This window comes from Glandiceps talaboti, chromosome 18 (assembly GCF_964340395.1).
Source record: "Glandiceps talaboti chromosome 18, keGlaTala1.1, whole genome shotgun sequence".
NCBI lineage: Eukaryota > Metazoa > Hemichordata > Enteropneusta > Spengelidae > Glandiceps > Glandiceps talaboti.
Window position 1 is genome coordinate 22,953,128 of NC_135566.1, and position 288,358 is coordinate 23,241,485.

At 36.8% G+C, this 288,358-nt stretch overlaps 4 protein-coding genes across 6 annotated transcripts in view; 1 reads left to right on the forward strand and 3 right to left on the reverse strand.

Moving 5' to 3' along the window:
- Positions 1 to 3,064, reverse strand: part of LOC144449064 (septin-5-like) — a 52,754-nt gene extending 49,690 nt beyond the window's left edge. Inside the window, exons 1-2 of the mRNA XM_078139477.1 lie at positions 2,939 to 3,064; positions 2,730 to 2,755 (exon numbers count right to left, since the gene is read on the reverse strand). Coding sequence (XP_077995603.1) covers positions 2,730 to 2,755; positions 2,939 to 3,020 — 108 coding nt within the window. The 5' untranslated portion in view covers positions 3,021 to 3,064. The remainder of the gene's footprint in view (positions 1 to 2,729; positions 2,756 to 2,938) is intronic.
- Positions 3,065 to 25,325: 22,261 nt separating this feature from the next.
- Positions 25,326 to 122,441, reverse strand: LOC144448982 (WD repeat and SOCS box-containing protein 1-like). Of its 2 annotated transcripts, none has more exons than XM_078139375.1 (8): positions 122,277 to 122,441; positions 82,320 to 82,491; positions 80,449 to 80,702; positions 66,098 to 66,330; positions 59,862 to 60,046; positions 45,326 to 45,439; positions 30,291 to 30,401; positions 25,326 to 26,039 (listed from the first exon to the last, which is right to left on the reverse strand). In XM_078139375.1, exons 1-8 carry the CDS (start codon positions 122,311 to 122,313, stop codon positions 25,877 to 25,879), a joined length of 1,269 nt encoding a protein of 422 aa, XP_077995501.1. In that variant the 5' UTR covers positions 122,314 to 122,441; the 3' UTR covers positions 25,326 to 25,876. The 2 variants fall into 2 exon arrangements, with proteins under 2 accessions (XP_077995501.1, XP_077995500.1); XM_078139374.1 differs by lacking the exon at positions 122,277 to 122,441 and adding an exon at positions 99,981 to 100,097.
- Positions 122,442 to 123,963: 1,522 nt separating this feature from the next.
- Positions 123,964 to 202,757, forward strand: LOC144448767 (ribosomal protein S6 kinase beta-1-like). Its single transcript, XM_078139045.1, has 15 exons — positions 123,964 to 124,146; positions 128,231 to 128,268; positions 135,760 to 135,877; positions 139,852 to 139,920; positions 143,569 to 143,716; positions 145,269 to 145,326; positions 147,223 to 147,323; positions 153,700 to 153,790; positions 155,907 to 155,997; positions 170,175 to 170,216; positions 178,836 to 178,901; positions 183,809 to 183,949; positions 188,729 to 188,836; positions 195,999 to 196,114; positions 200,856 to 202,757. The coding sequence occupies exons 1-15, from the start codon at positions 124,075 to 124,077 to the stop codon at positions 201,046 to 201,048; spliced, it is 1,452 nt and encodes a 483-aa protein (XP_077995171.1). The 5' UTR covers positions 123,964 to 124,074; the 3' UTR covers positions 201,049 to 202,757.
- Positions 202,758 to 213,797: 11,040 nt separating this feature from the next.
- The window catches only part of LOC144449144 (protein tirA-like), a 125,134-nt gene continuing 50,573 nt past the window's right edge, over positions 213,798 to 288,358 (reverse strand). The window contains exons 4-11 of one of the 2 annotated variants that reach the window (XM_078139610.1): positions 287,021 to 287,166; positions 280,549 to 280,685; positions 262,659 to 262,806; positions 252,156 to 252,298; positions 239,397 to 239,528; positions 231,945 to 232,182; positions 227,669 to 227,818; positions 213,798 to 213,932 (exon numbers count right to left, since the gene is read on the reverse strand). In XM_078139610.1, coding sequence (XP_077995736.1) covers positions 213,929 to 213,932; positions 227,669 to 227,818; positions 231,945 to 232,182; positions 239,397 to 239,528; positions 252,156 to 252,298; positions 262,659 to 262,806; positions 280,549 to 280,685; positions 287,021 to 287,166 — 1,098 coding nt within the window. In that variant the 3' untranslated portion in view covers positions 213,798 to 213,928. The remainder of the gene's footprint in view (positions 213,933 to 227,668; positions 227,819 to 231,944; positions 232,183 to 239,396; positions 239,529 to 252,155; positions 252,299 to 262,658; positions 262,807 to 280,548; positions 280,686 to 287,020; positions 287,167 to 288,358) is intronic. The other variant, XM_078139611.1, reaches the window with a different exon arrangement.

Genomic DNA, 288,358 nt, shown 5'->3' on the forward strand with positions numbered 1-288,358 from the left:
TGTTGTGTCTGCTTGTTGGACATGGAACATGCCAACAACAATAAAGGATTGGTCGGGTATGGGGGATCATATCACGATGTAAATGGATATGCACATGTATGTCATAGAACACTGTCCTAATACAAACTTTGAATGAGATCTGTTCAAGCATGTCTGAGTTATGGCTTTGGACATGAAAATTCACAAACAAAATGGCTGCCAGGCGACCATATTGGATCATATCATGACAACAATGAATATGCACATATATGCCATAGAACACTGTCCTAATGCCAACTTTGAATGAGATCTGTTCAAGCATGTCTGAGTTATGGCTTTAGACAGGGAAAATTTGCAAACAAAATGGCTGCTAGGCGGCCATATTGGATCGTATCATGAAACAAATTGACGTGCATATGTATGCCATTGTATGTTGCCCCTGTACCAAGTTTGAAAAAAATCGGTCCAGGCATCTCCAAGAAACGGCTGCGGATGGACGGACGGACGGACGGACGCACGCACGCACGCACGCACGCACGCACGGACACACGGACGCACGGACAGACGGAACCCAATCCATAAGTCCCCGTCCCGGACTTCGTCCGGCGGGACTAAAAATAACAAATAGCTTTATAGCCGACGACTTAAAACAACAAAAGCAAGATGATTTCATTAGTTCTTTTCATTTTCAGGGCTTTGGGCTGTATAGAATGTAAGAGCAGTAGCTTTCATAACTACGTGTAATGTACGTGATTTGTTTATAAACGTCTGTTAATTCAGACCGTAAAGTGACTAATGGGTTGAAATGAATAATTTACATATGAAAATATTGTTGATGACGACATGCATAGCTACAAGCCTAACGCTTCATCGTACCGTCACAAGCAAGATTATTGTTTTGAAGCGAAAGTCAGGCAGGAATGCTCACAATTTATGGCATGTACGCTAATTGATATTATCCATGTCAGACTCTAATGATAAACTATCCCAAATAACATGACATAAAATGCAAGGTCATTATCAATGAAGACTGCAAGCAGTGTTGTACTTCACAAGGATATCCTAAAGTTCCCCCGTGTCCCTCAATAAAAAACCCTCCCCGGGTCCGTCCATTATCACACACATAAACACTCCCCACACGCGCGCACACATACATACACACACACATACATACATACATACATACATACATACATACATACATACATACATACATACATACATACATACATACACACTCAGATCACCCACCCCGTGAAAATGAGTAGATGATAATTAGCATACACATGTCATGATAAATTCACTGCATCTATTTATAAATGAAATGAAATCAATAATTAATGGACGTTTAGGGAGCTTTCAGTAATTACATGGGGTGGGGAGTTAGGGGCGGGTCACTTTTTACAAATCGGCCCTTGGGGGGAGGGGGACATGTTTTAGAAAATGGAAATTAGGGAAGGGTCACATTTAACTTTGACTCAATTTTGTAATACTAAAGCATGACCACGCTGTGGCCATGGCATGATAGTCGGGATAATGTGGTGGAGTGGAGATGATGACCACGCTGTGGCCATGGCATGATAGTCGGGATAATGTGGTGGAGTGGAGATGATGACCACGCTGTGGCCATGGCATGATAGTCGGGATAATGTGGTGGAGTGGAGATGATGACCACGCTGTGGCCATGGCATGATAGATGGGATAATGTGGTGGAGTGGAGATGATGACCACGCTGTGGTCATGGCATGATAGTCGGGATAATGTGGTGGAGTGGAGATGATGACCACGCTGTGGCCATGGCATGATAGTCGGGATAATGTGGTGGAGTGGAGATGCTGACCTCAGTCCCGAGGTGGTCAGTCGTGCTCTCATCTAGTCTTCGGGAGTTCTGGCTCAGCCAATGACATCCAAACGCAGGAATTGATTTAATACAAACATAAACTCACTGCGGTGGTAATAGTGGAAATCAATAATGCCTTTAACATTACCAGTGTAGTGTGACCTTCTCTGCTGAAAAAAATCCTGCGATTCGAACCCAGGACTTCCTTACTACTAACTTGAACTCTAACAACAACGGCCAGGGAGGCAGCGTTAAGAATGTTTTTTTTTTCATTGATATATTTGAACAGGCGGAGGGTTATATTTTAGAACAAGGAAACTGAGGGAGGATCATTTTTTAGTCCATCGGACTAGAAGGAGGGTCACATTTTACGTCACAGACATGGACTTGATTTCCCTTGCCCCCCCCCCTTGTAATTACTGAAGGCTTCCTTATAGTAGTGTTGTGGAATCAACCTCTGCCCGTGTGATATCATTTCACGTGTGTATACATTTTCTGAAATGTATCAGTCTGACGTGTGTGTATGTTTCAGATGTAGTCCATTGAAATAGGTACACGTACGTATTTGGGTCAAACCGTTATATATATACATATACTCAGACCACTATAGAGCAGATAATTATTGTGGGGGTAGTGTTCGTCATTCTCATATGAGCACCATACGAAATATCAGAAAAATGGCCCACATTGCATTGGATATAAAATAAGAAGGAGAACACTTGTTATAGACACTCAAAGACAACGCTTCAGTTGTGTTTGTGTTTTGGCTAGGCAAAATATCAAAGGCATTGATCACGTGACTTAGTGAATTGTATATGCAGGTTGATTTTAATAGGGGCCAAAGACAAGGTTGTAAACATATAAATTAAAACACCATACGATGAAAACAAACAGGAAAAATGAAATTTACCTCTTTTTCAGCATTTCTGTCGTATCCTACAGATGGTTCGGTGATAATAGTGAATTGTACCAATAACAAAGAGAACAAAGGAGAGAAAAAACACACGTCATTTGAATGCATCATACAACACACAACGGTAACAAAGCATGTGATGTTACTCACCCAGTAGTAGAGATATTACCAGAAAAAATTATAATAATTGTCTTCGTTTCACTCACCGTTTCTTGTGTATCCTGAAAATTTTGGCGATCCGCTGTTTCGGCTGAGTCTCCCACTGCTATACGAAGACCATGAATTCATGATGAAAGAATGTAGACAACGGGATTGTGATATTACAGTGGCAGTGTTTAGGTTCTCAGACTACGCCGCGCCGATTAATAATCAATCACTCTAATACCATTAGCACAGCGCCACCACTTTCTTTCTCGCTATGAATTCCCGGATTTAACGAATGCAGAGCAAAGTTGTGAAATCGTGTTTTGAAAAGTAGAGGATTTCAACAGTGGTCGTTGTACATTAACTGCATATCGTTTGTTGCACGTCCACGGTTTCCGTACCTATTGTTTTCAGTACAATGTGTCTACTTATAGGGAGCCTTCAGTAAGTACGGGGGGGGGGGGTTAGGGTATGTCTGAGTTGTAAAATGTGACCCTCCCCTACTCCTTTTTCTAAAATGTGACCCTCCCCCAATCCCAAGTTCTAAAATCCGAACCCCCATCTCAAAATGACAAATTCAATCACAGATTTTTTACCAAAAAGACACATTTTAGCCCTAATTTGCATATCAATAATATATATCGTCATGGACAATTCTTAAACTAAAGACCTCTAAGGGACCGGTCAGTTTCTTCGGCCTGGGGGGGGGGGGGCGGTGGATTGGTAGGGGGGTCACTCTGTTTTTGAAATTGGCAGTAGGGGGGGGTCATGCTGTTTTGAAAATTGTGGATAGGGGGGGTCATTGTGTTTTAGATTGTGATGGAAGAAAAAAATCCTTTCTATAATGGCATATAGCCTTGTCTGAAATGTGGTACATGTCAATATTTGTTCTTGTCCCTGTTTCTTACATGAATTCTTTAACATTACTTATTAGTTCAAACCTAACTATACATATTCATATACATGTACCGGTATTACCTACCTACCACACTAGTTACAGAACATGTCATGTAAATGCTTGGCTGTTTCACAATCAATGCTTCGCTTATATTGCAGTTTGGGGCAAAAGTGAACTTGAAGGTTTCGTAATGGTAATTTTCATAGATAGTTTATAAATGAAGTTAATCTAAATTGTTCTACTCGTCATGCTATTGACACTACAAATCACCACATCTCATCAGATTCCAGTTACTATTATACACTAGGTATGACCACCTAAAGTTCTCTAACATACCGGTGACTTTATTATACATGCAATATTAATGCCCCTATATACTAATGTTACGTGTCCATTTTATGTGATATGAGAAACTCATTTAAAAACGTTTTGCGTTAGCTTTTCGAAGCTTGGAAATAATACCTCAAAGGTTATGAATAACCTAAACATTGCCTTAGTATCTGAAGCAAAATACTCCAGATCTGCCAGGGGAAAAACCCCAAGGACTCCCTCACCCCAGAGGTCACTCATACATTCAACCAACAATCAGATGCACCAACAACCTTTTTACTGTCATAATGGTATTAAACTTTTCTTAAATATTTTCACCCTATTCTAATTTGATATGATATTGTCTTTTCAAGATCTGAAACGTTTGCCAAGATAGTCTAAAATTGCCTTAAACTCCAAATCTCCCCTACCAATGATACTACCATTATAGATGTGCTGACCTTTACTACATGTATATAATGATGCCATTTAAACTTTTTAAGAACATATTTCAACCCTTAGTGTAAGTTATAAAGAATAGTGTCTAATACTTGCTGTCTTGTAAAGCATGGATTAAGTTATTGCTTGAAAGGGTCTGAATAGCCTAAATATTGGCTTTAAGAGTAAAAATCCTCCAGGGTTTCTAGAGGGAGACCCCTCAGACCCCCCACATGAGGTGGACATATCCCAATCTCAAGCTCTTCCCCTCTTACTGTCGAGATGCTATCTAAGTATATTTCAAAAGTATTTCAACCCTATGTAGTTGCTTTTAACATGTTGGTGTTGTCTTGTAAGGCTTGGAAATTATTGTCTGAAAGGGTCTGAATAGTCTCAAAATTGACTTTTCAGAGTTAAAAACCTCCAGGGCTTCTAGGGGGAGACCCCCTAGGACCCCCCCCCCCACATGAGGTGTACACATCCTACTCTCAAGATCTTCCCCCTACCTCTTACTGTCAAGATCCTATCAAACTATATTTCAAAAATATTTCAACCTTATGTAGTTGCATTTTACATGTTGGTGCTGTCTTGTAAAGCTTGGAAATTATTTTCTGAAAATGTCTGAATAGTCTCAAAATTGACTTTTCAGAGTTAAAAACCTCCTGGGCTTCTAGGGGGAGACCCCCTAGGACCCCCATAAGAGATGTACATATTCCCTTCTCAAGCTTTCCTACCTTTCACAGCAAAGATGCTATTAAACTCCTTTTCAAATATATTTACCCTGTGTAGTCAATAATTATAAATATGATAGTGCTAACCCAGGATCTTATAAAGTAAATGCAAGACAGTCAAGCAGTCCACACTGAGTCACGATAAAAAAATACCTGTCATGCGAATATTATATATGGGGGGGGGGTCATCATGTTTTAGAATTAAGTGATAGGGGGGGTCAGCCTGTTTTTGGTTTTACAGATAGGGGGGTCAGTGACTTTTTGTCGGCCCGATTTAAGAATCCACCGCCCCCCCCCCCCAGGCTGGAGAAACTGACCGGTCCCTAAGAACGCTCCCACCAAATTTCAGTCACTCACATCTCTGATGATGCGATCATTTTCGTTTGAACCATTTCCCATCTACACGCCCTAGTCCCAACCAAATACCAAGGCAATATTTGACTGATGTTTGCCGTTGCTAGGCGGTCTCGGGAGATCGATCGAGATCTCGCCACTTATGGCCGGCATATCCCTTATTGCCGTAAACAACTTTTGTTGTCGCACCTTGGGAATAAAAATCTTACCTTCCGCTAAGTTAATGCCTAACCGTAGTATTTCGTTTACTGGCACTCGGCACCCAGACACTCGTTTCTCTAGATCGCTTTTCACTGCTAGTGCTGAGTTTAAAATTCGGGTTCACTAGTTACGAAAAGAAGGTGCCAATAAACGAAATACTATTGCGATGACGTATGTACTTTTCAGGTGTAGGCTACGATTAAAGTAAGTAATCAAACTGCATGAAACGCGATGTACGTGAAGCTATTAGTTAAGTCGAAGTAAGGTCGTTTATTCTGGATTCCATTTCAAATTTACGTTGGTTTCAACCTAGATGAGTTTGATTTCATTGTCAAAATTTTAGGAGATGTCTTTTGCAACGACAATCTCCTCGTTAACACAGAACTACTTCAAGATATCATCTTAAAGTTTATGCATATGTGCCTGGACATTTAGAAACGAACCCTACGCCATGTTTATTTGAAAATTTGAAACATGAATATTGCAATTAGTTTTCTGTAATTATTTATACTTTTCCTCTTTGATCTGATTTGATAGTTTTTTGCTTTATTGTTGTGTAACTCTTCTCTTTTTTGAGGAGGAATAAAGGAACAACAACAACAACAACAACAACAACAACAACAACAACTACGCACTCACTCACTCACTCACTCACTCACTCACTCACCTATTATTTGTTTGTTTGTTTGTCATTGTTTTGATCCCGCAAACTACAGGGGCATCACACTGCTACCGACTCAAACTACAGGGGCATCACACTGCTACCGACTCAAACTACAGGGGCATCACACTGCTACCGACTCAAACTACAGGGGCATCACACTGCTACCGACTCTGCAAAAACTCTTTGAAATGTGCATTTCGCATCGCCTACAACCATGGCTCTGTGACAAAAATTTACCACATCCCCTACAAGCCGGCTATCAACCTGGTCAGAGTAATATCACCACAGCATTCTGCATTCAAGAGACAATTCTTCATCACGTTGAAAGAGGTAGCAAGGTATTTATGTGCAGTCTTGACGTTCAAAAAGCTTTTGACTCGATTTGGTGGAATGGTTTATTTCACAAACTGTACACTTTGGGCATCAACGCAAAACTTTGGAGATTATTGAAAAACATGTTTCACGGACAAAAATGTCAAATCGCCATAGACACGTATACGTCTGAGGAATATCGACTATTTCAAGGTGTACGACAAGGAAGTATCCTTTCTACAACTCTATTCCTAATTTATGCAAATGACCTCCTCGTTGAACTCGAGAACAGTAGATTCGGATGTTACATCGATTCGCTATTTCTTGGTGCGCCTGCGTTAGCAGATAACATCTCAATATTAGCACCAACTCGCTCTACATGTCAAAAAATGTTGAATATTGTATGCAATTACTGCTCGACATGGAGACTGAAGCTCTCAGCCACAAAATGTAGATTACTCGTTTTCGGTGAAACAACACGAGAACGTGAACGCTCGCGCCAACATCGAAACTTGTCTCTGAACAACTGTCCTCTCACTGAAGTAGATTCAATTACAATCGTCGGCATGCAATTTACAAATAATTTATCGTCGATGGAACGTACACTCTCTGTTTGTAAGAAAGCCAGGTGTCTGATAAATTCGTTACGCAGTGTTGGTATTGGACCTTACGGTCTCAATCCAATCGTCAGTACAGAAGTTTGGAGACGCATGTGTCTTCCTGCAGCCTTTCATACTTGAGAACTTTGGACTCCCAATGAAACTGAACTTCTAATGCTTGAACGTTGTCAGAGATATGCTGCCAAAACCATTCAAGGTTTTCCCTCCAAAACTCCGAGTGATCTAGCTCTAAGCGCAGTAGGTTTGATACAAATTGAGGCAAACATTGACAATTGTAAATTGCGGTTTTTTTGGAACTCTATGTAACTGTGTTAATTTCTCAGTCAGAAAACATGTATTCTTAGTCTTACAACGACTTTTTGAATTTAAGTTTTCATCTGTAAAGAAACGTTTAGGCTTTATAACTGATATTTTGAATATTCTTTTGAAATACGGCTTACTTTGCTTCTTAGACGAGTTCTGTGCAACTGGTTATTTTCCGCCTAAATTCCTTTGGGAAATTATTGTAAAAGATGCTATATATAAGAAAGAGTGCAATCTTTGGAGAGATAGAATTGCAACTAGAGACGAACTACAGCTCTTCTCTCAGTTACATAAACATATGTTGCCGTTTCATTTATATTCCTACTCACGCAAATTCCCTAAATATAAGTCAACTGTCTACAAAATCATGAAAGTTCTTGCCACTCCATGCAATATAAAATGCTCCAAATGTGAAGACGTTGCTGATAACCTTATGATTCATCTAACAACGTCATGTCGCCATATTTCCACTGCTAGAGACTATTTCTGGACAAGTCTCTTCAATGAACTCAATGTAGACTTTTCTGTGGCTTTATTCAACCTAGATGAGTTTGATTTCATTGTCAAAATTTTAGGAGATGTCTTTTGCAACGACAATCTCCTCGTTAACACAGAACTACTTCAAGATATCATCTTAAATTTTATGCATATGTGCCTGGACATTTAGAAACGAACCCTACGCCATGTTTATTTGAAACATGAATATTGCAATTAGTTTTCTGTAATTATTTATACTTTTCCTCTCTGATCTGATTTGATAGTTTTTTGCTTTATTGTTGTGTAACTCTTCTCTTTTTTGAGGAGGAATAAAGGAACAACAACAACAACAACAACAACAACAACAACAACAACAACTCACTCACTCACTCACTCACTCACTCACTCACTCACTCACTCACTCACTCACTCACTCACTCACTCACTCACTCACTCACTCACTCACTCACTCACTCACTCACTCACTCACTCACTAACTCACTCACTCACTCACTCACCTATTATTTGTTTGTTTGTTTGTCATTGGTGCGTATCGTGTTTTTCGCCCACAGCTTGAATTTCAAGACAGGCGTGAAATCACCGATGCTGTAAGGCTGCTTTCACAAAAACTTGTTGGGGGGGGGGGGGTCGGGAGATTTTAGGGGGGGGGACTTGAAAATATATGGATAGTGTGTGGGGGGGGGGTACCTGAAAAAATGTTATGGGTTGTAGGGGGGGGGGTACCTGAAAATAAATTGACATCATGACTTTTCAAACATGGGAAAATAAGCTTTTAAAATGTTGGTCTTCCTTTTTCAACAACAACAACAACAACAACAACAACAACAACAACAACAACAACAACAACAGCAACAAAACAGTTGCTCACAAGTTAGTAAAATGAAAAACAAAAACAGTCAAAATCTAATTTTAATTTTAATAAACTGTTAATGTAATGATAAATTGAAATGGGCGAATTGAGTGGTACAGATTGTTTTTCACCCCTTGGGTAGTGCATCTATCACCACTTGGGTAGTGCATCTATCACAGCTTGGGTGGTGCATCTATCACAGCTTGGGTGGTGCATCTATCACAGCTTGGGTGGTGCATCTATCACAGCTTGGGTGGTGCATCTATCACCGCTTGGGTGGTGCATCTATCACAGCTTGGGTGGTGCATCTATCACAGCTTGGGTGGTGCATCTATCACAGCTTGGGTGGTGCATCTATCACCGCTTGGGTGGTGCATCTATCACCGCTTGGGTGGTGCATCTATCACCCCTTGGGTGGTGCATCTATCACCGCTTGGGTGGTGCATCTATCACCCCTTGGGTGGTGCATCTATCACCGCTTGGGTGGTGCATCTATCACCCCTTGGGTGGTGCATCTATCACCTCTTGGGTGGTGCATCTATCACCGCTTGGGTGGTGCATCTATCACCGCTTGGGTGGTGCATCTATCACAGCTTGGGTGGTGCATCTATCACCGCTTGGGTGGTGCATCTATCACAGCTTGGGTGGTGCATCTATCACAGCTTGGGTGGTGCATCTATCACCGCTTGGGTGGTGCATCTATCACCCCTTGGGTGGTGCATCTATCACCGCTTGGGTGGTGCATCTATCACCCCTTGGGTGGTGCATCTATCACCGCTTGGGTGGTGCATCTATCACCCCTTGGGTGGTGCATCTATCACCCCTTGGGTGGTGCATCTATCACCCCTTGGGTGGTGCATCTATCACCGCTTGGGTGGTGCATCTATCACCCCTTGGGTAGTGCATCTATCACCGCTTGGGTGGTGCATCTATCACCCCTTGGGTGGTGCATCTATCACAGCTTGGGTGGTGCATCTATCACCCCTTGGGTGGTGCATCTATCACCTCTTGGGTGGTGCATCTATCACCGCTTGGGTGGTGCATATATCACCCCTTGGGTAGTGCATCTATCACCGCTTGGGTGGTGCATCTATCACCCCTTGGGTGGTGCATCTATCACAGCTTGGGTGGTGCATCTATCACCCCTTGGGTGGTGCATCTATCACCTCTTGGGTGGTGCATCTATCACCGCTTGGGTGGTGCATATATCACCCCTTGGGTGGTGCATCTATCACCCCTTGGGTGGTGCATCTATCACCCCTTGGGTGGTGCATCTATCACCTCTTGGGTGGTGCATCTATCACAGCTTGGGTGGTGCATATATCACCCCTTGGGTGGTGCATCTATCACAGCTTGGGTGGTGCATCTATCACCCCTTGGGTGGTGCATCTATCACCGCTTGGGTGGTGCATCTATCACCCCTTGGGTAGTGCATCTATCACCGCTTGGGTGGTGCATCTATCACCGTATACTTCACTGGAAACTTCATTCATTTGAAGCAACACTATGTTAAAACATTAAAGCGACCCACCTTCATCTTGGTCGATAAACAAGGCAACTGGACTTCAACAGCAACAACGCAATGAAGTGACGTCATTGAAAGTTTTGGGTGAGAATGACAGCTTGACTGATAGTATAGTGCGTGTAGTATGTGTGCATCTTTTCTTTCGTTTGTAACAAATAGCAATAATGTAAGCTTTGATTTCTACTTGAGTGCGACCTAGCCATGCTATTATTGTTTCCTCTATAACACTACTGATATGTGTAGTGAAAATACAATCTTCATGACATCCGCTACTTGAGTTTGAAAGTGGATGATCATATCACCACACACAAACAATAGCAAATGCATTCAATAACTTGTTTTACTACAATTGGATCCAAGCTGGCAATGAAGTTTACAAATCGAAATACTACACTTTTAACACAGTGTGACAGTAACTTCTACTTTAAGCCCATAACCACTGAGTACGTTTGTAGGCAATTGTTGAAACTCTGTATTGCTAAGGCCACTGGTATTGACAATATCAGCACGGTTACTAATTTATATCAACGACATAGCAAATTCTACCAACTCCTTCCAGTTTCGACTTTTCGCAGATGACACCAACTTATTCAAATATATCGAAGAAAACAAGATTAATCTTACCCACATAAATGTAGATTTTCAGAAGGTTTGTGACTGGTGTTGAGCGAACAAACTAACGGTCAATGTTGACTAATTACATGGTCATTAAAACACCCCGTACACCTGTGAACGTAGAGAGGGCAGTCTGGGAAGCGATGGAAGTGAATTTAATAACGTCTCCTAGGTCCTCGACAACGTATCTTGGAGTCTCTCTTGACATCAATTTTGACTGGAAGTACCACGTCCAAAAAATTGTCAAATATATTGCCCTAAAGGTCGGACTTATCTCACTACTCCGACACTTATATTCCGAAATCTATTCTTCTGTTATTGTACAACTCGCTAATTCTCACACATATAAGCTACTGTATCGAAATTTGGAGCAATACTTGCACTTCTTTCTTGGTACCAATATATTTACTACAAAAGAAATTTACACCTCTTATCACTTTTTCTGACTTTCGTGCCCACACTGACCCTTTATTCAAACAGCTACTATTTTGCCAATTCATAACTTTATGTATTTCACACCTGCCTCTTTACTTTTGATTTGTTACACAATCACTTTGCCCATGATGTAAACCACTATTTGGATACAATTTCACATTCCTATTCTACTCGTTCCTCTACACATCGCAATTTCTATGTACCCAAAGTTAACCTAACACAAAGTAAGCACAGTGTAAGATATGCAGCCACTCATCACTGGAATTTATTACCAACTTACCCAAGTCACATTAAAGACATCGCCGATAGGAACATATTCAAATCAACTTTAAAGGCTCACCCGAGTAATTCATAGAAAACACATGACATATATTTTTTTCTCTTATCAGTATAAATTTTATTAAGATTATTATGAGACATGTAAATATTTTGTACAATTATTGTATAATATTTGTGGATATCCTTTTCTTTCTTTTCTTACTTTTTGTTGCCCAGTTACACACTTGTATTTTTTTCCCTGTATATTTATTTTGTCAGGGTCACAGACTAGACTAGTTCAGATCGAATTATTCTGTGGTCCTCACCAGATATATTATCCAATCAACCTCCTTTTTGAAATGTACATAAACATGTTCTTCTGTTTTGTATCTGGTGAATAAACAATTCAATTCAATTCAATTCAACTTTAAATATGCACCTCTGTATATCATCATCATCATCATCATCATCATCATCATTAACATACATTTTTAATCTGTCTCTACAGACAGGACAGGTTCCTGCAGAGTGGAAACGATCTAGGGTTGTACCATTATTTAAGGGGATAGAACTGACGTTGGTAATTACCGACCAATATCTATCCTCCCTGTAGTTTCTAAGATATTGGAAAGAGCTGTCCATGATCAGCTGTACAGCTATCTAGATGAGAATGACATGGTGAATAGATGTCAGTCATGATTTAGGCCAGGTTACTCCACGGCATTAGCTCTTACTCATGTTACATATATTTCATTGAATAATATTGATCGTAAACAACTCACTGGTGTAATATTTCTAGATCTGAAGAAAGTATTTGATACAGTCGATCATGGACTGCTGCTTCAGAAACTACATCAAATTGGTATACAAGCAGTGCATTGGCATGGTTCCGTGCCTATCTAAAAGGTAGTACACATTATCAGAAAGCACGGGCATTTCTTGTGGGGTACCCCAAGGTTATTTTCTATTCAAGCAAATCGGCTGCCGATACTGAATTGACACTTATGGGTGGAAATAATACATGTCAAGGCCTGGCTTGACTCAAACAAGTTAAACATTGAATTAAGTAAAACCAAGATCATGCTTTTCGGTTCTTCTCAAAGACTAAAACTAAATCTTGTTTTGCAAATTCGTGTACAGGGAGACATAGTAGAGCGTAGCATTTTGCCAGTTCTGGTTGATTTCCGAATGTTGGGTTGTTGATTTCAGTGTCGTCAATGATGATATGGGGCAGTGGTGTCAGTGGTCGTCCATGTAACAGAAGAAAAGGTGTTAGAGGTGTATCATCATCGCTGTTCGTGTAGAGATTAGTAATAGGACAGTCGTTTAAACTTTAATTCTGTCTCAATTTCTAATTTGCATATTTATGACCCGGCCAAATTCTCTTGAACAAAATCAGATCTGGGTATTTCAAGACACCTTCACACTAAATGTCAGCACAATAGACCCATTAGTTTTGGAGAAGAAGATTGAAATACAAAAAGTTGATGGATGGACGGACGACGGTCAAAGGTCAGACATCAACCTACCCATATAGCCCCGCTGCGGAGCTAAAAATCGAAATTTTATGCACAAAATGCTACAAGAATGCCAATTAACTCTAAATCTCTGAGTAAAATGTTTGACAATTTATAGCCTAGAATTTAATCTTCAACCCATAACATAAATAAATTCTCTGCTTTAGAAACTGCAACAAACGTTTTTACCAAAACACTGTGTATATGGCAACTTATAGGATAATTTAGGAATGAATAAAAATAATGCCTAATCCTAAAATCGTCAACTATGCAAATGTCTCATTATTGGGAGTTTACCAAAACCTAACCAGTTCTTTCCTTTCTCATACAAAGGAAGATATGTACAAAGTTTCATTTAAATTGACCCAGTCATTTTAGAGAAAATAATGACACAGCCAAACAGACAGACCTTTTCCATAACCTCCCATTACAGTGCGGTAAACATGATCACATGTATGTCTAACAACAAGAGTACACCCACAGCACCAGCCTGAGGCCTAATATTAATAAAATATACCACCAATGGCATTGTAGCACAACTGTACAGTTTTTAAAAACATTTATCTATATGCTAGTCCATGCTAACAATAGGTGTTCATTTGCTGAATGACTATCCAGTTGCCTATCCAACCATGTTGCTATTTTTGTGATATACGCGATCATTTGGCTGTTGTTATGGGTGTAGTCATGTTGCTAGATATATTTGCATACATTTTTGAATGTTTTTGTTCAATTATGTATGAATTCCTGATATTATCTTTGCAATATATGTGATCATTTGGCTGTTGCTATGGGCGTGGTCTTGTTGCTTGGCACATTTGCATACATTTATTGAATGTTTATTCATTTGTCTTTCAATTCCTGTTATCTTTGCAATATACGTGATTAATTGACTGTTGCTATGGGCGTGGTCTTGTTGCTAGGCAAATTTACATACATTTTTTGAATGTTTATTCAATTGTCTTTCAATTTGTTATCTTTGCAATATACGTGATTATTTGGTTGTTGCTATGGGCGTGGTCTTGTTGCTAGGCAAATTTTCATACATTTTTGAATGTTTATTCAATTGTCTTAATCCCCATCGTTATCTTTGCAATATATGTGATCATTTGGCTGTTGCTATGGGCGTGGTCTTGTTGCTTGGTAAATTTGCATATATTTTTTCAATGTTAACTCACTTGCATACCAGATGAAGTTTTTATTTAACCAAAATATACTGCCATTTGGTTGTTGCTAAGGGCGTGGTCATGCTTGCTAGGGCCAATTTTGTCAAAATGTTTTGAAGAAAATCTGCAGAATAACACTTTAAGAAACATCTCAACAAGTTTCAGACTCACTGACCAAGTACTTTGTGATATAATCTTTTGACCAAAAATGAACATTTCTACACCTAATTTGCATATCACTCATGACATCATTGTATCCTTAATATTTCTTCATCTATACATCCCTAGATGCATTCAAATTAAATTTCAGCCCAATCTGCTCAGTAGTTTTGGAATTATTGATTTTTGACCAAAAAGACACATTTTTAGCCCTAATTTGCATATCACTAATGGGGCCATCATATCATGTACAATTCGTAGTATAAACACCCCGAAGTGTTTCACCCAAATTTCAGCCCAATCTGCCCAGTAGTTTTTAAGTTTAAGCTTTTTGACCAAAATCACATTTTTTGACCCGAATCACACACCGATGATAAGATCATTTTGATTTCCCAACTAGACACCCAAGGTAATGCACCCACAAAATATCATTGCAATTGGTCCAGTAGTTCTTGAGTTTAAGTCATTTACATAAGCACACAGACAGGCACCCTGGCCGGCGATCCCTATATCACTACTAAACCTCAGTTCAGTTGTGCTAAAAATGATTATAAGGGTGTTATGTAGAGCCCCTCTCTCTCTGTCTCTCTGTCCCTCTCTCTCTCTGCCCCCCCCCCCCACCCCACCCAAGAGAATTTATATCCAAAGCATGTCTCACAGAAAGACGAAATTTAAAACAGAAACTTAATATTGAAGACTTTTTTTGTGCTGCAAATAACTACAGATACAGTACATGATTCTACGGATTTACTTTCACATTTAGGACTACTTGAAAGGACTATGTTGCACCATCACATCACTGTGGAACTGTCACTGCCTTCACAGTAGTCACTGAGGTGCCTAAACTCAGTAATGCATAGCACTAACAGGCTCTGTTGAGTAATTGTCCCAAATTGCTTGAGTCATTTCCCATGTTGTGAGTCTAAATCCATCAAGGCTGTACACCACCCATCCGGGGTTTGTGTCGGTAGTCTATGTCCATCAAGGCTGTACAACACCCATCCTGGGTTTGTGTCGGTAGTCTAAATCCATCAAGGCTGTACAACACCCATCCTGGGTTTGTGTCGGTAGTCTATGTCCATCAAGGCTGTACAACTCCCATCCTGGGTTTGTGTCGGTAGTCTATGTCCATCAAGGCTGTACAACACCCATCCTGGGTTTGTGTCGGTAGTCTATGTCCATCAAGGCTGTACAACACCCATCCTGGCTTTGTGTCGGTAGTCTATGTCCATCAAGGCTGTACAACACCCATCCTGGGTTTGTGTCGATAGTCTATGTCCATTAAGACTGTACAACACCCATCCTGGGTTTGTGTCTGTAGTCTATGTCCATCAAGACTGTACAACACCCATCCTGGGTTTGTGTCGGTAGTCTATGTCCATCAAAACTGTACAACACCCATCCTGGGTTTGTGTCTGTAGTCTATGTCCATCAAGGCTGTACAACACCCATCCTGGGTTTGTGTCGGTAGTCTATGTCCATCAAGGCTGTACAACACCCATCCTGGGTTTGTGTCGGTAGGCTATGTCCATCAAGGCTGTACAACACCCATCCTGGGTTTGTGTCGGTAGTCTATGTCCATCAAGACTGTACAACACCCATCCTGGGTTTGTGTCGGTAGTCTATGTCCATCAAGGCTGTACAACACCCATCCTGGGTTTGTGTCGGTAGTCTATGTCCATCAAGACTGTACAACACCCATCCTGGGTTTGTGTCGGTAGTCTATGTCCATCAAGGCTGTACAACACCCATCCTGGGTTTGTGTCGGTAGTCTATGTCCATCAAGGCTGTACAACACCCATCCTGGGTTTGTGTCTGTAGTCTATGTCCATCAAGGCTGTACAACACCCATCCTGGGTTTGTGTCGGTAGTCTATGTCCATCAAGGCTGTACAACACCCATCCTGGGTTTGTGTCGGTAGTCTATGTCCATCAAGGCTGTACAACACCCATCCTGGGTTTGTGTCTGTAGTCTATGTCCATCAAGACTGTACAACACCCATCCTGGGTTTGTGTCAGTAGTCTATGTCCATCAAGACTGTACAACACCCATCCTGGGTTTGTGTCTGTAGTCTATGTCCATCAAGACTGTACAACACCCATCCTGGGTTTGTGTCAGTAGTCTATGTCCATCAAGGCTGTACAACACCCATCCTGGGTTTGTGTCAGTAGTCTATGTCCATCAAGGCTGTACAACACCCATCCTGGGTTTGTGTCGGTAGTCTATGTCCATCAAGGCTGTACAACACCCATCCTGGGTTTGTGTCGGTAGTCTATGTCCATCAAGGCTGTACAACACCCATCCTGGGTTTGTGTCGGTAGTCTATGTCCATCAAGGCTGTACAACACCCATCCTGGGTTTGTGTCGGTAGTCTATGTCCATCAAGACTGTACAACACCCATCCTTGGTTTGTGTCGATAGTCTATGTCCATCAAGGCTGTACAACACCCATCCTGGGTTTGTGTCTGTAGTCTATGTCCATCAAGGCTGTACAACACCCATCCTGGGTTTGTGTCAGTAGTCTATGTCCATCAAGGCTGTACAACACCCATCCTGGGTTTGTGTCGGTAGTCTATGTCCATCAAGACTGTACACCACCCATCCTGGGTTTGTGTCGGTAGTCTATGTCCATCAAGGCTGTACAACACCCATCCTGGGTTTGTGTCGGTAGTCTATGTCCATCAAGGCTGTACAACACCCATCCTGGGTTTGTGTCGGTAGTCTATGTCCATTAAGACTGTACAACACCCATCCTGGGTTTGTGTCGGTAGTCTATGTCCATTAAGACTGTACAACACCCATCCTGGGTTTGTGTCGGTAGTCTATGTCCATCAAGACTGTACAACACCCATCCTGGGTTTGTGTCGGTAGTCTATGTCCATCAAGGCTGTACAACACCCATCCTGGGTTTGTGTCGGTAGTCTATGTCCATCAAGGCTGTACAACACCCATCCTGGGTTTGTGTCGATAGTCTAAGTCCATCAAGGCTGTACAACACCCATCCTGGGTTTGTGTCGGTAGTCTATGTCCATTAAGACTGTACAACACCCATCCTGGGTTTGTGTCGGTAGTCTATGTCCATCAAGGCTGTACAACACCCATCCTGGGTTTGTGTCAGTAGTCTATGTCCATTAACACTGTACAACACCCATCCTGGGTTTGTGTCGGTAGTCTATGTCCATCAAGGCTGTACAACACCCATCCTGGGTTTGTGTCGATAGTCTAAGTCCATCAAGGCTGTACAACACCCATCCTGGGTTTGTGTCGGTAGTCTATGTCCATTAAGACTGTACAACACCCATCCTGGGTTTGTGTCGGTAGTCTATGTCCATCAAGGCTGTACAACACCCATCCTGGGTTTGTGTCAGTAGTCTATGTCCATTAAGACTGTACAACACCCATCCTGGGTTTGTGTCAGTAGTCTATGTCCATCAAGGCTGTACAACACCCATCCTGGGTTTGTGTCGATAGTCTAAGTCCATCAAGGCTGTACAACACCCATCCTGGGTTTGTGTCAGTAGTCTATGTCCATCAAGGCTGTACAACACCCATCCTGGGTTTGTGTCGATAGTCTATGTCCATCAAGGCTGTACAACACCCATCCTGGGTTTGTGTCAGTAGTCTATGTCCATCAAGGCTGTACAACACCCATCCTGGCTTTGTGTCGGTAGTCTATGTCCATCAAGGCTGTACAACACCCATCCTGGGTTTGTGTCGGTAGTCTATGTCCATCAAGGCTGTACAACACCCATCCTGGGTTTGTGTCTGTAGTCTATGTCCATCAAGGCTGTACAACACCCATCCTGGGTTTGTGTCGGTAGTCTATGTCCATCAAGGCTGTACAATTCCCATCCTGGGTTTGTGTCGGTAGTCTATGTCCATCAAGGCTGTACAACACCCATCCTGGGTTTGTGTCGGTAGTCTATGTCCATTAAGACTGTACACCACCCATCCTGGGTTTGTGTCGGTAGTCTATGTCCATCAAGGCTGTACAATTCCCATCCTGGGTTTGTGTCGGTAGTCTATGTCCATTAAGACTGTACACCACCCATCCTGGGTTTGTGTCGGTAGTCTATGTCCATCAAGGCTGTACAACACCCATCCTGGGTTTGTGTCGGTAGTCTATGTCCATCAAGGCTGTACAACTCCCATCCTGGGTTTGTGTCGGTAGTCTATGTCCATCAAGGCTGTACAACACCCATCCTGGGTTTGTGTCGGTAGTCTATGTCCATTAAGACTGTACACCACCCATCCTGGGTTTGTGTCGGTAGTCTATGTCCATCAAGGCTGTACAATTCCCATCCTGGGTTTGTGTCGGTAGTCTATGTCCATTAAGACTGTACACCACCCATCCTGGGTTTGTGTCGGTAGTCTATGTCCATCAAGACTGTACACCACCCATCCTGGGTTTGTGTCGGTAGTCTATGTCCATAAAGACTGTACACCCATCCTGGGTTTGTGTCTGTAGTCTATACAGGGTTCGTACACTTAAAGCAAAACAAAATTCCACGACTTTCCAGGGGTTTTTCGTCAGTTTTCGAGGGGTATTCGTATTGATTTTGGCCATTTTCCAGGGGTGTTGAGCAAAGTATATTTTTTGAATGACATCTAATTGTCTGATCGAGAAGAAATTAACAAGGGTTCTCATAATATGTGCATTGCCTTTCCAAAAAACAACATATACTTGTAAATGAATTACACTTTGAATAACTCTTGTAAAATGATCAGCAGACCAACTGAGTCTTTGTTTTCTGTTCAATATTGTATTAGTACATTATACTAGTAGTGTTACAGTTGAATGTCATTTTAGTTGTATTTGCAAATATTGTAATGCACATGTTATCTCAAGAGAGTTTTATACTGTATTGTTCCAGTTCAGTTTCCTAAATGTGTGCTAAAAGAAATCAAATTGGTCTAAATAACACTGAAAAAACTCTCAATGAAATGCATTGCCATGTATCCCGTTCTTGTTTGATGTAAATTAGTTCAATATAATGTCAAAAGAAAATAAATGTATGACTCAAAAATGCCAGCCACATTTCATCTAACAGAATAGGAGTCAAGTGATATATATTAGTGGTTATGATAATTAAGATGGCCCTATTATCATAGTAATTGTATATCTTAATGAACCTGGTAATACATTTAACTTGTAAGAGCCTGATTATTGGACTGGTTTTGAAGTTAGATTACAAAGGTGAATGCAGGATTTTAAACAAAGTCTCAGAATGTGTTTATTTAAATTTTTGATTTCCAAGTAGTAGCTCTCCTTCTAGATCTTGTGTATATAAACATGGCATTGTCATCATCATCATCATCATCATCATCATCATCATCATCATCATCAGACCCAATTTCTCCTTCAACTTCATCAGAGTTGGAACTAGCTGTATCATCATTCTCACTGTCACTGTCATCAGATGACAAATCATTCTCACTTTCTTTCGATTGATAATAGTGGCATCTTACAGCCTCAACTTTGTCTATTTTGTGCATTCCTGCCACAGCTGGAATTTCATAGTTGGAAAGGTCCTTATCAAGTTCTTTCACTTTCAATTTGGAAATGTCACCGTTTCTGACAATCGCATCCCAGTCATATTCATCAAATTTTTTTCAGCAGGTTGCTCCCTTTCATTCTTTTTCTTTCCCTCATAGAGGCAAGTGTTCTCTGTTGTTTTAAATGAAGGATTGCATAGTTTCTTGCTCACTTCGTCAAGTTTCTCAACATTTTTACTTGACACTAACCCTTTACTATACAGGTGTTTTAGTTGTGCACAGGGTTGGAAGTCATCTGGTGGTCTTTCACTACCATCATCTCTTGTTAATGGTGTTGAGAATACATCCATATAGTGTCAAAGTTTAGTTATTTATCGTTATATTTACAAGTAATAGTATATTCATGCAAAGTTGAAAAGTATGTGCAAAAAACTTATTTTACTTTTTCTCTGTTAACTCAGCTTGTGAGATATTGTCTTCTGTTTCACATGTAGCAGATGTTGCCAATATGCTAATTTTAGGAAATATTTAGAACGTGTTATTAAAAGTTTGTGTTGAAAATTATAGTCATATCTATAGGATGAAAAAATACCTTGCACAGAAGTTTTTGATACTTGTCAAGTATGTTTTAGTGCAGGTGCATCTTTCACATTTTGATGGCAGGCTGAGATGAACCTTTTCTAACTCTTTTTTTTTTTAACTTCCAAGAGCTGCAAATGTAAAATGTTGTCTGTCATTTAATACTAGTAAGAATTTACATGAAAAAGTTACATATCATTGTGATAACCACAAACCAAAACACAGTCATGTCACAAAGAATATTTTCAGTACAGTGTAAAGGTAATTTCACACATTAAATGAACCAGTGTACATGAAAGACACTGGTTTTTTCAGACAAAAAACAATCTGTACCACTCAATTCGCCCATTTCAATTTATCATTACATTAACAGTTTATTAAAAGAAAATTAAAATTTGACTGTTTTTGTTTTTCATTTCACTAACTTGTGAGCAACTGTTGTTTGTAGCTGTTGTTGTTGTTGTTGTTGTTGATCCTGCTACTCATGTACAAAGCTCTGAACAACACTGCTCATGTCTATATATCTGATCTAATCAACCTGAAAGTGTCATCCAGAGTTCTCCGATCAAACGACAAAATCCTACTTCATGTACCACGGAGTAACCGGAAGACCTATGGTGATCGTGCTTTCTCGCGTACCGCCCCCTTCGCTTGGAACAATGTCCCTCTAGAAGTGCGCCAGTCACCCAGCCTTGACGCATCAAGACTTATCTGTTTAGCAGAGCCTACTGACATCTCTATATATCCACACTTTTGTAAAGCGCCATTGAACATTGCTACGTAGTGGGGTTTGGCGCTATATAAATCTCTTTGATTGATTGATTGATTGATTGATTGATTGATTGTTGTTGAAAAAGGAAGACCAACATTTTAAAAGCTTATTTTCCCATGTTTGAAAAGTCATGATGTCAATTTATTTTCAGGTACCCCCCTACAACCCATAACATTTTTTCAGGTACCCCCCCCCCCCCCCCACACACACTATCCATATATTTTCAAGCCCCCCCCCCCCCCCCCCCCCCCCCTAAAATCTTCCGACCCCCCCAACAAGTTTTTGTGAAAGCAGCCTTACAGTATGTCGACTCGTGCGCCAAACTTGTAACAATTTCTAATCATGGTTGGTGATCGGGCTGGTGATGCTTTGATACTCGCTACAATGTTACGATAATCTTGCTAAGACCTACTGTTACCCCCGGGACTGTTACAATATTATGTCGCTGAAATGACGACTGGACTCGTATAATAGCAATACGCAAGATCGAAACAAACATAGCGGCGCATAGGCACGGTCTATGCCCAGGGTCTATAGGCAAAGTGTCTCGTGGAACGATCAGTTGACTGTCTGGGTTTAATCAGCGTGATTCACTGTGGTGGCGAAAGACTGAAAATATTTTCGCCATTTCAGATGTACGAGACTCAGTGTAGTGAATGATATGAATGGGTGGCTCAAGCACAGACATGTCGATCGTCAATATTAATCGATCACGATCATTTTCCAAGGTTTTCCACTCCAGGGGCTGGGAACATTTTTCCAGTGTTTTCCAGGACCGTGCGAACCCTGTCTATATCCATCAAGGCTGTACGACACTCATCCTGGGTTTGCGTCAGTCACACAAAATTGCCTGTCTCCCAGTGGGATTGAACCTTTTGACTGCCAGGCCGGAGATTTTATCGCTATGTCACAGGGACCAGGGACTAGATATGCACCACTAGGTAAGGGGCTTTGTGGCAAAGTATGCTAAAATATGAACATAAACTTGAAAAATAATCTGTATTAGGGGGGATATTATAAAGTTAGCTCATGTTTTATATACAATGAATTTCATCATATCTACAATCACTCAACACTTCCCTTGCAATTGAAAACAAAGAGACAAGGTTTCAACTATTTCAAGTTTGTATTTACAATAGAAAGTCTGAACTCAATACACTAAAGTCTGTGCCTTTTTCTGACATAACATGATTGACATAAAACCGAAAGCATAAAATACTGACAACTGTAGGAAAGAACACTTCCCATTTTGAATTCATTGTGTATAAATCCACCATGACATATATGCAATAAAATACTGGTTAAATTCAAATATAGTGAAAGAGAATGTTAAATTGTAAATGGAATATATTCACAGTTCTGGCTTCCTTTAGATGAGGTATAACTTATTACAAGATATCCTTACTGTACCAATTCATGGCTTAACTCTGGGCCTCCTTCTCCTACAACTACCCCTCTCTCTCCAAACCCTTACCAACTTAGGCAGCAAATTACTTACATGTCAAATCAGTATACATAATTACTTTCTTGGAAAACTACACATTACAAAATGAACTGCAACAGTTCTAATCTATGAATAAGAATAAAGGAATTGTAAACAGTACTGTGAAAAGGCACTTGTAGACATATGTTACAAACACCAAGTCAGCACTATATGTATGAAAAGTTCAGATTCATTTTATAAACAAATGCACACTCAAGTTTCAACTCTGGTGGCTCACTTCTCTGTAATCAAGCTTGTACAGCTCTATTTCTATGTTGTATTGCTTACATCATAGACAGTCTCCCTCCACTGTCTATGCTTACATGCAGGCTATTAAACGATATTTTTCACTTTGACATAAATGGTTTTTAAGTTGACCCTTGACCCTGTCTTTACATATAGGTGAGAATACCTGTAACAATGTCAAAATGGCTAGTCACACAAGTACAGGATTTGTAATATTGTTGTAGTTTCCATGACAACTATTCTACACTAATTTGACCAGTCATAAATGAAAACCTAATCCTGTAATTGATTTGTATTGATATAATATGACATAAACAGAGACACGCCAATAAAGAAAAATAACACAAATACACTTGGTGTAGATAATTATAATAAAATAATATATCTTGGATAGACAAGAGAAGCCAGCAGCAGTCAGCAGTAGCTCCCCCCTCCACCTCATTATATAAAAGCTACTAACTGCAGTAGCGACTCATTTCCTTTGACCCCCTCCCTCGACATATTATTAAACACAAGCCAGTAACAGCAACAACCCTTCTCTATTTCCTATTCTGCAAAAAATATATATACACCACTACTGAAGTATTTAACCCTCATCTTGTGAGATGACCAAGCTGTGTCAACTCAATCATCACTTGTTTGTTTCATATTTTATGTTTTTAATTTTTTAAAATTTTATTTCTGTTTGACTAACATAAAAAAGTCAACTCGGAATAGCAAGTTTTGGCATACAAATGAGGTATTTGTACAATGAAATGAACACATTATATCAAAGCAATCACTACCATGGTGAATGGTCTACAAGTGAAATTAATCAACTCTCTATATCTTACATTTTTCATTGTATTTAATTATCAATAAAGACTTATTTGTTCACCTATGACATGAGCTGTCATTTGACTTAATGAAAACTCTCCCATGTTATATATATTTTTCCTAGCATCCCTCACAACATAATCAACATGCATTCATACCAAAGTGACATGAATTACTGTGTGTGTGTGTATGTGCTTGTATGTGTCACTGTTTGTTTGTTTGTTCTACGAAAAGTAAGATAAAGACAGCGACAAATGTACATATTTGTTGTCAGCATGTAGAATACACTTGACCCCATCCACCACCCCCTTACAGGAACTTTCACAGTATTAAACTATCAATCTAAAATAGTGCCAATGGCGTTATAGCACAACTGTACAGTTTTTAAAAAATGTACCCACATGCTGATCCATGTTAGATATAGGTGTTCATTTGTTGAATGATTATCCAGTTGCCTATCCAGCCCTGTTATCTTCATAATATATGCTATCATTTGGCTGTTGCTATGAGTATGGTCTTGTTGCTAGGCATCTTTGTATACACTTTTTCAATGTTCACTTGTCTAAGAATCCCTGTTATCTTTGTGAAATACACCATCGTTTTGCTGTTGTTATGGGTGCGGTCATGGTTGCTAAGTACATTTGCATACCTTTTTTTGAATGTTACTCACTTGCCTACCAGATGATGTTATTTTAATTTTAGCAAAATATATTGGCATTTGGTTGTTGCTAAGGGCATGGTCATGGCTGCTAGGGCCAGTTGTATATCAAAATGTTTGAGATATAAGTTTTTAACCAAAATTTACATTTTTACACCTAATTTGGATATCGCTGTTGGGATCTATACACTCCCAAATACATATCTATTAAATTTCAGCAAAATCTACTCAGTACTTATGGAATTAAAGATTAACCAAAAAGACACATTTTTAACCATAATTTGCATATTACTAATGGAATCATTATGTCATGAACAAATCTTAATCTACAAACCCCTAAGAACATTCCCACCATATTTCAGACCAACCTGCCTTCTAGTTTTTATGTTCACCAAAAATGACAATTTTTTACCCAAATCACACATCTGTGATACAATCATTTTGCTTTGAACAATTTCCCAACTAGACTCCAAAAGTAATGTCCCCATAAAATACCAAGGCAACTGGTCTGGCAGTTTTTAATTCGTACACACACACACACACACACACACACACACACACACACACAGACTGCACCATGCCTATTATAGCACTACTGAACCTTATCAGTTCAGTTCTGCTAAAATCTACCAATTTTAATTGGTAGTTATCATTATTTTTGTCTCCTAATTGCAAGTCTTCTGGAGGAAAATATAAAACAAACAAAAACTGAAATAAATAGCATCAAAATGTTAGACATTTTTTCACGTAAACATATTTGATATTTCTGTTAAAATGTAGCTGTTTCCATATATGACATTGTATATTATAATACAATAAACAACATAATAATACATGTCATACAGTACTTTACAACTTGCATTCAACAACTTGTAGTCATACAGTACTTTACAACTTGCATTCAACAATTTGTAGTCATACAGTACTTTACAACTTGCATTCAACAACTTGTAGTCTCACTTAGCTAATACAATTATCTCAGCACACACCATCCATTCAGCTAAAGTACAAATTATCATAAATAATTTTCTCCATTGCATGCGATGCAGTTCTTTGTGTGTTGTTACAAAGGGAATGAAATGTCACCCTTATCTTGCTCATTCTTTGTATTTGAGGTACTCTTTCAGACTATTTGGTATAAACAGTTTGTTAATTTTCTGTGTGTAAGGCAGCATTCTACGAACAGCTATCCGGCATAGGTGTTGAAGTTTCTGTACCTTCATTGGTGCAGCAAAAAAGAAGACATTACCATTTCTTGTTCTGGAAAATGAAAAAAAGAACAGATTTTGTAGTAAAACTTGTTCATTTTGTAGCACATAACCATAAGTTTCTTCAAGTGAGATTCAACATTTGAAAATCTAACATTCACAAAGCACACTGTTACCATCAAATGTCAAACCAGCTTTTGAATTCATATATAAGTACAGTTTGTAAACTTTGAAAGTTTCACTATTAGAAATTCTATTGAACAAAACCATGACAGAACCCCATAACATGAGAATACAAGTGTGTTGTCATACAAGTGGTATTTGGATGAATTCACTGTGGCCATACTTTCACAAGCATAGTGAGTGAAAGTACAGCAGAAAACACTGCAAGTACAAGAGTAAATACTATAGGGGTACTCATATAGCATGGAGTTCTGTTGTTATTAAATATCAGGGGTTGAAATAATGAAAAAGATACACTTGCCACCTGGGCAAGTACAAAATAAAAAGTACTTCCCCAAATCAGAAAGTGATTGTCCACCAAAAAATGACATTTATTTTGCTTTGACAAATAAAACACCCTTCAAATCTTGCGTTTGTGCATCTCCCCCCTTAATATTAATCAGACGTATACAAGTTACAGCTGTCAACAGCTGAATGGAGCTTAAGGGTTAGGTTGATTCCCTGTCGGCATCCGTACATCAACTTTTTCTATTTTCATCTTCTTCTCTGAAACTGACACTCAGAATACGTTGATATTTGGTGTGCATGTCCCTTGGGTGGAGTCTATTCAGATTTGAAGGTCAAAGGTCAAGGTTTCCAAATAACACATCTGTGATGCGATCATTTTGCCTTGGAACAATTTTCCAACTAGACACCAAAAGTAATGTCCCCACCAAATACCAAGGTAATTGGTCAGACAGTTTTTGAGTTTAAATTGTCCACATACACACACAGTAGACAGACACCACATCATGCCTATAGCACTGTTGAACCTTTTCAGTTCACTTGTGCTAAAAACAAATTGAGGTGCATATGTCCGATATGTCACCCTTGTGCCAGGTTTGAAATAAATTGGATATTGCATGTCTGAGAAATGACATATTATGGCCAGCAGACTGCAGCGTAATAATGTTGCATCACCACAGTTGTCCTAGTAGATAGATAGCACCAGTTTTATTGTCTGAATACAGTGGGAATGTAAATCATTACAGTGTCTTGTTTATGTTGAGTATCTTTCTTTTATTTGTTGAGACAAGAATCTATGGCTTCAAAGGTCTCTCTTGTAAGAATGAGATGCCACAGATAGCCTTTAGACTTCTAGATTACAGTCTTCTTAGCTACTAGTATTTTATTCATGCTAATGACAAGAGTGAAGTTCAAAACACAAGAACATTACATTTATTCATTTATTATATATAATAATTTTAAAACACCTACTTCACTGCATTGGATAGATACAACTGACACTAGTCTGAAAGATCACGACATTGGTCCACTTGCATAACCACTCAATGTTCACAAAGGAGTCAATAAGTAATGAATAAAATAGCACCAATGGCATTGTAGCACAACTGTACAGTTTTTAAAAATGTTTATCCACATGCTGATCCATGCTACTTTGCTAGGTATAGGTATTCATTTGCTGGATAATTATCCAGTTGCCTATCCAACCTTGTTGTTATCATTGCAATATACATAATCATTTGGCTGTTACCATGGGAGTGGTCTTGTTGCTAGGTATATTGCATACATTTTATGATTTTTTATTTATTTGTCTATAAATCCCTGTTGTTATCTTTGCAGTTGCTAAAAACAGTCCTGATAAATAATTCAATCCTGATGTTTCAAAGGAATATTCTTTCAAAAAGGATACCACGGTCAACTCTCTTTGTTATGGAAAAATACTATCAGTGGTGTTGCACCACAACTGTATTTGACTGTTGCTAGGGGTGGTGTCTTGTTTCTAGGCACATTTGCATACATTTTCAGAATCTTTATTCACTTGCCTTCCCAGTTTTCATCTTTGTAATATAAACCATCATTTGGAAGTTGCTATGGGCGTGGTCTTGTTGCTAGGCATATTAACAAACATTTTTTATTCTTTATCACTAACCTACCTGTCTCTGTTGTTATCCTTGTAATATGAATTATCACATAAATACGTGCATATCTTCTACTGTGTGACGTCAAACAGGGGTGATTTCAGAGCATATCACCCCTGTTCTACCGAACTACCGGCTAGGAAAATTCACAAACAAAATGGCTGCCAGGCAGCCATATTGGATCGTATCACGACGAAAATGGATATGCACATGTATGTCATAGAACGCTGTCCTAATACCAACTTTGAATGAGATCTGTTTAAGCATGTCTGAGTTATGGCTTTGGACATGGAAAATTCACAAACAAAATGGCTACCAGGCAGCCATATTGGATCGTATCACGACGAAAATGGATATGCACATGTATGTCATAGAACACTGTCCTAATACCAACTTTGAATGAGATCTGTTCAAGCATGTCTGAGTTATGGCTTTAGACAGGGAAAATTCGCAAATAAAATGGTTGCTAGGTGGCCATATTGGATCGTATCATAAAACAAATTGACGTGCATATGTATGCCATAGCATGTTGCCCCTGTACCAAGTTTGAAAAGAATCGGTCCAGGCATCTCCAAGAAACGGCTGCGGACGGACGGACGGACAGACGGAACCCAATCCATAAGTCCCCGTTCCGGACTTCGTCCGCGGGGACTAACAAGCAGTCATCAGAGATGACTCGGTCCCTGCAATACATGTTTACAGAGAATTGCCACCAGTCAGGTAGTGTCACGATGTATTAGATTGTATGAAATATAGTGCAAATGGCACTGCAGCACAACTGTTCAATCGATTGAATATTTGCATACATTTTAAAAATGTTTTGTCTATTGTTACCCTGAAATACAAGTAATCATTTGGTTGTTGCTATGGGTGTGGTCATTGTGCTAGGCACATTTATTTACATTTCTTGAATGTCTATTCAAATGTCTATTAATCACGATTATCTCTGCAATATGCATGATCACTTGGATGTTGCTATGGCCGTGGTCTTGTTACTAGGTTCATTTGCATACATTTTTTGAATGTTTGTTCACTTGTCTAAAAATCCATCATCTTTGTGAAATACACCATCATTTGGCTGTTGCTATGGGTGTGGTCATTGTTGCTATGGCCAAAATGTTTTACAGAAAATCTGCAGAATAACACTTCTAGTAACATCTCACCAAGTTTTAGTCTCACTGACCGAGTACTTTCTGAGAATTAAAGTTTTTAACAAAAATTCACCTTTTTTACACTTAAATTTGCATTTCACTCATCAGATCACTATATCATATGCTTGATATTTTTTCATCTATACATGTACACCACAGATGCATCCCCATCAAATTTCAGTCCACTCTGCTTAGTAGTTTTGGAATTAAAGACTTCTGACTAAAGCAAATAGACATGTATATGTAAGTCATAGTTCATTATCCATTTACTAAGTTTGAAAGAAATCGGTCAATGAATGTTCAAGAAATGGCTCTGGATGCAAGGACAGACGGAGCTCAATCTATAAGCCCCTGTTCCGGACTACGTCCAACAGGGGCTAATTACTATAGAACTACATTACCATCCAGGTACTTCCCGCTAACACGCTAGTTTGGGTCAAAGGATTAGTCTGAACGTGGAAAAATCTCTCCGAGCAAAGCTGAAGATGATGTACTAGTATTTCAGTAAATATTCATGTCAACCAGACAACATTCAACACAGACACAACATAGCCATAGTCATTAGCATAGACTGTAATTTGACAACTTGCAAATTTCCTATTACAATGTAAATACACTGTAGGTGCCAATTAATACATTACAAGAAAAATTTACCATGAAAATTTAGTCAAAACATGATTTGCGGGGTTGTACACCACTGTATGTGCCAATTAATACATGAAAATGTAGTCAAAACAATATTTGCAGGGTTGTACACCACGGAAACTTCCACGTAGTCGCCACATGATGTTGACAAGGTTGCCATCGTGAATGCATACACCAGAACGAGGCTCTTCAGTAAGGCATTATTGCATAACTTACCACCCACTTTTAAGACTGTACTGGGCTTGCTCACTTGGAAGTTTCAAATATTAAACTCACATTCTGACCAACCTAGGGTGGCACTCTATGTGTCATAGCATCACTATTTTTGAAGTGTGTTGTACATAGTGTATAAAGTCTGGTCTACAATTTGGATAATTTGAAAGAAGATTGAGTGTGACTTACCCAGCAGCAAGAACACCACCACCAGGAGAATATGCACAGCACAGTCCATTTGGTATAATGGCTATTTGTTCTGGTACTTCAGTATTAAAGATTGACCAAAATCTAATATATCTGATAAAATAACAACAAAGTCATGTTAGGCCCAGATATGGGTTTGCAGACTGAAATTGTACGGTGAAATGGCCCGACGTTAAGACGGGAGACCTCAAAACCAATATCTGGGCTGTAAAGGTTTTATCATATATATACCCTATCAATCTGCTTAAAATCTGATGTGAAAGCGACTAGACTAGGATTTTGTAAGGTTTCTACAACCAGTCAGCATGCTTCTTTCATAATCATACAGACAGTCTCTGTATGTGTTGACCTTCACATGTTGTGTAAGGGTAGTTTGTTTGTTTGTTTTTTCAATTTCTCCAATGTGCGCAGCTGCCAACGTAATGCTTATCCTGATTGCTTACTCAAAAGCGTGAGATCTTTGAGATTCAAATGGGATTGTCTATTACACAGGGTCACATTAGTGCTGCAGCAGGGCCTGCATTTTTGACATCAAGCGCAACTGGAAAATAACCAGCATAATAGCTCGTGCAGCGGCTCAATGATTAGTACGCATGCGCGTCGTATATACTATTCGAAAAAATTTGGTGGTTCTTCCAATGATGCATTGCGGCGCGCACTGACTACGCATGCGCCTTCCATATCCTACGTGCATTCTCCACGCGCTACGGTATCATCGTATATCATAGGCGACATAACATCACCATGCATTGCAATATTGTAACAGTAGGCCTGTTGGCACGATTATCGTAACATTGTAACGAGTATCGAGGCATCACTGTACCTCAAGGAGAAATTGTTACACTATTTGGAAGTTTGATGCACGGCCGTACGCGATACGGACCACTGATGATATAGCGCAGTTTAATTTCCGAGTTGTGGAAGTGTGGTTCTGACATTTATATTGTCGATAATTGTTTTTTTTACATGATTTAAAAAGAATATCTACTTTCCTATGTTTGTTGGTACAGTAACATTCCTAAATCATCGAGTTGAATTGAGAAATCGTGATGTTCGGCAACATGTCAACAAAACATTTGTCCAAAGACCAACGTACGTTGGTGGAGGGTCTATGATAAGTTGGCTGATTGAAAATGAACACTATTATTAATATTAATCTAATGGCTATGATGGTTTTTGAAACCAACAACTGCATAGAGTGTTGACTTGCTTTACTTCTCGTCCATGTCAGAGAATTAGTTGTCATTCAATAAAATAAATTTTGATGGTCAATACCCCTGGAAAATGACCCAAATCAAGTGTTTCAACCCTGGCCCAGGCAGCCGGACACAAATGAATCTACCCTGCGCGAGCTTATGGGCTTTGCCTAGTTATGATATTATATATATATATCAAATTCTTCATTAGAGTCTCAGGAATATGGAAACCCATGATGACAGAGCCAAAAATTATAACAAATTAAGTTAGAACACAATATGTAACATGGTATAGAAAACTAAGATAAACATTTGTTGGGATAAAGTAAAGATACTATGTGTTGCGTGTGTGGATCATATTAAAGTTAATGTGTTTAGGTTGAACATGTATATGTTTTTGTGTGTGATAGGTATGAGCTGACACACAGGAACCATTGTTCTCCGAAAAATGTGCATGTTACCATGGTAATGATCATGTTTTGATCCAATATCACAATTTGTCTCCCTCTTGTTCAGCAATGGAAACCTGGAGAGTAACTTAATGTTCTGCAGTTCAGTTTTATCTTGCCAATAATGTAAGGTTTCTATATATCAAATTCATTGTTAGAGTCTAACAAATAAGGAAATGTATGATGACAGACCAGGAGAGTAATATATAGAAAGTTTCAACACTTTTGTAACATGCTGCAGGAAGACTGAGACCAACATTTGTTCGGGTGACATACAGGTAGTATGCGATTCATTCGTATATCATAATAACGATTTAATGTGTTAGGTTGAACATGTATATATTTTGTGTGGGACAGGTATCACTTGAAGTTCCTGACTTGTCATTTGATGTCCCTGACTTATCACTTGATGTTGCTGACTTGTCATTTGACGGACCTGACTTATCAATTGACATTCCTGACTTGTCATTTGACAGACCTGACTTATCACTTCACGTTCCTGACTTGTCAATTGACGAACCTGACTTATCACTTGACGTTCCTGACTTGTCATTTGATGGACCTGACTTATCACTTGACGTTCCTGACTTGTCATTTGACGGACCTGACTTATCACTTGACGTTCCTGACTTGTCATTTGACGGACCTGACTTGTCATTTGATGAGTTCGACTTTTGACATGGATTATGCTCCATACATTAAACTCTTTATTTGAGTAACGGAAATATATGATGACATACAGTACAGTTTTCGCCTAAGCTGTCGCATTTTTCGCGTTCGCTTCGCTTCGCCTTCGCAGTGCCTCATTATCGCTTCAATCAATTCGCTTCGTAACTTGGAATCGCTTCATGACGGCATTCGCATCGCAGTCATTTCGCTTCGCGTTCGCTTCATGTTCGCATCGCATCAAAAAACAATGAAGGTCGCTTCACGTCAAACAACAATGAAGGTGAAGCGATACTGTGAAAGGTGTGACAGTATTTGCATATCTGTTTTCACTGCTGTACATCGTGAATTCTGTCTGTTACGCACATTGTACAAACCTAAAACTCAAAATTCTGAGATAGGTTCGATGCATGGATTTATTAGGGGGTGGTGCGTTATATTGTCCCCAATTACCAAATCGTCCCCGCTAGGGTTGGTCGGCCGGTGCCGTGAACACGGCCACAACTGTCACAACAATTAAATGGAATGACCAGTTAAATCGATTTTACAAACGGTACGATCCCTTTGTACAAACCACTAACATACACATGTTAACAAATGTAGAAAAAGCAATTGCACAGTGGTGAGCAAAAATAAAGTGGTGATAAACACAAGTCCTCTTTGCAGAAAACCCGGTACACTACGATGTTCTACGTTCCTCATAGGTCACGAACACCGCAATATATAATGGGCGAATAATGTAGTGAAACGTCCAACAGTATGTAGCGAAACGCCAAACTACATACCAAATTGACAATTTATCGAAACGACCGTAATGCTGTCATCTGTATAAGTTGCAATGCGAATGTATAATGTTCATGATTGCAATAATTTTCTCATCTGTGGTCGCCGATATAGTTTTCGTTTCCCATTGTACGTACACTCAATTTTCTTTAGCTTTTCAACCGTTTACCTCACGACTCGGACCACTATGGAAATTTTTCAAAAGAAACCCCAAAGTCAGAACAGGAATGGTTTCATATTTATATTACCAACACTGCAGTACCCTTACTCATTTTGATGGTAAATAAGTATTCCTATACAGTCCGAATATGAGACACCTAACCCGGAGTTGTGAAAGAGCAGTATAGAGGTGAAGGGGTAGGCATGTTGACGAACTTTCAATACAAGTGGAGATGCCTGCCCGTGAGTTCAAATCTAGGCCATGGCCGAATGGCATAGCAACTATTGTAATGAGATATGGTTGCCTGACAACTATCATTTAGTTGTGTCAACAAATATAGTGCATGATGAGATCATAGACTCACTATGGGTAAGCTCGCGATCTTTGATAATACATCATAAATGGGGAATTCAATTTCATACTTATTCGCATACGACCGATGTCTAGCAGAGAAATGCAAAATGGGATTAAGAGATCGGACACCAAAATGTATTCCAACTGATATCTTGTAACCGAGAAAGATTTATTTATTGTCATGGGATTGCATTATGTATTTAAAAAAATTATTGGTAAATTACGTCTCTATCTGGTTCGGGCAGACAATACGAAAAAGAATATGTGCTTCAAGAAATGAGAAGCCTAGTAATAAAACCATCCTCCTTTTGCCAAAATACATTGTCGTTACATGAATGGACAAGGGAAATGGAGAAACACTATGATATTGAAACAACTGATGAGTGGGATGCCCAAATAAATGTTTCTTAACTAACGTCAGAAAAAAAAAGTTAAAAACAAATTTTCGTAAGTTTTAAGTTTATTTAAAATGCGACATTGTCACCAATGTCGGGAACGCAACAAATATGGGGTCCGGATACAAAACGTTCAACATAGATGTACGTTGTATTTTGCTTACTTCTGTAATTTGAATCTTGTAAGTTTCATTTTAAAGGTATGACGGAGTAAAGTACATAAAACGGCAAATAAAAAAAAATTCGTTCATGTATAGAAGGTAGTGTATTCTAGATAATGTCCAAACAGGAGATCGGAAAGGACTGCGTAATACTCAACATTTATTAACGCAAATTAAACAAACAGGGTTATCGTGCCGTAGACAGAAAAGTAAAGTACAACCCCAAATAATTTTAGTAGCCGTAATGATTTATACTTTTCGTTTCAAATCCTTTATCATGCAAATATGTGGGTATAATAGCGCATGTTCCACACAATGCGATTCAGAAACAAAGTTGATGCGAATGGGGTGCGATGCGAATGCGAACTCAACGCGAAAAGGAAGCGAAGTGAAAGCGATGTTTAATTGAAGCGAACTCCCGTAAACTTGACATTGAGGCGAAGCGAAAGCGAAGCTGAAGCGATGTGAACGCGAATTGAGGCGGGAGCTTAGGCGAAAACTGTACTGTACCTGGAGACTAATACAAATAATGTTACAACACATTTTGCAACATGATGAAGAAAGACTGAGACGAATGTTGACTGGTACAGAATACTATGTGTTGTTGTTTAGATCGAGTGTATCTATGTTTTATTATCGATAAGATGTTTTCTACACACTAAATTACTAGAATCCCCAAAACATGTGTCCATAACAACTATTAAAAAGTTAGTAAATTTTTACATCATTGGTCCTTGCATGTCACATGCCGCAATACAAACCAGACAATTTTCTAAGTAAAGTTTGTGATCAACTACAATCTGAAAAAATAAGAGGCACCATAAATCAAACTCTTTGTTAAAGTCTAAGGAATGATAAAATGCATGATGATAGACTTAACTTTAGATCTATTACAAGTTAAATGACAGTTCAAATTACAAATAGTCTGTGACATTCCTTCACTTTGAGCTAAAATTATTTGGGGTGTTGCAAAACTTAAACCTGCACTAGGTATAACTGGGTCATGTTGTTCAGCATATTGTCAACAATATATTCCCTAAAATTGATAATTTATAATTAGAGGCCACTATTATATGTAGACAGTGTAGTGGCAAGTTTGATTCTTGTAAAAATTCACTTCATCGATTTGTAACTGAGTATTGTTTTTTGATCTGACAACAACAATATATTTTATTCACTCTAAATTGACATTGAGTCAATATTATCCATAAACAATACAGAAACAAGTTGAACTTGTGATCACCATTGAAGGTGCCGATGTTTTTGGGCGGACTCAAAAATCAATTCCATTTGATTTATCATGTATACAGCTACACAAAATATGTTTCTATGGTAATTCTATTATTGACATGAAAATTGGATTTAGAAATGTGAGTTTGCAGTCAAAAAGTTAAACTTCAAAAATGCTAGCAGTATTTGGCCAAAATTCCATGAGGATGTTTCAAGGGGTGTACAGAAAAGGGTATTGAATACTTGAATATCCCATTAGTAAAATGCGAATTAGTACAAACAAGTTTTGTTAAAAAAGTATATCTCCACAACTAGTAGGTGGATGAGTCAGAATTATTAGTGTGGATATTTCTAGACGTGTCAATCTGCACTGACCTCATGAATGCCATATTTTTACCCAGCAACTAAGACTCCATCCAAAGCCAAAGGGAACCAATGGTGTTCATTAACAAGTCATTGAGAATGACATAGTCCCCGCTATGATTGGGTTTTAAGGAACTGGCAGTTTATGTTGTCATTTTCTTGATATCACTACTCTGATCACGCAACAACACTTGTGAACCTAAATCAAACAGACTTAGATATATTGTGTCTGCTCGTTGGACAAGGAACATGCCTACTCATGTTGTGTCTCCTCGTTGGACATGGGACATGCCTACTCTTCAAGATGACGTGATGGAATAAACCATTGAACAATAAAGGATGGGTCGGGTATTGGGGGGGGGGGGGGGACCTGTTCAAGCACATCTGAGTTATGGCTTTGGACATAGAAAATTCGCAAACAAAATGGCTGCCAGGCGGCCATATTGGATCATATCATGACAACAATGAATATGCACATGTATGTCATAGAATACTGTCCTAATACCAACTTTGAATGAGATCTGTTCAAGCATGTCTGGGTTATGGCTTTGGACATGGAAAATTTGCAAACAAAATGGCTGCCAGGCAGCCATATTGGATTGTATCACGACGAAAATGGATATGCACATGTATGTTATAGAACACTGTGCTAATACCAACTCTGAATGAGATCTGTTCAAGCATGTCTGAGTTATGGCTTTAGACAGGGAAAATTTGCAAACAAAATGGCTGCTAGGCGGCCATATTGGATCGTATCATGAAACAAATTGACGTGCATATGTATGCCATTGTATGTTGCCCCTGTACCAAGTTTGAAAAAAATTGGTCCAGGCATCTCCAAGAAACGGCTCTGGACGGACGGATGGACGGACGGACGGAACCCAATCCATAAGTTGTAGCACAACTGTACAGTTTTTAAAAATCCATAAGTCCCTCGTCCGGCGGGGACTAACAAAGATAACAACAGGGGTGGATAGGGATGTAGACAAATATTAAACAGTATTGATACATATATGCCTAGCAACAAAGACCTCATCAACAGGCAAATACCACTGCACTTTGTTAAGATTACAATAATGCGTTAGGCAGCTAAATATAAAAAAAATACTGCCAATGGCATTGTAGCACAACTGTACAGTTTTTAAAAATGTTTATCCGTATGCTAGTCCATGCTAACAATAGGTGTTCATTTGCTGAATGACTATCCAGTTGCCTATCCACCCATGTTGCAATCTTTGCGATATACGCAATCATTTGGCTGTTGCTATGGGTGTGGTCATGTTGTTAGATATATTTGCATACATTTTTGAATGTTTTTGTTCACTTGTGTATGAATTCCTGATATTATCTTTGCAATATATGTGATCATTTGGCTGTTGCTGTGGGCGCAGTCTTGTTACTAGGTGTATTTGCATACATTTTTTGAATGTTTATTCAATTGTCTAGTAATCCCTGTTGTTATCTTTGCAATATACATGATCATTTAGCTGTTGCTATGGGCGTGGTCTTGTTGCTAGGCACATTGACATACATTTCTTGAATGTTTATTCAATTGTCTATTAATCTCTGTTGTTATCTTTGCAATATCTATGATCATTTGGCTGTTGCTATGGGCGTGGTCATGGCTGCTAGGGATATTTGCATACATTTTTTGAATGTTTACTTGTGTATCAGATGATGTTATTCAATCAAAATATACTGCCATTTGTTTGTTTCTAAGGGTGTGGTCATGGTTGCTAGGGCCAATTTTGTCAAAATCTTTTGATGAAAATCTGCAGAATAACACTTCCTGAAACATTTTACCAAGTTTCAGTCTCATTGACCAAGTACTTTTTGAGATACAAGTTTTAGACCAAAATTCGCATTTTTACACTTAATTTGGACATCACTGATGATATCATAATATGCTTAAACACCCTGCAATTTCAACTCAAAGGTGAAGGAATGTCAGTCATTTATCTGTCGTTTTTTTTCCTAAAGTCCATGCAGTTCATCATTCTCTAGACTTAAGAAAAGAGTTTTATATCTGACGACAATTATGTTTTCTGATTGTTGTTGCAAAGTTAAGTATAAAACCGACACCGACACATAGTATTTAGCAGCGATGAATGTTCGCCAGAGTTGTCCTACATCATGTTAGAAAAAGTGTCGTAACTTTCTTTGTACTAGTCTCCAGGTTTGTCATCACATTTTTTTGTTAGATTGTAACAGACAGTTTGATATATAACCAGATTTAAACTGAATGCCTCTTGTAAGAGAATCACTTATTATGCAAATTACTAATTAAAGGTAAAAGTTGTATCAACAAGTCATTGAAAATGACATACTCCCCGCTATGATTGGGTTTTAATGAACTGGCAGTTTATGTTGTCATTTTCAAACCTGGTTAATGTTGTTTGGCCTCATATGGTTATTTTTGATATCACTACTCTGATCACGCAACAACACTTGTGAACCTAAATCAAACGGACTTAGATATGTTGTGTCTGCTCATTGGACATGGAACATGACTACTCATGTTGTGTCTCCTCGTTGGACATGGGAATGCCTACTCTTCAAGATGACGTCATGGAATAAACCATTCAACAACTAGTATGCATTTGCAAGCAAAAGTGTAGTTCCAGGGCACAGTTGGGGACATGAAGAGGCGATGATGTTTGGATTGGTGTAAATTGGCCGATAGTGGATATATTGAGGGTAGGATAGTGTGGCAGTGAAACAAGGTTACACACCTAAGGGTTGGGAGACATCTGGTATATTACAGGACCATGGTAGCTGTAATATGTTTGCATGACATGGGCATTTCCCAATAGGTGAGTGTGCAGATTTGACATAGATGTGGTCTATTACTAGGTGCCTTTGAGTGTGGTGGCTGTTTTAACAACTTGGTTGAATTGGAAGCTGGACATGAATTTCTCAACTGGGAGAACTTGTTGATTGTCACTGAAGTCTCCACAGATGACATTGTGGTAAACATTGATTGTGTGCAAGGATGCAATGAGTTGACCAAGATTGCTGAGGAACAAGCTGGTTTGGTAGTTTGGTATGTAGAAAACACGTAACCCCACCTAGTACCTGCAAACGAACGACCGGTGTCGCAGACTAAAGTAGCGAGATCCGTTCACGTCTGAGCAGCAGATCCTACTTTGTTTTAGAAATCACGACAAGGCGAAAATTCGAACAAATATTTTATGTTACAGCAGTCGATAAAGTCATATTCAAATTAAAGTTTGTTTAGGGCGATGTTGATCTTTCCAATGTCGCTACTTGCATTCAAGTTACAAATAAAATGATATTCAGCGGAGATCAAGCATTCATAGAAGTTGTATACTATTGGTAAGTGATGATAAATCGAAATGATATCAAAAATACTTGCCGAAATAGAATATTTATACTAAAAACATGGCGGCCATAACATTGAACGTCATTTGACACGTAGGTATATGTCAAACATTCATTTAAGTTATTACTTGCGACGCGACGAGGTGGTTACACGGTGCAACTCATGAAGCAACTCAAGAAGCAACTTGTGACGAGTCGCCGAAAAACCAACATTCAATTGAAGTAGGATGGTCTCCAAAAACCCTGTTCTAACAAAACTAGGCCGATCGGAATTTAAAACTAAAAACACATCGATGGATTGCTGTAAATGAGAACTCCAAACAGTCATCGTATCAATCGTCCAATGATGCGAAAGTTGAAATCTCCCTGCATACTGAGCTGATCAATATTCATGATATGCCATGACATCATTCATGTCCCGCTTCGAATACGTCACTATTTTTCCCATACAAGGGTATCACAATGCAAATGAATGATAGCGCTGACTTCAGCTGGAGATCGACGATTATGAACATGGAAGTGTGCCACGCTCCCACCACATAATTTTACCGAACAAACGTTGATTTTTATGGTAACCACATCAAAAGGAGCACAATTTTGGAGGCGATGTAGAAATACCGAGGTCAATGTTGATGCATATAAATAAGTAGGACGATATTTTATAGGATTACGCCAAAAGATAAAGGGAGTAGTCGAGCACAAAACTACCGATTGGCGGACCACATACAATGTTTTGATACCAATGTACACAGATACAAGCTGAGTGAAACCAATATATCTGTCCCTTAATTTAACAAAATCACGTCCAATGATGCACTAATTCGATCAAAACAGGTTCACACATCGTAAACTCAACTTTACTGTACTATGATCGCTGATCACGCTTTCACCATGTGTTTCTGATGTAATGAGTCAGCATTTAAACACGACCCCTCAACTCCACAACTTTTAGTACAGTACCCCCTCCAACATATATTGTCAGCTATCAAAAGTTTTTAGCTTACGCAAATAGTGACGGAAATAGGGGGTCCCCAATGGCTAGCGTTTGCTGCAATGCATGCTGGGAAACCTGGAAGAAAACTGAGTGGAGACCCCCCACAGAGTTGTAAACCGAAAGTGGATAGAAAGTAAGAACGGCTGGAAAACCAAAAGTTCCAGGTCGTCATCTAGAGGGCGCCCTGGAACTAATAAAGGATAAGTCGGGTACGGGGGTGGGGTGGGACCTGTTCAAGCATGTCTGAGTTATGGCTTTGGACATGAAAACTGCGCCAACAAAATGGCTGCCAGGCAGCCATATCGGATTGTATCACGACGAAAACGGATATGCGCATGTATGTCATAGAACACTGTGATAATACCAACTTTGAATGAGATCTGTTCAAGCATGTCTGAGTTATGGCTTTGGACAGGGAAAATTTGCAAACAAAATGGCTGTTAGTTGGCCATATTGAATCGTATCATGAAACAAACTGACGTGCATATGTATGCCATAGTATGTTGCCCTGTACCAAGTTTGAAAAAAATCGGTCAAGGCATCTCCAAGAAACGGCTCCAGATGGACGGACGGAACCCAATCCATAAGTCCCCATCCCGGACTTTGTCCGGCGGGGACTAATAACCAAGCCACCCATTGATGGATGATCGATCGTTTCTTGGTAGAACCAGTAACTTCTCACTAGTATCGGCTGGTGATGCTGCTATAGTAGAATCCGTGTCAAACAGCCTGCCACCGAAGGAACGGCAGAGATCGGTCTTTCATTTCGGAGCAGTGGCCATATTTAATGTTGAGAATAATTATAAAATTTAACCCAATTAGAAACAAGTTAACAGTTTGCGAAAGTTGAAAACAAAGGGGCTACGCAGTATATATCTTCTTATTGGTGTAACGGTGACATAAATATGAATAAATAATGAGATTCCGGAGTGTTCAAATCAGAGCTTCCGATGTAGTTAGTAATGAGATGCGAGCACATTAAAATGGAGGGGATACTAACTACAACAAAATTCCTGCATCCCAGAGGACGCAATGGTAATTTTTATTGGGGTCCCAAGTCCATAATTATGCATGAAAGATGCAATATATTGCATCTTGTAAAACCCTGCTAGTGAACCTCAGTTCAGTTGTCCTAAAAATTGAATACTGTAAACCTGCATATTTTCACGACTAGAAAATTTTGCGATTTTACAGTCTGCATGTAGTTCACAAAGATTAATTTTCACTAATAACCCATACTGGTACATTGCATTGCACATGCAGAAATATATATTTTCGCTACTACTTATTTTCGCGTTTTTGTTTTGTAGCGAAATTAGTGAAAATAAATCTTACGCGAACATTTCCAGGTTTACAGTATGTCCTATAAAGTTTGTTGATGTACCTTAATACAGTGATAATGAATAACTTTCATCATTACTGATTTTGTTAATTAGGCTATATCTTGAGACTGCATACTTCAATTTCAATATAATTTAATACTTATACACATAACAGAGTGCATATCTCCTAAAACCTTTGTTGCTATAGATTACAGTTTTAATGAAGCTCTGTCATCATGGATTTCCATATACCTGAGACTCTAACGAAGAGTTTGATTTTTTTGGCTTTTTTGCTACGTTTCATCTAAATCAAAGTAGTCACATTGCTCCGTAGCACTGAATGCTAATGCATACTGATTGGAACTGCGATTGCCAAATGCGCGAACGACTGTTGTTCCTTGCCGCGCCCTCACATGACAACAGTAAGGACATTTTTACTGTAGAATGTTTGACATTGGGGTCATCGTTCTTAAAGCTTGTCAATCAAAATCAACATGGCATCACCAGAGTCACGAAGTGAGTAAACATATCAAGACACATTGGAGAAACTTGGGTATTCACACTTGAAAGACTTTCAGAGAAGAAAAATTATATGCATGATAACAGTCCATGAGTTGGAGCCAATTGACTTCCTTCGACTCGCAGCTAGCTAGTAGACTGTACACGTACACGGCACCATGTCCATAGACTAGTGAGTGTATAAGCATGACATTGTCAATGAAATTGCCATGTTGGGCATCGAGGTCGTCCAACGACGTCATTTACAAATATCGAAAAATGCATGTTTTCAAGCTTTCACTAAGAAAGATAGGAAAGGTAAATTACTTGATTATGACCATCAAAATACATTTACGGGGTCAAATTTGCACTGCAGTGTACGTGTATGTGTGTTGAATGTTGAGTGAACTGTATGTAAATCGTACGATAGAGTAAAGCCCAATTCCATGACGTCAAATCATGAATAAGTGATAGAAAGGGAGATACAGCGAGCAATGACAGTCGCTCGTGTCTCCAGCACTCGCTGATTAGTAAGTGGTTATAGGCAACGACTTTAGTTTTAGATAAAACATAGCAAAAAAGGCACGAACGACAGTCGACAGTCTACATTGTATGTAGGACAGTTCAAATTATACGACTGTGTCCCTAAGACATCTAAATTAATACACTTGTATCCCCAAGATAGCTCAATTTATACATTTGTATCCCCCTAGATAGTTCAATTTATACACTTGTATCTCCCAAGATAGTTCAATTTATACACTTGTATCCCCCAAGATAGTTCAAATTATACACTTGTATCCCCAAGATAGTTCAAATTATACACTTGTATCCCCCAACATAGTTCAATTTATACACTAGTATCCCCAAGATAGTTCAATTTATACACTAGTATCCCAAGATAGTTAAATTTATACACTTGTATCCCCCAAGATAGTTCAATTTATACACTAGTATCCCCAAGATAGTTCAAATTATACACTTGTATCCCCAAGATAGTTCAAATTATACACTTGTATCCCCAAAATAGTTCAAATTATACACTAGTATCCCCCAAGATAGTTCAATTTATACACTTGTATCCCCCAAGATAGTTCAAATTATATACTTGTATCCCCAAGATAGTTCAAATTATACACTAGTATCCCCCAAGATAGTTCAATTTATACACTTGTATCCCCCAAGATAGTTCAATTTATACACTAGTATCCCCAAAATAGTTCAAATTATACACTAGTATCCCCCAAGATAGTTCAAATTATACACTTGTATCCCCCAAGATAGTTCAATTTATACACTAGTATCCCCAAAATAGTTCAAATTATACACTAGTATCCCCCAAGATAGTTCAATTTATACACTTGTATCCCCCAAGATAGTTCAATTTATACACTTGTATCCCCCAAGATAGTTCAATTTATACACTTGTATCCCCCAAGATAGTTCAAATTATACACTTGTATCCCCCAAGATAGTTCAAATTATACACTAGTATCCCCAAAATAGTTCAAATTATACACAAGTATCCCCAAGATAGTTCAATTTATACACTAGTATCCCCCAAGATAGTTCAAATTATACACTTGTATCCCCCAAGATAGTTCAATTTATACACTAGTATCCCCAAGATAGTTCAATTTATATACTTGTATCCCCCAAGATAGTTCAATTTATACACTAGTATCCCCAAGATAGTTCAAATTATACACTTGTATCCCCAAGATAGTTCAAATTATACACTTGTATCCCCCAAGATAGTTCAAATTATACACTTGTATCCCCCAAGATAGTTCAAATTATACACTTGTATCCCCCAAGATAGTTCAATTTATACACTTGTATCCCCCAAGATAGTTCAAATTATACACTTGTATACCCCAAGATAGTTCAAATTATACACTTGTATCCCCCAAGATAGTTCAATTTATACACTTGTATCCCCCAAGATAGTTCAAATTATACACTTGTATCCCCCAAGATAGTTCAATTTATACATTTGTATCCCCCAAGATAGTTCAATTTATACACTTGTATCCCCCAAGATAGTTCAATTTATACACTTGTATCCCCCAAGATAGTTCAATTTATACACTTGCATCCCCCAAGATAGTTCAATTTATACACTTGCATCCCCCAAGATAGTTCAAATTATACACTTGTATCCCCAAGATAGTTCAATTTATACACTTGTATCCCCAAGATAGTTCAAATTATACACTTGTATCCCCAAGATAGTTCAAATTATACACTTGTATCCCCAAGATAGTTCAAATTATACACTTGTATCCCCAAAATAGTTCAAATTATACACTTGTATCCCCCAAGATAGTTCAATTTATACACTTGTATCCCCCAAGATAGTTCAATTTATACACTTGTATCCCCAAAATAGTTCAATTTATACACTTGTATCCCCCAAGATAGCTCAATTTATACTTGTATCCCCAAGATAGTTCAATTTATACACTTGTATCCCCCAAGATAGTTCAATTTATACACTTGCATCCCCCAAGATAGTTCAATTTATACACTTGCATCCCCCAAGATAGTTCAAATTATACACTTGTATCCCCAAGATAGTTCAATTTATACACTTGTATCCCCCAAGATAGTTCAAATTATACACTTGTATCCCCAAGATAGTTCAAATTATACACTTGTATCCCCAAAATAGTTCAAATTATACACTTGTATCCCCCAAGATAGTTCAATTTATACACTTGTATCCCCCAAGATAGTTCAATTTATACACTTGTATCCCCAAAATAGTTCAATTTATACACTTGTATCCCCCAAGATAGCTCAATTTATACTTGTATCCCCAAGATAGTTCAATTTATACACTAGTATCCCCCAAGATAGTTGAATTTATACACTTGTATCCCCCAAGATAGTTCAATTTATACACTAGTATCCCCCAAGATAGCTCAATTTATACACTAGTATCCCCCAAGATAGCTAAATTTATACACTTGTATCCCCCAAGATAGCTCAATTTATAGACTAGTATCCCCAAGATAGTTCAAATTATACACTTGTATCCCCCAAGACAGTGCAGTGAAAAGTTGAGGCAAGACATGTAATGTTGTAGTTGGTAATCTTACTTGTCATCAGCAATAGATGCAATATGGCTGCCATCTGGAGAGAATGCAACATCTCTGACCCATGTATCATTAGCTCCTCCTGCAAAGATTGGTGATGGTGGTGGGAAAACATGTCTGAAAATACATAGTATTACATTTTAAGTCACTTAACACGTTTCTGTAAATGAATGTAGATATATAAAGAGGACGAAATCATGTCTCGCTGTTTCGGCCAAGTTACTGGTGTCCACTTTTTTTCTATTATTCTTTTTTTCTGAACATGTTGTAATAGCTGCTAAACATCACCAATGTTACACAAACTGTGACAACTAACTAATGACACCTGTTGTCAATAACCTTGATAAATACTGTAGACAGCAATCTTTGATCTAATATCATCCATCACAAATTTGAGCATTTATTTGTAACATCAGTGAATAACGTGGTAGCACAATGATTGACATGGCAAACATATTGGTCACTAGGATCTCAGTGTTTTGGCTACAATATTTCAACTCTCACACACGGCTGAATAATGTCAAAGATAAGTTAATCAAGTAACAGAATTTATTGGCAAGTCTGTGGTCAGTGTTGTTGATTTTATGCATGGGAGACTGGTCGAGTCATTGGTCAGGGTAGGTCAAAATGTCATGTAAATTGGGTCAAGTTGATGATTTTCGTTTTCAAACAAGTTGAAAATTGAAGGGCTGCATTCAGAGGATGGAAACGTTAGTTCTGAGACTTCCCTGAGGTACCATTCGCCATGCCCAAACTATGCAAATGTGGGGAGATCAATTTTTGGTTCAGTCATCTTAGCTCTGCTCATCTGGCCTTGTGCAATTGTATTTGAATTGATTGGACCTTGACAGTAAGGTTGAGGAAACATTCTAACAACACGGCTTTCAGGACACAAGACAAGCGACATATCGGTCAGAATAGCGCTGCTGTTTTTTTTTTAAAGTTTTTTTTTGTAACATATAGAAGTGGTACAGTTGTTCAGCTCTTCACTATGCAGTTTTGTTTTAGCGATGTAATAAAGTGGTAAAATAGAAAGTTGGTAAAATATTGTACTTTTATACCATAGTCACCATTTTACAAAAAAATCTACTGTTATGAAAATTACACAAAATCTCCAAAAATAATGACTGGGAAAAGCACAAAAAAAAAGAAAGGATTTTTGAGGTTGGCTATAAATAATTCCAGTGTTTTACAGCATTAACCCTGGAAATTTGTAATGATGAATGAAATAACTAGGGATCTAAAATAATTTTGAGGCAATTCAAATTTCAATTTTCTAATAAATTTACCAAAAACACCGTCCATAATTGTCAACAACATTCAACTTGTAGTAGACATAACATCATCTGATATTTTAATGTAATAGTCTAAGGACCTCCTTGCAGGTGCAAATTTATTTGTCTCATTTCTCACTCAAAGGCCAGAATATAATATTAGTACATGATACAATTCACCGAGTGACAGCATTACAAGCATATACGGTGTACACGTAACTTGACTAATGTTGTGCCTAGCATGATATGCGTTACTCCATACATGTGCATCACCACAGCACCAATTGTTCATACCAAATACAGGTAAAGATTTACGACCCTGTTGCATACTGTCTCATATTTACATTTGAAAATACTGCCAATGGTGTTGTCGCACAACTGTACAGTTTTTAAAAATGTTTATCCATAGCTAGTCGATGCTAATAATAGGTGTTCATTTGCTGAATGACTATCCAGTTGCCTATCCAACCATGTTGCTATCTTTGCGCGCATGTGATATACGCAATCATTTGGCTGTTACTATGGGCATGGTCTTGTTGCTAGGCAAATTTACATACATTTTTTGAATGTTTATTCAGTTGTCTATTAATACTTTTGTTATCTTTGTGAAATACATGACCGTTTGGCTGTTGCTATGGGTGTGGTCATGGTTGGTAGGGTATTTACATACATTTTTTGAATGTTTACTCACTTGCCTACCAGATGATATTTGACCAAAATATACTGTCATTTGGTTGTTGCTAAGGGTGTGGTCATGGTTGCTAGGGCCTATTTTGTCAAAATGTTTTGAAGAAAATCTGCAGAATAATACTTTCAGAAACATCTCACTCATTGACCAGGTACTTTTTGAGATACATGTTTTTGACCAAAAATGAACATTTTTACACCTAATTTGCATATCACCCATGGAATCATTGTATGGTTAATGTTCTTCGTCCATACATCCCTAGATGCATTCCCATTAAATTTCAGCCCTATGTGCTCGGTGGTTTGGAATTATAGATTTTTAACCAAAAAGACACATTTTTAGCCCTAATTTGCATATCACTGATGGAATCATCATATCATGAACAAATCTTACTTTACACCCCCTTAAGAATGTTCCCACCAAATTTCGCACCAATCTGCTCAGTAGTTTCTGAGTTTAAGTTTTCTGACCAAAAATCACATTTTTTGACCCAAATCACACACCTGTGATGTGATCATTTCGATTTGAACAATTTCCCAACTAGACACCCAAGGTAATGTACCAACCAAATATCATGGCAATCCGTTCAGCGGTTTTTGACTTTAAGTTGTTTACACACACACACACACACACACACACACACACACACACACACACACACACACACACACACACACACACACACACACAGACAGACAGACAGACAGATAGACAGACAGAAAATTTTTTGTTGGGTAATATAGCATGTCACTGTGGCACAGAGGTCATTCACTTCATATCGAGTTTGCCGTTTTAAAGGCAGATGTCCCCTATATAAAGGGGATTATGGGTAATGTATGCATATGCGGGAAATTCAAACTGCTGTAAGGAGCACTGACTTTGTCCTCATATCTTCATCCCATTTTGCACTGAAAAAGTTTCACATGGCTCTCATATTTCATATATACTGTTTGTAACAAGTCATTGAGAATGACATACTCCCTGCTATGATTGGGTTTTAAGGAACTGGCAGTTTATGTTGTCATTTTCTTGATATCACTACTCTGATCACACAACAACACTTGTGAACCTAAATCAAACAGACTTTAGATATGTTGTGTCTGCTCGTTGGACATGGAACATGCCTACTCATGTTGTGTCTCCTCGTTGGACATGGGACATGCCTACTCTTCAAGATGACATGATGGAATAAACCATTCAACAATAAAGGATCAAACAAAATGGCTGCCAGGCGGCCATATTGGATCGTATCATGACAACAATGAATATGCAAATGTATATCATAGAACACTGTGCTAATACCAACTTTGAATGAGATCTGTTCAAGCATGTCTGAGTTATGGCTTTGGACATGGAAAATTTGCAAACAAAATGGCTGCCATGCAGCCATATTGGATCGTATCACGACGAAAATGGATATGCACATGTATGTCATAGAACACTGTGCTAATACAAACTTTGAATGAGATCTGTTCAAGCATGTCTGAGTTATGGCTTTGGACATGGAAAATTCGCAAACAAAATGGCTGCTAGGTGGTCATATTGGATTGCACCACGACAACAATGAATATGCACATGTATGTCATAGAACCCTGTCCTAATACCAACTTTGAATGAGATCATTTCCTTAGTGCATATTAGAATGTATTTACAACATAAAAATAAATAAATTTGAAGGTTACCAGCAGTTACAGCAAAATTTTGTTACTAATTACATGTACAAGTCACTTCGTCTATTTTCGTGTCTATGTACTTCCGGGTTGACATAAACGTTAAACGTGATACAGTCGGCCCTATAATTACTAAGAAATGACAAAACCGTTCGCAAAATAAAGTTCAGGATTTTAATTTTTCAAACTGAATACCAAAACATGAACACGGAACACGGAACACGGAATCGTGTCAGTGCATGGATGTATTAGTGATGTATCACTAATACATCCATGGTCAGTGTTACTAAGTAAGTTAGCAGTTTCATTGTAGGCTGTAAGTTGTACCGGTAAAAAAACCGATCATCACATCATGTAGGAAGTACAAAAACATAGAACGCGTTGTTTTCTTGCTGAATAAACTCACTGAAATAACAACACGGTCAAATTGCGTCTTCGATTTTGACAGCCACCATTGTTATGATTGAGCTTCACTAGTTCCGTTGAATGTGGCCGGGCGAACGCCGACATCCAATTTGTACAGCGTTTTTACAAAGGGAGCTCGTCAATAACCTACCGAATAATTAACTCAGAAACGTAGTTTAAATACTAACTGATCTAAGAATTACTGTTCAGAAAGACTACGCATCCGTACATAAATACGAATTCATGCGACAAAGATTTCAACTTTACTATTTACATGTTACAGTGTAGAGGACTTATTATACACATATCATCGTACAACTAATTTTATTGGCTATAATATTAGCTACATTTGAAAGGTCTCACTTGATTGGCTCATCGTTCGCTATTCCCGTTTTCAAGAGACACCCCGCCAGAATAAAGTGCCACGTAGTACAGCAATGGCGCGAGATCGTCTGTTGGGCGACTTTCTCACCGGGTGTGCTTTTCGAAAACTACACAACACATGCTTTTATGACACGGAATCATAGAAAATCTACCCCGTTTCCAAACTAATCGTAATTTTATCGCGAATAGACAACCGGAGTTGGTCAAAATAGCAAATTGAAGATCGCATGTAGCTAGCTACCTAGTGTACAGTAAGTATGGAAGTATAAACTTAGTGCGCTCTGGTCCGTGCGATACTTGTGAAGTTAATTTTGAAGTTTTCTCGATTATGTTGTCCTACATGACCTACAGATTTTTTGTAATCTGTAAAAAAACTGTCATCTATCTAACGATTTTGGTGTTTTCAAATTTATCTAACGATCCACCACATGCCGACGTTAGTGTACATGTGCAACTGTAATTTAGTACCTTGTACAAAATTGAAATGATACAAGTAAGTTAGTTCGTACCCGAGAATATCAGTTTACAATTTCAATTATACAAATTGTCACTGTGCAACAATGTTTGGATGGTGTTCGAACAGGTCCTTCAAAATACAATTTTCTCGGGCTATATATCTTTATAGAAATACGTGTTTCACCAAGACTGGGTGTCTGGCCGTACGTACGCACCGGAAAAAACGCAGCAGAAACACTGTCACTTGAAAAAAATATAACAAGGGACTCTTCGGATTAGGCAAGAACTACATGTAACCAATATGTGTGCACAACCACTAATATGTTGATAAACTACCTGGGTCTGATTTACCAAATGCTCCTCCCAGATAAACAAATGTATTCCATTGCACATGTGCAGACCTACTTCCGTAGTGTGGGCACATAGCCTGGTTGCACCTTCGGCTTTAAAGTAAGCATGGTCTTACCTACCAAACCTTGGGTATGATAACCAATGCAATCACGTTCAAAAAATAGAGCGATAAAGACTGTTAATGTTCTTAAAACTATTTTTCAACCATATTCTAAAAAATTATACATGTATGTCTCTGGAGGTGTAATAAATGATTGTTATTATAAAAGTTATTACATTCATTGTGTAACTTTGCCATGAACTATTTACATTCATTGTGTAACTTTGCCATGAACTATTTACATTCATTGTGTAACTTTGCCATGAACTATTTACATTCATTGTGTAACATTGCCATGAACTATTTACATTCATTGTGTAACTTTGCCATGAACTATTTACATTCATTGTGTAACTTTGCCATGAACTATTTACATTCATACTAACAAAGTGGCACTCACATCCTTAGCAATTTTTTTTATCCAATTTGAATTTTAGTATGAAACTTTTGGAAACACTTGGGTGCTTGTTATCAGTGTGCAGCACTGTGCTAGAAGAATCATCATACATGTATATACATGTTAATGATTGAAAATCATTACTTCTATATCAAAAGATTTTTCTTCACTGTGAACTTGTCCAAATAATCCAGACATGTAAACATTTCACAGTACTCCTTTGGGAATTACTGTAGAAAGAGATACTGTAAACATTTCACAGTACTCCTTTAGGAATTAGTGTAGAAAGAGATACTGTAATCATTTCACAGTACTCCTTTAGGAATTAGTGTAGAAAGAGATACTGTAAACATTTCACAGTACTCCTTTGGGAATTACTGTAGAAAGAGATACTGTAAACATTTCACAGTACTCCTTTGGGAATTGGTGTAGAAAGAGATACTGTAAACATTTCACAGTACTCCTTTGGGAATTACTGTAGAAAGAGATACTGTAAACATTTCACAGTACTCCTTTGGGAATTGGTGTAGAAAGAGATACTGTAAACATTTCACAGTACTCCTTTGGGAATTAGTGTAGAAAGAGATACTGTAAACATTTCACAGTACTCCTTTGGGAATTGGTGTAGAAAGAGATACTGTAAACATTTCACAGTACTCCTTTGGGAATTAGTGTAGAAAGAGATACTGTAAACATTTCACAGTACTCCTTTGGGAATTAGTGTAGAAAGAGATACTGTAAACATTTCACAGTACTCCTTTGGGAATTAGTGTAGAAAGAGATACTGTAAACATTTCACAGTACTCCTTTGGGAATTAGTGTAGAAAGAGATACTGTAAACATTTCACAGTACTCCTTTGGGAATTAGTGTAGAAAGAGATACTGTAAACATTTCACAGTACTCCTTTGGGAATTAGTGTAGAAAGAGATACTGTAAACATTTCACAGTACTCCTTTGGGAATTACTGTAGAAAGAGATACTGTAAACATTTCACAGTACTCCTTTGGGAATTAGTGTAGAAAGAGATACTGTAAACATTTCACAGTACTCCTTTGGGAATTAGTGTAGAAAGAGATACTGTAAACATTTCACAGTACTCCTTTAGGAATTAGTGTAGAAAGAGATACTGTAAACATTTCACAGTACTCCTTTAGGAATTAGTGTAGAAAGAGATACTGTAATCATTTCACAGTACTCCTTTGGGAATTACTGTAGAAAGAGATACTGTAAACATTTCACAGTACTCCTTTGGGAATTGGTGTAGAAAGAGATACTGTAAACATTTCACAGTACTCCTTTGGGAATTAGTGTAGAAAGAGATACTGTAAACATTTCACAGTACTCCTTTGGGAATTAGTGTAGAAAGAGATACTGTAAACATTTCACAGTACTCCTTTGGGAATTAGTGTAGAAAGAGATACTGTAAACATTTCACAGTACTCCTTTGGGAATTAGTGTAGAAAGAGATACTGTAAACATTTCACAGTACTCCTTTGGGAATTAGTGTAGAAAGAGATACTGTAAACATTTCACAGTACTCCTTTGGGAATTAGTGTAGAAAGAGATACTGTAAACATTTCACAGTACTCCTTTGGGAATTAGTTTAGAAAGAGATACTGTAAACATTTCACAGTACTCCTTTGGGAATTAGTTTAGAAAGAGATACTGTAAACATTTCACAGTACTCCTTTGGGAATTAGTTTAGAAAGAGATACTGTAAACATTTCACAGTACTCCTTTGGGAATTAGTGTAGAAAGAGATACTGTAAACATTTCACAGTACTCCTTTAGGAATTAGTGTAGAAAGAGATACTGTAAACATTTCACAGTACTCCTTTGGGAATTAGTGTAGAAAGAGATACTGTAAACATTTCACAGTACTCCTTTGAGAATTAGTGTAGAAAGAGATACTGTAAACATTTCACAGTACTCCTTTGGGAATTAGTGTAGAAAGAGATACTGTAAACATTTCACAGTACTCCTTTGGGAATTAGTGTAGAAAGAGATACTGTAAACATTTCACAGTACTCCTTTGGGAATTAGTGTAGAAAGAGATACTGTAAACATTTCACAGTACTCCTTTGGGAATTACTGTAGAAAGAGATACTGTAAACATTTCACAGTACTCCTTTGGGAATTACTGTAGAAAGAGATACTGTAAACATTTCACAGTACTCCTTTGGGAATTAGTGTAGAAAGAGATACTGTAAACATTTCACAGTACTCCTTTGGGAATTAGTGTAGAAAGAGATACTGTAAACATTTCACAGTACTCCTTTGGGAATTAGTGTAGAAAGAGATACTGTAAACATTTCACAGTACTCCTTTGGGAATTAGTGTAGAAAGAGATACTGTAAACATTTCACAGTACTCCTTTGGGAATTAGTGTAGAAAGAGATACTGTAAACATTTCACAGTACTCCTTTGGGAATTAGTGTAGAAAGAGATACTGTAAACATTTCACAGTACTCCTTTGGGAATTAGTGTAGAAAGAGATACTGTAAACATTTCACAGTACTCCTTTGGGAATTAGTGTAGAAAGAGATACTGTAAACATTTCACAGTACTCCTTTGGGAATTAGTGTAGAAAGAGATACTGTAAACATTTCACAGTACTCCTTTGGGAATTAGTGTAGAAAGAGATACTGTAAACATTTCACAGTACTCCTTTGGGAATTAGTGTAGAAAGAGATACTGTAAACATTTCACAGTACTCCTTTGGGAATTAGTGTAGAAAGAGATACTGTAAACATTTCACAGTACTCCTTTGGGAATTAGTGTAGAAAGAGATACTGTAAACATTTCACAGTACTCCTTTGGGAATTAGTGTAGAAAGAGATACTGTAAACATTTCACAGTACTCCTTTGGGAATTAGTGTAGAAAGAGATACTGTAAACATTTCACAGTACTCCTTTGGGAATTAGTGTAGAAAGAGATACTGTAAACATTTCACAGTACTCCTTTGGGAATTACTGTAGAAAGAGATACTGTAAACATTTCACAGTACTCCTTTGGGAATTAGTGTAGAAAGAGATACTGTAAACATTTCACAGTACTCCTTTGGGAATTAGTGTAGAAAGAGATACTGTAAACATTTCACAGTACTCCTTTGGGAATTAGTGTAGAAAGAGATACTGTAAACATTTCACAGTACTCCTTTGGGATTTACTGTAGAAAGAGATACTGTAAACATTTCACAGTACTCCTTTGGGAATTAGTGTAGAAAGAGATACTGTAAACATTTCACAGTACTCCTTTGGGAATTAGTGTAGAAAGAGATACTGTAAACATTTCACAGTACTCCTTTGGGAATTAGTGTAGAAAGAGATACTGTAAACATTTCACAGTACTCCTTTGGGAATTAGTGTAGAAAGAGATACTGTAAACATTTCACAGTACTCCTTTGGGAATTAGTGTAGAAAGAGATACTGTAAACATTTCACAGTACTCCTTTGGGAATTAGTGTAGAAAGAGATACTGTAAACATTTCACAGTACTCCTTTGGGAATTAGTGTAGAAAGAGATACTGTAAACATTTCACAGTACTCCTTTGGGAATTAGTGTAGAAAGAGATACTGTAAACATTTCACAGTACTCCTTTGGGAATTAGTGTAGAAAGAGATACTGTAAACATTTCACAGTACTCCTTTGGGAATTAGTGTAGAAAGAGATACTGTAAACATTTCACAGTACTCCTTTAGGAATTAGTGTAGAAAGAGATACTGTAAACATTTCACAGTACTCCTTTAGGAATTAGTGTAGAAAGAGATACTGTAATCATTTCACAGTACTCCTTTGGGAATTACTGTAGAAAGAGATACTGTAAACATTTCACAGTACTCCTTTGGGAATTGGTGTAGAAAGAGATACTGTAAACATTTCACAGTACTCCTTTGGGAATTAGTGTAGAAAGAGATACTGTAAACATTTCACAGTACTCCTTTGGGAATTAGTGTAGAAAGAGATACTGTAAACATTTCACAGTACTCCTTTGGGAATTAGTGTAGAAAGAGATACTGTAAACATTTCACAGTACTCCTTTGGGAATTAGTGTAGAAAGAGATACTGTAAACATTTCACAGTACTCCTTTGGGAATTAGTGTAGAAAGAGATACTGTAAACATTTCACAGTACTCCTTTGGGAATTAGTGTAGAAAGAGATACTGTAAACATTTCACAGTACTCCTTTGGGAATTAGTGTAGAAAGAGATACTGTAAACATTTCACAGTACTCCTTTGGGAATTAGTGTAGAAAGAGATACTGTAAACATTTCACAGTACTCCTTTGGGAATTAGTGTAGAAAGAGATACTGTAAACATTTCACAGTACTCCTTTGGGAATTAGTGTAGAAAGAGATACTGTAAACATTTCACAGTACTCCTTTGGGAATTAGTGTAGAAAGAGATACTGTAAACATTTCACAGTACTCCTTTGGGAATTAGTGTAGAAAGAGATACTGTAAACATTTCACAGTACTCCTTTGGGAATTACTGTAGAAAGAGATACTGTAAACATTTCACAGTACTCCTTTGGGAATTAGTGTAGAAAGAGATACTGTAAACATTTCACAGTACTCCTTTGGGAATTAGTGTAGAAAGAGATACTGTAAACATTTCACAGTACTCCTTTGGGATTTACTGTAGAAAGAGATACTGTAAACATTTCACAGTACTCCTTTGGGAATTAGTGTAGAAAGAGATACTGTAAACATTTCACAGTACTCCTTTGGGAATTAGTGTAGAAAGAGATACTGTAAACATTTCACAGTACTCCTTTGGGAATTAGTGTAGAAAGAGATACTGTAAACATTTCACAGTACTCCTTTGGGAATTAGTGTAGAAAGAGATACTGTAAACATTTCACAGTACTCCTTTGGGAATTAGTGTAGAAAGAGATACTGTAAACATTTCACAGTACTCCTTTGGGAATTAGTGTAGAAAGAGATACTGTAAACATTTCACAGTACTCCTTTGGGAATTAGTGTAGAAAGAGATACTGTAAACATTTCACAGTACTCCTTTGGGAATTAGTGTAGAAAGAGATACTGTAAACATTTCACAGTACTCCTTTGGGAATTAGTGTAGAAAGAGATACTGTAAACATTTCACAGTACTCCTTTGGGAATTACTGTAGAAAGAGATACTGTAAACATTTCACAGTACTCCTTTGGGAATTAGTGTAGAAAGAGATACTGTAAACATTTCACAGTACTCCTTTGGGAATTAGTGTAGAAAGAGATACTGTAAACATTTCACAGTACTCCTTTAGGAATTAGTGTAGAAAGAGATACTGTAAACATTTCACAGTACTCCTTTGGGAATTAGTGTAGAAAGAGATACTGTAATCATTTCACAGTACTCCTTTGGGAATTACTGTAGAAAGAGATACTGTAAACATTTCACAGTACTCCTTTGGGAATTGGTGTAGAAAGAGATACTGTAAACATTTCACAGTACTCCTTTGGGAATTAGTGTAGAAAGAGATACTGTAAACATTTCACAGTACTCCTTTGGGAATTAGTGTAGAAAGAGATACTGTAAACATTTCACAGTACTCCTTTGGGAATTAGTGTAGAAAGAGATACTGTAAACATTTCACAGTACTCCTTTGGGAATTAGTGTAGAAAGAGATACTGTAAACATTTCACAGTACTCCTTTGGGAATTAGTGTAGAAAGAGATACTGTAAACATTTCACAGTACTCCTTTGGGAATTAGTGTAGAAAGAGATACTGTAAACATTTCACAGTACTCCTTTGGGAATTAGTTTAGAAAGAGATACTGTAAACATTTCACAGTACTCCTTTGGGAATTAGTTTAGAAAGAGATACTGTAAACATTTCACAGTACTCCTTTGGGAATTAGTGTAGAAAGAGATACTGTAAACATTTCACAGTACTCCTTTAGGAATTAGTGTAGAAAGAGATACTGTAAACATTTCACAGTACTCCTTTGGGAATTAGTGTAGAAAGAGATACTGTAAACATTTCACAGTACTCCTTTGAGAATTAGTGTAGAAAGAGATACTGTAAACATTTCACAGTACTCCTTTGGGAATTAGTGTAGAAAGAGATACTGTAAACATTTCACAGTACTCCTTTGGGAATTACTGTAGAAAGAGATACTGTAAACATTTCACAGTACTCCTTTGGGAATTACTGTAGAAAGAGATACTGTAAACATTTCACAGTACTCCTTTGGGAATTAGTGTAGAAAGAGATACTGTAAACATTTCACAGTACTCCTTTGGGAATTAGTGTAGAAAGAGATACTGTAAACATTTCACAGTACTCCTTTGGGAATTAGTGTAGAAAGAGATACTGTAAACATTTCACAGTACTCCTTTGGGAATTAGTGTAGAAAGAGATACTGTAAAAATTTCACAGTACTCCTTTGGGAATTAGTGTAGAAAGAGATACTGTAAACATTTCACAGTACTCCTTTGGGAATTAGTGTAGAAAGAGATACTGTAAACATTTCACAGTACTCCTTTGGGAATTAGTGTAGAAAGAGATACTGTAAACATTTCACAGTACTCCTTTGGGAATTAGTGTAGAAAGAGATACTGTAAACATTTCACAGTACTCCTTTGGGAATTAGTGTAGAAAGAGATACTGTAAACATTTCACAGTACTCCTTTGGGAATTAGTGTAGAAAGAGATACTGTAAACATTTCACAGTACTCCTTTGGGAATTAGTGTAGAAAGAGATACTGTAAACATTTCACAGTACTCCTTTGGGAATTAGTGTAGAAAGAGATACTGTAAACATTTCACAGTACTCCTTTGGGAATTAGTGTAGAAAGAGATACTGTAAACATTTCACAGTACTCCTTTGGGAATTAGTGTAGAAAGAGATACTGTAAACATTTCACAGTACTCCTTTGGGAATTAGTGTAGAAAGAGATACTGTAAACATTTCACAGTACTCCTTTGGGAATTAGTGTAGAAAGAGATACTGTAAACATTTCACAGTACTCCTTTGGGAATTACTGTAGAAAGAGATACTGTAAACATTTCACAGTACTCCTTTGGGAATTAGTGTAGAAAGAGATACTGTAAACATTTCACAGTACTCCTTTGGGAATTAGTGTAGAAAGAGATACTGTAAACATTTCACAGTACTCCTTTGGGAATTAGTGTAGAAAGAGATACTGTAAACATTTCACAGTACTCCTTTGGGATTTACTGTAGAAAGAGATACTGTAAACATTTCACAGTACTCCTTTGGGAATTAGTGTAGAAAGAGATACTGTAAACATTTCACAGTACTCCTTTGGGAATTAGTGTAGAAAGAGATACTGTAAACATTTCACAGTACTCCTTTGGGAATTAGTGTAGAAAGAGATACTGTAAACATTTCACAGTACTCCTTTGGGAATTAGTGTAGAAAGAGATACTGTAAACATTTCACAGTACTCCTTTGGGAATTAGTGTAGAAAGAGATACTGTAAACATTTCACAGTACTCCTTTGGGAATTAGTGTAGAAAGAGATACTGTAAACATTTCACAGTACTCCTTTGGGAATTAGTGTAGAAAGAGATACTGTAAACATTTCACAGTACTCCTTTGGGAATTAGTGTAGAAAGAGATACTGTAAACATTTCACAGTACTCCTTTGGGAATTACTGTAGAAAGAGATACTGTAAACATTGGTAACAGCCATGCATGTGTACAAAATTAAGAGTACAGTATACATTACATGTCTTCTGTAACTTGAACATGTTGTTGGCAATAGCAAGACGTTGCAGTGTTGACACCAACAAACTTACATTCAAACATTCCAACATTGAAACTATTTAAATGATCAGCTATTGCTGTTCCTTTTGAGTCATTTTGTACAATTTTTGTAACATTCCTGCAAGAAATCTGTGTTTATGACACAATTGAAGCTTGTAACAAACACCATACCACATTACTTATTTATTTATTGCATCCCTTTTGTATCACTAAAATTGTTAGGAGCAGCACTAAGAAAGAAATGAAAATACATACACTACTAAAAAGACAAGTAAAAAACATATACAGGAACAAACAAGAAAATAAACCAAAGTGAGATAAGAATATTGTTGTCATTAGGCATATGCTGTGTGAAGCTGCACATGGTAATTTCATTTATTGCACATGCCCAATGAACAAAGAACTTCTTCCAAGGTCATGGCCATGAAAGACACATTACCATTACTGAGTCAATATTTCCCGATGATACAACTGATTTAAAACTAAAACTTGGTCAAAACAATTGTTTTTTTTCAGGAATGCAATCTGCCTTTTAACAATTTTAAGAAAATGATAGAAACATTCTGAGCTAACATTGCAGCCAAATCTACAGGTCTAGTTAGGCAGGTCTTTCCAAAATCTTCTGGTCCAACCCAAAGATTTAGAAGCCCCAGACCACTGGGCCAGCATTAATTTCAAGCCCTGTGTGATCATTTTGCTTTGAACAATTTCCTAACTAGACATCAAAATAATGTTCCTACCAACTATCAAGGCAACCCAGTCTGGCAGTTTTTGAGTTTAAGTCACACACACACACACACACACACACACACACACACACACACACACACACACACACACACACACACACACACACACACACACACACACACACACACACACACACACACACACACACACAGATGAATGGACAGACACCGCACTATGCCTATAGCACTCTTGAACCTTATCAATTCAGTTGTGCTAGTAAAACACCACCGCCTCTACAAAGTGGTAAGATGCCAAAGCTTTCAAAATCAATTAAGTTATGACTAATAATAGTAATATGAGATAAACACATCTCTCAAACTTACCCAAATGTTCTCAGATTCATGCCAGTGTAAGGATCCCACAGAATAACTCTGGTATCCCAGGAACATGTTGCCAACAGTGCTCCATCGGGAGAAAATTTACACCCTACTACATCGTTGTAGTGTCCATCTAATCTCTTCCACAAAGTTATGTCTTTTGGCAAGTTATTGACTTTCCATAAAATTATCTGAAATCAAAAAATATTTATTTTTTAATTGAATTTACAAGGTATCAGAATGCAAAAAGAACACGAATGGCATTGTAGCACAACTGTATTTGGCTGTTGTTATGGGTGTGGTCTTGTGACTATAGGCATATTTGCACACCTTTTTGGAATCAGGGTTTGTACACTTTAAAGCAAAACAAAATTCCAGGACTTTCCAGGGGTATTCATATTGATTTTGGCCATTTTCCAGGGGTGTTGAGCACAAAAGTATATTTTTGAATGACATCTAATTGTCTGATGTGGACGAGAAGAAATTAACAAGTGTTCCCATAATATGTCACAAAACATTGAAAAGACAATCGACAATAAGGAAGACGTTGGTTTCAAAACCACGTTTGCACGCTAAGATTAAACCGAGAAACCTCTGTCCTATCCCCTTAGTCGTTTCATCAAGCTGGTGCATTGATCGTGTAAGAATTGAGTCGCAGCATTCGTCAGTCTATTCAGACATATCCAGAAATTTTTTTTTTAAAAATACCACCAATGGCATTGTAGCACAACTGTACAGTTTTTAAAAATGTTTATCCACATGCTAACAATAGGTGTTCATTTGCTGAATGACTATTCAGTTGCCTATCCAACCATGTTGCTATCTTTAAAATATATGCTATCATTTGGCTGTTGCTATGGGCGTGGTCATGTTGTTAGATATATTTGCATACATTTGTGTATGTTTTTGTTCACTTGTGTATGAATTCCTGATATTATCTTTGCAATATACATGATCATTTAGCTGTTGCTATGGGCGTGGTCTTGTTGCTAGGCATATTTACATACATTTTTGAATGTGTATTCAATTGTCTATAAATCCCCATTGTTATCTTCGCAATATATGTGATCGTTTGGCTGTTGCTAAGGGTGTGGTCTTGTTGCTAGGCACATTTGAATACATTTTTTGAATATTCATTTGTCTTTCTATTCCTGTTTCTTTGCAATATACTTGATTATTTGGCTGTTGCTATGGGCGTGGTCTTGTTGCTAGGCAAATTTACATACATTTTTTGAATGTTTATTCAATTGTCTATTAAACCCTGTTGTTAACTCAGTGAAATACACCACCGTTTGGCTGTTGCTATGGGCATGGTCATGGTTGCTAGGGTATTTGCATACATTTTTAGAATGATTACTCACTTGCCTACCAGATGATGTTGTTATTTAACCAAAAAAAGTCATTGAAAATGACATAGTCCCCGCTATGATTGGGTTTCAAGGAACTGGCAGTTATGTTGTCATTTTCTTGATATCACTACTCTGATCACGTAACAACACTTGTGAACCTAAATCGTCTCTGTTGTTATCCTTGTAATATGCATTGTCACTTCACTGTTGCTAAGATTTGAATTACAAACTTATCACCAAAAAGACACATTTAGCCCTGATTTGTATACCACTGATGGGATCATCATGTCATGAATAATTCTTAATCTAAAATCCTTGAGAAGGCTCCCACCAAATTTCAATCAGATCTCAGTAGTTTTGTATTGAAGACTTTTGACCAAAAGACACATTTTAGCTCTAATTTGCATATCACTGATGAGATCAATCATTATATCAATAATATATCTGAATTTAAACACCCCTTAGAACGTTCCCACCACAGATCTGTTTAGTAATTTTGTAATTATAGACTTTTGACCAAAAAGACACAATTTTAGCCCTAATTTGCGTATCACTGATGAGATCATCTTGTCATGAACAATTATTAACTAAACACCTCCAAGAACATTCCCACCAAATTTCAGGCTAATCTGCCCAGTAGTTTTGGAGTGTAAGTTTTTGACTAAAGAACACATCTTTTGACCCAAAACACACATCTCTGATGTGATCATTTTCATTCGAACAATTTCCTATCTACACATCGTAAGTACCGTAATGGTCCCACCAAATACCAATGCAATCGGTCTGGCGGTTTTTGAGTTTAAGTCATCCACACACACACACACACACACACACACACACACACACACACACACACACACACACACACACATACACACACACACCCTCATGGACAGACACTTTGCCCTGCCTATAGCACTCTTGAACCTTATCAGTTCAGTTGTGCTAAAAATTACCATCATAATGAAGATATTTTATGACGCTAACTTGCTTCTTTATTACCATATTGATGCAGGTTACTGCCCTTACTTGGGCAAGCACCCAGCGTTTAGGTTCAGACAATGTCTATTTTTAGAATAGTTGCAATAAGCTGCCTACCCCACCCTCCCTCTCGACCATGTATTTATTCATTAAGGAAGACTGGCAAGACCACAATAACGGATAAATTGTTTATGGTAACAATCATGGGTACTTGAATGTGTTTTAGTACCTTACCCATTACCGTAAATAAAAGTTGATCAGATCAGTAGTAAAGGTAAAGACGTCAATTTTGGCACAGATAATGGATATAAACTAAGATTTTAGTCTTCGAAATTTTGTGTCATTTCAAGCAATATGAACCCACTTTGCCTGCCACGGCAATTCAACACAGATATATATTCAGACCCACAATCATTAACTTGAGAACTTGCAAGGTCAGATTGAAATATGTACCACCAAGTATAGACCACAAATGAGGTAGAGACACCAAATTTGGCACAGATTATGAATATAAACTAAAAATTTTGTGTTGTTTCAAGCATCGGAACCCACCTTGCTGTCCATACAAAGTTTGACACAGACACAAAATAGCCATACTCATTAGCATAGATCATTCTTAAATGCCCAAGTTGAATAGAGAAATCGTGTGATGTCTACATCTTCACACATCACGCACATGGCTGGCCATGTTCTCGACTTCTGTTTACATTTGGGACCTAAGTAATGAACGTATTCAGTAATTTATAGCCCAAATTTTATAACATAAATGACGTTTTTACTACAAATTTTCTTTTAAATAACTTAAAAATAAATTAGATCAAATAGTATAACTAACCTTAGAGGTTAAATTTAGTTATAATTTGTTTCACACTAAATATGCTTAAATTCAGATGACGAATCTACAGCTCAAATTGTATGACTGGTGATTGTATACATGTAGCTAGCTACAGTCGGATGATACATCCTGTGGAATGGTTCTGCATCATCTCTCTTTGTGAAACAGAGACACTAGCCCCATCTACAATTAAGGCACTAAAAATCCTACCTGAGGTAGGATTCAGGACAGTTTGACCCCCGTGTAGACGCAAACGCGTCTTGAAACCGTCCTGATTTAGGACACCTTTTCCTGAAACCCTCCTGACTTCATCCTATGTACTGTCAAGGACGGAACACGTGACATCTATGCCGCAACCTTACGATGTGTAAACACAAACCTATCCTACCTCAGGTAGGACTTGGGATTGCCTCAGGTAGGACGACCTACGTGTAGATGGGGCTACTGTCATGCACACCAATGTCAATTTGGTCTTCTTGTTATTCTCAGAATTTTTTGTGAAAGAATTATGCTAAATTATGTAAATATTAAGGAGTTCACAATTGGAGAAGCATAAAATTTAGTATGATGTACCATGACACACTAGTAAGTAGACTTTATATCGCAATGGTTGCCAATCTAATCAATTTCGATGTGCGGCTACATTACATTACATTCTGAAATTGTAACAGTAACACTTTCAGAATCATAACCAAATTTCATCCCCGGTAAAGCTCAATACCAAAATCACTCTCATCATCTAAAAGACTGACAGACATTTTCCCTTGAACCAACCTGTAGTTCTGTCTGAAAGTCAGGGAGGCAATGTTTCAAAGCAACCTCAAGGAGAGATTGATTCCAGTGCCATTCACACACACTTGTTACATTATGTTAAGTACCCCATAAAATCTTTTAATGTTAATCAGATCAATAAAACAGTAATATCTGTACTCATCTGGCCTCAATAATTCTAGACATTTCACCCAAAAAAATAATGTATTTTTTAGCCCTAATTTGTATATTGCTAATGGCATTATCATCATGTAATCAATATCACTTCAATCAATCAATCAATCAGTCAAATTTCTATAGCGCCAATTTCCAGAGCAATGTTCTGTTCAGTAGCGCTGAATGGCTAAAGCACACCATAGGCTTTGGTGAACAAATAAGTCTTCAGTTTTGTTTTGAAACAATCCAGGCTGGAAGCTTCGCGAATATAAAGTGGCAAAGAATTCCATAGTTTGGAGGCGACGCATGAGAATGAACGACCTCCATAGGTGACTTGTCTGTAATTTGTTGTTGCAAGCAGATTCTTGTTTGTAGAACATAGAGTGTGACACGGTGTGTATGACTGGAGAAGATCACAGAAGTACTCTGGAGTTAAGCCATGAAGGGCTGGAGAAGATCACAAATTTTAATGTACTCTGGAGTTTAAGCCATGAAGGGCTTTATATGTCAACAGTAAAATTTTGTAATCAATCCTGAAATGAACTGGTAACCAATGCAGGCTGATGAGAACTGGAGAAAAGTGTTAAAACTTCTTGGTATGAGAGATGATCCTTGCCGCTGTATTTTGAGCACGTTGTAATAGGTTTATGGTGGTATCAGGAAGTCCGTATAATACAAATGTCATCGGTGATGTATTGCCTTATGGATGCAATGCGATGAAGATGTGTGTAAATTGATTTGCAGGTATTCTTGACATGGTACATCCCCAGAAACATCCTTGTGAAACTTCAGAAATATCATCCAAGTATTCTTTGACCAAAATGACATTTTTTGACATTTTTGTCCAGAAATTTGGTAAAATTTTGGGAAATAAATCTGTGAAAATTTTGCCGGGTGTTGCCTGAACAGTGTTTTTCAGCATAACTGAATCAGTAGTACTATAGGCATGGCAAAGTGTCTGTGCGCGTGTGTCTGTGTATGTTGATGTCTGTATGTATGTATGTATGTATGTATGTATGTATGTATGTATGTATGTATGTATGTATGTATGTATGTATGTATGTATGTATGTATGTATGTGTGTATATGTGTGTGTGTGTGTGTGTGTGTGTGTGTGTGTGTGTGTGTGTGTGTGTGTGTGTGTGTGTGTAAACAACTCAAACCACTGGACTGATTGCCATGATATTTGGTGCTACATTTGTACATTACCTTGGGTGTCTAGTTGGGAAATTGTTCAAATCAAAGTGATTGCATCACCGGTGTGTGATTTGGGCCAAAAAAATGCAATTTTTGGTTCAAAAACTTAAAACTCCAAAACCACTGGGCAGATCAGCCTGAAATTTGGTGGGAATTTTCTTGGGGATGTTTAGTTTTTAAAAGAAATGTTCATGACACGATGATCTCATCAGTGATATGCAAATTAGGGCTAAAAATGTGTTTTTCGGTCAAAACTCTTTAATTCCAAAAGTACTGGCTGAAATTTCACAGGGATGTTTCTAGGGATGCATAGATCAAGTGATTATTGAAGTTTGCTTCCACCAAACAATATTTTTTTTCATACATCGATTCACTAGGTATTTTTAAGTACGTATTCAAAGTTCTATGAAAATTGAACGCCAAATTTTAAGTTTACAAAATACAGCTGTACAACTAGCAGACACATAGGTTCACAGCTGTACAACTAGCAGACACATAGGTTTACAACTGTACAACTAGCAGACATAAGTTTACAGCTGTATAACTAGCAGACACATAGGTTTACAACTGTATAACTAGCAGACACAGGTTTACAACTGTACAACTAGCACACACATAAGTTTACAACTGTACAACTAGCAGACAGTTTTACAGCTGTACAACTAGCAGACACATAGGTTTACAGCTGTACAACTAGCAGACACAGGTTTACAGCTGTACAACTAGCAGACACATAGGTTTACAACTGTACAACTAGCAGACACACAGGTTTACAGCTGTACAACTAGCAGACACATAGGTTCACAGCTGTACAACTAGCAGACACACAGGTTTACAGCTGTACAACTAGCAGACACACAGTTTTACAGCTGTACAACTAGCAGACACATAGGTTTACAGCTGTACAACTAGCACAGACATAGGTTTACTAAATATGTTTATGACTCACTTACTGATTTGCTACTGCCTACAGATACAAGTAGTTTAGTGTCTGGTGAGAAACAACATCCAAACACCCACTTAGGATGTCCTTTCAAAGTAATCGCCATATTACCATCATCATTCAAATCCCATACTTTCAGTGTTTTGTCTCTTGATGCAGATACCAACATAAGACTTCCATCTGGTGCAAATGATAGGTCTCGTATTACTTCTTTGTGGTCAATCAAATAATGTAGAATTTCCCCTGGAAAAGGTCAGAATAAAATATTAAACAAGTCTTCATACAGGACATAGACCTCTCAAATGTGACTGGATGGAGACATGACTTAAAAGAAATTGGTGGCAACAATAAATACTACAAACTGACTGTGATAATGCAGGGAATTGGTGAATTTCAATAACTGAACCTGACAATCCAGGTCTGGGTCAAAGGTTAATGTCTCTAAAAAGAAAGTTTAAACCTGGCAATATAAGGGTAGACACTAATGTATAGTCTTCAGACTTCACGTATTAATGTTTAAACCTGGCAATATAAGGGTAGACACTAATGTATAGTCTTCAGACTTCACATATTAATGTTTAAACCTGGCAATATATGGGTAGACACTAATGTATAGTCTTCAGACTTCACATATTAATGTTTAAACCTGGCAATATATGGGTAGACACTAATGTATAGTCTTCAGACTTCATGTATTAATGTTTAAACCTGGCAATATATGGGTAGACACTAATGTATAGTCTTCAGACTTCATGTATTAATGTTTAAACCTGGCAATATATGGGTAGACACTAATGTATAGTCTTCAGACTTCACGTATTAATGTTTAAACCTGGCAATATATGGGTAGACACTAATGTATAGTCTTCAGACTTCACATATTAATGTTTAAACCTGGCAATATATGGGTAGACACTAATGTATAGTCTTCAGACTTCACATATTAATGTTTAAACCTGGCAATATATGGGTAGACACTAATGTATAGTCTTCAGACTTCACGTATTAATGTTTAAACCTGGCAATATATGGGTAGACACTAATGTATAGTCTTCAGACTTCACATATTAATGTTTAAACCTGGCAATATATGGGTAGACACTAATGTATAGTCTTCAGACTTCACGTATTAATGTTTAAACCTGGCAATATATGGGTAGACACTAATGTATAGTCTTCAGACTTCACGTATTAATGTTTAAACCTGGCAATATATGGGTAGACACTAATGTATAGTCTTCAGACTTCACGTATTAAAGTGTACATGCAAAGGTACTAGTACATACTTTTTTTCGTAATTATATTTATTTTGCCATAAAAATAAAGGAAATCGGGTTTGTAATAGTACAATATAATTCTAACACGAGAAATTGCGCGAAAAATGAGGCACTCTTGGCTCAGCCACAGAGCACCTTCAGTACCTCTCATTTGCATATGGATAGGACAGGATTTGGAACTTTATGACGTCAATGCAGGAACACAAACGCATTCGTCAGTGTATCTTTACATGTAAAGCCATTATGGTCGAACCAGATGGTCAACTTCAAAACCCGTTTTCGCCAGAACCCGATGTTGAATATTGATCAGATTCCTCAAGCGTAGAGCAATACACTCCAGCATTAACATCTGATGGTGTGATTTAGCCAAATTCATTCGAACCGACCGCTAGCAGTAACGATAGTTCCTCTGGTAGTGAATGAGTGAGGAAGGTCCGAACCACAGAGACTGAATGACACTGCTTTATAAGTTTTTTCTGATGTAAATTTCACAGACAAATGTCGTCATGGCTAGTACACATTATATGTAATAGTATACCTGTGTTTAAATATCCACCATGCAAGTTTAGTGCTTGTTTTCTGACTATGCCTTGCTGTCTTATAAGTTATACGGCGTATGTCCTAGTGAAGCTGTGTTGTTTACATAAAGTGAATGCTGTTATCAGCGTCCTTTGTTGACATAACTATTCAATGGGTGGAAAACAGCTCCTGCAGACAATGTAATCGAAACGAAAATTATGTAATATTTCCATACCCATCAAACATACAGAGATCGAATGAGAATGGCTTCAAGAGTTCCCCATAATATTCTCTCAAGTTGTTCAAATGTAGCATGTGTTGTAACAGTACATTCAATCTATGACCATTCAAAATCTTCGCGAAAGTAGACCCACAAATTCGTTAGAGCAGAACGTTTTGTTGGATAACCGTCCCTCTTGAAAGCTATGTGTACACATACTTTATTTCATTTTTTACTGCGTTCGTTACCATCCACACAGTGACATGAAGTGGTTTCATCTTCTTTCAAAGCACGCCCATGTTCACTGAAGCCGGCCGTACTGTGGTGTATTGTGTATTGTCTCCGACCATTTTTGTTTGAGTTTTTTATGGATAGACATGTCTTACGTTGTGGAAGTTATTTGACCTGGGAGCGTGAAGCTTAGTGCTGACTGTACTTTGCTGTGTCCATCCACTTTTGACATGTGATTGGCATGACACAGTAATTGTTCATGTAGACAAAACAATGGAAACAAAAATAGCAACATTATAATGAGCATTGCGTCTTTTTACTTTGATATGATTCCGACGATGTATGTGATGTATCACAATGAAAACGATCGACTCCCAGCAACATGGAAATCAAAACATACAATCGGACTACGCATTGTTTAAAAACAAATGCTATCGTAATGAAAATATTTTATGAAGCTAACTTGCTTTCTTGAAAACATCATTTCAAATAATTTTATTTGTCTTCCTTTTTTCGCTTTGATCATGGCTACACCGGTGGCGTGGAGAACCCCGGCCCCGGTAACATTTACCGGCTTTCACTGTATGGCGTCACTGTCCAGTTTTTACGTGATTTCAACTGCCTTCACCCATTATTACCTACTCAGTTATATCACTCGGAAATGTGTGTAGGGTGATGTTTCACTGCGGGTGCTGCCGACAAAACACCAAGGAACCATTGTTGTCGGAAGACTAAACTGGTACACCACAATATGTACAGTTACAGATGATACTATATGGCAAGCGTAATTAGTAATTCATAAGTAAACATTACACAAAGGCTTAGAAGGCTTTTGTAACACGTGGGACCTCGACACCTTTCGTGAGCTGGTTGAGGTGCCGAAGTTAGTCGAAGCACAGGGGATTAAGGGGGCAAATATTTTTGCAACTTTCTTGCCAATGTGCGCAAAATTTAGAGGTATGAATGCAATTTCATTTATTTTTATGGCAAAATATACATAATTACGAAAAAAAGTATGTACCTTTGCATGTACACTTTAATGTTTAAACCTGGCAATATAAGGGGAGACACTAATGTATAGTCTTCAGACTTCACGCATTAATGTTTTTGAGTTATTTGGTTAATCATGATTGGTCACTAAATGTGGCTACCATTGAGTAAACATAGCGCTAATGGCGTTGTAGTATAACTGTACAGTTTTTTTAAAATGTTTACCCATATGCTAGTCCATGCTAACAATAGGTGTTTGCTCAATGACTATCCAGTTGCTTACCCAACCATGTTGCTATCTTTGCAATATACGTGATCATTTGGCTGTTGCTATGGGTGTGGTTATGTTGCTAGATATATTTGCATACATTTTTGAATATTTTTGTTCACTTGTGTATGAATTCCTGATATTATCTTAGCAATATACGTGATCATTTGGCTGTTGCTATGGACGTGGTCTTGTTGCTAGGCATACTCGCATACATTTTTAAATGTGTATTAATGTCTATTAATCCTCTTATCTTTGCAATATATGTGATCATTTGGCTGTTGCTATGGGCGTGGTCTTGTTGCTAGGCACATTTGCATACAATTTTTGAATGTTTATTTATTTGTCTTTCAATTCCTAGAATCTTTGCAATATACGTGATCATTTGGCTGTTGCTATGGGCGTGGTCTTGTTGCTATGCAAATTTACATGCATTTTTTGAATGTTTGTTCAATTGTCTATTAATCCCTGTTGTTATCTTTGTGAAATACACGACCGTTTGGCTGTTGCTATGGGTGTGGTCATGGTTGCTGGAGATATTTGCATACATTTTTTGAATGTTTACTCACTTGCCTACCAGATGTTGTTATATGAGCAAAATATACTGCCATTTGGTTGTTGCTAAGGGCGTTGTCATGGTTGCTAGGGCCAATTGTGTCAAAATATAACACTTCTAGAAACATCTCACCAAGTTTCAGTCTCATTGACCAAGCAGTGATTGGGAAGTCAACGCGCCCCGCGCCATAGTCGCATTTAATTGAAAATTGGCACATTGAAATCGACTTCTTGGCGCCCACAAAGGCGCATTGTGGCTAACAGTGAAATATAGACACTTCAGTGCTGGAGTGCCGATTCGGTAGAGGCGAAGTACGGAAGTACATTGTAAACCCAACTCATGTCAGCTGTTCGAAATGATGCCCCCACACGTCGTCTTTTGCAAAGCAAATCTGAATACTTACACTGTTTCATGTCCCTCTATCCATGTTTGACTATTTGAATACACGATACACGCGTGACCATTCCCCGGGTATAGTGAAACAGATCAAACCAATATGATTCAAGATATTCAAATTAGTATGCCCTTTGATGACCTCGCCTGACCGTCACTGCGTTCATCATGCATGAGAAAAGACGTCAACTCCTTGAATGAATGTTACGATCAGTGACTATGATCACCGATGTTTTAGAATAAATACTTGAAGCATAAATTTATCAACACAATTACTAATCTTGTAGGTAACAACTCAAATCGCTACCACAGAAAACTACCGTCGCGATGTCCACTTTTCCGATGATATGTGTATAATACGGGTAAGGCTGGCCTCTACACTGTAACAAGTAAATTAGTGAGGTTGAAATCTTTGCCGCATGATTTCGTATTTATGTACGGATGCGTAGTCTTTCTAGACAGTAATTTTTTGATCAGTTAGTATTTAAACTACTTCCGTGTTCGTGTTTTGGGGGACATTTCTGAATACACGAAACCAGTTATTGAATGTGTAGTGGATATTGATATTCAGTTTGAAAAATAAAAATCCTGAACTTTATTTTGCGAACGATTTCGTCATTTCTTAGTAATTATAGGGCCGAGTGTATCAAGTTTAACGTTTATGTCAACCCGGAAGTACATAGACACGAAAATAGACGAGGTGACTTGTACATGTAATTAGTAACAAAATTTTACTCTAACTGCTGGTAACCTTCAAATTTATTTATTTTTATGTTGTAAATACATTCTAATATGCACTGAGGATAACACTATAAAGACTTGCTCTATGGGAAGGTAATTTTTTGTCTTTTAAAAATGCAATAGTTAGATCAATGTGTACCAGAAATGTTATGTAGTATTTAAGCTAGAAATAAGACATCATATCTTATTATCCCCCCCCCCCCCCCAATTAAGACAAACTACTCACAGAAAGCAAAAAAAAAAAAAAAAAAAAAAAGAAGCTCCAAAACATTAAAAAGAGAACAAAATTACAGTAAGGAGTTGATGATGCACAAACAACTACAAAGAAATAGACAGTTCAATTACAACACAGGGTTTGAAATAAATATGGGGTTTGGAAAAGTGAATTAGAAGTAGAGCAAATACTAAGAGAGATGAAGAGCCCAAGTGAACAAGCGAAAGCACTTAAAGACAGGACCACCAAATTTTTTGCAGGACTACTACGTTATCAATTTTACTAGTCCTGTGGGATAGTGACTTTTTTACTCCGGTGTCGAACCCTGCCAAGTCAGGCTTACAATGGTTGCATGGCTTCATATGGTACGGACTTACGGTTCGCGACTTGAACATGCTTCCCTACTGTACAAACAATAACAAGCAGAAATATTACTTTACTTATTATGGTTACTTCATTTTAACTATTTTGCTTTATTGTTGGATCATGAATGCTAACTTGGGCCCATTAGAATTTCTGAATGGCCCATTGAAATTGAAAATGGCCCATTCATTTTTGCTGGAATGGGGCCATTGTCACATTGGTGTTTTGAGACTTCCCAATCACTGCCTAGTACTTTTTGAGAAATTTTTGACCAAAATTCGTATTTTTATACCTAATTTGCATATATTATTATTATATTTCATTATATGCTTAATATTTCTTCATCTTTACACCCACAGATGCATCTCTGTTAAATTTCAGCCCAATATGCTAGGTAGTTTTGGAATTATAGGTTTTTAACCAAAAAGACACATTTTAGCCCTAATTTGCATATTACTAAGGGAATCATCATGTCATGAACACATCTTAATTTACTAACATCTAAGAATGTTCCCATCAAATTTCACTCCAATCTACCCAGTAGTTTTGGAGTTTAAGTCTCTTGACCAAAAATCACATTTTTTGACCAAAAACCCACATCTCCGATGCAATCATTTTCATTTGAACAATTTCCCAACTAGACACGAGAAGTAACTTGACCACCAAATATCAAAGCAATCGATCCAGAAGTTTTTAACTTTAAGTAGTTTACACACACACACACACACACACACACACACACACACATCCACATACAAGGACAGACATACAGACAGACAGACAGACAGGCAGACAGACAGACAAACAGATAGACAGAGAGACTACTGAACCTCAGTTCCGTTGTGCTAAAAATTACAGAGTTAGCACTAGAGAGCCACAATCTTCATTTGTGGTGAAAAATAAGTACGTCTTGGGTAGCTTAGAAACTACATCATGCTATTATCAGTATCTATTGGCGTGATTGATTGGTTACTTATTGGTTACAATATTGTTGCATATAAATGTTATTGTGACATTTTGGAAGTACAAGCTGTGTGTACGTGTATACGATGTCCAGAAGAATAACATGTACAACGTACATGTAATTTGTAAACATCTGTAATGTATTTCGTGTACATTTGAAATTAAATACATGTAGTGTCAGGGGTCGAAATAATGAAAACATTTCGCTTGTCCACTGGGCAAGTAGAAAACAAAAAGCACTTGCCCAAATCAAAAAGTGCTTGCCCATTCCAAACAGTGGGGTATTTTTTTTGAGGCTAACAAATGCACTGTTGGGATTGATAGGTCTTTCTTTTGTTTATTGTCAGAAAATGTCATTTTGAAAGTTTCTCTGGGTACTGAAAAGTTCTCTCCACAATAAACAGGAGTCCTAGATAATATTAATTTTCATAATATTCATACTATAGCATGTTCACCTGTAAAAAGTAGTTGTTAAAATAAGTTTTTCAGCACTTTCATTTATAAGCTATCAATATAAAAATAGTGCAAATATTGCGTTGTCGCACAACTTCATGTTCATGGACAATTATAGCTGTATAATTTTTTGAAGATTTAAAGTTGTAACCAAAACAAAATTTTCATACCTAATTTCCATCATCATAATCCAGCCATCCTATGTTGGAAGTGTACAAGACAAGTATAGCAACATCCTAATCAAACTTTAAAGTGATGTGTCTACAAGGTTTTGTACTTCTTTATATTTTTAAAATCAATTTGGAACCAAATCATACCAATGTAACATGTTTAACTTTCTTGGTTGTCTTATTGTAATATTTTAAACACAAGCTACATTCATTTTATATGGGTAGGTGATGAAACAGCTGTCTTACAACATATTACATATTCCAGTCATAAACCAAACTGGCCATGATACACACTTTACCACCAGAGGAAATAGTAAAGTAAACATTATAGCTAATTAACAATGTACTGTTCTCACTGTGTCAGCTATTAAGGGGTGGCTCACTTGATGAGGTATTTTTAAATCACGCGAGAGCTGTCACATGACGTGGCATTCCTGCCATTACCGCATTGCCCATTGCAGCGTGTAGCAAGCTAGGCAGCGCAGACTGCCAGCCGTACACAATTTTTCTTCTAGCCTTCTTCACAAGCCTGAACATTCACGCTATAATCCTTTTGCTTATCCGTATCGCCGTCAACGGTGTGTGAGATGCCAAAATCTAAAGCCAATCAAGTCGTCAAGGATCAGGTGGATGCATCGCCCGACGCTGGTGAAAGTAAGGCTGATAAACATGACATTTTGTCACTGACCCCAGATGTGGAAGTAATGTTATGGGCAGAGAATAATGGAATTTCTACGTCGACTCTGGCAGTTTTAGGGGCGAATGGGTTTGTATCCATGAAAGCCATTCATACGATGAAAATAGAAGACTTAGGCCTGATGCAAGTGAGCCCTCTAGCGCAATATCGCCTATTGGAAACGGCACTGGTGAAACTAAACGACCAACAAACAACACCAACTAAGATGGCGGCTCCCATGAACAGCAACCAGGCCATCGATAGTGAAGTTCCACGACAACAGGCAGGAACCAATTCAAGTATCAAGAGTGAAGTCTCCCCTCCATTATCATTAGATGGCATGCTCAAACTACTGCAACCGGATAGTGAAACCACGCAACGACCGACTACTGTGCCTGAAAGGATGGACTTGGACCCACTGGTCTACCTGAAACCCAAGTCGATAAATGGTCAGAAACACTTAGACAATACTGACTTTGTCCCCGGATCCTTCACCACTAAAATCGATAAGAAGGTTGTGTCAACTGGTGAAGGGGGTACCAAATTAGTACTTGAATCAGGGCCAAGTAAGCTGGACTTGAATAGTGTGACACCACAGCAGTGGGCGGCTGCCAATGCTAGAATTTTGTATGAATTAATAGTGAACCATGCTTATGATATGACTCAGGTTAAACAATACTTCGCTTATACAGTTAAAGTAACACAATTAGCAGATCGTTATGAGTGGGTATCGGTACTTCAGTACGATCGTGAATTCCGTATGTTGCAGTCTGTCTATCACCTCCCCTGGGGAACTGAGTCCCAACATTTATCCACTGTTCATCTCAGAGAGAAAATGCCTCTCACTCAAAACAAGACCAGTAAAACTGGGGGAAAATATGGACAGGCTGCACCAGTGGATAAACGCACAGGCAAACCAGTGTGTATTGGGTTTAACAAAGGCGATTGTAAATTTGGTAGTAGGTGTAACTATAGCCATGTATGCTTAGTTTGCTTTCAGAAACATTCAAAGTTGACACATCTGGACAGTAACCAACCAGATAAGTCTGACACTTTGGCAAAAAACACAATAGCCTAGGGCACCTCCATGCTCCACCTCATAACCCTAGCGCTTTAAAATATGAGGTGTGGGAAGCTGAGTTAGCGTCAGATGATCCTGACAGGGAATTTCTTTTAAATGGCCTTTTGTATGGCTTCCGTATAATTGACCATGATTCGCATTTAGTTAAAGTTGAGCAAAATAATTATAAATCGTCAACTGATGTAGACCACAGAGATGCTGTTGAAGCTCAAATTTTGGTTGAGTTGGCTGAGGGGCGTTATGTTGTTACAAAGGACAAACCAGATATCATTAGTGCGCTGGGTGCCATACCTAAATCAAATTCAGGGGGCATTCGTATTATCCATGATTGTAGTCGCCCCATTGGCAAAGGGCTTAATGACTATGCATCAGCTCCTTCTTTTACATATCAATCATTGCAGGATGCTATCAATGTGATGCAACCAGGGGCATTTATGGCTAAGGTTGACCTTAAGTCAGCCTATCATTATGTACGCATTCATCCTGATGATTACAGGGCCACTGGGCTGAAGTGGACCTTCAGTAATCATAGTGAACCGACTTATATGTATGATACTAGATTACCTTTTGGAGCGAAAAGAGCTCCTATGATCTTCCATCGCCTTACTCAGTCAATACGTCGTATGTTGGTAAGAAAGGGTATTGATTGTGTGGTTGTTTATTTAGATGATTTTCTTTTAATTGCTGAGACATACGAGGATTGTCAAAATGCTCTCAATGTCTTAATTAAGTTGTTACGTGAACTTGGCTTTGCCATTGCTTGGCATAAGGTGGAAGGCCCCACACAATGCATTACATTCCTGGGAGTCAGGATTGACTCTGTTGCACAGACACTGTCTCTTCCGCAGGACAAATTGCATGAATTGTCTTGCTTACTTGCTACTTTCAGGAATAAGAAGCGCGCGTCGAAACACCAATTGCAGTCCCTTGCTGGGAAACTAAACTGGGCTTGTCAAGTGATACAGGGAGGTAGAACTTTCCTCCGTCGCATTCTTGACACTATTGCTGTACTTAAACAGCAAGGGCATAAAGCTATATTGACTTCTGAATTTTTTGCAGATCTTGACTGGTGGATGCAGTACCTGCCTGTGTTTAATGGTACTACTAAATTCCTCAACGAGGCACCAATCACTGATGTTCACACTGACTCATCTGGTACTGCTGCGGGTGCCTTCTTTCGGAATGATTGGTTTTATTATCCTTGGTCTTGCTGGCCAGGTGCAGCGAGTCTACACATTAACTATAAAGAAACCCTTGTAATTTTGCTTGCAGCCATGCGTTGGGCACCGTTCTGGACAAATCAAAGAGTTGTTCTCCATACAGACAATACCACCGCTGTGAGCGTAATCAATAAGGGCACAACACGTAATGCGGTGGTGATGAAAGGTTTGCGCATCCTTTTTTGGCTTTCAGCATGGTTTAACTTTTCTATTCATGCTGTTTATGTTCCAGGGAAGCAGAATGACATTCCAGATGCCATATCCAGATTGCATGAACCTGGGCAATTCCTCCGCCTTCATTCACTCCTACACCCCTCAGGTGCAACACACCCTTGCTTTACCTACTACAGGCTTCCATTTCATATGTCTTACTCTGCACTGATGACTGTTTATTCTCAGATCCAAAAATCACAAAGCTGGCAGCGGAGCTTGACTTGGAAGTGGAGACATACAGAGCAAAGGCATTTGCTACCAACACAAAACGTACTTACAGTACCCACTGGAAATCTTACCTACAATTCTGCTTACAGATGGGTTACCCACCAGTCCCAGCCTCCCCACTCATGGTATGCAGATATGCGGCATACTTAGCACGTAGGCTTAAGTACTCTTCAATCAAACAATATTTAAATATTATTCGCATCTTACATTTGGAGCATGGGTTTGCGAACCCGTTGCAGGATAACTGGTTTTTGTCAATTGTCTTGAGGGGTATTGCCAAAGATAAGGGTACTTTTGTTAATAGGAAGCTGCCTATTACTCCTAAACTTTTGCTAGGTATACGTCAGCAATTGAACCTGTCTACTGTTGTTGATTCAGTTTTTTGGGCGGCATGCCTTGTTGGTTTCTTTGGGTTGTTAAGGAAGTCAAATTTTCTGGCTCCCTCTTTGCATGGCTTTGATAGTGCTAAACACTTGTCTCGTAATGCCTTCCAGGTACAGACATGGGGTCTATCCATTTCTATTTATTGGTCTAAAACTAATCAAACCAAGGACCGTGTACTGGTGGTGCCTCTTCCTTTAGTGCCACGGCACCCACTGTGTCCAGTATGGGCTGTTCTCAGATATTTCTCTCTTACTGTCAATGCACCCCGGAACGGACCAGCCTTTGTTTTGCCAATAGGCAACAGGGAATTTAAACCTCTCCTTTCTTCCCTTTTTTGCAGCAAACTACGTGGATACCTTGCTAATTTAGGGATACCTAAAGAGCAGTACTCTGCTCACAGCTTGCGGCGCGGTCGCGCATCATGGGCACTTCAATGTGGCATCCCAGGGGAGGTTATTAAGATCATGGGGGACTGGCAGAGTGATGCCTATATGAAGTACTTAACGTTACCTCTAACCTTTAAAATTAACTCTGCTATGCAGGTTACCTCCTCTCTCCCTACCTCCTACCTTTGAATACTCCCCCTCAGATTTGGGATATTTGGGGACTTTTTCAAGTGTTGTTATGTAATAAAGTTGACTCCACAATACTCTCAAATGTGTAAGTGTGATTTAAGGGGTGGCTCACTTGATGAGGTATTTTTAAATCACGCGAGAGCTGTCACATGACGTGGCATTCCCGCCATTACCGCATTGCCCATTGCAGCGTGTAGCAAGCTAGGCAGCGCAGACTGCCAGCCGTACACAATTTTTTTTTCCCTTGTATTGTACATTGTAGTTATGTATTTCTGGTAGACATTCTTGAACATGTAGTGTTTTAAACATGTAATACTTTTGTCAGGGGGGGGGGGGACTTTTTCAAGTGTTGTTATGTAATAAAGTTGACTCCACAATACTCTCAAATGTGTAAGTGTGATTTAATGAGGACAAATCTACACATTCTCAACAAAGTTAAGCTCAATCGACTGAGTAATTTCAGAGTTGAAGATTTTTGAGGAAAAGCAATGATATAGAATAACACTTCTGGAAACATCTCACAAACTTTCACTCATTCACTTAGTACTTTTTGAGATATAAGTTTTTGACCAAAATTCACATTTTTACACCTAAATTCCATATCACTGATGAAATCATTATGTGCTTAATATTTCTTCATCTACACACCCTTAGATGCATCCCCATCAAATTTTAGTCCAATGTGCTCAGTAGTTTTGGAATTAAAGACTTTTGACCAAAAAGACCCTTTTTAGCCCTAAATTGTATATCACTAATGGGCTCGTCATGTTATGGACAATTCTTAGTATAAACACCCTGAAGAATGTTTCACCCAAATTTCAGCCCTATCTGCCTAGTAGTTTTTAAGTTCTGGCTGTTGCTAAGGGCGTGGTCATGGTTGCTAGGGCCAATTTCATCAACATGTTTTGAAGAAAATCTGCTGAATAACACTTTCAGAAACATCACACCAAGTTTCAGACTACTTTTTGAGATATAAGTTTTTGACCAAAAATGCACATTTTTACACCTAATTTGCATATCACTGATGGAACCATGAACAATTCTTAGTAAAAACACCCTGAAGAATTTTTTATGCAAATTTCAGCCCAATCTGCCCAGTAGTTTTTTAGTTTAAGTTTTTTGACCAAAAATCACATTTTTTGACCCAAATCACAAACTGGCTGTAAAGATCATTTTGATTTGAACAACTTCCCAACTAGATACCCAAGGTAATGGACCCACCAAATATCATGGCAATTGGTTCAGCGGTTTTTGACTAAGTTGTTTACTCACACACACACACACACACACACACACACACACACACACACACAGACAGACGCCGGGTGATCCCTATAGCACTACTGAACCTCAGTTCAGTTGTGCTAAAAACATATATTTCAACACATAAAATCTTTCTAAGTATTTCCTTTTGCACCATGTCAATATATATTGTGTATTTTCTTTCCTTCCTCATCCACACCAACTATTTTTCTACCAGAAAATTTGCAGTTGATTCAAACACCCAAAACCCTGAAAAATTATGCTGTAATTTACTATTGATGAACAATATTCAATGAGTCACTGGTCATTCCATGTATGTTTTCTTGATAGAGTAAACAAAGTATGTCAAGGACAGCTGGTCCAGATTGTTTTGAAAAGTGGTCAGTCAAGAAAACCATCTTCTCAATATTGCTACAATGTTATAATTTTCCAAACTTGTGTGGTTATACAATGTATCCAAAGTCCTATCAAACATGTGCAGTGTCTGATAAGTACAGCATGAACACAGGCAAAAACACATCCCTGATCAATAATCATAGGAAATTCTCCTTGCCCCTTGGGACAAGTACTTTTCAAAACAACTTGGCCAAGCCTTGAAAGCACTTGCCCAGGGGAAGTAAAAGGCCATTACTTTGAGCCCTGAGTGTGTATGCAATTTGGAAAAGACTGGGATTTTGATGTTAATTTTGGCGAGAACTCTGGAACGCATCATAAACAAAGTGGCTGCTGGAATGACCATGAAATGATACAATCACGAATAGGATGGGCAAGGCTCTGAAAACTTATACAAATTATACAATCGCTACCGTAGCGACAACATTATCATTTTTTTCACGATTAGAAATTTTATTTGCATTTTGCGACGGTGGTGAGTGCTAGTGCTAGCTCTGAATCACTTGTCACGGTGGTGAGTGCTAGTGCTAGCTCTGAATCACTTGTCACGGTGGTGAGTGCTAGTGCTAACTCTGAATCACTTGTCACGGTGGTGAGTGCTAGTGCTAACTCTGAATCACTTGTCACGGTGGTGAGTGCTAGTGCTAGCTCTGAATCACTTGTCACGGTGGTGAGTGCTAGTGCTAGCTCTGAATCACTTGTCACACATTTATTTTTTCAATAGAAATTGCAATCTTATTTGACTGGACCTTCCCTATAAAATTGTCGAAAAAATAAATGGATTGTCTTAATTAAGTAAAAGATAAATAATCCCACGAAAGATATGTTAGCTTTATTTCATAATGCTCCTTGTATAATTCCGCTGACTACAAATATTCGTGCACAACTCATATTTGATTAGTCCATGGCTCATACTCGGAGCATTATGTTTATGGGATTATATATAAATATCAAATGCATATCAACTTACCCTTGTGTATATCCCATGTCTTAATTCTTCCAGTACTTAATCCTGTTGCCAGTACCAACTCCTCTGAGCTGCCAGCATGGAATCGTGTATAATGAATATTAATATTTTTCCTAGCCCTTTCTGGTACAGATGACCCAAAAGCCACAGCCCATACTATGTCACCGCAATCTATAGTCTTCAGACCATGGTCATCACTGTATGTTTTATTGTCTTCATTATGATGAATATTATGTTCTGCATTTGTATCAATACCGCTATGTAAAAAGAAAATAACGCCAATGACATGTAGCATAACTGTATTTAGCTGTTGCTATGGGCATGGTCTTTTTTCATCATTGCAATATAAACCATCATTTACTAGTTGTTGTTATGGGTGTGGTCTTGTTGCTAGGCATATTTGTATACATTCTTTGAATATGTATTCATTTACCTACCACCCGTCCCCATTATTATCTTTGTAATGCGCATCGTCATTTCACTATTGCTAAGGGTGTGATCATGGTTGCGAAGACCAATTGTGTCAAATTGTTTTCAACTAACGTTTCAATGTTTTCGCTAATGGGATTATCACGTTGTGAATACAGCTTCATCTACACACGTACAGATGCATCCCCATTAAATTTCAGCCCAATCTGCTCAATAGTTTTGGAATGATAGATTTTTCACCAAAGAGACACATTTTTAGATGTAATTTGCATATCAATAATGGGATTATCATGTTATGAACAATTCTAAATCTAAACACCACTAAGAACATTCCAATCAAATTTCAACCCAAATCTACTCAATTATTTTGGAATAATAGACTTTTGACCAAAAAGACACATTCTTAGCCCTAATTTGCATATCATTGATTGGCTCATGTCATGAACAATTTTTAATATAAACACCCTGAAGAATATTCCAACAAAATTTCAGCCAATTCTACTTTAGTCCTTTTGGAATTAAAACATTTTTGACCAAAAAGATACATTTTCATGAGATCATGTCATAAACAATTCTTAATCTAAACATCTCTAAGAGTGTTCCAAACAATTCTTAATCTAAACACCTCTAAGAGTGTTCCAACCAATTCTTAATCTAAACACCTGTAAGAGTGTTCCAAACAATTCTTAATCTAAACACCTCTAAGAGTGTTCCAAACAATTCTTAATCTAAACATCTCTAAGAGTGTTCCAACCAATTCTTAATCTAAACACCTCTAAGAGTGTTCCAAACAAATTTCAGATTGACCTGCCAAGTAGTTTTGGAGTTTATGTTTTTTTTTTAACCAGAAATCACATTTTTTTACCCAAATCACATACTGGTGGTAAGATCATTTTGACTTGAACAATTTCCCAACTAGACACCCTAAGGTAATATACCCATCAAATATTATGACAATCGGTCCAGCGGATTCTCACTTTAAGTTGTTTACACACACATATGTATCAAATTTTAGACTTTGTTTAAAAATAGGATACAATACAGCAATTTCTTGACCTGGCATGCAATTCAAAATGTAATATTTTCTAGTTCCTGTTGAAACTGATGTCAAAGGTAACACTGTCAATTTCAACCGCTCTTCATCTGCACCCAGACTGCCAAAAATCATCGTCTGACGTCTGACAGCTAGTTATGAAACCCCTGCCGGCGACTTTCACCTATGCACATCATTTTTACAACTATACTTTTAAAGTTTGCTTCGCTTGATCTATCGCATACTGTACGTACGATGATGTTAAGAACAATGGTGTTGCTAAGCATCTGACACTTCAGCTTGACCACACTAACATGGTTGCTATGCACTCAATGGAGTCTCATGGGATCTCATGAGATCTTCCGCCAACTGCCATGAGTTGGACCTTGAAAGAAAATAGACACATACTTACATTGAATTCCTGACCGGATCCCAAGGTACTAGTCTAACAATTCTACTGCCACATGACCAAGCAAAATATGACCTATTTGGTGCAAAAGCACATGTCCATGTTTCACTACCAGCTCTATGCCCATGACTCCCAGAGGGATGATGCTTCAAATCAGCTATCAAAGGAGCTTTTTCTGTTTGAAATAAAAAAGAAGCATGTTAAATAATAAAAGCAACAATAGCATTGTAACTGTTGAGGGAAAACTTACAATTTCTATTATGATTACGTGGTCTTGTTGCTAGGCCTACATGCATTTTTACCTCCTGTAAGGGTACGGGAGGTATTAAAAGGGGGATGTCTCTGTCTGTGTGTGTGTGTGTGTGTGTGTGTGTGTGTGTGTGTGTGTGTGTGTGTGTGTGTGTGTGTGTGTGTCCGTCTGTGGTGTGTGTCTGTCTGTGTCATCATTTTCTATAATAACATTTGGTACATGTAATGTTTGGGGTAATGGCTAGACCTGATTGGTTTTTGAGTGAGATCTGTTCATGTTAATTAGGGAAATTTGCATATCAATGAAATCAACTAATTAAGCAATATCTTAAGACAGCATACTTCAATTTCAATATAATTTAGTTTATTCGTTAAACATAACATACATTTGTCTTATAAAATTTGTTGATGTACATGTACATGTACCTTATAGTGTTAAATGAACAATTTGCATAATAAATTTTATTTGGTAATTAGGCTATATCTTAAGAATGCATACTTCAATTTCAATATAATTTAGTACATACGTTAACCATAAGAAAACGTATATGTCCTATAAAGTTTGTTGATGTACCTTATAGTGTTTATGAATAATATGCATAATTAATGATTTTCGGTAATTAGGCCATATCTTAAGAATACATACATGTACTTATATTTCAATATAATTCAGTACATACCAGATGTCGAGTTAACGTGTTATTCGTGCATATTTGACACCATATTTGACACTTGGGACGCATTTTTTGGGATGTATGCATCACTGGGGACACATCATACACAGGGGACAAATGAGGCTTACATTTGGCAAACGTATGGTTGTAATCTTTGCTTCGAAATTGTAGAACAGTATGTTTACTTTGTTGCTAAATGCGCCATTCAAAAGGGACATCAGCGAGTACGAGTATAGTGGGCTAAAATATGCTGTGGAGGCGTCATGCATGTCAAAGGTATTGTAATGCTTCAGATAAATAAAAGTCATTGAATGTGAAACACACGACAGTACAAGTGTTTATGTATATCTAGTCTAGCCGTTTTGATTTATTTTGCCATAATATGGGGACACAGTATTGTTGTATTTACATGTACATGTATACCCACAGACACTGACAATTAGTCAGATAGTGTGAGTAAATATCGGTAAATGTTGGTTAATAAGAAATGTACACTGTAGTTTTTGTTTATTGATGTCTATTACAACAACCAGCAATGTATTTTTCCACAACGCTGTTGAGTTTTATTCACATGTTGACTATGCTCGTCATAGCCTTTAGTGCTAACTAATGACATCATAAAATCCTGTGGTCTAGGTGGGACCGGAAATACCCGAAAACTCTTGAAGTAAATTCGAAGGGAACTGACTGAAAAAAGGTCATTTTAAGGTGTTTGCAGATGCTTTTTTAAAGTTTTAAAACCAGAATACATTTCACAAACATGTCGTCTAGCAAAATACCAACAGTGAATGTGAGCATTTTGAATCACCTTTAAATCTTACCTTCTGTAAGGGAAGGTATTGAAATGGCCATGTCTGTCTGTGTGTCTGTCTGTGTCATCATTTTCTTAAAAATGGCTGGCTCAATCATAATGAAATTTGCTACGCATCTTCCATATGCTAATATTTAAGTAAACACCCAATGAACATTAATTAGTTATTTGCATAATTAATGGTTTTGAGTAATTAGGCTATATCTTTGGAATGCATACTTCAAATTCATATATAATTTGGTGCATGTTGTTAACTATAACAAAGCGCATATGTCCTATAAAGTTTGCTGATTTAGCTTAAAGCTATTATGAATAATTTGCATATTTAATGACTTTAATAATTAGGCTATATCTTAACCAGATTTAAACTGAATGCATCCAATAAGGGCAAAACCATAGATTTTTGGGCCTACACACATTGTTGGAATACACATGTACATCATTCTAAACTATAGCTATTATGCATGATGTGCCACTTAATTGGAAAACTAATTATAAGAAATTAAATGGAATTTGATGCTTGCATAATTAACATATAGGGGGGGGGGGAAAGGGGGTGTCATACATGTACATGGGGAATCCTAGGACAACCAAGTTCCATTTAGGTCATTTTATGCAAATTTCACCATTTCTCAAAGGTGCAGCTTTAAATTAAATCATCAGTGTTGATTTTTTTCATTGCGTATGTTGTATGCAAAGCCCATTGAAATTTGCGTATCGACCTAATTTTGATGTGTCGCCAATTTACTTTCGGGTTTATGGTACCTGTAGAAAATGGAGGTAGTGTTAATTGATGTGGCAGTTGTGGAAATTTAGTTTTGTCATATCTAAAATCAATGTATTTTAGGGGTGAAATCAAAATAAAAAACATCATAATTATTACAAGTCCTGACGAGTAAAGACAAATAGTTCATGAACCTTTAGGTTGTAGACAATAAAAACAAGTCATTCACAATGACATAGTCCCTGCTATGATTGGGTATAAAGGAACTGGCAGTTATGTTGTCATTTTCTTGATATCACTACTCTGATCACACAACAACACTTGTGAACCTAAATCAAACAGACTTAGATATGTTGTGTCTGCTCGTTAGACATGGAACATGCCTACTCATGGTGTGTCTCCTCGTTGGACATGGGACATGCCTACTCTTCAAGATGACGTCATGGAATAAACCATTCAACAATAAAGGATGGGTCGGGTACAGGGGGGGGGGGGGGGGCTGTTCAAGTATGTCTGAGTTATGGCTTTGGACATGAAAACTGCGCCAACAAAATGGCTGCTAGGCGGCCATATTGGATCGTATCATGACAACAATGAATATGCACATGTATGTCATAGAACACTGTGCTAATACCAACTTTGCATGAGATCTGTTCAAGCATGTCTGAGTTACAAATGTATGGCTTTGGACACCATGTGAAATTAACGCCGGTCCTTTTCAGAATTACAACAACTTATCGGTCCTTATGACCAATTGAAATTTGGAGTAAATAATAACATTTATTCAAAGATATATCCAATTTCACCTACATGAATCTGATCTTGTGTTACCTATTTTACTCTCGACATCTTGTTCAAGTCAATCGACACAGAGCTAGCTCGCTACGTGTTGTTGTCAATGTTGATATCATGTCTACATATGACGTAGCATACGGCATTTACTTTAATAAATTATGTTAGCAAACACATGATTGGCTGAATTTCTCTAATTATTTGTGTCTAGACTAATCGGAACATCTCAGACATTCAGACTCATTTCACGCATTCAGCGCATGCCTCTTTTTCCGCCATGATATAGTAATCATTTAATCATTGTTGTAAAGTTTACTGTTCGAAGTGTATGAAACTTTTAACGTGTTTGAGACAGTTCCATGTTGTATTTATAAAGTATGTGGCGATATTTAGAAGGCGGCAATGAACTTCCAGAGAAGAAGACGAAACAGACACTGTTTTTTAAAGGCTGGTATTAAAGCCGGTAAATTAGCGGGTTTCCCAATCAATCTACCTGGGTTCCCCATGTGTGTGACCATGATCAAAACAAACAGACGGAAAACATATAAACTACTCTGAAAATGGCATTTTAACTAATAAAGAAGGCAGGTACAGGTACAAATACTTCAGCTTAACAGCCATAGAAGACGTGTTTTTCAAGCTCTCCTGGGATCTTGTAAATTTTAGAACATTTGCCTTCGATTTAGCACTGTGGACCACTTTAATCGACTTATCGTGTGTTGCTGGTGTTACTTCGCTGGATTTCTTGCCAATAAGAACACTCATCAAGGTAAAAACAACGATTTTCCCGTCATCTGTTTGAGTAACATTGGCCTTCAACGTTTTCCGTTGTACACACTCTTACTTTGCATAAAGACAAAGCCGCCAAAAGATGTCAAGGTGTCAAGACTGTGGCGCAACCAGAGGTGTGACTTCTTGTCAAGGTGACCTCTTCCTATGCAAAAAATGTAACAACAAGCGTTTTCCACCCAACGCATCTAATTTAGATGACAGCTCGCTGCAACACATCACCTCCATCAGAAAAAGTCTTGTTGATATCAACGCACAGGTTAGCAACATACCCGTCCTCCTGGTGGATGTGAAAATGATAAAGGACAAACAGAATACCATGAGTGTGTCGTTAGACTATTTCAATGAACTTGTCGAGGAACTGAGAGACCGTCTCAAAGTTATTGAGCAGGAAAATAAGGACCTAAAGAAAAGTAACATGGAGCTCAACGAAAGAGTTGGAGTATTAGAAAAGGCAAGTGATGACCAAAATCAATACAGCAGACGAGAAAACTTAGAGATACATGGAATTCCAGAATGTCAAGGTCAAGCTGAAAACACAGACAACATCGCACTTCAAGTTATCAAGATGATCTCACCAGATATAACTACAGACCACCTTGAAGTAACTCATCGAATTGGGAGAACGACTCATCACGATGGAAATGTCAGAGGCAAGCATCAACCAAGGCCAATAATCGTGAAGTTCTCAGGAAGGAAAATCAGGGATCAAGTTTTCAACAATAAAAAGAAAATGAAGAACGTAACAACGCGCGATCTAGGTTACACTGAACGAAATCTGATCTTTATCAACGAGAACCTGACACCGAAAATGCGCAACCTGCTGAAGTTAGTGAACAACAAAAGGAAGACCGAAAGCTATAGGTATTTATGGACCAGAAATGGACATATTCATGTCAAAAAATCGGACACATCCAATGTAGTAACTATCAGAAATGAATCGGATCTTGTGAAAATTGTTTAATATATTGTATAAAGTGCGTAATGTGTAATGGTATTTTTAGTCCTTTTTAATGATCAATCAACATAATAACCAGTTTTCTGTCAATGGCGATAGGCTTTTTGATGTGCATTGTAAATCGTACTCTGTCTCAGAGTTTAATAGTGCTTTCTCAGGCAATCTAAGTGATATTTTCTCGATTTCACATGTAAATGTACGGTCTCTAAGTAAAAACTACGATGACTTTCAACTTTTATTTGAAAATAGTCTCCAGGCACAGTTTAAAATAATTGCTGTGTCTGAGATCTGGAAGGTGGAAAACAAAAGCATTTTTACCCTGCCAAATTATTCTTTTGAAGTAAACTGTCGAGATGTGGGACGTGGGGGAGGTGTAGGAATGTATGTTCATGACAGCCTTCATTATAATATTCTGAACGATATTGTCATCACAGATGCTGAGTCTCTTTGGATTGAGGTTATTAACAGAAATAACAAATTTATCATAGGTACAATATACAGACCTCCAAGTTCAAACTCAGACATATTTATTGATAGCTTGGAGCAAATTTTGTACCATAGAGTACAGGGTTATGCTGGGTGCTTTCTTGTCGGCGACTTCAACATTGACGTTTCAAAGCCTTGTGAGGCAACAGCTGATAAACTTCTTAGTGTTTTATCATGTTTACACTTCGAGCAAACGATAATCACACCTACTAGAATAACTGGTGCAAGTGAGACAACAATCGATCATCTGTACACAAATATGGCTCATTTGAATATTACATCAGGCACTCTGTTAGCCCATATCTCAGATCATTTGCCAACCTTTGCATTCTTTCACTCAATGACCATGCATTCTGCATCAAAAGCAAATGGACCTTTTAGGAATTATTCTAAATTCAAATTAGATTCATTTAGACATGATTTGCAAGATGAAACGTGGCATGAAGTATTGAACTGTAAAGATGTAAATGAAGCAATGACCAAGTTCACTAACACCTTCTTAAATATTTGTAATACCCATGCGCCACTCAAAAACATAAATAAAGTCAAGAAAGGTGTTAAAAACAAACCCTGGATCACAGCGGCAATACGGAAATCTATTCGAAAGAAACACAACCTCTTCAAAAAAGTAGTCCGGAGTAAATTCGAAGAAAATATTCTTCAAAAATTCAAAAGATACAGAAATGTGTTAACAAACATTTTAAGGAAAGCTAAGAAAAAATACTATTCTGATTTGTTTAATATACATTGTAACGACATGAAAGAGACATGGCGAGTGGTAAATGATCTGCTGGGTAAAAAGAAAAATAGTAACTCTTCTATTCCTACCAAGATAAAAAGTTTCTGTAATGGAACTTCTGTTATTCATACAGAAATTCCAGATATAGTTGATGTTTTCAACAATCACTTTGTTAACATTGGTGAAAAACTTGCTAAGAATATTCAGGCAAATGGAAACGGTTGTTTTCGTGACTTCATGGGTGACTATGTACCTCACTGTTTCTTCCTAAAGCCAACTTCAGTTGGGGAAGTAGAAGACATTATTTCAAGCTTAAATGTACACAAAGCATCAGGCTGGGACAAAATCGATGCAAAACTGCTAAAGTATGCTATGCCCTATGTTTCAAAACCTTTATGTAACATTGTAAATTTATCTTTCTCAACTGGATGTTTTCCAGACTCCCTTAAAATTGCGAAGGTTATTCCGCTCTTCAAAAAAGGAGATCCAGAAGAGACGGGAAATTACAGACCAATTTCAATTTTGCCAATCATTAGCAAAGTATTTGAAAAAATAATGTGTAAACGTGTTGTGAATTTTGTAGAGAAACATGACTTGCTCTTTCAGCACCAGTATGGTTTTCGTGAAAAGTACAGCTGTAAACTTTCACTTATTAGCCTTGTTCAACACTTATTGGATGAACTAGACAAAGGAAAATCTACAACAGGCATATTTATAGACTTCTCAAAGGCATTTGATACTGTTAACCATAACATTTTATTTTCAAAACTCGATCACCAAGGCATTAGAGGGGTGGCATTGGATTGGTTTAAAAGTTATTTGGATTCAAGATGTCAATTTGTGAGTATTGGTAATATAGAATCAATGAAACAAAACATAACTTGTGGTGTTCCTCAAGGGTCTATTTTGGGCCCAATACTTTTCCTCATTTACATAAATGATTTACCAAACTCTTCAGATATTTTCAATTTTAGGCTTTACGCCGATGATTCGAACCTGTTTCATTCACCTGAGAAGTGTTCTTCATCAACAAACACCAGCAATATAAACTCAGCCCTTGCAAATGTTACAAACTGGTGTGATGCGAACAAATTAACAGTAAATTCTGCTAAATCACACGCATTACTCATTGGTGGTAGACACAAACCTCATAATGCACAAGGTTCAGTTCAGTTGAAAGATATGGCTATTAACTTTGTCAGTAATACCTCTTATGTTGGAGTATATTTGGATAGTAAAATGTTATGGAATTGCCACATTTTAGAAGTGAAGAAAAAAATGAGTAAGCTAACTGGTATTTTGTACAGACTTCGTTATACAGTTCCTCAGCATATTCTTTTGATGATATATAATACACTTGTTCTTCCCCATCTGTCATATGGACTTGAAGTATGGGGCTGTACATATCAGTCTTACCTCAAAGATATACTAATCATCCAAAAGAAAATTGCTCGCATAATTACCTTCAGTAGTTACAACACCCACTCTCCCCCCTTATTTAAACGCCTCCTAATGCTAGATGTATACAAGCAACGTGATTACCAAATAGGAATTTTTGTTCACGATGTGATCAATGGCAATGTTCCGCCATACTTCTCAAATTTCTTTTCCAAGATAGGTCATTGTTACGACACCAGGCAACAGAAGCGAAATGATTTAAGCATCCCAAAATACAACAATAATTACGGTCAATTTAGCACAAAGTTCACTGGGGCCAAAATTTGGAACTCTATCCCTTCCCATATAAGAGACACTCGAAGTCGGAGTACATTCAAAGCTAATTTCAAAAGCCATCTTCTTAGCCAGTATTAGTTGATGTATACCATTTTGTTCTTTCTTTTAAGATTTGTCATTATTTCCGAATTTAGTTAAATACTTCTCCGGATTTGTGTGATATGTATGTTTTTGTTTTGTTTTGTTTTGTTTTGTTTTGCTTTGTTGTTGTTGTTTTTTCTCTGAGGACAAAACTCGATTAGTTGTTTCGTCAACTATTTTTGCCCTCATTAAAAATAAATAAAAAAAATAAAAAAAATGTACACTTCGTAAAATATCTCCAGTACGATAGGTTTTTTGGGGGTTAAAATAGTAAAAAAATGCGTAGTCTGATTGCTTTCAATTTGATGCATATGATAATGTATGTCCTGTCATGTTGTAATCAACGTATAAACTTAGAAATAGTCTGACCAAATTGCCAAGGAGGGCAGAACTTTGTCTTGGTGCAATCTTGCATTTAAAATTTAGAAAATTTGCATAAATTTGCATACAATTTACATAATATATATTTTAGCATAGACAATTAAATATCATATGTAAGGTCAGAAAAAAAATGCTGGTCAACGGGTAACCTAACCCATCACATTGGGTAAGTAGGTCAATTTCATTTTTTCACAATGCTTGACAAGGATATAATGATAGCAAAATATTTCAGGTCGACTTTAGATAGAACTTATTCAGTCATCTTGATACTATCTCATGCAATTGGTCTGCATAGCTACAGTTAGGAAATGTACACAATTTACGGTTAAACAAATGGTGTAGTTCCTCGCACCCTCTCTTCTCAAAAAATGTTAAGCCCCGCCAATTGAAACTCAAGCATTATTTTAGCCACCCCTTCTGTCACCTACACTACAGTGGAGATATAAATCATATGGTACAATGATGCATTGGAAGGAGACAACTCCAAAGGTGAAAAAAAATTGAAAATAAGACAGTGTAGGAGGCCATTTAGAAGCATAAAATATCAAACCATAGACATAATAAAATACCAGAATTGAAACAATTATGCTATGCATTACATATTATTTGGAAGTGTATTTTGTTGTGGCAAAGCTGAAAGATATTATGCGGATGTGCACATGGTAAATTTGGTTCCAAAAAATCCTGAATAAAGAGCAAAACATTTCAAGACTTTCAGATTTTTGATGGCCCAATGGTCGTAAACTTTTGTTCAATTCTTTTTTAGTGCACATTGGATATTTAATCTCAATTCATGCTTGTATGCAACATCAGAGCCAAGTAAACCACTGTATAAGATATTATATTATTTGGAATAGACTCAGATGTATATTGTTACATGTACTATTCAGAAAATATAAAGAAATATCCTTAATTTTGAAAAAAAAATGTGAAGCCCGCATGAGGATACATGTATATTGCCCATCACCAGAAAAAAATATATGGGTAGGTTGAACAGCTTTTTCATTTTTTTCTGGCCTAATGTCGTATCTTTCAAAGTAGTTGCCGAAAAGATGTCACATCCAAAGTAAAAAAAATGGATGGTGCTTTTTCAAATAAGTAACACAACAAAATAATCATTTTCTTTACCCAACTCCCAAAACTGTTACGGCCTCGTTTATGTCGGAACCCAAGGTGAACTCAGTGAATTCTCCATGTCATTATCATTATAATGGAAATTGAAGTTTGGATTTTGATGTCGAAGGTACATGTACAGCTCTGTTTACAAATTCAAGGCCATTCTTTCCATAGCAAATTGTCGCTTCAAAATGAATTGCGGAATAACGCTAGTGTCAGTGTGCAATGAGATAATTATATCAAACAAAATTTTAACCAAAGACAACGTTGAACACAATTATATCAAGAAATATCTTCAAATAGTGGATCTTAAACTGCGTACCTAGTTTAATAGTTTTTCAGGGCCACCAAAAAGAGATCTGCCGTTTTATCAGTATGAAATGTTTTAATATAAGGAACAAGATGTAAATGAGATCGAGCGCATCTTCAGAGTCACTGCATGCAGCATAGCAGGCGACCTCACGTTGAACGACTTTTTCCATCTTTTTTTTTGAGTTTCACTCGTTGACATTATAATTGCGACTTGCTATCTTCAAATGAAGGAGACTTTCAAGACTACTGCTACTCGCGGAAAATGCACAGTGCATGTGCGCACTTCTTTTGTACTTTCCCGCACAAAGAATTTTTAATTTGCTGCAAAAAGTTACAATTTTTAATTGGACACATTTTTATTCAAAGTTAAGCCAGCGTACAATAGCGATATAAGATACATATTAGCCAGGAGTCAGCAGTGTACAGTCACTTTAGTGAACTATCCATTTAAATCGTGCATGCTAGGAATCGTCACGTAAATAACGATTTTAATAGCATCGCTATGTACTCAAAAAGTAGCTTTTAAAAAAAAATCTTTTAGCTGCCTTTTAAACACCTATTGTCTGTTATTCACGAACCCAAACTATGATCATTTCGGTGTAGTCTTCAGATATTTATCTGTTATGCAAACAAGCGACCTATCGGTCAGAATAGCTCCACTGTTTTTTTTTTATTTTATTTTTTATTTTGGTGACATGTAGAAGTGGTTCAGTTCTTCAGCTCTTTACTATGCAGTTTTGTTTTAGCGATGCAATAAAGTGGTTAGTGGTTTCATATGATGTCTCACTATAAAACACATTTTACACACAAGTTGGTAATGTATTGTACTTTTATACCATAGTCACCATTTTATAACAAAAATCTACTGTTATGAAAAATTGCACAAAATCTCAGGGAAAAAATGACTGGGAAATGCACACAAGAAAAAGAAGAAAAAAAGAGGATTTTGAGGTTGGCTATAAATAATTCCAGTGTCTTACAGCTTTAACCCTGGAAAATTTTAATGATGAATGAAATAAACTAGGGATCTAAAATAATTTCGAGGCAATTTCAATTTCAATTTTCTAACAAATTTACCAAGTCAACAACATTCAACTTGTACTAGTTGTAGTAGATATATATATATAGGGAAGAAATGTATTAATCGCCATCTTAGTTTCCGTACGGCGACAATCCCCAAGTACCCGAAAGAGAGTCATTCTCAGCCAACAGGGTTCGACACTGGAGTAAAAGTCACTATCCCACAGGACTAGTAAAATTGATAACGTAGTAGTCCTGCAAAAAATTTGGTGGTCCTATCTTTAAGTGCTTTCACTTGTTCACTTAGGCTCTTCATCTCTCTTAGTTTTTGCTCTACTTCTAATTCACTTTTCCAAACCCCATATTTATTTCAAACACTGTTGTAAATGAACTGTCTATTTCGTTGTAGTTGTTTGTGCATCATCAACTCCTTACTGTAATTTTAATCTCTTTTTTATGTTTTGGAGCTTCTTCTCTTTTTTTTTTTGCTTTCTGTGAGTAGTTTGTCTTAATTGGGGGGGGGGGAGGAGGAGGAATAAGATGTTATGTGGTCTTATTTCTAGCTTAAATACTACATAACATTTCTGGTACACATTGATCTAACTATTGCATTTTTAAAAGACAAAAAATTACCTTCCCATAGAGCAAGTCTTTATAGTGTTGTCCTTAGTGCATATTAGAATGTATTTACAACATAAAAATAAATAAATTTGAAGGTTACCAGCAGTTACAGCAAAATTTTGTTACTAATTACATGTACAAGTCACTTCGTCTATTTTCGTGTCTATGTACTTCCGGGTTGACATAAACGTTAAACGTGATACAGTCGGCCCTATAATTACTAAGAAATGACAAAACCGTTGGCAAAATAAAGTTCGGGATTTTAATTTTTCAAACTGAATACCAAAACATGAACACGGAACACGGAATCGTGTCAGTGCATGGATGTATTAGTGATGTATCACTAATACATCCATGGTCAGTGTTACTAAGTAAGTTAGCAGTTTCATTGTAGGCTGTAAGTTGTACTGGTAAAAAAAACGATCATCACATCATGTAGGAAGTACAAAAACATAGAACACGTTGTTTTCTTGCTGAATAAAGTCACTGAAATAACAACACGGTCAAATTGCGTCTTCGATTTTGACAGCCACCATTGATTGAGCTTCACTAATTCCGTTGAACGTGGCCGGGCGAACGCCGACATTCAATTTGTACAGCGTTTTTACAAAGGGAGCTCGTCAATAACCTACCGAATAATTAACTCAGAAACGTAGTTTAAATACTAACTGATCTAAGAATTACTGTTCAGAAAGACTACGCATCCGTACATAAATACGAATTCATGCGACAAAGATTTAAACTTTACTATTTACTTGTTACAGTGTAGAGGACTTATTATACACATATCATCGTACAACTAATTTTATTGGCTATACATTTGAAAGGTCTCACTTGATTGGCTCATCGTTCGCTATTCCCGTTTTCAAGAGACACCCCGCCAGAATAAAGTGCCACGTAGTACAGCAATGGCGCGAGATCGTCTGTTGGGCGACTTTCTCACCGGGTGTGCTTTTCGAAAACTACACAACACATGCTTTTATGACACGGAATCATAGAAAATCTACCCCGTTTCCAAACTAATCGTAATTTTATCGCGAATAGACAACCGGAGTTGGTCAAAATAGCAAATTAAAAATCAAAAGAATTTTACTATGACCGTATCATATAGCCGATGGTTTGAATTCTGAGCTCCCTGATATACCGCGGGATAGCGGACCAGCGTGTATGTCGAACCCTTGCCATACGTTACAGCATAGACCCTCCTGGTTACAGTGGTAACACTCGTTCATGTTCGATTACCTTTCATAAAGAAAACACAACGAAATGGTTGAAGTGATCTTTTTTTTTATTTCTTTTCATCACAACAACAAAATCTGCGCGTTCAAAAGTGTTGTAAACTAAACCAGAAAGAATTATCGGGCTGGCTAAACTTCCCGATGAACTTGAGTAAGGTCCAAGTCCAAGTAAGCCCCGATAGTACGTGAGAAAATCGTCTCAAACTAGCGATACAACTTTCAAAATATAACTTGACATGTCTTCATTTGTTAGAGTTATACAATTCAAGACGGGGTTTCACTCGAAAACAACAATTCTGTGAATAATGACACTGAACGCAGCGATTTCTCGGACGATGTTACCACTGCACTGTACATAACGTATGGCTGACAACGACTTGCTTCTGGGTTAGTCCCTCGTGCATCCGGGTACTTGGGATTGTCGGCAATTTTGACGCTGTAATTTTGCCACCAATATTGATCGTACAAAAACAAAACTCCATAAATGAACCACAAAGTACTTTCCCTTTCAAAATGTGGTAATTTTAGAAAGTATTATCGTTTTTATTGACGACTGACTCTGTCAAAAACACTTCAGTTCAGGCATGGAAGACTTCTCACAATGATCATGAGCTATGAGGTGCATATACTGGAATGAACCATTCTGTAGGAGGGGTGGTGTGTGAATTGGATTTGAAGTTTACAAACCTTTTTCGAACAAATATTTGTCATTTGGGCGCACAATGCGTAGAATTAAGACTATAGCACATATTACATTGCTTGTTTGACGTCAATAGTGTCTTTTGAAAAGTTGCACTTGACCTAAAGTCTCGCGGACTGATTTCCAATATGGCGTCGGTCATTATGCTCATTAACATATTCATTTTTTTTTCAAATTTCAAAAAAAAAATCATAAAAAATAGAAGAGAAGACGTGCTGACTTGAAATTAACAAATCTAAGTAAGCTACCCCCTGTGCATCAACACACCATATATCAAAGCAATCTGACTTAAAGTTTATGAGGAGTTGATGAAAATGCCATTTTTGGAAAAAAAATCATAAAAAATTGAAAATGGCACAGATCAACTTGGCATGAACAAATCTGAATAGCCTCCCCCCAGGGAACATGCACACCAAATATCGAAGAATTCCGACTGTCACTTTCGGACTAGATAGTGAAAATATAAAAGTTTGACGGACACCTATGATTCACTCTACTCTCTATACCTCAATACCCACCTATACCTAAAGCTACGCTTTCAGCTTTCGCTGACAGCGGAGCCAAAAAATTCATGAAATACACAGACGTTCTTTCCTGTGCGACTCACATTCATGCATACTTTTTTTCAAACTAGTCATTCATTCTATAGCTTTCAAACAGTCAACATGTCTTTCCTCCGTCATTAGCTCAATGAAGATCAGGAGGTACAGGGAATATTTTCCACATCGGCCCTCTTCAGGGCGAAATTGAAGCCGCATGTAAACACACTGTCTCATGTTTACGGCTAGGCAAATTTACATACATTTTTTGAATGTTTATTCAATTGTCTATTAATCCTTGTTATCTTTGTGAAATACACCACCGTTTGGCTGTTGCTATGGGCATGGTCATTGTTGCTAGGGTATTTGCATACATTTTAAAAATGTTTACTTGCCTACCAGATGATGTTGTTATTTGACCAAAATATACTGCCATTTGGTTGTTGCTAAGGGCGTGGTCATGGTCGCTAGGGCCAATTTTGCCAAAATGTTTTGTTGAAAATCTGCAGAATAACGCTTTCAGAAACATCTCGCCAAGTTTCAGACTCACTGACCAAGTACTTTTTGAGATATAAGTTTTTTTACCAAAAATGAACATTTTTACACCTAATTTGCATATCACTCATGGAATCATTGTATGCTTAATATTTCTTCGTCCATACATCCCTAGATGCATTCCCATTAAATTTCAGCCCAATCTGCTTAGTGGTTTTTGAATTATAGATTTTTGACCAAAAAGACACATTTTTAGACCTAATTTGCATATCACTGATGGGACCATCATGTCATGAACAATTCTTAGTAAAAACACCCTGAAGAATGTTTCACCCAAATTTCAGCCCAATCTGCCCAGTAGTTTTTGAGTTTAAGTTTTTGGACCAAAAATCACATTTTTTTACCCAAATCACACATCGGTGGTAAGATCATTTTGATTTGAACAATTTCCCAACTAGACACCCAAGGTAATGGCCCCACCAAATATCATGGCAATCAGTTCAGCGGTTTTTGACTTTAAGATGTTTACACACACACACACACACACACACACACAGACAGACAGACGTCGGGCGATCCCTATTTGAATGTAACAAATTGACTCAGTTCAGTTGTGCTAAAAATCACATTTTTGACCCAAATCACACATTGATTTGAACAATTTCCGAACTAGACACCCAAGGTAATCGACCCACAAAATATCATGGCAATCGGTCCCGCAGAAGGAGAATTTGTCTCATTTTGAAAGTTTTTTTTCCTTCAATAAGGAAGGAGATACTTTAGGGCATATATGTCTGTGTGTGTGTGTGTGTGTGTGTGTGTGTGTGTGTGTGTGTGTGTGTGTCTGTCTGTCTGTGTCATAATTTCTAAAAAAATCGGGTGGCTCAATTGTAATGAAATTTGGAATGTATAATCTTTAGGGTAATGGCTAGACCTGATTAGGTTTTAAGCCAGACCTGCTAATGTTCAATTAGGGAAATTTGCATATCAATGAAATCAACTAATTAGGCAATATCTTAAGACTGCATACTTCAATTTCAATATAATTTAGTATATTCGTTAAACATAACAACATACATTTGTCGTATAAATTTGTCAATTTGTTACATTCAAATCCTCTGATGATACTTCCATGAAGATGCCACTTTTTAAAACTGAATGTTTTCATCATTCTTTTTTTAATAGAGCTTTTTACTCATGTAGTACTTTAGCTAGTGTTAGGTCATACAGGTTTAAATTATTAAAACACTACATGGATCTTTTAAATAATAAATTTTCTCCTGACAATACTTGTACTTGGGTGGGACAATGCCACTGTAAATCTTGCCTCTTTTGTTAAGTTCAGCATTTTTAAATTTATACAGTTTTTTTTTTAAATGTATTTTATATGTTATATATTTTAATGTATCATAATTTTGTCTTTTCTGCTTTTGTGTACATTTTACATGTCTTTTTATCCTGTCCTTTGTATATCATTTTTCCCTCGTATCCATTTGTATGTGCAATTTGTTTTTGTTCTATTGTGGAGGGTCGCTTTCTATAGGTGTTAGTCACCTGTGTGACTCGTCCTGATATTATGTCAAAGCTCAATAAATAAATAAAAATAAATAAATAAAAATAAAATTTGTTGATGTACCTTACAGTGTTAATGAATAATTTGCATAATTAATTATTTTTGGTAATTAGGATATATCTTAAGACTGCATACTTGTACAAATGTACAGTTTTAAAAAAAAGTTAATCCATATGCTGATCCATGCTAGGTAAAGGTGTTAATTTGCTAAATAATTATCCAGTTGCCTATCCTGTCCTATTGTTATCTTATCTTACTATAATACCCAACTGTACAAAAAATTGGGCAGGTAGAAATTGTGGTTGGGCATGTAATTTTCCAAATGGATTAGAAAATTACACAATGGTTTGCCCACAGACCCTACACAATGGTTTACCTACAGTCACCAGAGTCACAGGTTTACCTACAGACCCTACACAATGGTTTGCCCACAGTCACTGGAGTCACAGGTTTACCTACAGACCCTACACAATGGTTTGCCCACAGTCACTGGAGTCACAGGTTTGCCCACAGACCCTACACAATGGTTTGCCCACAGTCACTGGAGTCACAGGTTTGCCCAGAGTCACTGGAGTCACAGGTTTGCCCAGTCACTGGAGTCACAGGTTTGCCCACAGACCCTACACAATGGGGAGTCACAGGTTTGCCCACAGACCCTACACAATGGTTTGCCCACAGTCACTGGAGTCACAGGTTTGCCCAGAGTCACTGGAGTCACAGGTTTGCCCACAGACCCTACACAATGTTTGCCCACAGTCACTGGACGGTCACAGGTTTGCCCAAGGAGTAACAGTTAACAGTTCTTCTATTACGAATAGAAGATCTCAACAATAAAGAGTTGAACTTATATCAAGATTTTAAACAACAATGGAAAGAACTATTTTGTTTATTTATAGGAGATAATATGAAACACTATACGCAAACAAATAGATAAACTTGTCAAACAATACCTTATTCATCAAGCAATTGAAAACAGAAAAGACTGTGTTTATCGGTTAGATTTTCTGGCATCTGAAGCATATATTTTTATTTTCGTTCTATCAATCTTCTTACCTCACTTTGGTTTATTTTGTTATGTTTGTTTCTGTTTTTTAGTAGTGTATGTATTTTAATTTTTTGTAAGTGTAAGTTACACTATTGCTCCTAACAATGCAATAAATAAATAAATACTGTGGGTCAAATTACCCGCAAAATTCCTCTACTCTCGATTTCCGGTTTGAAAATATAATTGACAACGACAGCAAATCATTGCGAGACTACATATACATTTATCGCCTGGGGTTTTGTTTTTCCAACACAAATCACGTACGCATCGATACGTGGTGAGAGGTGATTACAAGAACGTGGTACCCCAATGTATATGTCATGACGAATTTCTCTCTGCATACGACGGCATCTTGATGAATTCGATCTCGCAATTTGTAGGGTTAACTGTCACTGTATGAAGGGTTGACCTATTTAAAACATCGGACACTATAAACACAGCCACTGCGTATGAAGTGACTGATAGAGGGACTGTTGTGAAACGTATCATTACATTGTGTATCTCGTCTTGTTCCAGAATTACCATCTACGTTAGCTACACCAGAACACGTCTAACTAATACAAAGACACAACCACAGTATGTATTACCTTGTAAACTTCCAACTGGGTCATAATTCCGATCCGTAGCACCTGTAATCATTGGATCTCTAGACGAGAGCTTTCATACATAATGACGTAAACCTGTGTCATGATAGCAGCAGTGGCTCAGCTGTGGTGAGGCATGCTGGGATAGAGACACGCTGATTTTAATATGGGGAGGGTGCCAATCACAAAGAGGGGCAATTAATTTCTAGAAACGTACCGTGGTGATTTTAAAACACCGTTAAACCAATTTCGTTTTGCCTAAATTTAATGGTGCATCTGACTTTGACTTCGGCTGGTGAAAAATGTCACGTATAGAAAAGGGAGACAACAACATACACACCACCAACGCTACTCCTTCCACCTCCAATATAATGCCAAGATGACCCACCTCTAAACACACCCCTTTCTGACCCCTACCGTGAGTGAAGGTATACATCGTAACAATACTGTATTAGGAACTAGACTAGACCACTACACACCAAAACATTGATAACAATCTCGTAAACATTGATAACAATCTTCATCAGGGGACGACAACACAGATATACAAAGGCAGCTTCGTTGTGTATATGCTCGAGTCAAATTGATCGTACGTAACTTCCGTCATTGCTCTCAAAATGTGAAATGTACCCGTTTGTAGTATCAGTCATAATTTTGTAATAAGGAATATCCTCAATTTTACTTCACTGCAACGTAAGTTATTTACATTTTGTGAACGTTTAATGGACAGCAAGAATACTGTTATTTACAGTTGTGTACATTCCGATTCCTATTTCCATTCTAGCTTTTGGAAACACTTTAGGTCGATTCTTTACTAGTGCTCTTTGTACTTTTTAGACTTTAATTGATGGAGGGTTTTCACTTCAGTGTTACATTTTAGTGCTTTCTTTCTTTTCTTTTTTATTTGTATGGGCCGCTGGCCTGAAATAAATACTACTACTACTAATAATAATAATAGTAATACCATCATTATCAACACAAATTTTAATTTCACTCGGCCTAAATAAAAGAATACCCATATGAGTGCCTTCAGTAAGGGCAAAGTTTTCAGATTGTCATTCTGACAGACAATTGTTGGAATACAACAGAACATATGCAATAAGTTATTTTTTTCTCATTGACTGCTATTTGCCCATTGCTGTTAGTGATCTCCTGGCCAACCACAACACATAATGTGAAGCTTTATAGAATGTTGTAGCATAGCACTCACTGTAAAAAGAGTTTTAAAAGCCAAAAAAAGAGAATTGTTTCTTGTCAGCACCCATCACTTAAATACCCCCTTCGCACGTCAATTTTTTTCATGTTTGTCAAGCCAATTCAGTCTGCAGATGAAAGGGAAAACACAAAAGTAACTCTCCCTACATTAATTGCCACCAGTGACAACTGCAAAACTAATCATGAACTAGCCTATGACATCTGCCCCACATACACACTTGCTGTAAAGTGCTAAATAAAAAGAACAGTAACTGCAATGATAAGTAGACTGATTAACATTTGTTGAGAATGAAAAAAAAAATTGCATTGTCGCACCACTTCAGACAACATTTCCTGATGAGAAAGTGTTTTCCTATTTAGTGGCCTACCAAAATATGCCAATAACTTAAAACTAAAGGCTACATCAATAATATTTTAAGGACAAGTGTGCTTTGGTATCGCAAATCATATTGAATTTGAAGCGTGCATTCTTGAGATATAGCCTAATTACCGAAAACCATTAATTATGTAAATTGCTCGTTAATATTCATGGGATGTTTACTGAAACCTAATCAGTTCTTGTCACTATCCTGCAGAACACATGCAATAAATTTCGTTTGAATTGAACGAGTCCTTTTTTTTTAGAAAATGGTGATAAAGTCGCACCACTTTAGACAACATTTCCTGACCAGAAACGATTTTTTTCTTTTTTGTGGCCTACCGAAAATATGCCAATAACTTATTAAAACTAAAGGGTACATTAGTAATATTTTCAGGACAGGTGCGCTTTGGTATCGCAAATGTATGTACCAATTTATAATGAATTTGAAGCATGCATTCTTGAGATATAGCCTAATTACCAAGAATAATTAATTACGTAAATTGTTCATTAATTTTTCATGGCATGTTTACCAAAACCTAATCAGTTCTTGCCATTACCCTACGGAACATGTGTACAAAATTTCGTTTGAATTGAGCCAGCCATTTTGGAGAAAATGATGACACAGACAGACACACGGAGATACACACACACACTGACAGACAGACAGACACACACACACACACACAGACTTCCACCCACTAATATATATCTTCCTTATGAAAGAAAAAAGTGCAGGGGTCAGTGTTTCTTTCCAACGGGTCGGCGAAAATTCACTGACCCCCATATCTGAAAAACCGAAAATGTTATATGAAATGCTGATAACTGTGATGGGAAAATAACAGCACAACTGCAGGGCCATAGCCTGACCAAATTGCCAGGGGGAGCTGTCTTGGTACAATCATGCATCTAAAATTTAGAAAAGTGGCTAATTTACATAAATTTGCATGCAATTTACATAATATCAATTTTAGCATACGCAATTGAATATCATATGCAAGTCTAGAAAAACAAGCGACCTATCAGTCAGAATAGCTCCGCTGTTTTTTTTTAGTTTAATTTTTTATTTTGGTGACATGTAGAAGTAGTTCAGTTCTTCAGCTCTTCACTATGCAGTTTTGTTTTAGCGATGCAATAAAGTGGTTAGTGGTTCATATGATGTCTCACTATAAAACACATTTTACACAGAAGTTGGTAATGTATTGTACTTTTATACCATAGTCACCATTTTTATAACAAAAATCTACTGTTATGAAAAATTGCACAAAATCTCAGAAAAAAAATGACTGGGAAATGCACACAAGAAAAAGAAAAATAAGAGGATTTTGAGGTTGGCTATAAATAATTCCAGTGTCTTACAGCTTTAACCCTGGAAAATTTTAATGATGAATGAAATAAACTAGGGATCTAAAATAATTTTGAGGCAATTTGAATTTCAATTTTCTAACAAATTTACCAAGTCAACAACATTCAACTTGTACAAGTTGTAGTAGATATATATAGGGAAGAAATGTATTAATCGCCATCTTAGTTTCCGGACGGCGACAATCCCCGCCAAGTACCCGAAAGAGAGTCATTCTCAGCCATACGTTACAGTGGTAACACTCGTTCATGTTCTATTACCTTTCATAAAGAAAACACAACGAAATGGTTGAAGTGATCTTTTTTTTAATTTCTTTTCATCACAACAACAAAATCTGCGTGATCAAAAGTGTTGTAAACTAAACCAGAAAGAATTATCGGACTGGCTAAACTTCCCGATGAACTGGAGTAAGGTCCAAGTCCAAGTAAGCCTCGATATAGTCCTGCTTGCATACGGAGGAATTCGGGACTCGATTCTGACAATTGTCCCTCCCCCTCCGTCCTGCGCAGAGCCAGCCGTGAAATACGGACTTACAAAAAATGCCGGTAACTAAGGAATAAAATCGCCCAGTGGTCAAATATTAGCAATAAATCTATTATTTAGTCGGTTTACCTCAATTTGACTGCAAAAGTCCTATAGCGGATGACCAAAACTATCAAAATCGGAACTTTTCAAATTCTATCGTAAATTTAATCACTTCTCCTTACGTACGTCGGCGCAAGTGTCTCTGGGTAATTATTCATCTCACTCAACGATATCAAATGTGGCGGTGTTACGAGGGTTAGTTGAATGTTGCAATTCGCACTTGAAAAGGTCCGATTTCGACGCTTTTTGTGATCTTAGCAGGGAATACTACCGTCAGAGGAATGGAAATGGCGTAGATATTCGATCGGTTGCAAATATTTGATCGGTCGGTAGGTAATTCTTTTGCAATTGGCGCGGCTACATTTTGCTTGCGGTGTTGTAATAGGCAAACTCTATTGCTCTTTGCATGACGGTGTTTAGAATCAAGTCAGTAATACAGACTCGTGCACCGTCATGTAAGCAGGACTAGCCTCGATAGTACTATAGTACGTGAGAAAATCGTCTCAAACTAGCGATACAACTTTCAAAATATAACTTGACATGTCTTCATTTGTTAGAGTTGTACAATTCAAGACGCGTTTTCACTCGAAAACAACAATTCTGTGAATAATGACTCTGAACGCAGCGATTTCTCGGACGATGTTACCACTGTAACGTATGGCTGACAACGACTTGCTTCCGGGTTAGTCCCTCGTGCATCCGGGTACCTGGGATTGTCGCCGTACGGAAACTAAGAAAGATGGCATACAATGATACATCGTCTGATATTTTAATTTACAGTGTTTCTTGTGACCGGCGCCTGTCAGCAGACTCGGCCATTTTTTTCATCATTCCATTGTATTTAAACCTTGTACTTGACATTTCGCAATATTTATAATTCTCAACAAAATACCTCAACATGCCTCACTTCGCTCGTACTCATGGCAGCCCCTCGCGGTATGATCACTGATGACATGACGAGAGAGAACCTTTTCGGATTTACATGTAAAACGGGGAAAGATACGCAAAACGTAATGCAAAGTCTGAAGCCAAATTAAAGTTGTAATTATTTTAATTATTTTTACTTGCCAAATATTTGCATTTTGGAAATGGCAAGACATGTTCACTGATGTCGTTTAACTTTACATGTGACTGTCGGCCAATAAACAAAGTTTGGTTGATTCACAGTCCGCAGTTAGACTGCTCTTGCATAACTTCAACCGCGTGCCTAGGCATGCCTTCCTTACGCAAGTTGTCTTAATTCTGGTTCACTGTCACTCCAAATTGCACGACAATATAGAATTAATCACAAGTTACATGTTATCTGAAAACATCACATTTTTATAGTGGGTCTGAAGTGTGATTTTAGTGAGTACCAAGAACATCCTGTGTTACTTGCTGTGGAAAATCACCCGGTCAAACGAGGTCAGCTTCAGCTTCTGGTCGAATCAGGATAGAGTATGCAAATAAGGATGTTGCGGACTGGCTGATTATGTAGAAGGGGTGCAGAATTTGGATTTGAAGTTTACAACCGTTTCGAATAAACGCTTGTCACTTCATGCATTTGGGCGCCCAATGCGTAGAATTATGACTATAGCACATTACATTGCTTGTTTGACGTCAATAGTGACTTTTGAAAAGTGGCAGTTTACTTAAAGTCTCGTCGACTGATTTCCAATATGGCGTCGGTCATAATGCTCATTAACATATTCATTTTTTTTTCAAATTACAAAAAAAAAATCATAAAAAATAAATATGAAGATGTGCTGACTTGAAATCAACAAACCTGAGTAAGCTACCCCTGCGCATCAACACACCAGATATCAAAGCAATCTAACAAGAAGTTTTCACGGAGATGATGAAAATGACATTTTATGAAAAAAAATCATAAAAAATTGAAAATGGCACAGATCAACTTGGCATGAACAAATCTGAATAGCCTCCCCCCAGGGAACATGCACACCAAATTTCTAAGAATTCTGACTGTCACTTTCGGAGAAAATAATGAAAATATAAAAGTTTGACGGACACCTATGATTCACTCTACTCTCTATACCTCAATACCCACCTATACCTAAAGCTACGCTTTCAGCTTTCGCTGACAGCGGAGCTAATAAAAAAGCTGGTCAACGGGAAACCTAACCCATCACATTGGGTAGGTAGGTTGATTTCATTTTTTCACAATGCTTGACAAGGATAAAACAAAATATTTCAGGTCGAGTTATTCAGTCATCTTGATACTATCTCTTGCAATTTGTCTGCATAGCTACAGTTAGGAAATGTACACAATTTATGGTTAAAAAAATGTTGTAGCTCCTCTTACTCTCTCCTTCTCAAAAAATGTTAAGCCCCGCCAAATGAAACTCAAGCATTATTTTAGCCACCCCTACTGTCACCTACACTAGAGTGGAGATATAAAATTATATGGTACAATCATAACAATGATGCATTAAAATAACAGTGTATGTATCATTATGTATGTATGTATGTATGTATGTATGTATGTATGTATGTATGTATGTATGTAAGTGCATCACCACCAATCTGCCTTGCAACCTGACAGAATGCAGTAAAACTTGAATAGGCAAAGGCTACAGCAGTCAAAGTACACAAACAGAAGACTTGATTTGATCCAATCATTCAGAGACCATTTTTATTAAATATGGTGTATGCTCATGATTGCAACTGAATCTGCAGGAGAAGTTCATCATTTACCAAGCCATAACGTACCTGTGCAATGATAAAGAGACAATGAACACACAAGCAATGAATCAAAAATACAAATTAGCAACCATCAGCAAATTATAACAAATAGTAATATTTATTAACATTAAAAATAACTTGAAACAATGACAGCTTTTTATGAAAGTGAGGATAACATTGTCTTTTAAGAATAAATGACAATTATTGGTAAAACTCAGATACATTTAAATCTCAGCCATATTTATATCTAAAACATTACATAAATATCCAAACAGTGGCATGACAATTTTTTTAACCATGAACTGACTAACACAAATTTCAGTACTGTAATATTCTGAATTCAACAGTCACAGTGGAGAAAGCAAGTACATGTATCACGTTACATAATCTAGGCAACATTGGGACACATATACACGACATCAAAGATTTAATTTACCTTCACTTAGGTGCATGAATTGTGTAAGAAAATTACTCCTTCAGAGAAAGAAATATTGGAGCCTCTCGCCTAAGAATTGTCAAGTTTAGGTGATGCTGGCATTGGAATACATTAAAGTTGGTATGAAGTTGAAAAGTTGCCATTTTTTTAAAAGATTAAATTGATACACACTTTTAGTATATTATTCTACTTCCTGGAGTGGACTGAAAGGCTTGTGAAAGAAACCGGATGTGTGGCACATTAAAAAATTAATGTCCCAAATTCGGTATTTTTTTGTGTTGATGGTACGTACCAAAACAAACTGTTGTAAACATACTGGCATATACATAATGGCGATGAATTCAAATCTTCATTCAACGCACATACCTTTCGACACTGACAGGTGTTCTGAGGACACACTATTGGACAGGTAACAAATGAAGTGCTCTACTATAGATCTGATGATTTTTGTAGTGATCTGTGATGCAAACAAAATCCACTCTCTGGCCTTCATACCAACTTTAAGTCCATCACACATTTATATGCATCATTGTTCACCAAGTTATTTCGTAACACTGTAGCTGGTATTTTATGAGAACAGTCTTGCAAAAATGAATGGTATTCAGAAGGTGTGATTAAATCATTACCATTGTTGATCACTTTCGTCAATAAGGAACTGTAAATGGCTGGCTGTTTTCAGTAACAATATCATTTGTGTCATTATCAACAACAATATCATTCCTCTGGAGAGAGTGGCGTACTGGTGGCTAAATCGATTTTCACTTTGTGGATTTGAACCAGCAAAGTGTAAAAGTTTTTTTCTTAGACACTCGGATGAAGATGTAATCTTCATGTTTATGGTTAGCTAGTGGTAGATTGCTGTCATCTTAATACTGGCCTGGCAATAGCTGTTGTAAGCTAATTAATACAAGTGTCACCACTAGAGTGTGCTGTCACCACAAACATCACATCAGACAGATCACTTTCAGTCCATTTCTTGCAGTGGAATTTGTCAGCATTTGTACATGTGTAAGCCCTGAATACAAAATAAAAACATGACAGATATTAATCAGTTGGTATCTTACATTATGATATAAAATTAGTTCACAAACTTAACTTTCTGTTAGTGTAAATAAAATACTTATAATAATATTTAAGTTTATATCATACATTTACTTGTAGTGACACTGAGATACAGTCTACCGCATCCCCTAATGAGGTCATGCCTGAACCAATCATGTTGGCGCCATATGTAACGTTGAGTATATTGCACATGTGCAAGACCTCCACAATTTTGTTTACAGCTACAATCAACTTGTTCACTGCCAAACATGTAGAACTTGATCCGTGTTAAGTCAAGTCTCAAAGGATGTCTTGGAATGTAAGTATTATATTTAAACTCCATTATTTTGTCACCGATGGCAATGAGCATATTTATTAGCTCTATTCAAGAATTTTTAGGAATATTCAAGAATATTTTGGGATTCAAGAATATTTAGGTGTTAGATAGAGCAGATCATAGAAATTCATTCAGGAGGTGATTAATTCTATGTCTGACTACACAGGACGACTGCGTGAGGTAAAGGACTCTGATATTTGGTGCACGACTGTGTATCAGCAAACATCCACAGTACCACTCACCTCGACTGGCCGAAAAAATTGCTCTATTAAAACATGCTGTCAAAAAGCTATTTATAAATGCATGTGACACTACGACAACTTAATATTTTACAGACCATTTCTAACAGGTCAAAACAATAACAACAATTTTGTGTATGACTGGCAATATCATTCATGACTGTCTCATGCAGTCAAAGGTTGGCAAAACCATATAAGTGCGTTACATTGACTAATTATTATGGAACAGAAAAAAAACAGCAATATGGCCTTAAGGATTTTGTGATTTTTCCACACCTCAAGGTTGTATACTGTGATTCATTACTGCATGGCTATAAAACTTGATCCTGGCACACCACTAAAGACGATCACCTAGGCCTGCAATATGTACATGTACTATGTAGCATGTAATACAATATCTCAAAAAGTGTGTTCCTCATATTATATTAGTGAATTAGATATTAATATATATATTTGCATTTGTTTTTCAGTCATTCCTGGAAGACGAATTCTTTCCCTTGATGATGATGTACCAGTAGTTTACCGGAGTGGTTTCCCAGTTAGTGGTAATAATTACGATGTACTGTGTGGGTGTGCATAAATGTGCCCATTTTTACTATCCAACATGGTGATTTTTGGCAACGAGAATTAGTATTTTTTTAGAGGCAATAGTACAAAGTACTGGATAAAATTCAGTCTACTAGGTAGTCAGCATAAATATTTGTATGGTACTAGAATAAATTACCAATTAATATGTATCTGATTCCTTCATTTCCTTGATACAAGCTTAGGGTACAGCAGATTTAAATTGAATGCCTCCTGTAAGAGAATCACTAATCATGCAAATAACTCATTAAATTAAAAAAAATACCACCAATGGCATTGTAGCACCAACTGTACAGTTTTTAAAAAATGTTTATTCATATGCTAGTCCATGCTAACAATAGGTGTTCATTTGCTGAATGTTTATTCAGTTGCCTATGTTGCTATCTTTATGATATATGCTATCATTTGGCTGTTGCTATGGGCGTGGTCATGTTGTTAGATATATTTTCATACATTTTTGTATCGTTTTGTTCACTTGTGTATGAATTCCTGACATTATCTTTGCAATATACATGATCATTTGGCTGTTTCTATGGGTGTGGTCTTGTTGCTAGGCACATTTGCATACATTTATTGAATGTTTATTCAATTGTCTTAATCCCTGTTACCTTCGCAATATACATGATCATTTGGTTGTTGCTATGGGCGTGGTCTTGTTGCTAGGCAAATTTACATACATTTTTTGAATGTTTATTCAATTGTCTATTAATCCATGTTGTTATCTTCCCAATATATGTGATCATTTGGCTGTTGCTATGGGTGTGGTCTTGTTGCTAGGCACATTTGCATACATTTATTGAATGTTTATTCAATTGTCTTATTAATCTATGTTATCTTCCCAATATATGTGATCATCTGGCTGTTGCTATGGGTGTGGTCTTGTTGCTAGGCAAATTTACATACATTTTTCGAATGTTTACTCACTTGCCTACCAGATGATGTTATTTGACCAAAATATACTGCCATTCGGTTGTTGCTAAGGGTGTAGTCATGGTTGCTAGGGCCAATTGTGTCAAAATATTTTAAAGAAAATCTGCAGAATAACACTTCTAGAAACATCTCACCAAGTTTCAGTCTCATTGACCAATAGTCTTGCTGCTAGACGTTCGGGCTTTCTTTCGATACTATAAGGGAACGAAGTTCGCAGTGAGGGCTTGCCCGAACAGTCTAGCAAATGTCATTTTCAGACCAGACATTCCATTGAGATTACATTAAGCAGTTTGGGCCATGTATGCATATACATGTATATACTTTAATATATTCAATGTCTGCATGCAGTTGTTGACAAACACACTTATGTCATTACTATGTCTTATCGGTTTATGGTAATTGTGAGTTTGATGAGTGTGTAGACGTTGTCATTCACACATTTCAGTTAACGCATTGGTGGTTATTTTTACAAGCCCCTCCTTAAGATGAATATGCATGAAAAATTAGCTATTGTCCTCTGTTTGTGTTTGTCGCTAATACGGTTCTCTGATTGGCAGTTATTTATATCCTGATGACATTTGCTAGACCTTGGATGTTCCATCCTCGATAGCGATGTTCGGTTGTGTGTCGTATTGTATCGGAGGAACATCCGAGGTCTAGCAGATAGACTAATTGACCAAGTACTTTTTGAGATATAAATTTTTGACCAAAATTCATATTTTTACACCTAATTTGCATATTACTGATGAGATCATTAAAATTATGCTTAGTTCTTCATCTATACACCCACAGATGCATCCCTGTTAAATTTCAGCCCAATCTACTGAGTAGTTTTGGAATTATAGGTTTTTGACCAAAAAGACACATTTTTAGCCCTAATTTGCATATTACTAAGGGAATCATCATGTCATGAACAAATCTTAATTTACTCACATCTAAGAATGTCCCCATTAAATTTCATGCCAATCTGCCCAGTAGTTTTGGAGTTTAAATTTTTTGACCAAAAATCACATTTTTTGACCCAAAACCCATTTCTCTGATGTATTCATTTTCATTTGAACAATTTCCCAACTAGACACCAGAAGTAACATGACCACCAAATATTAAAGCAATTGGTCCAGCAGTTTTTGACTTTAAGTTGTTTACACACACACACATCCACACAGACAGACAGACACTTTGCCATGCCTATAGCATTACTGAACCTTCAGTTCAGTTGTGCTAAAAATCTGATAAATAAAAGTCATTGAATGTGTAACACGCGATATTACAAGTGTAAATATCAGTAAATGTTGGTTAATAAGACATGTAGACTGTAGTTTTTGTTTACTGATGTTTACTTGAATGTGAAACACGCGATATTACAAGTGTAAATATCAGTAAATGTTGGTTAATAAGACATGTAGACTGTAGTTTTTGTTTACTGATGTCTATTACAACCACCAGCAATGTATTTTTTCACAATGCTGTTGAGTTTTATTCACCTGTTGACTACGCTCGTCATAGCCTTACTGCCAACGACTTCTCCTTATGATGTTTCAACATCCTGTGGTCTAGGTGGGACCGGAAATACCCGAAAACTCTTGAAGTAAATCCAAAGGGAACTGACTGAAAAAAGGTCATTTTATGGTGTTTGCAGACACTTTTTTGCAGATGCTTTTTTAAAGTTTTAAAACCAGAATGCGTTTCACAAACATGTCGTCTAGCAAAATAGCAATAGTGAATGTGAGCATTTTGAAACACCTTTAACACTAATTTGATAGGACAAATGTTGTTATGTTTAACGAATATACTAAATTATATTGAAATTGAAGTATGCAGTCTTAAGATATTGCTTAATTAGTTTATTTCATTGATATGCAAATTTCCCTAATTAACATACACAGATCTCGCTCAAAAACTAAGCAGATCTAGCCATTACCCCATATGTACCAAATTTCATTATAATTGAACCAGCCGTTTCTAAGAAAATTATGACACAGACAGACAGACACACACACAGACGAACATACAGAGACAGACAGACAGACAGACAGACATCCCCCTTTTAAAACCTCCCGTACCCTTACGGGAGGTAAAAATGACTTTGAAATGAGATTTTTCCTCGATTTGTAAAAGTGTTTTTGTTTTAGTTAAATTTTTGGAATAAAATGTGTAATTTTTCAACACTACTGTTGTAAGCTTACATGTATGTGTATCAGGTGTGTGAATTGGAATGGGTGCATGTCTGTTTGATAGAAACATTTTCCATATCATTGTGACTGGGACAAGTAAGTTAATTAATCCCAATATTGATCACCAATTTACAAACAAAATTTATATTCCCGGGAAATAACAAGCCTTCATCATCGACAACATGTCAGTTATTTTAATGATAAATGGGGAAATAAGAAGTCACAAAGCAATAGAGATATACACAGGCCAGTAAACAATGAAGGTGAGTGCATGGCAGTCAGGACGTTTGACTTGAGGCAGCCATTTTTTAGAAAATGGTGACACACACACACACACACACACTTTTCACCCCTAATATATAACCTTCTTTACGGAAGGTAAAAACTAAAGGCATGTGTATTTCCGACGATCTTGAGCTTTCTACAGCAAAAAGCAGCAATTTGATTAGTCAAGAGTTACCCTACGCATTCATTCGCCATGTGAGGGTGGACTATTTTCCTCTATAACATAAAATACAATATAAGGAAATGTGGTAGACTGAGATATCGCTATGCTATTCACACATGGATAGAACATCATCCCATCACCACAAACAAAGTGGTAAACCTAAATGATGTTTATCAAATTGTAAATTTGTAAAAATTCTTTTGGTAAATGAGCAGTTTTATACGGTTCATAAACTACAAAATTGAAATTTTAAATGCTGTAACTGAAGGATTTACATCTACATGTGGAAAGCATGGTTTCCTAGCAAAACTGTGTGATAGACAAAACAAAGTTATGATCAGTCTGGTATTCATAAAGTGAAATTGTTTTTTTTTTTACTAATAGTCAAAATATAACAGCTAGAAAGAATTTTCATCCTAGTGGAAAATTTTGTCTAAATCTCTATGTAATCTCATGATCTTTGAGTGCTAAACCTGGAACAGTAAAGGACCAAGAAAAAAACCCCTAAATAAACAAAATTAAAAGTAAATTTTATAAATAAACAAAATTAAATATAAATAAATCAATAAATAATGCCACAATTATCACAGTCAAAATTTCAAAGTTTCAAGGAAGACACCACAGACATTTCATTGTGAGGTCAAAATTATGCACTCTAAACTGAGTCTAATATTGTAATGTAGCAGAGGTTTGTAGTAAGTATGTGCATGACATGTGACAGCTGATACGATGCGCCGTGGGTTTTGTGTTGCGTAACTTAAACGGTCGTAGAAATAAAGCATATGACAGCTTGAGGTTTCATGATAAATCTAATCCAATCTAGTCTATATCATATGTATTCAGTTTGGGTATGTTTTCTCTGCATGAAGCCTTGCTATACTCAACGGTGTTGTTTTTGTCCCGAGTGCTATGTACATGTCCGATGAATGGCTGTTACTCAGTCATATGCCAATGTGTCGGTAATAATCAATATGCATGTTTTAATGAATACAATTACTTCTAAACTTTCCACATTTTGAGGTTTCGCTTGATAATAGTTTATTATATGCCATTCTGTCTAAAGAAGTTATTGGCCATTGCAAAGGTGATACGATCGTCACTAGTGTACTACTCCACACATGAAGTGTACACACGTTTATACACCACAACACGTGATAGTGCGTAACAATCAATCAGAAAGTTTGAAACTTACCTTCAGGTTTTCTTCATTTTATCTTCACATTTGTAAAGAGAGATCCTGAGGTTCGATGAAGGAGAGTATTAGACTACATTTGACTGTGCAATCTAAAATACTTCCACTGCTGAATTACAACAATTCACATGTGGAAAATATGATAGAAAGGTCCCGAGAGAGTGGTGGACTGTGATGGTTGAAATCGTACTTTCTTCGTGTCTACTTCCCAGTTCGATCAGTAGTTCAATAGAGAAAGTTGGATGCTTCGGAGAGATATTCGTATGTATTCAACTTTGCAGTCACAATGATCAGGGGTCAACACGAAAACAATAATGGGAGACCCAAATAGACATTGGCATTCAGCTAGCTGACTACACTCATATTTATTTCTAGGCACATAATGCTTTTGCTACAAAAAAGCCCCTGGATCTTTTGTGTAGATAGTACTGCTACATAGTTGCACTCTTGTCTAAATACATACCTCAAAGCTACAGAATTAAAATAAGTGAGGGTTATGTTGTGACTAGTGAGTACACATGTAGGGAGTTTGACCTGAGATCGCAGATCAATTTTGAGTTTGTGCGGTCGTCCATTCCTTGGTCATTCCCTACTCACTTTCTAGATAATGCTAATGTACATGTACCATGAAATAGATTTAGCTTGTGATCGAGCTACAAAAGCAGCAAAAGATGTGGCTAATTTTACATCATGGCTAAACTTTGAAATGGAATGGGTACATTTTTAGTTTAGATGAATGATGGAATGTACATTTATAGTCACATTTGGCATTTAGTACAGTAGAAAACTAGACATGTTTAGACCGGAAGTGATCGTTGTTCTTTCACTGGGGATGCACACACACATGCACAGAACTCCAAAATAACTGAGGTGCATTCTACGTTAAATAGACTGCAGTTTCATTCAGGGATAGCTCTAGCCTTGTTGAAATCATATTTTCTCAATCGCCATCAACATGTCAAAGTGATCTATACAGCATCTTCTACATTGTACGTCATGTTTAAAGTATGGTGTTCCACAAGGATCAGTTCTAGGTCCGATCCTATTCACATTGTATACAGCTCCATCAGAGGATGGCATCATTAGATATGGCCTCTACTACATGATGTATGCGGACAACTCAGAAATTTAAACAATCTGTAACAAGCCAGCTGACATTCTACCTGATGTTGAAACATGCATCAAAGACGTTCGTAGCTGGATGAGATCAAATATGTTAGTCCTCAACGATGACAAAACTGAGGTGATCAAATACTCATCGTGATTAAAAACCACATAGAAGAATTGGCCAGCCTGAAAATTGGCAGGCATGACATCACACCCTCTACCTCAGTTCGTAATCTCAGTGTTACTCTCCATAGCAACTTCATGTCTGCATGATCAGATTAGTCATATTTGCAGGAATGGTGACTTTACATTATAGAAGATTGGAAAAATTTGCAAACCGTTAGGCAAAGCTTGTACAGAGAAATTAATACATGCATTTGTGACATCCCGACTCGATTATTGCAATGGTCTATTGTATGAAATTCCGAAATACCAGGTTGATCGTCTGCAGTCACTCCAGCATGCTGCAGCCTGTGTTGTCAGTTGTACACATAAATTCGACCACATTACTCCTGTACTCACTGACTTGCAGTGGCTTCCTGTTGAGGCCAGCATTAATTTCAAAATCCTACTGATCACTTTCAAGATAATCAATCATGTAGCACCATCATACCTGTCAGATTTATTTAGCATTTATGTTCCAAAACAAATCTTCGTTCTGTGGAAAAGCTACTCTTAGTCCAACCACGTGGTAATTTTAATAAATCTTATGGCCAGGGGGCCCTTGGTAATATTTCATTTTCGTTTGAGATATTGGTCAAATATGAAGGCAGTATCACCAAGTGCATTCTGCTTAGTCTAGTACTATGTGTACTATGCACATGCAATGAAGACTTCAGTACGGTACAACAATTTTTATTTCATTTTTCTTCAAAATAGGGTTGAACCTCATAATGACCGTGGAGCCATGATGAGTGAATGGTTAAAGCGGCCGGCTTGGAATCTGCAGGTTGCAGGTCCGAGCCCCATCGCTGCCGGTTCTTTCTGCGTGGCTAAAGTCCTCGGGCAAGATTTGAACCACGACTGTACCTTAGTCCACCCAGCTGTATAAATGGGGACCTGGTAGGATAGAGGTTGCAATGTGAATGCTTAAATCCTATGCGCTTTAAAGGCTGCAATGGATTGTATGCTCCCCATGGAGTTGAGGGAAGTATAAAGGGCTGAACATATTTTATTTACCAAAATATTTTCTCTTCAGCCCCCCCCCCCCCCCCCCCCCCCCCCCCCCGTTGTAACGTCTGCTCGATCCCTTATGTGTGATATGGATGTGTCAGATGTGTTATTATCTGACAGACCTGTAGATGACGCAATAAATAAATTACATTCTCTTGTTATACGCACTGTTGGTATAAAATCAGGTTCATTTTTTAAAGATATTTTTCAGTCAACCATTGACCGTCATCATCACAACAACAACTTTAATACGAGATTTGAATACCACCAAAATACCAGTACTAGTCCATGAGCCAGACCCTGAAACAATTGGTACCAAAATGAGGTACCAAATGAAACATTACTTTTCTAAAACTATTTTTTCTGTAGATTCCAAAAATGCTCGGTGGACATCTGTATTTGGTAGCTTTCTAGTAGTAATCTTCATTTAAATTTACATAACACATAATAAAAAAAATCAATAATCTGATGGTGGTTTGGAGATGACAATTCAAATTTGAAACAGTTTATGTAATCCAACATTCATAAAACATTGAAATAATTAAATTAAATCAAATTATGACTGAGATAACATTGTTTGACATCTTTAAATCTACAATTTGCATATCAATTACCTCATTGCATATGTTTATCCATACAACAATTTTCTTTTAACACACGGTTATTGGAATTAACAGAAATTTTGGCATTTATTCTTTACACAATGCTTGAAAACAATGTCTTTAAAAATAATTGGTATCTTAGTTGTCTCCTGATAAATTATTGTGCCAGCTATGAAAACTTATGAAGGGTTATTAAGAGAAATGTTTGAGGATGACATGATCAGTTTTGACACAAAAAAAATACCGCCAATGGCGTTGTAGCACAACTGTAGTTTTTAAAAATGTTTATCCATATGCTAGTCTATGCTAACAATAGGTGTTTATTTGCTGAATAACTATCCAGTTGCCTATCCAACCATGTTGCTATCTTTACGATAAATGCTATCATTTGGCTGTTGCTATGGGCGTGGTCATGTTGTTAGATATATTTGCATACATTTGTGCATGTTTTTGTTCACTTGTATATGAATTCCTGATATTGTCTTTGCAATATACGTGATCATTTGGCTGTTGCTATGGGCGTGGTCTTGTTGCTAGGAAAATTTACATACATTTTTTGAATGTTTATTCATCTGTCTTTCTATTCCTGTTGTTATCTTTGCAATATACGTGATTATTTGGCTGTTGTTATGGGCGTGGTCTTGTTGCTATGCACATTTACATACATTTTTTGGATGTTTATTCAATTATCTATTAAACCCTGTTGTTACCTTTGTGAAATACACCACCGTTTGGCTGTTGCTATGGGCGTGGTCATGGTTGCTAGGGTATTTTCATACATTTTTTGAATGTTTACTCACTTGCTTACCAGATGATGTTGTTATTTGACCAAAATATACTGCCATTTGGTTGTTGCTAAAGGGCGTGGTCATGGTCGCTAGGGCCAATTTTGTCAAAATGTTTTTAAGAAAATCTGCAGAATAACAGTTTCAGAAACATCTCGCCAAGTTTCAGACTAATTGACCAAGTACTTTTTGAGATATAAGTTTTTGACCAAAAATGAACATTTTTACACCAAATTTGCATATCACTCATGGAATCATGGTATGCTTAATATTTCCTCGTCCATACATCCCTAGATACATTCCCATTAAATTTCAGCCCAATCTGCTCAGTAGTTTTAGAATTATAGATTTTTAACCAAAAAGACACATTTTTAGCCCTAATTTGCATATCACTGATGGCATCATCCCGTCATGAACAAATCTTACTTTACACCCCCTTAAGAATGAATCTGCCCAGTAGTTTCTGAGTTTAAGTTTTTTGACCAAAAATCACATTTTTTGACCCAAATCACACACCTGTGATGCGATCATTTTGATTTGAACAATTTCCCAACTAGACACCCAAAGTAATGGACCCACCAAATATCGTGGCAATCGGTTCAGCGGTTTTTGACTTTAAGTTGTTTACACACACACACACACACACATCCACACACATCCACACACACAGACAGACAGACAGACAGACGCCGGGCGATCCCTATAGCACTACTGAACAAGTTCAGTTGTGCTAAAAACTATCTAGAAATCTTTTGGTATGGGTTATCCTCTATCTAGTGCTCATGATATACATGTTACGCTAAAGTTTAATACATTATCATATATGCCTGTTTTTTCCCCCAAAATATACTTGTTTGATTATGTAACTATTACCCACAATGCAATGCAGCATGACATTTAAATTAAGGGGAAACTGTACAAGGTAGAATGCATCTTGGGGACATATTTATCTGAAAATCAGAGTACTTCAATCAACTCTTTGCCATATGAAAGCTGGGCCTTTTGAATTAATTAAAGAAATTTGAGAGTTCACCATTTTGTTTTCAAGGCAAGGGAATTCACCGATTCCTTTACTTTCCCATATACATGTAGTTGATACAGTGTTCGGTGGCCATATTGGATTATAAAATAATTAAATTTTAACATCATTTTGCAAGCATTTATACTGTTAAATCTGGCTTTTCTTATTGTCATTGAGATCTGAGTTTGAAGTTTCTTGAACAAAGTGAGAGTAACAGTTTTAAAGACTTTATTTCCTAGGCATATTAGGTTCATCTTCATCCTCTTTTGCATCACTGATACCATGTGCTGAATCTTCTTCATCACTCTCAATAATACTTTTGCAATCTTGGAGGCGGCATTCCTATGTACACTTTAGTCTATTTGGTATACGATGGTAAGTTTGAAGTGCACAAGTATGCTGAAATCCACAATAAATGAATCCCAAGAGGACTTTAGGTGCTGGAGGACCTGTCTACCTTTTGCTATTCAGCTTTCCATTTCTATTTATCCAACCATTGTTTGTGCAGATGGAACATCAGGAGCTGCATCTAAATGAATCGTCTCCAAAGTAGTTTGCTCAAAGAGCATGTTGGTAGAGACAGTCATGTACTGTCTTCACAGTTGTCCAGGCTCTCATATTCCTTTGTTTGCACACTATAAGATTGTGTTTAAACTAATTAAGGGTGCCTTCAGTAATTAAAAGGTGGGGAGGGCCATAGGAAATTAAGCCCAGTCTGTGGCATAAATATGCCCCTCCCTCAAGCACGTTATGCTAAAAAGTATCCCTACCTCACTGTCTTTCTCGAAAACATGACCCGCTTCTTTTTCAAATATTTCAAAAACCATTTGTTTTTTAATACTGTCTCCCTGTGGCATAGTGGTTAGAACTCAGAATTGTGGAGTCAGGATTTGCGAATGGTTAGAGTGGCTGGCTTGGAATCTGCAGGTTGTACATTCGAGCCCCATCACCACCGTTTCTTTCTGAGTGGCTAAAGTCCTATGCCTCAGTCCACCCATCTCTGTATAATTGGGGTCCTGGTACGATAGCGGTTGTGATGTGAATGCTTTAATCCTATATGCTTATAAAGGCTGCAATGGATTGTATGCTCCCAAGTATAAAAGGGCCGTTGTGCTGATATAGCTCCAAGCCAGGAGTAATAATTGTAAAAGGCTTGGGTGGGAATATAAAAACTAATATTATGATTGTTATTATTTTTATTATATTTACTAAAATTATTATTATGCATGGGATCCAAATGCAAAGGACCCCTTGCATAATAATAATACTAATGCATTATTTTGTGATGTTAGCATGATTGATATGTTATCATCATAGAATGGCAGTGGTGGGATGTGGTAGAAGTGGGATTTGGAAATGGTGGCAGCAGTGGCATCATGCTAACATCACAAAATAATGCAAAGTTAGATAACAAAATGAGTCAAAGTAAAATCTCCAAATTTACATTTTCACAAGGAACAGATTTGTGAAAAGTGCCCCCTCCCCATTACCCTGGTTCTCCACCTTGCAGTTTTGATTGAGAAGGCTCCTTAGCAGTTTATATTTGACAATGGGCAACATAAGCTTTACATGTGAATTCCTGGAGAAGGGTGAATATTTCTTGAGACAGATACACACTTGAACAAGTTTTGTGGATGTACTCATGTAATAGCTTTGCTTTGATGAATGAGTTTCAGTCATTCTAGCTTGCCTTGCCCAGCCAGTAAAAACGTGTAAACCCATCACAGACAAAGGCATACACATTTTCCTATGTTGAAGCTATCTTTGCATTTTCTATTTTCAAACTGAAGGCTAGGCATAAGAACTTCATATATGTATATTCAACCACCAGTGTTGTCACCATGGCTTGTAACCAGAGCTTAATTGTTGCATGCTGAAATGTGTGTCCACTTCTTCATACGCTAAAAAGTTTCTTTCAGATCCAATTGCTATCAATCCTATTCAGAGAAATATGTCAGGTTTTCCTCAAATGTCACTGGACTAGGCTGATGGTAAGGTAACTCCCATATTATCTGGTGAAAGTAATTTCTCAAGATGTCTTATCAACGCTGCTATGTTCTTCTTTAGTGTACCATCAGTTTCCCAATAACAAGGGCAACGATCTAAGTGGATGTTGCAGTATGTCTTTAGATCCATCTTCCTAGTTGTGTGTATCAGTAGAATTCGACCACAACGATAATCATCTCTTTTGAGAATTCTGTGTTAGAATGATCTTTGCTTTTGATTTCATGATGCTGAAAGACTTTATTTTTTATTTTTGAAGTCTGTCTGAATGAAGAACCTGTCTTCGCTTTTGCTCCAAGGAACTCATTACTGGCAGTCTCTTCTATTTCTTGAGGAGTGAGCAAATCCTTTTGTAATCTTTAGGTGCAGATCACCAACCGCACTTGATTAAAAAAGATTGATTCAATAATCTTAGAGAATATCACCAACTGTTTGGACATTGTGTTCATCTTTCTGAATATGTGAAACAAGCGTATACACTAAATGAACAGCTGGCTTGATGATGATGACTTTTCTGATTTGGATTATATTCTCTTGAAACTGATGCAATTCAATGGCATGATTTTCTTAATATGCAAAGTTAGACCCCTTCAAGAACATTTTATGGACACCTTCATAATGGTTTTGTGGTGCTTCCTTTCACCACAGGTTGTATTGCCGTTCATTTAAGAATATGTGTTATTAACCCTTCTGCTGTCACATCGGCTTCTATTGTGAGATCTGCAGACCTGCATCTTTGATATGCTTTGCTTCACGTGGTCATTGGTCTGTATATGTCTGTATATTTTAGCTCTAAATGAACTTACCGTCGTATTGGTTGTTGCATTAATATGATAAAACCATGTAATGATTTTTTTTATTTCCATCAGATGCTGATTCCTCAGTAAGTTGGAGTGATATTATCATTAAAAAAAATGACTTCTTTCAGCAAAATTGAAGTGGGGTTATAACAGGGTTGGGTTGACATGACCGTTTTAGTCCATCTATGGGATATTTTAGAACATGCATGTATATGCACAGTATGTCGCCATTTACATATAGTTGAGTTTTACAACAAATATGGCTGCTATTTAGTCAGCAACCACAAGAATCCTTTCACATCTGTCCAATGATGTGTACAATCTTGTAATATTACCTTTGTATAAGATTATTTTGCACAGAAATTGGCAACACTTAAATACTACAACTCATACCCATCAGTGATTTGCAAGAAAAAGCTTGATTTTTGGAATTCTGACCAGAAGATCAGGGCCAAGGTCAAATTATATTATACTAACAGAAAGATCATATTTTATAATATAGGGGTAGACACTTGAATTGTGTCTCTATGTAGTATAGTTCACAAGAAACTTCCAATAACTGATATTTACAACAAACATGGCCGCCATTTTGTCTGTAAGAGCGCCCTCTATAGTTTGCACCTTGTAGTATGTCGTAAAAATCAGTACTACTAGACAAAGAGTAATTCTTATTAGTGTAGGAAGTAATCAGAAAAACAACCTAAGTATTAGTGGTAGAGCCAATGACCTAGAATATATAGTTGGAATTTTAATCATTGTGCTGTATTTATGCATAATATTAAAAAGTCGTATAATTTCCAAAAGCTACTCATTTGGAATGTCCACCAAGCATTTTTGATATTAGAATAGCATTATACATCACTGGTGAAAATATCGTTTGGTACCACTTTTTGGTACCAATAACCTGTCTGGCTCATGGACTATACGTACAGTAAATAATTTGCATGTCAATACCACCATCCCCATCTTCGTATCTCCAGCACCGCGCCTTACATAAACGTCGACAACACACACAAGCCAGAGCTGTAAGGATTGTATATTAAATAAAAATCAACGATTCCCATGTGACAAGCCCACAACAAAAAATCTTTACTCATTTTTCGTCAGTAAAAGTGGTGAAGCACACGTCGAGCCATGTTGTCATTCGTACACTGTACGTACACACACACTGACACAGTTATAACACACATGCAGGGCGATCAAAATATTGGAGTTTACGTACCTTGATCTACACCGATGGAACAGGCCTGTTGTGCCATACTCCTGAAGAATACATTGACCGGGAACTAGTAAGTCTTACTACGTAGACAATCCTCGGTAACAATTAGAAAATTGAATATAAGTTAAAACGGTAGTATAGATCCAAGCAGAAGACAGATATGTTACGAATTCTTCTCGACGCGACGCTGGGTGTGCACATTCAATGAACTATCAATAGTAGACTGTTCCATTATGTGACAGGTGTTTATAAACGCATTGCGGAGGGATTAAACCAGGATACTCATCCGATACTGTATCATGTGTATGGTCTGATGATACTCTGGTCGATCAACCATATTTGGAAGTGCTCATGGAAGGCCGTGAGGCGAGGATCGACAGCGACTAGTATAGTCTGTATTCAGACGCAGATTATATTTTGTCGTATTTCTAAAAAACCTTCTGAAATATGTTTTATTATACTAATTGTGTGCATATACATAACCTATATCGTACAGCATGTACATACTACAATCCCACAGGCACTTCCCTAGATATGTATCAGAATGTTTCTATCAAAATACAATATCGTTAATATTGACCTATTTAGCCAACTATATATGAAAGGGGTATAAGGGGTGATTGCGCAGGTTCACTCACCGCGAAAGATAATCTTTTAAAAAATGATTATGCGTACTACACTCAAAGTTACATTCGCTGATAAAGTGAGTTTGATTCCACTGTTTACATAATGTATATATATGTTGTCAATCATTTTATGTGCTACAGGGTGGTGGCTGTCATTCCACATGTTTACTATTGTAGGAGGTGTCAGTCAATTCACAATGTATAAAAGGTTCAATGTTATTCCACTGTTTAAGTTAAATACGTAAATGCCTGTGATGGGGGTGTCATTCAACAAACTGAATGTAGAAAAGGGTGTCATTCCACTGTATGCATACTGTAAATGCCTGTCATTTGTTGGTCACCCTCCCCTCCCCCCTGAAATACCTAATACTTCCCGGGAAAAATTGATGACACCCCCTGAACCCGTACTGAACCTTTCTGAAAATATCACAGAGAGCCTTCACAATTTCCCCGTAGCCTACTTGTGTCGACCTCAACCAAACTGAATGAATGAACGAATTGACGATTAATTAATGGAATGAATTAATGAAAATACTACATAAGCAAGGAATATCATGAATATTGTTCCCACAGGCATTTGTTTCCCGAGTTATGGCTCAGAATATTTCTATCAGAATACAATAAAATGACGATAATATCGTTAATATTGACGTATTAAACCAACACTATATGAAAGGGGTAAAATTACACTTGTTTCTGTGATCGCGCAGTTTCACTAAATGCGAAGGAAGACATGTGTGTGTGTGTGTCTTCCTTCGCATGCTACAAGTGTAATTTTACCCCTTTCATATAGTGTTGGTTTAATACGTCAATATTAACGATATTATCGTCATTTTATTGTATTCTGATAGAAATATTCTGAGCCATAACTCGGGAAACAAATGCCTGTGATTGTTCCATAGCACAATCAATACATAAGCAAAGAGAAATATTTCACATCCATGTTCTACATCCGGATCCTGCTTCGATAACACAGCGACCTCTAGAGAGCTAGTGGTTATTTTGCTTGAGCTAGTTGATTGGTGCATTCTTTGTCACATGTCTTCCTCCATCTTGAATAGGTAATAAGCCGGGTCAATCTTGAAATGCCTGATCTCAGACTGAAGGAATTTCTGACTGGTTTCCATGGATTTTTCGCCGTATTTGACATTTTAAGTTAAAGAAAGTTTCCAAACATGGCAGGAGTATTCGATCTTGAGCTGAATGAGAACGACAGTCAAAATAACTTATCGGACGACGAGTTTGAGGTAACGGCACGCATGTTACATTAGTCATTATGAATTGACAAGCAAGCAATGAAATTGCCTGAAACTGAATCACAAGTGAACGAAAATAACACAATCCGGCGAGACCGTGTTAAATTATTCTACTTTATCCTTTGGAAATTAAGTAACACCACTTACACTTCATTTATATTGCTATGATTATGGCTCTCGATTCCATACTTGTGATACTTAGATAAAACAGTCAAAGAACTGGAATGGTTTATAGTAGGGTCGAGCATGTCCGACTACCAAGTATTGCTCAATCAACACGTAATTTTAGCACTTGTTACAAATGTCAGCAACTTTACTAAGTTATGTGAACAGTTGCTGTCAATCTGGATAAAGTTAGACCTTAGATATGCCATGAAAAATTGAAATTTCGAAACCTGGGTGATTGACCTACGACATTTTTTAGAATACATGTCCAGTGTAGCGGATCACAATTTCCTTTCAAAAAAGCAGTTATAGGATAACTGGAATCATCGGATACTCGTAGGCTGTCACAGTGTCAACAAAAATCACACAACAAACTAGAAGTAACACTTGTTGGTGTATTTTTTCCCCGATCGCTTGTAGAGATGCAACATTGAGTGATGAAACATTTACAGGTGAATGACGCAATTTGTAGAGAAAAATGTAATTAATGATAATGGAAGGGAAACAATAACAATTGTCTCACTTCAGGTGATGATGAATGACAATGTTTTGTTGGGTGGTCTGCAGATGTGCCAGACACTTTCAAACATACATGCTGATCTAAAATAATCAGTAGAACCATAGACAGTGGAGTTGTCTGTGGTAGACCCAGGGAGGTTGGAACTCAAGTCCGTCCTATCTCCATGGTAGAAACTAAATTGTGCACTTTATCAGTTTGTCTTTGATGAATAGTTCAAAACAAATGTTTATGTAGTGCTGGTTGAAATTTGAGGTAACAGAAAGGAGGGAAAGAGTGAATGTGGTATAATTTCCAATAGAATCTTAGCTCTACCATAACAGTTTTGGGACTGCGATAAAATTACTGGAGAACCGTGGTAGATTTTACCCACTTACTACCCTTGGCAAAAACACTGGCATCGATTTTGTACTTTAGAGTTTCTGCAAAATTCCCAGTGGAAGGAATCATAGTGGAGGGGGACAGAGATGTATCTGGGTTCTTGAATTGTAAATTTCCAGAGCTATTCCAAAACCTGAAAAGAACAAGGACAGGTTGGATTAATATGACATTTTTTTGATTTAGAAAAGGCAGCTTATGTTGTTCCATGCTAGCAAACAAAGGAATCATATTTGACAAACTGAATTTGCAGCTATTTCTGATTTCTCTTGTATGTGTATTTATGATGCTCGTATTTTGTGAATTTATTTATTTATGATTAATCTAATGAGCTTGGTCGAGAGAGAGAGAGAGAGAACTTGGTCGAGAGGACATACATATTTAAAAGTGACACTGCTATACTTCATGTGCGATGTAGGTCACATTGGAGAGTGCCCTTGTTAGTCCAGGTGAAGGTTAACATTCCAGGAATGCAAGTCAATAATTGGGCCAGGTGTTAAGTTGTCTTATAAGAAGATGCGTTTTGAGATTTCGGCAGAGACTGAAGAACTGAGTGCATAAGACTGCCAACCTAGAAGGGATATCTCCATCAGAAATACATTTATGTATCTAAAGGCTGAAAGTGTAGAGTGAACAGTGGATTGAAATTCTGGTATGAAGTGATGGAAAGTGGTGAAACTTCAAGTTTGCTGTGCCGAATTACTGGATGGCATAAGGTACATATTTGCCACATCATGATGTTTGTATATTGCCACGTCAGTGTGACTTCATTGAACTGCGTCGGATTCTAACATACACAACTTTCGGACTTCTTCCGTTGTGTGACTGAACTATTGTGAACTCTTTCAGTGACATTTCATTCAAGCTACTCGTCTGGCGAAATTCCGAATTCATAGTGACTCTTAAGCATATATTGTGGGCTCTCGACCTAGTAAGGTAATTTAGTGGTAGCATTTGTAAATTTTGTTTCATTCTTTATCATTTATTTGTGTAATTAATGAACCAACTTTTGAGGTAATAGTAAACTCCTTTCCTTCAACTTCATGATGTGCGCTTCATATTATTTCACTGTTTGGGTAATTTCTACAGTAACAATATATACAGAATTATCGGCACCTCTGTGCACTATGGAAAGCAGTGATACAAATTCATGTTCATGTCAGAGGATCTTACCCTGACATACATTTTGTACATATCCTACTGTCAACCATGTATGTGTACTTTGATTGAAATAGTATTGCTGTTTGATGCAACTACAGTTCTGCCACAGTTTTGTCATCAATCATGAACAGTATTACCAGCAAGAGTGCAGAACAGGGAACTGATCATCCAATATATTAGTTTCTTTAACCAAGCTAAGATGTTAACATTAGGAAGAGTGAAGTTTTTGATCCCCTGACTAGTACAACTGAACTATGAGGTACAATAATTAATGTAGACGCATACCTTCTACAATTACTATTGTCTCTTCTTGTTGTTAGAACAGCATTCTTCTGCTACACGGTGCGTTTTGGGCAGTGCCATAAATGAGGCTGTGGTTTGTGGCGATGTTAGTAAGCAGTTGATTGCATAGACACTTTATCCATGAACAAAAAGTATATCATTGGGTCATTTTGTTAAATATTAATATCTTGAATAGTTATATAGTAATACCAGGTTTGATCTCTGTCAATTGCCAGTGATCAGAAAGTTAAGTATACTTCAGTAAGTAGAATACTACAATAAGTTGTTGAGTATCCATCCAAATTAAGCCCCTAAACCCAAAAAGTCAGCTTATATATCAAAGTCCCAATAGAGAATCATATTCACCTGTCATATAGGTTGTTTTATTAACTTCAGGGCATTGTCTTCATTTTTAGCACAACTGAACTATGAGGTTCAGCTGTGCTATAGGCATGGTGTGTGTGTGTGAGTGTGTGTGTGTGTGTGTGTGTGTGTGTGTGTGTGTGTGTGTGTGTGTGTGTGTGTGTGTGTGTGTGTGTGTGTGTGTGCATGCGTTCGTGTGTGTGCATGTGTGTGTGTATGTATGTGTGTGTGTATGTTAATTCAGTGAGGTTCAGCTGTGCTATAGGCATGACGTGTGTGTGTAGGTGTGTGTGTTCAGTGAGGTTCAGCTGTGCTATAGGCATGACGTGTATGTATGTATGTATGTGTGTGTGTGTGTGTGTTCAGTGAGGTTCAGCTGTGCTGCAGGCATGATGTGTGTGTGTGTATGTAGGTGTGTGTGTGTGTTAATTCAGTGCACTTATTAATGTGTAAATAACACTGAGGGATGGCCCTCACGACTTCTTGGGAGACAAGTGTTTATATACTTAAAGAACTATCTAGTATAAATAAAGATTATTATTATTATTAAATGTAATTTCCATTGTGAGTAGTTATTTGAGGTAACATTCACATGTTATTCAGATAATTGTGTTCATAGGGTGTATATAGACTTACAAAGCAATTAATATATTCTAATATGTACAGTCTATCACAGGGTGTTCCCTACAGTTAAAACTGAATATGGGAAACGGGCATTTTTTCACTATAGTGGTGCTGTTCTATGGAACAATCTACCCCTATCCATAAGATCAGCTCCGAACTCATCGATATTTAAAAGACATCTTAAGAATGTAGTCTGGTAATGTTAGTGAATATCTTTTAAAGTACACTGTGCATCTGTAACTTTTTGTCCTGGTTTGTCCCTTTTTTTTCCTTTTTTTTCTGTGTATGTAATCTTGCAACAGGTTCCATTGGGAGAACAGTGCTAAATCCACTGAAATGGTGTCTGTATATGAAAGATTAATAAATAAATAAATATAGACTTACAAAGCAATTAGTATATTCTATTTACAGTCTATCATAGGGTGTTGCATTTTAGCATTTAGTATATTCTATGTACAGTCTATCATAGGGTGTATATAGACTTGCATAGTCTTTCCATTTTTACTCAGAGAAATACAAAACATCTTGTGAGCTCATTAGTGATCATAAATACTTAACCCATTTCTTTTTTGTTTTGTTTTGTAGAATGAATTTCTTGAAGGTTCTGGATCCATGGAACTGGAGTAAGTATGTTTCTTGCAGTAATTGAATTATTTATTTGCTAGCCTATCTATAACATACAATGTATCTTGCTACATGCATAGCAGATCACCATGTTGACCAAGAAATATGAATACATAGAACGAATCCAAAAGGATCTCCACTGGCTATACTAGTACAGTATATAATTGAAGTCAAACTCTTGTACATGATATGCAAATCTCTGAGTAGATTTTCACTGACCTACTCATCACGTACATGTATATTTAGCATGAAACCAACTCTCCTGACACTCAATCTGTCAAAAAGCAGAGTAGATAATGATCTTCAGGATAAATCCTAAGCAGTGTATGCCCATCGGCAGGAGGTGGCACTTTAATGTGCTGCTGGCCCACCACCCCGAGGAAGTACTGAGTTTTAAAGTGTACATGCAAAGGTACATACTTTTTTTCGTAATTATGTTTATTGTGCCATAAAAATAAATGAAATTGCATTCATACCTCTAAATATTGCGCGCATTGGCAAGAAAGTCGCAAAAATACTTGCCCCCTTAATCCCCTCTGCTTCGACTAACTTCGGCACCGCAACCAGCTCACGAAAGGTGTCGAGGTCCCACGTGTTACAAAAGCCTTCTAAGCCTTTGTGTAATGTTTACTTATGAATTACTAATTACGCTTGCATTATAGTATTATCTGTAACTGTACATATTGTGGTGTACCAGTTTAGTCTTCCGACAACAATGGTTCCTTGGTGTTTTGTCGGCAGAACCCGCAGTGAAACATCACCCTACACATATTTCCGAGTGATATAACTGAGTAGGTAATAATGGGTGAAGGCAGTTGAAATCACGTAAAAACTGGACAGTGACGCCATACAGTGAAAGTCGGTAAATGTTACCGGGGCCAGGGTTCTCCACGCCACCGGTGTAGCCATGATCAAAGCGAAAAAAGGAAGACAAATAAAATAATTTGAAATGATGTTTTCAAGAAAGCAAGTTAGCTTCATAAAATATTTTCATTACGATAGCATTTGTTTTTAAACAATGCGTAGTCCGATTGTATGTTTTGATTTCCATGTTGCTGGGAGTCGATCGTTTCCATTGTGATACATCACATACATCGTTGGAATCATATCAAAGTAAAAAGACGCAACGCTCATTATAATGTTGCTATTTTTGTTTCCATTGTTTTGTCTACATGAACAATTACTGTGTCATGCCAATCACATGTCAAAAGTGGATGGACACAGCAAAGCACAGTCAGCACTAAGCTTCACGGTCAAATAACTTCCACAACGTAAGACATGTCTATCCATAAAAAACTCAAACAAAAATGGTCGGAGACAATACACCACAGTACGGCCGGCTTCAGTGAACATGGGCCGTGCTTTGAAAGAAGATGAAACCACTTCATGTCACTGTGTGGATGGTAATGAACGCAGTAAAAATGAAATAAAGTACGTGTACACATAGCTTTCAAGAGGGACGGTTATCCAACAAAACATTCTGCTCTAACGAATTTGTGGGTCTACTTTCGCGAAGATTTTGAATGGTCATAGATTGAATGTACTGTTACAACACGCTACATTTGAACAACTTGAGAGAATATTATGGGGAACTCTTGAAGCCATTCTCATTCTCTGTATGTTTGATGGGTATGGAAATATTAGATAATTTTCGTTTCGATTACATTGTCTGCAGGAGCTGTTTTCCACCCATTGAATAGTTATGTCAACAAAGGACGCTGATAACAGCATCCACTTTATGTAAACAACACGGCTTCACTAGGACATACTCATTCACTACCAGAGGAACTATCGTTACTGCTAGCGGTCGGTTCGAATGAATTTGGCTAAATCACACCATCAGATGTTAATGCTGGAGTGTATTGCTCTACGCTTGAGGAATCTGATCAATATTCAACGTCGGGTTCTGGCGAAAACGGGTTTTGAAGTTGACATTCTGGTTCGACCATAATGGCTTTGCATGTAAAGATACACTGACGAATGCGTTTGTGTTCCCGAAGTGACGTCATAAAGTTCCAAATCCTGTCCTATCCATATGCAAATGAGAGGTACTTACCTGAAGGTGCTCTGTGGCTGAGCCAAGAGTGCCTCATTTTTCGCGCAATTTCTCGTGTTAGAATTATATTGTACTATTACAAACCCGATTTCCTTTATTTTTATGGCAAAATAAACATAATTACGAAAAAAAGTATGTACCTTTGTATGTACACTTTAATGGATAGCCGAAACTTCTGTTGACAGGTGGCAATCAGCTGATGATCCTGTAGGTGTTTAGCATTGGAGGTGAATGTCATCTAACCTTCTCTGTTTTGAAATTAATCTGAAGCCAACTCTCCTGACACTCAATCAAGTCTGTCAAATATTTGCTTCATTGCATCAACAAATTGCAGTTTTGTGTCATAAAATGGATATACCTCATTACATTATACAATTATGATCTATTGCAACAACCTACAGCTAACATCTTCAGAGAGAATTTAAAATTCTTAGGAGCCATCTAACTATACAGCACATCTGAAATACTAAAAACTAGTACTTTATAAAATGTTTGATTGAATGATTGGTATATCATATTAACGTTTTTATTAAACCTCTTTCTCTCTTTGGGTGTTTGAAATTGTTTAATGATTTTATGACAGAACCCCATGACTGGTGAGTGCAGTGGTGTACTAGGGGTATTTGCATTAGTGCTTGCAGTGTTCTCTATGGCAGTACGTGAGTAAAAGCGCAGCAGAAAACACTGCAAGTATGAGTGCAAATACTCCTGAGTACCCACACTGGCACTCACAGGGCATGTGGTTCTGAGTACCCACACTGTCACTCACAGGGCATGGGGTTCTGAGTACCCACACTGGCACTCACAGGGCATGTGGTTCTGAGTACCCACACTGTCACTCACAGGGCATAGGGTTCTGAGTACCCACACTGTCACTCACAGGGCATGTGGTTCTGAGTACCCACACTGGCACTCACGAGGCATGTGGTTCTGAGTACCCACAATGTCATTCATGAGGAATGGGGTTCTGAGTACCCACACTGGCACTCACAAGGAATGTGGTTCTTAGTACCCACACTGGCACTCATGTGGCATGGGGTCCTGAGTACCCACACTGGCACTCACAACGAATTTCCATAGAAATGACACTATGCGATCACATGCTTTTGTGAGTGCACCTTCATTTTCATATCATTTGAATACAGGTATACAATAATGTTTTCGGTATTGCACACTGCAGTGCAACAGTCCACCTGTCCTCATCCCCCAATAAGGCATTATCATGAATATTGATGTCAGGTTAAAAGATCCCGCCTTAACCAATCACGTTGGTGCCATATGTAACTTTGAGTATATTGCGCATATGCAAGACCTACAATTTGGCTTACAGCTTGTTCCCTACAAAACTTCAGAGCAAAACATGTAGAACTTGATCCGTGTGAATTCAAGTCACTAAGGACATCTTGAAATGTAAGTATTATGTTTAAACTCCATTATTTCAGCAATGAGCATATTTATTAGCTCTTTATGGGTGATTCAAGAAAATTCAGGCGTTAGCGCAGATTGTAGAAATTCATTCAGTACGGAAGTGATACTGCATGTCCGACTGCACGGGACTGCCTGATATGAGGTAATGACTATCTGATATTTGGTGCATGGTATGGTACCACTCACCTCAGCTGTCCAAAAAAATTAAAACATGCTGTCACAAATCGATTTATAAATGCATGTGACATTACAACAACTAAATTTTTACAAACCATTTCTAACAGGCCAAAACGATAACAACAATTTTGTGTATGACTGGCAGTTTCATTCATGATTGTCCTGTGCAGTCAAAGGTTCATGAAACCATATAAGTGCGCTACATTGACTAGTTATTCTCGGACAGAAAAAAAACAGTAATCAGGCCTCATACATTTGTACCGTAGTTTTGTTGGTTTTGTGATTTTCCACATCTCTCAAGGTTGTATACTGGTGATTCGTTACTGCGTGACTGTAAAACTCAAACCCGGCACACCACTAAGGACAAACACCTTGGCCTGCAATGTGTAGAAACTAGCATGTATTAAATTATCTCAAAAAAGTGTGTTCCTCATGTTATATTTTTGAATTAGATATTAATACATTTTTGCATTTGTGTTTCAGTCATTTCTGGAAGACGAATTCTTTCCCTTGATGATTATGTACCAGTAGTTTACCAGAATGGTTTCCGAGTTAGTGATAATAATTGTGATGTACTGTATGGGTGTGCATAATTGTGCACATTTTTACTATCCAACATGGTGATTTTTGGCAACGAGAATTAGTATTTTAGAGGCAATAGTACAAAGTACAGGATAAAATTCAGTCTACTAGGTAGTCATCATAAACATTTGATTTTGATATGAGTAGAATAAATTACCTATTACATGTAGTACATATCTCAGTCCTTAGTTTCTTTGATACAAGCTTAGGGTAAAAAATTAATTTCTTGCAAGCAAATGAGATTTTCCCTTGATTTATAATTATATATATATATATATATATATATATATATATACAGGGCTCGAAATTCGTTTTTTTTCTTGGTAGCCCAGGTGGGCTACCATCATTTAAATTTGGTAGCCCGAGAGCAGTGACTGGTAGCCCATATGCATACATTCCTAAATTAATGCTGTTTGTGTATATATGTAACTATATGATGTATTGAATTCAATGATTGATTGAATAACTTGAGAGATCACATTAACGCGTTATGTGTGCCATAATTGAACTGGGGATGCAATTTTTTGCATGTATGTGTCTCTGGGGACGTGTCATAAAGAGGGGACATGTGAGGCTTACTGTTAGTAAACAACGTACGGTTATTATTGCAATGAAGAGTAAGACATCTAGTCGCAGTTCTTACTAGTAACTATTAGCTAAATCTCTTGGTGCAGTGAGACCTGTAAAATTTGAATATGATTCAACGTATGGAAAACGTATTAACAGTTTCATAAGCCCCATGGCCATTTCCTGATGTGGAGACTACGTCTTGGGTAGTTTAGAAACTATGTGCTGTTATCATTATCTATCCACGTGATTGGTTACTTATTAACAGACGGGTTAGACAGGATTTGTATTAATACATGACGGCCATTACGGCAAAGGCCCTTCCATTCATGGGCGAAGAGATAATCAAACAGAGTCTAGACCACATCGGCAGACGGTCCATGATGAAAACTTCACTCAGATAAATTCAAACCATCACGTCACCATTTCATTCTCACTAAAACTTCAACTTTCTTTTGAGCTTTGCTACTACTACTAGATCAAATGCATTACGTGAATTTTACCATTCACCACTGCATGCTCTCTGTGGTTGCGTAAGCGTGGTTTACACACGGAATGTTTTAGGCATCTTTCAAGAATAAACGAATCTGTAGGACAGGTGTATACCAAGTTAACAGTTCTCATCAGCAGCATAAGATTTTATCAAACACCATTACAACCGTGTCTCTGTCAAGTTGAAAGTTAAAGCTGTCATTCATGTGATGGAATTTAGTTAATGCAGTGCTGTACCGAGAGTGTACTGTACTCAGACTCTGAGAAGAGCCGAAAGGGCCCGGGCCGGAGATCATATTTCCAGAGAGTGATTACCATGGAAAATTTAAAGTATAGAAAGATAACATTAAATCGCTATACAGAATATTGTTGCATATAAATGTTTTGTTGTGACATTTTGGAAGTACAAGCTGTGTGTACGATGTACGGAAGAATGACGTGTACAGTGTACATGTATTTCGTGTACATGTGATATACACGTAGTGTGGATGCAAATTTGGAAAAGACGCACTGATTTTGACGCTAATTTTGGGAGAACAGGTCCCACAGGACTGCGACCTCGAAGGCCCCCGGCCCGGAAGGCGTCGGAGTCAGGCTGTCACAGTTTCATTCAAAACTTAGTAGCCCAACTGGGCTACCACTCACATAATTTGGTAGCCCAGAGACAAACATTGGTAGTCTGTGGACGCGGGACTACCGCGAATTTCGAGCCCTGATATATATATATTTAAATTAAACTTTTGGAATAAAACTGGCTTAATTTTTCAGAACTACTGTCATAAGCTTATGTGTATCAGGTGTGTGAATTGGAATGGGTGCACGTCTGTTCGATAGAAACATTTTCCATATCACTGTGACTGAGACAAGTAAGTTAATTAATCCCAATATTGATCACCATTTTACAAACAAAATTTATATTTCCGGGAAATAACAAGCCTTCATCATCGACAACATGTCAGTTATTTTAATGATAAATGGGGAAATAAGAAGTCACAAAGCAATAGAGATATACACAGGCCAGTAAACAATGAAGGTGAGTGCATGACAGTCAGGTCATGTATTCAGACTCTCTTAAACAAGTAAACTTATACTCATAACCCAACATAAATTCTCTTGATTATATTCATGTGTGTATGTTAATTCAGAAATGGTTGAAATTTAATTGAAATTTCAAATTTTGTTGAGACAATACATGCTATCAGTCACATACAAAATGCTAGTACACCATCAACATCGCCAGAGTATACATGTATTGTACTTTCGCATTTACTGGCAAGCTGTTCATGTCGACGTCAACACCGAGGGATCGTTAGCTATCTGTCTGGGCCATTCTAAACATTTTTGTGTGCATTTGCTCTTCAAAGTTATTAAAAGGAAGAGACTTTGGTTATGGGCTTCTAGTCATCAGAAACCTGGTTAGTGATTGTGGTACATAATGTGTGAAAGACAACGCACCATCGTTCAGGGAAGTTTGCATCCAGGCCATGTGGTGGGGGTTTGCACATGCTCGAACAAACTTCCCTTGGCCTTGCTACCTGTATACACGCCCACACTGCCCTGTTGTTGATGTCAATGATATCATGAGTAGTGATCCCAGTAAAAAATAACAATACAATCACCAACAGGATGTACGATGCTTTACTACCTGCACCGCCACCATGGTCTTTGATAGGAGGGACTGGACTGGACTGGAGACATAGCCAATGTCAGAAATATTGCACAAGTTTTAGCGAACGACACGGTAGAATTTTAAATGCTATGGTAGAAGTGGCGGCAATGTGTTTACATATTTATGGTCCTAAGCTTATGTATTTCAGCCAATCAGAATTCATTTCACAGCCCAAAAAATAAAGGTATGAGTATTTCTATGGCAAAAAGCAGTGATTTGATTGGTCAAGAGTTGCCCTAGGCATTCACTTGCCACATGAGGGTGGACTATTTTCCTCATTACCATAAAATGCCATATAAGGTGATGTGGTAGACTGCAACTACCAGTAGTATGTGCATGCCCTGGTGCAAGTAATCTCTGGTACATAATTATGTAAATAATATTTAATCCCTAATGACACCACTGACAAGATAGTACTACTACTAGTACTAGTCAATCAGTAATCCAAGACCATGAAATTCAAACATTGGGGTTTAATTAAGTTTTAAAAAAGCTCTTCCTGTTTATGTTTACTATCAGTCCTGAAGATCTTGAAGAATTAACACTATCAGAACAGACAGTTAATCCAGGAAGTGAAAAAGTTGGTCCAAGTGACTTTGAACTTCTGAAGGTACTAGGAAAAGGTGGTTATGGAAAGGTAAGTTAAAATACTAGGAAAAGTGGTTATGAATATTCAATGTGCATCTCATGAATATGTATGTCTGCTACTTACTGGGATGCAACAGTGGACAAGCATGAGAACAATAGAAGTGAAATAGAATTTCAAGTTGGCGATTCTTGGCAATCAAGCAAAATTTATGTGATGTGATATCATGAAATGACACCCCAGAACCCAAAGTTTAGGAAAATACCTTTATTTCCTGAAGTGGTGTTCCCCTTTTCAAGGGATACCATGTATGGTAACTAAGAATTCAATAATCTGATAATTGGTGAAGGAAGTAATAGAAAGACCTTATGGAATGCATTCAGTTTACATTTTGTACATTCTATTTTACAGTCAAGCATTATATTTTACCGTTCAACATATTGTTTTGTTATTGCACATTTCATTCCCATATAGCTTGCAATAGCCTCTCCATGTCACTCATCTCTCAACCTATAGTCAACTTGTTATGGAACCCTATAATATCAAGTGGGTAATGTGATTTGAAAATGTAATAATTCAAATTGTCATTATGTACATGTACAGTGTACATGTGTAACAGTGTGACCCCACCACCACCATCACCACTCCAGTAGGGAGTGATTAACTATGTCAGACTGTTTGATTATTCAAATGAAGTCATTATGTAAATGGACATATGTAACTGCAACCCCCTCCGAGTACCCAACATCTGAAGTGTGATAATTTACGTGTAATTCACATGTCATGCAATTATTATGTTAATCTAAATTTAGTTGTATTCTTATAACGTCTTTTTGTGGTGTGGTTTGAATAGCTACTGTAACAAGCTGAATATAGGTAAGTGCTATTGCAGTTACAGATAAGAGACAGACAGAATAGTGTAGGTAAGTGCTATCGCAGTTACAGATAAGAGACATAAACAGGCTAGTGTAGGTAAGTGCTATCGCAGTCACACAGATCAAGGACATAGGCTAGTGTTAGTAAGTGCAGTCGTAGTTAAAGATCAGAGACATAGACTAGTGTAAGTAAGTGCTGTCGCAGTTACAGATCAGAGACACAGACTAGTGTTAGTAAGTGCAGTCGTAGTTAAAGATCAGAGACACAGACTAGTGTTAGTAAGTGCTGTCGTAGTTAAAGATCAGAGACATAGACTAGTGTAAGTAAGTGCTGTCGCAGTTACAGATCAGAGACACAGACTAGTGTTAGTAAGTGCAGTCGTAGTTAAAGATCAGAGACATAGACTAGTGTTAGTAAGTGCTGTCGTAGTTAAAGATCAGAGACATAGACTAGTGTAAGTAAGTGCTGTCGCAGTTACAGATCAGAGACACAGACTAGTGTTAGTAAGTGCAGTCGTAGTTAAAGATCAGAGACATAGACTAGTGTTAGTAAGTGCAGTCGTAGTTAAAGATCAGAGACACAGACTAGTGTAAGTAAGTGCTGTCAAAGTTACAGATCAGAGACACAGACTAGTGTTAGTAAGTGCTGTCAAAGTTACAGATCAGAGACATAGACTAGTGTAAGTAAGTGGTGTCGCAGTTACAGATCAGAGACATAGACTAGTGTAAGTAAGTGCAGTCGTAGTTAAAGATCAGAGACATAGACTAGTGTAAATAAGTGCAGTCGCAGTTACAGATCAGAGACATAGACTAGTGTAAATAAGTGCAGTCGTAGTTAAAGATCAGAGACATAGACTAGTGTAAGTAAGTGCTGTCGTAGTTAAAGATCAGAGACATAGACTAGTGTAAATAAGTGCAGTCGCAGTTACAGATCAGAGACATAGACTAGTGTAAATAAGTGCAGTCGTAGTTAAAGATCAGAGACATAGACTAGTGTAAATAAGTGCTGTCGCAGTTACAGATCAGAGACACAGACTAGTGTTAGTAAGTGCTGTCGCAGTTACAGATCAGCAACATAGACTAGTGTTAGTAAGCGTTGTCGTAGTTACAGATCAGAGGCACAGACTAGTGTAAGTAAGTGCTGTCGCAGTTACAGATCAGCAACATAGACATAGACTAGTGTAGTTAAGTGCAGTCATAGTTACAGATCAGAGACATAGACATAGACTAGTGTACAATGTAGTTAAGTGCAGTCGTAGTTACAGATCAGAGACACAGATTAGTGTTAGTAAGTGCAGTCATGGTTAAAGATCAGAGACATAGACTAGTGGAAGTAAGTGCTGTCGCAGTTACAGATCAGAGACACAGACTAGTGTTAGTAAGTGCTGTCGCAGTTACAGATCAGCAACATAGACTAGTGTTAGTAAGTGCAGTCGTAGTTAAAGATCAGAGACATAGACTAGTGTAAGTAAGTGCTGTTGCAGTTACAGATCAGAGACACAGACTAGTGTTAGTAAGTGCTGTCAAAGTTACAGATCAGAGACATAGATAGGCTAGTGTAAATAAGTGGTGTCGTAGTTACAGATCAGAGACACAGACTAGTGTAAGTAAGTGCTGTCAAAGTTACAGATCAGAGACATAGATAGGCTAGTGTAAATAAGTGGTGTCGCAGTTACAGATCAGAGACACAGACTAGTGTTAGTAAGTGCTGTCGCAGTTACAGATCAGCAACATAGACTAGTGTTAGTAAGTGCAGTCGTAGTTAAAGATCAGAGACATAGACTAGTGTTAGTAAGTGCTGTCGTAGTTAAAGATCAGAGACATAGACTAGTGTTAGTAAGCGCTGTCGTAGTTACAGATCAGAGGCACAGACTCGTGTAAGTAAGTGCTGTCGCAGTTACAGATCAGCAACATAGACATAGACTAGTGTAGTTCAGTGCAGTCATAGTTACAGATCAGAGACACAGACATAGACTAGTGTACAATGTAGTTAAGTGCAGTCGTAGTTACAGATCAGAGACACAGACAAGTGTTAGTAAGTGCAGTCGCAGTTACAGATCAGAGACATAGACATAGACTAGTGTAGTTAAGTGCAGTTACAGATCAGAGACACAGACAAGTGTTAGTAAGTGCAGTCGTAGTTAAAGATCAGAGACATAGACTAGTGTTAGTAAGTGCAGTCGCAGTTACAGATCAGAGACATAGACATAGACTAGTGTAGTTAAGTGCAGTCGTAGTTACAGATCAGAGACACAGACAAGTGTTAGTAAGTGCAGTCGTAGTTAATGATCAGAGACATAGACTAGTGTTAGTAAGTGCAGTCGCAGTTACAGATCAGAGACATAGACATAGGCTAGTGTTAGTAAGTGCTGTCGAACTTACAGGTCAGAGACATAGACTAGTGTAAATAAGTGCTGTCGCAGTTATAGATCAGAGACATAGACTAGTGTTAGTAAGTGCTGTCGAACTTACAGGTCAGAGACATAGATAGGCTAGTGTAAATAAGTGCTGTCGCAGTTACAGATCAGAGACATAGACTAGTGTAAATAAGTGCTGTCGTAGTTACAGATCAGAGACATAGATAGGCTAGTGTAAATAAGTGCTGTCGCAGTTACAGATCAGAGACATAGATAGGCTAGTGTAAGTAAGTGGTGTCGCAGTTACAGATCAGAGACATAGACAGGCTAGTGTAAGTAAGTGGTGTCGCAGTTACAGATCAGAGACATAGATAGGCTAGTGTAAGTAAGTGGTGTTGTAGTTACAGATCAGAGACATAGATAGGCTAGTGTAAGTAAGTGCTATCGTTATTACTGATCAGAAACATATACAGACTTGTGTAAGTAAGTGGTGTTGCAGTAACAGATCAGAGACGTAGACTGGTGTAGGAAGGCCCCTAAGGTGCTATCATAGTGACAGATCAGGGACATAGACAGGCAAAGATTACAAGCTATGATAATGTAGAACCATATTGTAGACATTAATCTACATCACAGTAATGTTAGGGGCTATGTCCTTGAATGTTGAACACTTTCTTGTATCAATAATGGAACTTATCTTGTATTGTGATACATTTGTATTTTTAAAATAATATTTAGATGAAATGTTTACATTGCAGATTTATATTGCAGAAAATATTTTATTTGGTTTCAGGTTTTTCAAGTGAGAAAAGTGAGTGGTTCTGACAGTAGTAAAATTTTTGCAATGAAAGTATTAAAAAAGGTATGTATAAATGGATAACACAAATGCAGCATTGCTCAAGTCTGACAAAGAAATATTAACTATTTGTATTTCGTTAGTGGGCATGTTTATTTAGGGTAGCTCAAACATCTCATCTAACAGTAGATAAAATAGAATTACACCTTTGTCAACTGTGTAGAGTCCATACTCCATACAATACAAAGTATTTCCCAACTGTTTAGAGTCCATACTCCATACAATACAAAGTATTTCCCGACTGTGTAGAGTCCATACGCCATACAAAGTACTTCCCAACTGTGTAGAGTCCATACTCCATACAAAGTATTTCCCGACTGTGTAGAGTCCATACGCCATACAAAGTATTTCCCAACTGTGTAGAGTCCATACTCCACACAAAGTTTTTCCCAACTGTATAGAGTCCATACTCCATACAATACAAAGTATTTCCCGACTGTGTAGAGTCCATACGCCATACAAAGTATTTCTCAACTATGTAGAGTCCATACTCCATACAAAGTATTTCCCAACTGTGTAGAGTCCATACTCCATACAAAGTATTTCCCAACTGTGTAGAGTCCATACTCCACACAAAGTTTTTCCCAACTGTATAGAGTCCATACTCCATACAATACAAAGTATTTCCCGACTGTGTAGAGTCCATACTCCATACAAAGTACTTCCCAACTGTATAGAGTTCATACTCCATACAAAGTGTTTCCCAGCTGTATAGAGTTCATAGTCCATACAAAACAAAGTACTTCTCAACTGTATAGAGTTCATACTCCATACAAAACAAAGTGTTTCCCAACTGTGTAGAGTCCATACTCCATACAAAGTCAGGGCTCGAACTTAATGGTTGTCCGATTGCTGGGGACAAGTTAAATGAGTTGCCGGGCAAGTACACTTCCATCTCACTTGCCCGTCCAGGCAACTTGAGTGAAAAATTTTAAAATGTTGTTTTTGTCTGATTTAAGAAGCCTTAAATTGCAAAAGAAAGTGGAAATTCCATATAATTATTCCGTAGTACCGTAAACACTACGTTAGAACATGGAACTTGGAAGCGCCACTCATGTACTTCTATGGTTAGAAAGCTGAGCTGAGAGCATACAATGTCGTCTTTTCATTGAGCTGTGCCATGAAAAAACCGTACTCCCTTGCTCTTGCTGTCAAAACTCTTTAGAAAAAGCCATTCAATTCTGTTACAATAAACCATTCTCTGTCTCATGGCATATCTAGAGTAGAGTCCATACTCCATACAAGACAAAGTACTTCCCTTCCCAACTGTGTAGAGTCCATAGTCCATACAAAGTATTTCCCAACTGTGTAGAGTCCATAGTTCATACAAGACAAAGTACTTCTCAACTGTGTAGAGTCCATACTCCATACAATACAAAGTATTTCCCAACTGTGTAGAGTCCATAGTCCATACAAGACAAAGTACTTCTCAACTGTGTAGAGTCCATACTCCATACAATACAAAGTATTTCCCAACTGTGTAGAGTCCATAGTCCATACAAAGTATTTCCCAACTGTGTAGAGTCCATAGTCCATACAAAGTATTTCACAACTGTGTAGAGTCCATAGTCCATACAAGACAAAGTGTTTCCCAACTGTGTAGAGTCCATACTCCATACAATACAAAGTACTTCTCAACTGTGTAGAGTCCATACTCCATACAATACAAAGTATTTCCCAACTGTGTAGAGTCCATAGTCCATACAAAGTATTTCCCAACTGTGTAGAATCCATACTCCATACAAAGTATTTCCCAACTGTGTAGAGTCCATACTCCACACAAAGTTTTTCCCAACTGTATAGAGTCCATACTCCAGACAATACAAAGTATTTCCCGACTGTGTAGAGTCCATACGCCATACAAAGTATTTCCCAACTGTGTAGAGTCCATACTCCATACAAAGTATTTCCCAACTGTGTAGAGTCCATACTCCATACAAAGTATTTCCCAACTGTGTAGAGTCCATACGCCATACAAAGTATTTCCCAACTGTGTAGAGTCCATACGCCATACAAAGTATTTCCCAACTGTGTAGAGTCCATACGCCATACAAAGTACTTCCCAACTGTATAGAGTCCATACTCCATACAAAGTACTTCCCAGCTGTATAGAGTCCATAGTCCATACAAAGTATTTCCCAACTGTGTAGAGTCCATACGCCATACAAAGTACTTCCCAACTGTGTAGAGTCCATACGCCATACAAAGTACTTCCCAACTGTGTAGAGTCCATACGCCATACAAAGTACTTCCCAACTGTATAGAGTTCATAGTCCATACAAAGTACTTCTCAACTGTGTAGAGTCCATACTCCATACAATACAAAGTATTTCCCGACTGTGTAGAGTCCATAGTCCATACAAAGTATTTCCCGACTGTGTAGAGTTCATAGTCCATACAAAGTACTTCCCAGCTGTATAGAGTCCATAGTCCATACAAAGTATTTCCCAACTGTGTAGAGTCCCTACTCCATACAAAGTGTTTCTCAGCTGTATAGAGTTCATAGTCCATACAAAGTACTTCCCAGCTGTATAGAGTCCATACTCCATACAAAGTACTTCTCAGCTGTATAGAGTTCATAGTCCATACAAAGTGTTTCCCAGCTGTATAGAGTCCATAGTCCATACAAAGTACTTCCCAACTGTATAGAGTCCATACTCCATACAAAGTACTTCTCAACTGTGTAGAGTCCATACTCCATACAAAACAAAGTGTTTCCCAACTGTGTAGAGTCCATACTCCATACAAAGTGTTTCCCAACTGTGTAGAGTCCATACTCCATACAAAGTACTTCCCAACTGTATAGAGTCCATACTCCATACAAAGTACTTCCCAACTGTATAGAGTCCATACTCCATACAAAGTACTTCCCAGCTGTATAGAGTCCATACTCCATACAAAGTACTTCCCAACTGTATAGAGTCCATACTCCATACAAAACAAAGTGTTTCCCAACTGTGTAGAGTCCATACTCCATACAAAACAAAGTGTTTCCCAACTGTGTAGAGTCCATAGTCCATACAAAGTATTTCCCAACTGTGTAGAGTCCATACTCCATACAAAGTGTTTCCCAGCTGTATAGAGTCCATAGTCCATACAAAGTACTTCCCAACTGTGTAGAGTCCATACTCCATACAAAACAAAGTACTTCCCAACTGTGTAGAGTCCATACTCCATACAAAACAAAGTGTTTCCCAACTGTGTAGAGTCCATACTCCATACAAAGTGTTTCCCAGCTGTATAGAGTCCATAGTCCATACAAAGTACTTCCCAACTGTGTAGAGTCCATACTCCATACAAAGTACTTCCCAGCTGTATAGAGTCCATACTCCATACAAAGTACTTCCCAACTGTGTAGAGTCCATAGTCCATACAAAGTACTTCCCAACTGTGTAGAGTCCTTATTCCATACAAGTATTTCCTAGCTGTGTAGGGTCCATATTCGATACAAGTATTTGCCAACTGTGTATGGTCCATGGTCCACATACATGTACTTCCCAACTGTGTAGGGTCCATATTCGATACAAGTATTTGCCAACTGTGTATGGTCCATGGTCCACATACATGTACTTCCCAACTGAAACTGTGTATGGTCCATATGGCATATAAGTATTTTTAACTGTGTAACTTATTGCAATACATGTCTGCCTACAGGCATCTATAGTGAGAAATGCCAAAGATACAGCTCATACTAAGGCTGAAAGGAACATATTAGAAGCAGTCAAACATCCATTTATTGTGGATCTACTATATGCCTTCCAGACCGGTGGAAAACTCTATCTCATTCTAGAATATTTAAGTGGTAAGTGATGATGGTTTCATTTCTTTAAGTTAATGAGATCATTTGGCTTTCAGAATAAATGTCATTTTTAGCCCTCAGCGGACAATGTCAGTGCATTGATCCTTTCATGCCACTAACGTGCCAAACTTGGCACAAAGGTGAGGTGCAATTTGGGACATATTTAATTATGCAACCTTGAGCTTTATGACTATTTTGATAAAAAGCACATTTTGCCTCTTTGTGTTGCCAAAAGTTTGAATATATGGACACCTTATATTTTCAATGGTAAGCTTTGAAATTAAATCTTGATCTTTGACCTTTGCATATTTTCAAGAATTTGAATAGACTCCATTCAAGTGTCTAAACCCAAAGGTAAGCTTGGTTTTTAGCACATCTGAACTGATAAGGTGCAGTAGTGCTGTAGGCATGGCAAAGTGTGTGTGTGTGTGTGTGTGTGTGTGTGTGTGTGTGTGTGTGTGTGTGTGTGTGTGTGTGTGTGTGTGTGTGTGTGTGTGTGTGTGTGTGTGTGTGTGTTGTGTGTGTGTGTGTGTGTGTAAACAACTTAAAGTCTAAAACCACTTGACCGATTACTTTGATATTTTGTGGTCATGTTACTTCTGGTGTCTAGTTGGGAAATTGTTCAAATGATAATGATGACATCAGAGGGGGCGGGGGGTGGGGTGGGTAAATTAAGACTTGTTCATGACATGATGATTCCCTTGGTAATATGCAAATTAGGGCTAAAAATGTGTCTTTTTGATCAAAAATCTTTAATTCCAGAACTACTCAGCACATTGGGCTGAAATTCAATGGGGATGCATCTGGGGGTGTACAGATGAAGAAGCATATAATGATCTCATCAGTAATATGCAAATTTTGGTCAAAAATTTATATCTCAAAAAGTACTTTATCAATGAGACTGAAATTTGGTGAGATGTTTCTAGAAGTGTTATTCTGCAGATTTTCTTCAAACATTTTGACACAATTGGCCCTAGCAACCGTGACCCACTCCCTTAGCAACAACCAAATGGCAGTATATTTTGGTCAAATAATATCATCTGGGAGGTGAGTAAACATTCAAAAAATGTATGCAAATATCCCTAGCAACCATGACCACGTCCACAGCAACAGCCAAATGGTGCTGTATTTCACAAATATAATATCAGGGATTAATAGACAATTGAATAAACATTCATAAAATGTATGTAAATTTGACTAGCAACAAGACCACGCCCATAACAACAGCCAAATGGTTGTGTATATTGCAAAGATAACATCAGGGGTTCATAGACAAGTCAATAAACATTCAAAAAATGTATGCAAATATGTCTAGTAACATGACCACGCCCTAACAGCCAATGATCATGTATATTGCAAAGATAACAACATGGTTGGATACGATATGCAACTAGATAGCCATTCAGCAAATGAACACCTATACCTAGCATGGATCAACGTGTGGATAAACATTTTAAATAAACTGTACAGTTGTGCTACAATGCCATTGGTGCTATTTTTTTTGTGTTTCCTGATATAAAATGCTTTTATGTATGTATTTTTCTTTTTACAATAGGTGGTGAGCTTTTTATGCATTTGGAAAGGGAAGGGATATTTTTAGAAGATGTTGCATGGTAAGCTTTTTATCTTGTAATTGTATGTACAGAAATGTGATTGAAATGAAAATAGACTATGAACGGTTTGTATTGCAGTTTGTCATGTGTAAATGACTTGTTTGTATTGCAGTTTGTCAGGTGTAAATGGCTTGTTTGTATTGCAGTTTGTCAGGTGTGAATGGCTTGTTTGTATTGCAGTTTGTCAGGTGTGAAGGGATTGTTTGTGTGAAGGGTTTGTATTGCAGTTTGTCAGGTGTGAATGGCTTGTTTGTATTGCAGTTTGTCAGGTGTGAATGGCTTGTTTGTATTACAGTTTGTCAGGTGTAAATGGCTTGTTTGTATTGCAGTTTGTCAGGTGTATTGTATTTTTATCCATTTTAGTTCATCTGAAGAAATGGCTTTAAAATTAGACAAAACATTGTTGGGTGATTTTATTCTTTGATTGGGTGGGGGAGGTGAGAGTGGGGAAGATTGGGTGGGGGGAAGGTGAGAGGAGGGAAGATTGGGTGGGGGGAGGTTAGAAGTTAGAGCAGGGAAGAGGTGTTTCATCAGCAGTTTATATATATCTTTGTTGCATAAATCTGGCCAAGACGTTTCGCTCAGGCTTTGCAGAGCTGCCTCAGTAATCTCAGTCCATCATGGTAATTATCACTTATGTCCCATCACTTGACACAAAATTGTAATCAGAACAGTTGCTATTATGTGGAGTCATGATGGGTGAATGGTTAGCGTGACCGGCTTGGAATCTACAGGTTGCAGGTTCGAGCCCTGTCACTGCCTGCTGTTTGTTTCTGAGTGGCTAAAGTCCTTGGGCAAGATTTGAACCACGACTGTGCCTTAGTCAACCCAGCTATATAATTGGGGACCTGGTAGGATGTAGGTTGCAATGTGAAGGCTTTAATCCTATGCGCTGAAATGGCTGCAATGGATTGTATGCTCCCCTGGGAGTTGAGGAAGACTAAAGGGCTGTTGTGCCATTCTGATCCGAGCCAGGGGTAATAATTGTAAAGCGCTTTGAGCACGGAGTGGGAAAGCGCTATATAAGAACCCAACATTATTATTTGCTGTTTATTTCATTTTTTACGTATATGTCAAGTTTTTTTGTTTTTTTAGCACAACCAGGGTTTATCATTAGGATAGGTTTTCACTAGCTTCCTTGGAATGCCCAACTCCTCACAAAATTTGATATAGGCCATTGTGACCTCGGTGCACTCATCAAGGTCAGCCGCAGTTTCGATAAATATGTCAAAGTCTATACACGAGCCCTGAAGTTGTATGGTTGTTTCTGTCCATTGAGGAACAAGACGTTTTGTTGTTTTTTCGTGTTTAAGTTGTTGTCTGTACACGGGTACCAAGTGAACCATGTTATGATTGGAGTTACCGCGTGGAGCATGTTTCAATGACCGATAAGCACATTTTATCATTGTAAAGCAATGGTCTAATGTCTTGTCATGACGGGTTGCACAGTCTACATGTTGATAGTATTTGGGAAGGCCATTCCGTAAATTTGCATGGTTGAAATCTCCCAAGACAGTACAAAATGACCCAGGATAATTATTTTCATGTTTCGTAATAACGGCTGAAAGTTGATCAATAGCCAATTTAGCATTAGCACCTGGAGGCACGTACATAGCATACAATAGAACAGATCCAAATTCTCTGGGCAGATAAAATGGTCAACATTTAATGACTAAAGTTTCCAACTGCATCGGTGCACCAAGAATCATTTAATAGGAAACAGAGTCCACCACCTATAGACTTATGCACTTCATTAAATGCACGATCTTAGCGAAGTGTAAACCCAGGAGGCACTAGGACCGAATCCGGCACAGATGGATTTAGCCATGAGGATGAACTCTGAACTTTGCTATGTCTGTTGTTAATATTTACTATATATACTATTTTTGTCAACAGTTTTTATTTATCAGAAATAGTTTTAGCGCTGGAGCATTTACATACACAAGGAATTATCTACAGAGATTTAAAACCTGAAAATATCATGCTTGATGCTCAAGGTAAGGAAAGATTCTTGAAATATTACCTACGGTACAAACAAGACTTTAAAGGCTTCTATCGAACTAAGAGTGACATATTTGTCTGAAAAGTTATCTTGCAGAGCTATAATAGAGAAAAGTTATCTTGTAGAGCTATAATAGAGAAAAGTTATCTTGTAGAGCTATAATAGAGAAAAGTTACCTTGTAGAGGTATAATAGAGAAAAGTTCTCTTGCAGAGCTATAATAGAGAAAAGTTATCTTGTAGAGCTATAATAGAGAAAAGTTATCTTGTAGAGGTATAATAGAGAAAAGTTATCTTGTAGAGGTATAATAGAGAAAAGTTATCTTGTAGAGGTATAATAGAGAAAAGTTCTCTTGCAGAGCTATAATAGAGAAAAGTTATCTTGTAGAGGTATAATAGAGAAAAGTTATCTTGTAGAGGTATAATAGAGAAAAGTTCTCTTGCAGAGCTATAATAGAGAAAAGTTACCTTGTAGAGGTATAATAGAGAAAAGTTATCTTGTAGAGGTATAATAGAGAAAAGTTATCTTGTAGAGGTATAATAGAGAAAAGTTATCTTGTAGAGGTATAATAGAGAAAAGTTATCTTGTAGAGGTATAGTAGAGAAAAGTTATCTTGTAGAGGTATAATAGAGAAAAGTTATCTTGTAGAGGTATAATAGAGAAAAGTTATCTTGTAGAGGTATAATAGAGAAAAGTTATCTTGTAGAGGTATAATAGAGAAAAGTTATCTTGTAGAGGTATAATAGAGAAAAGTTCTCTTGCAGAGCTATAATAGAGAAAAGTTACCTTGTTGAGGTATAATAGAGAAAAGTTATCTTTTAGAGGTATAATAGAGAAAAGTTATCTTGTAGACGTATAATAGAGAAAAGTTCTCTTGCAGAGCTATAATAGAGAAAAGTTATCTTGCAGAGGTATAGAAAATGTTATCTTGCAGAGCTATAGAAAAGGTTACCTTGCAGAGCTATAGAAAAAGTTATCTTGTAGAGCTATTATAGAGAAAAGTTATCTTGCAGAGGTATAATAGAGAAAAGTTACCTTGCAGAGGTATAGAAAAGGTTACCTTGCAGTGCTATAGGAAAGGTTATCTTGCAGAGCTATAGAAAATGTTACATTGCAGAGCTATAGAAAAAGTTATCTTGCAGAGGTATAATGGAGAAAAGTTCTCTTGCAGAGGTATAATAGAGAAAAGTTATCTTGCAGAGGTATAGAAAATGTTATCTTGCAGAGCTATAGAAAAGGTTACCTTGCAGAGCTACAGAAAAAGTTATCTTGTAGAGCTATAATAGAGAAAAGTTACCTTGCAGAGGTATAGAAAAGGTTACCTTGCAGTGCTATAGGAAAGGGTATCTTGCAGAGCTATAGAAAATGTTACATTGCAGAGCTATAGAAAAAGTTATCTTGTAGAGCTATAATAGAGAAAGGTTATCTTGCAGAGCTATAGGAAAGGCTATCTTGCAGAGCTATAGAAAAGGTTATCTTGCAGAGCTATAGGAAAGGTTATCTTGCAGAGCTATAGGAAAGGTTATCTTGCACAGCTATAGGAAAGGTTATCTTGCAGAGCTATAGGAAAGGTTATCTTGCAGAGCTATAGAAAAGGTTATCTTGCAGAGGTGTAGGAAAGGTTATCTTGCAGAGCTGTAGGAAAGGTTATCTTGCAGAGGTATAGAAAAAGTTATCTTGCAGAGCTATAGGAAGGTTACCTTGCAGAGCTATAGAAAAAGTTATCTTGCAGAGCTATAGAAAATGTTATCTTGCAGAGGTATAGAAAAAGTTATCTTGCAGAGCTATAGGAAGGTTACCTTGCAGAGCTATAGGAAGGTTACCTTGCAGAGCTATAGAAAATGTTATCTTGCAGAGCTATAGAAAATGTTATCTTGCAGAGCTATAGAAAAAGTTATCTTGCAGAGCTATAGAAAAGTTACATTTTGCAGTATTACTTGCATTAATTACTCACCTGCTTGTTGCTCAGAGTTGGCAACTAATAGATTATCTAGATGGATATTAATAAACATAAATATTTATTAAATCGATATAAATAATTATTATCACTCATAATTTTTTTTGAATTTTTTATGAGTCAGCACATTTGCAAAAAATTGATGTAGCTTGAGACATTAATTTATATAGTGTGGTGGTTGACACACAACTTCTTGGTTAATGTAATGGTAGTTTGTGTGTACTTTTCATTCTAAAGTAATTTAGCTATAACTTAAGTGTTCATATCATTTTTACCTCCCGTAAGGGTACGGGGGGTATTAAAATACAAATGTCTGTCTGTCTGTCTGTGTGTCTGTGTGTCTGTCTGTCTGTCTGTCTGTCTGTCTGTCTGTGTCTGTGTCATCATTTTCTAAAATTCGGCTGGCTCAATTGTAATGAAATTTGGATTATATAATCTTTAGGGTAATAGCTAGACCTGATTAGGTTTTCAGCCAGATCTGTTAATGTTTAATTAGAGAAATTTGCATATTAATGAAATCAAATAATTAAGCAACATCTTAAGACTGTATACTTCAATTTCAATATAATTTAGTATATTCGTTATAACAACATACATTTGTCCTATAAAATTTGATGATGTACCTTACAGCATTAACGAATAATTTGCATAATTATTTATTTTTGGTAATTAGGCTATATCTTAAGAATGCATACTTCATATTCAACATAATTTAGTACATACGTTAACCATAAGAAAACACATATGTCCTATAAAGTTAGTTGATGTACCTTACAGTGTTAATGAATAATTTGCATAATTAATGATTTTCGGTAATTAGGCTATATCATAAGAATACATACTTCAATTTCAATATAATTCAGTACACATGTTAACAATAACAATCACACATGTCCTGTAAAGCTTGTTGATGTACCTTTCAGTGTTAATGAATAATTTGCATAATTAATTATTCTTGGTAATTAGGTTATATCTTATGACTGCATACTTCAATTTCAATACAATTCAGTACATACATTAACCATAACAAATTGTGTATGTCCTATAAAGTTAGTTGATGTACCTTACAGTGTTAATGAATAATTTGCATAATTAATGATTTTCAGTCATTAGGCTATATCTTAAGACTGCATGCTTCAATTTCAATACAAATTAGTACATAATGTTAACCACAACAAAGCAGGTACGTCCTATAAAATTTGGTGCTATAGCGTACAGTTTTAATGAAAAATTTGCATAATTAATGATTTTAGGTAACTACGTTGTATCTTAAAAATGCAAGCTTCAAATTTCATATAATATGGTACATATATCAACCATAATAATACGCACCTGTCCTATGAAGTTCGTTGCTACAACTTTTACCTTTTAATGAGTATTTTGAATAATGAACGATATTCAGTAATTAAGCAGTATCATGCACTCTTCAAATTCCGTATAATTTGGCACATACATTAACTTAAGAAAGCACGCTGGTCCAAAAACAAAGCCTGTTACCATAGTTTTTTTTATTTTAATGAGTTATTTGCATAATTAGTGATTCCCTTACGGGAGGCATTCAGTTTAAATCTGGTAGATTGATCATGTTCAATATAACAGTCTTAAAACTGGATGGTAAGTTATGCAATAATGCCTTACTGAGGAGCCTTGTTCTGGCATACAGATTCACAATGGCGGCCTTGTCAACATTGTTTGATGACTTCACAACCCACAAATCATGTATTAATCAGCACATACAATGTGTATTTATGATTATATTGAATAAACATTATAACAGGAAATTTGCAAGTTCAAGTTGTCAAATTACGGTCTATACTAATGACTGTGGCTATGTTGTGTCTGTGTCAAACTGTCTGTGTCTGTGTCTATTTCTGGCAAGGTGGGTTCCAATAATTGAAACAACAAATTTTCAGGACTGAAATTTTAGTTTATATTGAAGTTGTCAAGAAAATGATTATGGGTATGTACATACGTCTGTCACAGTGTTTATTTACTGTGGCTGGCAAAGTGGGTTCACATTTTTAAAGACTAAACTTTTAGTTTATATCCACTATCTGTGCCAAAATTGGCATCTGTACCGTATGTGGTCCATAAAACTTATGGATTTCAATTTGACGTGTAGTTAGAAAATGACTTAGAATGAGGTGTATTACATGTTACACTGTACAGCTGTATAGTGTGCTAGGGGTAGGGCTTCAATGGCCTTTAATGTATTTGTACAGTATCTGATAGCATCGATAAGAATTCTAAAATATTAGGCCTAATAAAAAAAATTGTGTGGTTCCGATTGCGCTCAAATTTAGAATAGGTGGGGTAGGTAGAATTTTTAGAACAACTGAACTAATAGGCATGGCAAAGTGTCTGTCTGTCTGTTTGTGTGTATAAACAACTTAAAGTCAAAAACCACTGGACTGATTGCTATGATATTTGGTGGGTGTAATACTTTGGGTGTTGAGTTGGGAAATTGTTCAAATCAAAATGATCTTACCACTGATGTGTAATTTGGGTCAAAAAATGTGATTTTTGGTAAAAAATACTTATATCTCAAAAAGTACTTAGTCAATGAGACTGAAACTTGGCGAGATATACCATGGCAACGCAACTTTGGTTTCTTCATGATACTTTGACACAATACATGCCACATAACGTTTATAAAATATATATTTCTGTACAGACAAATACCCACCTTTGTATTTACTTTTGGGTTACTCTCTGCTTCCCCTTGATATTGCTGAGTTTGATAAATTTGTGCTCTCTGCACCCTGTGGTCCACCTCTCAGTGATCACATGACCCTGACTAGCCAATACCCAGGACTCCTTGGAAAGGTGGCGAATTTTCGTACGAAAGCCCAAGACTCTGTGAGTTTTATCCTCTTGTGCCGAGTTTACATGAGTTATCCCCTATTGAGTGGTGAACACTTTGCTGAACGTCTGTCACCATGGATTTCCATATTCCTGAGACTCTAATGAAGAATTTGATATATATATTATGCTGGTTATTTTCCGGTTGTGGTTAATGTCAGAAACATCCGCCCTGCTGCATCACTACATTTTTACACAGAATCTGAGCAGTCAAGTCAGTAGGACGTCCTCTATGGTGTATATGTAAAGAGTGTAGATGAGTTCATGGCATTCAGATTAGGTGTAAAAAAAATAAAAATTGTGTGGTTCCGATTACGTTCAATTTTGAAATAGATGGGGTAGGTAGATTGTTTATTTTATTTTATTTTATTTTTTTTTTTCATGTGAGCGTCTAGTTCAGGTTTTCCATTGTTTTCCAAAGTGTCTCTCTGTTGTTTATTTCTTCCTATCAGATGTACAGCCATTACAGATTGGAAGAACAGTTTTAGATTGTCTTTTTAAGTTGATGTCAGTTTCCGCACCCACTATTTCTTGCAAGATTTCACGATTTTTGTGCTTTTATTATTATTTTTCTTGCATACGTAAAAAAAAGTTTAGGGTTGTCTTGAAAAACTAGGTGGGGTCAGGTAACAGGAACCAGACAACTTTTTTTATTTGGCCTTATGACAATTATTTCAAAATGAGTACAGTAGTGTTTGGAACTGTGTCTTAGAATGCAGAAGACTTGGTTTTGATAAGCTGATATAATTTTTACAATTGATGAAAACCAACCACCTTTTAAGCTAATGTTACACTTGTTAATAATTAGCACAACTGAACTGATAAGGTTCAGTAGTGCTATAGGCATGGCAAAGTGTCTGTCTGTCTGTGTGGATGTGTGTGTGTGTGTGTGTGTGTGTGTGTGTGTGTGTGTGTGTGTGTGTGTGTGTGTGTGTGTGTGTGTGTGTGTGAACAACTTAAAGTCAAAAAGCGCTGGACTGATTGCCATGATATTTGATGGGTATATTACCTTGGGTGTCTAGTTGGGAAATTGTTCAAATCAAAATGATCTTACCACCATGTGTGATTTGGGTAAAAAAAATGTGATTTTTGGTCAAAAAACTTAAACACAAACACTACAGTATAGTTTGGTTAAATAAGAACATCATCTGGTAGGCAAGTAAGTATACACTAAAAAATGTATGCAAATACCCCTGGCAACAATGACTGCCCATAGCAACAGCCAAACTGTGGTGTATTTCACAAAGATAACAGGGATTCTTAGACAAATGAACAAACTTTTGAAAAGTATATACAAATATGCCTAGCAACAAGACCACACCTATAGTAACAGCCAAATGATCACATATATTACAAAGATAACAACAGGGTTGGATAGGTAGCTGGATAATCATTCAGCAAATGAACACATATACCTAGCATGGATCAGCATGTAGGTAAACATTTTAAAAAACTGTATAGTTGTGCTATAACGCCATTGGTGCTATTTTTCCTTAGGCTAATGGGTTGTTTTTCTGTGTGGTTTAAACATTGTGTTTTGATGAACTTGACAGGTCATGTAGTACTGACAGATTTTGGCCTATGCAAAGAATCTGTAGAAGATGGCACCATGACACATACATTCTGTGGTACAATTGAGTACATGTAAGTATTAACACTAATTCTACTATTTATTACACATATCTTCATTCATGTTGAATAATCAAGGCATTATGACTATGATATCTATCTCTCCGTCAACTGCCTCCATCACCAAATTTAACTTTGAAGTTGTTGAAAGGTACTTTCACACATTTTTGAAAGCAAAGCAGTCAAAATATTGACAGTGAAAAGGCTATGTTTGTGATAAGCCCTACTGGTAGTGGAAAGTTAATTTTCTACAGTAAACACAACGATACACCCCATTGGGCATTAAGTTGTAGGTGGCAGCCACTCAGGTGAACCGTTTGTGGGCAATCTAAGAGATATGAAAAGATAACAATGGGGATGGATAGGCAAGTGAATAAACATTTGATAGCGTGTATGCCTAGCAGATGATTGCCTAGGCCAGCTACAAGACCACACCCATAGCAACAGCTAGTTAATGGTGTGTATTGCAAAGATAACATATGGAATGGTTATGCAAGTGGATAAATGTTTTTATAATTTACACAATATATGTCGAGCAAATCGACCATGTCCACAGCAACAGCCAAAAAGTAGTCTCCCTTATTACACGTAAGGTAGGAGTAATGGGGTGTAGTCAGACATTGATATATAAATGCAAATGTACATAGCAACCAAGAACACACCCACAGCAACAGCCAAAAAGTAGTGGCCCTTATTACATGTAAGGTAGGAGTAATGGGGTGTAGTCAGACATTGATATATAAATGCAAATGTACATAGCAACCAAGAACACACCCACAGCAACAGCCAAAAAGTATTGGCCCTTATTACATGTATTAAAGGTAGGAGTAATGGGGTGTAGTCAGACATTGATATATAATTAATTAGGGTCTCTGCTGGTTATGTGTCTATGGGTTAGTCTGTGCTGGTTATGTATGTTAGGGTTAGTTAGGGTCTGTACTGGTTATAATAATAATAATAATAATAATAAATTCTTATCAGCGCATTACGCAACAGCCTCAATGCGCTTTACAATACTGAGAAAAAAAAAAAAAAAAAAAAAAAGCGAAAAAAAAGCACAAACTTGATTTGCATAGAAATCAAAACCAAAACCAAAAATTTGACGTTCACTATTGATTACTATTAAAAGTACAATATGTCCTGAACGTTTGTAGACAAGAGTATGGCACAAACTTAATTTGAAAAAAAACCAAAAAAACAACAACAACAACTTGGAATTCACTAAAAAACAAAACTTATTGATTACTGCATATAAAAGTATAGTATGTTCTAAAAGTTTGTAAACAAGTATGTCTTTAGTTGGGACTTGAATGTTTCGATCGATACCGCTCTCCTAATGTGAATTGGGAGAGAGTTCCATAACTTAGGACCGGCAACAGAGAAGGGCGCGATCTCCGTACGTGGTAGTTGCAACACGTGGAATGGCAAGTGTAAGATGAGTACTAGAACGTAGGGCACGTGTTGGCTTGTATATGGGTATTAGTTCAATGATGTAGGATGGTGACAGTTTGTTGACAGCCTTGTAGGTGACGAGCAAGATTTTGTATGCAATACGCAATACGTTGACGTACATGGTTATGTGTGTTAGGGTTAGTTAAGGTCTGTACTGGTTATGTGTATTAGGGTTAGTTAGGGTCTGTACTGGTTATGTGTGTTAGGGTTAGTTAAGGTCTGTACTGGTTATGTGTGTTAGGGTTAGTTAGGGTCTGTGCTGGTTATGTGTGTTAGGGTTAGTTAAGGTCTGTACTGGTTATGTGTGTTAGGGTTAGTTAAGGTCTGTACTGGTTATGTGTGTTAGGGTTAGTTAAGGTCTGTACTGGTTATGTGTGTTAGGGTTAGTTAAGGTCTGTACTGGTTATGTGTGTTAGGGTTAGTTAGGGTCTGTACTGGTTATGTTTAGCTACATGAACACTCAATTTCAACCAAATGTTTTAATCAATATTTGAAAATGTACACTTTTAAGTTTCCGAACTTCAAGATGAAAATGATGGTGTAAAATTACATCACAAAGAATGAACAGCATACAGATAATGTAAAGGATGCTTTTCCTACTTGAAGACTAATCCTACAAACTGAGGCACTTATTCTTATCATATTTCTATACTATCTTGATGTATTTGTTATGTTCTAGGGCACCAGAGATATTGACAAGGAGTGGGCATGGCAAGGCAGTTGACTGGTGGAGTTTAGGTGCTTTAATGTATGACATGTTGACTGGTGCTGTGAGTACAATCCTGAAAGTTATAATGATAATATACAAACAAAGAGATTTACTTTTGGTAAATTTTGGAGTTTGAAATTCTGACCTCTTATGAATTCCAACATTGATCTAATGTATGTGCACTGTACTAAAATGCAAAACCTTTTGTAGGTCAAACTGATTAGAAATGGGTTTTGTTTGGAATCATCATGTAATAAGAGCTAGTGGAACACTACATGCTGGTGTGTTGCAAGAAATTGCTATGCATCAATGCAAAAGGTTGACTTAGAGAGCACACTGTAGGTGTAAGCCAATGTCCTAATTTTTAATTATAATTAACTTGTGAACTCCGAAGAGGGTGCGGGAGTTGTTGTGTCAAGAACAGTACACCTATCATATAGTTATAAATTAAGAGGACAAACTGTAAGTCAGTGATGTTGTAGCATCGTGGCAGTAAACTAAGTCAGTGGTGTTGTAGTATCATGGCAGTGAACTAAGTCAGTGATGTTGTAGTATCATGGCAGTAACAGTGGTGTTGTAGTATGGCAATAAACTAAGTCAGTGATGTTGTAGCATCATGGCAGTAAACTAAGTCAGTGGTTGTGTAGTAACATGGCAGTAAACTAAGTCAGTGATGTAGCATCGTGGCAGTAAACTAAGTCTGGTGTTGTAGTATGGCAATAAACTAAGTCAGTGGTGTTGTAGTATCATAGCAGTAAACTAAGTCAGTGATGTCGTATCATGGTAGTAAACAAAGTCAGTGGTGTTGTAGTATCATGGTAGTAAACTATGTCTGTGGTGTTGTAGTATCATAGCAGTAACAGTGGCGTTGTAGTATCACGGCAGTAAACTAAGTCAGTGATGTAGTATCATGGCAGTAAACTGTAAGTCAGTGGTTGTGTAGTATCATGGCAGTAAACTAAGTCAGTGGTGTTGTAGTATCATGGCAGTAAACTAAGTCAGTGGTATCATGGCAGTAAGCTAAGTCAGTGGTGTTGTAGTATCATAGTAAACTAAGTCAGTGGTGTTGTAGTATCATAGCAGTAACAGTGGCATTGTAGTATCATGGCAGTAAACTAAGTCAGTGGTGTTGTAGTATCATGGCAGTAAACTAAGTTAGTGGTGTTGTAGTATCATAGTAAACTAAGTCAGTGATGTTGTAGTATCATAGCAGTAACAGTGGTGTTGTAGTATCATAACAGTAAACTAAGTCAGTGGTTGTGTAGTATCATGGCAGTAAACTAAGTCAGTGATGTTGTAGCATCGTGGCAGTAAACTAAGTCAGTGGTGTTGTAGTATCATGGCAGTGAACTAAGTCAGTCGTTGTGTAGTATCATGGTAGTAAACAAAGTCAGTGGTGTTGTAGTATCATGGCAGTAAACTAAGTCAGTGGTGTTGTAGTATCATGGCAGTAAACTAAGTCAGTGGCTGTGTAGTATCATGGCAGTGAACTAAGTCAGTGGTTGTGTAGTAACATGGCAGTAAACTAAGTCAGTGATGTAGCATCGTGGCAGTAAACTAAGTCAGTGGTGTTGTAGTATCATGGCAGTGAACTAAGTCAGTGGTGTTGTAGTATCATGGTAGTAAACTAAGTCAGTGGTGTTGTAGTATCATGGCAGTGAACTAAGTCAGTGGTTGTGTAGTATCATGGTAGTAAACAAAGTCAGTGGTGTTGTAGTATCATGGTAGTAAACTAAGTCAGTGATGTTGTAGCATCGTGGCAGTAAACAAAGTCAGTGGTGTTGTAGTATCATGGCAGTGAACTAAGTCAGTGGTGTTGTAGTATCATGATAGTAAACTAAGTCAGTGGTGTTGTAGTATGGCAATAAACTAAGTCAGTGATGTTGTAGTATCACGGCAGTAAACTAAGTCAGTGATGTAGTATCATGGCAGTAAACTGTAAGTCAGTGGTTGTGTAGTATCATGGCAGTAAACTAAGTCAGTGGTGTAGTATCATGGCAGTAAACTAAGTCAGTGGTATCATGGCAGTAAGCTAAGTCAGTGGTGTTGTAGTATCATAGTAAACTAAGTCAGTGGTGTTGTAGTATCATAGCAGTAACAGTGGCATTGTAGTATCATGGCAGTAAACTAAGTCAGTGGTGTTGTAGTATCATGGCAGTAAACTAAGTTAGTGATGTTGTAGTATCATAGTAAACTAAGTCAGTGATGTTGTAGTATCATAGCAGTAACAGTGGTGTTGTAGTATCATAACAGTAAACTAAGTCAGTGGTGTTGTAGTATCATAGCAGTAAACTAAGTCAGTGGTTGTGTAGTATCATGGCAGTAAACTAAGTCAGTGATGTAGCATCGTGGCAGTAAACTAAGTCAGTGGTGTTATAGTATCATGGCAGTGAACTAAGTCAGTGGTGTTGTAGTATCATGGCAGTAAACTAAGTCAGTGGTGTTGTAGCATCGTGGCAGTAAACTAAGTCAGTGGTGTTGTAGTATCATGGCAGTGAACTAAGTCAGTCGTTGTGTAGTATCATGGTAGTAAACAAAGTCAGTGGTGTTGTAGTATCATGGCAGTAAACTAAGTCAGTGGTGTTGTAGTATCATGGCAGTAAACTAAGTCAGTGGCTGTGTAGTATCATGGCAGTGAACTAAGTCAGTGGTTGTGTAGTAGCATGGCAGTAAACTAAGTCAGTGATGTTGTAGCATCGTGGCAGTAAACTAAGTCAGTGGTGTTGTAGTATCATGGCAGTAAACTAAGTCAGTGGTGTTGTAGCATCGTGGCAGTAAACTAAGTCAGTGGTGTTGTAGTATCATGGCAGTGAACTAAGTCAGTGGTTGTGTAGTATCATGGTAGTAAACAAAGTCAGTGGTGTTGTAGTATCATGGCAGTAAACTAAGTCAGTGATGTTGTAGTATCGTGGCAGTAAACTAAGTCAGTGGTGTTGTAGTATGGCAATAAACTAAGTCAGTGGTGTTGTAGTATCATGGTAGTAAACAAAGTCAGTGGTGTTGTAGTATCATGGCAGTAAACTAAGTCAGTGATGTTGTAGTATCGTGGCAGTAAACTAAGTCAGTGGTGTTGTAGTATGGCAATAAACTAAGTCAGTGGTGTTGTAGTATCATGGTAGTAAACTATGTCTGTGGTGTTGTAGTATCATAGCAGTAAACTAAGTCAGTGGCTGTGTAGTATCATGGCAGTAAACTAAGTCAGTGGTGTTGTAGTATCATGGCAGTAACACTGGCGTTGTAGTATCATGGCAGTAACAGTGGCGTTGTAGTATCATGGCAGTAACAGTGGCGTTGTGGTATCATGGTAGTAAACTATGTCTGTGGTGTTGTAGTATCATAGCAGTAACAGTGGCGTTGTAGTATCATGGCAGTTAACTAAGTCAGTGGTGTTGTAGTATCATGGCAGTAAACTATGTCTGTGGTGTTGTAGTATCATAGCAGTAACAGTGGCGTTGTAGTATCATGGCAGTAAACTAAGTCAGTGGTGTTGTAGTATCATGGCAGTAAACTAAGTCAGTGATGTTGTAGTATCATAGCAGTAACAGTGGTGTTGAAGTATCATAGCAGTAAACTAAGTCAGTGGTGTTGTAGTATCATAGTAAATTAAGTCTGTGATGTAGTATCATAGCAGTAACAGTGGTGTTGTAGTATCATGGCAGTAAACTAAGTCAGTGGTGTTGTAGTATCATGGCAGGAAACTAAGTCAGTGGCTGTGTAGTATCATGGCAGTAAACTAAGTCAGTGATGTTGTAGTATCATAGTAAACTAAGTCAGTGATGTAGTATCATAGCAGTAACAGTGGTGTTGTATCATAACAGTAAGCTAAGTCAGTGGCTGTGTAGTATCATGGCAGTAAACTAAGTCAGTGGTTGTGTAGTATCATGACAGTAAACTAAGTCAGTGGTGTTGTAGTATCATAGCAGTAAACTAAGTCAGTGGTGTTGTAGTATCATGGCAGTAAACTAAGTTAGTGATGTTGTAGTATCATAGCAGTAAACTAAGTCAGTGGTTGTGTAGTATCATGGCAGTAAACTAAGTCAGTGATGTTGTAGTATCATAGCAGTAAACTAAGTCAGTGGTGTTGTAGTATCATAGCAGTAAACTAAGTCAGTGGTTGTGTAGTATCATGGCAGTAAACTAAGTCAGTGATGTTGTAGTATCATGACAGTAAACTAAGTCAGTGATGTTGTAGTATCATAGCAGTAAACTAAGTCAGTGATGTTGTAGTATCATAGCAGTAAACTAAGTCAGTGATGTTGTAGTATCATAGCAGTAAACTAAGTCAGTGGTGTTGTTGTAGTATCATAGCAGTAAACTGTAAGTCAGTGGTGTAGTATCATAATAAACTAAGTCAGTGGTTGTGTAGTATCATGACAGTAAACTTAGTCAGTGGTTGTGTAGTATCATGGCAGTGAACTAAGTCAGTGGTGTTGTATCATGGCAGTAAACTAAGTCAGTGGTGTTGTAGTATCATAGCAGTAAACTAAGTCAGTGATGTTGTAGTATCATGGCAGTAAACTGAGTTAGTGATGTTGTAGTATCATAGCAGTAAACTAAGTCAGTGGTGTTGTTGTAGTATCATAGCAGTAAACTTTAAGTCAGTAGTGTTGTAGTATCATAGCAGTAAACTGTAAGTCAGTGTGTTGTAGTATCATAGTAGTAGAGTAAGTCAGTGTTGTTGTAGTATCATGGCAGTAAACTGTAAGGAACGGGGATGGCTATGACGTAAAATCTTACTCAACTTGCATCTGCCATGTGGTTTCTCAGACTTCAGCCGACTTTGATAAAATTTGTTGAACTGACACTACCAAAACTAAAATAAATTGTTTCCATTGATGTATCTACCATAGGAAAGCCTATGATATAAGATATAAGGAAACTTTATTATGTCTGTTCAGATAAATTAATTAATTGTGGCCAGAAAAGAATACAAAACTACAATAATACACATTAACAGTAATACACCTGATATAAACCACCTAATGTAAGGAAATGAACATACATAAAATGTACACTGAAGTTTAAAAGTCAACAAGGAGGATGTTCACAACAAATACACAGATTTGTGAAGCTGAAAATAAAATGTGTGAAAGGCGCACTCACTTAAAAAAAGTATGAAGTGTCTAATGTACATCAAATCATGTAATCAACAACAGATTTGTGCGAAATGTGAATTCGTTCCCCAGATATTTTGATATGCCAGACCCAAACCAGAGAAAGTGAAAGCCCCGAGACATTTCACTGGTATGACATCTCTTTCTAATAACTGCCAAAAATAAAAAAATAAAATAAATTACAGATAAAGTGACAATACCCACATAAAGTGACAATATAATGTACCTCGTGTTATGCTTGCAGTTGGGTTTCATCAAATAATACACTGACTTTTATTTATGTCGACCACACTACAGGTGTAATATTATTTGATGCATGTTTTGGTCTGTTAAAGAAGTTACAGTATGTATAGGGCATTCAGATATTTACACTTGTTAAAAGGAAAGGTCCAGCCAGCTACATGTATTATAACTTCTGATGGTTAATTATTTACATTGCTTAACTTTTTAGCTCTGCAGTTGGTAACAGTTGATCATGAGTGAAGCTTAAAGTGTTCATGCAAAGGTTGATAATTTTTTTTCGTAATTATGTTTATTTTGCCATACAAATAAATGAAATTGCATTCATACCTCTAAATATTGCGCGCATTGGCAAGAAAGTCGCAAAAATACTTGCCCCCTTAATCCCCTGTGCTTCGACTAACTTCGGCACCTCAACCAGCTCACGAAAGGTGTCGAGGTCCCACGTGTTACAAAAGCCTTCTAAGCCTTTGTGTAATGTTTACTTATGAATTACTAATTACGCTTGCTATATAGTATTATCTGTAACTGTACATATTGTGGTGTACCAGTTTAGTCTTCCGACAACAATGGTTCCTTGGTGTTTTGTCGGCAGCACCCGCAGTGAACAGCACTACTCAGTTATATCACACATTTCCGAGTGATATAACTGAGTAGGTAATAATGGGTGAAGGCAGTTGAAATCACGTAAAAACTGGACAGTGACGCCATACAGTGAAAGCCGGTAAATGTTACCGGGGCCGGGGTTCTCCACGCCACCGGTGTAGCCATGATCAAAGCGAAAAAAGGAAGACAAATAAAATAATTTGAAATGATGTTTTCAAGAAAGCAAGTTAGCTCCATAAAATATTTTCACTACGATAGCATTTGTTTTTAAACAATGCGTAGTCCGATTGTATGTTTTGATTTCCATGTTGCTGGGAGTCGATCGTTTCCATTGTGATACATCACATACATCGTCGGAATCATATCAAAGTAAAAGCAACGCTCATTATAATGTTGCTATTTTTGTTTCCATTGTTTTGTCTACCTGAACAATTACTGTGTCATGCCAATCACATGTCAAAAGTGGATGGACACAGCAAAGTACAGTCAGCACTAAGCTTCACGCTCCCAGGTCAAATAACTTCCACAACGTAAGACATATGTCTATCCTTAAAAAAAACTCAAACAAAACTGGTCGGAGACAATACACAATACACCACAGTATGGCCGGCTTCAGTGAACATGGGCTGTGCTTTGAAAGAAGATGAAACCACTTCATGTCACTGTGTGGATGGTAATGAACGCAGTAAAAAATGAAATAAAGTACGTGTACACATAGCTTTCAAGAGGGATGGTTATCCAACAAAACGTTCTGCTCTAACGAATTTGTGGGTCTACTTTCGCGAAGATTTTGAATGGTCATCCATAGATCAAATGTACTGTTATGACACATGCTACATTTGAACAACTTGAGAGAATATTGTGGGGAACTATTGAAGCCATTCTCATTCGATCTCTGTATGTTTGATGGGTATGGAAATATTAGATAATTTTCGTTTCGATTACATTGTCTGCAGGAGCTGTTTTCCACCCATTGAATAGTTATGTCAACAAAGGACGCTGATAACAGCATTCACTTTATGTAAACAACACGGCTTCACTAACATACTCATTCACTACCAGAGGAACTATCGTTACTGCTAGCGGTCGGTTCGAATGAATTTGGCTAAATCACACCATCAGATGTTAATGCTGGAGTGTATTGCTCTACGCTTGAGGAATCTGACCAATATTCAACGTCGGGTTCTGGCGAAAACAGGTTTTGAAGTTGACCTTCTGGTTCGACCATAATGGCTTTACATGTAAAGATACACTGACGAATGCGTTTGTGTTCCTGCATTGACGTCATAAAGTTCCAAATCCTGTCCTATCCATATGCAAATGAGAGGTACTTACCTGAAGGTGCTCTGTGACTGAGCCGAGAGTGCCTCATTTTTCGCGCAATTTCTCGTGTTAGAATTATATTGTACTATTACAAACCCGATTTCCTTTATTTTTATGGCAAAATAAACAGAATTACGAAAAAAAAGTATGTACCTTTGCATGTACACTTTAAGGGTTAGGTGGATTGTATATTATCAACCAGCCAACCTTTTCTATTTACATCTTCTCTGAAATCAGCTGTTGAAGTGCTTTGAAATGTTGTGTATGTACCTAGGGACTTTTTAACATGGAGTTGGTGTGCTTCGTTTTCTATTTTTGCTAGTGGCAGATGTTGTTACAGTAAATGTTTTAGTCAAAAATGATAATTTTGACTTTTCGGAAATGGATGGCAGCATTTCTTTTCAAGGGCACTTGGTACTGACATCTAGGGATTCCCTCTCAAAAAGAGGTAGACACTCCCTTTACCCATGAACCCAACATGCTACCAGATTTAAACTGAATGCCTCCCGTAAGAGAATCACTAATTATGCAAATAGTGCATAGCTCATTAAACTAAAAAATATGGTAACAGGCTTTCTTAATGTATGTGCCAAATTATACGGAATTTGAAGAGTGTATTGATTACTGAATATCGTTCATTATTCAAAATACTCATTAAAGGTAAAAGTTGTAGCAACAAACTTCATAGGACAGGTGCGTACTATATACAAAATTTGAAGGTTGGATTTTTAAGATACAGCCTAGTTACCTAAAATAATTAATTATGCAAATTTTTCATTAAAACTGTAAGCTATATCAACAAATTTTATAAGACAAATGTATGTTGTTATGGTTAACGTATGTACTAAATGATATTGAAATTCAAGTATGCATTCTTATGATATATCTTAATTACCGAAACTCATGAATTATGCAAATTATTCATTAACACTGTAAGGTATATCAACAAACTTTATAGGACATACACAATTTGTTATGGTTAATGTATGTACTGAATTGTAATGAAATTGAAGTATGCAGTCGTAAGATATAGCCTAATTACCAAAAATCATTAATTATGCAAATTATTCATTAACGCTGTAAGGTACATCAACAAATTTTATAGGACAAATTTATGTTGTTATGTTTAACGAATATACTAAATTATATTGAAATTGAAGTATGCAGTCTTAAGATATTGCTTAATTAGTTGATTTCATTGATATGCAAATTTCCCTAATTAACATGAACAGATCTTGCCCAAAAACTAATCAGGCCTAGCCATTACCCCAAACATTATAGGTACTAAATTTCATTGTAATTGAGTCACCTGTTTCTAAGAAAATGGCGACACAGACAGACAGACAGACACACACACACACACACACACACACACACACACACACAGACAGATGCATGACAGACACACAGACAGACATCCCCCTTTTAATACCTCCCGTACCCTTACGGGAGGTAAAAATGACAAAGCACAGTGAAGTCTAGTCTTGCTGCTAGACGTTCGGGCTTTCTTTCGATACTATAAGCAAACGAAGTTCGCAGTGAGGGCTTGCCCAAACAGTCTAGCAAATGTCCTTTTCAGACCGAACATTCCATTGAGATTATGTTAAGCAGTGGGTTGGGCCATGTATGCATATATATACTTTAATATATTCAATCTCTGCATGCAGATGTTGACAAACACATGTTACGTCATTACTATGTCTTATCGGTTTATGGTAATTGTGTTTGATGAGTGTGTAGACGTTGTCATTCACACATTTCAGTTAACGCATTGGTGGTTATTTTTACAAGCCCCTCCTTAAAGGTGATTCAAAATGCTCACATTCACTATCGCTAATTTGCTAGACGACATGTTTGTGAAATGCATTCTGGTTTTAAAACTTTTCAAAAGCGTCTGCAAACACCTTAAAATGACCTTTTTTCAGTCACTTCCCTTCGGATTTACTTCGAGAGTTTTCGGGTATTTCCGGTCCCACCTAGACCACGGGATTTTATGACGTCATAAGGAGACATGGATAGCACGTAGCCTATGACGAGCGTAGTCACTAGGTGAACAAAACTCAACAGCATTGTGAAAAAATACATTGCTAGTGGTTGTAACAGACATAAGTAAACAAAAACTACACTCTACATGTCTTATTAACCAACATTTACCGATATTTACTCACACTTTCTGACTTATTGGCAGTGTCTGTGGGTATAAATGCTAAAATATTATCTCCCCATATTATGGCAAAATAAATCAAAACGGCTAGACTACAGTGTAGATATACATAAACACTTGTAATGTCGCTCGCGTGTTTCAATTTATTTATCTGATTTTTTTAATTATTTGCCGAGGAGAAGCATTACAATATCTTCGATAGGCATGGTATCGACAGCATATTATAGCCCACTATACTCGACTATACTCACTGATGTCGCCTTTTGAACGGCGCATTTAGCAACAAAGTAAACATATTTATCTTGAATAAATATACTAGCTATTAGATTGCCATATCATCAGCAATAAAATTGTAAAGAATTGAGGAAATTTCGTGAGTTTAGTGTTGTCATTTACATGACTTTAGCAACTCGTCTGGAAGAAAACTTGTATGGTTTCCCTTGTTGCGATATCACTTAATTTAATGCAACAAGCGGCCTATTTAATATTCATTAGAAGAATTCTGTAACGAATCATGGTATTCGAAGTGTACAGTTTAGGAAACCAACAAATCAAATATCGCGATGTGTTCATGATATCAAATATGATTGGACAATATTGACGTCGGCAATCAATGTCGTGACCCCAGCACATGGTTATGAAAGAAAGCCTGCAACTAGATACTTGGCTAGCCACGTCCGGTCCCGTTTCCCAGGGTTTGTTTTGAATTTAGAGACGTTATTTCTGTACGACTTGAAGAATTTTACAATATATCTGATTGATAAATATGGATTACATCAACACGTGGATAAATTTAACCCGACACGAATGTGCGCTGTGCTCTCCCGATTCCATACGTACATTGTACATACACTGCTTCAGCTTTGATCGGCGGAACTATCCTAGTATGAGCTTACTGCCGCGGCCGCGGTGACTGCACAAAACTTGACAACACTACCCCTCTACCGATATATAATAATCACCTGTATACAGTGATAAAAACAAGCAATAATTCGAGTCCCCAACAAGTCGATGAGACCTACTTCTGTTCTGTCCGATCCGAATGCGAGTTTCTTAGGTTTTATATGGGTTTCAGACTCGGACTAGAGTATTACGCCCTAGACAATAATAGATGTAAACTTGTGTTCACAAGCCAAACATGTGACAATACAAGACCACAACGAAAACTGTGAAAAATTTACAGGTCAGTCTCATTTTATATATGGACAACAAAATTAGGTCGGTCACAGTTCCATTTACATGATGCAATGACTCAGAGCGTATTTCCATATGCTCGGAGCAAATTGAATCAATTAGTGTATTATGGGACCAACAAATATATTGTGGCACATGTCCCGATACGCCTTCTTGAAGTTTCCCATTGGTATTCTAATAGCTAGTATATTTATTCAAGATGAAATATGTTTACTTTGTTGTTGAATGCACTGTTCAAAAGGCGATGCGCGTACGATTGGGCTAAAATATGCCGTCCTTGGCCCGGGGATGCTGTCAAACGTCAAGATGGTATCGTAATGCTTCTTGTCGGCAAATAATAAAAAATCAGATAAATAAAAGTCAATGAATGTGAAACACGCGACATTACAAGTGTTTATATATATCTAGTCTAGCCGTTTTGATTTATTTTGCCATGATATGGGGAGATCATATTTTAGCATTTATACCCACAGACACTGCCAATTAGTCAGAAAGTGTGAGTAAATATCGGTAAATGTTGGTTAATAAGACATGTAGAGTGTAGTTTTTGTTTACTGATGTCTATTACAACCACCAGCAATGTATTTTTTTTCACAATGCTGTTGAGTTTTATTCACCTGTTGACTACGCTCGTCATAGGCTACGTGCTAACCATGTCTCATTATGACGTCATAAAATCCCGTGGTCTAGGTGGACCGGAAATACCCGAAAACTCTCGAAGTAAATCCGAAGGGAAGTGACTGAAAAAAGGTCATTTTAAGGTGTTTGCAGACGCTTTTGAAAAGTTTTAAAACCAGAATGCATTTCACAAACATGTCATCTAGCAAATTAGCGATAGTGAATGTGAGCATTTTGAATCACCTTTAAGATGAATATGCATGAAAATTTAGCTATTGTCCTCTGTTTGTGCTTGTCGCTAATGCGGTTCTCTGATTGGCAGTTATTTATATCCTGATGACATTTGCTGGATCTTTCCTTTCATGATGATGGGTTAATTGATATATTGTAAATAAGTCAGCAAAGAGTAATATTGATAAAAGTTTTCATCTTCCAGGTGATGAAGCTCCTTGACATCAGTATTGTATTTGGGTAGATATTATTAATGTACAGTGTTTTGTTCTATTTAGAGGCATTTCCTAGGTTTAGTTTGTTAGATTTCGTAAATAAAACTCAGATCCAGTCTTTGTTCAAGTAAAAATTGACAGTGGCGAGGTGAGAATTGATCTGCAAAAGAGAAATGTTAATATACAGTCTATTCCACAGTAGTTTAATGCCGTACCTGAAATCCATACAGCATCTTGGAGATGATTGTATGATCATTAATTAGTTTCTGAAAACATAGACATTGCATATTTGAGTGTGTGTGTGTGTGTGTGTGTGTGTGTGTGTTTGTTTGTGTGTGTGTGTGTGTCTGTGTGTCTGTGTGTCTGTGTGTCTGTGTCTATGTGTCTGTGTCTATGTGTCTGTGTGTAATTTTTCATTTAAAATATTCTGTTGATCATGTATCATATATTAGTACCATTGATCTAATACCTAGGGTGCCACAATATGGCGAAATTTGAATAGTGGTCAGTTCTTTGTAATGTGGTACAAGTGACTAGCATTTCCTAGCTTTTTGTAAATAAAAAACACTGACAACATTCTTTTGGTGAAACTATCTTTGTTCTGTGTTTTGCCCCTCAAAACCACATTTGAACTGTACTGTGCTGTGAAACTGAATAGAATACATCAAGATGATAGAAGATGGAATGAATTATGCATTTCTAGAAGGTCAAATAACAAGGATACCTGTATGTACATGATTATTTAGTGTTGCAGTTTGTATAATCACATTCACCCATTACTATAATTATAAACTCATCACAGATTTCTGTCAAAGTTTTACAACATCTCTTTTCTGATCTCTTTCCACCCCTCCACCCCTCCACCCCATTCATTTATTAGAATCTTCCAATGTTGCAAGTCAAAGTACATGGTGGACATAGAGTATGATAACATTTTCATTTCAGGTTGAATATTGAAAGATATAATTGTCTGCATTCCCCTATCTCAGAACACATTTTCCAGTATACACACATAGATGGAGTTTGCTTTGGTATAAAATCTTAAACCTAGGGGGTCATATAAAGGTTAAATTTTAACCAACTTAAGGGCTCCAAAACTGGTCAACCCAAGCTCCGTCTGAAAGCTGGCATCACATACTCTGATAGTTTGATGAAAACACAAAATCGAAAATTTTGACCATTAGGTACCTTTTCGTGTGACTTGACTCATATAATGCTAAAATACCCACTGATATCAGTGTCACATAATACACAGGTGGTATATACAATGCTAAAATACCCACTGATATCAGTGTCACATAATACACAGGTGGTATATATAATGCTAAAATACCCACTGATATCAGTGTCACATAATACACAGGTGGTATATATAATGCTAAAATACCCACTGATATCAGTGTCACATAATACACAGGTGGTATATATAATGCTAAAATACCCACTGATATCAGTGTCACATAATACACAGGTGGTATATATAATGCTAAAATACCCACTGATATCAGGGTGGTATATATAATGCTAAAATACCCACTGATATCAGTGTCACATAATACACAGGTGGTATATATAATGCTAAAACACCCACTGATATCAGTGTCACTTAATACACAGGTGGTATATATAATGCTAAAACACCCACTGATATCAGTGTCACATAATACACAGGTGGTATATATAATGCTAAAATACCCACTGATATCAGTGTCACATAATACACAGGTGGTATATATAATGCTAAAATACCCACTGATATCAATGTCACATAATACACAGGTGGTATATATAATGCTAAAATACCCACTGATATCAGTGTCACATAATACACAGGTGGTATATATAATGCTAAAATACCCACTGATATCAATGTCACATAATACACAGGTGGTGTATATAATGCCAAAACACCCACTGACATCAGGGGCAAATAGAGTTAATGTACAGCAGGTGGTGTATATAATGCTAAAACACTCACTGACATCAGTGTCACATAATACACAGGTGGTGTATATAATGCTAAAACACCCACTGATATCAGTGTCACATAATACACAGGTGGTATATATAATGCTAAAATACCCACTGATATCAGTGTCACATAATACACAGGTGGTGTATATAATGCTAAAATACCCACTGATAGTGTCACTTAATACACAGGTGGTGTATATAATGCTAAAATACCCACTGATATCAGTGTCACATAATACACAGGTGGTGTATATAATGCTAAAATACCCACTGATATCAGTGTCACATAATACACAGGTGGTGTATATAATGCTAAAATACCCACTGATATCAGTGTCACATAATACACAGGTGGTGTATATAATGCTAAAATACCCACTGATATCACCATTAGAAAATAATAATGTAACATTACATGAGATGGCTATAAGTGTTGTAAATTCCCTGCTGTTGTTGCACCCTCCTTTCTTGCAGGAAACCCAAATATTTAATATTAGAAACTAATCTTTTGACATTAAATGCAGTAATTGTATCTATTTTTATCATGTTCTGATTGCAGCCTCCATTTACTGCTGAAAACAGGAAGAAGACTATAGATAAAGTGAGTGAATATATAATTTCCCAATGTCAGATTATTTACATAACATGTGATGTATGGTTAGTAGACTACCATAGTTTATTCTCTGTGGGGAAAATATACAGTGTACTGTACAAGGGGAATTATGCCAGATAGGACCCTATCTAGAAAATCTTAAAATATTTTCAAAATAAGGTTTAGAATTTTTCAAATTATCATAATCCTTTTTACATATGTACCAGTGATGTACTAAGAGTAGGTATGTACTATACTAGGTATGTACTATACTAGGTATGTACTATACTAGGTATGTACTATACTAGGTATGTACTAAGACTAGGTATGTATACTATACTAGGTATGTACTATACTAGGTATGTACTGACACCAGTTATGTACTAAGACTGGGTATGTACTATACTAGGTATGTACTATACTAGGTATGTACTATACTAGGTATGTACTATACTAGGTATGTACCAAGACTAGTTATGTACTAAGACTAGTTATGTACTATACTAGATATGTACTAAAACTAGGTGTGTACTAAGACTAGGTATGTACTATACTAGGTATGTACTATACTAGGTATGTACTATACTAGGTATGTACTATACTAGGTATGTACTAAGACTAGGTATGTACTAAGACTAGGTATGTACTAACACCAGTTATGTACTAAGACTAGGTATGTACTATACTAGGTATGTACTATACTAGGTATGTACTATACTAGGTATGTACTAAGACTAGGTATGTACTAACACCAGTTATGTACTAAGACTAGGTATGTACTATACTAGGTATGTACTAAGACTAGGTATGTACTATACTAGGTATGTACTAAGACTAGTTATGTACTATACTAGGTATGTACTAAGACTAGTTATGTACTATACTAGGTATGTACTAAGACTAGGTATGTACTAAGACTAGGTATGTACTATACTAGGTATGTACAATACTAGGTATGTACTATACTAGGTATGTACTATACTAGGTATGTACTATACTAGGTATGTATTAAGACTAGGTATGTACTATACTAGGTATGTTCTATACTAGGTATGTACTATACTAGGTATGTACTATACTAGGTATGTACTATACTAGGTATGTATTAAGACTAGGTATGTACTATACTAGGTATGTACTATACTAGGTATGTACTAAGAGTAGGTATGTACTAGACTAGGTGTGTACTAAGACTAGGTATGTACTAAGACTAGGTATGTACTATACTAGGTATGTACTAAGACTAGGTATGTACTAAGACTAGGTATGTACTATACTAGGTATGTACTAAGACTAGGTATGTACTAAGACTAGGTATGTACTATACTAGGTATGTACAATACTATGTATGTACTAAGACTAGGTATGTACTAAGACTAGATATGTTCTATACTATGTATGTACTATACTAGGTATGTACAATACTAGGTATGTACTAAGACTAGGTATGTACTAAGACTAGTTATGTTCTATACTAGGTATGTACTATACTAGGTATGTACAATACTAGGTATGTACTAAGACTAGGTATGTACTAAGACTAGGTATGTACTATACTAGGTATGTACAATACTATGTATGTACTAAGACTAGGTATGTACTAAGACTAGATATGTTCTATACTATGTATGTACTATACTAGGTATGTACAATACTAGGTATGTACTAAGACTAGGTATGTACTATACTAGGTATGTACTAAGACTAGGTGTGTACTAATACTACGTATGTACATGTACTAAGACTAGGTATGCACAATACTAGGTATGTACTATACTAGGTATGTACTAAGACTAGGTATGTACTATACTAGGTATGTACTATACTAAGTGTGTACTATACTACGTATGTACTAATACTACATATGTACTAAGACTAGGTGTGTAGTAAGACTAGGTATGTACTAAGACTAGGTGTGTAGTAAGACTAGGTGTGTACTAAGACTAGGTATGTGCTAAGACTAGGTGTGTAGTAAGACTAGGTGTCCGTACTAAGACTAGGTGTGTAGTAAGACTAGGTGTGTACTATACTATGTATGTACCAATTCTACATATGTACTAAGACTAGGTGTCCGTACTAAGACTAGGTGTGTAGTAAGACTAGGTGTCCGTACTAAGACTAGGTGTGTACTAAGACTAGGTGTGTACTAAGACTAGGTGTGTAGTAAGACTAGGTGTCCGTACTAAGACTAGGTGTGTACTAAGACTAGGTGTGTACTAAGACTAGGTGTGTAGTAAGACTAGGTGTCCGTACTAAGACTAGGTGTGTACTAAGACTATGTGTGTACTAAGACTAGGTGTGTAGTAAGACTAGGTGTGTACTAAGACTAGGTGTGTAGTAAGACTAGGTGTCCGTACTAAGACTAGGTGTCCGTACTAAGACTAGGTGTGTACTAAGACTAGGTGTGTACTAAGACTAGGTGTGTACTAAGACTAGTTGTGTAGTAAGACTAGGTGTGTACTAAGACTAGGTGTGTACTAAGACTAGGTGTGTACTAAGACTAGGTGTGTACTAAGACTAGGTGTGTAGTAAGACTAGGTGTCCGTACTAAGACTAGGTATGTACTAAGACTAGGTATGTACTAAGACTAGGTGTGTAGTTAGACTAGGTGTGTACTAAGACTAGGTGTGTACTAAGACTAGGTGTCCGTACTAAGACTAGGTGTGTACTAAGACTATGTGTGTACTAAGACTAGGTGTGTAGTAAGACTAGGTGTGTACTAAGACTAGGTGTGTAGTAAGACTAGGTGTGTAGTAAGACTAGGTGTCCGTACTAAGACTAGGTGTCCGTACTAAGACTAGGTGTGTACTAAGACTAGGTGTGTACTAAGACTAGGTGTGTACTAAGACTAGTTGTGTAGTAAGACTAGGTGTGTACTAAGACTAGGTGTGTACTAAGACTAGGTGTGTACTAAGACTAGGTGTGTAGTAAGACTAGGTGTCCGTACTAAGACTAGGTATGTACTAAGACTAGGTATGTACTAAGACTAGGTGTGTAGTTAGACTAGGTGTGTACTAAGACTAGGTGTGTACTAAGACTAGGTGTCCGTACTAAGACTAGGTGTGTAGTTAGACTAGGTATGTACTATACTAGGTGTGTACTAAGACTAGGTGTGTAGTTAGACTAGGTATGTACTATACTAGGTGTGTACTAAGACTAGGTGTGTAGTAAGACTAGGTGTGTACTAAGACTAGGTGTGTAGTTAGACTAGGTATGTACTAAGACTAGGTATGTACTAAGACTAGGTGTGTAGTTAGACTAGGTATGTACTAATACTAGGTGTGTAGTAAGACTAGGTGTCCGTACTAAGACTAGGTGTGTACTAAGACTAGGTGTGTACTAAGACTAGGTGTGTAGTAAGACTAGGTGTGTACTAATATTATGTAGCTGCTAAGACTAGGTATGTACTTACACTATGTTTGTAGTAAGACTATAGGTATGTAGAAGACTAGGTAGACCTTTGACCTTGACCAACATTTTCAAAGTCTAACAGTGATCATTTGTCTTTCTATCGTAACTGAAGAAGTTGAATGAGACTCAATTGAACTGTCTATACAAATTTTATCAAGCTTTATTTTCACAACTTGATCTTTGACCTTGACTGCCACTTTCAACATGAAATAGCAAATTACTCAAGAACATCATATTTTGTATCTAGAAACTGTATTCAAGTGTCTGCACCTAAAATTATTGAGACTTTTGTATTGGGTGTATGCTCTCAATGCAGAACACTTGTTATTACTAGATTGAGAAACTAACCCAGGGGAACGCTTTCACTTTTATTAGCACAACTGAACTGAGGTTCAGTAGTGCTATATGCATCTCTGGCGTCTGTCTGTCTGTTGTGTGTGTGTGTGTGTGCGTGTGTAAAGAACTTAAAGTCAAAAAACCGCTGAACCGATTGCCATGAAATTTGTTGGGTGCATTACCTTGGGTGTCTAGTTGGGAAATTGTTCAAATCAAAATGATCGCATCACGGGTGTGTGATTTGGGTAAAAAAATGTGATTTTTGGTCAAAAAACTTAAACTCAGAAACTACTGGGGAGATTGGTGCAAAATTTAGTGGGAACATTCTTAACTGGGTGTAAAGTAAGATTTGTTCATGACATGATTCCACCAGTAAAATGCAAATTAGGGCTAAAAATGTGTCTTTTTGGTTAAAAATCTATAATTCCAAAACTACTGAGCAGATGGGCTGAAATTTAATGGGAATGCATCTACGGATGTATGGACGAAGAAATATTAAGCATACAATGATTGCATGAGTGATATGCAAATTAGGTGTAAGAATGTCCATTTTTGGTCAAAAATATATCTCACAAAGTACTTGGTCACGGAGTCTGAAACTTAGTGAGATTTTGACAAAATTGGCCCTAGCAACCATGACCACACCCTTAGCAACAACCAAATGGCAGTATATTTTGGTCAAATATTATAACATCATCTGGTAGGCAGTGAGTAAACATTCAAAAAATGTATGCAAATACCCTAGCAACCATGACCACGCCCATAGCAACAGCCAAACGGTGCTGTCTTTCACAATGATAACAGGGTTTAATTGAGTAAACATTCAAAAAATGTATGTAAATTTGCCTAGCAACATGACCACGTCCATAGCAACAGCCAAATAATCACGAACATTGCAGAGATAACCACAGGAATAGAAAGACAAATGAATAAACATTCAAAAAATGTATGCAAATGTGCCTAGCAACAAGACCACGCCCATAGCACGTCCAAATGATCACATATATTGCGAAGATAACAACGGGGATTTAGTAAGATAATATCACGAATTCATACACAAGTGAACACAAACATACACAAATGTATGCAGATATATCTAACAACATTACCACGCCCATAGCAACAGCCAAATGATAGCATATATCGTAAAGATAGCAACTTGGTCGGATAGGCAACTCATGTAACAAAGAATTCAAAATCGGAACAGTTGCGGGGCAAAGTGCTAGATCTAGCACTTCGCCACTTTTTGACAAAGTGCTAGATCTAGCACATTAGCGAAAACTGACGAAGTGCTAGATCTAGCACTTTGTCAAAAAGTGGCGAAGTGCTAGATCTAGCACTTCAACAAAGAGTGGCAAAGTGCTCGGTCATCGGTAAATACCGGCAATGGACATGTTACTACTCTCAGTGTAAAATGTTACTTCCCGTGTTTAACGACCTTAGAGTTTGATTTTCCGTATGTTTTGCCAATGCACAAACAAGTTTCTACTTCGTAATTTTAGTAACGTTCAGTTTTGTACTTTTTCGATGTTCTATGCGGCAAAAACTACAGCACGTGGTCGTTTCCCTTCCACGTTTCGTACTCCTTACGACGGCTTGACACCACTACCAACAACCGCAGGTCGCCATTTTGGACAGCTGTCACGTCAAATAACGCAGTCGAAACTACGAACATTTTAATTTTGTTCGGCGTGCGTCACAGACTTCAACTATAGCACGTAGTCGTTTCGGTACCACGTTTCGTACTCTGTACTTGACAATGGCTTGACACCACTACCAACAACCATAGACCTCCATTTTGACAACTGTTCATGTCAAATAACGAACTCCCACACACTCGAAACTTCGAAGATTTCAGGAAGTAGAAACATTTAGTTCGGCGTGCGTCACAGACTTCATACTGCAGATTTAATGGCAGTGACATTTGTAACATTGCATGACAAAGAAATAATATAAAGGAAAACTGAATTTCTTGGGTTGTGTGTGTGTGTGTGTGGGGGGGGGGGTAGTGTGTGTCTGAGATGCGAGATCGAAAATTTTTCTTGATCGTTGAACACGAAAATAAAGTCTGGGTGTAAGTTTATACCACGTTCACTATATTTCTATTGAATAGATTCACTTCTTTCAGTATTATCAGATCGTTAATAGATGACAAAAAATATTGCTATCGAAAACATAAGTGCGACAACATATTCGTGTGAACAATTTTAATTTCAGCCTTTCATTGCTGTTAATATTTTGATAGAAATCTATAGATAACCCGTTACTACTGTTTTGTAAATCCCATGCCAACTTCTTGACTGAAAACAACGACAATAAATAATCCATGACTTCGCCAGATCTCAAGTAAATCATCACGACATTACTGTTTATCGGAATTTTTTTGCATTCCTAGACAATCACCAACTTCAATATCGTCCCTTATGTAATTCCTGTTCGCTCAGAAATTATATCCAATGTGGGAAATAATAATAATAGCCATCGGTTATAGTTTGGTTTGGTCCAGAGGAAGTGACTTCATAATGCTACAATTAGCGTAGTGTGACGCCGAGGATCGTGGAGCAGTAATTTTTAAACGTCACTTCGTGAACTGGATTGCATATCATTAACAAAAGTAAGAAATACAGATGACGACCGTTCGAGAAATAGCGATAGGAAATGGTTTATACGAGAAAGATTGTGGGAACTCATAGGTAGGGTTGTGATAAGTGGGAACGACTATAGTATGTCTTAAAAGCACATCGCAAGTTAACATGGAATGCATCCCGAAAATAAAGTGCATATTGTCAAACTTATCTTTTTAGAATCCAGCATGGCAGCCAAATCCAGGGTCCGGGGAAAGAAAGGGGTGTTGGTTTGTTTAAAAACAAACACAGTGACCCCCAGATTTTGTCATTTCAGAGAGATCAACAAAATAAAACTATCCGTTCAAACAGTTGGAGAAATTTTAAAGATTTTATAGAATAAATGTGTCCCCAGAGGCGTGCTCTACCTCGTGTAAATCACCAGAGTTATGACATGATTTTGCACAATATTCTTGTTCTACTACTTCATAGATTAGAATGAAAATAAGCACACAGGTGATTATACTGAAAGATGGATACTGGATAAAGATTTCAGTGATTTTCAAATTTATTTCAAGACGTTATGATTGACGCTCTAAAATAGACATGGTACAAGAAATACTGAGTGGCTAGTCCTTGTTTTCAGAGTAGATTGCAGATTCTGAAGTGAGTCCCACCCACAGGCACTCCCAAGATATGTATGATATCAGAATGTTTCTATCAGAATACGATACAATGTCGATAATATCGATGATATTGACGTGTTTTAGCCAATTGTATATGAAAGGGGTAAAATAATAACACATGTTTCTGTGATCGCGCAAGTCCATCCACCGCGAAGTATTGACAAGGCATGTTTGTAACAGAACACACAACCCCCAGGATCACAACCGTATGTACGGCAACGTGAACTTTCAACCGGCCGTTTTACTCGGCAAACATTGAACAAACTTCAGATAAATCGTGTCGTTGTTACAATCGGCCAAAGATAAGTTTTGGAGTCGATCATGTGCCACACGACCACGTACACGGACTACTGACATGACGCATGTATGTGACGTTTATCGATGCGAACGACCACGTTATATCAAGCTGTTGGAGGAGCTTCGATGTTTACAGTCCCGCACTTCGTTGCTTTCTGGCGAAGTGCTAGATCTAGCACTTCGGCGAAAACTGACGAAGTGCTAGATCTAGCACTTTGTCAAAAAGTGGCGAAGTGCTAGATCTAGCACTTTGCCCCGCAACTGTTCAATTTTGGAACATTTAGCTACCTCAGCAACTGGATAGTCATTCAGCAAATGAACACATATTGTTAGCATGGACTAGCATATGGATAAACATTTTTAAAAACTGTACAGTTGTGCTTCAACGCCATTGGTAGTATTTTTGTATTTTTAGTCCCCGCTGGACGAAGTCCGGGACGGGGACTTATGGATTGGGTTCCGTGTGTCCGTCCGTGCGTCCGTGCATCCGTCTGCAGCCGTTTCTTGGAGATGCCTGGACAGATTTTTTTCAAACTTGGTACAGGGGCAACATGCTATGGCATACATATGCACGTCAATTTGTTTTATGATACGATCCAATATGGCCGCCTAGCAGCCATTTTGTTTGCAAATTTTCCCTGTCTAAAGCCATAATTCAGACATGCTTTAACAGATCTCATTCAAAGTTGGTATTAGGACAGTGTTCTAGGACATACATGTGCTTATTCATTTTCATTGTGATACGATCCAATATGGCTGCCTGGCAACCATTTTGTTTGCGAATTTTCCATGTCTAAAGCCATAACTCAGACATGCTTAAACAGATCTCATTCAAAGTTCGTATTAGGACAGTGTTCTATGACATACATGTGCATATTCATTTTCGTCGTGATATGATCCAACATGGCTGCCTGGCAGCCATTTTGTTTGCAACTTTTCCATGTCCAAAGCCATAACTCAGACATGCTTGAACAGGTCCCCACCCCCATACCCGACCCATCCTTTATTGTTGAATGGTTTATTCCATCATGTCATCTTGAAGAGTAGGCATGTCCCATGTTCAATGAGGAGACACAACATGAGTAGGCATGTCCCATGTCCAACGAGCAGACACAACATATCTAAGTCTGTTTGATTTAGGTTCACAAGTGTTGTTGCGTGATCAGAGTAGTGATATCAAGAAAATGACAACATAAACTGCCAGTTCCTTAAAACCCAATCATAGCGGGGACTATGTCATTCTCAGTGACTTGTCTATTCAAACTTTTAGAGATAATTTCCAATGACAAGTATTTCTTGGACATTACATGATATGGTTATCTTTTTGATTTCAGATTTTAAAAGGAAAATTGAATCTACCTCCATATCTTACAAATGAAGCAAGAGAACTCATCAGAAGGGTATGTAGATAATGACTTGTTGATTTGTACTTTCCAAACACAGATAATACAGCAAATTATCAAATACAGATAATACAGCAAACTATCAAACAGAGATAGTACAGCAAACTATCAAATACAGATAATACAGCAAACTATCAAATACAGATAATACAGCAAACTATCAAATACAGATAATACAGCAAACTATCAAACACAGATAATACAGCAAACTATCAAACAGAGATAGTACAGCAAACTATCAAATACAGATAATACAGCAAACTATCAAACAGAGATAATACAGCAAACTATCAAATACAGATAATACAGCAAACTATCAAATACAGATAGTACAACAAACTATCAAACAGAGATAGTACAGCAAACTATCAAACAGAGATAATACAGCAAACTATCAAACAGAGATAGTACAGCAAACTATCAAACAGAGATAGTACAGCAAACTATCAAACAGAGATAATACAGCAAACTATCAAACAGAGATAGTACAGCAAACTATCAAACAGAGATAGTACAGCAAACTATCAAACAGAGATTGTACAGCAAACTATCAAATACAGATTATACAGCAAACTATCAAACAGAGATAGTACAGCAAACTATCAAACAGAGATAGTACAGCAAACTATCAAACATAGATTGTACAGCAAACCATCAAATACAGATAGTACAGCAAACTATCAAACAGAGATAGTACAGCAAACTATCAAACAGAGATAATACAGCAAACTATCAAACAGAGATTATACAGCAAACTATCAAACAGAGATAGTACAGCAAACTATCAAAGACAGATTATACAGCAAACTATCAAACAGAGATAGTACAGCAAACTATCAAACAGAGATAGTACAGCAAACTATCAAACAGAGATTGTACAGCAAACTATCAAATACAGATAGTACAGCAAACTATCAAACAGAGATAGTACAGCAAACTATCAAACAGAGATAATACAGCAAACTATCAAATACAGATAATACAGCAAACTATCAAACAGATAGTACAGCAAACTATCAAACAGAGATAGTACAGCAAACTATCAAACAGAGATAATACAGCAAACTATCAAATACAGATAGTACAGCAAACTATCAAATACAGATAATACAGCAAACTATCAAATACAGATAATACAGCAAACTATCAAATAGAGATAGTACTGCAAACTATCAAACAGAGATAGTACAGCAAACTATCAAACAGAGATAGTACAGCAAACTATCAAACAGAGATAGTACAGCAAACTATCAAACAGAGATAGTACAGCAAACTATCAAACAGAGATAGTACAGCAAACTATCAAATACAGATAATACAGCAAACTATCAAATACAGATAATACAGCAAACTATCAAACAGAGATAGTACAGCAAACTATCAAACAGAGATAATACAGCAAACTATCAAACAGAGATAATACAGCAAACTATCAAATACAGATAATACAGCAAACTATCAAACAGAGATAGTACAGCAAACTATCAAACAGAGATAGTACAGCAAACTATCAAACAGAGATAATACAGCAAACTATCAAATACAGATAGTACAGCAAACTATCAAATACAGATAATACAGCAAACTATCAAATACAGAAAGTACAGCAAACTATCAAACACAGATAATACAGCAAACTATCAAACAGAGATAATACAGCAAACTATCAAACAGAGAAAGTATAGCAAACTATCAAACAGAGAAAGTATAGCAAACTATCAAACAGAGAAAGTATAGCAAACTATCAGAGATAGTACAGCAAACTATCAAACAGAGACACTGCAGCAAACTATCAAATACAGATAATACAGCAAACTATCAAACAGAGATAATACAGCAAACTATCAAACACAGATAATACAGCAAACTATCAAACAGAGATAATACAGCAAACTATCAAACACAGATAGTACAGCAATCAAATACAGATAATACAGCAAACTATCAAACAGAGATAGTACAGCAAACTATCAAACACAGATAATACAGCAAACTATCAAACAGAGATAATACAGCAAACTATCAAACAGAGATAGTACAGCAAACTATCAAACAGAGATAGTACAACAAACTATCAAACAGAGATAGTACAGCAAACTATCAAATACAGATAGTACAGCAAACTATCAAACAGATTGTACAGCAAACTATCAAACAGAGATAGTACAGCAAACTATCAAACACAGATAATACAGCAAACTATCAAACAGAGATAGTACAACAAACTATCAAATAGAGATAGTACAGCAAACTATCAAATACAGATAGTACAGCAAACTATCAAAGACAGATTATACAGCAAACTATCAAACAGAGATAGTACAGCAAACTATCAAACAGACATAGTACAGCAAACTATCAAATACAGATAGTACAGCAAACTATCAAAGACAGATTATACAGCAAACTATCAAACAGAGATAGTACAGCAAACTATCAAACAGATAGTACAGCAAACTATCAAACAGAGATAGTACAGCAAACTATCAAACAGAGATAGTACAGCAAACTATCAAACAGAGAAAGTATAGCAAACTATCAGAGATAGTACAGCAAACTATCAAACACAGATAATACAGCAAACTATCAAACACAGATAGTACAGCAATCAAATACAGATAATACAGCAAACTATCAAACAGAGGTAGTACAGCAAACTATCAAACACAGATAATACAGCAAACTATCAAACAGAGATAGTATAGCAAACTATCAAACAGATAATACAGCAAACTATCAAACAGAGATAGTACAGCAAACTATCAAAGACAGAGATAGTACAGCAAACTATCAAACAGAGACACTGCAGCAAACTATCAAACAGAGATAGTACAGCAAACTATCAAATACAGATAATACAGCAAACTATCAAACAGAGATAGTACAGCAAACTATCAAACAGAGAAAGTACAGCAAACTATCAAACAGAGATAGTACAGCAAACTATCAAAGACAGATTATACAGCAAACTATCAAACAGAGATAGTACAGCAAACTATCAAACAGAGATAGTACAGCAAACTATCAAATACAGATAATACAGCAAACTATCAAATACAGATAATACAGCAAACTATCAAATACAGATAATACAGCAAACTATCAAATACAGATAATACAGCAAACTATCAAACAGAGATAGTACAGCAAACTATCAAACAGAGATAGTACAGCAAACTATCAAACAGAGATAGTACAGCAAACTATCAAATACAGATAATACAGCAAACTATCAAACAGAGAAAGTACAGCAAACTATCAAACAGAGAAAGTACAGCAAACTATCAAACAGATAATACAGCAAACTATCAAATACAGATAGTACAGCAAACTATCAAACAGATAATACAGCAAACTATCAAACAGAGAAAGTACAGCAAACTATCAAACAGAGATAGTACAGCAAACTATCAAATACAGATAATACAGCAAACTATCAAACAGAGAAAGTACAGCAAACTATCAAACAGAGAAAGTACAGCAAACTATCAAACAGATAATACAGCAAACTATCAAATACAGATAGTACAGCAAACTATCAAACAGATAATACAGCAAACTATCAAACAGAGAAAGTACAGCAAACTATCAAACAGAGATAGTACAGCAAACTATCAAATACAGATAGTACAGCAAACTATCAAACAGATAATACAGCAAACTATCAAACACAGATAATACAGCAAACTATCAAATACAGATAGTATAGCAAACTATCAAACAGAGAAAGTACAGCAAACTATCAAACAGAGATAATACAGCAAACTATCAAATACAGATAATACAGCAAACTATCAAACAGAGATAATACAGCAAACTATCAAACAGAGATAATACAGCAAACTATCAAACAGAGAAAGTACAGCAAACTATCAAACACAGATAATACAGCAAACTATCAAACAGAGATAGTACAGCAAACTATCAAACACAGATAATACAGCAAACTATCAAACAGAGATAGTACAGCAAACTATCAAACAGATAATACAGCAAACTATCAAATACAGATAATACAGCAAACTATCAAACAGAGATAGTACAGCAAACTATCAAATACAGATAGTACAGCAAACTATCAAACAGAGATAGTACAGCAAACTATCAAATACAGATAATACAGCAAACTATCAAACAGAGAAAGTACAGCAAACTATCAAATACAGATAGTACAGCAAACTATCAAACAGAGAAAGTACAGCAAACTATCAAACAGAGATAATACAGCAAACTATCAAATACAGATAATACAGCAAACTATCAAATACAGATAATACAGCAAACTATCAAACAGAGATAGTACAGCAAACTATCAAATAGAGATAGTACAGCAAACTATCAAACAGAGATAGTACAACAAACTATCAAACAGAGATAGTACAGCAAACTATCAAACAGAGATAATACAGCAAACTATCAAACAGAGATAGTACAACAAACTATCAAACAGATTGTACAGCAAACTATCAAAGACAGATTATACAGCAAACTATCAAACACAGATAGTACAGCAAACTATCAAACAGAGATAGTACAGCAAACTATCAAACACATATAATACAGCAAACTATCAAATACAGATAATACAGCAAACTATCAAACAGAGACACTGCAGCAAACTATCAAACAGAGATAGTACAGCAAACTATCAAAGGTCAGCTTTCTTTTTATATCTCGACCTTTTCCTTTGGACTCCATAATCAAGGTTAAATAGGAGATTGGTAAATGAATTGTGAAGTTTTGTATCTAGAGAAACCATTCATATTTGCACAATAACGTTGCCGTATATATCACACCAGTTGAGGACTATGTGTTCAACTGAAAACCTGTTACCTTCTAGAACAAGAATACTCAAACTAAGTATCTAACTTTATTAATTAACTCTTGTTTTGTTTAATTGTTAGCTACTTAAGAGACACCCAAACTCAAGGCTTGGAGGAGGAATGGATGATGCAAGGCCCATTAAAAGACATTCATTTTTTAGAAATGTCAACTGGAAGGATACCATTGACCGTAAAGTAGAACCTCCCATTAAACCTGCAATAGTAAGTTTAGTCATCTCTTGTGTATGACATTTAACAAAGGGTTACATTAATACTTGTAACATATCAATCAACACATCGTGTAAAACACGTAACAGAAGTGATGACATGAACCAGTGTTCTGCCAAGGTTTCCAACCAGAAAGTGGGGTCATTTGACAGGGTGTGGGGTCAATTATTTATTGTCTGTTAAATCATATATATATACCACTATAGAGATATGTGTTCTGAGATATTCCATTACATATAGACTAATACCTAACTACATAAAAAAATTCCATTCATAATAACAGTTTGCAGTAAGCTATTTTTTTAAAAATTGTGTACTACACATTACACCTTAGAAAAAGAAGGCAATTAAAAGTATGTAATTTTAAGTCATTTCTACAGAGTATATTATTTATTGATTAGAAAGATTGGACAGCCAGCTAGTCATAATTTTTAATCTGAATATCAATGAATAGCAGTGCTCAAATGTATGATTCCTTTTTTCAGACAAGGACAAAGAACAACTTCAAAATAAGTGAACATATGATTGAATAAAAACTTTGAGAAATTCTAATCTTGAAACCACTTGTTTCAGAACTGTTACACTGCTGTGTTTATCATTCCCTCTTCAAATTCATGACAAGAGTCTAAGAAAAACCAACATTTTGAAAAAAAACAAAAAAACAAAAACAACTCCCTGACTTTAAAGAGTACCAAATGTGTATGATAAACTTACAAAGAATACAGTCAAACAAACCTTAAAATAATTTATTTTTATTTATTACCGTCACTGGCTGTGTAACATGATTTGGTCCTGCTATATCAAATGACAGCATTAGTTACATACTGTGAACTTGATAGGAAAGCTGACATTAGGTGTCCTTGAAACTCAGAAATCTTGAACCAGAACTATCAACAACATCAAAGTTAGGATGCTTTAAATACCACTGTAATTATTTTCTCATTTGCACTACAAGTTCATTCTTCATGTCTGACCAGGCACACATGCATCGGCCGTCTATAGTGGCCATGCCAGTGATTACGCATTTATTCAGTGCCCAACATTCACATGTGTCACTGTCAACATCATGCAACACAATCCCCTAACACAGCTTTTTTGGAATCAAAATACACATGTACTCATTTTGTTCCATTAATCTAACCCATCAACAAATGAAAATTATAACTTGTCCCATAAAATTTGGCTTACTACGGCTTCTGTGGCAGATAGATGTTCCGATTTCCCATAGCAAGTTCAGTGTTTCGCACACGTCGGTGAGTAGGTCAGAGGTCGCGACAGTGACGGTAGACAAAACATGTGAAGAGAGACATCCATTTCGGCATCTCATCTACTCCCTCTAATGTTTCAATTGTAGATTAAGTTTATCAAAGTTGATCTTTTTGTTGCATTTTTTATGTTAACAATTCATTTTATAAATAGAACTGCGCGTTGTCACTGTATCTTATATGATGTCAACAAAACTGTCCCTTATGGAGTCAGTATACTTTTCGTGGGATTGATGTCAGGGCCTGGCCCTGGACTTAGGTAATTCTGATGTCTGCCGTAAAATGAATATGCCGAAGCTATTCAAGGTGGGAAAATTATTGCGTCATTTGTAATTTTAGGGGGCTAATGTCACAAGGCTTCGGCAGAACACTGCATGAACTCTATTTTTTAATTACACATAAGTACATGCCAGTCAGATATGTGATACATACACAGACTGGAGATTATAGGGAGATCTAAATGTAAAATTATATACATTGGACATTTTAGTAAAAGTTTAATGATCACAGAATGTTGTGACAAGTTTGCTTGATTATATGTTGTACAGATGACGCAACCATTTGCATGCCTACCGGTACTTTATCATGTGTGTATCCTCCACGTTTATAATCCTATGAACCTATGTTAGTTAGCTGAGTGTAAAGGTCATAACCTATGAACCTAAGTAAATAAGTTGAGTGTGAAGGTCATAACCTGTGAATCTATGTTGAGTAACTGAGTGTAAAGGTCATAACTTATGAACGTATGTGAATAACTGAGTGTATAGGTCATAACCTATGAATCTATGTGAATAACTGAGTGTAAAGGTCATAACACATCAATCTATGTTAGTTAGCTGAGTGTAAAGGTCATAACCTATGAACCTAAGTGAATAAGCTGAGTGTAAAGGTCATAACCTATGAATCTATGTGAATAAGCAGAGTGTAAAGGTCATAACCTATGAATCTATGTAAATAAACTGAGTGAAAAGGTCATAACCTATGAATCTATGTGAATAAGCTGAGTGTAAAGGTCATAACCTATGAACCTAGGAATATATGTCATATTCATCAGCTCTGTCCATCACACAGCTTTTACTAATGTGGTATACTGATATGCTATATGGAATTGTATGTTTCAAATTTCCCTTTCCACTTTACTGAAAATATTTTGTTTAATATGACCATCCTTCCATTGTTCCTAAGTGATATCTAACTATTCTATGTAAACTGATTTTAGTACATAGCATAGAAGACAAATATGGATGCAACATATTATATATTATGTAAACTCATAGAAGTTCTCAGCCTGCTGCCAAAGTAGAATGTCAGAGTCACTTGAGAGGAACATGCAACAAATGGAGTGGTTGACAAATATCAAAAACTCTTCTAAAATTCATGCATGTTACAAAATTAATAACCAAAAAGAAAAATATGCATTGCTTCTGCATATGGAAAAAATATTCTGATGCAGGACTGACAATATAAAAAAAATTTGCTGTCACAGTGATGGGAAAAAAATTCACTACCATACCCACTTCCTCCAAGTCTACAGGTAGGCTACAGTTAGAATAGCGGAATAGTGTAGTGATAGCCGTTCACAAGTCTACAGGTAGGCTACAGTTAGAATAGCGGAATAGTGTAGTGATAGCCGTTCCCAAGTCTACAGGTAGGCTACAGTTAGGATAGCGGAATAGTGTAGTGATAGCCATTCCCAAGTCTACAGGTAGGCTACAGTTAGGATAGGGGAATAGTGTAGTGATAGCCGTTCCCAAGTCTACAGGTAGGCTACAGTTAGGATAGCAGAATAGTGTAGTGATAGCCATTCCCAAGTCTACAGGTAGGCTACAGTTAGGATAGGGGAATATTGTAGTGATAGCCGTTCCCAAGTCTATAGGTAGGCTACAGTTAGAATAGCGGAATAGTGTAGTGATAGCCATTCCCAAGTCTACAGGTAGGCTATAGTTAGGATAGTGGAATAGTGTAGTGATAGCCATTCCCAAGTCTACAGGTAGGCTATAGTTAGGATAGGGGAATAGTGTAGTGATAGCCGTTCCCAAGTCTACAGGTAGGCTACAGTTAGGATAGTGGAATAGTGTAGCGATAGCCGTTCTCAAGTCTACAGGTAGGCTACAGTTAGAATAGCGGAGTAGTGATGTGTAGTGATAGCCATTCTCAAGTCTACTACAGGTAGGTTACAATTAGAATAGCAGAATATTGTAGCGATAGCCGTTCCCAAGTCTACAGGTAGGCTACAGTTAGGATAGCAGAATATTGTAGCAATAGCCGTTCCCAAGCCTACAGGTAGGCTACAGTTAGGATAGCGGAATAGTATAGTGATAGCCGTTCCCAAGTCTACAGGTAGGCTACAGTTAGGATAGGGGAATAGTGTAGTGATAGCCATTCTCAAGTCTACAGGTAGGCTACAGTTAGGATAGTGGAATAGTGTAGTGATAGCCATTCACAAGTCTACAGGTAGGCTACAGTTAGAATAGCGAAATAGTGCAGCGATAGCCATTCTCAAGTCTACAGGTGGGCTACAGTTAGGATGGCGGAATAGTGTAGCGATAGCCGTTCTCAAGTCTACAGGTAGGCTACAGTTAGAATAGCGGAGTAGTGATGTGTAGTGATAGCCATTCTCAAGTCTACTACAGGTAGGTTACAATTAGAATAGCAGAATATTGTAGCGATAGCCGTTCCCAAGTCTACAGGTAGGCTACAGTTAGGATAGCAGAATATTGTAGCAATAGCCGTTCCCAAGCCTACAGGTAGGCTACAGTTAGGATAGCGGAATAGTATAGTGATAGCCGTTCCCAAGTCTACAGGTAGGCTACAGTTAGGATAGGGGAATAGTGTAGTGATAGCCATTCTCAAGTCTACAGGTAGGCTACAGTTAGGATAGTGGAATAGTGTAGTGATAGCCATTCACAAGTCTACAGGTAGGCTACAGTTAGAATAGCGAAATAGTGCAGCGATAGCCATTCTCAAGTCTACAGGTGGGCTACAGTTAGGATGGCGGAATAGTGTAGTGATAGTCGTTCCCAAGTCTACAGGTAGGCTACAGTTAGGATAGGGGAATATTGTAGCGATAGCCGTTCACAAGTCTACAGGTAGGCTACAGTTAGGATAGTGGAATAGTGTAGCGATAGCCGTTCGTAAGTCTACAGGTAGGCTACAGTTAGAATAGCGGAATAGTGTAGCGATAGCCATTCACAAGTCTACAGGTAGGCTACAGTTAGAATAGCGGAATAGTGTAGCGATAGCCATTCACAAGTGTACAGGTGGGCTAGGGATAAAGAATCTTTTAATCATTTATTTATCACTACCAAAATACCTTAATGGTGACTGAGTCATCTATGAAGGCTTGTTTCACATTTATAAACATTTGTGCTGAATAGACCTACAAGTCACTTTAAAGAATTAGTTGACATTATGCATTATAGACCGTGTATATTTGGTGAAAGTGGGTGAATATTGAGATTAAGGTCAAATACAGTAACCTTTCTTTATCTCCTTTGGTACCACACAGAATGGCGATGAAGATGTCAGTCAGTTTGACACTAAATTTACAAAACAGACACCTGTGGACAGTCCTGATGATACCATGCTAAGTGCGAGCCAGAATCAGGTATTTCAGGTGAGAAACAAATTATTATATTCATATAAGCTAGTATGCTATTACCTTGTGTAAGGTCATGACATTATTTTGAGATGTTACTATATGGCATACTTAAAGGATGATCAGATGTCATTTAACATCCCATAGTCAGATGTCATTTAACGTCCCACAGTCAGATGTCATTAAGTGTCCCATAGTCAAATGTCTTTCAGTGTCCCATTGTCAGATGTCATTTAATGGGCCAGTCAGATGTCATTAAATGTCCATTAGTCAAATGTCCTTCAGTGTCCTATAGTTAAATGTCCTTCAGTGTCCCATTGTCAGATGTCATTTAATGGGCCAGTCAGATGTCATTAAATGTCCATTAGTCAGATGTCATTAAGTGTCCCTTAGTCAGATGTCATTCAGTGTCCCATACTCAGATGTCATTCAGTGTCCCATAGTCAGTTGTCATTCAGTGTCCCATAGACAGATGTCATTCAGTGTTCCATAGACAGATGTCATTCAGTGTTCCATACTCAGATGTCATTCAGTGTTCCATAGACAGATGTCATTCAGTGTTCCATACTCAGATGTCATTCAGTGTCCCATAGACAGATGTCATTCAGTGTCCCATAGTCAGATGTCATTCAGTGTCCCATACTCAGATGTCATTCAGTGTCCCATAGTCAGTTGTCATTCAGTGTTCCATAGACAGATGTCATTCAGTGTCCCATAGACAGATGTCATTCAGTGTCCCATAGTCAGATGTCATTCAGTGTCCCATAGTCAGTTGTCATTCAGTGTCCCATCGTCAGATGTCATTCAGTGTCCCATAGTCAGTTGTCATTCAGTGTCCCATAGTCAGTTGTCATTCAGTGTCCCATAGACAGATGTCATTCAGTGTTCCATACTCAGATGTCATTCAGTGTCCCATAGTCAGTTGTCATTCAGTGTCCCATAGACGGATGTCATTCAGTGTCCCATACTCAGATGTCATTCAGTGTCCCATAGTCAGATGTCATTCAGTGTCCCAAAGTCAGATGTCATTCAGTGTCCCATAGTCAGTTGTCATTCAGTGTCCCATAGACAGATGTCATTCAGTGTTCCATAGTCAGATGTCATTCAGTGTTCCATAGTCAGATGTCATTCAGTGTCATGACATTATAAAACATGTTTGTAAAATGAACTTTGTTTTTAAACTTTTTTTTAGCACAACTGAACTGATAGTCCGTCCATCTGTGTGGTATGTGTGTGCGTGCGTGCGTGCGTGCGTGCATGTGTGTCTGTGTCTGTGATATTTCAGCCAAATCAGCCAAGTACTTTTTTAACCAAAAAGTCACATTTCTATACCTCATTTGCATATCACCTATGGGATCAGCATGTCATGAACAATCCTTTATGTACACACCCCTATCAACGATAAGTAATAATAATATCACATAGTTTCTAAACTACCCAAGATGTGCTCTCCACGTCAGGAAATGGTCATGGGGCACATGAAGCTGTTGAAACGTTTTGCATGCAATGGGTCATATTCAAATTTCACCGGTCAAACTGCACATAAAGATTTAGAATCTGAAGGTAGTTACAATCAGAACTGACTAAATCCACGATGTCTTGTTCTACAAGTTTGAAGCAAAGATGACAACCGTACATTTGCCAACAGTAAGCCCCACTTGTCCCGTTTATAAAGCGTCTCCAGTGACGCATACATCCAAAAAATGCGTCCCAAGTGTCAAATATGGCGTCAAATATGATAACACGTTAACTGGTATGTACTGAATTATATTGAAATTGAAGTGTCTTTTTAAGATATGGCCTAATTACCGAAAATCATTAACCCTTAAAGTTGTAAAATTGTTTAAAATTGCCATTTTTTCAATATTTTGAAATCAAATTTTGCCGTTGGTATCATATTCTATGCACTAAGTTACATTGATTCTGCATTGACTTGGTTGATATTTATTGCTGGTAAAATTGTAATTTTTAAAAAATATAAAAATATTTTTTTTGTGTACGTACACAAATGTTATGGTCGAAAGATGTGTACTTGACGCTTGACATATCATTCGTACATGCGCACACTATTGTTGCTAATAGACAACATGGCTCCGAACATGATCGATGGTAATGTGGAACTGCTCCATTCCGCTAGTAAAAACAAGTGGGGGAAAAGAAATGAGGGCTAAATCAACATTTTTAGTGAGATACACCGATGGAATGCAGTCAAAGAAGAAACTGGTCTGACAAAACACGTTGACGTTGCAAGATTGCTGTTAGATAAGTCTAAAATCGGTAAATGATAACATGACAAGTACCGTAATAGTACTATTAGTAGTATTTTTATGTAGTGACTTTGTGCGATCACAGAACTAAAGTATTTTTCACTCTTCATATGTATTTGCCTAAACACGTCTATATTATCGACATTTTACTGTATTCTGATAAAAAATACTCCACGGCATATCCTGAGAACCTTGTCCCTGTGAACACCAGCCCCACCACGTCACGACGACTAACACGACCCAGCGGTGAATCGTAATAATAATCAGACTATGTAGTCATGCAAGTAAATTCAGGGCAGCTTGATATATTGTGGAATTTTGCTGGAAATAAAATACATGCCAACACGGCTTTCTTATAGCGATGATCTTGACGATGTTATCTTATACATCCATGATTATATGTACACGAACCGGGATGTGATGATGCACTGCAGCCTAAAAATGGAAAATTTTACCGTATGATCGCACGTCAAGTATCGAAGTCTATGCATTCGGAGAGGGGTACGTGTTGAACTATTTAGCGAGCTGGGCATTTGCTAACGTTCCTTCCATAAATATTTGTAATAGATTGATAATTGAAAGTGAATATGGTTGTGTTCAGAGGCAAAACTTGTTTATACAGTGATTTTTCCTGAGTTGAGCCACTTTCTCCTGATAACGATCGGTACCATTGAGATCTACGTCTGCCATGCATTACCATTGTACAATGTATCACGTCGTCGTGTTTCATTGCATGCCCTTGAATAAATACCATCGCCAGTCGCACATTGAGCAGTTTATATAGTCACCTGCTGAGGGGTAAATTTTTGTGGGATTGTTTGTCGACATTGAAGTGAAGTAGGTAACGTAGATGGGTAAAACTGATCACTCAATGTGACATTCACGCTGTTTGCAGATGGTGTACGGTAACTTCCGTTGGTTTTATTTTCAATTCAGGGGCGAAAATCAATAGCTAGAAAGTAGCATGAAAGTAATAAAAAGTGACAATGTGACACTTCTGTCCGTCATGTAACATGAACTTGCCAATACAACCAGAAACTATATATAACAATTGCAACAAGTGAAGTTGTGTCCCAAATTCTCGCGTTATCTCGTCTCTTAAATGACGTGGCAATTTGTGCGGTAATGGCGGGAGGTTCAAAACATTTTGTTTACGATCGAATTATTCTCTGAAGCCGTACGTCGTTACAAGGGTCAATTTGACTTGCATCCGTGGATGAGGCAATTGATTACATGGTAAAGGTTGGTTCTACACGATCTTTTACAGTATTTGAAATGTTGAAAAAATGGCAATTTTAAACAATTTTACAACTTTAAGATGCCATAGACTTTCCATGCAAATTACCCCCCAGGCCTTTTTAGGTTGCAGTGTTCGATCTAGGCCGCGCCATTGCGCAATTTGCGCTAAAAAAATCCGATTGGCCACTATTTCTAAAGTCTGTGCACCTTTTCGGGTGCAACAATTTGGAGTCCGCATACGCCCTATGTATACAACATTGAAAGGTCACAAGCTTTTCGAAACTCGTCGTAATATACCTCATACCGAAAATTAATTACCCATCCCTCTTTGTAACTTCACATGTATCTATACAAATGCATATAAATTATGTAACTGCAAAGGTAGTCGGGTAATCGGGGCTGAGGTTAGTCTACATCTCAGGTCAGCATGTGCAAATCACATGCTTTTCATTTTCAAAATGGACGGCCACAGTCAGTAAGTACTAGCTTTGAGGGCCGCAATGGCAAAACGCCAGCGGTTGCTCTCTGACTTTTTACATGTACCGAAGCCAGCTGAAGGGGAAACAGTTTCAGCCGATACAGCCCCGACAGTCAGTGACAGTCAGCATGCTACGACGAAACGGGAGGGAAGACAGACTTTGGGTCAACGTCGACTCGTCATCCCCAGGTAGGTCGGCAATGGCATTTAAACATTGTTTCCTCGACATTGTCCCACTTTTATCTCGCGAATCGATTCACAGTAAAAAATAGTCAGCCCATCCAGAGTACGAGAAATTTTGTGCTTAGATGGATTAGGAGAAATTTTGTGCTTAGGTATTTGATAATCTGGTGAAAATCAGAAGTCAATGTTTGCATTTTGAAAACTTTTCCGAAACAAATGTTACGGCATATATCCGATTCCCTGTGAGACAGATCATTTTAAATATTGGTATACATGTATTTCCTTTTAAATGTTTTGACGCATGTAATGTAGAGTTAATGCCAACAGATAAATTCACAGAGTAGTAAATCGATGAAGAGGCTTTCTTGGTAGAATTAAACAATGTAGTGTTTTTATTTTCGGTTTAGTTTCAGTTGTAATAGAATATTTGCAATCTGTTTCCAATTATTTATAGTGGCAGTGTAATTATGAATATTTTTTTTAGTCCTGTCATGAATTTGATGCATCATGTGAGTGATTGTAGACTAGCTTTGTGATTTAGTGCCATTTTTTTCTGTTTTTGGACATGACATATCATTGACCAAAAATATATCTTTTATTTGTTTCACAGTCATTTACACATAACAAAGAGTTTGAACAAATGTTTTCTTCTTCAGGAGAAATGGTTGGCTAAATGGCATTGGCTGTATTTCGAGGAAAATGGAATGTTTTGCCAGATCTGCAAGGAAGCAAACAAAAAAAATCCATTTACCAGTGGTGAAGGATGTAAAAATTTCAAGACTTCAACCATAAGTCGCCATGCTGGAAATAAAGATCACCATCAAGCAATTCTGGAACTGCAACTAAAAAAAAAACTTTCAACGTGCCTCAGTCAATGCAGATGCGCAGGTTACACAAGCTGTCAAAGTTGAAATAAAAATATTAGAAATATTCACCTGACTTTTCTTCTTCTTCCCCATAATGATATACTTCCATCTTCTTATCAGTGTCACCTGGTCATACAAGTCTGAAGAAATTTGCTTTTGGCGTGTCCCAGCTTTGAATATTTATTTTCAATGTAAAACTTTCATGTTTTCATAGTTGTATATTTAATTAGTGATATTCATCATCTTGAGAGTCCTGATTTTTCCCTTTCATGGTGGACAATGATGGCCCTCTTTTTTCTCAAATGGCCCCCTTTTTGCACAGGTAGGGGCCCACAATGGCCCTCCTTTTTGGTATCTTAGATCGAACATTGAGGTTGCACACAGTTGTACACAATGTTTTGATAGTGATCATTTTACACCAAAACAGGTGGGATATGGTCTCATCTACAAGTATATCAATAATAATGAAATATTGAATTTTAATTTACATGGATATATGGTCAGTAACTTGACCAAGGAATTAGGGAAAATTGGTATAAAACACTCGTTTTTGGTAAAAAAAAAAACCGTGAAATTTAGTTTTTTGATAAATACAAGGGTTACAATTGGAAATTAGCTGTAAAAATTAATAGACAGATAGTATGGGTGTTGAGTAAAAAATTTATCATAAAATCAACAAGTACTGTCCGTCGATGTGTACAGTAAATACAAACAAATTTGCATATTTCATATATACAAATACTGCATACATATAAGTCTACAGATAGCAGCGTAACGATATGTCTCACGAACTATTATATCCAACACTTCGTCTGTTGACAAAAATCTGACGAAAGGCAACGATGTAGATTCTGCGGTAACATGAATGTAAACCAACCTTGGAGTAATCGTACGGCATTGGCACGGCATCTGTGGTTTGTCATCATCATTTGATCGCGGGACCTGCCATTGCATTGATGATGTCAGTCCAAAAGTCAAAGTCATCAGGAGGGTGTTCGATACGTTCTAGTAGGACAAAATTTATTTCCCCAAACCCGTAAAATTCTTCATCATCATCGCTATCACTGTCTAGAAAATGTCGAGCGAAAAACTCTCTGTCTTCTGGGTTTACTTCGTTCAATATATCAGCATAATGTCAAAGGTCAACATCCATATTCATAGCGGCCGCCATATTAAGCATTGCTAAGTAGGTGCTATTTGCATTCGGAGGCAAAAAGTGAAAGAAATCGAACATGTGACTGTTTCCCACCTGAATAATTAAATATTTAATGAGATAACATTGTGTACATCATTTCTTATTATGGGCATAGGGCGATAACCCATTACAACGTCACTTTATTGACAGCATATGCAAATTGATTCAACGACGTGGCCTAGAGTGCAGAAGTGCTACGTCGTGGATATCCATGACGTGGCGTCACAAGGGTTAATTATGCAAATTATTCATTAACACTGTAATGTACATCAACAAACTTTATAGGACATATGTGTTTTCTTATGGTTAACGTATGTATTAAATTATGTTGAATTTGAAGTATGCATTCTTAAAATATAGCATAATTACCAAAAATAATTAATTATGCAAATTATTCATTAATGCGTAATGTACATCAACAAATTTTATAGGACAAATGTATGTTGTTATGTTTAACGAATCTACAAAATTTTATTGAAATTGAAGTATGCAGTCTTAAGATATTGCTTAATTAGTTGATATCATTGATATGCAAATTTCCCTAATTAACATAAACAGATCTTGCTCAAAAACTAATCAGGTCTAGCCATTACCCCAAACATTATAGGTACTAAATTTCATTATAATTGAGCCTGTCGTTTTTAAGAAAATGATGACACAGACAGACACAGACAGACATCCCCCTTTTAATACCTCCCCCGTACCCTTACTGGAGGTAAAAATGCAGATGTCCTTAGCAACAAGCTCTCATCCATAGCAACAAGTAAACAATGACATATAATGCCGATATAACACCAGTGAAGGGAAGGCAAATGAATAAAAAATGTATGCAGATATACCTAGCAACAAGACCACATAATCATAATAGAGAATTCAAGGTTACTGTCAATAGTTGTGCTACCACACCATTGGTACTTTTATTAATTGAATGACTAACATTTGTCTTTTGCAGGGCTTTACGTATGTAGCACCATCAGTTTTGGAATGTATCAACAAACCTGGTCACCCAAGCAAACCAAGATCACCAAGGAAGATTACACATGATATCCACGCATTCTCACCTATGAGGTAAGTTTATCACAAAATATCTTATGAAAGCATGCATTATTTGCATTAGGGATTGTCTCAAAATGTCACATAAACTCAGGAGCAATATGTTCTCCTTACCAGTCTGTGAAATTAAGGGAAAATGACTTTTGGATGGAGAGGTAGCAAAACCTGTTGGTCATTATTTGAATCTAGGTCCTTACTTTAATGCAATTTATGACCTATATTTACAGCTTACCCCTCCCCCACCCATCCACTCACCCCCTCCAATTAGAGATAGAAGGAATTTGAAAAATTGGGTGACAGGTGGTCTCTTCAGAGGCAGTTACATTGGCGCCTTGAGATAATCAAGACACTTCTATTCATACCATAAGGCTTCTTGTCAAAATCAACATGCCAAGCATTACCGGTAATCATGTTTGATGCCTGTAGTCACTTGTGCCGCTGTTCAGCGACGTGCATATTCATGAGTTTGGACAGAATATTCATGGGGAAATAATGTAGACAATGGTGTTCTTGTCTATTGTCTTTGTCATCATGCCCTACTCTCAACAACGTGCTCACTATTTACGCCTTTCTTCACGTATTTACTCCAAACATTGTTTGTTACTTTGATAATACATGCATAAATAAAAGAATACCCATCATTTTCAGCCTTCTCCTGAAATATATAATAAATGTTTGATTATTGAATGGTACTGACGTTAACAGTTGAAATCCTGAAAAACTGACTGGCTTTTCAAAAATCCTTACCTCGTTACAAGTTTGCTACATGTATATGTCTAGACAAGCTCCCCAGAACATGTTGCTATAGCAAAGTAAAGTAAACACGGGAAGCTTGCTATTTTTTGTAACAGTAAAACATTTTACTGTCTCTGCAAACATAGTTTCAACTGGAAATTGTATTTACCAGTTTTCATGCTTTTTAGCCTTCAAGTTGTTTCTATCAAGTCGTTTTTATTCGCACGTTTCCGTAATTTATACACGTTGATTTTGACTGTCGCACTACGACAGTGATGAACATGTTGACGGCAGCCGCAGCTTTCACATGCATGTTTCAGCTATCACATGAAAACATCTACAAATCTGTTTGGAATTGGCGATCAAACTTTTTGGTTTTCACATTGATAGAAGGCTTGAATCAACATCAGTCGAACGGCCAACTTGTAAGTGCTGAAATAAATGTTCGCAATACCACACTGTCTACGACAATTTAGTCCAAGTTAGAGGTTACGTCAAACATGTGACATCTAATACATTCATATTAGTTTCACGTTATACCCCAACATGGCCAAACTTAGAACCTTCGCTTAGGGGGATTTTGGCAACGTCCTCGCCACATAGTCTATTCAAATCAATTATCGTGAAGGTCCTTTAAAATTTGCCACTACGATTGAACGATCGGCTCTGACCACGCACCCATTTCGTTATCACATGTCATTACCCACGTAGTGGAGTGAAATGTTGTTTATATTTGTGTACGATGATTCTCTTCATGTCTAAACAGCTAACCCGTCTAAAATTTGGCATTAGGTAATCCTAAAACGTAAAGCAATGTCGAAGGTTTTAAAAACCGAGAGTTGCAGGTACAAGTAAATGAGGTAAAGTCTACAATAAGTGTAGTGCCTTGCTTGGGCTGTAAGCTTATCATCCTAGTCGCAAGAAATTGGTTGACATGTGCTTTCTTTACGTACCATCATTTATAGTTGTGATATGACCCAACAAATGGAAAAAAAGTCTCTTGAATTCAGGAACTTCTGCTTAGGTGTTGGATGGATGCACGTTCCTTTCATTCGACAAAAGTCATGAAAATTGTCTTCATAACTGATCATGAGCTGGACTCATTGATGGTAAAGACAACATAATATTCTTCTATGAAACAGGACTTGCTATCCTAACTACATGTGTACATGTTACGTCAAGTTTGTAATCGTGAGTGCTGCATGTGTTTTGTATACAATGAACAATGTATTGCATCCAAAATGCATGGGGAAGTGGTATACACTCGGGAATGAGTTCCGACAGCTACTTGAACCTTAATAGATGGAGGTAACATTCAAGTGTCTACCTCCATTTTATCAGTAATGACCTTTGTAATGACACCATGACCTTTTATCTTGACCTCAGTGTTCAAGGTCAGAGGACAAAAATTTTAAATTGGCATAATCGCCATGACGTTATTCCTGTTTTAACTGGAAGCCAGCAAAATACTGCACAGACTTAACAACTTGTCATTGTAGTGTCAGACTAGACGAAATCATTCCCTTACATTTACCTTGACATTACTTCAGGCCATACACATCTACCAAAATAGTCCTAGTATATTGTCACAATTTATATCTAGCCAATACTGTATATGTCAACCCAAGTCAGAGTATATTGTCACAATTTATATCTAGCCAATATGTCAACCCAAGTCAGAGTATATTGTCACAATTTATATCTAGCCAATACTGTATATGTCAACCCAAGTCAGAGTATATTGTCACAATTTATATCTAGCCAATATTGTATATGTCAACCCAAGTCAGAGTATATTGTCACAATTTATATCTAGCCAATATTGTATATGTCAACCCACATACTTTCAACATCACTTGCCAAATTCACAGTCATACCTACACATACTATTATAACAAACTCACTCCAATCATATATCCTCAGTCCTTTCTTTAACACACACACATATACACACAAATCATACTTCCGTTTTCTATACATCACTCCTCACACATTTCAGCAATTACATTACTAAGTACGCTAACATTTCAATCTATACCACACCCTTCAATAGTACCAACAGAAACCCTTTCTTTCCTACTACAACAAATCCTCTTTGGGTACTATGTCTTTGACGAAGGCTTGTTTTACAAATTTTTCATGTCCAGAACCATTACTTGGACATGACTGGACCGATTTCTATCAAACTTGGTACAAGGATTACACTCTATGGCATACATAAGCACGTCAATTTGTTTTGTGATATGGTCCAATATGGCCACCCGGCAGCCACTTTGTTATTATTTTTTCATGTCCAAAGCCATTACGCAGACATGCCTGAACAAGTTGGTAAAAGGACAATTTTCTATTACATACATAATATTATGCATGTCAATGTATGTCGTGATACATTTTTAATGAGTTTTTCATGTCCAGCTCCAAGAACTGTCTAACATTGTCCGTTTTATACTAAAAACAACTTGGTTGCCACACACTATTGAGGATTATAATTGCCACCAGGTGTCCTTCATAGTATATGCAAATTCAATCAAGTTTTTTATCTAATTTCCAGCCTTCTGTCAAAATATTTTATGCTAATTTACGACGTAACTGATACTATAATGTGAGTACACATGCTTATGATTCCCATATCTTGTCAACAACTGTGACCAGTCAACATAATGTCGCTGACCTCGGGTATAAAGTTTACTACATAGGACACCACTCTGTGACAAGTATAATTTACACTTTGTATATTGAAAGTTCCAAGATGTTGTCTACAATACACAAAATGTAATAACTCCAAGATGTTGTTTACAATACACAAAGTGTAATAACTCCAAGATGTTGTCTACAATACACAAAGTGTAATAACTCCAAGATGTTGTTTACAATACACAAAGTGTAATAACTCCAAGATGTTGTCTACAATACACAAAGTGTAATAACTCCAAGATGTTGTCTACAATACACAAAGTGTAATAACTCCAAGATGGTGTCTACAATACACAAAGTGTAATAACTCCAAAATGTTGTTTACAATACACAAAGTGTAATAACTCCAAGATGTTGTCTACAATACACAAAATGTAATAACTCCAAGATGGTGTCTACAATACACAAAGTGTAATAACTCCAAGATGGTGTCTACAATACACAAAGTGTAATAACTCCAAGATGGTGTCTACAATACACAAAGTGTAATAACTCCAAAATGTTGTTTACAATACACAAAGTGTAATAACTCCAAGATGTTGTCTACAATACACAAAATGTAATAACTCCAAGATGTTGTCTACAATACACAAAGTGTAATAACTCAAAGATGGTGTCTACAATACACAAAGTGTAATAACTCCAAAATGTTGTTTACAATACACAAAGTGTAATAACTCCAAGATGTTGTCTACAATACACAAAATGTAATAACTCCAAGATGTTGTCTACAATACACAAAGTGTAATAACTCCAAGATGTTGTCTACAATACACAAAATGTAATAACTCCAAGATGTTGTCTACAATACACAAACACAGTGAATTTTTCAAACAGATTGTAAGAAACCAACAATCTTACATAAAAGATACAACCGACTTCATGAATAAAATTGAGCAAACTTATGTTTTTAAACCAGTATTCTAGTATGATGGACATTAGAATCCACATATACAAGATTATGATCATGATATTCAAGAAATTATATTCACATTGGTATATTTGAGAGTAAACCCTCACCACCACATTCAATACATTCACTATACAACTTTGCTATCATAACAATCACTTTCACTCTTACATTAATGAGAGATCTTTGTTAGGGGGCAACAGATGTTGAAAGAGTTGTGGGAGAAGGCCGGCATTCTGGTTCATTTGCATGCATTGCTAACCTCCATTTTACAGTGATATGTTGTCAAGACTAATAGATTATAACGTCACATCACACAGTTTTTTAAGTTATACTTTAATTTGTTGACCCTGACAAGTTTATGGGTTTATGTATTGTTGTAGTATTGTAATTGTTTCATTGTTTTCTTCTATTCAGTCCGGTGAAAGGTCAACCAGCTCTGTTTGAATTTGATGAGGAACTGGAAGAGAAAGCAAATGCACAGGCTGACAACAATTTGGACATGAGATCAGTGACAATGTATGAACCCATGGATGTAACAGCGCCCCCTACAGGCAAACATAGGTCACCAGCTATGGCTGTCAAATCTCACAAGCAGTTGAAACTGTAAAATGACTAATGAACCATGATTGTGAGCAAATGTATGGAGCAATGGTGCCAAGTTGTGAAGTATAAAATCCAGAAGAGGATGACAATTTTAATGAGACGAGATGAGAGTGATATGAACCTCTGAATATTTATCATGTTGAAATTGACATGATGGAGAGAATACTGCTAATTGTAAATAATAGATGCATTATGAAATTGATTAGTCTAAGGGATTTGCTGAAAATTAGAACTTTTTTGAATGTTTATTAATTACATAGTATATTTCATTGTCTATTTCAATATTTTGGGATATCAGGGAATGTACAGTACTTTCAAATTAATGACAGGAGTGTGACAATCGTGGATGAGTGCTAGTCCAATTTATTGTTTAGAATAGAAACTCAGGCATTGAAATGAAAATAACGTATTGCTAGTGAAAGGTGGCGACCCAGGAATTGTGATAAGAAAATGATCATCATTGCAAATGTAGAGTTTGCAAAATTGAATGTATTGTGCCAAATGTATACAGTTGTGGAATTATCACCAAGATGTCTTTGTTGGCTTATTTCTTGTTTGATAGGAAACATCAAAAGTTGTTTAAGACTCTGTGAAATCATGAATTAAAATTGATAGAAATAAGAAAATATTAAGATATTTTGATTCAAGTGCTTTGGAGAATAATAAAGTGGTACAAGCTTATAAACTTTTTACTCAAGGGAAAATGCTTTACATAAAACCATAATTAAACTATTGTAGTATAATGGTAATGTGGATGTATGCCTTCTGTGACATTACAATTGTCTACTGGCTTTGTTAGAACAGTTGAATGCATTGTTAGGACAAGTTATAGATAAGTATGCTTTGGTATGTACAATACTGTAAGTACCTATTGTATCCCAAAATATGTACACTAGGTTTGTGCCCCTTTAATAAGACAACCAATTGGACAGATCAGATGGCATGCCAAATATGGTAATGTCAAGGGTAAGGGACCGGTCAGTTTCTTTGGCCTGGGGGAGGCAGTGGATTAGTAGGGGGTCACCTGTTTTTGAAATTGGCAGTAGGGGGGTCATGCTGTTTTCAAAATTGTGGATAGGGGGTCAATGTGCAGGAAAACTGATGCAATAAAACCAAGCAAAAGTTACACCTGATCAATTTAGTGCTCAAAGTAATGGAGTTTGAAAGATTGTGCAATGTGATGAATTGGTAGATTTAATGTTGGTAGGGATAAGCTCTCTCAGACCTATGGGACAATGTAAATTCATATTTTAGCATCTAAAAAATGCACTAGTGAGTGAACATGATAGTCAAGATTTTGATGGAGGTAAAGTGTAATATCACAATATTGACTCATAGTACTAAAATAATAAGACAACGAAGCAGAGATTAATAACAGAAATAGATAGACAAACAAATTGATATTTTCAATTTTTAAATGACTTCCATTTGGCTGATTGAAAATGAACCATATTAATCTAATAGCTATGATGTTTTTTTGAAACCAACAACTGCACAGAGTGTTGACTTTCTTAAAAATGTTTTGTAACATATTGTGAGAGCCGTTGTTAATTACTTCTCGTCCATTTCCGAGAATTAGATGTCATTCAATAAAATACATTTTGATGGTCGACACTCCTGGAAAATGACTGAAATCAATACCAAAACCCCTGGAAAGCCCTCAAATTTTTTTACTCTAAATGTACAAACCCTGGTATAGCCTTGTTTGAAATGTGGTATGTGAAAATATTTGTCCTTGTCCCTGTTTCTTACATCAATTCTTTAATATTACTTCATGTAAGCGTTCAAACAATGTATTACCTAGCTACCACACTAGTTACAGAACATGTAATGTAAATGCTTGGCTGTTTCACAATCAATGCTTCACTTATATAGCACCTTGGAACAAAAATGAACTTGAAGGTTTCGTAATGGTAATCTTCATAGATAGTTTATAAAAGAAGTTAATCTAAATTGTTCTACTCATCACTATGAACTTGTCAGAAGGGGTTAATACAATTTCTATTTTGGACACTACATGTTATTGACATTACAAATCACCACATCTCATCAGATTCCAGTTTCTATTATACACTAGGTATGACCACCTAAAGTTCTCTAACATACCGATGACTTTACTTATACTTGCAATATTAATGCCCCTATACCAATGTTACAGGCCCATTTTTATGTGACATGGGACACTCATTTAAAACTTACATTTACGTTAGCTTTTCAAAGCTTGGAAATATTACCTCAGGCTATGAATAACCTAAACATTGCCTAATAATAGAAACAAAAAAATGCAGATCTGCCATGGGGAAAACCCCAAGGACTCCCTCACCCCCCAGAGGTCACTCATGCATTCAACCAACAATCTGTCAAGCAGATGCACCAACCTTTTTACTGTCATAATGGTATTAAACTTTACTTTCACCCGATGCTAATTTGAGGGATATTGTCTTTTAAAGATGTGAAATGTTTGCCAAGATAGTCTAAAAGTGCCTAAAACTCCAAATCTCCCCAACCAATGATACTACCATTAGATGTGCTGGCCTTTACTACATGTATATAATGATGCCATTTAACTTTTTAAGACCATATTTCAACCCTATGTATAAAGAATAGTTTCTGATATTTGATGGTGTTGTCTTGTAAAGCTTGGAGGTTATTGCTTGAAAGGGTCTGAATAGCCTAAAAATTGGCTTCAAGAGTAAAAACCTCCAGAGCTTTTAGGGGGAGACCCTCGGACCCCCACATGAGGTGGACATATCCCATCGCCTAGTCTCAAGCTCTTCCCCTACCTCTTACTGTCAAGATGCTATTAAACTTTATTTCAAAAATATTTCAACCCTATGTAGTTGCTTTTTACATGTTGGTGCTGTCTTGTAAAGCTTGGAAATTATAGTCTGAAAGGGTCCGAATAGTCTCAAAATTGACTTTTCAGAGTAAAAACCTCCAGGGCTTCTAGTGGGAGACCCCAAGGACCCCCCCCCCGCCATTAGAGATGTACATATTCCCTTCTCAAGCTTTCCCCCTACCTTTCACTGTCAAGATGCTATTAAGCTCTTTTTGGAATATATTTACCCTGTATAGTCAGTAATTATATGATAGTCCTATCCCAGGATCTTGTAAAGTAATCATGTTTTAGCGACTTTTTTCAGCCCGATACAAACATCCATCGACTCCCCAGCCCCCTGGAGAAAATGACTGGTCCCTAAACATTCTCATACATCAGTATTGTAGATAGATTTCAGTCAAGGAACCTTTGCAAAATGACTGTAAGATGTGTCTGTGGTGAACAGTAACGAAATACCACCAACAAAATATCTGTATACCCATATACTAGGAATGTACAGTAGCTTTAACCAATTGCTGAACTCTTTCAGAAAAATAAAACTTACAAGGATAAAAAACTACTGGAGAATTGCGTACAGAAATACCAGTCATATAATCTTGAAGTTACATAGAAAATACTGATTTCATTGGTTATAGTAATCTATTTGTCGTGGCACCAAATTTTGTCTGACTTAAGGAGTAATGTGTAAGATTTTGATGCAATTCACATTCCTTGATGTAGGTTTTTAGCACAACTGAACCTTATGGCTCAGTAGTGCTATAGGCATGGCAAAGTGTCTGTCTGTCTGTCTCTGTCTGTCTGTGTGTGTGTGTGTGTTTAAACAACGTAAAGTCAAAAACTGCTGGCCCGAATGCTTTGATATTTGGTGGTCATGTTACTTCAGGTGTCTAGTTGGGAATTGTTCAAATAAAAATGATTGCGTCAGAGATGCAGGTTTTGGGTCAGAAAATGTGATTTTTGGTCAAAAAACATAAACTCCAAAAGTACTGGGCAGATTGGCCTGAAATTTGATGGGAATATTCTTAGGGGTGAGTAGATTAAGATTTGTTCATGACATGATGATTCCCTCAGTAATATGCAAATTAGGGCTAAAAATGTGTCTTTTTGGTCAAAAACCTATAATTCCAAAACTACTCGGCAGATTGGGCTGACATTTAAGAGGGATGTATCTGTGGGTGTATAGATGAAGAACTATTAAGCATATAATGATCTCATCAGTAATATGCAAATTAGGTGTACAAATGTGAATTTTTGGGCAAAAATTTGACTCGAAAAGTACTTGGTCAATAACACTGAAACTTGGTGAGATGTTTCTAGAAGTGTTATTCTGCAGATTTTCTTCAAATTATTTTGACACAATTGGCCCTAGCAACCATGACCATATATAATATTCAAATGACAGGTATATTTTGATCGTGACTCAGTGTGGACTGATTGATTGTCTGGAAAATACTTTATAAGATCCCAGGTTAGCACTATCATAATTATAATTATTGACGACACAGGGTAAATATATTCCAAAAGGAGTTTAATAGCATCTTGACAGTGAAAGGTAGGGGGAAAGCTTGAGAAGGGAATATGTACATCTCTTATTGGGGGTCCTTGGGGTCTATATCATCTCAAATTAGAATTGGGTGAAAATATTTAAGAATAGTTTAATACCATTATGACAGTAAAAAGGTTGTTGGTGCATCTGATTGTTGGTTGAATGCATGAGTAACCTCTGGGGGTGAGGGAGTCCTTGGGGTTTCTTCCTGGCAGATCTGCAGTTTTTTGCTTTTATTAAGGCAATGTTTAGGTTATTCATAGCCTTTGAGGTAATATTTCCAAACTTTGAATAGCTAACGTAAATGTAAGTTTTAAATGAGTTTCCCATGTCACATAAAAATGGGCCCGTAACATTGGTATAGGGCATTAATATTGCATGTACAGTAAAGTCACCGGCATGTTAGAGAACTTTAGGTGGTCATACCTAGTGTATAATAGAAACTGGAATCTGATGAGATGTGGTGATTTGTAATGTCAATAACATGTAGTGTCCAAAATAGAAATCCCTTCTGACAAGTTCATAGTTACGAGTAGAACAATTTAGATTAACTTCTTTTATAAACTATCTATGAAGATTACCATTACGAAATATTCAAGTTCACTTTTGCCCCAAAGTGCAATATAAGTGAAGCACTGATTGTGAAAATACTAAGCATTTACATGACATGTTCTGTAACTAGTGTGGTAGCTAGGTAATACATGTATATGTATATGTATAGTTATGTTTGAACTAATAAGTAATATTAAAGAATTGATGTAAGAAACAGGGATAAGAACAAATATTTACATGTACCACATTTCAGACAAGGCTATATGCCATTGTAGAAAAAGGATTTTTTTTTCTTTCATCACAATCCAAAACACAATGACCCCCCCCCCCCCCCCATCCACAATTTTGAAAACAGCATGGCCTCCCTACTGCCAATTTCAAAGACAGGATGACCCCCCCCCCCCCCCGGCCGAAGAAAACTGACCGTCCCTAAGAAAGCATGCTTGTCCAAAAAAAAAGCCTGTTACCATACTTTTAAAGTTAAATTTGCATAATTAGTGATTCCCTTATGGGAGGCATTCAGTTTCAATCTGGTTACCGAGTGCTATGGGATCATATCATACAACCAAGAGCTAAGGATCACATAGAATATTGAATGTGTACAATTCCTATGTTGAGTATTTAGTAAACAGATGAGAATGTTTTGATTTCATTTTTAGCACAACTGAACTGAGGTTCAGTAGTGCTATAGGGATCGCCCGGCGTCTGTCTGTCTGTGTGTGTGTGTGTGTGTGTGTGTGTGTGTGTGTGTGTGTGTAAACAACTTAAAGTCAAAAACTGCTGAACCGATTGCCATGATATTTGGTGGGTCCATTACCTTGGGTGTCTAGTTGGGAAATTGTTCAAATCAAAATGATCGCATCACAGGTGTGTGATTTGGGTCAAAAAATGTGATTTTTGGTCAAAAAACTTAAACTCAGAAACTACTGGGCAGATTGGTGCAAAATTTAGTGGGAACATTCTTAACTGGGTGTAAAGTAAGATTTGTTCATGACATGATTCCACCAGTAAAATGCAAATTAGGGCTAAAAATGTGTCTTTTTGGTTAAAAATCTATAATTCCAAAACTACTGAGCAGATTGGGCTGAAATTTGATGGGGATGCATCTAGGGATGTATGGACGAAGATACAATGATTCCATGAGTGATATGCAAATTAGGTGTAAGAATGTTCATTTTTGGTCAAAAACTTATATCTCAAAAAGTACTTGGTCAATGAGTCTGAAACTTGGCGAGATGTTTCTGAAACTGTTATTCTGCAGATTTTCTTCCAAATGGCAGTATATTTTGGTCAAATAATAACATAATCTGGTAGGCAAGTGAGTAAACATTCAAAAAATGTGTGCAAATACCCTAGCAACCATGACCACGCCCATAGCAACAGCCAAACAGTGGTGTATTTCACAAAGATAACAACAGGGTTTAATAGACAATTGAATAAACATTCAAAAAATGTATGTAAATTTGCATAGCAACAAGACCACACCCACAGCAACAGCCAAATAATCACGTATTTTGCAAAGATAACAGGAATAGAAAGACAAATGAATAAACATTCAAAAAATGTATACAAATACCCTAGTAACCATGACCACGCCCATGGCAACAGCCAAACGGTGGTGTATTTCACAAAGATAACAATGGGGGTTTAATAGACAAATGAATAAACATTCAAAAAATGTATGCAAATACCCTAGTAACCATGACCACGCCCATAGCAACAGCCAAACGGTGGTGTATTTCACAAAGATAACAATGGGGTTTAATAGACAATTGAATAAACATTCAAAAAATGTATTTAAATTTGCCTAGCAACAAGACCATGCCCATAGCAACAGCCAAATGATCACGTGTATTGCAAAGACAATATCAGGAATTCATACACAAGTGAACAAAAACATACATAAATGTATGCAAATATATCTAACAACATGACCACGCCCATAGCAACAGCCAAATGACAGCATTTATCGTAAAGATAGCAACATGGTTGGATAGGCAACTGGATAGTCATTCAGCAAATGAACACCTATTGTTAGCATGGACTAGCATATGGATAAACATTTAAAACTGTACAGTTGTGATACAACGCCATTGGCGGTATTTTTATTCTTTTACTTGTTTGCAAAGTAATTGAAGTCATTATTTCTTCTGGAAACATCTTAACACTTTATAAAATTGAATATTGCTATCTATGATCAACTTCCATGTATACCAACAACCAACCAAACGTTACGTCACCCTCAAGTGTGTCATAGATTACACAACCAACCAAACGTTATGTCACCCTCAAGTGTGTCATAGATTACACAACCAACCAAACGTTATGTCACCCTCAAGTGTGTCATGGATTACACAACTAACCAAACGTTATGTCACCCTCAAGTGTGTCATAGATTACACAACCAACCAAACGTTATGTCACCCTCAAGTGTGTCATGGATTACACAACCAACCAAATGTTAGACTCTGTTAAATTGGGTTCCATCAGTGTGTCGTGGCTGATTTCAACCTGGCACAAAAGTCAACATACTATATATGCAGGTCACTTTGTTTTGCAACTGGCAGCCATATATTCATAACTATATTTACATCATAACATAGGAGGTATAAGACATAGTGACACCATTCTACATCATAACATAGGAGGTATAAGACATAGTGACACCATTCTACATCATAACATAGGAGGTATAAGACATAGTGACACCATTCTACATCATAACATAGGAGGTATAAGACATAGTGACACCATTCTACATCATAACATAGGAGGTATAAGACATAGTGACACCATTCTACATCATAACATAGGAGGTATAAGACATAGTGACACCATTCTACATCATAACATAGGAGGTATAAGACATAGTGACACCATTCTACATCATAACATAGGAGGTATAAGACATAGTGACACCATTCTACATCATAGCATAGGAGGTATAAGACATAGTGACACCATTCTACATCATAACATAGGAGGTATAAGACATAGTGACACCATTCTACATCATAACATAGGAGGTATAAGACATAGTGACACCATTCTACATCATAACATAGGAGGTATAAGACATAGTGACACCATTCTACATCATAACATAGGAGGTATAAGACATAGTGACACCATTCTACATCATAACATAGGAGGTATAAGACATAGTGACACCATTCTACATCATAACATAGGAGGTATAAGACATAGTGACACCATTCTACATCATAACATAGGAGGTATAAGACATAGTGACACCATTCTACATCATAACATAGGAGGTATAAGACATAGTGACACCATTCTACATCATAACATAGGAGGTATAAGACATAGTGACACCATTCTACATCATAACATAGGAGGTATAAGACATAGTGACACCATTCTACATCATAGCATAGGAGGTATAAGACATAGTGACACCATTCTACATCATAACATAGGAGGTATAAGACATAGTGACACCATTCTACATCATAACATAGGAGGTATAAGACATAGTGACACCATTCTACATCATAACATAGGAGGTATAAGACATAGTGACACCATTCAAGTGCCTACATCCATATTATCAAGAATGAGTTATCTCTTAAGAGCTTGACCTTTGAATGCCATCTTCAAGGTCAAATGACCAAATTTGATTATCTGTATAATCAGTCAACCATTTGGTGGTGATATTTTAAGCACACAGCTTGAATTTTACTATGTTAGGCATGTGCATGACCTGCATTGCAAAATGTGCCCATATTTGTGATAAAGATGTACATTTTGCTCCAGAAATTTGATACTTATGGACACCATTCAAGTTTCTGACCCACATCAATCTGATTAAAATCCGATGTAGTGTACCCATCAAGATTTCTTTTTAGCCTTCAAAGGCAGGGGCTACTGCGATGGGCTGTGTCCATCTGTCTGTAATACATCATTTCTCAGACATGCAATATCTGATTTGTCAAACCTGACACAAAGGTGACATATCATATGAGACATATGCATGACTGTCAATTTGTTTTGTGATACTAGTATATGAAAATTTGACCAAATGGTGGCCATATTTGTAGTTAAAATTCAATATTTGTGGCATAACTTAAATATTTTTTTTAAAATCATGCTTACAATGTTTGAGGGGATGTGTCTTCAATGAAGACTTATCGGCTATTAAGTTAACTGTCATTTGTTCTTTTGTGAGCACTCATTACATACATCTGACACAATACCATAGGTTTTCCTAAACCCAATCTCATACTAATGAGTAGCCAACCAGAATCCATCATACAATATAGCACTCACAATATGGCACTGTTCGAAATTGAAAGAAAGAGAACCACCAAACAATAATGATAACATCACTGTCTGAACTCTATGCTCAAGCTTTTTTGAACTGAGTGATCTGAAGTACTGAACCTGTTTCTGCGCATTACGCATTTACATTGGTGACTTCACTCAGCACTCTCCTGTGGCTTGGGAACACCTATGGTGTCAAATGTATGTACACGCACTTACAAAAGAACAAACGACAGTAAACATAACAGCCGAAAAGATGTCGTGACATGTACCCTACATCAAATTTTAATCAGATTGGATCTACATTATCAATGGTTTGCTTCCTAATGAGACTGACCTTTGACCTTAAAAATTATCATGTTGAAATAATCAAAATTTGCCTTTCAACTTTAACTCTAGAAGTTGAGTACACAAAAACAGCATGTATGTGACTACACCTATTATCAAAGGTAAGCTTTCTTTTAAAACCTTGATCTTTGATTCTGGCCTTCATATTGAAGGTCAAATAGCACATTGTTAAATACATTGTGAAATGTTGTATCTAGAGCCACCATTCAAGTTAGCTTTCAAGCTTGATACTAAAGCTTCAACCTTGCCCTTCACCTTCAAGGTTTAAAAAGTAAATTGTTCAATATATTGGAAGTTTCATCCGAAGAGACACCATTGAAATGTGTACACCCACATTGTTAGAGGTAACGTTACTATTCAAACAGACGCTTGACCGTAACCTTCATTTTCATGGTCAAACAAAAATGTGCAGAATAACGTTGCCATATATCAAACTAGTTGGGCTATGTCTTCTAGGAACCCTCGTTTTCAGAAGAACTTCCTGCAGTCAAACCAGATAGATAACTTTGCAGAGCTGAATTTCAAATTTGTTTTTCTTTCAGCTTGATCTTGTTTTGGGTTTTTTTTCTGTCATTTTCCTTTTGATGTATTTTGCCTTGGTAAACAACACATTTTTACAGTTATAAATTTTGTACAGGTTTAATAAAAATAAAATTAATTTGTTAGATGAACTAATGAAATACTTTGTTTGCAGTATTAAACTAAAGTACATATCATGTGACCTCTCCCAATTATAACTGATGAAGATAATTCGACATCAAGCCGCACATTCTCGATCTATCAAAAAAGAACCCAGTATTAATTCTTTTTTTTTTATTGTATATTCTACATCATTTGTTTATTATTGCCACTTACTCACTGTTGGAAGACGAGCTCCCTAAGGTGCGATCTGGCCGTACCGTTAGTCGAATTTGAATGGAAAGTAGTGATAGTTGCCGGTTGGTACGGCGTGTCAGTGTTATTGTTACCAACAGATTGAATGGCTTTCCGGAGGGCTGGTAGGTCCCAGGCATCATCTCCATGTGTCCTTGCGAGTAACTGATGAACTTCTGTCGGTAGTTTCTCTAATATCATCGGTATTAGCAACTTACCGTATGATTCTTCTTTCTCTCCCAGAGCGTGTAGATGGGATTCAAGTTTATCATAGAACTGGCGTAGACTTGAAACGTCAGCCATTAGAGTGGGCAATTCCCACAGAGCTTTCATGTGAGCGCTGACGATCCTGTGGGGTTGACCGTATCTTTCCCATCGAAGTGTCATGGCATTGGCATAATTTGCCTCGGTTAGTTTGAGTCCTTCAATTGTATGTGCAGCTGGTACAATGTTAACCTACAGGCTACATGGAATCATAGACTATCTATCAACTGTACATTACAATGTTAACCTACAGGCTACATGGAATCACAGACTGTCTATCAACTGTACATTACAATGTTAACCTACATGCTACATGGAATCACAGACTGTCTATCAACTGTACATTACAATGTTAACCTACAGGCTACATGGAATCACAGACTGTCTATCAACTGTATGGTACAATGTTAACCTACAGGCTACATGGAATCATACACTGTCTATCAACTGTATGTTACAATGTTAACCTACATGCTACATGGAATCACAGACTGTCTATCAACTGTATGGTACAATGTTAACCTACAGGCTACATGGAATAATAGACTGTCTATCAACTGTACATTACAATGTTAACCTACAGGCTACATGGAATCACAGACTGTCTATCAACTGTATGGTACAATGTTAACCTACAGGCTACATGGAATCATACACTGTCTATCAACTGTATGTTACAATGTCAACCTACAGGCTACATGGAATCATAGACTGTCTATCAACTGTACATTACAATGTTAACCTACATGCTACATGGAATCACAGACTGTCTATCAACTGTATGGTACAATGTTAACCTACAGGCTACATGGAATCATACACGGTCTATCAACTGTACATTACAATGTCAACCTACAGGCTACATGGAATCATAGACTGTCTATCAACTGTACATTACAATGTCAACCTACAGACTACATGGAATCACAGACTGTCTATCAACTGTACATTACAATGTCAACCTACAGGCTACATGGAATCACAGACTGTCTATCAACTGTACATTACAATGTTAACCTACAGGCTACATGGAATCACAGACTGTCTATCAACTGTATGGTACAATGTTAATCTACAGGCTACATAGAATCACAGACTGTCTATCAACTGTATGTTACAATGTTAACCTACAGGCTACATGGAATCACAGACTGTCTATCAACTGTATGGTACAATGTTAACCTACAGGCTACATGGAATCATAGACTGTCTATCAACTGTACATTACAATGTTAACCTACAGACTACATGGAATCATAGACTGTCTATCAACTATACATTACAATGTTAACCTACATGCTACATGGAATCACAGACTGTCTATCAACTGTATGGTACAATGTTAACCTACAGGCTACATGGAATCATACACTGTCTATCAACTGTACATTACAATGTTAACCTACAGGCTACATGGAATCATAGACTGTCTATCAACTGTACATTACAATGTTAACCTACAGGCTACATGGAATCATAGACTGTCTATGAACTGTATGTTACAATGTCAACCTACAGGCTACATGGAATCATAGACTGTCTATGATTGAGTACATGATCATGATCATGCCATATACAATATGTTGGTGTTACTATCTCAAGACACTCTATTGGTATGGAGAGCATCTTGACATAGTAACACCAACACATGTCTCTGGACTATTCTTTTCCTTAATTCCCTTATACTTGTTAGTTTGCTTTGGAGAGATTCTGCAGGAAATTTTAGTTCACCACTTTCCCCTTTTGGCAAGATATATTTTCCATGTCCAAGTGAGCAATCAGGGGATATAACAACACTAATGATATTGTTACAAAATCTTTGAAATTCTACCACAGTATTCTGTACACTGGGAAACTTGCCATGGTTCTAAATTCAATGTCTGAGCATACAAAACAGGCTGAATTGTGGGATATCTCACTCACTGTAGAGTTGTGTAGAGTATTCTAATGCATTAACACACATACACCCATTCATCATACACACTTAGTCATCCATATTTCAGTTGTCCATTTACATCAATATTTTATTTTTTTCACAGTAACGTCAAACCAAATACTCTTTATGTAGAAAAACTTTATTTCAAATAAGATACAAACACAGGAACTATTAAATTACAAATGAGAATACACTCTTTTTTTCACAGCTACCTTCTTCTAATTTTTCTTTTTTTGGCATTATCTGCAAAATAAAAATAAAAGCTTATTTTAATGATTTAAATTACACATCTTTAGTACAATAGATGTAATTATAAACTAATTAATTTCGTGTTGGAGAAAATCTAGCATTGATTCAAAAATCCACGTACTCCAAATTAAGATGTATTATATGTGCTAAAGTGATTACTAGTTGGAAGACAGCATACGGTAGTCAGTTGACCTAAAAAATCAAAACAAAGTGCTTTTGGATGTGAAAGCACATGATCCATTCTGACAAACACTATTTTCTTCAACCTCCGAAAAACTCGCTATTCCAAACCAATCTTTTTATGAATGTGGAAAAATAAACACCTCTGACTGTCAAAAACAAATTTGGAACACAGCTATGCAATTTACAATCGATTATGAGTGCCCTGTCAATACTGATTTTGAGAAAACTAAGCCAGTGTACTCACTACCTGACTCAAAAGTCTGTAAGGTACATCGTAAGGTATGTGGTACCCTTACACATCAGTCAACGCCTCACGTTAATGTAAAATTCAAACAATACAAAAACCTGTGACCTTTAGAGTCAATTTGATTAGTACTCAAAATTAAGATGGAAAAGTACTGCATTTGATTACAAGTGATTACTGGTTGGAAGACGGCATAGTCATTTGACCTAAAAAAATAGTGCCAATGGCATTGTAGCACAACTGTATTTGGCTGTTGCGATGGACATGGTCTTGTTGCTAGGGATGCTTGCATACAGTTTTGTAATCTTTATTAACTTGCCTACCCTTCCCACTTCCCACAATATAAATCATGATTTAGCTGTTACTATTGGAGTGGTTCTGTTGCTAGGCATCTTTGTATATAACTTTTAAATCTTTAATCACTTACCTATCCATCCCTGTTGTTACCTTGTAATATGCATCATTTCACTGTTACGAAGGGCGTGGTCATGGTTGCTAGGGCAATTTTTGTCTAAATGTTTCCAATAAGTGCAGAATATTACCTTCAGAAACATCCCCAACAAGATTCAACCCATTAACAATGCAGTTTCAAGATATAAGTTTTTGACCAATATTGGCCAACAGCTTCATCTACACATCCCCAGATGCTTGCCAATTAAATTTCAGCCCAATCTGCTAAGTAGTTTTGGAGCTATATATCTTTGACAAAAAAACCCCACATTTTTAGCCCTAATTTGCATATCACTGATGGGATCATCATGTCATGAACAATTCTTAATATATAATAAACACCCCAAGAACGTTCCAACCAATTTTCAGCCTAATCTGCTGTGTAGTTTTGGAATTAAAGATTTCTGACTAAAAAGACACATTTTCATACCTTATTTGCATATCACTGATGGGATCATCATGTCATGTAACACAATGTAAACACCTCTAAGAATGTTCAAACAGAATTTCAGATTGATCTGCCGAGTAGTTTTGGAATTTACCCCCCCCCCCCCCCCCAAAAAAAAAAAAAGTGGTGAGATCATTTTGATTTTAACAATTTCCCAACTAGACACCCAACTGAAGGTAATATACCCACCAAATATCATGGCAATCAGTTGAGTGGTTTATATCTTTAAGTTATTCACACATACATGCACATGTCAGGTGGCTAAGCAACTTTTTTGTTACACGCTGGATAAAAACACCAAATTTGGCATGAATGTTCCTCATGACCTACTTATTAGTCCCCGCCGGGGGGACTTATGGATTGGGTTCCGTCTGTCCGTGCGTCCATGTGTCCGTCCGTCCGTCCGTCCGCAGCCGTTTCTTGGAGATGCCTGGACCGATTTTTTTCAAACTTGGTACAGGGGCAACATACTATGGCATACATATGCACGTCAATTTGTTTCATGATACGATCCAATATTGAATATGGCTGCCTAGCAGCCATTTTGTTTGCAAATTTTCCCTGTTTAAAGCCATAACTCAGACATACTTGAACAGATCTCATTCAAAGTTGGTATTAGGACAGTGTTCTATGACATACATGTGCACATTCATTGTTGTCATGATACAATCCAATATGGCCGCCTAGCAGCCATTTTGTTTGCGAATTTTCCATGTCCAAAGCCATAACTCAGACATGCTTGAACAGATCTCATTCAAAGTTGGTATTAGGACAGTGTTCTATGACATACATGTGCATATTCATTGTTGTTGTGATAAGATCCAATATGGCCGCCTGGCAGCCATTTTGTTTGCGATTTTTCTATGTCCAAAGCCATAACTCAGACATGCTTGAACAGATCTCATTCAAAGTTGGTATTAGGACAGTGTTCTATGACATACATGTGCATATTCATTGTTGTTATGATACGATCCAATATGGCCACCTGGCAGCCATTTTGTTTGCGATTTTTTTATGTCCAAAGCCATAACTCAGACAAGCTTGAACAGATCTCATTCAAAGTTGGTATATACATGTGCATATCCATTTTCGTCGTGATATGATCCCCCATACCAGAACCATCCTTTATTGTTGTAGGCATGTTCCATGTCCAACAAGCAGACACAACATATCTAAGTCTGTTTGATTTAGGTTCACAAGTGTTGTTGCGTGATCAGAGTAGTGATAATTCCTTAAAACCCAATCATAGCGGGGACTCTGTCATTCCAAATGACTTGTTGAATTTAGATTGGGAGCCCTCATGAATATTTGCATTATTTTGCATAAATCAATAAAATTCAAAATGGCAGCCATCACTCGTAAAAAAATCACACTTTGCAGAACTTTGTGATTAAATAAAAACACCAAATTGGGCATGAGAGGTCCCTAGGACCTACTTATTGAATTAAAAAGTGGAACTCTTGTGAAAATTTGCACACATTTGCATAAATTAATAATTTTAAATGGCCACCATCACTCACAATAAATCCCATTTTTCTAAGATATAGCATATTTTGCTGAACTGTGTGTTGAAATAAAAGCACCAAATTGGGTATGAGTGATGCTGAGGACCTACTTATTGTATTTGGAATGAGAGCCCTTGTGAATATTTGCAGACTTTTGCATAAATCAATGAAATTTAACATGGCGGCCATCATTCTTAAAAATCCCATTTTTTTTTTTAGATTAAGCATACTTTGCAGACCTTTGTGTTGAAATAAATTGGGCATGAGTGGTCCTTAGGACCTACTTCTTGATTTTGGCTCAGGAGAGCTCTAGATATTTACAAACATTTGCATAAATCCAAAATGTTTGCTGTCACCCTTGAAAAGTCTCATTTCTGGTCATTAAATATTTTGCATAACTCAATGAAATAAAAAGCCATTTTGTTTATACAAATATGTTACCTATCATTCACAATTATATATTTTGCACTAATATTACTATATTTGGTCAGTTTAGCAACTACCTGTATTGTCTGTGGTAGTGTAACATATAAAGCTAAGCATTGGCACATGTTCTCTATGTCAGACTCTTTCATAAACCCTCATTCTTCAATAGGTAAGTTTTGTAGCATAGCCCTCCCTCATTAACCAGCTTTCTTGATATACACTAGAGTTGAAAGTTCCAATACACCAAGTACAAGGGTAACAAAACATATACCTAGCCAATGTAACATGTACATTTTTGTAGGATAGTTCAAAAAAATAAATGTAAGTACATGTTAATATGATATCATGGCAATATTATTACATAGTATATTTGTGAATGACAGGTATCAGTTTATATGTTGAAAACAGCCTTTTATTTCACTATTCAAATATATGCAATATATGATTTTTACATTATCCAGGCAGAACATTTATGAGTTCATAGTGTTTGTTGATGAACTAACAGAAAAGGCTGCAAATTGTGGCAGCCATCAATTTAACATATTTTAAAAATACCGCCAATGGCGTTGTAGCACAACTGTACAGTTTTTAAAAATGTTTATCCATATGCTAGTCCATACTAACAATAGGTGTTCATTTGCTGAATAACTATCCAGTTGCCTATCCAACCATGTTGCTATCTTTACGATAAATGCTATCATTTGGCTGTTGCTATGGGCGTGGTCATGTTGTTAGATATATTTGCATACATTTATGTATGTTTTTGTTCACTTGTGTATGAATTCCTGATATTGTCTTTGCAATACACGTGATCATTTGGCTGTTGCTATGGGCGTGGTCTTGTTGCTAGGCAAATTTACATACATTTTTTGAATGTTTATTCAATTGTCTATTAAACCCCATTGTTATCTTTGTGAAATACACCACCATTTGGCTGTTGCTATGGGCGTGGTCATGGTTACTAGGGTATTTGCATACATTTTTTGAATGTTTATTCATTTGTCTTTCTATTCCTTTTCTTATCTTTGCAATATACGTGATTATTTTGCTGTTGCTATGGGCGTGGTCTTGTTGCTATGCAAATTTACATACATTTTTTGAATGTTTATTCAATTGTCTATTAAACCCTGTTGTTATCTTTGTGAAATACACCACCGTTTGGCTGTTGCTACGGGCGTGGTCATGGTTGCTAGGGTATTTGCATACATTTTTTGAATGTTTACTCACTTGCCTACCAGATGATATTGTTATTTGACCAAAATATACTGCCATTTGGTTGTTGCTAAACGGCGTGGTCATGGTCGCTAGGGCCAATTTTGTCAAAATATTTTGAAGAAAATCTGCAGAATAATAGTTTCAGAAACATCTCGCCAAGTTTCAGACTCATTGACCAAGTACTTTATGAGATATAAGTTTTTGACCAAAAATTAACATTCTTACACCTAATTTGCATATCACTCATGGAATCATTGTATGCTTAATATATCTTCGTCCATGCATTCCCATTAAATTTCAGCCCAATCTGCTCAGTAGTTTTGGAATTATAGATTTTTAACCAAAAAGACACATTTTTAGCCCTAATTTGCATATCACTGATGGAATCATCACGTCATGAACAAATCTTACTTTACATCCCCTAAAGAATCTTCCCACCAAATTTCGCACCAATCTGCCCAGTAGTTTCTGAGTTTAAGTTTTTTGACCAAAAATCACATTTTTTGACCCAAATCACACACCTGTGATGCGATCATTTTGATTTGAACAATTCCCCAACTAGACACCCAAGGTAATGGACCCACCAAATATCATGGCAATCGGTTCAGCAGTTTTTGACTTTAAGTTGTTTACACACACACACACACACACACACAGACAGACAGACAGACGCCGGCGATCCCTATAGCACTACTGAAGCTCAGTTCAGTTGTGCTAAAAACTTGGCATATTAAAAAGTTTAAGTCATGTGATAAATACCATATTATTGATTAAATTCATAAGTATAAGCTAGATATTAGCAGGATTAAGTGCACAATAATAGTATTGTTGGAAAAATCATTCACATTTTCCCCCAAAATAGAAATTCATTTGAAAGGGCTCACTGATTTGATGATATCTTGGAAAAGCTAGTGATAGTAAGAAGAAAATATGGTTTCAACTGCACAGGTAGCTAAGCTGCCAGCTGCTCACCAGAATTTCTACAAAATTCTTCCCTCAAAGCTAAACTTTTTAAGAGTCCATGTTAAAACTCTATTCATTGCAATGAGTGTATGTCAACTCTCTGTTTGGTCTCATTATTGGCTCGACCATTGCTTTTGAATTTCATGAAAAGAAATGGTCAGATAAATGATAGAGGAATTATAACCAGATTTAAACTGAATGCCTTCCGTAAGGGCAAAGTTTTGAGATTGTCGTTCCTACAGACAATTGTTGGAATACAACAGAACATATGCAATAAGTTATTTTTTCTCATTGATTGCTATTTAGTGAGTGATCTGGCCAAAGACAACATGTAATGTGAAACTTTATAGAACGTTGTAGCATAGCACTCACCGTAGAAAGAGTTTTAAAGGCAACAAGCGACCTATCGGTCAAAATAGCTCCGCTGTTCTTTTTATTTTCAATTTTGGTAACATGTAGAAGTGGTTCAGTTGTTCAATGACTGGGAAATGCACACACACACACACACACACACAAAAGGATTTTTGAGGTTGCTATAAATAATTCCAGTGTCTTACAGCTTTAACCCTGGAAAAATTTACTGATGAATGAAATAAACTAGGGATGTAAAATAATTTTGAGGCAATTCGAATTACAATTTTCTAACAAATTTACCAAAAACACTCCATAATTGTCAACAATATTCAACTTGTAGTAGACATAACATCGTCTGATATTTTCATTTACAGAGTGTCTTGTGACCGGCGCCTGTCAGGAGACTCGGCCAATTATTTTTTCATCATTCCATTGTATTTAAACCCTGTACTTGACATTTCGCAATATTTATAATTCTCAACAAAATACCTCAACATGCCTCACCTCGTATGATCACTGACATGACCAGAGAGAACCTTTTTCGGATTTACATGTAAAACGGGGAAAGATAAGCAAAATATAATGCAAATTCTGAAGCCAAATTAAAGTTGTAATTATTTTAATTATTTTTTACTTGCCAAATATTTGCATTTTGGAAATGGCAAGACATGTTCATGTCGTTTACATGTAAACTGTCGGCCAATAAACAAAGTTTGGTCGATTCACAATACGTACTGCTCTTACACTTCAACCGCATGCCTAAGGCCCTGGGGCCTAGGCATGCCTTGCCTTGCTTACGCGAGTTGTCTTCATTCTGGTTCACTGTCACTCCGAATTGCATGACAATATAGAATTAATCACAAGTTACATGTTATCTGAAAACATCAAACTTTTATAGTGGGTCAGAAGTGTGATTTTAGTGCGTACCAAGAACTCTCGCGTTGCTGCTTGCTGTGGAAAATCGCCCGGTCAAACGAGGTCAGCTTCAACTTCCGGTTCAAATCAGTTGTTTTCTACCGATAATTCTTGATCGGACCTTTACACAACGATCCTACTAAATTTACTTGCCATGGTTATTTAAAACACATAAAAATTCACCTTTTTGTGAAATTTGTAAACTTTCCGGTCCGTATTAAGGAAACAATGAGCGAAAAACCGGGTCGAAATTTCAGGGCCTCAAGTATGTGTCCCGAATTCGTCGGAAAATCAGTTTATTTTGCTGGCACGAAAGAAGAGATGTCAGTTGAGGTTTAGGCGTTCACAGTATCTAAAATGGTGGACTCTAGTGAAAGTTACGGCAAGTTGAAAATACCCAAAAACACAGATAACTAACACACAGTGTATCGGTCGCGATCTGGATGAAGGATAGTTTGTATGCAAATGAGGGTATTGCGGACTGGTTGATTATGTAGATGGGGTGCAGAATTTGGATTTGATTTTTACAACCCTGTTTCGAACAAACACTTGTCATTTGGGCGCACAATGCATAGAATTATGACTATAGCACATGTTACATTGCTTGTTTGACGTCAATAGTGTCTTTTGAAAAGTGGCAGTTTACTTAAAGTCTCGCGGACTGATTTCCAATATGGCGTCGGTCACAATGCTCATTAACATATTAATTTTTTTGTTAAATTACAAAAAAAAAGTTATCAAAAATAGAAAAGAAGATGTGCTGACTTGAAATTAACAAATCTGAGTAAGCTACCATCTGCGCATCAACACACCAGATATCAAAGCAATCTGACAAGTAGTATTTGAGGAGATGATGAGAATATCATTTTTGGCAAAAAATCGTAAAAAATCGAAAATGGCACAGATCAACTTGGCATGAACAAATCTGAATAGTCTCCCCCCAGGGAACATGCACACCAAATATCAAAGTATTCTGACTCACTTTTGGAGAAGATGATGAAAATAAAAAAACTTGACGGACACCTATGATTCACTTATACTCTATACCCACCTATACCTAAAGCTACGCTTTCAGCTTTCGCTGACAGCGGAGCTAAAATAAAATTGTTTCTGGTCAGCGCCCATCACTTAAGTACCCCCTGTCTCGCTTTAATTTTTGTTTTCATGTTTGTCCAACCAATTCAGTCTGCAGATGAAAGGGAAAACACAAAAGTAACTCTCCCTACATTAATTGCCACCAGTGAAAACAACTATACAGTACTAATAAAAAGAACTGTAACTGCACTGATATGTAGATTGATTAACAATTGTTGAGAATGTAAAAAAAAATAATCGCATCGTCGCACCACTTTAGACAACATTTCCTGATGAGAAACTATTTTTTCCTTTTTAGTGCCCTATAAAAATATGGCAATAACTTATTTAAACTACAAGCTACATCAATAATATTTTCAGGACAAGTGCGCTTTGGTATCGCAAATGTATGTATAAAATAATATTGAATTTGAAGTGTGCATTCTTGAGATATAGCCTAATTACCGAAAACCATTAATTATGTAATTGCTCGTTAATATTCATGAGATGTTTACTGAAACCTAAGCAGTTCTTGTCACTACCCTACAGAACACATGCAATAAATTTCATTTGAATTGAGCCAGCCGTTTTTTTTAGAAAATGGTTATAAAGTCCCACCACTTTAGACACTACTTCCTGACCAGAAACTATTTTTTTCTTTTTTGTGGCCTACTGAAAATATGCTAATAACTTATTAAAACTAAAAGCTACATTAGTAATATTTTCAGGACAGGTGTGCTTTGGTATCGCAAATGTGTGTACCAAGTTATAATGAATTTGAAGCATGCATTCTTGAGATATAGCCTAATTCCCGAAAACCATTAATTACGTAAATTGCTCATTAATATTGATGGGATTTTTACCAAAATCTAATCAGGTCTTGCCATTACCCTACGGAATACATCTTCAAAATTTCATTTGAATTAAGCCAGCCGTTATGTAGAAAACGATGATGCAGACAGACAGACAGACAGACACACACACACACAGACTTTCACCCACTAATTTATCTCTTCCTTACGGAAGAAAAAAATGTGCATTAGTATATAATATGGACATCAGTATATAATATAGACAACCTGGACCATAAGCTTAACTACATTGTACATCTTGACCATTTTTCATGGTGTTTCAGAGGATGATAGGTTGTGATGCCTAGTCACTTCTTCTGTTTGAAAAAGGGGTACTACCAGTGAATGCACAAATGTACAAATTAAATTATCTGCCAACCATATTGCCTTCAGAAGCCATACTTCATCACCCAACTCAACTGTGCAATTGCTGTCAATGAATGGGCTGTGCACCACCTCGAAGTAATACCCCCCCCCCCCCCCACACACACACACACTCCAGCCAGTTCCTGAAAAAATAGTTCATTAAGTGTTTGCTATAACACAGAGGACATTTGTATGTGCTTGGCAATGCACATATTAGACTACTGTACATATATACTCTTCACGGTGTGAGTGATAATGATTTGCTTCCTAATGATGTATTGATTCAAAAACAAGTTATTGCAGATCTAATTGGGAATAACAGTAATCATATTTCTTCAAAGTATGGTTCTGATTGTTTCAGGAATAAGATTTATATATATTATTAAACTTTGTCTTCCGGAAGTGTTACAAAGTATGCTTTTTAGCAGAAATATAATATATGTGGCAAATTTTGGGTTGTTATGTCTCAAATAAGTACGCTATTTTCCAGAAATATGAGATTTTTAAAGCATGGTGGAGGCCATTTTGAATTTTATTGATTTATGCAAAGTTATGCAAATAGTGAAGAGGGCTCCCAATCTAAAATCAATCAAAAGGTCCTAAAGAACATTCATGCCAAATATGGTGCATTTAACAGGCGTGTAACAATATTGTTAAGCCACCTAACACACAGACATACAAACACACTTTGCCATACAAATAGCACTACTGAACATTATCAGTTCAGTTGTGCTAAAAATCTAAACAAAGTGCAATTGACGATCGATTATGAGTGCTCTGTCAATAATGACGATGAGACATGCATGCCAGTGTATGTACTCACGTGAACCTAAAATTCAAAACAATACACTAACATTATGTACGTTGATGAAAGTTTCAGTGTCAAATATTGACGAGGTCATACATCAATCGGAGTGTATCAAACAAATTAAGTTCAACAACATAATCATATGCTTCCACCTTACAACTTATTAAGACACGTTTATGATGGAAAGTCACCCTTTGTTCGACAAAGTACATACATTGCATTTCATGTAGTAAAACTGTGGTGAATTTTGTGAAACAAAACACAAAGGTCAGCATTACACCAAAACGTTTATAGAACCAAAAAGGACTTAAATCAATATTCAACTATCCTAAGTATGCTCAAATGAAAAAACATTCTACTCACTGAGTCAAAGGCATTTGCAGTTGTTTTGTCAAGAACTCAATTCATTAAAGCAATATGACACAAAATGGTCGCAATAGGCATGCTAACTTTCAGAAGCTTGAAGTCTGCAACCCTGTTTTGAACAGACACTTATCGTTGAGAGTGCATGATGTGTAGAATTCTAAAGCATATTACATTGCTTGCCATCAATGGTGTCTTTTGAAAAGTGGCTGTTTACTTCACGTCTAGTGGGCTGATTTCCAATATGGTGTCGGTCACAATGCTTATTATATATTTTCAAAATTTCTTATTTTCAAAACATACATAAAAAAAAAAAGAAAAAAAAAAAGAAGAGAACATTTACTGACTTGATATTAACAAATCTGAGTAAGCTACCCTCTGCAATCTACATGCCAGATACCAAAGAAATCTGACAAGTAGTATTTGAGAAGTTGAAAATATCATTTTTGATTTAAAAAAAAAATCAAAAAGAAAATGGCACAGATCAATTTGGCATGAACAAATCTGAATAGCCTTCCCCCAAGGAACATGCAGACCAAATATCAAAGTATTCTGACTGTCAGTTTTGGAGAAGAAGATGAAAATAAAAAAAGTTGATGGATTGATGACAGATGATGACGGAGAATCAACCTGACCCTTAAGTGCTGCTCAGCTGTCACTGACAGTGGGGCTACAAACAAACCCTGTTACAGTGTACAACACTATGAAGTTTAATTACATTAACATGGTGTTTTGCAACCTACAAATAAACAAACTGGAATTTACAAATGGTGATGTAGCAAAACTGTACAGTTGATTATGTTCTATTTTTAAAAAATGTTTATCCACATGCTGATTCATTCCTGTTGTTATTGATGCAGTACATAATACACAAAATATTCTCCCACTATTATTTAGCTTATAAGGAAATTTCTCCAATCTATGATTACTAGAAATAGTACTTCACTACTTATATGGTTGTATTTCATCAAAGTAGAATTATTTTAAAACAAGCCTTCAATGGAACACATAGTCCCTAACTTGTGAGTTTTATGGCAACGTTATTATGCAAATTTGAATGATTATACAAAACTTAAAAATTTATTGACCAATTTGCTATTTGACCTTGATTATGGATTTCAAAGGCAAAGGTCAGGATATAAAAAAAGAAAGCTGAACTTTATGGTATAGACATTTACATGTTTAAAAGTCTTTGTTTATTCGACTTCTTGAGTTACCATAGAAAGAACGGTTTTGGTCATTTCATCTTGATATTTTTCGTGAAGGTCAAAGGTCAATGTCTCATTAGAAAGCTTATCATTGATATTGTGAGGGTAGACATTTGAATGGTGTCCATATGTATCAAACCTTTGGCGAAATTTGCTTAGTTATCACAAACATGGCCACCATTTTGCTATTCAGGTCAAGGTTGTGAAATTATTAAAGTGACATGCATATGCTTCACATAGTAAAAACCAAGACATGATTAAAATATCATCACTTGAAATGTTTTATTCAAAAAGCTATGAAGATAATAATGGCTATTTGACCTTGAAAAAGAATTTCAAGATCATAGATCTAGTGTGTTACATTTAATTGATTAGAACTATAGTGTTACATTTATTTGATTAGAACTATAGTGTGTTACATTTGATTAGAACTATAGTGTGTTATATTTGATTAGAACTATAGTGTGTTATATTTGATTAGAACTATAGTGTGTTATATTTGATTAGAACTATAGTGTGTTATATTTGATTAGGACTATAGTGTGTTATATTTGATTAGAACTATAGTGTGTTATATTTGATTAGAACTATAGTGTGTTATATTTGATTAGGACTATAGTGTGTTATATTTGATTAGGACTATAGTGTGTTATATTTGATTAGAACTATAGTGTGTTATATTTGATTAGGACTATAGTGTGTTATATTTGATTAGAACTATAGTGTGTTATATTTGATTAGAACTATAGTGTGTTATATTTGATTAGAACTATAGTGTGTTATATTTGATTAGAACTATAGTGTGTTATATTTGATTAGGACTATAGTGTGTTATATTTGATTAGGACTATAGTGTGTTATATTTGATTAGAACTATAGTGTGTTATATTTGATTAGGACTATAGTGTCTTATATTTGATTAGGACTATAGTGTGTTATATTTGATTAGAACTATAGTGTGTTATATTTGATTAGGACTATAGTGTGTTATATTTGATTAGGACTATAGTGTGTTATATTTGATTAGGACTATAGTGTGTTATATTTAATAGATTATATCAAAATTTGGTAATGTTAGCAGTTACATTGACTGTAAACATTAAATGAACAAGGGTGTAGATTTCGCATATTTGATCATGGTTTATTTTAATCAGTTTATATTGAAATTGTCAAAGATAACTATAAAAGCAGGCTCTGAGTAGACTAGTATAAAACTAAAATTTGTTGGTTCCACTTTCAGTACAAATACCAGAGATTTTATTATTCTATGTTGACAATGTGTTTTAACTAAAAACTGGATATATGCCACAGAGGGCGCTCTTCACTCTTATGCCAACTGTTCACAATTTTTTTGTAGCAGGAGCACTTCAATTCTATACAATTTCTTTTAGAAAATGTAAACATTTGTGGTAGGTTTTAAATGGACTGAAGTCTTTGACTGTGTGGCAAGTAACATTGTAAATTCTAATAAGAAAAAATACCACCAATGGTGTTGTAGCACAACTGTATCTACTCGGGGATTACAAAAGATATATATAATTATTTGGCTGTTGGCTATGGGAGTTGTCTTGTTGCTAGGCATTTTTGTAAACATTTTCAGAAATCTTTTTTCTCGTGCCTACTCATTCTGGTTGTTATCTTTAAAATATACACCACCATTTGGCTGTTGCTAAGGGCATAGTCATGGTTGCTAGGGCCATTTGTGTTTTGAACAGTAAGTGCAGACTAATACCTCCAGAAACACCTCTACCATGTTTCAGCCCAATTCACCATTTAGTTTTCGAGATACAAGATTTTGACCAAAATGTTTAGCCCTAATTTGCATATTGCCAATGGGATCATGTTGCGAATACACAATCTACACGTCCCCCAGATGCATCCCCATTAAATTTCAGCCCAATCTGCTCAGTAGTTTTGGAATTATAAATGTTTCACCAAAAGGACATATTTTTAGACTTGATTTGTATATCACTAATAGGATCACCATGTAATGTTCAATTCTTAATCTAAACACTGCTGACTACATTCCCACCAAATTTCTGACCAATCTGCCCAGTAGTTTTTGGGTTTAAGTATTTGACCAAAAATGACATTTTTTTACCCAAATCACACACCTGTCATTTTGCTTTGAACAGTTTCCCAACTAGACACCATGAGTAATGTCCCAACCAAATATAAAGGCAAACAGTCCAGCAGTTTTGAGTTTAACTCATCCACACACACATAAACACACACACAGACAGGCAGACAGACAGACAGACAGCTAGTACAGACGGACAGACACCGCACCATGCCTTTATCACTACTGAACCTTATCAGTTCAGTTGTGCTAAAAATGTTTATAATAGTTGCTTTACTGTGATGGAAGACCAGTGCGCAGTGACAGCAGTCTGATTTCTTCAGAAAGAACTTTGGTTATATGCATAGCCCTCTCAGCCTCTTCACCACCTATTTTGTTCAGAGCAACTCCCGCTGCTTCACGAACATGTGATATTGTATCGTTGCGCCTGTTAAAAAAAGGAACATATTGAAGGTAATTCCTAGGGTGTTCTACAGTCTCATTCAACATTTTTTTCTGTTGAAAGAAACACATTCTGCCAGTCAGTTTTATTAATTGTACATGAGCATTTATAGATTAGCACGACCCCCCCCCCCCCCCATGCCAATTTCAAAAACAGGGTGACCCCCTCCCCCCAGCCGAAGAAACTGACCGGTCCCTTAAACTGGAGTAGAGAAATCCTGACACATTAAACAAATACACATACTGGACAGTTTTGACGTTGTAATACCTCTAGGTTACAAATCTTGCCTAGTCACATATAGAATCACCTCTTGTCTTGGCTCACCTCAATGAGGTGTTAAGAAATTTCAAATTCAAACAAGCCTTTGTCAAAGACATAGTCCCAAAAAACATACATGATCATTTGGCTGTTGCTATGGGCATGGCCTTGTTGATAGGTTCATTTGCACACATCTTTAAACAGTTTGTTCACTTGTCTAAAAATCCCTGTTGTTATCTTTGTAGAAAACACCACCATTTGACTGTGGCTATGGATGTGGTCATGGTTGCTAAGGATATTTGCATATACTTTTTGAATGTATACTCACTTGCCTACCTGATGATATTGTTATTGGACCAAAACACACTGCCATTTGGTTGTTGCTATGGGCATGGTCATTGTGCTAGGGCCAAAATGTTTTACAGAAAATCTGCCGAATACTACTTCTAAGAACATCCCCACCAAATTTCAGGCCAATCCACCCAGTAGTTTTGGAATTTATCTTTTCTGACCAAAAACCACATTTTTTGACCCCGAAATGGCTCCAAGTTGGCTAAATTGCATCATATCCAAAAACCAATTGACGTGCATATGTAAGTCATAGTTCATTATCAATTTAAGTTTGAAAGAAATCGGTCAATGAATGTCAGCTGTTTAGACATGAGGAAATTCATTGTATACAAATATAAACAACACTGCACTCCACTACGTACTTAATGACATGTGATCTTGTCAACGAAAGTTAACAAAGTGGGTGTGTGATCAGAGCCGATCGTTCAATCGCAGTGGCAACTTTCAAAGGACCTTCACGATAATTGATTTGAATAGACTATTTGGAGAGGACGTTGCCAAAATCCACCTACGCGAAGATTGGCCATGTTGGGGTATAACGTGAACTTAATACAAATGTAAATCCGGAAATTACCGATGAGATGTCACATACTTGACCTGACATCTAAACTTGGGCTAAGTTGTCGTAGATAGCTTGGCATTGCGAATGTTTACGTCAGCACTCACAACAAGTGGATTGTTCTACTGATTCAATCCTTCTATTAACGTGAAAACCAAAAAGTTTGATCGCCTGAAATAAGTTTAGTAATTCCAAACAGATTTGTAGATGTTTTCAAGTGATAGTTGAAACATGTATGTGAAAGCTGTGGCCACAATCAACATGTGAATACAAATGACGCAACAGAAATGAATTTGAAGGCTAAAAAGCATGAGAACTGGTACATACATGTACAATTTCCAATTGAAACTATGTTTTGCAGAGACAGTAAAATGTTTTATTATTTGAATTGCATTCGTCAATCTAAGTCAGACATATGCAGAAAAAAAAACAAATTAAAAACTAAAGTTTGTCCTCATTATTGTACGGTTTGATGTGACTAGATTTATAGGTCACCAAAATAATTTTTTTCTTCAAAATTTTGAATAAAAACGTCATTTACGTAACGAAATTTCGCGCTATGAATAACTGAATATGTTCATCCCTTGCATCTCAATGTTTATGTACGGACGCCACGCCACGTGTTGCGGAACATCGCAATTTCTCAACTCAATTTGACCATTTAGGAATGTTACTGTACTGACAAACATTTAAAAAAATAGTTTACTCTTTTAGAACATGTAAAACAAATACCTATTTATCGATGACATAAAAGTCAAAACCGTACTTCCACAATGCGGAAATATTCAACTGCACTTCCCTAGGCCTTAGTATTGCCATGCGTGAGCTTGTAGTATGTCGACTTGTGCGCCAACCTTGTAACAATTTCTAATCATGGTTGGTGATGCTTTGATACTTGCTATAATGATACGATAATCTTGCTAACAGACCTACTGTTACCCCCAGGACTGTTACAATATTATGTCGCTGAAATGACGACTGGACTCGGAGTAGCAATACGCAAGATCGAAACAAACATAGCGGCGCCCATTCAACTACGCATAGGCACGGTCTGTGGGCAAAGTGTCTCGTGGAGCGATCAGTTGACTGTCTGGGTTTAATCAGCGTGATTCACCATGGAGGTGAAAGACTTTTAAAATATTTTCGCAATTTCACATTTACGAGACTCAGTGTAGTGAATCATATGAATAGATGGCTCGAGCACAGACATGTCGATCATCAATATTAATCGATCACGATCATTTTCCAGGGTTTTCCAGGGGTAGGGAGCATTTTTCCAGGGTTTTCCAGGGAGGGTCTGAAATTCCAGGGTTTTCCAGGACTGTGCGAACCCTTGATATAAAAATACATTTTCCCATTAAGACATTTCGTTTTGAGGGGGTTTTAAACTAAAATGAAGAAATTACGTTTCTTGTGCGTCAGTTTTAAAATGACACGGCCCCTAACCAAAAAGACACATTCTTAGCCCTAATTTGCATATCATTGATTGGATCATCACGTCATGAACAATTTTTAATCCCTAAGATTGTCTCACCAAATTTCAGACCGATGTGCCCAGTAACTTTTGACTTTATGTTTTTTGACTAAAAATCACATTTTTGAACCAAAATGCACATCTCTGATGTGATCATTTTCATTTGAACAATTTCCCAATTAAACTACAAATCTAAAAGTAATGATCCAAGCAAATACCAAGGCAATCGATTGGACGGCTTTTGAGTTTAAGTCATCCACACACACACTGACAAACAGACAGACATACACAAACAGATGGACGGATAGACAGAAACCCAGACACATTACACTTGAACTTCATTAGTTCAGTTGTGCTAACTAGAGACTGAAATCAACATCCCTACAAAAAATCTAAATATTATTCCCAATTGGTTTTTAGCACACTTGAACTGGTAAGGTTCAGTAGTGCTATAGGCATGGTAAAGTGTGTGTGCGTGCGCATGTGTGGATGTGTGTGTGAAGAACTTACAGTCGAAAATAGGTGGACCGATTGCCATCATATTTTGTGGGTGTATTACCTTGAATGTCGAGTTGGGAAATTGTTCAAATATAAAAAATAGCGCCAATGGCATTGTAGCACAACTGTACAGTTTATTAAAAATGTTTATCCACATGTTGATCCATGCTAGGTATAGGTGTACAGTTGGTGAATGACTATCCAGTTGCTAATCCAACCCAGTTGTTATCTTTGCAATAATAGCAATCAATTGGCTGTTGCTATGGCGTGGTCATGTTGCTAGACATATTTGCATACATTTTTTTGAAGTTTATTCACTTGACTATGAATCCCTGATGTCATCTTTGCTATATTCCTGATCATCTGGCTGTTGCTATGAGCATGGTCTTGTTGCTAGGCAAATTTACATCCATTTTTTGAATGTTTATTCACTTGTCTATTAATCCCTCGTTATCATTGTGAAGTACACCACCGTTTGGCTGTTGTTATGGATGTGGTCATGGTTGGTAGGGACATTTGCATACATTTTTTGAATGTTTACTCACTTGCCTACCAGATGATGTTGTTATTCGACCAGAATATACTGCCATTTGGTTGTTGCTAATGGTGTGGTCATGGTTGCTAGGGCCAATTGTATTAGAATATTTGCAAGAAAATCTGCAGTATAATACTTCTAGAAACATCTCACCACGTCTCAGTCTCATTGACCAAGTACTTTTTGAGATATAATTTTTTTCACTAAACTTCACATTTTTACACCTAGTTTGCATATTACTGATGAGATCATGATATGTTTAATATTGATTCATCTGTGCACCCCCACATGCATCCCTGTTAAATTTAAGCCAAATCTGCCAAGTAGTTTTGGAATTAAAGATTTTTGACCAAAAGGACACATTTTTAGCACCATGCCTATAGCACTAGTCAGTTCTGCTAAAAATAAAATTTGCCAGTTCACAATATGTACTTACCATAACTGTACCAGTTTGGGTACTGCTTGTTTTACTTTCAAATGTCCCAGGGCAAGACAACCACTCTCACGAACTAATCGGTCCTTGTCATTGAGTAGCATCATCAATTTCTTGGTGACTTGGTTTGATGTAGAACCAGTTTTAGCCAAAGAAATGGCAGCAATAGTCCGCACATTCTCATCCTTGTCTGTAATTAAATCCAATAGTGCACCTACAACGGATGAACTATTGAACTTGCCTGTAGAATAGAATAGAATAAAAACACCAATGGCATTGTAGCACAACTGTTGACAGTACATTTTAATTTTCTGTAATGATTATGTGGTCTTGTTGCTAGACATACCGGGTATTTACATACATATTTTGAAGATTTATTCCCATGCCTACCTATCTATGGTGTTATATCTGCAATATACATCATCACTTAATGTTGCTATGGGCATGATCTTGTTGCTAGGTATATCTACATACAAATTACAACGTTTATTCATAAACACACACACACACACACACAGACATGCCTATAGAACTACTGAAACTCAGTTCATTTGTATTGTGCTACAAATAGTGCCAATTGTATTGTAGCACAACTGTAGTTTTTAATTTCCGTAAGGAATTTATATAATAGAGATGAAGTCTGTGTGTGCGTGCGTGTGTGTGTGTGTGTGTGTCACCATTTCCGAACAAACGGCTGCATCAATTCGAACAAAATTTGATAGACATGTTTCGTAGGGTAATGGCAAGAACTGATTAGGTTTTGGTAATAATCCGATGAATATTAATGACCAATTTGAGTAATTAATCGATTGATCGTCTGGTCGCACATGCGCTTCATGTCGAAAGTGCGCCACCAACGTCGACGTAAGGTAAACCATGACGCTACGGTAAGCTGCTCTACACTGAGAAAGACTCTGTTTTCAAGGATTTCGTGCCAACCTTATTTTGTGTTTCCCTTGGATCTGCACTCTGGATTGGCTGGACAAACACGAGAAAAAAGAAGACCGAGACAGGGTATTTAAGTGATTCAAACTCACCAGAAAACAATTTTTTTTCTTGGCCTTAAAATAGGTTTACAACTTGATATGAGCGCGGAGTTCACAAACAGGTGAAATATTTACGGAGTGTCTCGTGACTGGCATCTGTCATCAGACTCGGCCGCAGTGGACGTGCTCGTGACAGGTTCAGGATTTTTACGGAATCGATGTGTATTGATATGAAAAACACACTCTGGTTACCTTTGAAATGATTGCCTTCATACCATGAATACACAGAACTTTCAAAAAATGTCTAAATCATGAGCAAGCGTGAAACTGACATGACGGGACTGGGGTTACATAACTTTCGCCGATATATTTCAACCTAAACCAGTTGTTCTATATTGGTTTGTAATGTTGTTATTGTTGTTGTAAAGATTAAGTTTACTTTATCGTACATTGTAGTATACATTTTAGTGGTATGAGTACACATGTATCATGACAAGTTGAGAACAAAATGTCTAAGTGAGAACAACACATCAATATGTGCACCAGTATGAGTGGAAGTAGCACTGACCCATTAGAAATACGTGTTCACTTTTCCCCATGTTTTTGTTCCTAAAGCTATTTTGCTCACATTGACCTTGTATAAATTATTCCAAGCGCTGACAGTATAGTGTACCACCTTATTTCAATATGCTGGCCAGTTTCACAATAATGAATGTTATTGATGCAACAAACTTTAGGTTTTTTTTTTAGATTAATTACCTTTACCCGTTGCACACTGATGGATCGTGTTCTACATAAGTCATACATCATACATGTGGCCATAACTTTAACTTGACGTTGTGCATGTTGTTAGAAAAAAACGAGCTATCACACGTAAGTCAACAGTTTTGAGAACTGATATAATGTTTGAGCAATCAATTTCAAAGGTAATAAGAACATGTATTTGATGCCGAAACACGTCTTTGTACAAACTGGTTTTTTTAATACCTAAGGATTGTGCTTTTATATGAACCTGTTTTAATCATAGTGTCTAAGATTTAAATCGGCTGTGCTAAAAACAGGCCTAGGTTACCAAGCGACCTTAAACAGATGTTAATCTTTACGCCATTGACACTGACATGTGAAGTAGCCCATAAAAGATTTAATGATTTCATTGCATCAATAAAACAAGAATCTTTCATTTCCAGGCTGAAATCAAAGCATTTTGTAATACAACAAATCACATTTAAAACATAAAATTCACATTTCTGATGCGATCATTTTCATTTGAACAATTTCCCAACTAGACACCTAAGGTAATGGACCCACCAAATATCATGGCAATCTGTTCAGCGGTTTTTGACTTTAAGTTGTTTACACAGACAGACAGACAGACAGACAGATGCCAGGTGATCCCTATAGCACTACTGAACCTCAGTTCAGTTGTGCTAAAAACTAGATGAACAACATCAAACACGTATGATTTGTTATAAAGGTTGATGGATGTACCAAGTTAAGTGAAATTTGAAGTTTGCATTCTTAAGATAACACCTAATTACCGAAAATCATTAATTATGCAAATCACTCATTAAAAGTAAATACCTAGGCCAACAGGCCTTAATGTAGATGTGTGTTTTGTTATAGTTGATGTATGTGCCAAATTATATGGAATTTGAAAAGTGCATTCTCAATATATAAGCTGAAAATAATTAATCATGCAAATTACTCATTAAAAGCAACAGCTATATCAACAAACTTCACAGGACAGGTGTGCATTATTAGGGTTGGTGTATGTACCAAATTAAATAAAAGTTGAAGCTTGTATTATTAAGATAAAGCCTAATTACTGAAAGCCATTAATTATGCAAATTATTCATTAAAACTGTAAGTTACATCAACAAACATGCTAGGACACATGCTTTGTTATGGTTGACTTATGTACTAAATTATCATATTGAAATTGAAATTAAAGTATGCAATCTTAAGATATAGCCTAATTACCGAAATTCATTAATAATGAAAATTATTCATAAAAGCATTACAGGACATATGTGCTATTTAACTTTCGTAAGGAAGTTTATATATTAGAGATGAAGTCTGTGTTTCTGTGTGTGTGTGTGTGTGTGTGTGTGTGTGTCTGTATCACCATTTTCGAAAAAACGGCTGCATCAATTCGAACGAAATTTCATAGATATGTTTCGTAAGGTAATAGCAAGAACTGATTAGATTTTGGTAAACATTTGACGAATATTAATGAGCAATTTACATAATTAATGGTTTTTGGTATTGTACATCGCCCATCACACATCGCATACATGTGTGCCAAGGAAATTCAAGGCTGCCCTCAGCGGTCGTTAGCTGGTTAGTCGTGCATACAGTGTCAGGTTACCAGCACATAGCACAGCGTTTGTGCCAACCTTGTCAGTGATATTCAAAGCATTGGGTAAGTAATTGTACAGCTTTGCATGTTTTGATGATGACTTTTGTTTCAACTAAAATGTTAGATGGAGACTATAACGTTCGAACGCTAAAAATCACTGGCCATTGTTAACTAAACAAAGTCCATCTAGTAAAGATAATTCGCCATGTGAGGCACACCAGTTTGATCTCTCAAATCAAATACGTTTGCAATAGACTACTTCCACCCAGACTTTGAACAACCAACTTCATGTGAATATTGCGCAAGTCCATGAACTCATCAATACACTCCCATGTAAAATTGGTTGTTCAAAGTCTGGGTGGATCGAGTGTAATTCATTACAGTAGGAAGTGTTGCCATACGGCTGTATTATTAATAATGAATGTCATATAAAATCAAAGTAAGTTCATTATTTTCCAAGCTGGGTTGTTCTTTTACATGACGGATAACAGTAACGTTACGTGTGATAAATCTGATGGATTCTCAACCATCATGATCGAATCTCCTTTCATATGTAACTGCATAGTGCAATACACAGCCAACTTTCACTGTACATTCTTCTTCTACATTGCCATCAATCTTTGGCAAACAATATCATATCAACTAAAATTTTGTTTTTAACTGAAAAAGTTGTTCTCAAATCTGATAAAGCCTTTTATTATCTTTGAAAGCTGAGTTTCCATAACTATATGTAATTACACAGATAGGTCATTGTGCCCTAAGGTTCAATGATTAAAATCAATCAAATAAATATACATACATACATACATACATACATACATACATACATACATACATACATACATACATTCAAAATGATGCACACACATACACAATTTAGTTTGATTAGAAATTGGTTGGATGTCGAATTCTTACAACTTTCATATAAATTTTTCAACTTTTATTGAAATAAACAAAGAGTAACAATCAAGCCATGATCTCAATATCTAACACTACTTTTCTTTTTTGGAATGTCATGGATTCGCCTTGACCAACTGAAGATATCCAGGTGGAGAGGAAGACAACTGCAACAGACATTCATACATTCATTATTACCCTAACAAATCAACACTTACATCCTTGCTGATACAACAGACATTCAAACACATTACAGTCATTAACTTTACCAACAAACACTAATATCAGAATACACTTGTACAACATTCACTCATATACTCACCAACCCTTCAAACAAACACTAACATATTTACTCCAGAAGGAGAAATCCCACTGATGGGAATTAGTTGAGTCTATTGTGAGCAATAGAATCAATTGGTCAGATTCGATCAACTGGCAAAAAAAAAAACGGCTAAGGCAAAAAATCAAAGGCAAAAACCAAAAGCGAACAAGACATATTGTCAAAAGTCTAAACAATGAAAAGCATTATAGCACAAAGAATATCAAACAATCACAACAGAAAACAAAAACAAATGAAACAAGTCATTGAGAATGACAGTCCCCGCTATGATTGGGTTTTAAAGAACTGGCAGTTTATGTTGTCATTTTCTTGATCAGTAGTGATACTCTGATCACGCAACAACACTTGTGAATCTAAATCAAACAGACTTAGATATGTTGTGTCTGCTCGTTGGACATGGAACATGCCTACTCATGTTGTGTCTCCCTGTTGGACATGGGACATGCCTACTCTTCAAGATGACATGATGGAATAAACCATTCAACAATAAAGGATGGGTCAGGTACGGGGGGAGGGGGGGGGACCTGTTCAAGCATATCTGAGTTATGGCTTTGGACATGAAAACTGCGCCAACAAAATGGCTGCTAGGCAGCCATATCTGATTGTATCACAACGAAAATGGATATGCACATGTATGTCATAGAACACTGTCCTAATACCAACTTTGAATGAGATCTGTTCAAGCATGTCTGAGTTATGGCTTTGGACATGGAAAATTCGCAAACAAAATGGCTGCCAGGCAGCCATATTGGATCGTATCAAGATGAAAATAGATATGCACATGTATGTTATAGAACATAATTCTAATAGCAACTTTGAACGAGATCTGTTCAAGCATGTCTGAGTTATGGCTTTGGACATGGAAAATTCGCAAAGAAAATGGCTGCCAGGTGACCATATTGGATCGTATCACGACAACAATGAATATGCACATGTATGTCATAGAACACTGTCCTAATACCAACTTTGAATGAGATCTGTTCAAGCATGTCTGAGTTATGGCTTCGGACATGGAAAATTCGCAAACAAAATGGCTGTCAGGCGGCCATATTGGATCGTATCACGACAACAATGAATATGCACATGTATGTCATAGAACACTGTCCTAATACCAACTTTGAATGAGATCTGTTAAAACATGTCTGAGTTATGGCTTTAGACAGGGAAAATTTGCAAACAAAATGGCTGCTAGGCGGCCATATTGGATTGTATCATGAAACAAATTGACGTGCATATGTATGCCATTGTATGTTGTTCCTGTACCAAGTTTGAAAAAAAAAGATCCCAGCATCTCCAAGAAACGGCTCTGGACGGACGGCCGGAACCCAATCCATAAGTCCCCATCCCGGACTTAGTCCGGTGGGGACTAATAATGACAAAGCACACAAATATTTACATCATGATCTTTATAGCAATGGGCATGCAATTAACAATCAATGAGGAAAAATAACTAATTGCACATGTTCTGTTGTATTCCATCAAATCTTTGTAAGAACGAGAATATCAAAACTTTGCCCTTACGGAAGGCTATCAGTTTAAATCTGGTTTATGGTTATCATACATACCAAATTATATTGAATTTGAAGTATGTGTTCCAAAGATATAACTATTAAAAAAAATTACTTTGCAAATAAGTAATTAACTTTCTTTGGATGTTTACCAAACTCCAATCAGTTCTTGCCATTAGCATATGGAAGATATGTAGCAAGTTTCCTTAGAATCGATGATTGGGAGATATCATGTCCACAGACAGACAGACACACATACATACAATGTACAATACATACACACATATACATGGACACACAGACAGACAAAAGCATAACATAACACTTGTCACTTGAAATGTTTGATTCAAACAGCTATGGAGAAAACCCAAATTTGGCTATTTAACCTTGAAGAAGACTTTCAAGGTCGCAGGTCAAGGGCTTAAAAGAATATTGAACACATATTGCCTGGCCATGAGGGCTACAGCACCTGTTTATTACACCCGAGGGACTGTGAATTACCAGAATCACATGCTATTTCCCGAGGCCAAAGGGCGAGGGAAATAGCATGTGATTCTGGTAACTCACAGTCACGAGGGGGTAATGAACGGGTGCTATAGCCCGAATATAGGCCAGGCAATATGTGTTTTCTAATATACCTCATGCTGTGAACTCGCGGTGGCAGACGACATCGTCAGAAGCTGCCATTTTGACCTGCTGTAAACGCGCGGTGGTCATGTGACCATGTAAAAGTTGATGGAACTATTTCCCTAGGGAAATAGTCATTCTATTTTCCTATCACGTGACTGATTCTAGCGAATCATGGCACAGCATTATCACTAGGTATATTATAATTGATAATATGGGTGTAGGTACTAGCATGGAGTCCTTAGGTATTACACTTGTAAAGTTATAATACATATTGTGAAATTTAACAACATATATGGCTGCCATTTGGCCATATTTGATTCAGTCACAAGACAAAGTGACATGCATATGTTTCACATAGAATTTATCTTTGTGCCAGGTTTGCTTGAAATCGGTTAGTGCAAGCCATAGACATGAGGGTAAACACACAAACAACAAATATGGCTGCCATTCAGCTGTATTTGATTCCATTGAAAAACAAAGTGACATGCATATGTCTCACATAGCATTTACCTTTGTGCCAAGTGAGGTTGAAATCGGTTGCCGCATGCCAGAGATATGAGGTAGAACGCATGCATGCATGCACGGAAGGAACCCAACATATAAGCCCTGTTGGGGCTAACAACATTATCTGACTATAGTTAGACAGTCTCATTAGAAAGCTCATCATTGATAACATCAGTATATAACTGTTGCTGTTGCGATTTCTCAATTTTACATTTTTCAGTTATAACTCACCTAAATTTTGAATAGCATCCAGTCTGACTGATGAATCCACACTAAAAACCTCTTTCATTGTGTAACTTATGACAGCCTCTTCATGAACTCTTTCCCAGAATGTTTTCTTTTCACCATCCCCAGCACAGAAACCTATAAAAACAAATCATTTCACTCATGTCATCAATTCTTGCCAACAAACAGACAATACCAGATTCAAACTGAATGCCTCCCAGAAGGGCAAAACCATAGATTTATGGGCCTACACACATTGTTGGAATGCAAAATTTTGATCTTAGCTATTATACATGATGTACCACTTAACTGGAAATTAATTAAATGAAACTTTGAAATTTGAAGCTTGTATAGTTATCATATTACCTAAAAATTTATGCAAATTAAATATTTAACTTTTAAGTTACATCAAGCTTTAAATGACACATGCACTTCTTTACTTGTACTAAAAAATTATGTGAAATTTAAAGGTTGCATTCTAAAGATATTGCCTCATTATCAAAATGATGCAAATTACACATCACAATTAAAAATACCGCCAATGGCGTTGTAGCACAACTGTACAGTTTTTAAAAATGTTTATCCATATGCTAGTCTATGCTAACAATAGGTGTTCCTCTGCTGAATAACTATCCAGTTGCCTATCCAACCATGTTGCTATCTTTACAATAAATGCTATCATTTGGCTGTTGCTATGGGCATGGTCATGTTGTTAGATATATTTGCATACATTTGTGTATGTTTTTGTTCACTTGTGTATGAATTCCTGATATTGTCTTTGCAATATACGTGATCATTTCGCTGTTGCAATGGGCGTGGTCTTGTTGCTAGGCAAATTTACATACATTTTTTGAATGTTTATTCAATTGTCTATTAAACCCCATTGTTATCTTTGCGAAATACACCACCATTTGGCTGTTGCTATGGGCGTGGTCATGGTACTAGGGTATTTGCATACATTTTTTGAATGTTTATTCATTTGTCTTTCTATTCCTGTTGTTATCTTTGCAATATACGTGATTATTTGGCTGTTGCTATGGGCGTAGTCTTGTTGCCATGCAAATTTACATACATTTTTTGAATGTTTATTCAATTGTCTATTAAACCCCGTTGTTATCTTTGTGAAATACACCACCGTTTGGCTGTTGCTATGGGCGTGGTCATGGTTGCTAGGGTATTTGCATACATTTTTTGAATGTTACTCACTTGCCTACCAGATGATGTTGTTATTTGACCAAAATATACTGCCATTTGGTTGTTGCTAAAGGGCGTGGTCATGGTCGCTAGGGCCAATTTTGTCAAAATGTTTTGAAGAAAATCTGCAGAATAAGTTTCAGAAACATCTCGCCAAGTTTCAGACTCATTGACCAAGCACTTTTTGAGATATAAGTTTTTGACCAAAAATGAACATTCTTACACCTAATTTGCATATCACTCATGGAATCATTGTATGCTTAATATATCTTCATCCGTACATCCCTAGATGCATTCCCATTAAATTTCAGCCAAATCTGCTCAGTAGTTTTGGAATTATAGATTTTTAACCAAAAAGACACATTTTTAGCCCTAATTTGCATATCACTGATGGAATCATCATGTCATGAACAAATCTTACTTTCCACCTCCTTAAAAATCTTCTTATAAAATTTCACACCAATCTGCCCAGTAGTTTCTGAGTTTAAGTTTTTTTTACCAAAAATCACATTTTTTGACCCAAATCACACACCTGTGATGCGATCATTTTGATTTGAACAATTTCCCAACTAGACACCCAAGGTATTGGACCCACCAAAAATCATGGCAATCGGTTCAGCAGTTTTTGACTTTAAGTTGTTTACACACACACACACACACATCCACACACACACACAGACAGACAGACAGACGCCGGGCGATCCCTATAGCACTACTGAACCTCAGTTCAGTTGTGCTAAAAAACTACACAAACAGCTACATCAAACATATAGAAGGATGTATCAAGTCAAATGAAATTTGAAGTTTGCATTCTTAAGATATATCCTGATTACCAAAAATAATTAATTATCCAAATTACCCATTTTGAAATAAACAAGCGACCTATCGGTCAGAATAGCTCCGCTGTTTTTTTTTAAATTTTATTTTTTATTTTGGTGACATGTAGAAGTGGTTCAGTTCTTCAGCTCTTCACTATGCAGTTTTGTTTTAGCGATGCAATAAAGTGGTTAGTGGTTTCATATGATGTCTCACTATAAAACACATTTTACACAGAAGTTGGTAATGTATTGTACTTTTATACCATAGTCACCATTTTATAACAAAAATCTACTGTTATGAAAAATTGCACAAAATCTCAGAAAAAAATGACTGGGAAATGCACACAAGAAAAAGAACAAGCGACCTATCGGTCAGAATAGCTCCGCTGTTGTTTTTTTTAATTTAATTTTTTATTTTGGTGACATGTAGAAGTGGTTCAGGTCTTCACTATGCAGTTTTGTTTTAGCGATGCAATAAAGTGGTTAGTGGTTTCATATGATGTTTCACTATAAAACACATTTTACACAGAAGTTGGTAATGTATTGTACTTTTATACCATAGTCACCATTTTATAACAAAAATCTACTGTTATGAAAAATTGCACAAAATCTCAGAAAAAAATGACTGGGAAATGCACACAAGAAAAAGAAAAAAAGAGGATTTTGAGGTTGGCTATAAATAATTCCAGTGTCTTACAGCTGTAACCCTGGAAAATTTTAATGATGAATGAAATAAACTAGGGATCTAAAATAATTTTGAGGCAATTTGAATTTTAATTTTCTAACAAATTTACAAAGTCAACAACATTCAACTTGTACTAGTTGTGGTAGATATATATAGGGAAGAAATGTATTAATCGCCATCTTAGTTTCCGTACGGCGACAATCTCAAGTACCCGGAAGAGAGTCATTCTCAGCCATACGTTACAGTGGTAACACTCGTTCATGTTCGGTTACCTTTCACAAAGAAAACACAACGAAATGGTTGAAATGATCTTTTTTTTAATTTCTTTTCATCACAACAACAAAATCTGCGTGATTGATCAAAAGTGTTGTAAACTAAACCAGAAAGAATTATCGGACTGGCTAAACTTCCCGATGAACTGGAGTAAGGTCCTACTACTTCCAAGCATGGATGTATTAGTGAGTAATACATCCATGTTCCAAGTAAGCCTCGATAGTACTATAGTACGTGAGAAAATCGTCTCAAACTAGCGATACAACTTTCAAAATATAACTTGACATGTCTTCATTTGTTAGAGTTATACAATTCAAGACGGGTTTTCACTCGAAAACAACAATTCTGTGAATAATGACACTCTGAACGCAGCGATTTCTCGGACGATGTTACCACTGTAACGTATGGCTGACAACGACTTGCTTCCGGGTTAGTCCCTCGTGCATACGGGTGGATTGTCGGCGATTAATACATACATCGTCTGATATTTTAATTCACAGTGTTTCTTGTGACCGGCGCCTGTCAGCAGACTCTGCCATTTTTTTCATCATTCCATTGTATTTAAACCTTGTACTTGACATTTCGCAATATTTATAATTCTCAACAAAATACCTCAACATGCCTCACTTCGCTCGTACTCAAAGCAGCCCCGCGCGGTATGATCACTGACACCGATGACATGATGAGAGAGAACCTTTTCGGATTTACATGTAAAACGGGGAAAGATACGCAAAACATAATGCAAAGTCTGAAGCCAAATTAAAGTTGTAATTATCTTAATTATTTTTACTTGCCAAATATTTGCATTTTGGAAAGGCAAGACACGTTCATGTCGTTTAACTTTACATGTGAACTGTCGGCCATAACTTCAACCGCATGTCTGGCATGCCCTTCCTTACGCAAGTTGTCTGAATTCTGGTTCACTGTCATTCCAAATTGCACGACAATATAGAATTAACCACAAGTTACATGTTATCTGAAAACATCACACTTTTATAGTGGGTCTGAAGTGTGATTTTAGTGAGTACCAAGAACGTCCTGTGTTGATACTCAAGATACTTGCTGTGGAAAATCGCTCGGTCAAATGAGGTCACCTTCAGCTTCTGGTCGAATCAGGATAGAGTATGCAAATGAGGATGTTGCGGACTGATTTGAAGTTTACAACCCTGTTTCGAACAAACGCTTGTCATTTGGGCGCCCAATGCGTAGAATTATGACTATAGCACATATTACATTGCTTGTTTGACGTCAATAGTGTCTTTTGAAAAGTGGCAGTTTACTTAAAGTCTCGTCGACTGATTTCCAATATGGCGTCGGTCATTATGCTCATTAACATATTCATTTTTTTTTCAAATTACAAAAAAAAAATCATAAAAAATAAAAATGAGGATGTGCTGACTTGAAATTAACAAATCTGAGTAAGCTACCCCCTGCGCATCAACACGCCAGATATCAAAGCAATCTAATAAGAGGTTCTCAAGGAGTTGATGAAAATGACATTTTATGAAAAAAAATCATAAAAAATTGAAAATGGCACATATCAACTTGGCATGAACAAATCTGAATAGCCTCCCCCCAGGGAACATGCACACCAAATATCGAAGAATTCCGACTGTCACTTCCGGAGTAGATAGTAAAAATATAAAAGTTTGACGGACACCTATGATTCACTCTACTCTCTATACCTCAATACCCACCTATACCTAAAGCTACGCTTTCAGCTTTCGCTGACAGCGGAGCTAAAAAAAAGAGAAGATTTTGAGGTTGGCTATAAATAATTCCAGTGTCTTACAGCTTTAACCCTGGAAAATTTTAATGATGAATGAAATAAACTAGGGATCTAAAATAATTTTGAGGCAATTTGAATTTCAATTTTCTAACAAATTTACCAAGTCAACAACATTCAACTTGTACTAGTTGTAGTAGATATATATATAGGGAAGAATTGTATTAATCGCCATCTTAGTTTCCGTACGGCGACAATCCCCAAGTACCCGAAAGAGAGTCATTCTCAGCCAACAGGGTTCGACACTGGAGTAAAAAAGTCACTATCCCACAGGACTAGTAAAATTGATAACGTAGTAGTCCTGCAAAAAATTTGGTGGTCCTATCTTTAAGTGCTTTCGGTTGTTCACTTAGGCTCTTCATCTCTCTTAGTTTTTGCTCTACTTCTAATTCACTTTTCCAGACCCCATATTTATTTCAAACCAATATCCACTACACATTCAATAACTGGTTTCGCGTATTTAGAAATGTGCCCCAAAACATGAACACGGAACATGGAATCATGTCAGTGTTAGTACACTGTTACTAAGTTAGCAGTTTCATTGTAGGCTGTAAGTTGTACCGTTAAAAAAAACGATCATCACATCATGTAGGAAGTACAAAAACAGAGAACACGTTGTTTTCTTGCTGAATAAACTCACTGAAATAAGAACACGGTCAAATTGCGTCTTCGATTTTGACAGCCACCATTGTTATGATTGAGCTTCACTTACGTATTACATCCAATTTGTACAGCGTTTTTACAAAGGGAGCTCGTCAATAACCTACCGAATAATTAACTCAGAAACGTAGTTTAAATACTAACTGATCTAAAAATTACTGTTCAGAAAGACTACGCATCCGTACTTAAATACGAATTCATGCGACAAAGATTTCAACTTTACTATTTACTTGTTACAGTGTAGAGGCCAGCCTTACCCTTATTATACACATATCATCGTACAACTAATTTTATTGGCTATAATATTAGCTACATTTGAAAGGTCTCACTTGATTGGCTCATCCTTCGCTATTCCCGTTTTCAAGAGACACCCCGCCAGAATAAAGTGCCACGTAGTACAGCAATGGCGCGAGATTGCCTGTTGGGCGACTTTCCCACCGGGTGTGCTTTTCGAAAACTACACAACACATGCTTTTATGACACGGAATCATAGAAAATCTACCCCGTTTCCAAACTAATCGTAATTTTATCGCGAATAGACAACCAGAGTTGGTCAAAATAGCAAATTAAAAATCAAATGAATTTTACTATGACCATAAATTCATCATATAGCCGGTGGTTTGAATTCTGAGCTCCCTAATATACCTATCGAAAAGTCACTATCCCGTCGGATGCATTTTAGTAACCTTTACTGGTCCTTACAGAAAGTTACTAGACTCGCGGGATGTCGAACCCTTGTCAAACGTTACAGCATAGACCCTCCTGGTTACAGTGGTAACACTCGTTCATGTTCGATTACCTTTCATAAAGAAAACACAACGAAATGGTTGAAGTGATCTTTTTTTTAATTTTTAATTTCTTTTCATCACAACAACAAAATCTGCGGATCAAAAGTGTTGTAAACTAAACCAGAAAGAATTATCGGGCTGGCTAAACTTCCCGATGAACTGGAGTAAGGTCCAAGTCCATGTAAGCCCCGATAGTACGTGAGAAAATCGTCTCAAACTAGCGATACAACTTTCAAAATATAACTTGACATGTTAGAGTTATACAATTCAAGACGGGTTTTCGAAAACAACAATTCTGTGAATAATGACACTGAACGCAGCGATTTCTCGGACGATGTTACCACTGCACTGTAACGTATGGCTGACAACGACTTGCTTCTGGGTTAGTCCCTCGTGCATCCGGGTACTTGGGATTGTCCTGCATTACCACATCGGCAATTTTGACGCTGTAATTTTGCCACCAATATTGATCGTACAAAAACAAAACTCCATAAATGAACCACAAAGTACTTTCCCTTTCAAAATGTGGTAATTTTAGAAAGAGTATTATCGTTTTTATTGACGACTGACTCTGTCAAAAATCGTTCGATACACTTCAGTCCAGGCATGGAAGACTTCTCACAATGATAATGAGGTGCATATACTGGAATGAACCATTCTGTAGGAGGGGTGGGTGGAGAATTGGAATTGAAGTTTACAACCCTTTTTCGAACAAATATTTGTCATTTGGGTGCACAATGCGTAGAATTAAGACTATAGCACATATTACATTGCTTGTTTGACGTCAATAGTGTCTTTTGAAAAGTTACACTTTACCTAAAGTCTCGCGGACTGATTTCCAATATGGCGTCGGTCATAATACTCATTAACATATTCATTTTTTTTTCAAATTTCAAAAAAAAAATCATAAAAAATAGAAGAGAAGACGTGCTGACTTGAAATTAACAAATCTAAGTAAGCTACCCCCTGTGCATCAACACACCAGATATCAAAGCAATCTGATTTGAAGTTTATGAGGAGTTGATGAAAATGTCATTTTTGGAAAAAAAATCATAAAAAATTGAAAATGGCACAGATCAACTTGGCATGAACAAATCTGAATAGCCTCCCCCCAGGGAACATGCACACCAAATATCGAAGAATTCCGACTGTCACTTTTGGAGTAGATAGTGAAAATATAAAAGTTTGACGGACACATATGATTCACTCTACTCTCTATACCTCAATACCCACCTATACCTAAAGCTACGCTTTCAGCTTTCGCTGACAGCGGAGCTAAAAATAGCACCACTGGCATTGTAGCACAACTGTACAGTTTTTAAAATTGTTTATCCACATGTTGCTTAGGTATAGGTATTCATTTGCTGTATGACTGTCCAGTTGTCTATCCAATCATGTTGTCATCTTTGCAATATATGCAATCATTTGGCTGTTGCTTTGGGTGTGGTCATGTTGTTAGACATATTTGCATACATTTTGAATGTTTGTTTACTTGTCTATGAATACCTGATGTTATCTTTGCAATATACGTGATCATTTGGCTGTTGCTAGGCACATTTACATTCATTTATAAAATATTTATTCATTTGTCTACTAATTTCTGTTGTTATTTTTGCAATATATGTGATCATTTGGCTGTTGCCATGGGCATGGTCTTGTTACTAGGCATATTTACATAAATTTTATGAATATTTTTTCACTTTTCTATAAACCATGTTATCTTTGTAAAATACACCACCATTTGGCTGTTGCTATGGGCATGGTCATGATTGCTAGGGATATATGCATACATTTTTTGAATGTGTACTCACTTGCCTACCAGATGATGTTATTTGACTAAAATATACTGCCATTTGGTTGTTGCTAAGGGCATGGTCATGGTTGGTAGGGCTAATTGTGATAAAATATGCACAATAACACTTTTAGAAACATTTCACCAAATTTCAGTCTCATTGATCAAGTAGTTTTTGAGATAAATTTTTACCAATATTCACTTGTTTACACCTAATTTGCATATTACTGATTGAGATCATTATATGCTGAACATTTCTTCATCTATGCATCCCAGATGCATCCCCATTACATTTCAGCCCAATCTGCTGAGTATTTTTGGAATTAAAGATTTTTGACCAAAAAGACATATTTTTAGTCCTAATTTGCATATCATTGATGGTATCATTATGTCATGAACAAATCTTAATTCACTTACCCCTAAGAATGTTTCCACAAAATGTCCACTAGTTTTGGAGTTTAAGTTTTTTGACCAAAAATCACATTTTTTGACCCAAAATGTACATCTCTGATGCGATCATTTTCATTTGAACAATTTTTCAACTACACACCCAAAGTAACATGACCACCAAATATTAAAGTAATCGGTCCAGTAGTTTTTACTTAAAGTTGTTTACATACACACAGACAGACAGACACTTAGCGATGCCTATAGCACTACTGAACCTTCACCTCGGTTGTGCTAAAAATTATACAAACAGGCTTTAGAGGATGTGCGCTTTGTCATGGTTGATGTGTGTGATAAATATATGGAATCTGAAGTGTGCATTCCAAAGATATAGCTTAATTACTGAACATCATTAATCAATCAAATTACTCATTAATAGTAAAAGCTATATCAACCAACTTCATAGGACGGTGCACATTATTATGATTGATATATGTACCACATTATATGACATTTGAAGCTTGCATTCTTAAAACATATCCCAATTACTGAAAATCATTAATTATGCAAATTATTCATTAAAACTACATCAACAAACTTCATGGGACATATGTGTTTTGTTATGTTTAATGTATGTACTACATTACATTGAAATTGAAGTAGGCATTCTAAAGATAAGCCTAATTGCTAAAACATAATGCCAATGGCGTTGTAGCACAAACTGTATTTGGCTGTTGTATTGGGCGTGGTCTTGTTGCTATGCATATTTTCATACATTTTCAAAATCTTTAGTCACTTGCCTACCCTTCCAAGCTTTCATCTTTGCAATGTAAACCATCATTTGGATTTTGTTATGGGAGTGGTCTTTTTGCTAGGCATATGAACATACATATTTTATTCTTTATTCACCTTACCTTACCTGTCTCTGTTGTTATCCTTGTAATATGCATTATCACTTCACTGTTGCTAATTGCCTGGTCATGGTTGCTAGGGCCAGTTGTGTCAAAAACTGCAGATAACACACCTCCAGAAACCCCCATATAGTTTTCAACATGTAGGTTTTTGACCAAAATTTACATTTTTAGACCTTATTTGCATATTGCTGATGGGATAATCATTGTGACTACATCTTCATGTACACATTTCTGTAGGCATCCCCGTTAAATTTCATCCCAATCTGCTCAGCATTTTTGGAATTATAACTTCTTGACCAAAAACACACACTTTTCACCCTAATTTGCCTATCACTAATGGAATCATATCTAGAATACATCTTAATATAAGGCCTAATAAAAACAATTGTGTGGTGTATACGCTCAATTTTAGAATAGGTGAGGTAGGTAGATTTTTTATTTTATTATAATTTTTTTTCATATATATGTGAGTGTCCAGATTAGGTAGGTATGTTTTCCGTTGTTTTCCATATGGTCTCTGTGTTACTGGTTTCTTCTTATCAGATGTACAACCATTACAGATTGGAAGAACAGTTTTATATTGTCTTTTTAAGTTGATTTCAGTTTCCACATCCACTATTTCTCTCATAATTTTTGCGATTTTATGATTTTTTTTCGAATACATAAAAAAAAGTTCAGGGTCGACAGTGAAAAACTAGGTGGAGTCAGGTAACCGGAACCAAACAATTATTTTTTTAAAGGCCTAAACAGTCCTTAGAATTTTCCCACTAAATTTCAGCCTCCATCTGCTCAGTAATTTTGGAATTATAGCCTTTTGACCAAAAAGACACATTTTTAGCCCTAATTTGCATATCACTAATAAGATCATCATATCATATCAAGAATATATCTTAATCCAAACACCCCTTAGAACATTCCCACCAAAAAGACACAAATATGTTTAACCCTAATTTGCAAAGCACTGATGGAATCATTGTGTCATGAACAATTCTTAAACTAAACACACCCAAAGAATGTTTCCACCAAATTTCACGCCAATCTGCCCAGAAGTTTTGGGGTGCAAGTTTTTTGACCAAAAATCAAATTTTTTGACCCAAAAACACATCTCTGCTGCGATCATTTTCATTTGAACAATTTCCAATCTACATGCCCAAAGTAATGCCCCCACCCAAAAAGAGGGAATCAATTTGTCTGGTGGTTTTTGACCTAAGTCATTTACACACACACACACACACACACATCCACACACACAGACATTTCACCATGCCTATAGCACTAATGAACCTCAGTTCAGGTGTGCTAAAAACATTAATCATGCAAATGACTAATTAATGTTCACTGGATGTTTACCAAAATCTAGCCAGTTCTTGTCATTACCATATGAAAGATGTGTAGCAAGTTTCATTAGCATTGATGCAGTAGTTTTTGAGATATCGTGTCCTCATACAGACAGACACATATAGACACATACACATATAGACAAACAGACAAAAGCAAAACATAACCTCCTCTTACGGGGAGGTAAACATGATATATCTTTAAAATATTATGGCTATTTACTTTTCTTATCACACAAAGATTTGGTTGATTGTCTTTATCTTGACCACAGCTGGTTGCCTATCTTTTATCAAAATTCCACTTGTTAGTGAAACAGTATACACAGTTAGTATACATGTAGTTATTGGGAGTTGAAATTCCTAGTGTTGCCATGGAAACAGTATGTACTTTACTATTTAGTGTAGTTATTGGGAACTGATATTCATGGTGTCACCATGGAAACAGTACATAGTATGTACTTCAGATATTTGGAGGTAATATTCAGCTTGTTGCCATGGAATTTGGGTTGTCAGTGGCCGAGTGGTTAAACCACTTGCCTCTTACCACTGCGGTCGGGGTTCGAACCCATTCATGGTTGTCGGTGGCCGAGTGGTTAAACCACTTGCTCTTACCACTGCGGTCGGGGTTTGAACCCATTCAGGGTTGTCAGTGGCCGAGTGGTTAAACCACTTGCCTCTTACCACTGCGGTTGGGGTTCGAACCCATTCAGGGTGGTCAGTGGCCGAGTGGTTAAACCACTTGCCACTTACCACTGGGGTTGGGGTTCGAACCCATTCAGGGTTGTCAGTGGCCGAGTGGTTAAACCACTTGCCTCTTACTACTGCGGTCGGGGTTCGAACCCATTCAGGGTTGTCAGTGGCCGAGTGGTTAAACCACTTGCCTCTTACCACTGCGGTCGGGGTTCGAACCCATTCATGGTTGTCGGTGGCCGAGTGGTTAAACCACTTGCTTCTTACCACTGCGGTTGGGGTTCGAACCCATTCAGGGTTGTCAGTGGCAGAGTGGTTAAACCACTTGCCACTTACCACTGCTGTTGGGGTTTGAACCCATTCATGGTTGTCGGTGGCCGAGTGGTTAAACCACTTGCCTCTTACCACTGCAGTCGGGGTTCGAACCCATTCATGGTTGTCGGTGGCCGAGTGGTTAAACCATTTGCCACTTACCACTGCGGTTGGGGTTCGAACCCATTCAGGGTTGTCAGTGGCCGAGTGGTTAAACCACTTGCCTCTTACCACTGCAGTCGGGGTTCGAACCCATTCAGGGTTGTCAGTGGCTGAGTGGTTAAACCACTTGCCTCTTACCACTGGGGTTGGGGTTCGAACCCCATTCAGGGTTTGATTAAATTTACCACGCTGTAAGTAAGAAGAGTGTCGTTCAGTTTGACTCTATCAAACAACGCAGGTTTTCCCGGGTACTCCGGTTTCCTCCTGCATTAACACTGAACCCATGAGGGATGGCCCTCACTGGACTTCTTGGGAGACAAATGTTTATATGCTTAAAGAACTATCCAGTATAAATAAAGATTACTATTATTATTATTATTATTATTATTATTATTATTATTATTATTATTATTAATCAGTGTGTACTTTGTAGTTGGAGTTGAAATTCAGAGTGTTACCAGTCAGTGATGGAAAATTTCATCAAATGCATATATCTTCTATGTATATTTGAAACAACTGTTATAGCAATAACTAAAACATTACTGAAGAATTTATACCTGCTCTAGCAGGCATGATATATTCACACACAAATTATTACTGTCTAATCTGTTTGTAGGAACAGGTAAGTACATGTACATAAAATCAAGCACCGTCATTTCTAAGCCATTCTATACTGGGCTTCTATAAACATAACCATTATAATGCGCATGAAAATATGCAAGTTTTGCAAGTTTATTAAACTCTGTTACAAAGTGCATATGTAGGGTGGTTCAAATCTTGTCTAAGGACTTTAACCATTAAAAAATAACCAACGCTACTGAGGCTTGAACCTACAACATGCAGATTTCAAGCCATCCATTAACCATTTGACCATCATGACTGCACTGCACTGCTTTACATTCTTTCAATAGAATTACAAAACTTTGAGAACAAACATTACTAGAACAACTGGTCCATTATTGCTTACTATCATAATCTTCCACTTCTATGAACTCATTTTCATCTTGGTTGATAAGTTTATACAGAACTGACATCAACCAATCCTTGTCAGCAGTAGAGTAGATTTTATTCAATTGAGGACCATACTTTTCATTAAACTTGTCTTTGAATCTATGAATACAAGAATATAACAAAACATAGTTGATGTTAGATGGTTACAATTATCTATAAAAACATAGTTGATATTAGATGGTTACAATTATCTATAAAACATAGTTGACATTAGATGGTTACAATTATCTATAAAACATAGTTGATATTAGATGGTTACAATTATCTAAAAAACATAGTTGATATTAGATGGTTACAATTATCTATAAAAATGTTGATATTAGATGGTTACAATTATCTATAAAACATAGTTGATATTAGATGGTTACAATAATCTATAAAAATGTTGATATTAGATGTTTACAATTATCTATAAAACATAGTTGATATTAGATGGTTACAATAATCTATAAAACATAGTTGATATTAAATGGTTACAATAAACTATAAAAACATAGTTGATATTAGATGGTTACAATTATCTATAAAACATAGTTGATATTAGATGGTTACAATTATCTATAAAAATGTTGATATTAGATGGTTACAATTATCTATAAAACATAGTTGATATTAGATGGTTACAATAATCTATAAAACATAGTTGATATTAAATGGTTACAATAAACTATAAAAACATAGTTGATATTAGATGGTTACAATTATCTATAAAACATAGTTGATATTAGATGGTTACAATTATCTATAAAAATGTTGATATTAGATGGTTACAATTATCTATAAAACATAGTTGATATTAGATGGTTACAATTATCTATAAAACATAGTTGATGTTAGATCGTTACAATTATCTATAAAACATAGTTGATATTAGATGGTTACAATTATCTTTAAACACACTTAATATTAGATAGTTACAATTATCTATAAAACATAGTTGATATTAGATGGTTACAATTATCTTTAAACACACTTAATATTAGATAGTTACAATTATCTATAAAACATAGTTGATGTTAGATGGTTACAATTATCTATAAAAACATAGTTGATATTAGATAGTTACAATTATCTATAAAACATAGTTGATGTTAGATGGTTACAATTATCTATAAAACATAGTTGATATTAGATGGTTACAATTATCTATAAAACATAGTTGATATTAGATGGTTACAATTATCTAAAAAAAATAGTTGATATTAGATAGTTACAATTATCTATAAAACATAGTTGATATTAGATGGTTACAATTATCTATAAAACATAGTTGATATTAGATGGTTACAATTATCTATAAAACATAGTTGATATTAGATGGTTACAATTATCTATAAAAATGTTGATATTAGATGGTTACAATAATCTATAAAACATAGTTGATATTAGATGGTTACAATTATTATAAAAATGTTGATATTAGATGGTTACAATTATCTATAAAACATAGTTGATATTAGATGGTTACAATAATCTATAAAACGTAGTTGATATTAAATGGTTACAATAAACTATAAAAACATAGTTGATATTAGATGGTTACAATTATCTATAAAACATAGTTGATATTAGATGGTTACAATTATCTATAAAACATAGTTGATGTTAGATGGTTACAATTATCTATAAAACATAGTTGATATTAGATGGTTACAATTATCTTTAAACACACTTAATATTAGATAGTTACAATTATCTATAAAACATAGTTGATGTTAGATGGTTACAATTATCTATAAAAACATAGTTGATATTAGATGGTTACAATTATCTATAAAACATAGTTGATGTTAGATGGTTACAATTATCTATAAAACATAGTTGATATTAGATGGTTACAATTATCTATAAAACATAGTTGATATTAGATGGTTACAATTATCTAAAAAAAATAGTTGATATTAGATAGTTACAATTATCTATAAAACATAGTTGATATTAGATGGTTACAATTATCTATAAAACATAGTTGATATTAGATGGTTACAATAATCTATAAAAACATAGTTGACATTAGATGGTTACAATTATCTATAAAACATAGTTGATGTTAGATGGTTACAATTATCTATAAAACATAGTTGATATTAGATGGTTACAATTATCTTTAAACACACTTAATATTAGATAGTTACAATTATCTGTAAAACATAGTTGATGTTAGATGGTTACAATTATCTATAAAACATAGTTGATGTTAGATGGTTACAATTATCTATAAAACATAGTTGATATTAGATGGTTACAATTATCTATAAAAATGTTGATATTAGATGGTTACAATTATCTATAAAACATAGTTGATATTAGATGGTTACAATTATCTATAAAACATAGTTGATGTTAGATGGTTACAATTATCTATAAAACATAGTTGATATTAGATGGTTACAATTATCTTTAAACACACTTAATATTAGATAGTTACAATTATCTGTAAAACATAGTTGATGTTAGATGGTTACAATTATCTATAAAACATAGTTGATATTAGATGGTTACAATTATCTAAAAAAAATAGTTGATATTAGATAGTTACAATTATCTTTAAACACACTTAATATTAGATAGTTACAATTATCTGTAAAACATAGTTGATGTTAGATGGTTACAATTATCTGTAAAACATAGTTGATATTAGATGGTTACAATAATCTATAAAACATAGTTGACATTAGATGGTTACAATTATCTGTAAAACATAGTTGATATTAGATGGTTACAATTATCTATAAAACATAGTTGATATTAGATGGTTACAATTATCTATAAAACATAGTTGATATTAGATGGTTACAATTATCTAAAAAAAATAGTTGATATTAGATAGTTACAATTATCTATAAAACATAGTTGATATTAGATGGTTACAATTATCTATAAAACAGTTGATATTAGATGGTTACAATAATCTATAAAAACATAGTTGATATTAGATGGTTAAAATTATCTATAAAACATAGTTGACATTAGATGGTTACAATTATCTATAAAACATAGTTGATGTTAGATGGTTACAATTATCTATAAAACATAGTTGATATTAGATGGTTACAATTATCTATAAAACATAGTTGATATTAGATGGTTACAATTATCTATAAAACATAGTTGATATTAGATGGTTACAATTATCTATAAAAACATAGTTGATGTTAGATGGTTACAATTATCTATAAAACATAGTTGATGTTAGATGGTTACAATTATTGTACTTTTATATCATAGTCACCATTTTATAACAAAAATCTACTGTTATGAAAAATTGCACAAAATCTCAGAAAAAAAAATGACTGGGAAATGCACACAAGAAAAAGAAAAAAAAAAGAGGATTTTGAGGTTGGCTATAAATAATTCCAGTGTCTTACAGCTTTAACCCTGGAAAATTTTAATGATGAATGAAATAAACTAGGGATCTTAAATAATTTTGAGGCAATTTGAATTTCAATTTTCTAACAAATTTACCAAGTCAACAACATTCAACTTGTACTAGTTGTAGTAGATATATATATAGGGAAGAAATGTATTAATCGCCATCTTAGTTTCCGTACGGCGACAATCCCAAGTACCCGAAAGAGAGTCATTCTCAGCCAACAGGGTTCGACACTGGAGTAAAAAAGTCACTATCCCACAGGACTAGTAAAATTGATAACGTCGTAGTCCTGCAAAAAATTTGGTGGTCCTATCTTTAAGTGCTTTCGCTTGTTCACTTAGGCTCTTCATCTCTCTTAGTTTTTGCTCTACTTCTAATTCACTTTTCCAAACCCATATTTATTTCAAACCCTGTGTTGTAATTGAACTGTCTATTTCTTTGTAGTTGTTTGTGCATCATCAACTCCTTACTGTAATTTTATTCTCATTTTTATGTTTTGGAGCTTCTTCTCTTTTTTTGTTGCTTTCTGTGAGTAGTTTGTCTTAATTGGGGGGGGGGGGGAGTGATAAGATGTTATGTGGTCTTATTTCTAGCTTAAATACTACATAACATTTCTGGTACACATTGATCTAACTATTGCATTTTTAAAAGACAAAAAATTACCTTCCCATAGAGCAAGTCTTTATAGTGTTGTCCTTAGTGCATATTAGAATGTATTTACAACATAAAAATAAATAAATTTGAAGGTGACGAGCAGTTACAGCAAAATTTTGTTACTAATTACATGTACAAGTCACTTCGTCTATTTTCGTGTCTATGTACTTCCGGGTTGACATAAACGTTAAACGTGATACAGTCGGCCCTATTATTACTAAGAAATGACAAAACCGTTCGCAAAATAAAGTTCAGGATTTTAATTTTTCAAACTGAATATCAATATCCACTACACATTCAATAACTGGTTTCGCGTATTTAGAAATGTGCCCCAAAACATGAACACGGAACACGGAACACGGAATCGTGTCAGTGTTACTAACTAAGTTAGCAGTTTCATTGTAGGCTGTAAGTTGTACCGGTTAAAAAACCGATCATCACATCATGTAGGAAGTACAAAAACATAGAACACGTTGTTTTCTTGCTGAATAAACTCACTGAAATAACAACACGGTCAAATTGCGTCTTCGATTTTGACAGCCACCATTGTTATGATTGAGCTTCACTTAGTTCCGTTGAACGTGGCCGGGCCCGGGCGAACGCTGACTTCCAATTTGTACAGCGTTTTTACAAAGGGAGCTCGTCAATAACCTACCGAATAATTAACTCAGAAACGTAGTTTAAATACTAACTGATCTAAAAATTACTGTTTAAAAAGACTATGCATCCGTACATAAATACGAAATCATGCGACAAAGATTTCAACTTTACTAATTTACTTGTTACAGTGTAGAGGCCAGCCTTACCCTTATTATACACATATCATCGTACAACTAATTTTATTGGCTATAATATTAGCTACATTTGAAAGGTCTCACTTGATTGGCTCACCCTTCGCTATTCTCGTTTTCAAGAGACACCCCACCAGAATAAAGTGCCACGTAGTACAGCAATGGCGCGAGATCGCCTGTTGGGCGACTTTCCCACCGGGTGTGCTTTTCGAAAACTACACAACACATGCTTTTATGACACGGAATCATAGAAAATCTACCCCGTTTCCAAACTAATCGTAATTTTATCGCAAATAGACAACTGGAGTTGGTCAAAATAGCAAATTAAAAATCAAATGAATTTTACTATGACCGTGAATTCATCATATAGCCGGTGGTTTGAATTCTGAGCTCCCTAATATACCTATCGAAAAGTCACTATCCCGTCGGACTACCTGCAATGGGCATTTTACATGTAGTAACCTTTACTGGTCCTTATAGAAAGTTACTAGACTCGCGAGATAGCGGACCAGCGTGTATGTCGAACCCTTGCCATACGTTACAGCATAGACCCTCCTGGTTACAGTGGTAACACTCGTTCATGTTCGATTACCTTTCATAAAGAAAACACAACGAAATGGTTGAAGTGATCTTTTTCTGAATTTCTTTTCATCACAACAACAAAATCTGCATGATCAAAAGTGTTGTAAACTAAACCAGAAAGAATTATCGGGCTGGCTAAACTTCCCGATGAACTGGAGTAAGGTCCAAGCCTCGATAGTACGTGAGGAAATCGTCTCAAACTAGCGATACAACTTTCAAAATATAACTTGACATGTCTTCATTTGTTAGAGTTATACAATTCAAGACGGGTTTTCACTCGAAAACAACAATTCTGTGAATAATGACACTGAACGCAGCGATTTCTCAGACGATGTTACCACTGCACTGTAACGTATGGCTGACAACGACTTGCTTCTGGGTTAGTCCCTCGTGCATCCGGGTACTTGTGATTGTCGTGCATTCATGGCATTACCACGTCGGCAATTTTGACGCTGTAATTTTGCCACCAATATTGATCGTACAAAAACAAAACTCCATAAATGAACCACAAAGTACATTCCCTTTCAAAATGTGGTAATTTTAGAAAGAGTATAATCGTTTTTATTGACGACTGACTCTGTCAAAAATCGTTCCATACACTTCAGTTCAGGCATGCAATTCAGACTTTTTTGGAACAAATATTTGTCATTTGGGCGCACAATGCGTAGAATTAAGACTATAGCACATATTACATTGCTTGTTTGACGTCAATAGTGTCTTTTGAAAAGTTGCACTTTACCTAAAGTCTCGCGGACTGATTTCCAATATGGCGTCGGTCATAATGCTCATTAACATATTCATTTTTTTTTCAAATTTCAAAAAAAAATCATAATAAATAGAAGAGAAGACGTGCTGACTTGAAATTAACAAATCTAAGTAAGCTACCCTCTGTGCATCAACACACCAGATATCAAAGCAATCTGACTTGAAGTATATGAGGAGTTGATGAAAATGTCATTTTTGGAAAAAAAATCATAAAAAATTGAAAATGGCACAGATCAACTTGGCATGAACAAATCTGAATAGCCTCCCCCCAGGGAACATGCACACCAAATATCGAAGTATTCTGGCTGTTACTTTCAGAGAAGATAGTGAAAATATAAAAGTTTGACGGACACCTATGATTCACCTATACACTCTATACTCTATACAACCTATACCTAAAGCTACGCTTTCAGCTTTCGCTGACAGCGGAGCTAAAAACATAGTTGATATTAGATGGTTACAATTATCTATAAAACATAGTTGATATTAGATGGTTACAATTAACTATAAAACATAGTTGATATTAGATGGTTACAATAATCTATAAAACTGTAGATATTAGATGGTTACAATAATCTATAAAACATAGTTGATATTAGATGGTTACAATTAACTATAAAACATAGTTGATATTAGATGGTTACAATTATCTATAAAACATAGTTGATGTTAGATGGTTACAATTATCTATAAAACATAGTTGATATTAGATGGTTACAATTAACTATAAAACATAGTTGATATTAGATGGTTACAATAATCTATAAAACTGTTGATATTAGATGGTTACAATAATCTATAAAACATAGTTGATATTAGATGGTTACAATTAACTATAAAACATAGTTGATATTAGATGGTTACAATTATCTATAAAACATAGTTGATGTTAGATGGTTACAATTATCTATAAAACATAGTTGATATTAGATGGTTACAATAATCTATAAAACATAGTTGATATTAGATGGTTACAATTATCTATAAAACATAGTTGATGTTAGATGGTTACAATTATCTATAAAACATAGTTGATGTTAGATGGTTACAATTATCTATAAAACATAGTTGATATTAGATGGTTACAATTATCTATAAAACATAGTTGATATTAGATGTTACAATTATCTATAAAACATAGTTGATATTAGATGGTTACAATTATCTATAAAACAGAGTTGATAATAGATGGTTACAATTATCTATAAAACATAGTTGATATTAGATGGTTACAATTTTCTATAAAACATAGTTGATGTTAGATGGTTACAATTATCTATAAAACATAGTTGATATTAGATGGTTACAATTATCTATAAAACATAGTTGATGTTAGATGGTTACAATTATCTATACAAACATAGTTGATATTAGATGGTTACAATAATCTATAAAACTGTTGATATTAGATGGTTACAATTAACTATAAAACATAGTTGATATTAGATGGTTACAATTATCTATAAAACATAGTTGATGTTAGATGGTTACAATTATCTATACAAACATAGTTGATATTAGATGGTTACAATAATCTATAAAACTGTTGATATTAGATGGTTACAATTATCTATAAAACTGTTGATATTAGATGGTTACAATTATCTATAAAACATAGTTGATATTAGATGGTTACAATTATCTATAAAACTGTTGATATTAGATGGTTACAATAATCTATAAAACATAGTTGATATTAGATGGTTACAATTAACTATAAAACATAGTTGATATTAGATGGTTACAATTATCTATAAAACATAGTTGATGTTAGATGGTTACAATTATCTATAAAACATAGTTGATATTAGATGGTTACAATAATCTATAAAACATAGTTGATATTAGATGGTTACAATTATCTATAAAACATAGTTGATGTTAGATGGTTACAATTATCTATAAAACATAGTTGATGTTAGATGGTTAGAATTATCTATAAAACATAGTTGGTATTAGATGGTTACAATTATCTATAAAACATAGTTGATATTAGATGTTACAATTATCTATAAAACATAGTTGATATTAGATGGTTACAATTATCTATAAAACAGAGTTGATAATAGATGGTTACAATTATCTATAAAACATAGTTGATATTAGATGGTTACAATTTTCTATAAAACATAGTTGATGTTAGATGGTTACAATTATCTATAAAACATAGTTGATATTAGATGGTTACAATTATCTATAAAACATAGTTGATGTTAGATGGTTACAATTATCTATACAAACATAGTTGATATTAGATGGTTACAATAATCTATAAAACTGTTGATATTAGATGGTTACAATTATCTATAAAACTGTTGATATTAGATGGTTACAATTATCTATAAAACATAGTTGATATTAGATGGTTACAATTATCTATAAAACATAGTTGATATTAGATGGTTACAATTATCTATAAAACTGTTGATATTAGATGGTTACAATTATCTATAAAACATAGTTGATATTAGATGGTTACAATAATCTATAAAACATAGTTGATATTAGATGGTTACAATAATCTATAAAACATAGTTGATGTTAGATGGTGACAATAATCTATATTTTTCATGTTATTATTTCAATTTTTGTCGGTGAATTTGGAGAAACATTCAACCATTTGGTGAATTGGGGGGGGGGGGGGGGGGGGGTCTTTCATATCATGATTTACTGAGTTCCAGTCACTAATAGTTTTAGGTAAGAAACTGTGTTGATACGCTTGGTGTTTATACTCAAGGTGCTTCAATGGGCGGCTTCTACCCAATGCTACAAGATCAGTGTCTCTAGTGATTGCTAACTTCTCATTTACAATTTGAGACAGTAATATCAGCCCTGCATTTAGATGAATATCTGCTAATGGTTCCCATTTCAAACTCTGTAACATATTTGTTACACTGGATCTTCGGGATGGGGTTCATGTAGGGTGGGGGAGGGGTTATGTAGGATGGGGGTTCATGTAGGGTGGGGGAGGGGTTATGTAGGATGGCAGTTCATGTTGGGTGGAGGAGGGGTTATGTAGGATGGGAGTTCATGTAGGGGGGAGGGGTTATGTAGGATGGGGTTCACATAGGGTGGAGGGGTTATGTAGGATGGGGTTCACATAGGGTGGAGGGGTTATGTAGGATGGGAGTTCATGTAGGGTGGGGGAGGGGTTATGTAGGATGGGGTTCACATAGGGTGGAGGGGTTATGTAGGATGGGGTTCACATAGGGTGGAGGGGTTATGTAGGATGGGAGTTCATGTAGGGTGGGGGAGGGGTTATGTAGGATGGGGTTCACATAGGGTGGAGGGGTTATGTACGATGGGAGTTCATGTAGGGTGGGGGAGGGGTTATGTAGGATGGGAGTTCATGCTGGGTGGAGGAGGGGTTATGTAGGATGGAAGTTCATGTAGGGTGGGGGAGGGGTTAAGTAGGATGGGAGTTCATGTAGGGTGGGGGAGGGGTTATGTAGGATGGGAGTTCATGTAGGGTGGCGGGGTTATGTAGGATGGGGTTCACATAGGGTGGAGGGGTTATGTAGGATGGGAGCTCATGTAGGGTTGGGGAGAGGTTATGTAGGATGGGAGTTCATGTAGGGTGGGGAGTGGTTATGTAGGATTGGGTACATCTAGGGTGGGGAGTGGTTATGTAGGATTGGGTTCATCTAGGGTGGAGGGGTTATGTAGGATTGGGTACATCTAGGGTGTGTGTGTGTGTGGGGGGGGTTATGTAGGATTGGGTTCATGTAGGGTGGGGGAGTGGTTATGCAGGATTGGGTTCATGTAGGGTGGGGAGTGGTTATGTAGGATGGGAGTTCATCTAGGGTGGGGAGGGGTTTCGTAGGATGGGAGTTCATCTAGGGTGTGTGTGTGTGTGTGTGGGGGGGGGGGTTATGTAGAATTGGGTTCATGTAGGGTGGGGGAGTGGTTATGCAGGATGGGAGTTCATCTAGGGTGGGGAGGGGTTCCGTAGGATGGGAGTTCATCTAGGGTGGGGAGGGGTTATGTAGGATTGGGTTCATCTAGGGTGGGGAGGGGTTATGTAGGATGGGAGTTCATCCAGGGTGGGGGAGGGGTTATGTAGGATTGGGTTCATCTAGGTTGGGGAGGAGTTATGTAGGATTGGGTACATCTAGGGTGTGTGTGTGTGTGTGTGTGGGGGGGGGGTTATGTAGGATGGGAGTTCATGTACTGTAGGGTGCTGTTTCATGTAGGGTTGGGGTTCATCTAGGGTGAGTGTGTGTGATGGGTGTTTAATGTATGCAGGTGGGGTACAGGGTTTGTGATAAGTTGGATTAATATATACCATACTTACAAAGTCCATTCTACTTTATCTTTTCCTTGGAAATACTTCTCCCAAAAGTCCTCTCTCTTCTCATCAGAAAACTCTGTGGTGAACTGTCTTGATTGCATTCTTTTCATAGTTCGTCTTTTCAGAGGTTTTGTTGAATGCCCTGCAGTGGCTGTAAGTAGGCAAAAATAGTGCCAGTGGCTGTAAGTAGGCAAAAATAGTGCCAGTGGCTTTGTAGCACAACTATATAGCTTGTCTGTTATTTTTTTTTAATGTTTATCTCCATCAAAATTATCAATTATGTCAAGTTTGTGAAAGTTTATTCACTTGCCTAACCAGGCATTTGTGTACAATGGTTGCCACCCTGGTAGCCACACTTTTGTAATGATTGGCACATTCAACCATGGCAATGAATGTAAACAATGTGTGCGATGTGTAAATGTGGTGAAGTGTAGTGAGAACATATACTCATTACATTTCTTTATTATTTTGTTTTATCTCTGTCACTGCCATGTTGTCAATGGCCCATAGTTGTCTTAATAATTCGGTGGCAACAAACTCAAAAAGCCAATGTGCATTATGCAAAAATCTGGTTGTTAAGAACTTTGCGTAGGAATGAATGCCAACCCTTTATCAAGTGCTTTTATTTTATATTAAATTTATTCCATGATTGGTAAGACACCATGTTTGTGACAATTTTGTTTTGTTCCCACCAGCAAATTTCCTAGAATTATTTGATAATTCTGTCTGTTTGTTGTGTTCAGTAGATTTCTTCCCTTGCAGTAATAAGTCATTTCTAAGATATCTTTTTGTCTTTTTTTACCCCATACTGGGTGATAGATACTGGCAATGTGCCCTTTATGACAATTTGATGCCCCACTGATGCACACAATTTCTAGTGACACACCAAAATTTGGTGTATTCCCCTATCTCTTACTATGTGGTGACTCATAAGTTTTTTCTCAGTTTTACAACAAAATTTGGCTATCATTAGAGGGCAAACTGGGTACTGGTGTATGGTTTGCAATTAACTTTTTGAGGGTGTGGTGGCACACTGGTTTCTGAGATATATGTTTGTCTCTTGTATTACCCATACTGGATGATTAATTTCAAGTTTACAATTGTAGATACTGGTTTATGGTTTGCAGTGGAATTTTTTAGGAGGTGGTGGCACATTGGTTTGTGAGCAATAATAGTTACTTTGACCGATTTCCACCACTGTGGACATGGCTGAATAAGTTGGGCACTGGCTTTGGGTGGCATTATATGTTTGGTCATCAGAGCTTTTGCAGAATGTCTACCTTTTGTTTTGGTTCAGTTTATTTCTTCTGACGGACACTGATTTAATGTCTATTTCCATATGTTACACCTACATGTGTCCTGTGGTATGGTATGGTAGATATACAATCATGTATTTGAATTACATCAAGAAATCACCTACATGTGTCCTGTGGTATGGTAGATATACAATCATGTATTTGAATTACATCAAGAAATCACCTACATGTGTCCTGTGGTATGGTAGATATACAATCATGTATTTGAATTACATCAAGAAATCACCTACATGTGTCCTGTGGTATGGTAGATATACAATCATGTATTTGAATTACATCAAGAAATCACCTACATGTGTCCTGTGGTATGGTAGATATACAATCATGTATTTGAATTACATCAAGAAATCACCTACATGTGTCCTGTGGTATGGTAGATATACAATCATGTATTTGAATTACATCAAGAAATCACCTACATGTGTCCTGTGGTATGGTAGATATACAATCATGTATTTGAATTAAATCAAGAAATCACCTACATGTGTCCTGTGGTATGGTAGATATACAATCATGTATTTGAATTACATCAAGAAATCACCTACATGTGTCCTGTGGTATGGTAGATATACAATCATGTATTTCAATTAGTTCAAGAAATCACCTACATGTGTCCTGTGGTATGGTAGATATACAATCATGTATTTGAATTACATCAAGAAATCACCTACATGTGTCCTGTGGTATGGTATGGTAGATATACAATCATGTATTTCAATTAGTTCAAGAAATCACCTACATGTGTCCTGTGGTATGGTAGATATACAATCATGTATTTGAATTACATCAAGAAATCACCTACATGTGTCCTGTGGTATGGTAGATATACAATCATGTATTTGAATTACATCAAGAAATCACCTACACGTGTCCTGTGGTATGGTATGGTAGATATACAATCATGTATTTGAATTACATCAAGAAATCACCTACATGTGTCCTGTGGTATGGTAGATATACAATCATGTATTTGAATTACATCAAGAAATCACCTACATGTGTCCTGTGGTATGGTAGATATACAATCATGTATTTGAATTACATCAAGAAATCACCTACATGTGTCCTGTGGTATGGTAGATATACAATCATGTATTTGAATTACATCAAGAAATCACCTACATGTGTCCTGTGGTATGGTAGATATACAATCATGTATTTGAATTACATCAAGAAACCACCTACATATGTCCTGTGGTATGGTAGATATACAATCATGTATTTGAATTACATCAAGAAATCACCTACATGTGTCCTGTGGTATGGTAGATATACAATCATGTATTTGAATTACATCAAGAAACCACCTACATGTGTCCTGTGGTATGGTAGATATACAATCATGTATTTCAATTAGTTCAAGAAACCACCTGTTTATGAAGTCTGTTAATAGTTCCTGGCAGTTTCTTTCTCTCAAACAGGGTGCATAGTTTTGTTCTGGGATATAGGTTACTTTGGGTTATGTCCGATAATCTATTGCCTAAATGTCTATTGATCAACTGATAAAGTTGTTAATTTTGATGCGATGTTGTTTTAACTTAATGAAAAGTAATGTGTTTTTTCACTCATCAATACTGAGTACTCACTCTTTTTTTCAATATATAAATTTTGATTATTGGTATCAATATTTCTATCTTCTCAGCAATGCAAGGGTCAGTTGTTTAGTATGTGGTTGTTTCCTTGTCTGTCTTGTTGTGATTCATCTTCAGATAGGTTGATTTTCTAGCCATTTAGGCAATGATATCTGATAGGATTTGTGATGTTTCTTCCGCAGAGGTAATGTGCCATTACTAAATATTTTCATATCATTGTATGATTCCCAAATCAATAAATCCCGATAGAGAAATTAACTTGGATGTTTGTAAATTTTACAGAAGACATAGATGATTAGTGGCATTCAAAAAAACCCTGCAGCCATTATTTCATCCAGGCCAAAATGTTTTGTATCTGTGATCAATTCAACTTTCTTTTTTGTTTTATTTTCATTTCCCAAATTATATAATGAGATCAAATTTTCAGATGTATTTCCTGACAGTTGTTTAGAGGCTTACACTTTACATGTTGAAAACCCACTGCAAAGTCACATGTGAGGACTGGAAGTACAGATCGGTATTAGTGGAGATCATGTACAGCATTGCATATCTCCATGTAAGATCATGTACAGCATTGCATATCTCCATGTAAGATCATGTACAGCATTGCATATCTCCATGTAAGATCATGTACAGCATTGCATATCTCCATGTACGTATAGAGTAGTAAAAAAATGGTGCAAGTTTCATCCAAATTTGGTGCCGTCTTTCTTGGTCTAGGCCCTACTTGCCAAAGTTTTTTAATTATACAAATGAGCAATTAATTGACAGTACTATATTTCATTAAGAACTATATCACTGTATGATCAATATCTGTGGCAAGCAGTGTCAGCAGGTGTGTGCCTAAAAGGCTGCACCTTACATCAGCTCTCTGGAAAAGTCACACTATTGTGTCTATGTGACCTGATGCAAACCTCAGACACTATGAACAGACTAGAGTGTTAATGGGCTCATAATCCCTCTTCCTACTGTCATGCTCACCCTTCATGCATGCCTTTTGTTTTAACTCTCTCCAAAACTGTCGAACATTGTGCAAAACGGTACTTCAGGTCTTTACGTTTTTTTTGCAAATGACTCGAACAGTTTCTATCGGAACCGGGAAAAAGGTCAAAGGTTAGTAAGTGTAGTCTATGACCGGAAACTGAAGACCGTCACATAGTCAGAATCGAAATCACTGCAGGTTCAGATGAGTTATGCTCTGTTGAAGTTGCTTGTTCCTAGCAACCTTTATTTATGAATATATAATAAGTGAATTCAAATATCATGATGTTATAGGTCTTTTCCCTCGGGTAAATCAGAACATGAATTATCGAACCATCCATTGATATACCATTGTACATATGCTACAATTTGCTGAAAGATCATTTGCAAAATGGACACACTACTACTGTAGGCCAGTACAGGGATTAGAATAAACTACACTTTGACTCTACTACCCTTGCTTGTAGCCCATTAGTTTTTTTACTTCGTTGCTTGATCGGTCATGCATCTTCCATCATATGTCGATATGGTTGTCCTTGTTCTCGGAGTCATAAAAATCAGTTACCAAAAAAATTTCATTTCATTCACAGTCATCAAACTCTAACAATTCACTGTCGAAATCCACGTCAACAAACGTGTTTGGTAACACTAACAACCTGATACAGTTACAAGTAAGCATTATGCATTGTATACTACAGTACATACATGGGAACACATTTTCAGATGTCAGACAGACTGTCAACATCCAGTTGGGATGTATCTCTGGCTCTAGCTGAGTGTAGGGTTTGCTGTGATTTTGAGATCATTTTCTTGTTTTATGCCAATTTTTTCATTCTGATGTTTAACGGGAAGCAAATGCTACAAATTCCTGTAACGTTAACCCAAATAGACAAGATCACGCTGCCCGCTGCATGCCATGTGTTGCTACATTTGCCGGACGGAAATTGAAGTGCTACATTTGCCGATTTTGACAGAAATTGGGGGTACCTCTGAACACTTCTTGGGCCTTGAAGGTGCTGTAATTAATGTTGGCATTAGGAAATGTCTGAATTTTTGGCAGGCAAGGCATAATTTAGCAGAATAATCCACCCCACCACAGTCCCTATATCACCCAACTTTGTGATTCTGATCTGAATGGCTTCCGTCTATTTACATTTACATTTAATGCAGGAATTGTACAAATGTAGCTTTGCTTCCAGGCAAACATCAGAACAATAAAAAGTGCAAACACAGAAGAAAAAGTCTTCAAAATCACATCAATTAGGAGTAAAAGCAAATAAGTGACTTCATCCCATCAAGGGAAAAGCCGTGTTTCTAGTCTGTATTTTCAGTGGTCTGAGTGCAGACTTATCTTAAGCACTTGGCGACTCATGAACTGTTACTGACCATACTGGGTGTATTTAGTCAACATTTTCAGCAAGGATTACAGAACATTTTACTTATTTATCCCGCTCTGTTTTCCATATTGTGGATTAAAGTACATTGCTCAACTGTTGCTTATGGTAATGAACTGTCAGAAGTATTCAGGAGCTGTGAATTATAATCACTACCCATAGTTTGATCTACAACACCTCTTCAACTGTTGCTGAAATTATTATCACCTTGGCATTCAGACCTGATGTCACTCATTAGTCTACTATTGCTCTCATTGGTCTACCTTCACATGCAAATTTTTCGCCATCCAATCAACTACAACAGAAATGAATTACTACATATCAAGAAGAATTCTACTGCTGGACTCAGGTGCACTGCTAATACATGGCAATCTATCAACAAGTATTCTTCTGCTGGACTCAGGTGCACTAAATACATGGTAATCTATCAAGGCATTGGGGAGTCAATCAAAACACTCCCCCTATACATAATACGAGTTAGAGCCACTCCACCCATAGAGGAGTTAGAGCCACTCCACCCATAGAGGAGTTAGAGCCGGCTCTAGAAAATTAAAATCAACTTTAGCAGGAATTCAAACTCAAACAATCTTATTCATGTTCCACTACAACAAGAGAGACCCATCACCCGTAATAGTCACTTGAAATTATGTCTCTGGAATAGTCAGTCGGAACAAGGCATCAGAGATATCTGACTACATACCGGTAGTAGAACACAATATTGATGCACTAGCTATAAGTTTAACTGAGTCATGGTTAAAAGACACAGGAGATGAACCAATCATCAGTAAAGTAATGCCAGCTAGCTACTCATTCAGACATTGTCCTCGTGCTAAATCAACAGGTGGGGGTATTGCACTTATATACAAGTTAACCATCAAAATCACATCATGGAAAACGCTGTCTAATGTCACATGTTCAAAGCCGTAGAAACCAATATATGCCGTAATGATGTTTCTACCAAAATCATAACCATTTACCGACCACCTCCAACACCAACAATTAACTCACTGTCAATTGATTCCACAATGAATTTTGGATCTCTTCTGGCAACAACTGCATCATATGCAGGCAACCTTGTCATACTGCATCATATGCAGGCAACATTGTCATACTGCATCATATGCAGGCAACCTTGTCATACTGCATCATATGCAGGTAACATTGTCATACTGCATCATATGCAGGTAACCTTGTCATACTGCATCATATGCAGGTAACCTTGCCATACTGCATCATATGCAGGTAACCTTGCCATACTGCATCATATGCAGGCAACATTGTCATATGCAGGCAACATTGTCATACTGCATCATATGCAGGCAACCTTGTCATACTGCATCATATGCAGGCAACCTTGTCATACTGCATCATATGCAGGTAACCTTGCCATACTGCATCATATGCAGGTAACATTGTCATACTGCATCATATACAGGTAACCTTGCCATACTGCATCATATGCAGGTAACATGCCATACTGCATCATATGCAGGCAACATTGTCATACTGCATCATATGCAGGCAACATTGTCATACTGCATCATATGCAGGCAACATTGTCATACTGCATCATAGGCAGGCAACCTTGTCATACTGCATCATATGCAGGTAACATTGTCATACTGCATCATATGCAGGTAACCTTGTCATACTGCATCATATGCAGGTAACCTTGCCATACTGCATCATATGCAGGTAACCTTGTCATACTGCATCATATGCAGGTAACCTTGTCATACTGCATCATATGCAGGTAACATTGTCATACTGCATCATATGCAGGTAACATTGTCATACTGCATCATATGCAGGTAACCTTGTCATACTGCATATGCAGGCAACATTGTCATACTGCATCATATGCAGGCAACATTGTCATACTGCATCATATGCAGGTAACCTTGCCATACTGCATCATATGCAGGCAACATTGTCATACTGCATCATATGCAGGTAACCTTGCCATACTGCATCATATGCAGGCAACATTGTCATACTGCATCATATGCAGGTAACCTTGCCATACTGCATCATATGCAGGTAACCTTGTCATACTGCATCATATGCAGGTAACCTTACCATACTGCATCATATGCAGGTAACCTTGCCATACTGCATCATATGCAGGTAACATTGCCATACTCGGTGACTTCAATTTCCACAGGGAGAAGACATCAGAACCAAAAACCTAGAATTTCAAAGACCTCATTGAATCGTTCAACCTCAAGCAATTTGTAAACGAACCTACATATTCTCTCAGACATACCTTGGATCTGATATTTACAAATATTGATTCTATAATTCAATCTACATGTACAATCATTGACAAACTTCATCTTTCTGATCATTTCCCTATCCACATAAATCTGTTGTTGCCTAAACCACCGTTACTTCAAACCAACATTGTCTATCATCGTGCAGGTGCCATTGCACGGTCAAATTCAAAGAAGACATTGCAGCCATTCCCGTGCAATCTTCCCGGGATGATGTACAAACTACTGTTGTCAACTATAATTTAAAGCTCATCTGAAAGATGTATTCAACAAGCATGCACCTCTCAAAAGTCACTTTATAACCCATTGTCCTGACTGCAAGTGGTATAATCAGGGTTCATACACTTAAAGTAAAATACAATTCCAGGACTTTCCAGGGGTTTTTCGTCAGTTTTCCAGGGGTATTCATACTGATTTTGGCCATTTTCCAAGGGTGTTGAGCACCAAAGTATATTTTTGAATGACATCTAATTGTCTGATGTGGACAAAAAGAAATTAACAAGGGTTCCCATAATATGTCACAAAACATTTTAAAGACAATCGACACTAAGCAAGACGTTGGTTTCAAAACCATGTTTGCACGCTAAGATTAAATGGAGAAACCTCTGTCCTATCCCCTAAGTAGTCGTTTCGTCAAGCTGGTGCATTGATCGTGTAAGATTTGAGTCACAGCATTCGTCAGTCTAAGTCAGACATATCCAGAAAAAAAAAAATAAATAAAAACTAAAGTTTGTCCTCATTATTGTACGGTTTGATGTGACTAGATTTAGAAGTCACTAAAATAATTTTTTTCTTCAAAATTTTGATAAAAACGTCATTTACGTAATGAAATTTCGCGCTATGAATAACTGAATACATTCATCTCTTGTGTTTCGATGTTTATGTACGGACGCCACGTGTTGCGGAACGTCACGACTTCTCAACTCAACTTGACCATTTAGGAATGTTACTGTATTGTACTGACAAACATAAAAAAAGTAGTTTATTCTTTTAGAACACGTAAAACAAATACTCATTTATTGATGACATAAAAGACAAAACCGTACTTCCACAACCCGGAAATTCAACTGCACTTCCCTAGGCCCTAGTATCCATGCGTGAGCTTAGTATGTCGACTCGTGCACCAAACTTGTAACAATTTCTAATCGTGGTTGGTGATGCTTTGATACTTGCTACAATGTTACAATAATCTTGCTAACAGACCTACTGTTATCCCCGGGACTGTTACACTATTATGTCGCTGAAATGACGACTGGACTTGGAGTAGCAATACGCAAGATTGAAACAAATGTCGCACTCGAGCCCCATGCATGCTATTTGTCTACCGTGAGAACTTATTCGAATCCCTGTTCCACCAGCAAATAGCCCCGTGAGTCCAAGTCCATGTAATATCTGGTCAGTAAGTATGAAGCGATCGGGGATCGCAGCAAGGTTAACGTCTCGCACCCCAATAAATTACACTCAACAAGCAGAACGCACATCAAGTACGTTTCAGACTAACAGTCACTTTTATTTCAGACTAAAGGATAACACAAGACAGCAGTTTGGTACGTCAGGGACAGAGGTCTAGTTTTGTATTGAAAAGGCCCAGTTTCCCACTATACAACTCGCAACTCGTGCAGCATCTACCACAGTCACATGTACGAACCAGGCAGACGGGCTAACCAGTGTAGCTTACCGGGTCAGCGAGTGTGGAGAAGTCGGCTACAAAATCGGGAAAGTACGGAGTACTCTCTCCCCGAAATTACAGCATCCAGTGAGTCCCCAGGTAGACTAACGAAATCTCGGAAACTCTCCCCTTTTTATACACTAAAACCCCGCCAAAATTAAGCTAATGAACTACAAATAAGACTTATGTTTCGAGGCCGTATTCCATGTTTGGGAATAGCGGGAAAATATACCCCACGTGACCTGCCTACATGGCTGAAGGTTACCATGTAGCCGACTTCCAGTGTTACTCCCGGTCAAACTCCACATCGTAATTACTGTAGGAAACAACGGAAAACAACCTAACACTATATACTTGGCTTAGGATATCATCCGACCGCCACACAAACATAGCGGTGCCCATTCAACTACGCATAGGCACGGTCTGTGGGCAAAGTGTCTCGTGGAACGTTCGGTTGACTGTCTGGGTTTAATCAGCGTGATTCACCGTGGTGGCAAAAGACTTTGAAAATATTTTCGCAATTTCACATTAACGAGACTCAGTGTAGTGAATCATATGAATGGGTGGCTCGAGCACAGACATGTCGATCATCAATATTAATCGATCACGATCATTTTCGAGGGTTTTCCAGGGGTAGGGAGCATTTTTCCAGGGTTTTCCAAGGTTTTCCAGGGAGGGTTTGAAATTCCAGGGTTTTCCAGGACCGTGCGAACCTTGTACATTTGTATAATACTGTCGAAATTTTATCTGTGAAAAAGGAATGTCACTCCCTCGAATGTAAATGGCAGAATGAACAGCTTGAAATTAATCAACAACTTTATTGTGAGCAGTGTAAGTCAACAAGTTAATCCGCCAGGCAAAAATCACACATTACAAAGACCTTATTGAGCAAAATAGCCATGACCAGAAATCACTTTTCTGTTTACACCTACTACAACTATCCGCCTATCCTATCAACCCTCGTCTATTTTATCACCATTTACACCGACTACAACTATCCACCTATCCTACCAACCCTTGTCTATTTTATCACCATTTACACCTACTACAACTATCCACCTATCCTATCAACCCTCGTCTATTTTATCACCATTTACACCTACTACAACTATCCACCTATCCTACCAACCCTTGTCTATTTTATCACCATTTACACCTACTACAACTATCCACCTATCCTATCAACCCTCGTCTATTTTATCACCATTTACACTGACTACAACTATCTGCCTATCCTATCAACCCTCATCTATTTTATCACCATTTACACTGACTACAACTATCTGCCTATCCTACCAACCCTTGTCTATTTTATCACCATTTACACCTACAACTATCTGCCTATCCTACCAACCCTTGTCTATTTTATCACCATTTACACCTACAACTATCCACCTATCCTATCAACCCTCATCTATTTTATCACCATTTACACCTACTACAACTATCCACCTATCCTATCAACCCTTGTCTATTTTATCACCATTTACACCTACTACAACTATCCACCTATCCTATCAACCCTTGTCTATTTTATCACCATTTACACCTACTACAACTATCCACCTATCCTACCAACCCTTGTCTATTTTATCACCATGTACACCTACATTTGTACTACAACTATCCGCCTATCCTATCAACCCTCATCTATTTTATCACCATTTACACCTTCTACAACTATCCACCTATCCTATCAACCCTTGTCTATTTTATCACCATTTACACCTACTACACAACTATCCACCTATCCTATCAACCCTCATCTATTTTATCACCATTTACACCTTCTACAACTATCCACCTATCCTATCAACCCTTGTCTATTTTATCACCATTTACACCTACTACAACTATCCACCTATCCTATCAACCCTTGTCTATTTTATCACCATTTACACCTACTACAACTATCCACCTATCCTATCAACCCTCATCTATTTTATCACCATTTACACCTTCTACAACTATCCACCTATCCTATCAACCCTTGTCTATTTTATCACCATTTACACCTACTACAAGTATCCACCTATCATATCAACCCTTGTCTATTTTATCACCATTTACACCTACTACAACTATCTGCCTATCATATCAACCCTTGTCTATTTTATCACCATTTACACCTACTACAACTATCCACCTATCCTATCAACCCTCATCTATTTTATCACCATTTACACCTACTACAACTATCCACCTATCATATCAACCCTTGTCTATTTTATCACCATTTACACCTACTACAACTATCTGCCTATCATATCAACCCTTGTCTATTTTATCACCATTTACACCTACTACAACTATCCACCTATCCTATCAACCCTTGTCTATTTTATGAGAACTATTAAGATAATAGTGTTTTAAACAGACCACCTTGCAAGGCACACCTGTAGTAACAAGCATATTTATTGACACCTTGCACTGTTTAGTTTACTATTGTATAGGAATCAGGTGTTAATCCATTATCATGTTTTTGTTGTACTACTTGTCTGGTTGGTGAGTGTGGGAAAGACAAGGGGACTAAGCTAGTTTATCTCTGTTAATATTGGTCTGACACTTGTGGGTTTATATGGCCTGCTCTGGTCTGCTCTTAGCACTTGGCAAGGGAACAGCACAGCAGTTGCCTTACTCCTTGGCATGCAGAACTAGCTTTCTCTCCCTGTTGTGCAATAGTAAGCACTTTGACACTTCACTCCTTAAGATGGCCAGCAATACTACTACCGAGGTAGCACAATCACCACCAACTTCAGATTCAGAAGATTTCTCTTCTTGGGCTAGTCGCCACCATCTTACAACAGAGACAATAGAGATCCTGCGGAAGAAACAGTGTGACAGTGTGCTGGTCTTAAAACTTCTATCAGAAGAGGACCTAAAGACTCTCAAACTCAGTCTTGGGCAACAGAAACTGCTTGGTGCTACAATTGCAGACCTGATAAGTCAACCAAACCATGGGTCCCCACTTCACCACAGTACGGCTGGTCCACCGGAGTCGGAAAAGTCCCCTGACAACTTACCAACCGTTTTAGACCATCTCAGTAGGATATCTTTGCCTGACTGGGAACAGCATGCGCACCAGAACAGAAGCACCAGAACAGAAGTACATAGTGCAGCCACCATGCCATCCATACCAGCAAATTTGCAGAGGATGGATCAAGACCCACTCGTCTATCTCCAACTAAACAGAGGTGAGAAACCACTGGAAATTGTTGATTTCGTGGTCACAAACAATGAAATAGACAATGAACAAATTTTAGCACATTCCAATGGGTCGCAAGTCATTTTAAAGTCACAGAACCCTAGGAAAGCTCGTTTAGAAGATGTTTCTTTTTCTCAGTGGTGTGCAGCCAATAGTCGCATTCTGCACACACTAATTATGCACTTTCTTTTTTCCCCTCCCACCCTCTCCTGTTTTTTTATATTATTATTCTTTTTTATTTTTAAAGAAAAAGACATTTTTGGTAGTTAGTTTTAGTAGCTAGGAACTTAATTGTAGTGTAATAGGAGATTTCCTTCTTTTTAAAGGGATGCAATGTAATCTTTCCCCCAAGTAAGGGGGTACTTTATGTACTCATTCCAGCCAGGTATTGGCACCACAGCAAGAAATAAATTATGCAATGGCAGTCCCTGATTGCCCAAATGGAAAACATTTGTTTGTTTGTTGTTTTCTGTATCAGTATTTTCTGTGAGAATGTTTAACACCATTTACACCTACTACAACTATCTGCCTATCCTATCAACCCTCATCTATTTTATCACCATTTACACCAACTACAACTATCCACCTATCCTATCAACCCTTGTCTATTTTATCACCATTTACACCTACTACAACTATCCACCTATCCTATCAACCCTCATCTATTTTATCACCATTTACACCTACTACAACTATCTGCCTATCCTATCAACCCTTGTCTATTTTATCACCATTTACACCTACTACAACTATCCACCTATCCTATCAACCCTCGTCTATTTTATCGTCGTTTACACCTACTACAACTATCCACCTATCCTATCAACCCTTGTCTATTTTATCACCATTTACACCTACTACAACTATCCACCTATCCTATCAACCCTCATCTATTTTATCACCATTTACACCTACTACAACTATCTGCCTATCCTATCAACCCTTGTCTATTTTATCACCATTTACACCTACTACAACTATCCACCTATCCTATCAACCCTTGTCTATTTTATCACCATTTACACCTACTACAACTATCTGCCTATCCTATCAACCCTTGTCTATTTTATCACCATTTACACCTACTACAACTATCCACCTATCCTATCAACCCTTGTCTATTTTATCACCATTTACACCTACTACAACTATCTGCCTATCCTATCAACCCTTGTCTATTTTATCACCATTTACACCTACTACAACTATCTGCCTATCCTATCAACCCTTGTCTATTTTATCACCATTTACACCTACTACAACTATCCACCTATCCTATCAACCCTCGTCTATTTTATCGTCGTTTACACCTACTACAACTATCCACCTATCCTATCAACCCTTGTCTATTTTATCACCATTTACACCTACTACAACTATCTGCCTATCATATCAACCCTTGTCTATTTTATCACCATTTACACCTACTACAACTATCCACCTATCCTACCAACCCTTGTCTATTTTATCACCATTTACACCTACTACAACTATCCACCTATCCTACCAACCCTTGTCTATTTTATCACCATTTACACCTACTACAACTATCCACCTATCATATCAACCCTTGTCTATTTTATCACCATTTACACCGACTACAACTATCCACCTATCATATCAACCCTTGTCTATTTTATCACCATTTACACCTACTACAACTATCTGCCTATCCTACCAACCCTCATCTATTTTATCACCATTTACACCTACTACAACTATCCACCTATCCTATCAACCCTTGTCTATTTTATCACCATTTACACCTACTACAACTATCCACCTATCCTATCAACCCTTGTCTATTTTATCACCATTTACACCTACTACAACTATCCACCTATCCTATCAACCCTTGTCTATTTTATCACCATTTACACCTACTACAACTATCCACCTATCCTATCAACCCTTGTCTATTTTATCACCATTTACACCTACTACAACTATCCACCTATCCTATCAACCCTCATCTATTTTATCACCATTTACACCTACTACAACTATCTGCCTATCCTATCAACCCTTGTCTATTTTATCACCATTTACACCTACTACAACTATCCACCTATCCTATCAACCCTCATCTATTTTATCACCATTTACACCTACTACAACTATCCACCTATCCTACCAACCCTTGTCTATTTTATCACCATTTACACCTACTACAAGTATCCACCTATCATATCAACCCTTGTCTATTTTATCACCATTTACACCTACTACAACTATCTGCCTATCCTATCAACCCTTGTCTATTTTATCACCATTTACACCTACTACAACTATCCACCTATCCTATCAACCCTTGTCTATTTTATCACCATTTACAGCTACTACAACTATCCACCTATCCTATCAACCCTTGTCTATTTTATCACCATTTACACCTACTACAACTATCCACCTATCCTACCAACCCTTGTCTATTTTATCACCATTTACACCTACTACAACTATCTGCCTATCCTATCAACCCTTGTCTATTTTATCACCATTTACACCTACTACAAGTACAACTATCCACCTATCCTATCAACCCTTGTCTATTTTATCACCATTTACACCTACTACAACTATCCACCTATCATATCAACCCTTGTCTATTTTATCACCATTTACACCTACTACAACTATCCACCTATCCTACCAACCCTTGTCTATTTTATCACCATTTACACCTACTACAACTATCCACCTATCATATCAACCCTTGTCTATTTTATCACCATTTACACCTACTACAACTATCCACCTATCCTACCAACCCTTGTCTATTTTATCACCATTTACACCTACTACAACTATCCACCTATCATATCAACCCTCATCTATTTTATCACCATTTACACTTACTACAACTATCCACCTATCCTATCAACCCTTGTCTATTTTATCACCATTTACAGCTACTACAACTATCCACCTATCCTATCAACCCTCATCTATTTTATCACCATTTACACCTACTACAACTATCCACCTATCCTATCAACCCTTGTCTATTTTATCACCATTTACACCTACTACAACTATCCACCTATCCTATCAACCCTCGTCTATTTTATCACCATTTACACCTACTACAACTATCCACCTATCCTATCAACCCTTGTCTATTTTATCACCATTTACACTGACTACAACTATCCACCTATCCTATCAACCCTTGTCTATTTTATCACCATTTACACCTACTACAACTATCCACCTATCCTATCAACCCTTGTCTATTTTATCACCATTTACACTGACTACAACTATCTGCCTATCCTATCAACCCTTGTCTATTTTATCACCATTTACACCTACTACAACTATCCGCCTATCCTATCAACCGTTGTCTATTTTATCACCATTTACACCTACTACAACTATCCACCTATCCTATCAACCCTCGTCTATTTTATCACCATTTACACCTACTACAACTATCCACCTATCCTATCAACCCTTGTCTATTTTATCACCATTTACACCTACTACAACTATCCACCTATCCTATCAACCCTCATCTATTTTATCACCATTTACACCTACTACAACTATCCACCTATCCTATCAACCCTTGTCTATTTTATCACCATTTACACCTACTACAACTATCCACCTATCCTATCAACCCTTGTCTATTTTATCACCATTTACACCTACTACAACTATCTGCCTATCCTATCAACCCTTGTCTATTTTATCACCATTTACACCTACTACAACTATCCACCTATCCTATCAACCCTCATCTATTTTATCACCATTTACACCTACTACAACTATCCACCTATCCTACCAACCCTTGTCTATTTTATCACCATTTACACCTACTACAACTATCCACCTATCCTATCAACCCTTGTCTATTTTATCACCATTTACACCTACTACAACTATCTGCCTATCCTATCAACCCTTGTCTATTTTATCACCATTTACACCTACTACAACTATCCACCTATCCTATCAACCCTCATCTATTTTATCACCATTTACACCTACTACAACTATCCACCTATCCTATCAACCCTTGTCTATTTTATCACCATTTACACCTACTACAACTACCCACCTATCCTATCAACCCTTGTCTATTTTATCACCATTTACACCTACTACAACTATCTGACTATCCTATCAACCCTTGTCTATTTTATCACCATTTACACCTACTACAACTATCCGCCTATCCTATCAACCGTTGTCTATTTTATCACCATTTACACCTACTACAACTATCCGCCTATCCTATCAACCGTTGTCTATTTTATCACCATTTACACCTACTACAACTATCCGCCTATCCTATCAACCCTCGTCTATTTTATCACCATTTACACCTACTACAACTATCCACCTATCCTATCAACCCTCGTCTATTTTATCACCATTTACACTGACTACAACTATCCACCTATCCTATCAACCCTCATCTATTTTATCACCATTTACACCTACTACAACTATCCACCTATCCTATCAACCCTTGTCTATTTTATCACCATTTACACCTACTACAACTATCCGCCTATCCTATCAACCCTCGTCTATTTTATCACCATTTACACCTACTACAACTATCCACCTATCCTATCAACCCTTGTCTATTTTATCACCATTTACACCGACTACAACTATCCACCTATCATATCAACCCTTGTCTATTTTATCACCATTTACACCTACTACAACTATCCACCTATCCTATCAACCCTCATCTATTTTATCACCATTTACACCTACTACAACTATCCACCTATCCTACCAAAACTTGTCTATTTTATCACCATTTACACCTACTACAACTATCCACCTATCCTATCAACCCTTGTCTATTTTATCACCATTTACACCTACTACAACTATCCACCTATCGTATCAACGCTTGTCTATTTTATCACCATTTACACCTACAACTATCCGCCTATCCTATCAACCGTTGTCTATTTTATCACCATTTACACCTACTACAACTATCCACCTATCCTATCAACCCTCATCTATTTTATCACCATTTACACCTACTACTAGAGCAAATTTTTTTTACACAAAATCTGCAGAATAACAATTCTAAGAACTTTCCCACCAAATTTCAGGCCAATCTGCCCTGTAGTTTTGGAGTTTAACTTTTTTGACCAAAAATCATGTTTGTTTGTTTTTACCCCAAAATGCCTCTAAGTCAGCTAAACTGCATCATATCCAAAGCAAATTGACGTGCATATGTAAGTCATAGTTCATTATCCATTTACTAAGTTTGAAAGAAGTAGGTAGATGAATGTCCAAGAAATGGCTCCGGACGCATGGATGGACGGACAGAGCCCAATCTATTACTCTAACCAAATATGATGTCAAATATTGTACTTCAAACCATGTAAGGTAACTCTTGTTTTTAAGCCACTTTTTGGACCTTGACACCCTGCCCTGACTATATGTACAGTGTTATGTTAATGATCTTTAAGTATCTACCTGTAAATGCTGGTTGGGAATCTTCATTTATCTCTGCTAACTTTGATCTGATGTCAGTAAGGAGTTCATCAAAGCTGGTATTGTAATTTCTATCATCTGTAAACATTATCCATTTCATTGGTGCCAAAGTCAGTTTCCTGTTGAATATAAATTGTCAATTACTATGTAGTTATTCTATTAGTAGTACATAAGTTATGATGTTACATTTATCACACATACTTGTCTGTAAAGTTACAGTCACACACTATTAACCTATGACCTGTGAGTATCAATGTACTATGTACTACAACAATTGATTTTACAGTAATGTGGCTTTACTTTACATTATAACAGGAGTTAAGAAGCACATGGCGGCTTCTCTTGCTTGATATACTAGTACATTGTATCTGCATCGATCATTGTCGAACATTTACTTTTCACCAAGGCTGACACAATATACAGGTATGACACAGAAGTACATTGTTAGATCACAAGATTTGTCTTGTCACTGCACATAAATCATTTGTGTGTCACAGCATTTAACAAATAATCCCTGTTCACGTAATTAATAGCAATAACTTTATGTTATCACCTCAGTCAGCACACATGAACCTCCACAAATCACCTTGCTGTGTTGCTCCTGATGTAAAGTGCAATGTACTAAAAGTATGACATGTAATATCAACACTTCTCATACATCATTGTTATAGGCCAGAAAAAATTAAAAAGCTGTTGCTTTTGGCACTTCAATTTTTTTTTTTTTGGTGATGGGCAATATATCCTCATGGAGCTTCACATGTCAGTAAAATGCACACTTCGTTTCAAAATTAAGGGGATTTCTTTATATTTTCTGAATGATACAATTAAGTGACCATATGCATTTGAGTCAATTCCAAATCTTATACTGTACAGTGGTTTACTTGGCTCTGATGATGCATACAAGAGTGAACTGTGATTAAACTAAACTGATGCATATCCAATGTACACTAAAAGGAATGAGCAAATATTTACGACTATGGGAAGGGGGCTGAGCAGTCTTTGGGCCATCAACATTTTTATAGTCTGAAAGTCTTGAAATGTTTTGCCCTTTATTCATGATTTTTTGGAACCAAATTCAACTTCAGAAGTCATTTACCAAGTGCACATCCTCAAAATATCTTTCAACTTTGCCACAACAAAATACACTTCATAGCCAGATAATATGTACTCTGCAGAGTACAATTGTCTCAGTCTCAATTCTGGTATTTTTATACCCTATTCAAGCATTGTAAGACTTTAAATTATGTATATGATAAATGTATGCCTCTAAATGGCCTCCTACATTGTCCTTATTTTCAAAAACTTTTCATCTTTGGAGGTGTCTCCTTCCAATCAATAGCAATCACAGTGATAATTGTCTTTCTCTCAAAACACGATGGAAAGTGTTTGGCTATGTACCTCCCTGTATAGGTTAGAGCTCATTATGAGACATCTCCTTATGCATGTGAAATCCACATCCTTTGTAAAGCACTCTCATTTGGGGGACTGTTATTGTAGTTGGTTATCACTGTTATTTCAATGCATCATTGTACCATATACGTTTATATCTCCACTGAAGTGTAGGTGACAGAAGGAGTGGCTAAAATAATTCTGGAGTTTCATTGGCGGGTCTTAACATTTTTTGAGAGGAGAGACTACAAAATTTGTTTAACTGTAAATTGTGTACACTGTACAACTGATGGAAATCGATTTCCATTCAGACAAATTGCAAGGGATGAAATCAAAATGACTGAATAAGTTCTATGTAAACTCAATCTGAAATGTTTTGCCATCATTATATATGGCTTATTTTTCAATCATTGTGCATACATTGTAAAAAAAAAAAAAAAAAAAAAAAAAAAAAATTGACCTACCTACCCAATGTGATGGGCTAGGTTGAACAGCTTTTTTATTTTTTTCCAGCCTGAGAACAAATTCTACAATATTGCTCCACTTTGATAATTTGGTAATAATATTTTTTCAGTAATTACTTCAAATTCAAATTATGACAATATAATTCAGTACACACCCTGGTACCTCAACCATGTTCACAAAGTACAATGTATATATATATATAACTCGGTGAGTATCAATCTGCTAAGACAGTGCTCTATACCGCAGTGGCAGAGCGTAATAGTTCCATTATATATATATATATATATATATATATATATATATATATATATATATATATATATATATATATATATACCAAAATAGTGACTAGAAGAGATGAAACAGTTCAAAAGTCGGCCTTACTTCCAATCCCAAGATGTGAAGCGATGAGCAACGTTTCAATGTGACTTGCACACCTTCATCAGGCTCAGCTGTTACTATGACATGACAAATCTAGAGTAACTGCGCATGTATACGGTTTGCTGATGTACTTATTACTTAGTAAGTAATTACTCTAATTAATGATTTTCAGTAATTAGGCTAGTCTTAAAGCTGTACTAGCTGCAACTGGGATATTTTTTAAACAGGTACTCTAATAATTGGTCAGTTACTTATGAACAGTATCTGCAAATTAGTGGTCAATAGTATTTGTAGGTGATGTTGTGATAAATCCTCAGCAATGTTATACCTGCACTAGTTTGTAACTGTAGTATTGTTTTTCAATTAGACAACCACAATCTATTCACTGAAAAGTGTAAAAAAATACCAATAATGAGACATTGTAGATGTCAATCCGGTCAATCTTATCCATTAATACTGTAATAACAGTTTTCCTCATGATCACCGTTGAGGGCGCTGATTTTGGGGAGGGACCTAAAAATCAATTGATATGATTTATCAAGTATACCGGTAAAGCTATAAAAAATATGTTCACTTACAGGTGATGCAATACTGTTCAGGGTGTACGATTTTTTGAGTAAGTTACTGTATCTAACCAAAACATTTTCAAAAAATATGTTCAGTTGCAGCTATAGTCTTCGAATTGTATTCTTTAATACAGATATCAACCATAATAAAGCACACATACCCTATAATCCCTGTTGGCATAGATTTCAGGTTTAATGAGTGATTTGTATAATTATTATCATTATTACAAGTGAAGGGGTTTAAATATTATATAATGAACAATTTTGGGAGGACTTTAGAGGATTATCACTTATGGTTGTTGTGTATGAGGCGTAAAGGTTGACGTTTTACACCCATAACTAATTGTGCAACATTTCCCATTCAAGCTTCAAGTCGTAACAATTGGGAGCTTGGTACTTGCCATGTATATGAATAAAAGTATAACAATATTATTTTATTTATGACTAAATTGGCACTAGCACTGCGGCCCAGCGAAGATCTCAATTGTCCAGTATTCCCAAAGCATTTAGGCACCAATAGTTGATTGACAGCTACGGTAGCGAGGAGTCAGATTTCCACAAAACCCCTTTGGTCTCTACTTACGATTTTTCAGACAGCTTGGTGTGCATTTGAAAAAGTTGAACATGAGCTGAGCGCAGTTTAGTTGTCATAAAATAATGTTGCAAAGTTTAGTGAAAAAATATCGATTTCAAGTTTTTCTGACATAAGCGCAGTAGTACTGACTGTGGTGAGCGTATGCGTCCGTGGAACACATATCGTTGACCTGTTGATAGCATTATTTGCTGGCGGGTATTAAACTAAAATATACGTAATAACTCGAAATTGTCAATTTTATTTGCCACTGTAAAACTTGTGAAACTCGTACATTATCGCATTTCACTAACTTTGGGTGAACTTGTCATCACCTAGTTGAAATTGACAGGTCGGCGACTATCCCATGCACTATCCCCATGACATCCGGAGAATATAATTATACAACTGTCATATTTTGTATCTGGGGTCATTAACAATTGTCAACTGCAAGGACAGCACAACACAGATGTGTATTGCCAAGTCAGGCATGGCTTTGATTAACTATTAGCCAATGGCTTCAATGACTGGGTACGTCATCAGACATGCTAACCAATGGAGCCTGAGTTTTTGGCTATGAATGACATGCTGTATGAGCACATGTTTTCTGATATAAAAGAGTTGGAAGTGTTAGTTCTATGGTTAAGGTTGGGAGTAGAACCAGCAGCAGAGACATGGTAGACTAGAGCTTAAGCTAGTGCTTGGAGGCGAGCAAGCAAGGTGAGCGAGGGGAAGAGAGGAAAGGAGAGCGGAGAACAGCAAGGTGAGCGAGGGGAAGCAGACCAAACTGAACAGTGGGAGTAGAGCCCAGTAGCAGACAGTGGTAGCAGTATTGGGCATCTGGAGACAGTTCTACGGAGTGTGGAATCTTCAGTCGGAGCCAGCTCTACTAATTGTTGTGTGACTGCCATCGCTTCTTTGTATGTACACCTGTGTTCGGACACTAAGTTTATTTACCCAATAACAGTACAGTCAGATAAGTACAAGTAGTAATTTTGCCGGCCGATATATTGTTTGAATGTTTATATAGTCTTTTTATATAGTTATTATTAAAGTTGATGTTTAATCATATTTCTGTGTGTCCTGGAGTTCATTACAGCAAGCCATCCCCACAGATCACATTAAGGGTTCCGTCCCCCTGACTTACCCACAGTTTATCAATTTTAGCCTGCAAAACTCAGACACAGGAATATTCCCAAAATTCCAGATATTGTCTATTCATTCACAAAAGTGGTGAAAGACGATTTCTCTACACCACACAGCTTTCATAAAATTAAAGACTAATTTTTGTGAAAGCAAATGCTAGGTCAGTCTGTATGTATTACGTGTAATTTACTTACAGAATAACAAAGTTAGAGGTCTGTATTTATGTAGGTACATGATAAAATGTGCCGGTTTACAAATTACAAGTGGTTTTCTTTTGGTGTGCATTTGAAAAAGTGAGCAAAAAGTGAACGTGAGCAAGTTCAGTTGTCATAAAAGAACACAGCCGTTGTTTTTCTATGGGAAATCTGACATGGTATTGGGAATTAAATGTCAAATTTGCACTCCTACAATCGCTTGATTTCATTTTTTTTTTATCTTTGCGTTACTTGCGATAAAATTTTGAGATTTTAAGTCGTTTGAATCTCTTCTAAAATCATATGGTTTTGATTTGATTTGATCTCAATCGAAAATGCGATGTCATTGTGTCAGCATGCCATAAAGTTGATTCGACCTGTGTCATAACTTCTGCTACCGTAAAACGCTGTAAGAATATTGTTTCATTTATTACAAATTGTACTATGTATAGCCAATAACATGTAATAATATATTAATCCGAATGCAAAAACGTACCTGAAATTATGAAATGTATGGCATACATGCGGAGTGCACGTGATATAGGTCATTCCAGGCATGATGATATTGTTACACTGTGTAACATTGTATCACATTCATAAGATGTTTATGTGTGCATCTGTACAGCGCGTGCGTACTAAAACACTGCAAATAAAAGATCACAACCTTGCTTGATGGTGACACAACTGTGAAATCATGGATAATTTATCAATATTCACGTAAAAATGGAAGGTATGGAAGGCTACTCATCCTCAACTATATCCAGCGGCACTGTGTTCAATCATAACGCAACTAATGGTTTCCTTGAACGCAACAGTGGATGGATATTTTGGTACACGAGTGTCAATGTTGTGTCAAACCGGACCTTATTACTCAAAGACCTACATAATGAACGATACACCGATCATGTCATATATTCAACTGAAGTTTATGTACTACGTGTGCATATATATATATATATATATATATTTATATATATATATATATATATATATATATATGTTGAGGGTAGAAGAAAATCAAGTCGGGTTTTTCGTCTCTACAAGCCTGTTTCGTGAGTAAATCACTCGTCAGGAGATGTTGATGTACCCGACTTGATTTTCTTCTACCCTCAACATATACTCCGCTCTGTGTGCAGACGTATCGAGCACTGTACTACGGACAAATCTTACCACTGACTTCCTATATATATATATATATATATGTGACAGTAAATCAATAGTCGCCCCTAGAGGGTGCCCTGGAACTAATAAAAACACCCTCAAGAACATTCTTTAGAACCAAATTTCAGCCTAATCTGCTCGGTAGTTTTGGAATCAAAGATTTTTTACCCAAAAGACACATTTTTATACTTAATTAGCATATTACTGATGGGATCATCATGTCATGAACACTTCTTTATCTAAACATCTCTAAGAATGTTCCAACCAAATTTCATATCAATTTGCTGAGTAGTTTTTGAGTTTAACTTTTTGAACAAAAATTACATTTTTTTACCCAAATCACACACCAGTGGTAAGATTGTTTTGATTTGAACAGTTTCCCAACTAGACATCCAAGGTAATATACCTAGTGGTTTTTACTTAAAGTTGTTCACACACACACACTTTGCCATTCCTATAGCACTACTGAACCATATCAGTTCAGTTGCGCTAAAAATGGTCAGTATGTGACTAGTAATACATATTGACAAATCATGAAATGGATTAGGTTTGTTACTACATGTAGAATGCATGCTACTTACATTCCAAAATCCATATTCATAGAGAGTTCATCCCTTCCAAGGAGAGCACAAGGAAAGATTGGTTTGTTGGATACATATGCCAAAGCCAACTCATCTTTACAGTACTTAGACTTGACGGATTTACCACTCAACAAAGATAGGAACAACTGAAATAGATTAAAAAGAAGAAACTATGACAAGCAATGATGACATCTGACCTCTATCCTGTACACCATCATTTCTATAAATGTTGCATTTCAAATCAATAATGTGATGCAATGAACTTTAATTAAACCAAAAGTACACACAGCACTTGCACACTCACAACACACACATGCCTGCGCACACACAAATATGCATACACCTCTATATACATAACTCAATAAGGTAAAGTGCTCAAAATAAAGAAAATAGTTAATCAAAACAAATGTACTCAATCCAGGGGTCGAAATAATGAAAAAGTAGAAAACAAAAAGTACTTGCCCAAATCAAAAAGTGCTTGCCCATTCCAAATACTGTAGTGGGGTATTTTTTGTGGCTTACAAATGCACACTGTTGTGATTGATTGGTCTTTCTTTTGTTTATTGTCAAAAAATTTCACTTTGAAAGTTTCTGTGGGTACTCAAAAGTTCTCTCCACAACAAACAGGAGTCCTAGATAATATGGCCTAATTAATATTCATACTATACCATAGCATACAATTTTTTTGTTCACAAACATTTTTCCTGCATTTTCATAAGCTATCAATATAAACCAGATTTACACTGAATGCCTTCAGTAAGGGTAATATTGAGCTTTTTGTTCCTACACATAATAATTGCTGGAATGCAACAACCTTGTTATAGTAGGCTATTAGTACATGATATACCCCTGAATTGGCAAAAAGGTGTGCCAAACTATAAGAAATCTGAAAGTACTTTGTGATATCAATCTATGTACATGTAGTGGAACAGATGTAATGGCTTTTGAAATCAAATTATTCAAATTTACAGGGATACACATACATCCGAAATGCATATATTATAGACATATGTACATTTACCCATGCATACAGAACAAATGTATGGATTGCTTATTGGTATCATTTGAACATAATGAATTTTAGCTCTATATCTGTGATTTTTGAAGTCCCAGTGAAAGTTAGTTGTCAAAAAAGTTATTCAAATATCTGCTACCTATTCTCAATACAGGAAAGCTTGACTCAACTTTGGGCACGCCGACTTTCGTGATCCCTACATATATACCCGGGATATGTACACTCGTTTCCACGGCAAATAATAAACACAATTCAAACCATCGTAACATCACTATTACGCAGAAAGTTTACATACTTTATGGTAAGCATGCTACCGTTCTATA

What these genes read in the sequence shown, in the direction of transcription:
- LOC144448982 (XM_078139374.1), bottom strand. Translation starts at nt 100,032, where the DNA reads ATGATTACAGGTGCTACGGATCGGAATTATGACCCAGTTGGAAGTTTA. An exon ending in GATCCGGTCAGGAATTCAAT is followed by an intron (nt 80,703 to 82,319) that starts GTAAGTATGTGT and finishes CTTTTTACATAG; the next exon opens with CGGTATTGATACAAATGCAG. An exon ending in GGTGGTGTTCTTGCTGCTGG is followed by an intron (nt 26,040 to 30,290) that starts GTAAGTCACACT and finishes TTCATTTTCCAG; the next exon opens with AACAAGAAATGGTAATGTCT.
- LOC144448767 (XM_078139045.1), top strand. Translation starts at nt 124,075, where the DNA reads ATGGCAGGAGTATTCGATCTTGAGCTGAATGAGAACGACAGTCAAAAT. An exon ending in CATTCTAGAATATTTAAGTG is followed by an intron (nt 143,717 to 145,268) that starts GTAAGTGATGAT and finishes TTTTTACAATAG; the next exon opens with GTGGTGAGCTTTTTATGCAT. An exon ending in TGTGGTACAATTGAGTACAT is followed by an intron (nt 153,791 to 155,906) that starts GTAAGTATTAAC and finishes GTTATGTTCTAG; the next exon opens with GGCACCAGAGATATTGACAA.